The sequence below is a fragment of the Delphinus delphis genome, chromosome 21 (assembly GCF_949987515.2).
Source record: "Delphinus delphis chromosome 21, mDelDel1.2, whole genome shotgun sequence".
Classification (NCBI taxonomy): domain Eukaryota; kingdom Metazoa; phylum Chordata; class Mammalia; order Artiodactyla; family Delphinidae; genus Delphinus; species Delphinus delphis.
The window spans coordinates 13,812,905-14,101,262 of NC_082703.1; the positions used below are offsets into that span (position 1 = coordinate 13,812,905).

Below are 288,358 nucleotides of genomic sequence, written 5' to 3' on the forward strand. Positions count from 1 at the left end.
ACAGTACAGAAAAGTCATTTTGCAAAAGATACACATCAAATTATATTTATAATAAAGAAAAATTGGAAGTAACTTACAAGTCCAGCAATTTAGGGAACAGCTTAAAATTTTTGATTCAGTCATACAATGGAAATTTTGTAGCTTTTTAAAAATGCTGTCTAATGATACAGTAATAGAAGAAAATACATATGGTCCAATATTAAGAGGAAAAAGCAAGATACAAAGTTGTTTCTACAATATGATTTTCTACATTAAAAGATTTGAGAGAAACCTATACAAATGCTCCATTGGTTCCTCTTGGGTAATAATATCACAGATGATTTTTCTCCCTCTTCCTTAGTCTTTTTTATACTTTCTAAAATACAACAAATATATATTATTTTAATAATCAGAAAATTATTTAAAAATCTAATCAGTATCTCTTAAGCTGGGTGAGGAGACTCAGGTGTTCATTTTGTCATTTATTTTTATTCCTACATATGTCTATCATACTTACGTAATATAACAACTAAAAAAGCAAAATATAAATAGATGACTTGTAGAGGTAGGATATAACCATATATAATGTTATTTAAAAGTCAGGAATCAGGGCTTCCCTGGTGGCGCAGTGGTTGAGAGTCCGCCTGCCGATGCAGGGGACACGTGTTCGTGACTCGGTCCGGGAAGATCCCACATGCCACGGAGCGGCTGGGCCCCTGAGCCATGGCCGCTGAGCCTGCGCATCTGGAGCCTGTGCTCCACAACGGGAGAGGCCACAACAGTGAGAGGCCCGCGTACCATAAAAAAAAAAAAAAGTCAGGAATCAAAAGGTGTTGTGTCCCCTGTCTGGGCATTCACAGAGACTATATAACTCACTAATAGTAAACATCAAAGAAAGTGAAATGGACGATAAAGAAATGTGTTATTTATAAACTAAATATTAATAACCCCAAATTTGTTTACATGTCAAATTGAGTACATCCAAATTGTCTATTTAAATAAAAATAATCTTTTGCTACATCCCAGCAGTCAATAACAATAGAAGAAAAAGTTTATTTCATCTAGCTGTTAGAGAAATATGTCTTCTTTAGAATAAAACTTCCACAGATTATAATTTCAATGTTATTGAAATTATGCAGCCACACAGATATATATATATATTTTATACATATATATAACATATATATAACATATATATATATATATATTATAGACACTTATCAAGAATTTAGAATAGGGAGTCAAAAATATAGAAAATACAAAGTAGAAGACCTGAAAGATACACTGAGGCCTAACGTACACTTTTAAATAACACATTATTTAGAATATATAAATATATCCTAACTTATCGTAAATTATATAATTCCAAAATTATGCAAAGGTCACTTGAATGAACATGACAGTATGACTGTGACTTGAACATTACCTGGCTAGCAGGTCCCTGAGAGGGTCAAGGGCGGGAAAGAGATTTTGTTAAAAGCAGATTCCTAGCCATGTTGGTTTCTTCTGTTTTCTCCTCCTCCTGTTCCTGCTCTGTATTCTTTATCACTAAGAGCCATCCTGGTCTCTCCTTCATCTCCCACAGCCAGTTACCAAGTCCTGCTGATTTTACTTTGTAAACATTTCTCAAATATGCCGCCTCTTCCTTACCCTGCTCTCATTGCCCTATGGAGGTCCCATTCTCTACCTGGAATATGGCCTTAGCCTCATGACGGGTCTCCCTGCCGGCTTCACACACCTGCTGGAGAGATTCCTATGAGATACATATCTGTTGGCATTGCTTCCAGGCGTCATTCAATTCCACAAATACTTTTTAAGCACCATTTAAGTACCAAGCACTGTTTTAGGCACTGAACACACCAGTGAACAAGATGGATCAAGTTCCTACACTCAAGGAACTTAAATTCTAATAGGAATAAATAATTCAAAGACATGCTTGGATGTTCTTTCTAAGACCTGGCCTCTCCTGCCTTCCTTCACCCATCAAATGCTGGCATTTCTGCCCATGGTTTACGTTTGGGTAGTATTCAGCTTTTTGTGGTTCAGCTTAGGAATCATTTCCCCCCTGAGAACCTTTATGAGCTTCATACTGGGCTAAGTGGTCCTTTTCTGTGCCTCATAGCACCATGGGTATAACTTTATTACAGCACCTCCCACATTTCATTAAAATATGTGTTTGTCTCCTTCATGAGCTAAGCATTTGAGGAAGGAAATTATGCCTTAATCATTTTTGTAATTCCAATGGTCAATGCAAATGAAGGTAGAAAAGATGGGAAGCAGGATTAATAGGTTAAAAAAAAGTTGGAGTGATACTGGTTTAACATATCTAGTCTGATGGAGGAAGGAAGGCTTCCTTGGCTGGGACAGTAAAATATTGTGAGAAAGAAAGGTTGGGGCAAAAAGAGAAGATCTTGCTTGTGGTCATATGTGGCACTTCCTCAACACTGGTTTGTTTATGAATGTGGATGTAACATGAGTGTGGCCTTTGCTGTTAACACAGGAGGCTGCTTGTTCTAAATAGACAGTTCTCTGCAAAGGACTAAATCAAACCACTTTATTGTTCCTGTGACCCTTGTCACTTGCCTCCCAGGTCTTTTGGTCCCTGTGGAAGTCATGGGAACAAGGAATCCGGATACTTTGATCTGGTCATGGAGAAATATAACCCCCATGAAAGTAAGGATGAGATGCTCCTGTCCAAGTTTATATCTTTTCTTACCTTGTACTATTAGTTAAACTATTTAGCTACTAAGCCCCTTAGTAAGTAATTAGGAAGCATTAAGTTATTAAGCAGGAGCAGCATAGAGCCAGTAGTGATTATCCTCAATCCCTAAATGGAGAGCAAATACAAACAAGAGTTATTTTAGTGAATGGGGAAAACAGGTAGAGCATCTAGCCACAATCACTAGTTAAGCCATTAACAAAGAAGATCACTCTCCCTAGGCAGGGTGACATTGAATGCCAGAAATGAACTGAATCAAATAACCGTTAACAGCACAACCAAAAAGCCACAATGCAATCCTAAGATGGGGTGCAAGGCAGGATCCGTATCAGTTATCCTGTTCTAAGTAGTAACAGAGAAACCCAATGCAAGCATGTTTAATCAGTAGAGAGGATTTATGGGACCATGAAAAGGAAGATTCCTAGGTAAGGAAGTGAACTAATCAGGAGAGATTAACACTGTAACTGATAACTTTAAAATTCTGGTGATTTCAGGACTTCCCTCGTGGTCCAGTGGGTAAGACTCCGTGCTCCCAGTGCAGGGCGCCCAGGTTCGATCCCTGATCGGGGAACTAGATCCCACATGCCGCAACGAAGATCCTGCATGCCACAACTAAGACTCAGCACAGCCTAAATAAATAAAAATAAAATATTTTTTTAAATTCTGGTGATTTCACACAATGTAAATTTGTTTCTTCATGCAGTTCGGTCCAGTGTTCCCGGTCAAGCAACCGTCCTGAGATGCTGTCCTCCAAATGGTTACCCAGGCTCTCTCCATTGTGGTTCTCCACTCAGCCAGCAGATGGGGAAAGAAAAAGGAAGATCACTAGAGAAGAGGCAGGCTTGAAAGGGGAGACATCGATTTGGTCCACATTCCATTGGCTAGAACTCAGTCATATGGCCAAGGAGGCTGGAAAATGTAGTGAGCTGTGTGCCCAGGAAAAAAAGGAAACACTAGCAAATATTTAACTAGTTTTTGCCAGCTGCAATGGGAGCTAAATGTTTTCTGGCTTATTTCCAATGAAAATAGAGTGCCTCAGTCCCTGTATTCTAAGAAAGACACTGAGATTCACCTTGAGTCACAGGCACATCCCTGAACAGACGAACTGACCAGGGGACTGCAATGGGCTGATGGCCTCAAGCCCACCAGAGTCCACCTGTTGAACGAGAGGTGGGGTCGGCTTTCCCTGAAATGTCTGGACTGCATGGGAAAGAGGTAAATATCAGAGAGATAATGTAAGTACTATTAGGAAGTGGGAACAGATTAGTGAACTAACAGTGTCCACCTAAGGTCCTCATCCTAGAAAAATGGAATATCAAAAAGATGACGAGATAGCTCAAGGATCTGGAGAAAACCATGGGCGAGACATGTGACCTGGTTATTGAAACTTGTGCCTGCCAGGCACTCAGGCGCTGGGAATGAAGCAAGAGCCCTGTTCCTGCCAAACCTGTGTAAAGCTGAGAAAGTAGCAAGGAACAATAACTCTGTCCTTTAAACTGAGCACCTGCCTTTGGGTCCCTTAGATTCTCCTGAATCTGGGGGCATCACTAAATCCCTGAAGTAGAGAGGTCCCAGTTTAGGTTAGAAGGCTACAGAGGCTGGAAGTAAGAGAAATTGCTAGGCTTAATATTCCAATGTCATTCATTCCATGAATGATGTAGAGATTTATTCAAGGAAATGAGCATACACATTTTCTCATTAAAAGGACCAAAACTCCATGCATTTTTCTGGGTGATAGGTTTTGAACCTATTGTTTCTTCAGCTGGTACTTTCAGTCCGTTTATTGTTTCCAGAGAATGTCTCTAATCACAAATGAACTGTCTTTTGGCCCAGCTAAAGTCGATGTATTCGCCATCCATTCTCTCATATAAGAATATAAAGAGAACTTTATTTCTAGAGTCCCACACTCCTTGATCTTGTGAAATTCTTATTCATTTTTAATATTCTTTGTTTTTCAGATTCACAGCAGCTAAATGTACTCAGGACTCTCCGATTACCACTGTCTTTCCAATTTGGGACTTGGCTGTCATCAATCCAGGGAAAGATATTCAGGAAACTTTCCCTTTAAGGTTAGAAGTGCTTTGAAATCTAGAGCATATTCCTGAAACACCATCGTGTTTCCTGAACAGACCTGTTCAGTGAAGTTTCCCACCCTTCACTACAAGCCCTAAGTGGTGACAGCCCAGTGGGGGCGTGGGGAGAGAGAGAGAGGATGTACAGAAGAGGGACAGGCATTCAGAGACAGAATACTGGTGCTTTGGTCTCTGTCGCCCCACTCCAGCCAGGGGGCGCTTCAGAGTAGAGATCACCATCTTTTAACCCTGTCAAACCTGGACACTACACATGTGTGCTCAGAGCAAGGCACCAATTAAACAAACATTTTATTTAGGGCTTATCATATTCCAGGCTCTGTTGTTAGGGAAAGCATCCCCCAGTGAGAGGGTCAACATATGGAAATAATTTAAATATCTATCTATCTAATGACTATTAGAAAAACCACAGAATTATCTTAAAAGATGAGCTAGAATCATATGTATTGACAGGGAAGGATACTCGAGACTTAAGGGGAAAAAGTTTACTAACAGTCTGTATAGTATGGTCCCTGTTTTGATTGTTTTTAAAGTATAGATAAATGATCAGAGTTGGATTTACGGCAAGGCTAAGGCTCAGAAGCTCTCACTTGCAGAGATCTTGTTCAAAACTCTGAACTTAATTTTGTATTTTTCATAAAGAGGGTCTCCAAAAAAGCATAAGTATGAGGTCAAAATCTGAATCATTCCCTGATATTTATATACATGACCAACTTCATGGCCAACCGTGGTTATCTCAGGCAGTTGGAATGCAGAGACTTTCTCTTTTCTATCATCCCAAAGAATGCCTCCTGAAATTCCTTTATAGCCATCCCTTCTCTTACCCGTAACCCCTGGCCAGCCCTCCCTGTGTTTCTACACCTATCTCTGAGTGAGATAACTCATGGGCTTTGTAAACAGAAGTCCATTATTCAAATAGTAGATGCTATCTCTACCCTATGTCCCAGCCAACCTATGGGACACCCTCTCTCATCATCTTCCTCCAAGTTCTGCTTTTCCCTGTTTCCCAGTGACCAGTATCATGACCTTCCACTTCATTCCCTTTAACCAATATTCCCTTAATCTCATATTGTCTGTTTCTCTCCCACTCTGCTCATTTTCTGACAAAAAGCAAAGACCAAAAATTACATATATGTGTTTCTAGGACAGAGACTTTATTTCTCACTAGTGATAAAAAATTTCTAGCACAATAAATATGCCTAAAATCTACTTAAAACTTAAGACAAATAAAAATAGCTAGTAAAGTCCATAAAACCAACAGCAGTACTTTAATTAGATTATGGTGCTTTTTTGCATATGTTTTCCTTATGTGGTAATGTTTGGTGCCCAGAGAGGCTTAGGGCTATTTACTGCTGTCTAAAATTGGCTTTTTGGACCAGCTACACTTCCTTAAGCATCTTCACATTTTTTTTATTTTGCATTACAAATCAAAAATGCTACATTCAGCCAGTAGTTCAGTGCAATTAGTAGACTATAAACTATTTGATCATCATGGAATCAGTTCAGTAATTATCTGTGATTAAACTTAATTTACGTGAATTGAATATGCAAGAAATATAATTTAACTGTACCCTGTATTAGTTCAAATTAAGTTCAACTGCATATAATAGTTAGCTGCTTTCTCTTGCAAAGGGATTTTACAAATTCTAGGCAGTTTGGGGTTGCCGTGGCCAGGTGTCCCAAGTTCTTTAAGAACTCAATCTCCTTCTGGCTGTCAGCTCTTATAATCTCTAAAGTGTGGGCCTGGTATTCATGGTCTAGGAAGGTAACTGGCTCTCCAGCCATCTCATCTATGCTCCAGGCTGGCAACAGATGAGGAAGAATAAACACATAAACACTTAATAAGGAGACTTCACCCAGAAATGCTGCACAGTATTCTCACACCTCTATGGCAAATACCCCAACATCTGACTCAGTGAACTGTTCATGAGAATAGGAAATGTCATCTTTTAACTGGACTGCAATGCACCAACTAAAAATTTGGGATCTCTTACTAAAGGAAAAGGGGAGATTAGGTTGAGTGAAGAAATTTGCATTCCCTGCCACGGTCTTAACATAAATAATATCATGATGATTTAAAGATGTTATATCTCTTCATAATACTTTGAATTCTGTTAAAAGATAAAGCACATAAAAACCTTAATAAAAAAAAGTAAAACCTAGTTCAATCAGTATAGTGAATCATCAGAATTTAAATAGATTCATAGTGTCAGCAGTGCACAGATGGGCTGCATTTGAGCAGAGGTTGCTTGGAAGGATGCAGAATACTCAGGAAGCAACCACTTCTTTTCCCTGTCATTGGGAAACGGGTAAAAGCAGAACTTGGAGGAAGATGATGAGAGAGGGTGTCTTATGGGCTGGCTGGGACATAGGGTAGAGATGGTATCTACTCTTTGAACAGTTGTGGTCATGAAGATCTGGAAAGTGCATATCAGATCTGCGTGTTTGACTGTGGAATTCAGTGCTGCAGGACAGAAAGAAGCAGAAGGTAAGGTTCCTGTCCCAAAAGGCGTTTCCATTTAGGCTGGGAAACAAGTTCAATAAATCCTTCAACTTTTCATGTATTCAGTATACAAGAGCTCTCAGTACAGCGATAGAAGACAATCCACAAGTCGGTGTGTGATTTTTTTTTCCAGTCAAATGCACAGACGACTGGTGCTGTAAGTGATCGCATGTGTTCTGCTGATGAGGCAGTAAGAGTGTAACTAAAGGAGGAAGAGGTTTGAAAAGGAGTGGGTAAGGAAATCCAGACGCAGATTGGGGAGTTAACATTTATCGAGCTCCGCTCTGTGTCAGGCACTTTGTCAGGTGCTTTATGTAATCTGTGGGATAATTCCTGTTATTCCATTTTTCAGATGAGGAGTCTGAGGCTCACGTCAGTAATTTCTTGCGGTTGAGCAGCCAGCCAGGAGAGAGAGCAGAATTTGAATGCGGGTCTGTCCCAAAATATATGCTGTTTCCATTACAGAATTCCACCCCGGATAGGAGTTGGGGTGGGACAGTGTTGTATGAATGTGTTGCCATCCAAGCCTCACTAGCTGGGAGGTTCTGGATGAGGTCACGTGTATATATTCAGATTTCACTAGCTCAAAGTCTGTATCACTCATTCAAGAATTCTGACTTTCACCCAGTGAATCCATCTGCACTACTACCCGCATTGGCCTCTTCCATCTGGGAAAACTCGCCCTCACTGACCTTGACTGCTCCATGCAGAACCCCCCCACCCCACCATGATTCTCTCGGTCCTGAGAGTTCAGCAGTTTTTTTTTACTGTCAGAAGCCACAGTGATTCCATGACATAGCAGGGTTGATTGATTCACTCGAATATTTATTAGGGGCTCTGTGAGATGGAGAGGTGAGCTAGAGCTCTGAACCTGGCTCTGACACAGAGGCAGGTGTTGGTTTAGAGAGAGGAGGCCGACAATAAGCATGATAATTGCTAATTGTGGTAAATGCTATTAAGAAAATAGACGGAGCAATGCGATAGGAAATAATGACAGGCAGTGGGAGGGTGTTAGGGCTTCGAAGGAGACAGCCATTTCTTTTCATAAAGCCAGTTTATTTTTTTTAACTCCTTGGAGCAATCATTCATATCAGGGTAGCTGGGCCAATATAAAATGAAGCAGCAGTTATGATGCCTTCCCTGGAGCCATCATTCCCCTCTAAATCCCACGCACAGTGCAGAATCCTACCAACCTCTCCTTCGTCCCTCCAATGGTTCTGAAACTTGGCTAAGTTATCAGAATCACTGGGAGATCTTTCAGAATACCTGGGCTCTGCCTTTAGAGACTAGAGTTAGTTGGTTTGGGATGGGTTTCAGGCATGAATTTTAAAGTTCCCAGGTGATTCTAGTATGTAGGCAAGAGTGCAAATCACTGGTCAGAGCAGTGGTTCTCAAACCACTTGAGCATCAGAATTGTCTAGAGGGACTAGTCATTGCTCTGCTGCCTCGTTTCCATTGCCTGGCCCAGGGTCATGGCCTGGGTGCCTCAAGACACTCACAGTGGCTCCTGATTTTACCATGTGTGGTTCTCATACTTAGGGCAGTGACTCTCAACCTTTAATGGGCATATGAATCATCTGGGGAACTTGTTAAAATGCAGTTCTGAGTGGTTGCCAGTGGCTGGGGCGGGGATGTTTTCATGGGTACAGAGTTTCAGTTTCGCGGGATGGAAAGACTTCCGGGAATTGGTTGCACAAAAATGTGAATATACTTAACACTACTGAACTGTACACTTTAAAAAACAGTTAAGATGGTAAATTCTGTGTTATGCATATTTTAGCGCAGTTATTTAAAAGTGCAGATTCAGTAGGTCTGGGGCAGGGCCTGAGTGTCTGCAATTCTTATAAGCACCGAAGTGGTGCCGGTGGGAACGCAGTTGCAGAAGCAAGGGTTCAGGGTGCATCAGGATTACCTGGGGGACTTGATTTAATGTAGGCTCTTCATCCTCATCTCCGAGATCTTGATTCAGCATGCCTGAGATGGGGCTCAGGTGTAGCTGCTCTAAACGCCCCACTTTAAGAAATAATCTTCCATGGGCTTCACTTCCAAAGGTGAGATAGATTATGTACAGATGCAAAACTGAGTCTGGCATTTTGTTTCATGTTTGAAATAAGAGTTTCTGTATGTTTCACAGCTTTATAAAGTGCAGTGGCTTCCCTAGTTCAGCGGGCTAGGAACGGAAAAGACCTTCAGCTGCAAGAGGGACTGGCCCCCAGAGTCCAGGGTCGTTGGTAGGCGCTGGGTTGATGACTGTCATGGAGCTCCTGGAATAGCGTGTCCCCCAGCTGATCAAACCTCAGGGCCCCGCAGTATGCGATGCCTGACTGGGTGTTCAGCAGGCCTCCTGTCCTATCACCAAACCGCCCCCACCCCAGCCCATCTCCAGTTCAGAGCAAGACCCAACAGCCAACCAATCCAGACCTACTGCTGGCAAGTCTATGGAGCCCCAGGATCATGCAGAGCTCTAACAGTTACTATTAGCGTGCGTTTGCTCTGTGGCAGCACCCTAGCCCCATCATCTCATGTAATCCTCTCAACACCCTGTGAGGTATTTGCTGTTATTATCACCATTTTATGGGTGAGGAAATAGAGACTCTGCTAAGTTGAGTAACTTACCCAAAGTCATAGGGCCAGTATGTGACAGAGCCAGGATTTGAAACCAGCTTTGTCTGGCAAAGATGCCCAGACTCTTTACACTGTGGAGAATGGCTTTCCATGGGCCTGGAATTTGGGCCAAGAGTGGACTGCAGCTCAGGAGCACTAATTAGCATAAGAGCTGTAACCTGTATGCCTACGGAGAGCCCTCCATTCAAAGTACGCTTCTCCCCGTGGTGATCATTTTGCCTTGTACAAAAATACCAGGGCACTCTGTTGTACACCTGAAACTAATATTGTAAGTCAATTATACTTTAATAAACAAACGAAAACAAAGTGAAACTAATACAATATTGTAAGTCAATTATGCTTCAATAAACAAAACCAAAGTGAACTAATATAACATTGTAAGTTGATTATACTTCAATAAACAAACAACAAAAGTACACTGACTGTCTTCAACACATGGCTGTCCACAGCAGAATTTCTATTTAGAGTAATTCGCGCTAAGGGGTAAATAAGGCTTAGCTTTCCTAGCAAGTAATGTTTTGAAAAGAGTAACTTATTAACCTAAATGGGTCCATGGTTGATAGAAAGTGTAAGAGAAATTCATGGGGGAGTGTGCTGGGGGTTGAGTATGGAGGGACTTTCCTTTAGGTAAGATCTTTGAAACTGAAAGGGACCATATGTCATCTGGTCCCATTTTTCGTTGTTTAAAGATGACTTTACATAAAGCAAATTGACGATCGAACATGTTGGTTTGTTTGTTTTTTTAAATTTATTTTTGGCTGTGCTGGGTCTTCGTTTCTGTGTGAGGGCTTTCTCTAGTTGTGGCGAGCGGTGGCCACTTTTCATCGCAGTGTGCGGGCCTCTCACTATCGCAGCCTCTCTTGTTGCGGAGCACAGGCTCCAGACGTGCAGGCTCAGTAGTTGTGGCTCACGGGACCAGTTGCTCCGCGGCATGTGGGATCTTCTCAGACCAGGGCTCGAACCTGTGTCCCCTGCATTGGCAGGCAGATTCTCAACCACTGTGGCCGCCAGGGAAGCCCATCGAACATGTTTTAATATAGATTCTCCCATGTCAGTTTACACAACTTTTTTTTTTTTTTTTTTAGCGTTACTTGGGCCTCTCACTGTTGTGGCCTTTCCTGTTGCGGAGCACAGGCTCCAGACGCGCAGGCTCAGTGGCCATGGCTCACGGGCCCAGCCGCTCCGCGGCATGTGGGATCTTCCCGGACCGGGGCACGAACCCGTGTCCCCTGCATCGGCAGGCAGACTCAACCACTGTGCCACCAGGGAAGCCCCACAACTTTTTTTATCTAAGCCCCTCCCCTCCCCCTGTTCTAAACAGGAATTGCAGGTGAGATGATTAGAACGCATGTCTAAATATGGACTGAGCATTTATTGAGCATCTATTTGCCAGATTCTGTGCTGGAATTACAAAAATGAAAATAAAATGCATGATTCCAAGAAACTCACTGTCCTGTGTAGATGTAATTGTCTTGGGTGCTGAGGCAGCTCAGAGGGGGAAGCAATACAACACTGGAAGGGACCGTTTAACTGAGTCTTGAAGGATGGCAGGCTTACGAGTTTACCAGGCCAGCAAGCAGGGGCAAGAACCTTCTAGGCAGAGAGCCAAAGAAAGGCACCTGAAAGCTCACAGCAAATGGTTCTCCCTGGAGCTGAGGGGCGTGTGAAGAAGCAGCAGGATGTAGTGTTCGACCAGGTGGCAGGGCCAGAGAAGTGTTAGGGAGAAATGAAAGTGTGACTGTAAGAGGCATTAGCAGAGGTGTGTAGGCTGGGTGAGCCGGAGGCTGCTAGGATGGCCACACAGCCCCACAGGCCTGGGACTCCAAGGGCCCCAGAGGAAGGGAAGGCAGACTCGGGGATGCTGGGACTCACTTTCTCAGAGCTCTCATAGTAGTGCTTTGTAGAACCTGATCCTCTCATCTGAGATCTTAGCTTCAACAGCGATGCCAGAGAAATACCAAAAAAAGATATAAATACCCAGCTGCAAGAATTTGGATCTGAAAGGAATAATAATCTTAACAAGTAGTAGACGTATTAAAGTACTAATGCTCCTGAAGTGAGGTTGGAGTAAGTTAAGGCCCCTCCCTAGATCGCTACTGGCTGTTTCTGCAGGAGCTAATAATGACCGTCAGGCAGGTGTCACTGCAGCACTTAGTACGTGCAGCACCCTGCCAGCACCTGCTCACCTCTTTACGAGCACTAACTCTCTCCACTGCTCCTTCCAGCTTCCTCTCAGCCAAACACGCTGTCTGGGCAGCATGCTGTCTTTGCAGGCTTCCTGGCAATCTCCATGCGACCGTGAGGTTAGGGCGGCCTGATTCCTGTTTGCCCAAACATAGGAGAACACAGTGTTTTTTTTCCAGCCTGTTTTTCAACTACTGATATGTGGAGAAGTAGGAAGCTTTCCTCCCACCCAGTGCTCCAGCAACACACACACACACACACACACACACACACACACACACACAATGAACCACAATAGCACAACATTTAGAAATAGACTTTTCTATGTTATTTGGCTCTCTGAATAGCCTTTCCTGCATATAGAATGACAGAGTGTTTGTTACATTCAACATTGAAGTTGAAGAAACTGAACCCCAAGTAGGTTCAGTAACTTGAATCTGGTCATACAGCTAGTTAGTGGCAAAGCTGAAATCAGACACATCTAACTCTTAGGCAGCACTTTTCCATTATACCTCCTCCTAACTCCCTCTCAAGCCATTTAAAAAAGAAATATATGAGGACTTCCCTGGCAGTCCAGTGGTTAAGACTCCACTGCAGGGGACACAGGTTCAGTCCCTAGTAGGGGAACTGAGATCCCACATGCTGTGCCACGTGGCCAAAAAATTAAAAAATAAAATAAATTCAAAAAGAAACATCTGGAGAAGCAAAAGATCCATGTAGAACTAATCATTCAATAATCAACCATACTGGTCCCTTGATTAACGATATTAAGTAAAATTCCCCTGAAACATAGGGAAAGTTTCTAGTGAACCATAGTTTTTTGGTTAGATATTTCTTTGATCCCTGCAGGCATCCGTAAAGAAATGGCCTGGAGGAAAGCAAAATTTCAATCAAAAAAAGGAATCTTTTAGGCAGAGAGAACTCCTGCCAATCTGAGCATTTAAGCCTCCAAAAATAGTATCACATAATTGATATTACGAGTGTGTACAGCTCAGGAGCCCAGGAATCTGCATATACTTTATAAATATTAAGATATTTCCAGAAAACTGAAACCAGATCATGAGGAATATACTCTCATATTTTATATACATGCAGCACAAAATTCACATCCCTGACTTTAACCTAAAATCTGTGTAGCAAACCATCCTTTTACCAAAATTACTTTGCTCGGAATCTAATCCAACTGAGAAGAGGGTGCCTGAAGTCTCAGAGGGGAAGACATTCATCCTCTGAAAACCAGGTAAACAGAGGATGCTAAAACTGGACAAGAAGGTTACCAGGTCAGGGTCTTTGCATTTCATTCTCTATCTTGCCATGTTTCAAAAAGAGGATTTTTAGCCACTGGGAGACATGTTCCAGGATCAGAGAAAATTTAACTATCTGCCTTTTGAAAATTATGATGATATGGTTTTATATATCCTGATTTTCTGCCACCACCAGGATTAGATTTAGTTTTTTAATTTATCTGAATTGTGGTACATCCTAATTAACTAGGTTTCAGATCTTGGCGGGGGTGGGGTTTGTACTAAGAAGATGTACATCATCTCAAGAAGAATGTCCCAGCTGCTATTTGGACCCAGCCGTTCTACTTCCAGGAATTTGGTCTAAGGAAATATTTCAGAAGGGAAAAATGCTCACCATGCAGAGATGTTTATAATCAACTTCATGATAGCAAAAAGCAGGAATGAGCAACAATTAGACAATGGTTAAATAAACAATGATAGCAATTCAGTTTGAATATTTTGTAACCATTGAAAATGATACATAGAAAAGCATATAAGAAACAATCGCATGAGTATTATACCTCATAATTTTATACTTTAGAGTTTACAGATTGTGTTTATACTACATTATCTCACTTATGCTTCATCATAACCTTGTGAAATAGAAGCAGTTCTCTCCATTTGCTGATAGAAAAACAGACTAGTGGAGCTAACATGGTTTGTCTCGGATCACTCATGAAGTATTCAACACATTGACCACAACAATTTAAAAACCATAGGCGTATAGATCAAGATTTGAAAGACCAGAAAACAAGTTGCAAATAGTTGCTCTGTTAAAATGGAGTGTTCTTCCTCTGTGAGTGTGTGTGTTGGGGGTGGGGGGGTTGCAGATTTGTTTTGTTTGTTTGTTTGTTTTGGTAAAACTCCTTTAAACACTGAATACTTCTAAGATTATTTATCCTAATCATTGATGCCAAGTTCTTCAGCTTCCTTATTAGACATCAGAATCTTGAGATTACCTATGACGGGTTGTCTTTGCTTTTTGCAGATACACACTAAATCATATTCATGGCCTGCATTCTCATACAGACAGGAAGGTTCTCTGGGATGGCCAAACAAGTGGCTTTTACATGTCGCCCACCTACTATGTCCCCAACTCCAGTGCTGCCATGGCCACAGGGGAGCCCATTCCCACCGAATCTTGCTTGAGACATTCGCTTATATACCCACTAAAGTAGTTCCTCTCTGAAAATCAAGTCCTTGAGTCCTTCAGGGTTGGAAGTTTCCAGAGCTGCTTTCTGGAAAGGTGTCCTGTAGCCAGAGTGATTTGGTAGATACGTGTGATCAAGCTTTCAGCTTGTGTCCCTGGTTTAATATGACAAATCTCTCATCCCCAATATTTTGTTCCCTTTGTTTCTCTTTGTTCTCTTTGAGTCTCAGTGTCTTTTCCAGGACATAAACATTCTCCATTGGGAATGTTCATTCTAATTCAAACATCTCCAAAGCTGGAACAAGTAGCACATAAGACAGGATCAGGATTCTCCTTGTCAACACAGAAACGGACATCACTCCCATGGAGACCATCCCTAGAAACGGACATCACTCCCATGGAGACCATCCCTTTTCTCGTACAGCAGGAACAATTTCTGTTGGAAAGTCATCTTTAAAGGATTACCGCCTGGCTGCAACTTGATTGTAAACACAAATATGACCAGAGGAACTGAAATCCCCAAATAGTTTTCAGTTATCAGTGGGCATCCAGGGGATACAGTGTGTACAGCGTGTGTGTGTGTGTGTGTGTGTGTGTGTGTGTGTGTGTGTGTTTAAATTCTCATATCTTAAGGACAGAGAGTACTTTCAGAGATCCAAGTTTGAAAACCATTGCTCTAACCCCGCAGCCTTTGGGGCTGCGGGGTTAGAGCGATGGTTTCTCTCTCTCCTCCCTTTCAGGATCAAGCTTTCTGGAAGAATTGTCCAAACACATCATCTCCACTTCTTTCTCTGAAGCATTCTGGCTTCAGGCCCTGCCACTCCACTGACTCTGTCCTTCCAGAAACACCTTTGGAGGAATCAATGGGCACAGCCCTTACGTTGTCACATACACTGTCCCTGGGGCATCCACCTGCAATGACAGATGGAAATTGGTGATAAGTAACCCACTCCCACCCTTCACATGGGACAGCTCTGAGGTGCATATTCTTCACTGTTTCTAAGATTCCTCCCCGCCTTGTCCCGAAAGATTAAACTTTAGTTGCCGGTAGGGTGACTTGCTTGACAATATACCCTCTTGTTTTCTTCTCTTCCTCATTTCCTTACCACCGTTTCTTAGGATCATCCCCCAAATAAACGGCTTGCATTCAAGTCCTTGTTTCAAAATCTGCTCTGGGACAAACCCCAAATAAGACTCAGTATTTCTTCTGGGAAGTAGTTACTTCTTTGGGATGCAGAGACGTGGGGCTACCAGTCCTCCCATAGGCTGAACCCAAGCAGAAGGCAGGAAACCTGGGTGACACAGTGTGCATACGAGGCTCAGCCTCTAAAAGGATTGAGCAGCACAGAGGAGGTTGGGGGAATGCCTCTGGAGGAAATGGGGTGCAGGAAATAAGACATAACACAGCACCATTACAGGCAGACAGGCTAGCCTACCATGCTGCTTTGATGGAATTCCTTGTGGCCATTGGGTTATGTGGAGCCCTAGGACTTATTAGGCCTACATGTATTTCCTGATTTTTCTATAATAGATACACTTTACTTTTGCAAGAGGGATAAAAACTTAAGACAATGTATATCAAAAGATAAAAATCATGCTTTTAAATGAGATACGTCTTTATAACAATTACACATCGTAAACATGTGACTCAGAAGAGCCTAAAAGTCTAATCTGGTCTTCATTTGGGGCCCATTGTGATTAACCCAGGGCACTGTAATTAGGATGGCAGTATCTCTATGTAATAGTTATCTCAGTGTTTCAGTTTAGGGCCCAGATGAGAAAATGAGCAAAACTAATAATATTGTCATTACATTGCTGAACAAGATCCATTACAAAAGCCACGTAGAGTATGTGAAAGTTCTGTTTAGGGGAAGCAACAGCAAAATATAATTTCAGTTCTAGTTCACTTTTAAATATATTTTGTTTAATTCTTCAGGAGAGACAAATTTAAATGTCTGGTCACTGAAGGAGAAAGAGCAAGGAGAAAACAACACAAAGGATATTTGTTAGGATACATGTTGTCAGCCCCTTCTCCCCTCAAAAGAGTCGTTCTTTCTTTCTTTCTATTTTTTTTTTTTTACTTTTGGTTCAACCAATGTCAGAATTCCTAGCAAGAATCAGGTAGGATTTTACTCTTTTAATAATGTGGTTTATTCCTCTGTTCATGACACGATCCCCATAGTAGATTTTTATCTCGCTGTGGTTATCTCCCATTAGGACACTGGAGCACAAGGAAAAATCACGAGTATCGTTAACATTGGTCTGGGCTAAAGAAATGCTTTTGGCTTTTTTAAAATTGTGGTAAAATATATATAAGTGAAATTTACCATTTTAAATTTAGCTGTACAGTTGACTAGCATTAACTACATTTACAAAGTTGTACAACCATCACCACTATCCATCTCCAGAACTTTTTCATCTTCTCCAACTGAAACTCTGTACCCATCAAGCAAAAACTCCCCATTCCCTACCCCTGCTGCCACCCCAGCCACTGGAAACCACCATTCTACTTTCTGTCTCTATGAATTTGACAGTTCTACGTACCTCATATAAGCGAAATCATACAATATTTATCCTTTTGTGTCCGGCTTATTTCACTTAGCATCATGTCTTCAAGGTTCATCCCTATTGGAGCTTGTGTCAGAATTTTCTTCCTTTTTAAGGCTGAATACTATTCTATATTTTAATATATGCCACATTTTGTTTATCCATTCATCTGTCGATGGACACGGTTTTTCCACTTTTCAGTTATTTTGAATAATGCTGCTGTGAACATTATTATGTACAAATATCTGTTTGTGTATAAAAATATCCAAGTTCCTGCAGGTTTGATTTTTAATAGATTCTTAACCCATACAGCATGTGTGATGTGTATTTAAACCTTATCAAGAGGCTTTCCTTTTGAGAGATTATAGAGTTCCAGAGACTTTACGAAGAAATATTTTTCTAATTTTGAAATATAGTTAGAAAATAGGTGTAAACAAGGAGGGAGGCTTAACACAAAGGAAATAAAAGTGCAGCTTAATGACAGGATGTAAATATCAAACACCACAACCTCTGTAATACATCCTGCATTTCTCCTTTTATAGATATTTGTTTTAGTTTCCTGGAACTGAACATAAACAGATGAAAACGTGGGGCGCTGAGTTGGTTAGAGTGCTCTTAGAATGATACTTAACTCTAGTGAAAATTACTTAACACTGATTTAAACTCTTTGAAGTTACTTCTTTGGGTTTCAGGAAACTTAATTTTCTTGCTTAAAAATGGACTTTAAAAAAAAATCTATTTAGGAACTCACATAGCTGCCACCTCTGGCATCTAGAAACTTTGAAAGAGATTTTGTTTTAGCTTCAAATACCACGAGATTTTTTTTTTCTTCACAACCTGAGTGGTTTGCTATAAACACAGCAAGCACATTAACCCTGTCAGAGGGCGAGATAAGACAGAACAGATGGTCCATTGCACATCAGCCCACATGACCCCAAAAGGTGATTCTTATTTTGAAAACCAGGCAGAGGAGATGTTTAGTGGAGGAAGTATGTAGCTCAAGCAAGCTTTTTAGCTGTAAGCTGCTGGCAGTAGTCCTTGTAGCTACAAGCTCGGGCTGTTGCTAGGTAACCATTTTGAAATGGACATCTAGCAACTATTAACTGCCGTCCTCCTTATCTGCTTCATTATTCCAGGAACAGACCTGCAATTCCTAAATCCTGTTTAACATCAAATGTCGGGGGTGGTGGTGGGGTGGGGAGAGAGATTTTAGACTATTAGTGCCTATTTATGGAAATACCTGAAAGAAAAGCAACAATGCCAGTCGTGAATGACTATTATCTTAATAGTTCTACTGTTTTAGACCACATACTTACCACCTTCCAACCAACATGTTAGTGTTTTTATTTTGTGTTGCTTCACATTTTAATTTATTTTTATTTATTTATTTTTGCCTTTTATTATTTTTTTAAAATCTTTTTTCAGTTTTATTGAGGTATAACTGACAAATATTGTATATTTAAGGTGTACAATGTGATGGTTTCATGTGAATATACATTGTGAAATGATCACCACAATCAAGTTAATTAGCATTCATTACCTCACATAGTTACCTTCTTTTTTTCACTTCTTCTCCCCTCCCCCCTCCCCACCTCCACTCTGGCAACCACCTGTTTGGTTTCTGTATCTGAGTCTGTTTCTGTTTAGTTATGTTTGTTCGTCTGTTTTGTTTTTTAGATTACACTTATAAGTCACATCATATGGTATTTGTCTTTGTCTGACTTATTTTACTTAGTGTAATACCCTCTAGGTCCACCCACGTTGTAGCAAATGGCAAGATTTCATTCTTTTTTGTAGCTGAGTAATGTTCCATTGTGTATATATATACCACATCTTCTTTATCCATTCATCTACCAATGGGCCTTTAAGTTGCTTCCATGTCTTGGCTATTGTAAATAATGCTGCAATGAATATAGGCATGTATATGTCTTTTTGAATTACTCTTTCTGTTTTCCTTTGAAAAATACCCAGAAGTGGAATTGCTGGATCATATAGTAGTTCTATTTTTAGTTTTTTGAGGAACCTCCATACTGTTCTCCATAGTGGCTGCACCAGTTTACAGCCCCACCTCACTGTGGGGTGGGAGGATCAGAGTTAAGATTGCTTTAATTTTTAAAGGTTATACTTGTTAACATTTCTCCCCAAATCCAGTAAGTGCGTAATTTTGATATAAAGGAAACAAAAGCTAAATTTATACTGTCATTCAGCTCATTTTAAAAACTCTTCTGTGAGGATAATGAGTTCATGTGAATTATGTTCCTGATCAATTATTTCTCCATTCAAGGGCATAATCTTTTTGTGAGCAAGAGTCCACTTTATCCCCCCACTTCATTGTCTAGAGTTAGGTGCTTAAGGAGACATCAGAGTGTCTTAGAAGGAGAGTTATATATTGAAAAGTTATGTACCATCACTTTGTGAGGGATTCAGGGATTTGTGGAAGAGTAAAAGCCAGAGAGGAAAAGATACAAGTAAACTCTATATTAGTTGGGATTAGATTCCTTTGTGACAGGAAATTCAAAATAAGAGTGGGTTAAGCAAGGCAGAAGTTTCTTTTTCATTCCATGTATATTTAGCTGGTATGGTGGCTCCAAAGTCATGAGAAGAAGATGGGTTTCTTCTTTTTGTTTCCATCATCATCAACCTTGTGGTCCAAAATCAGTGTTCCCACTGGGCATCGTGTCCTGTTCTACCCAGTAGGAAAGAAGAAAAGTGAGAAGGCCATCCCCTCCCTTTAAGGACACTCCTGGAAGTTTCACATCCCCCTTCCAACTAGACCACAATGTTCATGGACAGTTTCTTTTGCCTGTAGTCTGACAGACTCCACTCATTTCCAAAGTTACTTAGGTTAACACTTGATCCTCCCACCCCCCAGTGAGGTTGCTTCATACATTTATAATACAGATAAATTGTTTTGTCACATTCTGCATTCCATCTCAGGATCGCTCACCCTCCTAAATGATTTATAAATTTGCATATATTAAGATTCATTCTTTGTGCTATAAAATTCTATGGTTTTGTTACATATAATTTTAAATATTAATAAAATATATTGAATGTTATTTTAAATATATCTAATAATTTAGTATTTTAATATCATTTGAATATAAACAATAGCAAATAGTCTGCCTAGGGTTGCACAGCTGTTAAGTGGCAGAGCTTGAAATCAAAGCCAGATGAGTGAACCTCCAAAGCCCCCATTCCTTCTGCCATGCCATTTTCTTTTTCTAAGAATCTTAACTCTGAATCTTCTCGTATGATAGGGAAAACTTTAGCTTTCCATGTGTAGAGTTGCTTGCTCTTTCCCATATATTGGCTTAATACTTTCTAGATATCAGGTCAGGTCTAGAGAGTGACTATGGAAGGGTTTGTTTTTAGAATTGCCAAGTGCCACTGGATGAAGATAGCACATTGACAACTGATTTGATAATAGATCAATGAAAGGGCACAGGCCAGTCAAAGCTGTGGATGGGGCCTCATTAATGGTCAACTGTAAAATTTCTTTCCATCACCCACCCATTTCCCCTTGTTGTTTTAATATTTTGGACCTGTCAGTACCTATTTGCAATCTCTGCTACCTCCAGCTGCCCAACAACTAGCTGATACTTCTGTTTATCCATCCCTCGCTGTCTCATTACCCTGCTGTGCCCTCTCACCTCGCACTTTGTAATATACTCAGTAAAGTTGCTCCCCTTCTGTTGATCATGGATGATGGCTGTGGAGGCTGAAAGAAGGTGAAACTGGTTCAGTGGCAAAGGAAGGACATGAGCGTTGTGTCAAAAGTTTGCAGTCCAAGGAGGAAAACAACTGCCCTTTTCGTAGAAACTCAGCTAAAATTCAAAATTTTAAATTCAAGAAAACCCACTGTATTTTTCTCTTCCCTGACCTGCCACTCCAATGTGGTATGTGGTGAGGACCATTCATTTTCCTCCCTTATTGATTCTGCCTTCTTCCTTGATAGAGAATCGTTGAATGATACCAGGCTAATGGCTGTCCAGAATAATGTTTTCCAGACTCTCTGGAAAACACTGTAGTTGATAAAGTTGCCTCCCACATGGGTGCAGGTTAACAACAATTCTGAAACTGCCCTGCATGTGTACTGGAATTGAACAATTAAGTAAATGGGTGTGGATGGTAGGAACCAGTTTTCTCACTGTTGAAGCAAGGGAAGTCAGCTATAATGATCAATATGGTAATGGATTTGAGTTGAAGATATCTGTATGAATTCATGTTTAGATTAATATAGATGCAAATGGTTACATAGAAATATTTATGGATATGTGTAAATACGTGGGTTAGTGTATGTACATATAGTTTCTCTTTTAGCTGAGAAGCAAAAACATCCCAGTAACAGTCAGCATATTTATCATCCAGATCTTGATTTCTAATACCATCCTCCAATAAAAGGAACCGAGGCTTCTCAAGAAATGGCTAATCCGAGGACTGCGGCAGAAAATATGCAAGATGAGCCTGGAGCATCTTATAGAGCCAGAAATTAAAGAAGTGCTAAAAAAAAAAAAATCCATAATGAAGGACTATGTTAAAGGGACAAGGACCCACCTGAAAGAGTCCCCAGTGGTCAAAGGTGGAAAAACTTGAGCAAGAAAAGAAATTAAAAAGTGTTGGATTATAACCCAAGTATATTTTAAAAACAAACCTTGAGTCCACACTGATATAGAAAATGACTGAATAAATAGAATCTTCAAATAATTAGTGCAGATAGTCTGCCCTCAAGGAGGTGGATCATAGCTCCCTACTCTTTAAGTGTGAGCTGTGCATAGTGACTTCCTTCTGAAGAGTACAGAATGGAAAAGGGGAAAAAGAAGGCAAAGGGGCCGTAAAGTTACCATAGGGAAATCTGACACATGTTACCTCAGCCAGGTGATTAAGGTTAACATCAACAATGATAACTCATGTTGATGGTATGTGCCCTTGACATGATATGATGAAAATGGCATTCTACCTCTGTGGTCTTCCTCTTAAGAATACTTAACCCCCGTCTAATGAGAAAAAAACTAGACACATCTCAGTGGAGGGACATTCTACAAAATATTTAACAGTATTCCTCAAAACTGTCAAGTTCATCAAAAAGAAAGTCTGAGGGCTTCCCTGGTGGCACAGTGGTTGAGAGTCCGCCTGCCGATGCAGGGGACACGGGTTCGTGCCCCGGTCCGGAAAGATCCCCCATGCCGCGCAGCGGCTGGGCCCGTGAGCCATGGCCGCTGAGCCTGCGCGTCCGGAGCTTGTGCTCCGCAACGGGAGAGGCCACGACAGTGAGAGGCCCGCGTACCGCAAAAAAAAAAAAAAGAAAAAATTCTGAGAATCTGTCACAGTCAGCAGAGGCCTAAGAAGATACAGTGACTAAATGGAATGTCCTATCTTGGATGGGATCTTGGGACGAAAAAGACAGTAGATAAAAACTAAGGAAATCTGGAAATAAAATACAGATATTAATGACAATGTATCAATATTGTAATGATAATGTAGCATTACATTATTGTAACAAGTGTATCATACTAATGTAAGATAATAATAATAGGGAAGACTGGGTGTGGGATATATGGAAACTCTGTGTATTCTTTGTAATTTTTCTGTAAATCTAAAACTGTTCTAGATAACACTGTTGATTTTTAAGATAATGATATATGAAAAGTACTTGGCACTCTGTAAACATTCAGTATGTGTGTGTTGACCTGAGCTCATTGTATTATTGGTACAGTTCCCTAAACTGAGGGAACAAATGTCTTCCCTGTCCTGGGAATTCTGTGTAGTGAGCTAGCGTTACTGGGATTTCTCCAAATTCCTGTGGAGTTAGTTCTTCTTAGAGGGTGTATAGAACATGCTTTTATAAATTAAACAAGCAGCCTTTTTTTTTTTTTTAAAGCATCTAGAGTCTGGAACAAATATGGACTTGAACACCAGAGAGTAGGGAGTGACATATGAGCACAAAGCTTATGTTGAAACTGACTCACTTCGCAGAAAATAAGAGTTGCAGTGAACTGACTGATTAGTCACACTCCCTGCTCTAATGGTGATTACAAAAGCCGAACTGTTTTTATGGGCGACACCCAATAAGCCAGACTAAACAGGAGGAATTAAGGGAGTATTTAAATAGGAGTGCTGAATGATGACACCAGCCTTGTAGCTTTAGAGAACGTATACCAAATGCAAGCCCAGCAGCCTGGAGCCAAGTAGGGGAAAACAACTCTTTCAAAGAGCTTAGGTAATCGAGTGACAAGAGACCCAAGGTCCACAGCCAGTGATGGGAGAGAGGGATGCAGGAGCACAGGGTTCTGGAAGCACCCAGCAAGATGAACCACTGATAGAGACAGGGTCTCTAGTCCTGGCTCTTATAGGTCTAAGCTCATGTGTTTTTTTGTGCTGATTTTTTTACAAAGCATTTCTTTTTCAGTAATTTTTTCCTCATTTAAATCCATTTTTCTGTGTTGCCTTTGTTGCCATTCACAGTTAAGCAATCCACATAAGTACCAAGTATGAGAAGTTGATAGAAAACAAATGGAAACCATATATGGGTGTGACCCTTCATAATGCTTTCATGATGGAGGGGTCTGCGGTTGTTAAATGTAACAACGAGTATGTTACCATAGGTTCTGTTTTACTTGAAGCTGTAGGTATCAGAATGGGTAGAAAGATCCGGCATGAAAAACAAAATACATTTTTCTGCCAGTGAGAGTGATTGATGAAGAAGGCACAGAGTGTCCAAAATAAAAGTAGACACATTTTTAGTGGATTTTGTTTATTACTAAGAATGATTTTGGTGACAGTTTATATCATACAAATGGCCACTTTGGTCCTGTGTGGCTCATGTAGCATGTCAAAATTTTGATTACTATAATTGTGTCTCACATTTTTATAGCTTGTTACAATTTTAAGAAGTGTTTCATACACTTCATCCCAGTTGTTGTCACCTTGACATCGGTTTCATCTTAGTTCGAGGTAACTTAAATCTTAGATAAAGTAAAACTAGATCCTTCTAAGAAATAACCCCAGGATGAAGAATACTATAAGATATTTATAATAGTGTAATAGTTTTAAATATCTAGAAATACATAGAAATCTAGAGGCCATTACAAAGTCTTCTGGCTTTGCCTCCTTCCTGGAGTCCATTCTCAGGTCGTGTCAAGAGATCCATGAACCAAGGCTCTTCTACAAAAGTCTCCATCTTGGGTGCACTTCAGAAGCTTCCATAAGAAATCACAAAGCCACACCTCAGATCAAATAAATCAGTATCTCTGAGGGTAGGATCCAGGTATCAGTATTTGTAAAATTTCCAGGTGATTCTAAAATGCAGCCAGATTTGAGAACCACCGTCCGTATATAAAAAGGAACTTCCTGGGCTTCCCTGGTGGCGCAGTGGTTGAGAGTCCGCCTGCCGATGCAGGGGACACGGGTTCGTGCCCCTGTCCGGGAAGATCCCACATGCCGCGGAGCGGCTGGGCCCATGAGCCATGGCCGCTGAGCCTGCGCGTCCGCAACGGGAGAGGCCACAACAGTGAGAGGCCCGCGTACCGCAAAAAAAAAAAAAAAAAGGAACTTCCTGATGGAAAATGAGGTCATGTGATCCTTCTGGCATATGGAATTTTGAGGTCCCATTATTTCTAATAATGTTTGAAGAATCAAAAGCAAACTTAGACTTCGAGTAAATCTTTTACAGACACTGCATAAAGAATTTTCCCCATGTTTGCAATAGATTTGGGATGGTGGAAGCATTTTATAATTAAATGAGGGATGGGCATAATTAAACTAATTAGTAGTTACTTACAGATCATGTATTTCTGCTAAGACAGCAACTTGCTTTGTGGGAATTACTGGCTACAGATTAAAGAACAAGATTGATTTATTTTTATCTATTTATTTATTTTTGGCTGCGTTGGGTCTTTGTTGCTGTGCGCAGCTTTCTCTAGTTGCGGTGAGCAGGAGCTACTCTTTGTTGCGGTGCGCGGGCCTCTCATTGTGGTGGCTTCTCTTGTTGTGGAGCACGGGCTCTCGGCGCACAGGCTTCAGTAGCTGTGGCACACGGGCTCAGTAGTTGTGGCTCGCAGGCTCTAGAGCACAGACTCAGTAGTTGTGGCTCACGGGCTTAGTTGCTCCTCGGGACGTGGGATCTTCCCAAACCAGGGCTCGAACCCGTGTCCCCTGCATTGGCAGGCAGATTCTTAACCACTGTGCCACCAGGGAAGCCCCAAAGAGCAAGATCCTGAAAGAACATTTACAGTAGCTGAGTCACCTGCTGTCACAATAAACCAATTTCTTACCTGAGAGACTTTCAAATTCAGGAATAGTAAATGCTTTTAAATGAGTTGTAACAAGCAAGATACAGATAAATGACTCTTTAGAGTCAGGTGCGCAAGATTAAATATCCAAAATTCTCTAAATCTGTCTCTGACATTGACTCACTCATTGATCTTTCGGGATTTAGTTTTTTGTGCTTTCATTTTCCCAACTATAAAACAGAGTATTAACATCTGTTTCATGGAGGTATTAAAGAATTATTTATAATGCACTTTGAAGGTGAAAAATACATGTAATTAAATTCCATGAGAGTTCCCATGGAAGTTGCTGAAGATATGACTGAAGCTCATTGTTCAGGCTGGAAGTTAGACTCTCTTAAATGGGTGCCTTTTCAACTCTTTGTCCATTCATTGATTCAACAAATATTCAATTGTGACCTACCATGTGCCAAGGCTTAGATTACTCAGTGGTGAAAAAAATCCCCTGTCCTCATGAAGTTATAGTCCTGCGTGGGGAAATAGACAACAAACAACCAAACATATCCAGGTAGTGATAAGTAGTGCTTGAGGAGTGGGTAGGAGGAGATGGGTGAAGAGATAGAGAGTTAAAAAAGGTAGGAGTGTGGAGCCAATTTAGTTGGGGTGGTTAGAGAAGGTCTCTAGGGAAGGTAAGAAGAAAAATTGCGGAAAGGAATTTCATGCATATGTCTTAGGAGAGAGATTTCCAAATAGAGGGATTCATAAGTGGACAGTGTTCCGGATCTTCAAGAATAATGCAAAGGCTGTCACAACTGGGATGGAGTGAGGAGATTTATTTTAAATTAATATCAATCTATGCATCGAGTCAAAGTAATACTATACTTCTTTTCCAAGTATGTGATGATGGTTTACAGATCAGCATAGGAACTCCAAAAATATGGTTCTAAACATTCTTTTCTCTCTTTCCTTCCTTCTTTCCTCCCTCCCTCTTTCTTTCTTCCTTTCTTCCTTCCTTTCCTTTCTTTCTTTCATTTCTTTCATTCTTTTTCTCTTCCAGTTTTATTGAGATATAATTGACAACAGCACCATGTAAGTTTAAGGTGTACAGCATAATGATTTGATATAGATACATCATGCAATGATTATCACAGTAGGTTTAGTGAACATCCATCATCTCAAATATATACAAAATAACAGAAAAAATAGGTTATTATAAAATATTGGGTAGAGTTCCGTGTGCTATACAGTAAGTCCCTGTTGGTTATTTTCTGTTTCAAAATAACAGAAAAAGAAAAAAATATTTTTTTCCTTGTGATGAGAACTCTTAGGAATTACTCCCTTTAACAACTTTCATATATAATGAACAGTAGTGTTAATTATATTTATTATGTTGTACATTATATCCCTAGTACTTATTTATCTTATAACTGGACATTCTTTTCTTAGTCAAATATTTATTAGTACAAATATTCAGTTGTGACCACTCTTATAACTGGACATTCTTTTCTTAGTCAAATATTTATTAGTACAAATATTCAGTTGTGACCAGTCTTATAACTGGACATTCTTTTCTTAGTCAAATATTTATTAGTACAAATATTCAGTTGTGACCAGTCTTATAACTGGACATTCTTTTCTTAGTCAAATATTTATTATTTTATTAAATAATAAAAGTATTTATCATTTTCTAGATTAAAAGGACAAATTTTGTTCTCAAGAAGTATACAATTTAGAGAATTATATACCTCAGTTTGCTCTTAGATGAAACTAAATTAAATTAGTATTAAGTCTATGTTAGTGTTTAGGCAGATTCTATGGTGATAGTACACCTTTTTTTTTTTTTTTTTAATTCTAGCCAAGTTGCATAATAAGAAAAAAGTGAGTCCTAAAAAATAATGACACTGGAATTAGACTCCAAAGGACTACTTTTTATTTTCTCTATGATCTCAAATAAGTCACTATGTTTTTTTGATTAGGCTGAAGGATTATTCAGAAGAACACAGTGAATGCTTTCTAGCAGTTTGTATCTTGTAGAATATAGTACTGACAAACATATTAACATGTTTATAATCAGAATAATAAGAAAACATTTGAAAAATATTGAATATTTTAGGCAAACCGAAAGGTATAGATAATAATGTAATGCATAACAGATTTTGGTTAAAAATAATCTATAATCTATATTTGATTTCATTTATGTAAGGTTAACAGCAATGCATGTTTTGTTTTTGGGGTTTTTTTGGAGTATTTTCACAGGTTTTATTCTGTCAGCTTTCAACAGGGGTTCCACAAGCATTTTAAGTGGGACAGTTCTTGGTGGGGAAGGACTGTCTGGCACATTGTAGGATATTAGATCCCGGGACCCTGCTCATTAAGTGCTAATTTGTAATAACCAAAAGCAGATAAGAAATGGTCTCATACATTGTCAAACACCGCCTGGAGGGATGTACCGCCCCTGGTTGGAAACCCTTGACAGTTGATAGTGGCAAATACTGCCTTGGGGCTGGAGGTGAGGATGCAAACTCTCCAGCCTCCTCTGAAGTCTCCAAAAGCCAGACCCAGGGACCCAGGGCCTTCAGAGATGGCCTCCAACTAGTCAAGGTCCTCGCCTATGCTTTTTTTTTTTTTGAATTTTTGAATTTTATTTATTTTTTTAATGAGCAGGTTCTTATTTTTTTTTTAATTTTTATTTATATTTATTTTTGGCTGTGTTGGGTCTTCGTTTCTGTGCGAGGGCGTTCTCTAGTTGTGGCTAGCGGGGGCCACTCTTCATCGCGGTGCGTGGGCCTCTCACTGTCGCGGCCTCTCTTGTTGCGGAGCACAAGCTCCAGATGCGCAGGCTCAGTAGTTGTGGCTCATGGGCCTAGTTGCTCCACGGCACGTGGGATCCTCCCAGACCAGGGCTCGAACCCGTGTCCCCTGCATTGGCAGGCAGATTCTTAACCACTGCGCCACCAGGGTAGCCCGCAGGTTCTTACTAGTCATCCGTTTTATACACATCAGTGTATACATGTCAATCCCAATCTCCCAATTCATCACACCACTATCCCCACCTGCCGCTGCTTTCCCCCCTTGGTGTCCATACGTTTGTTCTCTACATCTGTGTCTCAATTTCTGCCTTGCAAACCGGTTCATCTGTACCATTTTTCTAGGTTCCACATATATACATTAATATGCGATATTTTTTTTCTCTTTCTGACTTCACTCTGTATGACAGTCTCTAGATTCATCCACGTCAGCAATGCATGTTTAAATAGCCTTGGTCTTCTTTTTTTCTTTTTTAAAAATTTAATCAACTCATAGCCAAAACTGTATCCTCTATACCCAAATGATAGCTATCATATCATTTTTTAAAATTTATTTTATTATTTTTTTATTGTCTTCTCTTTTTATTTATTTATTTATTTTATTTTTTGCTGCATTGGGTCTTCGTTGCTGCACGTGGTCTTTCTCTAGTTGCGGCGAGCGGGGGCTAGTCTTCATTGGGGTGCGTGGGCTTCTCATTGCCGTGGCTTCTCTTTTTGTGGAGTGCGGCCTCTAGGTGCGTGGGCTTCAGTAGTTGTGGCGCACGGGCTTAGTTGCTCCGTGGCATGTGGGATCTTCCCGGAACAGGGCTTGAACCCGTGTCCCCTGCATTGGCAGGGAGATTCTTAACCACTGCACCACCAGGGAAGTCACTATCATATAATTTTATCTGTAAATATTTCATTATGTACCTCGAAAAGATAGTCTTAGAAAAAAAACACTGAACAATGCTTCCTTTGTATCATTGTATATCTAGTCAGTGTTCAAATTTCCCTTATTGTCTCATAATTTTTAAAAATTCAATGGATTTTTAAAATTTGCAGTAAAATATGCATAACAAAATTTACCATTTTAATCATTTTTAAGTGTACAGTTCAGTGGTATTAATCCATTCACATTGTTATGTAATCATCACCACCATCCATCTCCAGAACTTTTTCATTTTCCCAAACTGAAATTACAAACCCAGTAAACAATAACCCCTAATTCCTCCCCCAGAAGTATGACAACCACCACCCTACCTTCTGTCTCTATGAGTCTGAATACTCTAGGTCTCTCATAGAATTGGAATCATACAGTATTTGTCCTTCTGTGACTGGGTTATTTCACTGAGCATAATGTCTTCAAGGTTCAGCCATGTTGTAGCATGTGTCAGAATTTCCTTTCTTTTTAAGGCTGAATAATATTTCATTGTATGTATAGATCACGTTTTGTTTATCTGGTTGTCTCATAATTCTTTTTAACTGTTTTATTTCCAGCTTTATTTACAAATTCACTGGATTCTTTGGGGGCAAAAGGACACATAGAATATGTGGTAGTGTTACTTTTCAAAACCCAAAGAGATGAGGAATCTAAGAATCAAATGACAGAACATAAAGCCTTTGTAAGACCTTTTTAGGAGCTCCAACAATCCAAAGTCAACCACTTCAAAAATAAAAACAAACTGCTTGGGAATTTGTTTTTCCTGCTTAGGACTTGGTGCTTTCAGTGCCGTGGGCTGGGGTTCAATGCCCAGTAGGGGAACTAAGATCCAGAGCGGCCAAAAAACAAAAAACCAACAAACAAAAACAAAAAAAACCTGCTTTCCACAGGGCCAGGCTGTTCTTTTGTTGTTTAGTGAATATGGTATCCGCCCCACAGTAAGACATCATTGTGGAGTGCTCTGAACCAGAGAGACTAGCTCTGTGTGCCCAGCTTGGCTGGTCGGGAAAGAGGACTGTGCTCTGGCATGTTGATTCTGTGCCCCTGGCAGAGACGCTGCACTGTTTGTTCCCGGACAGAATTTCCCAACACATCTGAAGTCAGCTTGTAGAGCAACAAGATGCTATGAGCCTGCACCATCATTAAGCCACTTCTAATGCAGTCTCTTGAAAGACTATGTAAATGGCAGAGAGTCGAATGGGAATAGATATCTTCCATTATTGATGTCAAGCAGGGAATGAAAATCTGAAGATTCTGAACTCATTGTAGTTAATTATATGTTGTGGGGTTGGGATGTTGGAATCACAGTTCTAGGGCTTCCCAACTTCTTTGCAACCTACTCTTTAAAAATATTATCCTAAGGTCAACATCAGGATCATACAGAGATAACACTGTGTAAAAGTTTTCTTAACATGTATGAAATTTAAAATATTTTAATTACATCAACTAAACCAGCAAACTGTGTAATTGCAAAATTTCTACCATTGATGTGAAATATAATTGATGGTTAACTTTTTAAAATTGAAGTATAGCTGATTTACAACACTATTAGTTTCAGGTGTACAGCAAAGTGATTCAGTCATATATATATTTTTTTCTTTATATATTCTTTTTCAGATCTTTTACCTTATAGGTTATTATAAAATATTGGGTAGAGTTCCATGTGCTATACAGTAGGTCCCTGTTGGTTATCTATTTTATAAACAGTAGTATATATTTGTTAAGCCCAAACTCCTAATTTATCTCTCCTCCCACTTTCCCCTTTGGTAACCATAAGTTTGTTTTCTATGTCTGTGGGTTTATTTCTGTTTTGTATATAAGTTCATTTGTATCATTTTTTTGTTGTTTTAATAAGTTTTCTGCATTTTGTTCTCGTGCGGCTACATATATATACACACCCCTGTCACAAAATGCCTTACACATGAGAGGAAATAATAATATTCACTTCATATTCCACTATTGGGGGAAATAATAATATTCACCAATTTGAAATCTAAGTAAACCAAGCATGGTATAAAATAAAGTTCTCTAATTAGGTAAAAGCACTATCTAAAATATGCATAAATGGAGAATCATGGAATATTAATGTTGAATGGAATTTAGAGATTGTATAACTCAGGGTGCTGTAATCTCTTTGGATACATGAATTGAGAATCCAGTGAAAGCTATGGATCTTGTCTCTCAAAAAATGCATATAATTTTGCTTATAATTTCACATATTCATGGACCTTCTGATGCCTCAGTTAAGCATCTGATGTAATTCAAGTCCTTCCTTTTATGCTTAATGGAATTGAGAGTCATGGTGACTATGTGACTTGTAGCCAACAGCTACAGAGTGAGAGAGGGTAGAGAGTTCACTCTAGTTAAAAGCTATTTTTACTATCCTGGTTATGAAATTGCTAAGCAAGCGATTGATGTGAAATTCCTAAACAAAGTCCCATTGGCCCCAAGGTATCTCCCAGCCAGCTTCTAACAGTGCCTTAAATTCTCGCACGTGTGGGTTTCAGGTAATATACAGTCAGCCCTTGGTATCCGAGGCGGAATTGGTTCCAGGACCCCCATGCATAACAAAATCTGTGGATGCTCAGGTCCCTTATATTAAATAGTGTAGTATTTGCAAATAACATACACACATTCTCCACGCTACGTAAATAATAGCCTGCACGTGACAAATTCAGGTTTTGCTTTTGGGAACTTACTGAAATCTTTTTTCCTGAACGTTGTCGATACGCATTTGGTTGAATCCTCAGATGTGGAACCTGAGGATAGGGAAAGCCTGACTGCACTTGTACTAACAAGGACAAGACATTAAGCACTGCCCTGCATTCAAATGCCAGGTGAAGGCACCCAGAGGATAACAGGGGTCACTAGCCCAGACTCTCTTTCTCTCCTGCTGAATTCTCCTTTGAGACTCTTGGTCTCCTTATCTGCTGTTGACTTTGATGCCTTTATGCATTTGCCTACTTTTCCAACTGACCAGCTCTGCAGAACATGGAGGAGGAGGGGCTAGAGAAATATGGTGTCAAAAAAAAAAAAAAGAAGAAGAAGAAGAAGGGTGGGGCAGAAAACTATCAGTCTTAAAGTTAAGCAAAGGCAGCATTTTCAGAAATACAACTGATTCAAAATTTTTTTGTAGCTAGAAGTGAGAGTTCTGGAAATGTTTTCTATTAAATTACTAGGCAACGTATTCTAAACATTGTTGAAATGTATTTAAAAATCCCCAGTTTTACGAGTCTCATGCAATTAACTTGGAGAAATCGCACATGCTGAATAAGGTTGCGTTAAGGGCAAGAAGGAAGCTTAGATCCATATTCCAGGAAAGCGGGGGATTTCCTTGTGAACATATTTGCTCTCAAACAAATCACAAATTGAAATATAGAAATATAACCTTAACTGTAACTTAAATATAACAAGCACTTTTTGTGATTGCTTGAGCAAAATACATGTACTTTTTGGCATGACTTTCTTTTGAAATATAACTTATTCTGATGACAAAGATAATACCTATTACAGAAAATTCGGAAAACAAAAAAGAAAAGAAAAATTGTGATTCCAGCAAGTACAGATAACAACTACTGACAATTTGATGTACTTTTTGTGATATTTTCAGGCTTTATTCTGTGAGGGTCCATTTATACCACTCCCCCCACCACACACACACACACACACACACACACACACACACACACACACACATACATACATACATACATACATACATATACATACAGGTATTGTAATCGAGCAGAGAAGAGCCCTAAGGGGCCTTCCTGCCCCCTGCCCGCCCACCCTTGTCCTCCTCTGCCTGCCTCTTGTTTGTGGAAGAACTTTAGCCTCCTAGGCCTTTGCCCAGTTCCAAAGAATAAATTTAATTACAGAAGTGAGAAAATGCAGAAACAAAGGAAAACAGTCAAGCAAGACAAAATAGTAATAATTTAGCCATTAAAGTCAGTGACCTTTAGTTCCTCAAGGGCTATAGATCGTATTCTGAGCCAAATCCTTTGAGCTGTTTCACAGATACTGAAACCCCCACCAGGTGGAAGAAGTTAACTGCTTGTTGACCACAAGCACCTAGACCCCAGACCAGTTGGAACCAGAAAGTTGATAATGTTGACTCCAGATTACCTCATCACCAACCTAACAGAAGAATGTCCATGAGCTGATCACGTACCCCACAACCCTCTCCCTCACCCTGTCTTTTTCAGGGAAAAAACATTTCCCTGAAACCCATCAGCAAGTTCAGGCCGTCTGAGCACTAGCTGCCTGGACTGCTTGCTTGGCCCTGCAGTAAACGCTGCACTTTCCTTCACCTCAACGCGGTGTCAGTAGATTCGCTTTACTTGGGAGCAGACCCACGTGTGGTTCGGTAATAGTGTGTGTGTATGTATTTACATCAACGTGAGGTTAGGCTTTATATGGAGAAGTGTATATTTTCAACAAATGTTATGACATAGGTATTTTTTTAAGTTCTTAAATTTTCTTGGAAAGCAATTTTTAATGGCTACATAGATTCTATGATAGAGGATGCCAACATTTACTTAACCATTATTCCACTGCTGGAAATCAGGATGTTTTTCGTTTTCCCAACTGAATATCCTTGAATAGATCTTTGGGGGCATATCTATCTTTAGAACAATTCCCAGGAGTAGAACATTTCTTTAGGATTTTGCTGCATATTATGAAATGCCCTGCATGAAGCTGTACCAATACATTCTTAGCTGTAATACCTGAGGATGCCCCATTTCCTTATTCTTCTACTAATATCGCATGTTAAAACATTTTTTCTTTTTTTGCTTTTACTTTTTATTGTATCTATATGAGAAGATGGATGCGAACTAAACTTATTAAACCTTAAACTTATAGAGTTATGTATGTAAATTGTATCGCAACGAAACTGGAAAAAATAATGATATATATATTCTATGCCAATTTTATAGGCTAAATATGGCATCCTATTTTAATTTGCATTACTTTGATTACTCTGGAGATTAAACTTTTTAAAATATATTCATTACCTATTTGTATTTCTTCTAATGTAAACTATTTTCTTTGCCTGTTTTTTTTTATGTTATTCATCATTTGCAAACTGATTTGTAGGAATTCCTTATATATCTTGAATATAAACCCTATGTTGTATGCATTGAAACTATTTCCCATTTGTCATTTTCTTTAGCTTACGTTGGCACTTTTTTCCTCCAGTGTATAATATCATGAAATGTCACCTGTGCTCCCAAATTGATTTGAGCTGAACTGCTTTACAATGGGGACAGGCCTCACCATATTTACCTGTTGGGATAAATGGTGGGGTTGGAGCACATAGAGGATTTGGGGAGTTAAAGCTGGAGTTCGGGGATTGAAGTCCTTAGTGCATCTGGTTTTTCCCAGATATTCCCATTCTAATTGCCGAGATTATACATTTTCTCAATAAACACACCAATTTTAGTTTTAAAAACGATCACAATACGGAATCTACTTGTATTGATCTGTGTCTTTTTAGATGCTTTTTAGATGGACTTTGAGCAGTTAGATGTCTGGCTTTGGTCAGAAAGGATCTTGGTACCCACTTGGATTCCAACTCTGCTTTTCTGTCTGCTTTTGGTTGGGTAGCCTTGGCCTCAGACCTCTCTCCTTCTTGCTCTCATTTTACTTCCTTGAAAGGCTGCAAGAACAGAACACAGTTTATCATCCTCTCTTTTGTTACTAGGACTACCCACTTCTCACCCCATCTGCTTTGACAACCGTTTTCTTAGATGGTCTGTAACTTGCAAACTCACTTCCAGAAAACAATTTCTATGCTAGGAGTGTTTTCCATTTCAAGGAAGAGAAGCCAATTCAAGGGTACTGTAGCAAAAGCAGGGGATTTATTATAAGTCTTTAGGGCAAGGAATGTAGCTAAGACTCAAGAATACCAGGCAAGAAACCAAAATGTTGGAAAACCAAGAAATATGATCTCTTGCTAAATCTGCAATCATTTCACATCTACCTTTTTCTTTCTTGGTGAATGGATTTCCTCTGCTCCCAAGTCCCTCTGATAGGCTAAGACAGCAGCTCATGATTTCCAATTTAACACCTGGATCCACAGAACGACTGACTTTTCTACTTTCAGTCCTGAGAGGTAGCAGAATATATCACCCCAGAATATGCCACTTTGGCATGGCAATTATTTTGAGCTGAAGGCAGTTGAGAAGAAATGGATACAAGAAAAGCTCCATCTTCCCCCATTTGTCTAAAAGGAGGACATATATTTACAAAGGCGTCCCTCCTCCCTTCTCTACCGGGAAGGACAAAGGTTAATCCCTGGAGACAACTTTAGACCCTTGTCAATGGAGAAGGCAATGACTTAAATGTTCATAACCCACTCCCCCATCACCCCCAAGACTGGTCTGCCCCATATCTCTCTTATTTTTTTCAGTTGCAGATGTTATATAAGCCAGAGTTCTAAGACACCATTTTGAATGACTCATTTTCCGCTGGGTATCTCCCGTGTATACATGAGGTACACATGTTAATAAACTTCTGTTTGCTTTTCTCTTGTTACTCTGTCTTTTATTACAGGGGTCTCAGCTAAGAACTCAGAGTCAGAGGGGAAATTATTCTTCCTCCCCTACAAAGCTAAACTGCTAGGATAAAGCTCCAATAATCTTTTCGGCTTTACTTTGGGGCACATTGTCATTTAATTTGTACATCATGTTAAACTTGTTTAAACAAAAACTTATTTTTTAAAAAACCAAAGTAAGAAAAAAAAGAACAATAAGTTTAGTATTCTGCCCTAGAACATTACCCAAACTCCTAATACAATATGTAAACTTAATACTCTTTGTTTTGAAAATGTAAATTAAGTGTTAATATAACTGTATTCAAGAACCACAAGACCATGGAACAGTATCACCTTACAGAGGAAGGGAAAGGCTTTCTTTCTTTCTTTTTTTTTTTGTGTGTGGTACGCGGGCCCCCACTGTTGTGGCCTCTCCCGTTGCGGAGCACAGGCTCCGGACGCGCAGCTTAGCGGCCATGGCTCACGGGCCTAGCCTCCCCGTGGCATGTGGGATCTTCCCGGACCAGGGCACAAACCCGTATCTCCTGCATCGGCAGGCGGACTCTCAACCACTGCGCCACCAGGAAAGCCGGGAAAGGCTTTCTTAAATTCTTCTTTAGCATCTGAAGAGCCATTGTGGTGCGGGAACAAAGGAGCAAAACTCAGGCATCTGCTAGACTTCCATCAAATCCTCTGAGAATTTTGAAATAGACAATATCTTTTTAACTGATGGGAGATCCACAGCTTCTGAAGACTGTCTTAGTCAACAGAAGACAATGTTTTATTTTTATACCTCGGCAAAGACAACAGAGAAAAGAAGCCTTCTCAAATTATCTTGTATCCAGGCACCGTGCACAGTCTTACATAAATATGTGTTGAATTAATAATGAAGTTATGACCAGCTGTGATCCTTGTGTTATGACACACCATTATTCCAAAGCATCTCACCATTTCATGGGATGAAGTGGAGCAGGTAGGGAGTCAGGTTTTATTGTTCTGTTACACAGAAGGGTAAACAGAAACTCTTTTTTTAAAATACAAAAGTAATAAAGTATCAGGAAGAACATAAATGGTAACTTTGGCTTTCTTGTCTTTTAATAAATACATGGCTTTATTATAAACATCATCAAAATTACAGTTTTTTGGGAGGACTTCACATTTGTGATGCTGTGCTGTGCTTTATGATACGTGTTATACTATGTCACGGTAGACTTTGTTTCTATCTTAGAAATACAGTGTTTCTCAAGGAGGAGGCAACATCCCAGGTGTCATTTATTTAAAAGCTAGCCCTTAAGTAAATTTGTTTTTTAAAATGGGAAATATTTTGTAAAACTGTGCAGACAAAAGCAAGATCTGAAACCATTTGTCTCACTGTCACCAAATCTCATGAAAAAACATTTCAGACTAGTAACTAAGACTCCACTGCCCGGGCTACACAGCTTGTACACTGCACACACCACCCTTGGAGGGAGGGACCAGAAGCTGAAACCACCTGATTCTCACAGGTCTGCTGGGGGTGCTGCCTTGGTCCCCTTTCACAAAGGCACACGTGGGCCCCTTTCACAAAAAATGAACTGTATGGTGGCTCCCTGCCCATGGCTTACCTTTAACCTTAGGCACAAAAGTGCGGGTGGGGAGGGCTTCCCTGGTGGCACAGTGGTTGAGAGTCTGCCTGCCGATGCAGGGGCACGGGTTCGTGCCCCGATCCAGGAAGATCCCCCATGCCGCAGAGCGGCTGGGCCCGTGAGCCATGGCCGCTGAGCCTGTGCGTCCGGAGCCTGTGCTCCGCAATGGGAGAGACCACAACAGTGAAAGGCCCGTGTACCGCAAAAAAAAAATTAATAAATAAAAAAATGCAAGTGGGGAAACGACCTGTCTGCTCCCCAGCCTCCCTACCCCTTCCTCCTGCACAGGGCCGCATCTCAAAGCGCCAAGTGAGCTATAGTTAGCTTCGTTTGTCCTAACTACTTAACAGATGTTTTTCATTTATCCTTCACTGGAATGATTTTCCTCCATTTTCTCATAAAGAGGATGTTTGCACCAGGATTGGGACTGAGAATGGTGGAGGGTGACGTGAGGGGCTCGGGGAGAATGCTATTTACAGACCCTCAGGGCGAGTTCTGGAATTCTAGGTGACACTGCTGCAAATCCTTTGGCTTTCAGTGAAATCGCCTAGATCCTGCAGAACATCTTCAGCTGAAAGTACTTCCAACGGATGCTAAAAATACATTGCAGTTTATTTTCCTCAGTAGGGAGCATATGTGTTCCCACTTGACCTGGAAACACAAAGAGATCCAATGTTAAATTTAATGCTGCCCATTCCAAGATAAATCTGTTTTCTGGAGAGCAAGGGAAAGAAAAAACAACAGACATATTGGTATGATTTTGCCTTTGCTCTCTGGGGGAGTCAGTGCCTTGAACACATTTTTTATGTTCCCTGTTGGTAGTTAAATGACCACTCTCAGACTTCTTAGCTATTGCTGATATAAACTGGCTTGCATTCAAATCAGATGGTGAGTCCAAAGCAGATTTATTAAATTTAGGGAAAGCGGGGTGAGGAGTTTGATTTTTTTTTACCTAAAAAAAAATGTCAGATTCTTTGTATCTAATCTTAGATTGATAATTTAGCCTTCCATCTTCTTCTTTCTTTCTTTTAATGCTCTTCTCAAAAGACAACCTGAAGTGCCCTCTAATTGAAGTATAGATTTTATGGACATTTGTATTAAATCCTTTCTCTCTAAAACAAAAAGCAAACAGACCAAATACAACTTATCTACAGATGGCATAGAAATTCTGTTTCCTGCTGTAACATTTAATAACATGTTCAATCCAGTTCTTGTAGTTTGGGGATACCGTTTGTTTAGAGCTTTTGGTTGCCCAATATGACATTCTTTAATATTGTAAGAGCAAAGTTCAATTTTTACTGAAGAGGAAGTCTCAGCCCTGCTCTCCAGCTGGTACCACACTCCGGAGCTTAAAATACACAGTCTGCTGACAGAGAACTAAGACCCATTCCCCGCCCCCCACACCCCCGTCCAACCCCCGCCCCCCAAGAAATAGCACAGCAATTAAACATGAGCTTTGGACTCTGCCTTTTTTTGAGTCTGGATTCTGCCACTCAATAGTTCTGCCTTCACTTTTCTCCATCTGTAAAAGGAGGATAACGATGGGACCTGCTGTTCAAGGCTGTTGTGAAGGTTAAATGAAATACTGTGTGAAAAGCATGCAGCATCTTGCCTGAGTGCGTAGAAAACCTTGAATCCATATTAGCTATTATTACCGGTGATGATTCTTAGATACCCTGGTTAGTTGTGCCCAATATCAAAGAGTTAACTGACACCACCTCGAAGATCCACTTCCTGAACTGTCCCTCATCAGTTCATTTTTTTTAATTAATTAATTAATTTATTTTTATTTTTGGCTGCATTGGGTCTTTGTTGCTGCACTTGGGCTTTCTCTAGTTGCCGGGAGCAGGGGCTACTCTTCGTTGCGGTGCGTGGGCTTCTCGTTGTGGTGGCTTCTCTTGTTGCGGAGCACGGGCTCTAGGCACGCAGGCTTCCGTAGTTGTGGCATGCGGGCTCAGCAGTTGTGGCTCGCAGGCTTAGTTGCTCCGTGGCATGTGGGATCTTCCCAGACCAGGGCCCGAACCTGTGTCCCCTGCATTGGCAGGCGGATTCCTAACCACTGCGCCACCAGGGAAGCCCCGCCGCCCCCCCGCCCCCCTGCATCAATTCTTAAGGCTTGATTTCTATCCAAGAAGGGTGTGGTCTGATGAAAATCATGGAGATGGATTTTCTCTTACTTACCTTTAACCACATAGTAAGGAGCATTTTTCTTATTGTTTATTTAAAGCAAAATATTCACTGGATCTAAAATTATAAGAAAGGAGAAATATGAGAAGCCCTTTTATTATTTTCATGATAAAGGCAGCATATACTGAGCCTCTCCAGACTTCAAGGAGACAACTAAGTAAATTTTCTCATGAAATGTTGTAGCCCACCCTCGGGTCTCATTTACACTGCAGGCTTAAGGAATAGCCACATTTCCTTTTGAGACTAGATGGGTAGTTTTGATACTCTAAAGTTAGTTAGAACCTCAAGCCCATGGATGTCCTCTCTGATAAGTAGTAAGCATTTACAGGCATACCTCAGAGATGCTGTGGGTTCAGTTCCAGACCACGGCAATAAAGCGAATATCACACGCATTTTTTGGTTTCCCAACACATATAAAAGTTATGTTTACACGATACTGTAGTCTTTTAAGTGTGCAATAGCATTATGTATAAAAAAAACAATGAATGTACCATAATTAAAAAATACTTTATTGCTAAAAATGCTAAGCATCATCTGAGCCTTCAGCAAGTCTTAATCATTTTGCTGGTGGAGGGTCTTGCCTCGATGCTGATGCTGCTGACTGATCAGGGTGGTGGCTACTGAAGGCTGGGGTGGCCGTGACAATTTCTTATAAGACAGTGATGAAGTTCATCACACCGATCGACTCTGCGTTTCACTTAAACACTTAGAGGCCATTTTAAGGCTAGTAACTGGCCTAATTTCAATATTACTGTGTTTCAGGGAGGCCTGAGGAGAGGGAGACAGGGGAAGGGCTGGTCATTGGAGCAGTCAGAACACACACATTTATTGTTTACCATCATATATGAGCGCGGTTCATGCCCCCAAACACAAGAGTAACACCAAAGATCACTGATCACAGATCACCATAACAAATATAATAATGAAAAAGTTTGAAATAGTGCAAGAATTACCAAAATTTGACACACAGACATGAAGTGAACAAATGCTGTAGGAAAAATGGCGCTGATAGACTTGCTCAAGGCAAGGTTGCCACAAACGTTCAATTTGTAAAAAACACAATGTCTGTGATGCACAATAAAGTGAAGTGCAATAAAATGAGGTCAGCCTAAGTAAATACATAAGTAAATAAATCAGAACTATTTTGAAAGTCTAAAGTAGCTGAAGTAAGTAAAGGTCCTGCATTTCTGGGAAGCTATGTTTTCTGAACTCTTGAAAGGTAAAGGGAGAGCAAGATAAAGACCAAGTAGGTTAACTAACTGTACTAGTTTCCTAGGATTGCCCTGGTTTTAGGTGCAGAATGTCTCCTGTCCTGGGAAACCCCTCAGTCTTGTGCACGCTGGGACAGTTGGTCACCCTAAAATAAAGACTTACATTGTGGTTGATGAAATTAAAATTCAGTGGAAAGGGTACTTATATATTATTTTCCAAATTATATATCTTTAATATAAATGGAGTAATATAAATAAAAACAGAAAAAGCATAATGACCAAATACTCTCCTAAGAAGCTATCCATATATAGGCAAATCCTGGACAGTCTGTCCATGCAGTTATAGAGGTTCATTTGGTAGCACTTATTCTAATTGCAAACTTTTTTCCTACAAGGAAATAATTAGCCTTTATAGGGTTCTTTTGGAAATCCCAAACTTTAGCATGACACCAGATATCCTACAGGCTGACAAAGGAGAAAGTTTCCAAAGGAAATTGCTTAACATTTTCAACGATGGGAGGTCAAAAAAGGGAAAAGGGTGAGGTGACCTTCCAGAGAACAGTGCTGCTGGCACAGTGGGGACAGAAGCCAGATTACTGGGCCCAAGGAGGGACCCAGCAGCGGAGAGGCTCCAGACGGCCTGAGACCACTTCTGTAAGATGTCAGGGAAAGGAAGTAAACCAATGAGCCAGTAGCTAGGGGGCAAGAAAAACGTCTGTCAAGGTGGAGGAAAGTCTAGTGTGCTGAAGACAGAACAAAAGAAACCAGGGATGGAAAGCTTACTTGGAGCTTGTTGCTACCAAGAGCAGAGGACTCCTGCCACCTGGGCCATTCAGACTGTTATCGAGAAATATTTTAATGGAAGACTCTGGCCCACGTGTCCAGGACCCTCCCTTCTAGCTAGCCACATCTTTTAAGGCCCAGCTCAAGACCTGGCCTCTATACATGTGCTTTCCCACTCCTTTAAATGACTTTTGCCGTTGCAGAGGGTCTGGACTCTAGGAGCAAGCCAGTTGCAATCATACGGCAGCAGGTAAAATGAAAACAGTGTCAGAATAATAAAAATAGGATAAACGTAAAGGTTTTGGAAAGTTTATAGCTTGGGTCCATGACATTGGGTAAACATCCAAGACAAGAAAACCTTTTTTTATTTTTTAATAAAGAAAAGACTGACATTTTATTATATCAAAATTAAGAACTTTCTTTTTTTTTAGAAAGATAAATTTATGTATTTTTATTGTCCTTCTTTTCTCAATAAAAGGTAGCCTTCTAAAAAAAATTAAGAACTTTCTTACATCAAAAAAATTTTTAGGGCTTCCCTGGTGGCTCAGTGGTTGAGAGTCCGCCTGCCGATGCAGGGGACACGGGTTCGTGCCCTGGTCTGGGAGGATCCTACATGCCGCGGAGCGGCTGGGCCCCTGAGCCATGGCCGCTGAGCCTGTGCGACCAGAGCCTGTGCTCCGCAACGGGAGAGGCCACAGCAGCGAGAGGCCCGCGTACCGCAAAAAAAAAAATTTTTTTAAGAAAATGAAAAGACACTCTTAGTAAAGTTGGCATAAACACAGCAAGGGATTAATAACAAGAACACATAAAGAACTCTCATAAATCAATAAGAAAAGCAAAAGAAAAATGGGCAAAGATTTTTACAGAAGAATAAGCACCAACAAAAATACAAAGAGATGTTCAACCTCATTAACGATGAGGGACATGCAAATGAGATACCATTTTATGGAATTCAATTGGCAAAAACTTAGAAGTCTAACGTGTTAGAAAGACTTCGAAGCAACAGTATCTTTTATACGTAAGACAAGAAAACCTTGAATAATCAGAGTCCCTATTCTCCAAACTGAGATTGTTTTTAGCTTTTAGGAAAACTCCAACACACGCAGGGCCACTTAACATTGGCAGGGTCTGGGGCAAGAGCACAAATGGAGGCCCATCTACCATACACTTAATCTTTAAATGTGCTACATCAGGCCAATAAGTGTGGCTCACCCACACCCCTTTCATCCTAACCTGGGCTCTGTGAGGAACCTGTGGGCTCACAGGAGCAATCAAGCTCCAGCCACACCCTGGAGGCCCAGGGATGTCCACATCAGCAACTCCTGAATGACTATGAAATACTGCCCACCTTCTCCAAGCAGGCTTCAGGCTGTTTGCACTGGGAATTTAGGGTCCTTCACACCAAGTGTGTTCCAGAAGGCCGAGGGGGCATATCCATTAACCCCTTGGCCCATCAGAAACTTTACCACGAGGGGTGTGGTGTCGCAAGAGGAGGACCAGCTTGTGTGCCGAGGCCAGGATCCTTCTTGCCTGAGTTTAACAAACATACTGGACACATTATCATTTTCCAGTTATATTTTATCACTGCATTCTCCCAGTCTGACTTTCAAATAACTCTTGGACAAGACTTTACAATAAGGCTTCCCACAATATTGACTGTAACAGCTCAAGCAGGCTGAACAGCCCAGAAAGAATGTTCCTGCTGAGCAAACTCAAACACAGCAGGCTTCGGTGCTCCAGTGAGAGGCCCCCAACGGGGTGTTCTCTGGTCCTGCCCAGATAAAGCAAATTACAGATTATCTCCTGGCAAAGGAAAAGCAGAGTTTTTAAATACATTTGAGATGGAAATACAATCTTCTGACAGCTTCTGAAAGGGAGCAGTTTAGCCTGGGTTATTTAGGTCAAACCCAAACCACTTCAGTTTACCCTACGTGGGGTAGGGAGCTGATGCCTTCTCCAGTCTTCTTCCCCAGGAACTAAAGCCTGGAGGAGGTGGCGTCTGACTCAAGAATACCTTGAAGGTGATGCTCTCAGGGGAGTAACCCCACAAGGGGAGTTAGCACACCTGGTTCTTCTCTTCACCTGGCTGGTCAGTTGGGAGGTTGCTTCTTCTGGGCCTGTTGCCACCGCTGAGAATAATAGGGCCGGCCTAGATGATTTAGAATTTTCCTTGGGGCAGGAGGGTCTGGGGAACCCTTGAGCAATTTGATCTTCTAGGAAGCCCTGCAGGGTGAACACAGCTCACCTGTACCCTGTTAACGTACTTGGAATATCTGGGATTCACCTGGCCCCGGGAGCGTCCTCCAGTTACAGGATGTACCATCCCAGGCTGGATAACCATCACTGGGGCATATTTCCAGCTTGAGGTGCTCAGTCACTCTCTTTGAAGAGGCAAACGATTACTACTGCACTGAATTTGGGTCCCCAAATGACAGCAACATCATGTGTAGGGGAGAGCCACGACTGTTAACTGGTGCATTTAACCAATTAAATTCGGCTTTGTGTCTCAAAACAATTTGTTTCATTATTAACCCAGCTGGAGGCAATGATGGAGGTGATATTCGGAGGCCTGATAGATTTCAAGGTTTGGGTAAATTCTGAAGAAATTATTTACTTAGTATAGATGTGATTTCAAAGAAACTTCCTCAACTAGTAAACAAACAAACAAATAAATAAAATAAACCTTCAAGTTGAGCATTGGGCTGCAAATTTTGCTTGAAATAGCTGCCATTTTCTTAAACCTACAGCATAACAAGTACCATAGAGTTGGGGCTATGGTATTTGTTTTCCGGGGCTGTTGGGAGGATGAATGGGATACCCCAGATAAAAGGGTGCGTGCCCCCCCCCACCCCCAATCAGGCCGGTGAGGAGCCTGCTCAGAGCCTTCTGTCTCTGTCGGTCTGGCACAAAATAGGGCCTCAATAAATATTTACCAAGTGCATGAACGGTTGCCTGCTTTTCTCCTTTTGTTTAGTCACACTCTCCTTTTAAGCTCCTACAAAGAAACCCAGGGCCCTGCATGCTGCCAGTTCCACTAGGGTGTGGATGTAGAGGATGTAGAGGAAGGGGGATGAGGAATCAGTAAGGGAGGCCAGGGATCCGAAACGAGAGGGAGGAAGAGAAAGATATGATTAGAGGCGCAGGGCCAACAAAGAGCCAGACGCAGGCGAACCCAAGCGCCCTGCACCCGGGACGGGCCCCAGGCGCGCCTCCAGCCCAGCGCAGTCCACGCCGCCGGCCTGCACCGGGCGAGGCGCCCCCAGCCCGCACCCGAGGCGGGTCAGTGGCCCCCGCCCCCGGGGCGGTGCCGGGAACACGCGGCGCCTCCGGCGGTCACGTGGGGGCCGCTCCGCCGGGCGGCGCTGCTGCTTCCCGATCGCACCCTCCCAGTGCCGGGGACGCGGCGTTCGTGCTCCCGCCGGAGCCTGGGGAAGCGGAGAGCAGGAGGCGGCCCGGCCCTGCGTCCACAGGATGCCCGCCGCGGAGCCGGGCGCCGCCGTCCTCGTGGAGCAGGCGGAGGCGACGACGCTGCGGGCCGCGGGGCCACGGCGGCAAGGGTAGCGGGGCTGGAGTTGGCCCCGAGGCGCCGAAGGCGGGCGGAGTGGGAGGAGGAGCGGCAGGCATCCTCCGCGGCGCGGCGGGCGGGCGGCGGCCCTGCTGCCCCGGCGCGCCCCTGGCCCGGGAGCCCGGAGAATGCGAGCTGCGCTCCCCGCCGGCCGCCGCCTCCCCCCGCGCCGTGCGCCCGGCGACCCCCGGAGCTGCTCGCGTCGCCGCCGCCCCCCAGCTGCGGGCGCCCGGCCGCTGGCTGCGCTAGGACCCGCCGCCGCCGGTCGCCGAGGGCTGGTAGGAAGGGAGGAGCGGGAGCGAAAGGGCCCCGGAGACTGGCGCCCGCCGGGGCGCAGCGCGGCATGTAGCTGCGGGCTCCCGCGCGAGGGTGTCGGCCCGGCCCCGCCATGGCTGGGACGGACAGCGGGAACCTGAAGACGGTGAGGCTGTGGCGGGACGCCGCCCTGCGCGCCAGGAAGCTGCGGAGCAACCTGCGGCAGCTCAGCCTCAGCGCGGCCGGGGGCTGCCCGGGCACCGACCAGCTCGACTCTCCCGACGCGCCCCAGCTTGTGCTGCCGGCCAACATCGGGGACATTGAGGTGCTGAACCTGGGGAACAACGGCCTGGAGGAGGTGCCCGACGGGCTGGGCTCGGCGCTGGGCAGCCTCCGCGTCCTGGTCCTGCGCCGGAACCGCTTCGCCCGGCTGCCCCCAGCGGTGGCCGAGCTGGGCCATCACCTAACCGAGCTGGACGTGAGCCACAACCGGCTGAGCGTCCTAAGCGCCGAGGTGGTGAGCGCTCTGCGCGAGCTGAGGAAGCTCAACCTCAGCCACAACCAGCTGCCCGCCCTGCCCGCCCAGCTGGGTGCGCTGGTCCACCTGGAGGAGCTGGACGTCAGCTTTAACCGCCTGGCGCACCTGCCCGACTCCCTCTCCTGCCTCTCCCGCCTGCGCACCCTCGACGTGGACCACAACCAGCTCACGGCTTTTCCGTGGCAGCTGCTGCAGCTGGCGGCCCTGGAGGAGCTCGATGTGTCCAGCAACCGGCTGCGGGGCCTACCTGAGGATATCAGTGCCCTGCGTGCCCTCAAGATCCTCTGGCTGAGCGGGACCGAGCTTGGCACCCTGCCCAGCGGCTTCTGCGAGCTGGCCAGCCTGGAGAGCCTCATGCTGGACAACAACGGGCTGCAGGCTTTACCCGCCCAGTTCAGCCGCCTGCAGCGACTCAAGATGCTCAACCTCTCTTCCAACCTCTTGGAGGAGTTCCCTGCCGCGCTGCTGCCCCTGGCTGGTCTGGAGGAGCTCTACCTTAGTCGCAACCAGCTCACTTCCGTGCCGTCCCTGATCTCGGGCCTGGGCCGTCTTCTCACCCTGTGGCTGGATAATAACCGGCTCCGCTACCTGCCTGACTCCATCGTGGAGCTCACGGGCCTGGAGGAGCTGGTCCTGCAGGGGAACCAGATCGCTGTGCTGCCAGACAACTTTGGCCGGCTCTCCCGGGTGGGCCTGTGGAAGATCAGGGACAACCCGCTGATCCAGCCCCCCTACGAGGTCTGTATGAAGGGGATCCCCTACATCGCAGCTTACCAGAAGGAGCTGGCTCATTCCCAGCCGGCGGTCCAGCCCCGCCTCAAGCTGCTCCTGATGGGCCATAAAGCTGCAGGAAAGACCCTGCTCCGTCGCTGCCTCACCGAGGACAGCGTGGAGGGGAACCAAGGAGGAGGGGACAAGGAGAAGAGCCACCTGCCTTCACCTCCTCCCGTGAGCAAGGGCATCGAGGTGACCAGCTGGACAGCGGATGCCTCCCGGGGCCTGCGGTTCATCGTGTATGACTTAGCCGGGGATGACAGTTATGAGGTGATTCAGCCCTTCTTCCTCTCCCCGGGGGCCCTTTATGTGCTGGTGGTGAACTTGGCCACCTATGAGCCGCTCCGCTTTCCCACCACCGTGGGCTCCTTCCTGCATCGGGTAGGGGCCCGGGTGCCTCACGCCGTGGTGTGCGTTGTGGGCACGCACGCCGACCTCTGCGGGGAGCAGGAGCTGGAGGAGAAGTGTCTGGACATCCACCGCCAGATCGCCCTGCAGGAGAAGCATGACGCTGAGGGGCTGAGCCGGCTGGCCCAGGTGGTGGATGAGGCACTGGCCCGGGACTTTGAGCTCCGCTCCGCCAGCCCCCACGCAGCCTACTACGGTGTGTCCGACAAGAACCTTCGGCGGCGCAAGGCCCACTTTCAGTACCTGCTCAACCACCGGCTGCAGATCCTCTCCCCTGTGCTGCCCGTGAGCTGCAGGGACCCACGCCATATACAGCGCCTGCGGGACAAACTGCTCTCAGTGGCCGAGCACCGGGAAATCTTCCCCAACCTCCACAGAGTACTGCCTCGGTCCTGGCAGGTGCTGGAGGAGCTGCACTTCCAGCCCCCTCAGGCGCAGCGGCTCTGGCTCAGCTGGTGGGACTCGGCTCGCCTGGGCCTGCAGGCCGGCCTGACCGAGGACCGGCTGCAGAGCGCCCTCTCCTACCTGCACGAGAGCGGCAAGCTGCTCTACTTTGAGGACAGCCCGGCCCTCAAGGAGCACGTCTTCCACAACCTCTCCCGCCTCATCGACATCCTCAACGTCTTCTTCCAGAGGGATCCTTCCTTGCTGCTGCATAAACTGCTCCTGGGGACCAGCGGCGAGGGCGAGGCTGAGAGCCGGGGTGGAAGCTCCCCGCTGATGGCGCCGCCCGCCCCAAGCCAGGATGCGCTCCGGGCCACCCAGCTCCATCATTATGTGGAAGGCTTTCTGCTGCATGGACTCCTGCCGGCCCACGTCATCCGGCTGCTGCTGAAGCCTCACATCCAGGCTCAGCAGGACCTGCAGCTCCTGCTGGAGCTGCTGGAGAAGATGGGACTCTGTTACTGCCTCAACAAAGCCAAGGGCAAGCCTCTGAATGGGTCCACGGCCTGGTACAAGTTCCCGTGCTATGTGCAGAACGAGGTGCCCCACGCGGAGGCCTGGATTAACGGGACCAACCTGGCCGGGCAGTCCTTTGTGGCTGAGCAGTTGCAGATTGAATATAGTTTTCCCTTCACCTTTCCACCCAGCTTGTTTGCACGCTACAGCGTCCAGATCAACAGCCATGTGGTGCACAGGTCGGATGGCAAACTTCAGATCTTTGCATACAGAGGGAAAGTCCCTGTGGTGGTGAGTTACAGACCTGCCAAGGGGGTCCTGCAGCCGGACACCCTGTCCATTGCCAGCCACGCATCCTTACCGAACATATGGACGGCATGGCAAGCCATAACCCCCTTAGTAGAGGAACTGAATGTGCTACTTCAGGAATGGCCTGGACTGCACTACACTGTGCACATTCTTTGTTCTAAGTGCCTTAAGAGAGGGTCACCGAATCCACACGCTTTCCCAGGTAAGAGGGGAGAGGGATGTGTCTCCCTTGCGGTATGTTTTAAGATGCATTTTGGGAAGATATTTGTTTCTCCTTTGGCAGACTGTTTGCTTAACCTCACTGGCTCCCCAGGAAAGCTTTTCAAGGAAAATAGAGGAGGATTTGGGGACAAGCAAAAGGCAGTAAGTACGTTAGCTATATGAATACAGTCCCCAGTATCATGTATCATACTCTTCTAATAGAAAGACTCAAAATTCCAAGGTGGGTTCCAGTCAAAACATTTCGGATCTCCTTTTCCCTCTTCCCAATTCAGCCCGCCTTTCCTGGAAGGAAATTTCAGATGGTTGAACAGAAGATGAGTGGTGTCTGATGCCGAGCCCTGGGCTATAATGCTTATTAGACACATGTCGAAGGGGTGCTCTGAGTTTGAGATGTCTAGTCTCATATTCTTTTGTTTAAGTTCAGAGTGTGACCATAATGCAGAAATTATTGCTCCTTTTTCTTAAGAAATTCCAGAGAAGAATGTTTCGTAATCGGGGTGAATGATGGATTAGTAAAGACAAAAATGTCAGTCTGTAAGGCATGACTCAATCCTGGGATCACTGTTTCACCCACTGCACTCTAGGGTATGAAAGAGCGATTACTGAAATCTCTAAGGGGAGTTTTTTGGGTATTTCTGGGTAATTTTGTGCTTTACCAACATCTTAAGGCCCGGGTTTTGGTTAAGTGTTAGAGAGTGGAGCTTTATGGAGGTGCTTTGTAAGAGATGGAAGGGACAAGAAACTGACGCGAGTTTTTGTTGGTTTTTTTTCCTCTTTTGGGGAGTGTTTTCCAGCAGACTTTTTTTTTTTTTTTTTTTTTTTAAACTGTTTCAGGTGAGTGGGAGAATTCCAGGACTGGTAGGATTTTTCAAGCCTGGTTAATTGGTATCTAAGTGCCTATTTGGGAACGGGTCCATTTCTTCACCCTTTGGAACTCTTCTCTAAACAGCTCTGATTTTTGTGAAGCAGGCTTAGTTAACATTCCAAGTGTCCTAAGGACAAACCCAATAATAGCATCACTGCCAGTTTCTCCCCTCGGTCCCCCACCTCTGGGTACATTGAGGGGGGTGATGAAACGGAAGACTGTATGCCACTGTCATCTTTGTCCTGGTCTGAATGCTGCTCGTAATAGTATCGGGAAGGAATTGGACACCAATATTTCCGAAGGTAACATCTCCCTGTTGCCCTAGATCTGGGCTGAGTTTAATTCATCAGCTGAAAAAAGCCACCATATCCAGTTACCAGTCAATTAAGCTGTCCATTCTGTATGATTATCTGGTGTCTCGTCACAGTTGGTAGCCCTTTCAGTTTGTTTTATATTTGCCATTGTCTTTATTCATGAAAGCAAAATTCTTCTCTATTGTGCCACTAAATTGAAGAAAGTGGTTGAGAATTACATATTCACAGAGCATATTATTGAAGGAGCTACTTAAAGCCAGTTCTTAACACAAAGATGGAGCATTAATAAAACTGGTGTTATTAACAACAAAGGGGAACACATAGGTTATTGAACAAGTAAGGATCTGTGCAGAGGAATTCGAAGAACTTTGAAGAGTAAACAATGAGGCTGATTTTTTTTTTTCTAATCTCAGCTCTTTATTTTTCAACAGTCATAAATTCCACAAACAAGCTGTCTCCAGATGCAGAGACAACCCCATTCTCTTGTTATTGTTTTGCCTTTTTGTCTTTCAAGGAGGTCACCTGGTTTGCGATCCAGGCTATAGGGAAGAGGTGGCTTTCTCAACGTAAAAAGCAATTAAATGATTGAAAATTGTCAAATTATCTTATGTAGTGAGTAGGAATAACTCATCAGCTGTTTTTATAATATGGACTGTAGGTTTCTGTCTTGTTCATGGTCAGAGAAAGAAATTATCTTTTTTGCTTCGTTCAGGATTGATTTCTGTCAAAAGCAGCAGAGGGTACAGAGTAGCGGGAAAAGATGATTATAGTACATTTATTACATTAAGAAGACAAAGAAAAAACCACATTTTCCTCTTTCATAATTTTCTGTGATAGCCATCATTTGTTAGTATTTGTCACAATTCTGAAAGATTTGAGAAGAGCTAAAATAATGAAAAGCTAGAAGGTGATGTAGGAACAAACATATAACGTTCGGTGTTCAGTTAGTGAGGGCATACATTTAAAAATATGCTCAATGAGTCCCTGGATTATTAAAATATATTGTAACTCAGCAGAAACCTTTGAATCTCTTGGTAGCCTTTTGTTTCTTTAAGAAGTCATTTTGCTTTTTAGAGACATGAAAAAAGTTGGTAGCCTTTTGTTTCTTTAAGAAGTCATTTTGCTTTTTAGAGACATGAAAAAAGTTGGTTACTTAGTTTTACATTTTATTAAAGTGTCAGGTTATCTTGTAAATTAGCAATTTTATATACAATGGTGAAAAAACACTGTTAAATTTGTTTCAGCTTCAAGACATTAAGATTAAATAGGAAATTAAAGTGTCTCCTTTGATTTTATATGGAAGAAACAAAGTTGCATTATCTTAAAAAGTAAGTGTGTGTGTGTGTGTGTGTGTGTGTGTGTGAAAAGCCTATTTTGGCCCTGTGTCTGTGGATGGGACATTGAATTTTCTGGTCTGAGCTGCACTGAGGTAGTTGGCCTAGGGAAGTATAACGCTAGATTTCTCTTTTCTTATTTTGATTTACAAAAGAAATGCAATGTTTTGGAAAATCCTTAGTCACCAGGCCACTTGTTTGGAAAAGTTCTTGTAAAAAAGATCTAAGCACTGTGTCAGAGAGGTCACCTGTTTGTTTCATTTGAGATAAATGGGTTGGGTGATCAGAGAGGCTTTCGGAAACTCAAAGAAGGCCCATGATGCAGCCTACAGGTCAGGTGTGAGTCTTTATTACTTTCTGCAACTTTACTGCCAGCACCTGACCGCCAGGTTGCGTCCTCCTTAACGAGGGAACTCTGTGGAATGTTCTTGGCCTTGAGTAAGTTTCTTCTTGCGGGATATTTATCTATGCTCTCGTTCTTTTCCACCAACATGACATCTAAACCAGGAGAGCTGACTGCTCCTGAGGTTGGATAATGTGTGGCCTACGGATGTAAGATGTGGAGGTGAGGACGGAGGTCCACAGCGAGATTCTAGTGCTCTGCTATTTCAGTATTTGAAAGGATGCTGTGTGTTTTTAAATTGGAAGAGTGCATCTTGGTGAGTTGAACTTGGGCCGCGTGTGATTTTTCATGAAATATCCTACTCTCCAAATTATTCAAGGTCACTCTTAAGAATAATTAGAAAGCAACCCAGAGCAGTAGGCAGAGAATTGGTAGATGATCTTTTATATATTTGATCCCTTTCATTCACTCAGTTGCTCAGCACCCTGCCGCTTCTCCCTAGTCAAGTGCCTTTTGTCCTTGTTTAATTTCTTACACACTCTGTACCTCTCTGAAGCCCTCAGTGAATTTTGCCTTGTTCTGTAGCTGTTTGTGTAGGTCATAATATCTCTTTGATTAGCTTGTTCACTTGCTTCCTCCAAGCAGGAAACATGCCTGAGGCTTTGTGGCTTCTGTAAGAGCCTCTCAACTGTCTGCTGGATGACTGGTCTTTGTGAGAAATCTCTTTTTTGTTTTCTTTGGTAGTCACACACTCTGTCAGATTCCCAGGTGGTACTCTTGCAGTCATCTCGCTTTGTCCTGTGTCCCAGCTTCCCTCCCCCACACTTGTCCCTCTGGTGTTCTCCTCGTCACTGTATTACTGGCCTTGCCCTTGAATGGGCCCTTCACTTTGACCACTGAAGCAAAGCAAAATTCTTGCCTTGTTCTATCTCAGTTTTAGAGTTCCTGGAATTTGAGCATGACCTAGTTGCTTAGATTGAATTAGTCATTGTTTTTAATTTTGCAAAGGTTATTAAATATCTTTCTGGTTTGGCTTTATTAATACTGACGCTGCTCGGCTTTTGTTTTTGTGGAGAGGCCTCTTTGAACTCTCTTGGGCTTTGTTTCATAGAAACATCAAAACCTTCATCATGCAGTGGATGAAAGAAACTCCCTGCGTAACAGAATTCAAAGACTTGAAAGGCCTTTGGAGTGTTCAAATTGTTTTGAATATTAGGTGCCTCTTCTTTAAACTCTAGAATAAACTCTCAAGTCCATCCCTGCACAAGTTTAGAATTTCCTAGAGAAAGTATTTTTTAATTTGTTAACAGACATTTAGTGTCGTCCTCTGCCACCTGCTCGTCTCATCCTCCAGGAAACCTCACCTATTTTAGTTCTTACTCATTTCCTTCATCTGAACACCTAGAACACGTATAGGGTGTACTTCACAGGGTTTTTCTGAGCATTAGGTGAGAGACTGTGTCGAGGAAAGCAGTTACCCCCCCCCCCCCCACCGTGTCTGGAGGAAGTGAGGGTGGGGATGGCTGACATGGGAGTGAGCATTTCTGGTTGATTTCTCCCTTCACCCACCAACTTGCTTCTCTCTATGGGAGTCTGTTTTGATTAAGGATCTGACCATCCATCCATCAGGGAGCTTTTTTTGTTTTTTAAAACGCAGGGGACCAGTAGTGCTGGTCTCATCTCTTGCCCTCTCTTGTCTGCTGCAGCCGAGGCCCTTCGGGGCTGGAGAGGAGAGTTGTTTGTGTTTCAGGCTCTGCTTGGGGCAGGCCCAGCCCCGTCTCTGTTCCCCTGGTTCACCTGCTCTGATTGCAAAACCAGGTGTCAGGTTGCTGTCAGGTTTACTGTCCTCTGGGGGCCGGCTACCTTCACTTCAGTGGGGAGGGCTGTGGAGGCCTCATTTTGGCCTGCCTTCCACAAACCTGCTCTGGCACTCGTGAAGCTGACCCTTCGGATCCCAGTTTAGTGCCTCGAGTCTGCATGGCCTGTAGAACCCAGAGTGATTGACAGACATCTCAGACAGCCACAGCATACGTACGATGACGTGTCTTTCTTGAACCACCAAGACCCTCTCCGTGAAAGGTGTGGCAGTTTGCTCTGCGGTTGTACCCTCACTTCTCTGAGTTCTGATGTCTCATGTGACGGCACACCGCGCCCTGGACGGTGCCTGGCACAGGGCCGAGCAGGTAGAAGGGATTCAAAGCGGATTGGTTATTTTTGAAGAACTCAAAAAATTCTAGTGTTTCTTAATTGATTCCTTGGCAGAGTGGTGTTTTTTAGGTTGCTTGTGATGTTTTTTATCTCAAAGTGTGTACTTTTTTTTTTTTTTTTGTGGTACGCGGGCCTCTCACTGTTGTGGCCTCTCCCGTTGCGGAGCACAGGCTCCGGACGCGCAGGCTCAGCGGCCATGGCTCACGGGCCTAGCCGCTCGGCGGCATGTTGGATCTTCCCGCACCGGGGCACGAACCCGTGTCCCCTGCACTGGCAGGCGGACTCTCAACCACTGTGCCACCAGGGAAGCCCTCAAAGTGTGTACTTTAAGAGAAGCATGTATAATTTTCCCATGGGATTTTTCTGCCACATCAATCCCTGCCCTCTGTGTACATCCTCCTGACTCTTACAGAGATTGGGGAGGAGTGGGCGACGGGCAGCTTATCAGGATGAAGGTGAGTGAAGGGTGGGAGTTGGCTACAGAAAGCTTCCACTACCTGACATCACAGTCACTCTCCTTGAGGCAGTGGGTACTCCCCTCCCTCCTGTCTCATAGCTCTTTTTTTCTTTCCTTTTTCTTTTATTTTTTTGGGAATTTTTGAATTTTCTTTATACAGCAGGTTTGTATTATCCATTTTATACATATTAGTGTGTACATGTCAATCCCAATCTCCCAATTCATCACACCATACCCGCCTACCCCCCGCCCCCATTGTCCACTTTCCCCGCTTGGTGTCCATAGGTTTGTTCTCTACATCTGTGTCTCTATTTCTGGCCTGCAAACCGGTTCATCTGTACCATTCTTCTAGGTTCCACATATATGCGTTAATATATGATATTGTTTTTTTCTGAGTTACTTCACTCTGTATGACAGTCTCTAGATCCATCCACATCTCAACAAATGACCAATTTTGTTCCTTTTTATGGCTGAGTAATATTCCATTGTATATATGTACCACATCTTCTTTATCCATTCCTCTGTCGATGGGCATTTAGGTTGCTTCCATGACCTGGCTATTGTAAATAGTGCTTCAGTGAACATTGGGGTGCATGTGTCATTTTGAATTATGGTTTTCTCGGGGTATATGCCCAGTAGTGGGATTGCTGGATCATATGGTAATTGTAGTTTTAGTTTTTTAAGAAACCTCCATACTCTTCTCCATAGTGGCTGTATCAATTTAGATTCCCCACCAACAGTGCAAGAGGGTTCCCTTTTCTCCACACCCTCTCCAACATTTGTTGTTTGTAGATTTTCTGATGATGCCCATTCTAACTAGTGTGAGGTGATACATCATTGTAGTTTTGATTTGCATTTCTCTAATAATTAGTGATGTTGAGCAGCTTTTCATGTGCTTCTTGGCCATCTGTATGTCTTTTGGAGAAATGTCTATTTAGGTCTTCTGCCCATTTTTGGATTGATTGTTTGTCCTTTTAATATTGAGCTGCATAAGCTGTTTATATATTGTGGAGATTAATCCTTTGTCCATTGATTCGTTTGCAAATATTTTCTCCCATTCTGAGGGTTTTCTTTTCATCTTGTTTGTAGTTTCCTTTGCTTTGCAAAAGCTTTTAAGTTTCATTAGGTCCCATTTGTTTATTTTTGTTTTTATTTCCATTACTTTAGGAGGTGGATCAAAAAAGACCTTGCTGCGATTTATGTCAAAGAGTGTTCTTCCTGTGTTTTCCTCTAAGAGTTTTATAGTGTCCAGTCTTACATTTAGGTCTCTAATCCATCTGGAGTTTATTTGTTTATGGTGTTAGGTAGTGTTCTAATTTCATTCTTTTACATGTAGCTGTCCAGTTTTCCCAGCACCACTTATTGAAGAGACTGTCTTTTCTCCACTGAATATCCTTGCCTCCTTTGTCATAGATTAGTTGACCATAGGTGCGTGGGTTTATCTCTGGGCTTTCTATCCTCTTCCATTGATCTATATTTCTGTTTTTGTGCCAGCACCATATTGTGTTGATTACTGTAGCTTTGTAGTATAGTCGGAAGTCAGGAAGTCTGATTCCTCCAGCTCTGTTTTTTTCCCTCAAGACTGCTTTGGCTATTCAGGGTCTTTTGTGTCTCCATACAAATTTTAAGATTTTTTTGTTCTAGCTCTGTGAAAAATGCCATTGGTAATTTATCCGTAGATTGCTTTGGGTAGTATAGTCATTTTCACAATATTGATTCTTCCAATCCAAGAACATGGTGTATCTCTCCATCTGTTTGTATCATCTTTATTTCATCAGTGTGTTATAGTTTTCTGCATACAGGTCTTTTGTCTCCCTAGGTAGGTTTATTCTTGGTATTTTATTCTTTTTGTTGCAATGGTAAATGGGAGTGTTTCCTTAATTTCTCTTTCAGATTTTTCATCATTAGTGTATAGTAATGCAAGAGATTTCTGTGCATTAATTTTGTATCCTGCTACTTTACCAAATTCATTGATTAGCTCTAGTAGTTGTCTGGTGGCATCTTTAGGATTCTCTATGTATAGTTTCATGTCATCTGCAAACAGTGATAGTTTTACTTCTTTTCCAATTTGTATTCCTTTTATTTCTTTTTCTTCTTTGATTGCCGTGGCTAGGACTTCCAAAACTATGTTGAATAATAGTGGTGAGAGTGGACATCCTTGTCTTGTTCCTGATCTTAGAGGAAATGCATTCAGTTTTTTACCATTGAGAGTGATGTTTGCTGTGCGTTTGTCGTATATGGCTTTTATTATGTTGAGGTAGGTTCCCTCTATGCTCACTTTCTGGAGAGTTTTTATCATAAATGGATGTTGAATTTTGTCAAAAGCTTTTTCTGCATCTATTGAGATGATCGCATGGTTTTCCTTCAATTTGTTAATATGGTGTATCACATTGATTGATTTGCGTATATTGACGAATCCTTGCATCCCTGGGATAAATTTCACTTGATCGTGGTGTATGATCTTTTTAATGTGTTTTTGGATTCTGTTTGCTAGTATTATTTTGAGGATTTTTGCATCTATATTCATCAGTAATATTGGTCTGTAATTTTCTTTTTTTGTAGTATCTTTGTCTGGTTTTGGTATCAGGGTGATGGTGGCCTCATAGAATGAGTTTGGGAGTGTTCCTTCCTCTGCAATTTTGAAAAAGTTTAAGAAGGATGGGTGTTAGCTCTTTTCTAAATGTTTGATAGAATTCACCTGTGAAGCCATCTGGTCCTGGACTTTTGTTTGTTGGAAGATTTTTAATCACAGTTTCAATATTATTACTTGTGACTGGTCTGTTCATATTTTCTATTTCTTCCTGGTTCAGTCTAGGAAGGTTATACCTTTCTAAGAATTTGTCCATTTCTTCCAGGTTGTCCATTTTACTGGCATAGAGTTGCTTGTAGTAGTCTCTTAGGATGCTTTGTACTTCTGCAGTGTCTGTTGTAACTTCTCCTTTTTCATTTCTAATTTTATTGAGTTGAGTCCTCTTCCTCTTTTTCTTGATGAGTCTGGCTAATGGTTTATCCATTTTGTTTATCTTCTCAAAGAACCAGCTTTTAGTTTTTCTGATCTTTGCTGTTGTTTTCTTTGTTTCTATTTCATTTATTTCTGCTCTGTTCTTTATGATTTCTTTCCATCTACTAACTTCGGGTTTTGTTTGTTCTTCTTTCCCTAGTTCCTTTAGATGTAAGGTTAGATTGTGTATTTGAGGTTTTTCTTGTTTCTTGAGGTAGGCTTGTATTGCTATAAAGTTCCCTCTTAGCACCGCTTTTGCTGCATCCCGTAGGTTTTGGATCATGGTGTTTTCGTTGTAATTTATCTCTAGGTATTTTTTGCTTTCCTCTTTGATTTCTTCAGTGATCTCTTGGTTATTTAGTAACATATAGTTTAGCGTCCATGTGTTTGTGTTTTTTACGTGTTTTCCCCTGTAACTGATTTCTAATTGCCTAGTGTTGTGGTCAGAAAAGATGTTTGAAATGGTTTCAGTTTTCTTAAATTTACCAAGGCTTGATTTGTGACCCAAGATGTGATCTATCCTGGAGAATGTTCTGTGTGCACTTGAGAAGAAAGTGTAATCTGCTATCTTTGGATGGAATGTCCTGTAAATATCAATTAAATCTATCTGGTCTACTGTGTCATTTAAAGCTTGTGTTTCCTTATTAATTTTCTGTTTGGATGGTCTGTCCATTGGTGTAAGTGAGGTGTTCAAGTCCCCCACTATTGTTGTGATTTCCTCTCTTATACCTGTTAGCAGTTGCCTTATGTATTGAGGTCCTCCTATGTTGGGTGCATATATATTTATAATTGTTATATCTTCTTCTTGGATTGATCCCTTGATCATTATGTAGTGTCCTTCCTTGTCTCTTTTTTTAATAAATTTATTTATTTATTTATTTATTTTTGGCTGTGTTGGGTCTTCGTTGCTGTGTGTGGGCTTTCTCTAGTTGCGGCGAGTGGGGGCTATTCTTTGTTGCGGTGTGTGGGTTTCTCACTGCAGTGGCTTCTCGTTGCGGAGCATGGGCTCTAGGCGTATGGGCTTCAGTAGTTGTGGCACGTGGGCTCAGTAGTTGTGGCTGGTAGGCTCAAGAGCTCAGGTTCAATAGTTGTGGCACACGGGCTTAGTTGCTCCGCGGCATGTGGGATCTTCCCGAACCAGGGCTCGAACCCGTATCCCCTGCATTGGCAGGCAGATTCTTAACCACTGCGCCACCAGGGAAGTCCCCTTCCTTGTCTCTTGTAACATTCTTTATTTTAAAGTCTATTTTACCTGATAGTATTGCAACTCCAGCTTTCTTTTGATTTCCATTTTCATGGAATATCTTTTTCCATCCCCTCACTTTCAGCCTGTATGTGTCCCTAGGTCTGAAGTGGGTCTATTGTAGACGGCATATATATGCGTCTTGTTTTTATATCCATTCAGCCCGTCTGTGTCTTTTGGCTGGGGCATTTAATCCATTTACATTCAAGGTCATTATTGGATGCATGTTCCTGTTAACCATTTTCTTAATTGTTTTGGGATTGTTTTTGTAGGTCCTTTTCTTCTCTTTTGTTTCCCACTTAGAGAAGTTCCTTTAGCATTTGTTGTAGAGCTGGTTTGGTGGTGCTGAATTCTCTTAGCTTTTGCTTGTCTGTAAAGCTTTTGATTTCTCTATCGAATCTGAATGAGATCCTTGCTGGGTAGGGTAATCTTGGTTGTAGGTTCTTCCCTTTCATCACTTTAAGTATGTCATGCCACTCCCTTCTGGCTTGTAGAGTTTCTGCTGAGAAATCAGCTGTTAACCTTATGGGAGTTCCCTTGTATGTTATTTGTTGTTTTTCCCTTGTTGCTTTCAATAGTGTTTCTTTGTCTTTAATTTTTGCCAATTTGAGTACTATGTGTCTCGGCATGTTTCTCCTTGGGTTTATCCTGCCTGGGACTCTGTGCCCTTCCTGAACTTGGGTGGCTATTTCCTTTCCCACGTTAGGGAAGTTTTCGACTGTAATCTCTTCAAATATTTTCTCTGGTCCTTTCTCTCTCTTCCTTCTGGGACCCCTATAATGCGAATGTTGTTGTGTTTAATGTTGTCCCAGAGGTCTCTTAGGCTGTCTTCCTTTCTTTTCACTCATTTTTCTTTATTCTGTTCCATGTCATAGCTCTTTCTTTCTAACTAGCCCCCTACCCTTCCTTGACATTGGCCTTAAGAAGTGGGAAAGTATAAATGGTAAGGAGAGTGAATGTCTGATGGTGGCAATGCAGGAAAGAAGGTGTTTTCCGTGGTGTGTCCCAGCTGTTTTGCCTTCTTCCAAGTGCTGTTGCTTTCCAGAAGCTCCTTCCAGGTTTCTTGCTGGTTTGAGTTCAGGGGAGACCGTAGAAGAGTTGCTGGCCGGAACGAACGCAGCGATGGTTCGTGTGTGCTATACTCTGTGGTAACAACTCCCAGACACCACTGCCAGCGGGCCTGACTTATTCATGGAGAGCAAGGAGAAAACATTTTCAGTTATTTTTATTTTTGGCGCAGAATGCAAGAAAACATTTTCTCATTTTTCCTTCCTCGACCTAATCTCTTAGCTGCAAATAGTGATGCCTTGTTTCTTAAAGAGTAAATTAGCGAAAAACCATCAGCAAACTTCTTTCTCTTTAGCTGTCGGTTTACAGATGGCAAGGAATACTGAAGGCGAAAGAAAGTGGAAGTGGGGAGCATGGGAGCAGGGGAGAGGCGTTCGGGTCCTGGTGAGTTACTGAGGTGGGTTCGCATGGCCATCGCGAGCCTGGAGCCTGTTTGACCGCCTCAGGAAGGAACTTCCTGCCCTGGACTGGCAGCCCTAGGCACCCGGGCTGTCCCAGCTGTTTCCTTCGCTTTTGCAAATCTGTGCACAAGGGTGCTTAGGAGAAGGGCAAGGAGGAAAGGAAGTTGTGTTAAGTTGTGTAAGTTGTTGTGTTAAGTTGTATCAAGACTGCTCTTTGAGGGTTCCCTGTTTTGTGCCTGCCTTTCTGCTTTTTGGGTGGGGTGGCTTACCGAGTCTAGCCCTGCTGCTTTCTTCCTCCTCTTCCTCCTTTTTATCCAGGTGAAATTCACATACATGAAATTAACCTTTTTTTTTTTTTTTTTTTTTTTTTTTGCTGTACGCGGGCCTCTCACTGCCGTGGCCTCTCCAGTTGCGGAGCACAGGCTCCGGACGCGCAGGCTCAGCCGCCATGGCTCACGAGCCCAGCCGCTCCGCAGCATGTGGGATCTTCCCGGACCGGGGCACGAACCCGCGTCCCCTGCATCGGCAGGCGGACTCTCAACCACTGCGCCGCCAGGGAAGCCCGAAATTAACCTTTTTTTAAAAAAAAATTATTTTTGGCTGTGTTGGGTTTTCATTTCTGTGTGAGGGCTTTCTCTAGTTGTGGCAAGTGGGGGCCACTCTTTATCACGGCGCGCGGGCCTCTCACTATCGCGGTCTCTCATGTTGCGGAGCACAGGCTCCAGACGCGCAGGCTCAGTAGTTGTGGCTCACGGGCCTAGTTGCTCCGAGGCATGTGGGATCTTCCCGGACCAGGGCTGGAACCCGTGTCCCCTGGCAGGTAGATTCTCAACCACTGTGCCACCAGGGAAGCCCAACCGTTTTCTTTCTTTCTTTTTTTTTTTTTTTGCGATACGCGGGCCTCTCACTGTTGTGGCCTCTCCCGTTGCAGAGCACAGGCTCCGGACGCGCAGGCTTAGCGACCATGGCTCACGGGCTTAGCCGCTCCGCGGCATGTGGGATCTTCCCGGACCGGGGCACGAACCCATGTCCCCTGCATTGGCAGCTGGACTCTCAACCACTGCGCCACCAGGGAAGCCCCCAACCGTTTTCTTTTAATGTAAAGTTTTTTGTTTTTTTTTAATGAGTAACATAGGCAAAATTAAAGTCAAAATTTTATTTAAAGAATTCGCGTTATGATTCCCTCCACTGCCAATCACCTTAGTTCCTCAATGTTTGAGTCATAATCTTCAAGATAGTCCTTTTAAAAAGAACTTTTGCTCAGACCACAGTTGTCATATTAGTAAGTCCACAATTGTGTTTAGTTGGGATTCTTTGATCTCTACTTGAATAGGAGATGCTTCAAAAATTCCCCACCTGTAATCTTTGGGTTCCAGTTTCTTCAAGCAATTTACTTTAGGGCCCTGGAAGTTAAATTGTAGGAAGTACATTAATATTTTGGCAGATGATCTAAAATATATTGTTCCTTCATCATTTCTAATATTGAAAAGGTTTGTGACATCCAGTTTTCACTCACGAGCCTAGCAAAACATGTTACAGGTCTCCTTGTCACCACTGCAATAAACTTACTGTGATGGAAACAAATCCTGTGTCTCAGTGTGGCCGCATCAGTAATATCTGGACACCATGCACAACAGTTCCCATTTGCATCTAGAATGAAGCTTGAAATGAACCATTTTACAGTGAACAGTTCCCTGGCGTTTAGTGTACTCACAGTGCTATGCAGCCACAGCTGTAAGTCAGGTGCTTCTGGAGGGAAGGAGCCAGTCAGGTCGGTGGCTTTCTTCCTGGGGCGAATGTTCTGGAACTCTTTTGCCAGACTCTTTGTGGCAACTTTCCTTCTAAGACATGACTTGAGAAGGGATTTTTAAGCTAGGCCTTGAGATGCCACGTTGATGAACCTCCTTTAGCACAGCTGCCATGAGAATCCTCTTCCTTAGTGTTGATGGGAGGACAGAAAGTAGGACATGGAGACTTCTGGTCTGTGCTGTGCATATGTGACTTAATTGGGGGCTGACACACAAAGGACATGTAGGAAAGAAGCACAAATAAGTACTGTGTAATTACTGTCTTCTGTACAGTGCTTTCTTCCCATATAGATTTTGAGTAGAGTTCTGGAATGATTGGCAAGGCCATAGGCAGGTATGAGGGTTAAGGGGATGGGGTTGCATTGATTCAAAATTAGGTTGTTACCAGATTAGGCAGACACGTGTACCATACGTTTATGAGCTGGATGCTGTCATCCATCACTGTTGGGTACCTTCTGTAAACAGAAGTCTGTACCAAACTGGGATTTTTAGGAGAATAAAATAAAATACCTGGCCGTGGTCATGAGGAGCTGAGATGGGATTTTGGTTGATGTAGTTGTTGACTCTGGTACATATGGAATCTGACTATATATGGAGAAATTCATTGCATGTTTGAGGAATGACTGGAAAAAACTGGCTTTTGATTTTCTAGAAGAAAATGTCATATGGAAAAAAATCAGGTATAATTTTGAATTTGCTTGACATAGTCATTCTTTTCAGTTATCTACAGTTTAGATCATTTGTTTGCAAGAAATCTCAGGCAGATCTCGAGAGGATGCTGAAAAAGGAAAAGGCATTGTTTCTGAGGATTTCTCAAAACTTCCAAAACTAATCAGCCTTTTAAGAGGAGGGAAGTGCCTCCTCTTCAGGAATCTTTTACATGTTTCAGAGTCGTTTATGGATTTGCTTCTGTTTTGAGAGGGATTGCCATCAGCAGTGACTTCTGAACCCCAAAGACTGCGTGAACACTGCCTCCAAAGACAGTCTAAATTAAATCGGGTACTGCCATATTAAAAAGATATGGCTGGGCTTCCCTGGTGGCGCAGTGGTTGAGAGTCCGCCTGCCGATGCAGGGGATGCGGGTTCGTGCCCCGGTCCGGGAAGATCCCACATGCCGCGGAGCGGCTGGGCCCGTGAGCCATGGCCGCTGAGCCTGCGCGTCGGGAGCCTGTGCTCCGCACCGAGAGAGGCCACAACAGTGAGAGGCCCGCGTACCGCAAAAAAAAAAAAGATATGGCTGCTGTTTAGAGATGTCTTTGTTGAGGGACACTTTGTTGGGGTGGTTTACTATTCTTAGCATATTAAATGTTGAGAGAATTAAAGAGTTAATTTTCTTGGGTCCTCCCCGCTCCTAAAATGAAGCATGTGATCTGAACATTGTATTAGTACTGTGTTACAGTAGTAGTGAATTTGGAGGTAGTAGAACACGCCTCCCTTTCTTTCTTTCTTTTTTTTTTGAAAAGAGGATGTTTAGAAAAAAGATAATGGAGAAGGAAAATATGAAATCAAAATAATATTTCTCCTAGGTACTGTTGTTTTATGAACTTTATTACTGTTCCCATGAGATTCTTATTTTTCATGCCATAGAGGTTATTATTGTATTAATCATCACATCAGTCATTCTAAGGGTATAGGGTTGGGAGAAAATATGATAATCGGTGACACTGTTGAGTTCCTGTCATGTTCTAGAGACAGTGCTAAGTGCTTCTTATGGGTGAGCTCACTGAATCCCCCCAGCAACCCTAGGGGGTCGATATTGTCATTGTCCTGACTTTCAGGGGGAGAAATTGAATATCAGAAAGTTAAGTGAGTCCCCCAGAATTAGAACACTCTGGGATTTCAGCCCCGACCCTCTGCTTCTACCCTCTGTCCTGCTCTGCCCCTCGGGGTCAGGTTGCCCACTACCCTCCAGGGTACACAAACTCACCTCTGTCCCCCTCTTTCCTAGACATCCATTCTGTGTCACTGCGTGCTGTTCACTGTCTCAGTGTTGGACATACAGGGTCTGGTAAGGCATGGGACCTGCCCACGCAGAGGTCAGCAGAGGTCATGGTCAGGTGCCAGTGAGAGGTATGGTCTCAGAGAGGGGTTCCTGAAAGGGCTGCATTGCAACTGAGTGTGATTTCCAGTCCCAGTCAATCACATGGAGAAGTGGGGAAGGGTATTTCAAATTAGAATGTCTCTTAAAAAGGCGGAGGGCGTTCAGATAGATCAGCAGGCCGTGCCTGGGGATGGGTGTGTGTGCACAAAAGCAGTTAGCAGTTGTCATAAAGAAGAGGCTTCTTGATGGTAAGTATCATTTATGGACTGGTCAGAGTTTGCCAGTGGCCACTGCTGCCCCGTGAGCTAGAGTTTTGGGAGCTCTATCTGAGCTCATTCCTTGTCCATCAGGCAGGGCTCTGTCGAGACCATGGAGGGGATTTACGGCTCAGAGAGCTGGAGGGTGGTTTCAGATGGTTTGCTCAGGCTCGCGATCAAGTTACTGTCGGGCTGACAGAGCACCTGTCCTGTGTGATCCCTGGCTAAGCGTGCCCCTGGTCCGGTTCTCTGGTCTGAGTCCAGAGAGAACACGCACGTTGGCTGCTCCCCCAGCCAGATGGCTGCATGCCTCTGCGATCACTAGGAATGTATCCAGAACATCGATTTTCCTGACTTGAAATCTTACCATAACAGATCCTGCAATAAAGGCGAATTTAGCTGTAACACAAATAGCATTTTATTCTGGACTGAGTTTCCCTGTCTTTACTTTGGGATTTCTTGTGACACCACAGACTGACTGCAAATACTGTTCTTTTAATTAATTTTGCACCGATGGAACAGGATATTTTATGCACTTTGTTTGGACTCCACTTACCACGCTGTGATGGCGTCTTCTTGCACCTTTCATCATATCACCACTGGAGTTTGTCTTCCCCTGCCTCTCAATTTATCAAAATATACTTAGTTACATTTTAGTTGAAATCCTAGGAGGTGCAAGATATTAAAAAACTTTGTTTTGTTTATATTTGCTTAATAGTTTGACTTGAAACACTTGGAATTTTGTGTTGCATTTTAAAACGGAAGCATTATAATATAGTGGTTATTTGCAAGGGCTCTTGAGACTCTGCTGGGTTCGAATCCCTGTTCCACTTGTTAGCTGTGTGACTTTGGTTGTCATAATAGTTTCTGTCTCATAGGCTGGCCCTGCATGTTGAGTTAATACAAGTAAAATGCTTTGAACAATGCTTGACGCATGGCAGGGCTCCCTTAGGTATTAGCTGCTGCAGCGGATGTTTCTACCGTTATTCCAGAAAGCACAAGTCTAAAGATCTATTTAGAAATCTGATAAGCTTATGGATAAAAGTCTCTTTTCATAGGAGTATAGTACAGTGTGATTCCTATTCATGAATACCTTATGCTTTTTTCAAAATGCATTTTTCCCATTATTAAAACATTTGCAAACTTGGAGTATAAAGGGGAAAAAAATACTCATAGTTGGTATCTAACATAATTACACATTTTGCTCTATTTCTTTTCAGTTTTTTTCCCTTTAAGTTTAGGTTTATTAAAATGTGATAATCATATTTTATAAATAATTAAAAAAAATTTTAACCTAAGCTACCATGAGTATGGTTTCATGTTACTAGTAGCTACACAGTAATTGTAAATGCTTGCATAATAGTACATCAAGGAAGTGTTTACCTTTGTTTATTTAAACATTAGACACTTGAGTAGTTTCAAGTTTTGTTGTTATGAGTAATTCTGTGATGACTGTACTTCTTTATAAAAGCTCTTATTTGGGCAGTAATCCTAGAAACAGACTCATTGAGTCAAAGGCAAAGAATGTCTAAGGTTCAGTACATGCTTATGTTGCTTTTCATTTGAGGAACACTGTGCTACCTGCATAGGATTCTGGAATGATTTCACTGCATTTCCTCAGCATTGGGTATCATCTTAAAAATGCACTAACAATGAATGGAAAACAATATATCACTGATAGATCAAATTTTAATTAGGGAACATGCATGTTTTCCTCTATGAATGTTGCCTAATTGTGTTGCTTCTTTTGTGAATTGTCTGATCATGTCTTTTGGGATCGTCTTATTGGTATTTTTTTTTAATCACAGTGATTTCTTATAATCATAGAGTTCAGTTTACATTAACACTTTATATATGAAAGATGATAACCTTTTGACTATCAAACTGTCAGGGAGGGGAACACTTCCCTCTACCCATTTTGGTTCTTTTGGCTGGTCTAATAATTAAGTTGACACAAGGCAGATTAAGAGGAGGAAAAAAACAAATTTCATTTCACATGGATGGGGGTGCTATAGATAGGGGACCTAAGAACTGACCAAAGCAGGCTGTTTATATACCTTTTAGACAAAGAAACAATAAATTTGTGAAGAACTGACAAGATAAACTTAGGCTTGGGCACTAATTACTGAAGAGGCTAAGCACAGTTTGTTTATACAGCCTTCTCTACCTTGAGTTCCCTATCTCTGGCGATTAGAATATCTCTACTTTCGGGGTTGGGACAAAGGAGGGTCAGAGTCCTTCTTGTAGTGGCTGTTTAACTTTAATTCAAAATAGTATGTCAAAGTGGCATATTTTGGGGTGGCCTGCCCTGACCCCCTTCATCCTTAAGGTGTTTTTGCCTTTTTGATGTTTAAAAAACTTAGGATGTTTTGAAGTTTTAAATTTCATTTGATACAATGTATTGATAGCTTCCTTTGTGATTGAATGAAATACCGTTACTATTTTTCTGAATGCAGAGAAGTAACAGAAGGGATCACACAGTGAACCATAATTCTTTACCCATATAACGTCTACTGACCATAAAAAAGTAATACCTGTACGTGGATGGTATATTCAACAGCAAAAACCCCTCTCACCCCCCTCCCCGAGGCCCCTTTCTCCTCAGTAAACTGTTTCTTGTTATTGCTTTCAAGGAAAATAAAACATGTATTTGCAAATATTTTAACCTGAAAGAGATCATGCTGTAGTCATTGCTCAGCACCTTGCTTTTGGTCACGTAAAATATATTTTGGAGATGTTTCCATATGAGCAGTTATAAACCTATTGTGTGTGTGTACATACACATATAGCATAATATTCTACCAATGGATGTACTGTTTAGTTAGTCCTATATTGACAGACCTTTGGTTCTTTCCAGATTATTTTATAGATTTTTTTTTTTTTTTTTCTCGGTACGCGGGCTGTTGGCCACTGTTGTGGCCTCTCCCATTGCGGAGCACAGGCTCCGGACGCACAAGCTCAGTGGCCATGGCTCATGGGCCCAGCCGCTCCGCGGCATGTGGGATCATCCCAGACCGGGGCACGAACCCGTGTCCCCTGCATCGGCAGGCGGACTCTCAACCACTGCGCCACCAGGGAAGCCCTATTTTATAGATTTTAAACTAAGTTCTCCACCTTCCAGAATTTTATTTCCTTCAGGGTTGGTGACCCCTCTTTGTGTTCAGGACACTGTCGAGATGCAATTAGAAAAAGACAAATCTCTGAGTCAAATGATGGGACTTAAAAAGGGGCTTGGGAATGATAAAAGCTTAACTCTGTCATTTAAAATAAGGGTAATCTTTTTAATTGGCTTCTGTGATGCCTAGTGGAATACCATTGTTTGCAGCATAATTATGCATTTCCCAGCTTAATTCATCCATTATAACATGATGTAATGTTTAGACATACATAGCAATAATTACAAATCTCGCGTGTCTTCAGATAAATACACCACTGATCAAAATAAGACAGTGGCAGCACGAATAGTGCTGTGTCCATGGGGGACATTAATGAAAAATAATTGATAATGAACCGTATCTCATTGGCTCAAAACATTGCTTGGTAGAAACATGCCTTTCTATCCCAACTGTCATGTAGAGGCCAGTCCCCCTGTGCCAGTGGGGCCGTTTTCACTTCTGCCCTGTAACTAGCCCCAGAGTTCCACACCATTGTATTTTCTAGACCTCAGCTTCGTGTGTTATGCACAGATGTGCCCTGGATATTTTATCCTGGGACCAGTAGGGGTCAAAATTTAAGAGATTATCCGAACTGTCTGCTTCTCTGTGTGTGTGTGTCATGAATAAAGAATGGGTCTAACCCAGCCCACTAAAATGTGTTTGACCTGGAAGAACAGTAAACAATTAAATCCTGGTAGAGTGGCTTGTGTGTTTAAAAAGCTACTTAGTTGTGTATTTTGCTTAAAGCAAACAAAATCATCATCAGTCAGGTTCTTGGAGAAAAGAGATTGTTCACAGGGTCCAATGAAGTGTTTGGTCTTTAAAATCCTCCTTCTTATAGTAAATGTCCAGATTGGTTCAGACAGCATGGAGGGAAAGAGGAAGCCACGTTTTCTGAACATGTTATTAAAGCAAATATTGGCTGGGATTCTTGACTCACCTTAGCTGTACATCGACATGGCATAGCTGAGGTGCCTTTGATTCAGGGGGCTTGTTACAGGTGAATCACATGGGGAAGAGCTAAAAAGAGAGATGGGAATTTTCTAGAACGCTGTGACGCCCCAAACAGCTCACTGGTCTCCTGAGAGCTGGGTCATTTCGTGTCCAGGTTACAGAAACAAAAAATGAGATGCGAAGCCCCTGTAGGAGGATGCATCTGTCTCCTTTACTGACACTACTCACCCCCAGATGGCTAGTGAGTGGCATGGCCCTGGTTGTGCCCCCCTCTAGTTTGGGGCAGGTGTTCTTTTGAATTTCTTTCTTTTATTAAGCCTCTGCGGCTATGCATGCCTTCTCCCCTCCCCGAGAAAAACACACATGCTCACCCTCTGGTCACTGTATAATGTAGTGTGCATTCCCACTGGCTAGTACCTTGTTTCCATCTTTTTATTCTTGGTGTAGGGAGAAGGAAAATTCACTAGTTTTCTGTTTGGTCATTTCAGGAATTTGCCTTTGGGGCTCTTGGACCAGGCTTTCCTGTAGCCACACAGAGTTTATCGGGTCTGTGTTAACCTCTCAACCACTTCTTGAAAACTGTTGATGCCGCTGAGCCTTGACTGTGTGACAGGGCATAGCATTAAAATCTCACCCAGATAGCGTCCCAGATGATGGCGTCTTGTTGGTTACCAGGGCTGTTAAAATTTTTTTGCTGAGCCAAAAAAAACAGGTGACTGTTTCCAGGAATTGAAAAGCTGCTGCACACCCGGTCCCAGGTGTTCCATGAAGGTTGGATCACTCATGTCATCCCTTTTTACAGTCCATAAATCTTCTGATTTATTTTGCCATCTGGGATTCAAGACATGTTTATTCGTGGGGGGATTTCCATTGAAATCAGAGCCCGCTGTCAAGCAGGAGAAAGAATCAGGAATTAGAATGGTGTACATTGTTCTTTGTTAGAAAAGGACCCTCGTTCTTTGGTTGTAGACAAATATTTGCTTTTGCAGAATCTAGTGGTGTGTCGGTGCCTTTGTTCGCATCCATGCGACAAGCACGCTCTCTCGCCTTCTAAGGACTCAGGTGCACACGGGGCGCAATCTGATAATGCTTGGAATCTGGGTGTGTGCTACTGAAAGTACGAATACCTTTCTGCTTCCTACTCCTCTGACTTAGCTAATTTCTGTAATGGGACAGATCTTTATCCCAAGGAGTCTACATAGTTTCCTACGGAGGGTGATATTGGAAAAAATGTCCCTTTAACTATAGCTAGAGATGAATATTGCCATTTCTTGTGTTATGCTAAACCAGCATCAGAGCAAGAGGCCTTACATCTTTTATCTTTCCAAGCCAGTGGATTAGGGAGGAAAGAAGCCTGGATCTCTGGAAAGCCACCCTGAACCTCAGTTTCTTCATCTGTGAATGAGGAGAAATAATTCTAACACTTCCTAAGCATTCGCTCTTGCTATCACAGCCTCCTCAGATGTTATGAGTATTTAAACGAATTCATGCACGCCAAGGGTCCAGAGTAGTTTTTACCACATAGTATTGGGTTGGCCAAAAAGTTCGTTCAGGGTTTTCCTTAAGATGCGATGAAAAACCCGAACGAACTTCTTGGCCAGCCCACTCCATGTTAGCTCATGATCCCTGTTTCCAGGGGAGGAACTTGGTTGGGTACGTGTGGCAGGGCCCAGGCTGTCCTCCAGAACCTACGTTCTCTGCCACCACCCTATACTGTCTCTCTCATTCCACCTGCCATGAACGGGTGGTTGGTTGAATGAAAAATGGAATAACATGTGCGAAAGACGTGTGTTTAACTCTGCAGTGACAGACTGTAAGCGTTAACTGGGAATCTACAGTGACGATAGGGCGGGTGATGGGGAGTCCGGGGTCAATAGGCCTTGATCCCAGGAAGCTGCAGTTTAGGGAAGTGGTGCACACAGTAAATGTACAGTTGCAGTGCTGTGTAATAAATGCCAAGTTAAAAAAGATCTCCAGGGGCCAGGAGAGGCCTGAGGAGGGGAGCTCTCTGGAACCCCATGGGTGGGGTTGGATGGATGGGAGCAGGTCTCTAGCTGAGTGGAGGTGATGCTAGAGGAGTTTCTGCAAACCACCAGGTCCCCTGAAGTGCGATGGAGCTGGGACGGGGAAGGGGGTCTCACAGATTATCAGGAGCCAGTTCTTTTACTTATCAGTGCACATGCCATGTCAATATTTTTTAGCCTATCTACCTGATAAGCTAAAATTCTTGGCAGAGTTCTTGGCAGCATGATATAAAGCTAAAATATTTTTAGTTGATTTGATGATTTTTTTTTTTCCCCTAGGGTGAGAAGGGTCAGATGGGGGAAGTGTCAAGTGTACCTTTTGTAAGACCACTCAGGGCAGCGGCATGGAAGATGGACGTGAATGGAGTGGGAATAGAGTCAGGGGATCACTCTGAGGTCATTCAGGCGTTATATGATATGGGACCCCAGGCAAGTCCCTAGGAATGAAGGAAACAGTCCCAGATGTGAATGAGGGCCTCTCCGCCTGGCTGGGAGATCTTGGGCGAGCTAAGTACGTCTCTGGGCCTCACTTTCCTGTCAAGCTAAGTACCTCTTGGGGCCTCACTTGCCTGCCATGTCTCTTTGATCGGGTGTACGGGATGGGATGGATTTTAACCACAGTGAGAAGAGAACTGGGGCGTTTATTTTTAAAACAGAAAGCAGAAGTGATTTGATAAGATTAATTTCAACAGAACTGATATATGTTGCCTGCTGGCTTAATAGTTTTATTAGGGCTTCCTCCCTATGATGGAAACCAAGTGAATTCTAGTAGATGTGTCGTCTTAGGTTTGTAAGTAATGTCATTTGCAGAAGAGTAAAGTTCCCCATTTGTTCCTCAATTTGGAAGGATCGTGTAGAAATCAGCAACTTTAAAAATACCCAGCAACCTTTCACCAATTTAAAATATTGAAAGGATAAATGATGCTGATGGCGGCTGGCTGGGCATCATGAATTATGGATGTGGCGTGCCCTGGAGCTCTTTATGGCTGTGCATGACGAACCATCTTTTGTTCTAGCTTATTTTCATTGGGGTGCTTGTAAAAGAAGAGGTCAAAGCCAATGCATTAAAGAGATCTGTTTGGGGCAGGATGATCGTTTTTTGCCATCCTATTCTGTTAGTTGCTTTCGTTGGCGCTTTGTTTATTCATTGTCAAATTGGTCCGCAGTAGGGTGGGATCTGGGGACAGTGGCGGAGGACCCCCTGTGGAGTTAACAGCTGTGGGTCAGGCTAATGATAGAGCAGGGGGCTCGCACACCCCTTGTTGGTTCCCTGCGTCTCTAAAGCAATTCTCTTCCTGCTCCCTTCTTTCTCTGAGCTGCACCCTCTTTAAATTCTTCAAGGCAGTGGGCGGCCATGAAGTAAAAACGGGTTTATGCTCCGTATAAAAGCAGGTGAGGCCTTAAGCACTTTATAACCTGATAATAGTAAAATAAAATAAATTGGAATAAATTATTCACATGCCCATGATCTTTTCTCCCACTAATTTTCTCTAGACTCTCAATGCAATTAGAGAGGATTAAAAAAACATGAAACACAGCAGAAAATTAGTTTGTGCTCTTTTTTTCCCCTCCCCTCCCCTCCCCTGGCCAAGATTCCTTTAGAATCTGAGTATGCTATCCAAGGTACCATTTAAATTTCATACATGAAGTCATGATGACTGTAAGTGGAAGCTGGTGGTCACATTGCTTATTTTGGTCATTCATATCTCCTTTCTGTAGTGAAAGCGCTACCTACTTTGTGAGGGCCGAGCCTCCCAGACACAGATATCAGACCTGGCTCACCTAGAATCAATTAGAAAAGGTCTACCCACCGCATTTCGTTTGTGGTTAGGTGAGCTGTCTCATCTGCCCTAAGACGATCGATTGTGGGATGCTCAGAGGCAAACATCGAAATAGTTGGGAGTGGCTCCAGATCGAGGCTCCAGGGCCCACGGCTGCCTCTGGAAGTGCACATCTACCGAGGGCTGGTCCGTGTATTCATCAGAGTTCCAATGTAGTCAGATGCAAAACGTTGGGGCTATTCTGATTTCAGTGGTTAATTACGGTTTTAGTTCATACTAAAATTAAAAAAAAAAATCTTTGCAGGAAAAACTATTTAACTCAGTTTGTCTATATTATTAACTAAAAGACATAACACAGTGTGCATGCAATGTAGAGAAATGGGATAACGCCTGGAGGTTACACATAGGTAGAAATTTGCCTGGATATGCATCCACTTAATCCTGTATTCATTCAGCAGAAATTCACGGAGGCCTCCCAGCAAGGGCCGGGCACCAGGGGACTTCCAGCAGGAATCACGCTCAGGGCCTGTCCTCAAGGACCTTGGTCCAGAAAGAGAGATGAGGCTTAGGCACCACTATGAGACATTGTAAAATGGGTCTAGACCCTGTGCCATGAGAATTCAGTAGAGAAAGAGACTCCTTCCAACTGAGTGGGTCATAGAGAAACTAGAATTCCACTTACAGGTGGTGGGAAAGGCATGTTGTGAACAAAGAATTTACAAATGGTCCTTTTTTCTTCTAGGTCTTTTTCATCAATCAAATCCCTGGGCTTTTAACCTGTTAGCTAAAAAAGTGCAGTAATTCATAATTTCTGAATTACTATTAGCCCGTTCTCATGTAATGATACTTTGCATTGCTTTTCAAATCCTGGGATTGAAATAATAATAAAAGAGTAGGAACACTGATTATTTAAAATTTTTTTCTATGCGATACATACAGGGGACATGATGTACCTCCTTTTATTTTTACGCTATTTTTGGAACGTTTATTTTCTTTGCTATCCTAGGAACAGTTAAAGGCATACTTCCAGTAGTGTGAGATTACATTTTTAATTTGTGCTATAAACGTGGAACGGTTTATATGGTGAAGAATTCAGTGGGTCTACCTACACTATTGACCACTGTGATTTTAATAAACCATAGCCTTTGTTTAATTGCATCCTCTGCGAGCACAGACCTGAAGAGCTCAGTCCATCTGCTTTATTGTCGTTTCCTTCTATCGAGTCCTGTTTTGTTTCCCCTTCTCTACTATACGAATGCGTCTTAGTAATACAGGAAATATTGTGACTGTATTATGTGAAGCTGAACCGTATGCTGAAAGTAGATCATACCAAGCCATTTCTCTCTCTCTCCCTCTTTTTGCTCAGTATCACCTTCTAAATTTATAGTTATTTGCAAATGATGGGATTATACTTTCAGGATTGTCTTGTATCAGATATGTAGCTCCCCATTCTCTAAAGAAGCCTTATTATGCAAATTAGATGCATTTTCTTGATTCATGAATTCATATCGTGATTTTATTTGGGGATCCCTCGAGGTAATCGCTTACTCGGGTGGTTCAGAAGACGGGAGGGATCCAAGTCATACAGTGAACATTTTCCATCACATAAAGGCAGTTCTATCTTCCGCAGAAAATCAATGAAGCAATCACTGTGACAATATGTTGGAGACTGGAGAAAGAAGATCAATCAGTGGTCATTTAGGATCACTGTTCCTTTTTCCCAACTCTAAGAGTGATCTTTACTGGGTAATCACAGAGCCCTCTTCTAGGTCCCCATTTAAATGCCTCAGTTTTATCCTCTGAAAAAACAATGATCAGGTAGGAGAGCGCTTGGGGCAGGCAAAGGCACTTTACCTGGAAGTGGGTAAAGAGCTTCCCTAGGTTCCTTGGGAATATTTTTCTATTTTCCTGCTTCAAGAAAGAGCATAATAAAAATACTTCAGCAGGAAGTAAAGCTCTCCCCAAATTACTAAGTCCCGGGAGACCCAGGATTGGAGCATCTTCGCTATCAGCTCCTTTTGAGGCTGGCACGTCGGTGCTTCCTTGCAAAAGTGAGCTCAGCAGGGCGTGGAGGACGCCAGCTCTGCAGTGGAAGTGGTCCCTGTCCTTATTGCCCTGTGTTCCCCAGTAAACTAAGAGGACACCAGCTCTCTATAATAACCAGGCTTCTGACCCTTTTTTGGCCTTTTTGGACTATGAAAATTTAGTTTTTCTAAGATACTGAATGTCAATTTTGGGAACAAAAAGTAGTTGGATTAAGGGACTATAGTTTAATAGCGGTAACTGGATTTTTTTTTTTTATTGATGTATAGTTGATTTACAATGTTGTATTAATTTCTGCTGTACAGCCAAGTGACTCAGTTACACATATACATTCTTTTTTCTAGTCTTTTCCATTATGGTTTATCCCAGACTCAATTTTTATATGTAATTACTAGGAATTTCAGAGGAGTCACAGGCAGCTCACCTGGAGCAGCCTAAGATTTGACACCTGAGTGACTTAAGTTGCACTCAGCAGCTACTTTCTAAAATAAAGAGAAGGTGTCCAGAGAGTCATTGATATCATGTGTCATCTGCTGTTTTTTGGCGTGACTCCCCCCCTGCAGGGCTTTCCTGGACCGTGACCCTTGTTGAGTTAGCAGTCCTTCTGAGTTAAGGTAACTCGTAATCCCTGCCCTTACCAGCTTACACCGTTTGTCTGCCTTCCCTTTTTTATTTTAAACATCTTTATTTGAGTATGATTGCTTTACAATGTTGTGTTAGTTTCTGCTGTATAATAAAGTGAAGCAGCTACATGCATACGTATATCCCCATATCCCCTCCCTCTTGCGTCTCCCTCCCACCCTCCCTATCCCACCCCTCTAGGTGGTCACAAAGCACCGAGCTGATCGCCCTGTGCTATGCAGCTGCTTCCCACTAGCTATCTATTTTACGTTTGGTAGTGTATATATGTCAATGTTATTCTCTCACTTCGTCCCAGCTTACCCTTCCCCCTCCCCGTGTCCTCAAGTCCATTCTCTACGTCTGTGTCTTTATTCCTGTCCTGCCCCTAGGTTCATCAGAACCATTTTATTTTAGATTCCATATATATGTGTTAGCATACGGTATTTGATTTTCTCTTTCTGACTTACTTCACTCTGTATGACAGACTCTAGGTCCATCCACCTCACTACAAATAACTCAATTTCATTTCTTTTTATGGCTGAGTAATATTCCATTGTATATATGCGCCACATCTTCTTTAACCATTCATCTGTCGATGGACACTTAGGTTGCTTCCATGTCCTGGCTATTGTAAATAGTGCTGCAATGAACATTTTGGTACATGACTCTTTTCAAATTATGGGTTTCTCAGGGTATATGCCCAGTAGTGGGATTGCTGGGTCATATGGTAGTTCTATTTTTAGTTTTTTAAGGAACCTCCATACTGTTCTCCATAGTGACTGTATCAATTTACATTCCTACCAACAGTGCAGGAGGGTTCCCTTTTCTCCACACCCTCTCCAGCATTTATTGTTTGTAGGTTTTTTGATGATGGCCATTCTGACCGGTATGAGGTGATACCTCATTGTAGTTTTGATTTGCATTTCTCTAATGATTAGTGATGTTGAGCATCTTTTCATGTGTTTGTTGGCAATCCGTATATCTTCTTTGGAGAAATGTCTATTTAGATCTTCTGCCCTTTTTTGGATTGGGTTGTTTTTTTGACATTGAGCTGCATGAGCTGCTTGTAATTAATCCTTTGTCCGTTGCTTCATTTGCAAATATTTTCTCCCATTCTGAGGGTTGTCTTCTCATCTTTTTTATGGTTTCCTTTGATGTGCAGAAGCTTTTAAGTTTCATTAAGTCCCATTTGTTTATTTTTGTGTTTATTTCCATTTCTCCAGGAGGTGGGTCAGAAAGGATCTTGCTGTGATTTACGTCATAGAGTGTTCCACCTATGTTTTCCTCTAAGAGTTTTATAGTATCTGGCCTTACATTTCGGTCTTTAATCCATTTTGAGTTTATTTTTGTGTATGGTGTTAGGGTGTGTTCTAATTTCATTCTTTCACATGTAGCTGTCCAGTTTTCCCAGCACCACTTATTGAAGAGGCTGTCTTTTCTCCATTATATACTCTTGCCTCCTTTATCAAAGATAAGGTGACCATATGTGTGTAGGTTTACCTCTGGACTTTCTATCCTGTTTCATCGATCTGTATTTCTGTTTTTGTGCCAGTACCATACTGTCTTCATTACTGTAGCTTTGTAGTATAGTCTGAAGTTCCCTGCCCATTTTTAATCATTGTATCCAGGAGTTTCCAATTCTGCCTTTTGAGTTTAGTTTCTTCAAGGAGAGCTAGGTTTTTATGAGGAAAGAATTTCTAAGCTTCTCATTTTTTGAAACTTTTTTTTTTTTTTTTTAACTTAGGTGGACTCTTAATTGACTTGTTTGGGACCTAGATATCCTTTTTAGTAGCTAATTCACACATAAAGGCAAAAGAAATCTCAAGTAATCTTTCGGATGAGAACATTTCAGTGCTGTGTTATATGACTTTATGATATCTCATCTTAGTTCCTGTTTTTCTTCCCTCCCTCCCTCCTTCCTTCCTTTATTCCTGTTTTCTTCTCTTTCTTTCTTTCTTTCTTTTTTTTTTTAAACAGAGCCTAGAGCCTGTAGTTGAGTTTATCTTGGGATGCAACTGGGAAAATTCACTTTACCTGATAAAGAAAATAAACTTCAAAAGCATCTGGTAGATAGCTGGTACACATTACAGGAAGGGAATAGCTAATTTTATGCTGACTGTAGTTCTGTAAGATGATGTAAATATGTTTGAATATTTTAGGGGAAAGAAATGTAAAAAGTGATTTCACCCAAACAGTTATTTGTGGTCTTCTGCATTTGGACCTGTCTGAAACACATCCAAGTCAACAGAAGAATATTGGGAATGTGAATTTGGTCCAAGGAATGTTGAACATATTTTTGCTGTGTCATTTTCAGTATGAAGGCACTGTGTCACTAATGTGTGAGCTGGAGGGAAGAAGGGGCGGAGGAGTGGGGGCAGGGCCATCTTGTTGCACAGTTCCACTGCAGGCAGCATGAGCAGTGCCCCTGGCATCATGCCCTGAACAGCCCTCTTGGCCATTGGCAACAGGCCTGGTTGGCTTGTGGGTAGAAATATCTTTGTTCACTCATTTATTCATTTGTGGTTATAGCTGGTTAGGGGTGAAGTCCAAACTCAGAATGAACCAGGTCATAGCACCCCAGGGAAATCGGTCTCTAAGGCTGGCCATAGGGGTAGGAATCAGATGGTCAACACAGAGGTTAGCGACGTTTTGTTGATGTGGTCTGGAGAAATCTAAGGGGTAGAGACCAAGAGTCCAGGGGGTCATGGCTGGTAGAACAAGAGCATAAGTGAGAGCCTGTTGTTGGTGAGGTCAACTGGGTAGGAATTCTGTATGCCCCCACCTAAGCAGGAAGTAGATGAAGGGCTTTGAAGCTCCCTGGAATGTGTAGAAGGAGCCACTGTTAATTTCAGAAAGGGATGGGGGGGATGGAGTGGGCAACAGCATCAGTTGGAGGTCTTATGCTGTATCCATTGGGAGTGAATTGTCCCATAGAGAATCAATCACCAGTTATTAAATTATTTAAAAATAGGTATTCTAAGTTGAGGGATTTATGCTACCTGACTTCCTTTGAAGGAAGGAACTGCTATGGTGACGGAAAGCAAATCAGGGGCTGATGGTGTGGGCAGGGGATGGACTACAAGGGAACTTTTGTGGGTGATGGAAATATTCCACATCATGATTGTGGTGGGGATGACAAGACTGGATTCTAAGTTGAGGGATTTATACTGCCTGACTTCAAAACTTCCTTTGAAGCTACAGTAATCAAGACAGTGTTGTATTGGTGTAAGGACAGATAAATCAATCAGTAGAACAGAATAGACCCATATATATGGTTAATTGATTTTTGACAAAGGTACAAAATAATTCAGTGAGGGAGAGATAATATTTTCAAAAATAGTGCTGAAACAATTAGTTATCTGTATTCATAAAAATGAACCTTGACCTCTACCTTGTACCATACACACAAATTCACTTGAAATGAATCATAGGTCTAAATGTAAGAGCTAAGACTGTAAAATCTTACGAAGAAAGCATAGGAGACTCCTATGCTTATGAAGAAAGCATAGGAGAAACTCCTGTGCTTACGAAAATTTTGCTATATAGGACTTAATCAAAATGCAAAACTTTTGGTCTTCAAAAGACCTGTTAAGAAAATGAAGAGGCCATCCATAGTTCAGGAGAAAATATTTGCAAAACGTATACCTGATAAAAACCAAAACAGAACTCTTACAAGTCAATAATTATAAAACCAAATTAAAAACTGGGCAAAAGATTTGAATAAACACTTCCCCAAACAGGGTGTATGAATGGCAAATAAGCATATTAAAAGATAGTAGCATCACTAGTCATTAGAGAAACACAAATTAAAACCCGTAGGAGATATAGCTACCCACCCGCTAGAATGGCAAAGATTAAAAAGACTGACCAGACAAAGTGCTGGTGAGGATTTGTAACAACTGGGGTTCTCCTCATTGCTACTGGGAATGTAAAGTGGTGTAACCATTGGAAAACAGTTTGGTAGTTTCTAATAAATTTAAACATGCATTTACCATACAATTTAGCAATTTCATTCCTTGGTATTCACCCAAGAGGAATGAAAATCTGTGTTTATAAAAAGATTTATACACAAATGTTTATAATAGCTTTTTTCATAATGGCCAAATATTGGAAACAACTTGTCTGCTAAATAGATAAATTGTGGTATATTACTTAGCAATAAAAAGAAGTGAACTACTGATGAAACAGTGTAGATGAATGTCAAGAGCATTGTGCTAAGTGAAAGAAGCCAAACACAAAAATGTACGTACTTTTGGGCTTGAATCCAATTATAGGAAATTCTAGAAAGGCAAAACTGCTGTGGTGACAGAAAGCAAATGGACTACAAGGGAACTTTTGTGGGTGATGGAAATATTCCACATCATGATTGTGGTGGGGATGACAAGACTGGATATGTTTGTCGAACTGCATCAACTATTACACTTAAAATTAGGGAATTTTATTATATGTAAATTATACCTCATTAAAGCTAATTTTAAAATAAGTTCTGGTTAAAATAATTCCTTCGATATCCTGAAACACATTTTTTCACATTAACGTGGTATGTGCCTTGTGATCCTATCCTTTGTATATGAATTTTTTTTAATTAATTAATTTTTAAAAATTATTTTTATTTATTTTTGTCTGCATTGGGCCTTCGTTGCTGCGCGCGGGCTTTCTCTAGTTGCGGCGAGCGGGGGCTACTCTTCGTTGCGGTGCGAGGGCCTCTCATTGTGGTGGCTTCTCGTTGTGGAGCACAGGCTCTAGGTGCACGGGCTTCAGTAGTTGCAGCACCTGGGCTCAGTAGTTACAGCACGCGGGCTCTAGGGTGCACAGGCTTCAGTAGTTGTGGCACGCAGGCTCAGTAGTTGTGGCTCACAGGCTCTAGAGTGCAGGCTCAGTAGCTGTGGTGCACGGGCTTAGTTGCTCTGCGGCATGTGGGATCTTCCTGGACCAGAGATTGAACCCGTGTCCCCTGCATTGGCAGGCGGATTCTTAACCACTGCGCCACCAGGGAAGTCCTGTATATGAATATTTTGATAAGTGGAACATGTTATGAAGATACATCCAGATTTCCCACCTATGTTTGTGTGATTGGTTATATTCTATTATGTTGAACCATATGAAATTGTTGATATCCAGTAATTTTTGAACTGTAAAAGTGGCAGTTTCCTGTTCAACTAAGAGAAGAAATTTTGTTTGTTTTCTAATTCATTGGAAAGACTTTTGGCAGTGGTTACAGCTCAAGATTATGTGGCAGTGGTCAAATTTCAAGGGTTTTGTAAGCCAAAAAGCCTAAATTTTTGTTCTAAGTTATGCATTTTCTTTTCCCTCATTTTGCTTTTTCAGTTCAGTAGATGTTTCATGTATCTATCGCTTTTAGGGTGTTACACTTGGAATTACAGTGGATGGATATAAAGATGAGTTTGTTGCCCTTGCCCGGAAGAATTTAGGTGATGAAATTAAAAGACATGTATAGACTTTGCCATAATCACGACTGTGAAATACAGCTCTTAGTCACTGCTGTCTCCATTGTAGTAATTATAGAAAGGTATTTGGATTTTCTTACTGAAGAAACAAGTGCTGTGGATGTGTATATATAAATCTATGTGCGTATGAGCCTAAAGAAAAACTAGAAACAAGGTCAGCAATTTGCATAATATTCAAGTCTGCCAAGAGCAAGCAGCTCTTAACCTTTTTCAAGAAAAGTCTGTATTGTTTGCCGTTACTTAGTGGATGACCTCACACTGACTCTTTCTTTAGTTATCCATTGACTGTATTGAGCTGTGGGTCATAAGTGAGGTGAGCACTGCTTAAGAAGGTTTGCTTCTGGGTGTCTTTGTGGCCTTTTGTTTGGTGTGCAGAAGATGTGGGGAAAGTGGCTGTCACTTCATCCTAAGACTAAATTTCATTGTTTGTTGAGTTGGTGACAGGGGCCACACTACGCATCAAGTGAAGAACCCTGGGAAACTTCTAAAGACGTATTCTAGAGCATTCAGTACAACACTGTGTCCAGGCTGGTCAACTCGATGCCCAGTTTTCTTAGGTTTCTGAGTGGAGACCCATCTGAGCAAAATGGAAAACAACAGAATGCATGCTAAATTTATGCCTCCTAACTCTGGTGTATTTCCTCCTTCTCTTCTCCTAAATAAGTCCAGGGGACTGAGAGGGCTATTCTTTTTATGTGGAGTGAAGCTATTCTAGCGGTCAGATGAGATTGTTGATAGTTGACACATAGCACATAGGCTGTTATTTTTGGACCTCTGCCCCAGAAGAGCATGTACCCAAGAAATGATGTTATATAAGTGGGATGGGTTTCCATGTTTTGTTCTGTGCTCTCTTTGTGGCGTCTCACAGCTGTTTGTGTGTGTTACCTCTGACAATAGCCTTTACTTTTGATCAAGGATTTGCAGTTCTCAGAGGGAGCAGGCATACTCAAATTAAGTACTGCAGTAGTTTTTTTGGTGCCATTGTGGGGCAGTGGAAGAGAGTCCATGGTTTGGATCAGCCAGATGTGGCTCAATCCTAGATCCTCCACCCTAAGGTGTATAATCCTGGGCAAGTTGTTTAATTTTGAGCTGCCACTTTCCTTATCTGAAAAGTGGGATTAATGCTGCTGTCACTTAAAACTGTTGAAAAATAGACACTAACTGCCAATATTCTTTTTAAAATAGTCTTTTAAAAATTATCATACAGAAAAAAAATTATCATATAGTAAAATTGACTTTTTTCAGCGTATAATCCTATGACTTTTAACTCATGTATAGATTCATGTAATCACCACCACAATCAAGGTACAGGAAAATCCTATTACCCCCCGAAAACTCCCTCCTGCTGACCCTTTATAATCACATCCTTCCTCCTTCACAAAGACCTGTTCTTGAAAAGGGTCATGGGGTACAAATCATGCTTAATTTATATTTCATATCACTCTAAACTTACGGAAATCTTTAGCTTATGACGAAAAAAATGCATATGTCAGGAATCACTTTTCTATTTGTGACAGGAGAATGTGCGTGTGTGTGCACACGCGCGTGACGCACAAAAAGAGCAACACGGAATTTTTTTCTTCTCCCTTCACCCCTTTCTTAGGAAATACTTACATAATCCTGCACATTGGAGAAGCTAAACTCCAGAAAAGTCTAATTCCCAAACGATGTCCTCTGTTTTGAGATTCTTTCTAATGAAATCATACATTAACATGAAATTTAACAAAATCGTGTTTGGTACCACATTTAACATCAGCTCCAACAAGGTTGTAAAATATGCACTTTGTCTATAAAATCCTTCCATCTTTTGAGGCAGAGTTCTTTGAAAAATGGTATCTGCCCTAAGTTACTTGCAGTCTAATTTAAGAGACAAAACTAAGACAAGCCTTCCTGTCCCTTATGAGTTGAATTGTACCCCGCCTCAAAAAAAAAAAAAAAAAAAGACATATTGGAGTCTTAACCCCCAGTACCTCAGAATGTGATCTTACTTGGAGATAGAGTCATTATAGAAGTAAGTAAAAATGAAATCATTAGGGGCCAATTAGGGTGGGCCCTAATCCAGTATGACTCCATGTCTTTATAAAAAGGGGAAATGTGGACTCAGAGACACGCACACAGGGGAAGGTACCATGTGAGGCGAAAGGCAGAGATTGGGGTGCTGCATCTATAAGCCGAGAAATGCCAAAGAACCAAAGATAGCCAGCACAGTGCAGAAGCTGGGGGAGGGGCATGGACCAGATTCTCCTTCACGACTCTCGGAAGAAACCACCCTGCCAAACGCCTTGATCTTGAACTTCCAGCCTCCGGAACTGTGAGAAAATACATTTCTGTTGTTTAGAGCCCAGCTGGTGGTATTTTGTATGGCAGCTCTAGGACATTAATACACTGTCCTTAATAGAAACTGCCAATTTTCAATGGCGGTTTCTTGGTGTACAGGAAGAAAGGACACTGGTGTTTGGTAAATTTGGAGTCTCAGTGTTGATGACCACTCAGTATATGATGTGGACGTTTCCTGGTGCTGACACCTCCATGTGTAGAACACAGTATTTTCTTGACTCTTTTTTTTTTTTTTTTTTTTTTTTGCGGTGCGCGGGCCTCTCACTGCTGTGGCCTCTCCCGTTGCGGAGCACAGGCTCCAGACGCGCAGGCTCAGCGGCCATGGCTCACGGGCCCAGCCGCTCCGTGGCACGTGGGATCCTCCCGGGCCAGGGCACGAACCCGCGTCTCCTGCATCGGCAGGCGGAGTCTCAACCACTGCGCCACCAGGGAAGCCCTCTGCTTTACATTTTTTAAAAATGTGGTATTTGAAGGTCCAAATTCATAGGGCATATTTACATAATCTACTTAAAAATTCTCTGATCCCACTGAGACCTCCTGACCTTTCCACTTTTATATTGTCTTCCAGCCCCACTCATGTCCTCGCTTCCTCACCCAGTTTAAACTGCGTGGCCCATTACTGACTATTCACCTCAGTTCCCTTAGCCCAGGTTCCATTCTGGTGTTCATGTATTTGAACTCAGCTGCAGAAAAACAACCAAGGAAAAAGCAGGCATAGGAAGAAACTTTCTCACCTTCCCACCACTACATTTACCAGCTGACTTGTGTGCACACCCATATGCCTACTCCGCCTTGCCTGTTGTGATACAGGAACCATCCCTGCCCTGGCCAGTTATTCGCAGGACACCTTCTACTCTCTCTACTCAGAAGCCCTTCATCCTACAGTGAGTGCTGCCCCCTCTCTCCTGCTTCACCAGTTTCCCCTGTACTTGATCAATCCTTCAGCAGATCATCAGACTGTAGCATGTCCTTTCTTAAAACAAACAACCAAAGCATGTTTTCACTTTATGGTCCATGCTAGCTGTTGTCTCTATCCTGTTTATAGTAAAGTTCCTTGAAAATGTTGTTCATCCTCCACATTTGCATCCGTACTTCCCATTCCTTCTCTGAATCTCTTTCAGTCCAACTTTGTCCCCACCGCTGATCCAGAGCCGCTCTTGCCGTGCTCTCCAGTGATGTGCGTGTGGTCAGCTGTCAGTTCTCAGCGTGCCCTCCACTTGACCCCGCTGCTGTTCCCTCTGTCCTTCTGGAGACACTGCCTTCCCCAGGCATCCTGTTTCTTCACTGCTTTGGGGACATCATTTGCCCAGCTGGCTTCTTATCTCACTGGGTGCTCAGTCCCCTTTGCTGGATGTGCTTCCTCATCCCAGCATGAAGTGTCCCAGGCCACCAGGGATGGCTCCGGCCTCAGACTTCTGCTCTCTCTCCTCTAGCAGAGATTGGCAGAATTTTCTGAAAAAAGTCTTTTTTCAACAAATCTTTTAAGTTTTGTGGGCCACATAGTCTGTCACAGTTATTCAACTGCCAAGACAGCCCTAGATATTACGTAAATAAATGAGTGCGACTGTGTTCCAGTAAAACTATTAATCGACTCTCATATTTTAATTTCATATTGTTTTTATGCATCAAGAAATACTACTATTTTACCATTTCAAAATGTAAAAACCATTCTTAGCTCACAGGTCATGTAAAAATAGGCTGTAGCCTGTCATACAAAAATCAGCCGTAGTTTGCTGATACCTGCTCTGCATCACAAAGTGATGTCATCCAACCTTGGTGTTACTGTATCACACATACGTAGATAAATGAAGAATGTATACTTTCAGCTCTAACTATTCCTTGAATTTCAGACTAACGTATTCAGCTCCCTGTGTTATATCTCCACTTGAATGTCCAATAGGCATCTCATGTCTAAAACAGAGCTCTTGATTTTTTTCTCCCCTCTCAAAGCTACTTCTCTGAGTGGGTTCAACTTTAGTAAAAGTACACGGGTAATGCAGCCATCCCAGATTGTGGTGGAAAGGAAGGGTAGGGATTCTGGAGTCAGACGTGTGTTCAAATCCCAACATTCTGCTCCTTGCTAGCTATGGGACCTTGAGAAAGTTACCTGCCTTCTCCCTCTCTTGAAATATGAAAAAGACCTACTTTAAAGGCATGCGAGGATGGCGAATACTGTGCCTGGCCTATAATAGGCTCAGTAGATCGTAGAAACTACAGTAAGAAGCCACCTATATGTAGATATCAGATGGAGAAAATTTTTATAGTCTATTTACATAATAGAATAAAGACAGTTTACCAAAGCAGAGTATAAATTAGAGAAAACGGACGTTCAGATAGGTAAAATAATCAATCAGTTTCCACCTTGCACAGGTAGGGCAACCCTGAAAACTGGACGTCTCATGAATCTCTGGCCAGTTTAGCTCTATTGGAGGATGCTATGGGTTGAATTGTGTCCTCCTCAAATTCATATACTGAAGTCCTAAGTCCTGCTACCTCAGAGTGTGACCTTATTTGGAGACAGTCTTGACAGAGATAATTAAGTTAGAAAGAATTCCTTAGATGGGCCTATTTCAATCTGTCTGGCATCCTCATCTTAAAAAGGAGAAATCTGGAGACAGACAAGCAAACAGGGAAAACACGGACATCTCCAAGCCAAGGAGGGGGCCCGATTCAGATTCTCCTTTGAAACCCTCAGAAGGAACCAACCTGGCGGACACCTTGATTTTGGACTTCTAGCTTCCAGAACTGATACAATACATTTCTGTGGTTTAAGCCACTCAATTTGTGGTCCTTTGTTATGGCAGCTGCCATGGAGCACCGATACAGGAAGGATCAGGTAGACTTCATTAGCTTGGGCACCGATATAGGAAGGATCAGGTAGCCTTCATTAGCTTGGCTTGACTTACAATCTCTACTAACACTCGCAGTTGTTTTTCAGTGCCTCTAAGTTGTGCACCCTGCCCTGTATCGCTACTGACGAAAGAGGGTCATGTCATGAGTTCAGAGCTGCAGTTACTCTCTGGGCTAAGTTCTGAGGTCCCCAGATTCACTGATCTCTAAACACCCAGCCAGTGCAAACCCTAGGAGTCTGTGAATTAGAGCTGTGGTTCCCAAAGTGTGGAGTGTAGATTATCAGTCCCGGGAGATCCTCTGAAAAAGGGTTTCTGGTCAATTTAATTTCAGAAAAACTGTATTTTGTAGAGCTTTTTTTGAAAAACACCAAGTATCTTAGCATATGAGGAAGCTTCTGAGAAGTTCCACAGTTAAGAAATGTGATGAGCCTAGTTTAAGGAAGTATTCTTCAAACTTATGTGACCACAGAGCCTCTGTGTGTGTGTGTGTGTGTGTGTGTGTGTGTGTGCGTGTGCATAAAACACTTGTGTATATCCCCCAGAGCTGGTGTTATATAGAATATATTCAATACTTTGAGAAATGCTGATAGAAAAATCTTGCTCACGTTCATCGTATGGCTTTTTTTTTTTTTTGTCTGCGTTGGGTCTTCGTTGCTGTGTGGGGGCTTTCTCTAGTTGTGGCGAGCGGGGGCTACTCTTCATTGCGGTGCACGGGCTTCTCATTGCGGTGGCTTCTCTTGTTGTGGAGCACGGGCTCTAGGTGTGCGGGCTTCAGTAGTTGTGTCACACAGGCTCAGTAGTTGTGGCTCATGGGCTCTAGAGTGCGGGTTCAGTAGTTGTGGCGCACGGTCTTAGTTGCTCCACGGCATCTGGGATCTTCCCGGACCAGGGCTCGAACCTGTGTCCCCTGCATTGGCAGGTGGATTCTTAACCACTGCGCCACCAGGGAAGCCCCATTGTATGGCTTTTTTGACTCAGAATACTTTATCAGTTATGGATATTTTCACTTTTCTTTTACCTATTTGGGTCTGATCCATGAGCATAAACTTTTTTTTTTACAGTTTTATTGAAGTGTAATTGACATACAGTAAACTGCACATATTTCAAGTGTACAGTTTGATAAGTTTTGACCTATGTGTATTCCCATGAGATCATCACCACAATCAAGATAATGAAAGTATCCACCCGAAAGGCATGAGCATTTTTAATATAGTTGTAATCATAGTATCACATAATCACTTTAAGTAGCACTGACCTAGTCTGTAGCTTTAGGTCCCAGTAAAATAAATAACTCAATACTGAACCCTCTTAGCCTCCAAAACTGGATGGGCCTTTTTTTTTTTCTGGCTGCGTTGGGTCTTTGTTGCTGTGTGTCAGTTTTCTCTAGTTGTGGTGAGCAGGGGCTTCTCTTTGTTGTGGTTCGTGGGCTCTCGTTGCAGTGGCTTCTCTTGTTGTGGAGCACGGGCTCTAGGCACGGGGCTTCAGGAGTTGTGGCACGCAGGCTTAGTTGCTCCGAGGTATGTGGATCTTCCTGGACCAGGGATCGAACCCGTGTCCCCTGCATTGGATTGGCAGGCGGATTCTTATCCACTGCTCCACCAGGGAAGTCCCAGGATGGGCCATTTTAACAGTTTTCTCATATATCAAAGCATAATAAAAAGATGTTAAAAAAAAGTACTTTGATATGTTTATATTTAGATGACATGGGGACATCAGTGTATTTCCTTCACTATACAAAAGCTAAGTCTATTCCATAGAGCTATTGAAAGGGTTAAATACGACACTAAAAAGCGTAAAAGTGCATTACTATGGCTGGCACATTATAGGCACTTACGAAACCATTTCCTTCCCTTCTTGGTTCTTTAACCACTCCCTACCCCCTTCTAGTTTGAGTTCACATGGCTATTGCTCTAGCTTGGGTTGTCAGGCTCAAAGGTGGGGAAATGACCCAGGTCATTGTATTAGAGCATTTTGTTTGATGCAGCTCAGGTATTGGAATCGTCTTGGTTTTTCTCAGTGTTTAGAAAATGTTTTACCAAAAGTTGGTGTTGGTGGGTTCTTGATGACAATGTGTATGTGTCAACAAATGGTGCAGTTCAGATGGAACTTTCCTGACTGTAGAAGAAAACTTACCTTAGGTTTTAGGCTTTTTTTTTTTGGCTGCACTGTGTGGCTTGTGGGATCTTAATTCCCCAACCAGGGATTGAATCTGGGCCCACGGTAGTGAAAGCACCAAGTTTTAACCACTGGACCACTGGGGAATGCCTTGTTTTAGGCATTTTTAAAACTAGTTTGTAACAGTCACTTTTTGTTGGGTTAAAGATAGTTAAAAGTCATATACATCTATTGAGTTCACAAAACAGAAGACTAATTTTGAACTCATTTTTAACTAAATTATTCTTAGAATTAATTTCATTTTAATTCATCTCACTTAACAGTTATCTGTACTCACTTTTGTTTTTAATTTTATATATGCACTAACTATATATTATACATACACCACTTATGTGTATCTATATCATGTTTTTAATTATACATTACTTATGTATATTATTAAATGTGGTTGAGGTGACTAGACCATCTGTGGCTGAATAAGAGGAAGAAGAAAATATCTAGGCCCAGAAGATTCACATGTTTATTTTAAGGCAGAAAATGTTTGCATATGTTGGCTTGAACAATATCTCAATTATGGAGTCAGAGATCTGAAAGGGCTATTAAATTAGAAGTAAGCCTATCCTGGGTTGGTTAACTGATAAAAGTTGGGTTGACTATTTAATAGATAAACAGTGGGGGCACATCTGGAATTTATTTACCTTTCGTGAACTTTCTGTTTCAACCTCTATTGCTTTGAATCGATAAAGTTTCTGTTTGTTTGTTTGTTTTGTTTCCTTTTTTTCCTGCTTTGTTTAATGGGCTAAATTTGGTTTTGGCTTTTTTATGATTTTTTTTTCCCTCCCTCCCTCCCTCCCTCCCTTCCTTCCTTCTCTAGAATTTGGCAGTGCTTTCCAAAGTGTTTCCTTCTGCACTGCCTCCGAAACAAAATTATAAACAAGTTGGCTTCTTTTTGGATATAGTATGAAATAGTGTTTTTACTTTTCTGACTTGTAAAAGTGTATGGTTTGGAGTAAGTTTTAACGTTAGGCCTTGAAAGATGAGAACTTGAGTTCTACTCATTTCTCTTTAGCACCTAGAGAATCGTGTTTGTTGTTAGGAAAGTGTATGAGCAGAACTGTGTGGCTGCAGGGTTCCCTGCTTGCAGTAATAACCGAATGCATGCCCGTGGTAGGGAATCTGGCTCATAGGGTTGAAGCTTCATGAACACCATCCGTTAACTCATCAACATTACAAGGTGTGTGCTAAGTGCCATGACGATGCTCTGTTCTGCGGATGCAAAGATGAATAGGCTCGGAATAAGAGGCCAATTTCATTTTTTAAAGTATTAGTGTTTTTAACACTGAACTATGAGACCTTGTGAGTAAAGTGATACAAAGTTAATTACCCAATTATAAGTCTTTGAATTATTGTCTTTTGTGTAATATATGTCCTTGGTTTCCCACTGATGGACCCCAGAGCCTTACCTAATGCCCTTGGCAATGATCACGCCCTCTTTTCTGTGATCTAAGGCAATTCCAGCAGGAAATACATACACACCACCTTTTTCTTAGCTTCCTTTTCTCCCAACTTGCCTTTTGCTTTCTCTCCTATGATCTCAAAATCAAGGGGTAATGAAGTGGCTCTTCACGAGAAGGTGTGGGAGACTTCTAGGCCAGAGATGTTTCTGTGCCAGGCGGTGCACATCACACCTCCTGGGCACCCTCTGAGGATGACATGAGGTGGTCAGGTCTCTCTGACACCGTCCTTGCCTGACCCCACCTGACCAGTGGATTCTGTGCCTTGCCCAGCGCCCGTGGCTGCTGGCACCAAAGACAGCTCGAGATAAAAGGAGAGCTAGTTTTCCAAATATGGGCCCAAAATCTTCCTTGCAGAGCTGTGCGCATGAGTTATATGTGGGGAATCCCTGCTCTCAGCGGAAATGGGGAAGACTGTCCTCTACACTGTGTTCGAAACAGACAGACTCCCAGCCTGTGGGAGCTCCCCAGGCTCCAGGATGAAGAGTATTTGGCTCTGTTAACAACTCAGTTTATTCTCTAATCTGTCTTTTCAAATCTGTTTTATGGCCAGTATCCTCTAACTTTCCCCAGATTACCTCGACAGTAACTTGCTTCAGGTGTAAATAATGGCAGAAAGCGGAATGAATGATCTTCACAATTGTTCAGCTTTCCGGGTTCCCCCTTGGAGACGTTGTGCATTTGGTAACGTTCGGTTTCCTCATCCACATGACCCTTAGTGAGGAACCAAATTCAAGCCACGCTACTCTCTGCTTTTACGCAGGTTCCTGTGAGGTTAGCAACACAGCTCTGGGTCAAGGAGAGAAGTTCGTAACTCCTGGAAGTTTCAGAAGCTTCAGCTTAGCTCGGGGTTTGCTTCTTCCTCTGGATGTTACTCCTAAAGGAGGAATGGTGGGTGATGTCCCGTCAGGGAAGAACACTTAGAACACTTAGCAAGTTCATGTGTCAGGATTGCAGAATATAGAGAATTCTAGAATAAAAAAATGTTTACTTTCATTGCAAAAAAGAGGAATATTTGTGTGCTACGTTAGGATTTAGTGGCTCCTTTGCCTGTGTTTCCGAAAGCACTTGGTAAGCGCCTCTAATCCTCTGTGGCAAGCTGCATTGTTCTGGTTCTCACCAGACTGTGAGCTCCTTGGGGTCAGACGCCATGTCTTATTCATCTTTGCTCTCACAAGCCGTAGTGCAGTGTCAGGGTCGCCAGATAAAATGTAGGATGCTTAATGAAATTTGAATTTCAGATCAACAGCAAGCAGATTTTATTCTAAGTATGTCCCATATATACATATATTGTTAAATTTGAGTTTTAGATAAGCAACAAATAATTTTTAGTATAAATATGTCTCATGCAATATTCAGATTTAATTGGCGATCCTGTAAACTTGCTAAATCAGGCAACCCTATGTAATGTCCCTTACTTGGAAACAATTTTTTAACCCAAATAGGTATAATTCTATAATGTGACCCCAACTAAGGCCAATCAAGGTGTTCACTGGGCTTGTAGGAGGGGAACTGCAAATAGGAGTAATTCCCTCCTTCACAAATAGCATTTGGGAAGATGAACCATTTTACCTACTACAACTGCATAGCCTTGATGGTAGAAAAATGTAGCTAGGACCTGAATTAATGAGTTTTCTAGTGCTTCTGGCCTTCTCTGAGCCAGGCAGTCCTAACCCAAGTTTTTTTTTTTTTTTTTTTTTTGCGGTACGCGGGCCTCTCACTGTTATGGCCTCTCCCATTGCGGAGCACAGGCTCCGGACGCGCAGGCTCAGCGGCCATGGCTCACGGGCCCAGCCGCTCTGTGGTATGTGGGATCTTCCCGGACCGGGGCACGAACCCGTGTCCCCTGCATCGGCAGGCGGACTCTCAACCACTGTGCCACCAGGGAAGCCCCCTAACCCAAGTTTTTTATGGTAATAATGAGCAGCCATTTGGGGAGATTGTGCATATTAACTAATAAAATATTTGTCTGGGTTTATGGAACTGTGGTTAAGAGGTACTGGCCTCTTCCTCTCTTTCTGCTGTTTCTGTTCTTCTGAGTACAGCTCTCCAATGCTCCCCTTCCTTCCCGGAAGATGGGAAGGGGCAGGCAGGACAGGAGTTTGTCATCTGTTGAGCTAGAGGGACATCACTTCATGGGATCACTTCATGGGATGTGTGAGTGTGTATGTGTGGGTTGGTGTATATCCACAGTATAAGTAAATAAGCATGAGTGGGTGTTAAATCCCCATTTTTATAGGAGGAGAAAGTAGAGCAGGTAGGGGTGAAGTCAGCAGCTTGAGAAGCAGACATATAGGCTGAGTCAGGCAGCTGCTGTTGCTGAGAATAGAATTGGGACCTCCTGCCTCCTTTGGGTTAAATGGGTTTTTTTAGGCTATCTTCCCATACGCAAAGTAAGGCTCTGAAATAGGTCTGGGTATAAATGTTTTTGTGGAAATATAAACAGTTCTGACCTAAAGTATTTGGAAGTGAGGATTCATGCCCTTCTCCCAGAATGTAAATTTGACTCATTAGGGCTAACAGCAATTGTAGCCTAATATAAGAGACGGTTAACAGACTTTGTTCTGCTGTCAGCCACATTAGAGCTTTGCATGGTGGGGGGGGCGCTATGTTGGCTCTACCCTATTAGGGAAAGCAAAAATAGGAAGCTTTTTCTCTAGACTTGAGCACCAAATCAGTGTATGGTTATTAAAAGCATCAGTGACAAATGGCCATGACAGTTGGAATCTCAGACTTAATGAAGGGCGATGGTGTCCTGATAACGCCGAATTTGCAAAGAAACAAAACGCTCCCATTGGTTTTGAAGCCATGGAGACCCGCAAATGCCAGATAGAAAACTGGGTGTGGTCCCTAGGAGGAGGAGCTTCAAGATGGCGGAAGAGTAAGACACACCTTCCTCCCCACAAATACATCAGAAATACATCTACATGGAACAGCTCCTACAGAACACCTACTGAACGCTGGCAGAAGACCTCAGACCTCCCAAAAGGCAAGAAACTCCCCCACGTACCTGGGTAGGGCAAAAGAAAAAAGAATAAACAAAGACAAAAGAATAGGGATGGGACCTGTGCCAGTGGGAGGAAGCTGTGAAGAAGGAGAGGTTTCCACACACTAGAAGCCCCTTCGCAGGCGGAGACTGCGGGTGGCCGAGGGGGGAAGCTTCGGTGCCGCGGAGGAGAGCGCAACAACAGGGGTGCGGAGGGCAAAGCGGGGAGATTTCCGCACAGATGATCGGTGCCGACCGCCACTCACCGCCCGAGAGGCTTTTCTGCTCACCCGGGGCGGGCGGGGCTGGGAGCTGAGGCTCGGGCTTCGGTCGGAGCGCAGGGAGAGGACTGGGGTTGGCGGCGTGAACACAGCCTGAAGGGGCTAGTGCGCCACAGCTAGCCAGGAGAGAGTCCAGGAAAAGTCTGGAGCTGCCGAAGAGGCAAGAGGCTTTTTCTTGCCTCTTTGTTTCCTGGTGCGCGAGGAGAGGGGATTCAGAGCGCCGCTTAAAGGAGCTCCAGAGACGGGCGCGAGCCTCGGCTAAAAGTGCGGACCCCAGAGACGGGCATCGGACGCTAAGGCTGCTGCTGCCGCCACCAAGAAGCCTGTGTGCGAGCACAGGTCACTATCCACACCTCCCCTCCTGGGAGCCTGTGCAGCCCGCCACTGCCAGGGTCCCGGGATCCAGGGACAACTTCCCCGGGAGAACGCACGGCGCGCCTCAGGCTGGTGCAAGGTCCCGCTGGCCTCTGCCGCCACAGACCCGCCCCGCATTCCATACCCCTTCCTCCCCCTGGCCTGAGTGAGCCAGAGCCCCTGAAATAGCTGCTTCTTTAACCCTGTCCTGTCTGAGCGAAGAACAGATGCCCTCAGGCGACCTACATGCAGAGGCGGGGCCAAATCCAAAGCTGAACCCCAGGAGCTGTGCGAACAAAGAAGAGAAAGGGAAATCTCCCCCAGCAGCCTCAGAAGCAGCGGATTAAAGCTCCACAATCAACTTGATGTACCTGCATCTGTGGAATACCTGAATAGACAACGAATCATCCCAAAATTGAGGCGGTAGCCTTTGGAAGCAACTGTAGACTTCGGGTTTGCTTTCTGCAAATATTAAAAGCAGTAAGGGAAAAACAACAAGTAACACATAAGGGAATCCCCATAAGGTTAACAGCTGATCTTTCAGCAGAAACTCTGGAAGCCAAAAGGGAGTGGCAGGACATATTTAAAGTGATGAAAGAGAAGAACCTACAACCAAGATTACTACCTAGCAAGGATCTCATTCAGATTTGATGGAGAAATTAAAAGCTTTACAGACAAGCAAAAGCTAAGAGAATTCAGCACCACCAAACCAGCTTTACAACAAATGCTAAAGGAACTTCTCTAGAGAAATGCAAATCAAAACTACAATGAGATATCATCTCACACCGGTCAGAATGGCCATCATGGCCATCATCAAAAAATCTACAAACAGTAAATGCTGAAGAGGATGTGGAGAAAAGAGAACCCTCTTGCAGTGTTGGTGGGAATGTAAATTGGTACAGACACTATGGCGAACCGTGTGGAAGTTCCTTAAAAAACTAAAAATAGAACTACCATATGACCCAGCAATCCCGCTACTGGACATATATCCTGAGAAAACCATCATTCAGAAAGAGTCACGGGGCTTCCCTGGTGGCGCAGTGGTTGAGAGTCTGCCTGCCGATGCAGGAGACATGGGTTCATGCCCCAGTCCGGGAAGATCCCACATGCCACGGAGCGGCTGGGCCCGTGAGCCATGGCCGCTGAGCCTGCGCGTCCGGAGCCTGTGCTCCGCAACGGGAGAGGCCACAGCAGTGAGAGGCCAGCATACCGCAAAAAAAAAAAAAAGAGTCATGTACCAAAATGTTCATTGCAGCTCTATTTACAATAGCCAGGACATGGAAGTAACCTAAGTGTCCATCAACAGATGAATGGATAAAGATGATGTTGCGGGGCTTCCCTGGTGGCGCAGTGGTTGGGAGTCCGCCTGCCGATGCAGGGGACACCGGTTCGTGCCCCGGTCAGGGAAGATCCCACATGCCGCAGAGCGGCTGGGCCCATGAGCCATGGCCGCTGAGACTGCACGTCCGGAGCCTGTGCTCTGCAACGGAAGAGGCCACAACAGTGGGAGGCCCGCGTACCGGAAAAAAAAAAAAAAAAAAAAAAAGAAGATGTTGCACATATATACAGTGGAATATTACTCAGCCATAAAAAGGAATGAAACTGAGTTATTTGTAGTGAGGTGGATAGACCTGAGACTGTCATACAGAGTGAAGTAAGTCAGAAAGAGAAAAAAAATACCGTATGCTAACACATATATATGGAATCTAAAAGAAAAGAAAAGAAAAAAAAAAGATCAGAAGAACCTAGGGGCAAGACGGGAATAAAGATGCAGACCTTCTAGAGAATGACTTGAGGATACGGGGAGGGGGAAGGGTAAGCTGGGACAAAGTGAGAGAGTGGCATGGACATATATACACTACCAAACGTAAGGTAGATAGCTAGTGGGAAGCAGCTGCATAGCACAGGGAGATCAGCTCGGTGCTTTTTGACCACCTAGAGGGGTGGGATAGGGAGGGTGGGAGGGAGGGAGACGCAAGAGGGAAGAGATATGAGGACATATGTATATGTATAACTGATTCACCTTGTTATAAAGCAGAAACTAACACACTATTGTAAAGCAATTATACTCCAATAAAGTTGTTAAAGAAAGAAAACTGGGTGTGGTATGTTTTCATTAGTCATGCTAATGACGCATGTAACACATCAGGCACTCCTGAATCCTCAGTGCTCTGGAGGAAAGCGTATGGGGGGCGTCACGTGGTTGCCGGAGCTGGCTCTCCTTGACAGGAAGCTGGCATCCCACCCCCACTACCTGCATCTCTACAACTGGTCTCTGCAGAGGTGTTTCTGAAGAACATTCAGCCCTTAGGAGGGATCTTGATGACCTGGAATTTACACTAAGCTTCCACTTTGCCCATAGTAAATATTTTCTCTCCATCACCGAGGACTTACTGGGAATGGAGGACATGGTGATCACTTGAAGTCTCACAGGCCTGAAAACCTTTGTTTTATGGGAGGCATCAAAACTTCCTATTTTTCCGTTTACCTTAGTTTTAACATTCCTGCTAGTGTTTTCACTCAGATTGACTTCCTGCATTTGTTTTTATTTTAAGCGCATTCTTTGGTTAAAGTGTTACGAAGTGAATGGGAAGAGAAAAATAAGGCAAGGGGAAGGGGTACGTTATTCAAGAATACAGTTTTGTTTCCAGTTCTGTTTGCAACAGTAGCTAAGTGTTTTCCACTTTCTATTCTTCGCTGTTTCACAACACATTAAAACTCCATTTTTTAACGAATATGGTTAAACCTTAGATGGCAGCTCCACATGGAGACTTTGCAGAGGCTCTTTGGTGGAATCCAGACCTCACTTTTAGGAGGGTTCACGTGCACCTATGCATTCGTGAGGCATTTATTTGCTGACTGTCCATCGTGTCCCCTGAGACCCAGTGTCCTCACCTGCCAGCATACTACTCGTTTCAGTGACAGAAACTTGGCAAATATTAAGCGCCGGAAGAATACTGCATATCAATATTTGAGATCAGACAATAAAATCTAGTTCCTGTTAATCAGACACCCAAGTCAAAATCATAGCACAAATGAGAAGTACAGAGTCTTGTCAGCAGAATTGGGCATCCTGAAAACAACCAAAAGCTTAGTGAAAAAGGAAAGCAAACCTGGTACTTTTAGTTTGCTGTAATTCACCTAGCTCTGGAATTTTCTTCTAAACCCTTGAGAGAAACTTACACACGTAACCCTGGGTGGGACTTTTGGACTCTGAAGTACAAAGGTTCTCTGAAGGAGAAGCTGATCGGCTAGAGGTGATTGGTTCCAACCATGGTAAAACAGTTGATGGAGCTGTCAGGGTGGGTATGGGACCCGCTGGAGGAGGGTGGGGCTGGGTGGAGCCAGTCAGGGAGGGAGAGAAGGAGAGGAGAGGAGGAGATCACATGCGTGTTGAAGGGCCAGACTGATATGTAGTGCAGGGGCCTGGAAATTCAGGGTCTTGCGATATTATTTCTACTAATAAACTTTGTGACTTTGGACATCTCAACTCTCTGGTCCTGTCTCCTAATCTTTAAAATGAGGGGCTGGATTAAATGATTTTTAAAGTCTCTTCCAGGTTAAAAATTCTGCTCTCACTTGGAAACACAGTGTTAGGAAAATACCAGCACCGAAGTATGCTTTTCTAATATGGGAAGTATATATGGATTGGGTATCAGCAAAAATTACTATTGCTAGTATTTTCTAAAATGTATAAAGTGGGAAGTTATTCGAGTGTATTGTGGCACCTGGGTTTAGCTATTTGTGTTTCAGTTAATGGAAGAGAACTTTAAGTGACTGTTAGCTTTTACCAAGGGGTGCAGCTCAGAGTTAACAGTTTGTAAGGGCTAACTAGTTTACTAGCTGGTAGTTGCCACAGGATTTACAAGTTTGCAGTCTGATTTTTAGTTTTGGTAGCTCCACATCGAGTCAAGAATAGATGATTCACGTAAAATCATCTTCATAAGAACAGGCATATAATATTGGCTTTTCATTGCTGCTCAAGGGAAAGATTTTAAACTGTTAGGTTGAAGTAACTTAATTTCCTTTGCTTTTCTAAAAGTCTCTACCATCCTGAGAAAGTCTAGTGGTTTCTTCAGAGACCTGGCTGCTTTCTGTCTCAGAGTATTTAAGGAAAGTGCATTTTCTCAAAATGGAATTTTTCCTGGGTCACACCAGGCAATCAGGGCTTTGAGCCATAAACCATCTCCTAGGGTTTAGTTCCCTCTGAGAGAGAGGGAAAGGGGAAACTTTCACCCTTGCTAGAGAGTACAGCTTGTCTACCCCTATGTGTTTGCAGTTTTTAAAAAGGAGTGGTTTATACAAAAGCCTAGCACCCTTGACCACAATAAAGCAGCACTTAGGCTTCTCATTTTGTGTCCAGGAGACACAGATGCATTTTTCAGCCCATGGAAGGCTCTTTTGGTACCAGATTTGGGCAGAATTCTGAGGGAACAATAAAGGTACAAATGTGTGGCTGGGTAAATATCTTTATAATAACCCCACATTTTATATATATATATCGAATAAAAAAATATGTAAAATATTCCTATATAGTAATATGTATTACTATATGTTACATATTCCTAGATAGTAATATATATTATTATATATATAAATGATCAATATATATTATTACTATATATTACATATTATGCTATATCATTATAGTAATAAATGTTACTGACATAGAATTATATATACATCTGTAGGTATATATAGTTACACACACATACACATGTGGGTGGATGAAGGAATAAAAGTCAGTGAACTGTAAACTTTCAGAGGTAATTGTTTCAGAATGCTGTGTTTTCGGCTGTGTATCTTTACCATGATATTTGGGGAAGAAATGCTAAACTCAGTCAGTTTGCAGTATAAGAGGAAAGTAAGTGTAATGGTGCTTTGAAATCAGAAGTAAGTCTCCCTCCCACTTCCAAAAAAAAAAAAAGGTTGTTTGATTTAACCACTTTTTTCCCCAGCCGGTTTCATGTGGGGAGGCCCACACTGACTGTGTTTGATAAAAGTAGTTGTGTTTATTTGTGTTAAGTAAACTGTAGGTTGGTGGCTTTCTCTAGTTGTCTGCATTTTTTAAAAGTCCTAATATTAGGACAAAAAGCTTTCTCATTTCTCTGTTGAATATTTTACTTATTGGTTAAAAATGAGTATCCAGCTCTGTTATTAGTCAGAGGGCTTCCCATCAATTCATGAAGTGTTTCAGTATCTCAGTTTTCGGTTCAATGGTGAGGGGATTTTGAGTTCCCTGGGAGTTCTGTTTGGTGTTTCACTTGTGTCTCTTTATATTAATGGCTTTCATGTTTATTTCTTTGCTTGCGATGGAGAAGGAAATGAAATTGGATGACTTTTTTTTTTTCTTTATGCTTCAGCCCGACTGGCTCTTTATAAAATGGGGAGTAGAGTCACTCCCTCAAAATGGCTAATGAGTTCAACTGTGTGTAAATTGGGGTCATAGTCCTTTCTTTGAAGAATAGGAGGAGTGCTATTATGATAAACACGCTGGAAATGATTAAAGGTAAAATACAGCAGGACACAAGTGGCTGTTTCAAGCCTTTTGGTGGCAGGTGGGACACCCTCTGAGTCCAGCTAAAAGAGACTGAGAAGAAAGGGATCAGCCAGTGCAGCCCTGGCCGTGGGGATAAAACACTAGTCGCCGGGTGAATGTGCAAGCAGCCCACTTACATCAATGTCTATGTTGCGTTCTGTCTTTTCTCACCTTTTATCATAGGATGGGGAAGATATCCCAAAATAGGGAGCGATATTTGTGTACCGCTTTATCCAACCTGTGTGTGCCGTACCAAATGTACCCCCCCTCCAACGTCTGTGGGCGTTGCTCTTAAGCACGGATGTGGTAGGAAATTGAGGTTATTCAGCTCTGCAGGCTGTACTGAGTATTGCTTATACTAAGCAGGATATGCCATCAAAGAATCATTTGACTTTAGATGCCTCCTATTTGAAGTGGTTGGGAATAAAAATATTCCTTTCACCATTCATGATCAGGAAGAACTTTAGTCAGTACACGTTTTCTGAAGGGCTAGAATGTAAGGGGAAGTTACTGCAAAATGTATGCCGTGAGGTGTCTTTATTCAGGCAGTTAACTCATGACAATTTTAAAGATAGGGTGTTTGTATTTCTTAGTGTGTAACCACTCACTGTCTTATCAATAATGAATTCCTATTCTATTCCATATTATCTTTCTACAATTTAAGTGAATCCTATCTGCTTCTGAGAATCTTTCTCTCTCAAGACATTTCTGACTAGTTTATTGGAAACAAAAACCCTGTGGTTGTTCCTTCCAGGGATGATAAAATACATTTATTGTCAATGCATGAAAGTAGAAAGAAGAAAATAAAAATCACTTGTAATCTCACCAACTCTATGAGAGCTGGGAAGCCAATGGGGGTATTGGAGCTGAGAAAAAAAAATTTAAGGAAATTTTTAATTAAATATTTTTAAAGGACCACAGAGGGGATGTGGTGAATACACAAGGGGGAAAGCAGGAAGGGGAGGTAGGACTGTTGCAGTAGTCTGGGCAGGAAACAATGGTAGCTTGGAATGCATCCTAGCAGTGGAGCTGGTGAGCAGTGGTCAAATTCTAGATCTGATGGGAAGATGGAACTGAAGGGTTTATTGATAGGCTCTGGGTTATGAGAAAAAGAAGTAAAGAAAGACAAAGAGTTTTGTCCTGAACAGCCAGAATGATGGAGTTGCCACTTATTGAGCTGGGAAAGGCAGGGAGAGGGGGAAATTTTGTTGGGAAAAATCAAAAGTTGAGTGTGCGCCCGTGTAGTTTTTTATTACGGTACTTATTCAAAACTTTGTCTCATTCGGTCTCCCTGGTGCTTTTCCACAGGGATAAGTGTGCTTTTATTAATAAATCTCAAGGCAACACTAAGCTTAAGGTATGGAAACTTTAAATCAAGGAAGGAAAAATTCCAGATAAAGATCAGAAAAGGCCAATGAGGAGAAGCATCCCCAGGCGCCTGATAGCGGCCCCAGCAGGAGGGTCTTGTAAAAGGCAATTTAATTAAACTGTAGGCGTCTAACTGAGAGTCATTCTCCAGACAGCCTCACAGAAGCCCTTTATGATCTTTTGTTCGTGCGTTAGGCTCTAACTGGGTGTGTTTCCAGGTTTGTTCCAGGTTTGGACTTTGTTACCTGACGTGCTGTGTGATGGGGCTGTTATTACTAAAACGAAGTATGGATTTTCCCATGCATCATAGATCAGTTCTAATCATCTTTCCAATATTGGTTTGCACTGTGAAAGTCGTTTTTTGTTTTTCTTTTTAATGGAACTGTCTCTGCCTTTTACATGAACTAACCTAGAAAACTCCATTATTTGTTCTGATCATGCCTGAGAAAGAATGGCAATTTTTATGTATTTATTTATTTTTTTACGGTAAAGAATGGCAATTTTGAAGCAGAATCTTTTTTTTTTTAAGCCACTTTATTATCGTTGCATATGGCTCAAAGTGAGCTTGTTTAAATCTTTAAGGGCAAAAGAACATATGTTCATTTAAAATACCAAGGGAGGTTACAGCTTACTTGGTTTTAAATGTCCTCATAGTCTTTATTCCAGCTCAAATGAGTTTTTTTCCTTCCTCCTCATCTTTTATTGTTGTTGTTGTTCAACCTCACCCAAGAGTTGCTTCATTAATGCTGATAGTATTTGGGCCTTCTTTTAAAAATAAAGCAACAACCTAAGTGCCCAGGATTAGAACTTAAATTTGCTTATTTAGCCATGTTGATGGAGCATCCTGTGCGCCAGGCACTCTTTGAGGGGCTGGAATGCAGCAGTGACAGTCAACACCCCGGCTGTCCAGGAGCTGAAGATCTAGCTTGGTGTGTGTGTTGGGGGGATGGGTAGGTGATCAGTAACCCAGTATGAAAATATACACGTTAAGCTTTGAGTGAATATAAGGAGAGTCAGGACATAGAGAGCGATGGGCAGTGCGTGGGATTATCTGAGGAGGCATCTGAAGCTGAGATCTGATCTTGCACCAGCCTCCTGGTTTACGACAGAGAAGGTGGATGGAAGCCAGCCCTGCCTCTGCAGAATTAAAGCATTTTAACTGTGTAGTTTTAGATCTTCTCAGATAAGAAGCCGGTGCAAGGGTCCTGCTAATTTTTAACGATGACAGGAGTGATGTATGTGCCCGTGCATATTTTATTTGTATTTTTGTAAAGAAACCTGGTTAAGTGCGAATAGAGCGGTATTTGAAGAAAGTGGTACTGTTTCCCAAAGGGAACAAATAGCACATTTGAAGCCAGCCTCTGGTGAGAACATCTGTGGGTTATTTTTACCATTTTTAAGAGAGGTAGTCATATTGGGACAGTGATCGTATGACTTAGAATCATATCATTTTTAGGTCTGAAATGGAGGAACTTATAGAGACTGTGTAGTCTGATGTCTCTCATTTCTTTGAATGACAAAGCTGAAAAGGACAAGCTCCGCCCCGGGTTTCCCTGCTGGTTAGTGGAGGGGCTGACACCATGGTCCAGGGTTCTTTTCTTCTCCATCTACCATGCTTTTCCGTGTGATTAAAATCTGTGTCTCTATGCCTTTCAGCAAGATGTCCATGCAGTTAGGGCCCCAGAGAAGCACAGATGTTCAGTTATTTTAAATTGATCCTACAATTATTTATAAAATGTCTCTGCTGTTTATAGTTTGTCCTCTTTATGCATAATTCTGCCCCAGATAATGATAAAACAGAGAAATAATTCTTCAGTTTCTACTTTGCCATTTTTGGTTTGTTTTTACCAAACCTTAGTTTTGACCTTAGTGTAAAAGCTGAATTTAAAAGAAATGCTAGTCTCTCATTTTCAGCCTATAAGATATGAGTGGATTTGCTAGTGTTGATGGGGAAGGGGCACGGGGTGACATCCGGGGGAGAAATGACCGTGTCTCTACCTTCCCTTCTCTCTCCTTTTCCCCTTCCCTGCCTTGCCCCATCCACCCTGTATCCATCCATATTTCACTCTAATTCTTTCTCTCTCACACAGACCCCCTCTTTTTCTCTCTCACATTCTTATGTGCAAACCTATTTTTGTTTGTTTTCACGTTGGTTAAAACCATGCTGTTGTAAATACAAATTGCCAAACCACAAAGAGATAGTAGAGATAACATGAAGGGGAATGCAGTATTCTTCTGGCTTATTTCACTTGGTATAATATTCTCGAAGCTCATCCATGTTGTGTCATGTGTCAGAATTTCCTCTTTTTTTTTTTTTTTTGCGGTACACAGGCTTCTTACTGCTGTGGCCTCTCCCGTTGCGGAGCACAGGCTCCGGACGTGCAGGCTCAGCGGCCATGGCTCACGGGCCTACCCGCTCTGCGGCATGTGGGATCTTCCCAGACCGGGGCACAAACCCGTGTCCCCTGCATCGGCAGGCGGACTCCCAACCACTGCGCCACCAGGGAAGCCCTATACCACATTTTGCTTATTCATTCATCTGTCAGTGGACACTTGGGTTGCTTCCACATTTTAGCTCTTGTGAATAATGCTGTTATCAACATGGGCATAGAAACAGTTCTTTGAGATCTTGCTTTCCATTCTTTTGAGTATATACCCAGAAGTGAAATTGCTGGGTCATATAGTCATTCTGTCTTTAATTTCTTAAGGAACTGCCATAGTGTTTTCCACAGCAGCTATACCACTTTACATTCCCACCAGTACTTGTTATTTACTGGTTTTTTGATAGTAGCCATCCTAATGGGTGTGAAGTGGTATCTCACTGTGGTTTTGATTTGCATTTCCTTAACGATTAGTGATGTTGAGCATCTTTTCATGTGCTATTGGCTATTTATATATCTTCTTTGGAGAAAATCAAGTATTTGCTTAACTGCTATTTAAAATATTTTGTCCTGAATGGGTAGCAGGATAACTTATTTGGTCATCTGCATCAAGAATATATAAAGATTGTTATACAGGAGAAACTAACAACATTGTAAAGCAATTATACTCCAATAAAGATGTTTATATATATATATATGAAGAGCTTGCCCAAATTAGCAGAGCACTTGCATCATCGTTTAAGAACTGCAGTGTTACGAACATCTGGTTGCTGATTACATATTGATAACAGTTTCTGTGTCAAAATGCCACATGAATATTTAGAGACGCAGAACTTAGTTATGTTTTGCCAGAGTTACAGGCCACTGTTCCCGCATTGCTGTTCCTAACTCAGTCCAACTTGTACAAAAACATCTAAAAAAATTTACATGGAACTATTCTTACTCTCTACATTAGGCAGAATGAAACTCATACACGTGTAAAGAGGCAGTAGATAAACAAGGAGACGACTATTACTGTGGGGAAGAAAAAGGAAGAAAGATTGGTTCACCTACAGAAAAATGATAAAATTCAGAGGAGAAAAGCAGTCAGATTTTTCAGACCCATGTGAGGAGAAAGGGGGACAAAAGAAAGCCAGCTCCACTTTATTTTTTCTCTCCTGAATTAATCTTGCACGTAAAAATTTCGAGTTCATGGATAGACGAATCTCTACACCCAGAAGTGTTTAAAATAGAAAGCTGGGTACTTTTTTCTAAGAAGTCTAGAGCCATTGATAGTAACAACTTGAAACAACCCAGAGAAGTAGACTTTTTTGAGTGAGACACAATCCAGAGTCTGGTACTACTCAAGCTACACTTTTTGTGGGAAACAACAGAGTAGCCTGAAATTTGCATTTGAAACAATAAACTCCCTCCTGCACCAGAGCCTGCACAGAATTGTTCAGTTGTGTTTTAAAAAGAAATCCCTTACTTAGGTGTTTGGTTTTCTCCTCCTCCTCTTCCTCCCTGACTTGTATATGTTGTTTTAGAGCAGGTACATCTTAGGTCAGAGTTCAGCAAACTTTTTCTGTAAAGAGCTACATAGTAAATATTTTCAGCTTTGTAGGTCAGAGTCTCTCTGGCAACTACCCAACTCTGCTGTTGTAGCAAAGTGGAAAAGCAGAGTTGTACCATCTTGGAAGGCAGCCATGGATAATCGTTAAAAGACTGGCCATGGTTATATTCCAATAAAACTTTATTTACAAGAGCAGGCAGTGGCCCTAGTTTGGTGATCCCTGTTCTAACTAATTTCAGGAGGCCATGGGAAGTTTAATCTCAACGCATGGTTAATGAGAGCTGTCTCCAAATGTTGAGACATTTGGAGACAGCTCTCATTAACCATGCGTTGAGATTAAATGTCTCATTAACCATGCATTGAGATTAAATGTCTCTTCTCTGGTATTTTTGGGGTCCCAAATTTTTTTTTTTTTTTTTTTTTTTTTTTTTTTTTTTTTTTTTGCGGTACGCGGGCCTCTCACTGTTGTGGCCTCTCTCGTTGCAGAGCACAGGCTCCGGACGCGCAGGCTCAGCGGCCATGGCTCACGGGCCCAGCCGCTCCGCGGCATGTGGGATCTTCCCTGACCGGGGCACGAACCCGTGTCCCCTACATCGGCAGGCGGTTTCTCCACCACTGTGCCACCAGGGAAGCCCCCCAAATATTCTTAGAGGGTTAAATGATCTTTTAAATTTTTAATTTGAAACCTTATTCAGTGACTAGAATCTTGAGGGAGTAAGAGATAAAAGCTTTATAAATATTTATAAATGCTAAAAATTAAATTGCTGAGATAAAATTTTGTTCTCATGAAAAGATAATTATATAACAAGTTTGGAATTCGCTCTTAATTTTCATTTCCTTGTGGAAACATCTTCATTGTGAGGAAAATTAGGGAATTAATGAACAAATGTTTCCTGAGCAAGAACTGTGGTGTTTAACTGGGGCCTGATGGCATCTACTGGGACGGCTGTCACATACTTCGTGCTCGAAGGCACTTACCATCTTGGAAAGATGCTCAAGGCCCGTGAGAGAGGATATTTTTTAAAATGTGTTTTAACTTTTTTGGGGTATTTTATTTTAAAATAAACCCATTTTTGAGGTACAATTTACATATAGGAAAAATGGACCTATTTTAAGCGTTTGATAAATTCCATGAGTTTTGACATGCAGCCACCATCCCAATCAAGATATGGAACATTTCCGTCTTCTCAAAAGGTGTCCCAACCCTCCCCCTGCCAAACCCCAGACAACCATTGATCTGCTTCCTGTCACCGTAGACTGGGATTGCCTGTTCTAGAATTCACGTAAATGGAATCACACAGTATGTACTCCCTTGCGTCTGGCTTAGAGGTTGCCAAACTTTCTTGGCTCACAAGACCTTTAGAGAATCAGTAATTTTTCTTGGAGTCACAAGTCAAAAGCAATACCTAACAGTTCCAATAGGTCCAGAGAACACAGTAGAAGTACTTGGCATGGTGTTCAGTTGTTGTTGCGTTTCCCTCCGAAATTTAAAATACCCTCTGGTACCTGTGAGTTCACCGTGGGGCCCTTGGGTGACATAGTGCAGAGTTTGGGAACCCGATGTCTAACTTCTTTAACTCAGCATAGCTTTTTGAGATATATTCATGTTGTTATGTGTGTTAGTAGTTTGTTCCCTTATTGCTGAGTAGTAGTCCATTTCAGAAAATACCACGGTATATTCATTCACTTGATGGGGGCATTTGAGTTGCTCCACTTCTTGGCTACTGTGAACAAAACCAAATAAGCATTCGTGTGTGAGTCTTTGTGAAGGCAGAAGCGTATTGTCATTTCTCTAAGAATAGAATTTTTGGGCCATATGATAAATGCATGTCTAACTTTATGAGAAACTGCCAACCTTTTCCAAGTGATTGTACCATTGCATTCCTGCCAACAATGTATGAAAATTCTAGCTGCTCCAGTTCTTGCCAATACTCGGTATTGTCAGTTTTTAAAAATTTTAGCCATTCTACTGAGTATGTTGTGTATCTTAGCATTGTTTCAGTTTGCGTTTCCCTGAAGACTAATGATGAGCATGTTTGCAAGTGTGCTTATTTGCCATTTGCATGTGTGTGTGCGCGTGCGCCTGCATGTGAGTGGTGTCTATTCAGATCTTTTGCCCGTTATTCAATTGGGTTGCTTGTCTTCTTATTACTGAGTTGTAAGATTTTTTTCTTTTTTTAACATATTCTGGGTACAAGTCCTTTGCCAGATATATGTTTTACAAAGAGTTTCTCCCAGTTGGTGGCTCTCCTTTGCATTTTCTTAACAGTATCTTTTGAAGAAGAATAGTTTAAAATTACAATTTATCAGTGTTTGTTTTTTTTCTAGTTAGTACTTTTTTATTTTTTGGCTATCTCAAGGTTAAGATTTTCACCTAGGGCTTCCCTGGTGGTGCAGTGGTTAAGAATCCGCCTGCCAGTGCAGGGGACACGGGTTCGACCCCTGGTCTGGGAAGATCCCACATGCCGCAGAGCAACTAAGCCCGTGCGCCACAACTACTGAGCCTGCGCTCTAGAGGCCACGTGCCACAACTACTGAAGCACACGCGCCTAGAGCCCATGCTCCGCAACAAGAGAAGCCACCACAATGAGAAGCCTGTGCACCGCAACAAAGAATAGCCCCCGCTCGCCGCAACTAGAGAAAGCCCGCACGTAGCAATGAAGACCCAACACAGCCAAAAATAAATAAATTTGTTAAAAAAAGAAAAATTTTTTTTCACCTAAATTTTTTTCTATAAGTTTTATAATTTTGACTTTTACATTTTGGTCTAGGATCCACTTCAAGCTATTTTTTGTGTATGCCATGAAATGAACGTAGAGGTTTGGATTTTTTCCATACAGATTTCTGGTGGTTTCACTAGCATTTGTTGAGAAAACTGTCTTTCCCTTTGGAATTAACTAAAGCCTTTTGCCAAAAATCAGTTGACCGTGGATGTGCTTGTCTGCTTCTGAACTCTGTTCTGTCCCATTTATCTATGTCTATTCAAGATACCTTGATTATTGTAGATTTACAATGAGTTTTGAAATCAAGTTATGGAGAAAGATGTATTTTTAAGTTTGATTTCTTTTATCAAACTGTTTTCTCAAATACTTTATTCTAATTGCTTCTGAAAACGGAGTAAGCATATTTCTTTTTAGTCTTGGACATTAAAGTGACGTTAAAGGCAAGGGAAGTACACTGAGAATATAGCACAGTGGTCCTGCTTCAGCACCAACTTTGATGACCTTTGGCCTCAGTTTTCCTCCTGTCAATGAGAAGCTTTTGACTCCGGAATAGTCCCCCGCAATGTCCCATTTGAATCTAATAACCTGTCATCTTAGATGGATCATAAGCGATTTCCTCTTCTACTTGTGCGCTTTGCTGTGATTCAGGTTTTAAAATAGCCAAGCATAAACAATACTGAAAACCAGATAGCTTCGTGGAAGCAGTGCCTGGCACTAAATGATAACTTAGTGCGCTCTTAGTCGAAGTGCTTCAGGAAAATCTTGATGCCAGTGGGAGGCTTTCATTTATTTTAGGAGCTTTTACCGTCATTCCTTCCTTAGGCCTTTTATCTTGGTGTTTCCCAAGTCATTAGCTCTTGGTTATTGGGTCCGCAGACCAGAGGCTGTGGGGCTGCCTCTCCTATCAGGGTCCGTGGATAAATCCCAGGATTGGAGGGAGCTAGAGGTGGTCTCACCCCCTGATCTTCAAAGTGTGGTCCTTGGACCAGCAGCCTTGGCATCATTTTGTCAGAAAAGCAGAATATCAGGTTGCACCCCAGACCTCCTGAGCCAGGTGTGCACAGGTATGTACCTTCAAGGTTGAGAAGCACTGATCAGGCTGGGCGGTGAGCATCGTCTCTGTGGCCTTTGCACCAGACCGTCTGGCCTCGGGACACCTCTGAGGGTGTAACCCCATTAGAGAACATCTGTTCCATTTGTGGATAGTTCTGTTCAAGTTTCTTTTTTCTCTTAATCTCCATCAGGCCTCCCATCTGCATTTCCAGGTAGGAAAAGATAGTCAGAGAAAAGTAGAAAGAAGGGATGGTTCCTATATTGTGAAAGTCAAAACATTTCCAGAAATCCCAGCAGACTTCTGCTTACATTTCATCGACGAGACTAACTGTCCCACGGCTCCCCAGACCTTCAGGGGGATCTGTGTGGGCAAGAACGAGGCACATGGTCTTCCCTGACATATCCCCCAGGGTCCTGTAGTGTGCAAGTCTGTGTTACAGTGTTTCTGGAAGGTGCCTGAGAAATGGACAACAGTAGTTACCTCTTCGGAACAGGCTGGCAGTCAGAAGCAAGAGGGACATTTATTTTTCACTTTATATTGTTCTTTCCTGCTGAGATTTTTTTTTTTTTTTGGTAAAAAAACAATGTTAACTTTGAAGAAAGGAAGTTGACAGGAAGTTGACAGAACCCCTTGGGTACAGCTGTCCAACCAGTTCCTCAGAGCCTGGGGGCTTCAGCCTCCGCTGTAAGATGAAAGGTTAGATTAGATCCTATCTTGGACTCCTGGGTCTGAGCCTCTTCCAGTTAATTATACAATCTCCAGGAACCAGAGAAGGGGATTAAGAGTCAGCTCCTTGAGTCACAAAAGAAACCTAGCATCTTGAACAGGTTCTTATTGAGACTTTGTTATGGGCTGAATTGAGTCCCCCCAGTCCCCAAATTCATATGTTGAAGTCCTAACCCACACTACCCCAGAATGTGACTGTATCTGGAGAGAGGTGAGAAGGTTGAGGTCATGAGGTTGGGCCCTAATCCAGCATGACTGTGTCTTTATAAGAAGAGGAGATCTGGACACAGACACACACACAGAGAGGACCATGGGAAGACACAGGGAGAAGACAGCCACCTACAAGCCAGAGAAGAAACCAACCCTGTTGACACTTGGATTTCAGGCTTCTGGCCTCCAGCATTGCGAGATAATCCTTTCTGTTCTTTAAGCCACCCAGTCTGTGGTACTTTGTTACGGCAGCCCTGGCAAACAAATACAGTCTTCTGTCCCTTTAAACTTTTGTAGGGATAGTTTTGTATTTTGCAGAATCGCCAGGATAGCTTGAGATTGCACTGGACTTGGTTACTTCATCTAGTCCTGTCCCCAGGGAACCTGGAAGTATGGAACACGGGCTGGGAGCAGAGCTGGGTCTCTGGCAGGAAGAAGCACGTGTCTGTTACCGTGAGGCCAGCGCCAGCCTCTCCCCAGGGCCTCATTGCCATGCACACCTCGCTTCTGGGTTACTTGGAACCCCTCCTTCAGCTTGCTCGCCTCTTTTCTGATCCATCTTCTATCCTTGACCTTCAAAACCAATGGATGCTCTCCTGCGCTCTTGACTTTTTGCATGGCCTCTAGCTGAGAAGTCCATCTTGATCACAAATGTTTTTGCCTTTTAGGGAAGATCTGCACCTGGGCAGCTGGTGAGATTCGAGGGCGAATCCTGTGTTATAAGAGTTACCTTATGATACCTATTGGCAAGAATATATTCTACTTTTGATGAAGCAGGAAGGAGTGTGTGTGAGTGACACACACACACACACCCACACACACCCACTGGGGTCTCACACCTTCTCCAGCCCAGCACTCTGTCTGAGCCGGATCTTGGCCTTGACGGGGGCCGAAGGACTCTGAAATGGCCTGCAGTCTTCCAGTTTAAGGGAGACTCGATCTTTCCTGGGGCTCAATGAGGGCCAACTTTCTGAGCCGGAGTGGGCAGCGACTGCCAGGCACCCAGGCGTGCCCTGGGAGGGACTCTCAGGCCTGCGTTTCTAGGAGATGCCCGGGTGACTGAAGGTGAGCAGAGGCTGGCCTCGGGGCACTCTGCTCCCTGCCGAGCCCCTTAGGAGGAGGCCTTATTTGAGTCTTTGCCAGCCTGCTTACCAGTTTCTTCTCCCGGAAGCAGAGAGCATGGGTAGGATGGGGCAGCCTGGATGGGCAGCGTGTCCACCTTGCAGACACACTGGTGGTGTCGGAGCAGAGAGCCCGCACAGATGGAAATATTTAGGTCCAGCCAAGTGGCATGTAGCTGTGAGATCCTGGAGGACACTGTACTGATTGTGGCTCCGTGGGGAATGAAAAGGAGTTCTATTTATATGGAAAATCAAATCTCACCACTTTTTCTATGATTTACCGTTGTTTTCTCACGCCAGGGAGATTTGCCGTGATGAGGACAGAGTAACAAGCCTTTCGTGCAAGCGCTCAGCTTTCCATTGTGCCCGCCACTGCTGAGCTCTTTGAAGCCCAGGGAGGCAGACGCATCTCTGGGTGGAGCGTTTTTCTGGCCGTATAATTTCATCAGCCCTCACTCTGCTCCGTGCTAAGCGTGAGGCTGAACTCGCAGATAACACTCCTCTCGGTGCCAGTGGGATTCAGTACCTCGTGTGGAAGCAGGGGGTTGGATGAACTGGGGAGGTGATGGAGGGTGGCTGTGGAGAGCCCGGGACATGTTTGTTTGCCTTATTTAAGAGATTGTTCTGCTTCATGCTGCATTTGTGAGGCGTTTAACTTGAGAAGCCTAGAAAATTCAGTAGAAAATACATTTTCACAGTATTTTAAGCTGGAACAGACTATTTTAAGCTGAACAGACCCTGGAGATGAACCATTTCAGCTTCTTCCTTTTGAAGCTGAAGGCCTGAGGCCCAGAGGAGTCGGGGTTTGCCAGGAACTGGCAGGGACTTAGCACAGCACCAGGGTCAGAACCCAGGGCTCGATGCCAGGCTCCTGGCGCCTTCGCTTCCAGCAGGGATGGTCACCCGGCCTTCGCAAAAGTGTTTCCCTGGATACCAGAGGGATATGTTGTTAATCTTAAAGCCAAGGTTTCAAAAGTGTTTTTTATAATAATTTATTAGAGCTACATAATTCGTGGCAAATAATAACATAGTTAATGCACAAAATGGATACTCTCAATAAAAGCCAATTATTAATTATTATGCTCTGGAGCTCCAGTGGCGCAGTCAGTTAGCGCGCAGTACTTATATAATTATTATGTTCTGGTAAGAGCTCTTGAGCTAACTTAAGGGGAAAAGGCAGGATTATGTGAAGAGTAGAGCCATCCCCAGGATCCAGGGAAGCCCCTGTGTACCAGGCTCTCTCTGTGTCTCCGTCATCCCGCCGCCCAGCCTGTTGGTACCCGCGGCCCGTCATTCTCTTCGTCCGTCACCCTGTCTCCCGTCTCCGGCCCCCCTGCCCCCAACTTGGTCCCCTCTCCCCGCCTCCATCCCCCGTCTCCCCTCTTGGGTTCCCTCGCATCTTCTGCCCCCCACCTCAGGTGTGGTCGCCCCTCAGTGCCAGCTCCGTCTCTCGCTATGGACTTGCCCCGTTTTCCCTTCTGCCCTCAGACCAGCTTGCTCTGCAGCTCACACGTGATCTGAGTGACTGTGCCCGCCTCACTCTGCTTCAGTCACCCCTCCCCACAGACCAGTTCTGTCTCTCACCCCACTTTCCAGTTCCCAGGGAGCCCTCCGACACACCTCCTCCAGCTTTTCTCACTGGGCGGCGTGTTGCTGCCTCACTCAGGAATGGACTGCCTGTGGCCAGGTGGCCGGCCCTGGTCTAGTTCTGGGGCCGGGGTCCTGGGGGCCTCAGGAGCTCTGGGGAAGGAAGCCGGCCTCGTGCTAAACACTTGTGCATATGTGACCTCATTCAGTCCTCACAGCGACCCTTTGACGTATCGTCCCCAGTAGGGATGTGGAAACTTGGGCCCAGCACCGGTAAACCCATTACCTGGGGACCCACGGCTGACAGGCAGCCTCCAAAGGCCGTCCTGCACCCTCCTCCTCCTCGTGCTGGGCTGTCCTGAAATTACTCCGTGGATCCTTAATAAGTCAAAACGCCCTGATGCTAAGTGAACGCACTGTCTTTTGCATGAATTTGGATGTTACTCCTAAGGCTTCTGAGTTATCAGTACGGGCTTGATATCGATAGGATTTTATAAAAACCTCACTTGATCCCCTTGTGGTATCTACCAACAGCTTCACATGCTTGGGATCCAGGAGGATTTCTTTGATCTAGATCAAGTCCTTGTAGAAACACCTAAGTAAGGTTTAAACATCACTCGCTGGTTTGCAGCATTTTTATTAATTTTATTTTATTTATTTTTGCTGTGTTGGGTCTTCGTTCCTGTGCGAGGTCTTTCTCTAGTTGCAGCGAGCGGGGGCCACTCTTCATCGCGGTGCGTGGGCCTCTCGCTATCGCGGCCTCTCTTGTTGCGGAGCACAGGCTCCAGAAGCACAGGCTCAGTAGTTGTGGCTCACGGGTCTAGTTGCTCTGCGGCATGTGGGATCGTCCCAGACCAGGGCTCGAACCCGTGTCCCCTGCATTAGCAGGCAGATTCTCAACCACTGTGCCACCAGGGAAGCCCAGGTTTGCAGAAGTTTTAAAAGCTCCTCCATCCCTTTTAAAGAAAGTGTGAAGCTCGCATAAATCAAATTTGAATAATGAGTGGTGATTGACTTGTCTCTTCATAACCGCTGGCATCAGGAAAGATTTCATATGGACATGAGAACTGTATGCCTGTCTGCAGCGAGGTGAACATTCCTGGACTATCCTCCTTGCTGAACAAGGGTTGTAAGTACTTCGCTGCATTCCGTGAAATTTGCTGTGATGAAATCTAAGAACCAAGCGGTGCTGGTGAGGAGAGGCTTAGTAGTAAGTGACCTTCCATTTCCACTTCCTCCTCGTTATTTGACCTCCTGCCACAGGGACCTTGGAGGCATCCCGTAAGGGAAACCCCTAATCCCCCAGCAGTGCATTCCGGCTCCATCTGGCAGCTGCTTCCTCTCACACCCAAGGCCAGGCAGGCAGTGGCCTCAGACCTCGATGGGCGGCCAGCGTGAACGCATGTGTGACTGACGCCCAGATCCGGTCCTGTCCTGACTCAGTGTGTTCTCGCATCTCCTCAAGGGAGGAGAGCTAGGGAAGGATGCTGAAACTAGAGGCCTTGACTTGCTGGAGAGCTTTTCTCTGTCACTTGTGCTACTTTTTCTTAATCAAATGTGTGCTTTGGGTTTGTGAAAGCTTCCAGTAGCTTCTCCTACTAGATTGTTTAATGCCATGATGCAAGTGGCACCTCGGCTAGAGTCTGGAATCACACTTGACACTTGGCCAGGGCCCAGATTCCCTGACTGTCCAGCAGGCTGAGGTTTGCCACAGGGCGCCCCCGAGTTGGAGGTGCCCCCAGAACAGGAATCAGCCCCACGGCTGGGCCTGGGGAGACCACAGGGTCCCTTGTGGGCACACAGACCCACCCTCCAAGGGGCCGTGAGATTGTTTAGGAAATGGGGGTGGCCGAAACAAAAGAACCCCATTAAAAAAATGAATGTGTGACATGAGTCCGTTTGTGTAAAATTGTTTGTGGGAGTGAGGGAGGGGCAAGGAAGAGAAAGACATTGAGATGTGATGAATAAAGAAATTGGGAACAAATATAGTTCTCACTCTTAACACGACTGTCAGATGAAAGAAAGGAATGTTGCACTCATGCTTATGGTTTGATTTTGCCTGGTGGAAGAGAAATCAGTCCCAGAAATCCCTGCTGTGTGTATATGTTTTACCTGCATGTCTGAGCCAGGAGAAAGGGAAGGAAGGGTCCACACCAGTCCATCCCTGGATACTTGGGAGGTGGGTAAGGGGGGAAAGGGATTATAGCCTCGTCTTTATATATTTTATGTTAATTTGCTTATTAAAACCAGCACTTGGTAGCTTTCGTAGTTCAAAACAATACATTTAAAGAAATCTTTAAAAAACAAGAAAGCCGTTCTAGGCGGGAAACAGGGCAAAAATTAATTTACACTGGGGGTAGATTATTTTAAGTTTTATGCCTAATGGGCAGTCTGTGTAAATGGTGTAAAACTCAAAGGGTACATAAGGCTGTATGGGGAAAGGAAAGTCTCCTCTCCACAGCCATCTGTCTCTTCTGAAGGCAGCCAGTTTTGCCAGATTCCTGCACGTCCTTTCAAGATGCTCTGTGTTTTTACAAACATAGATTTGTAAAAATAGGGCAAGAGAGAGTCCTGCCCCCGCAAAAAAAAACAGCAGCGTAATGTAAACACTGCTTGGGTCTTTTTGTTGGACATGTTGCTACATATAGAGCTGTCTGACTCCTTTTACACTGGTTGTATGATATTCCATTCTATAAACTAGTCTTATTTAACCAGCCTGCTGCTGAACAGGCATTTCAGTTGTTTTCAGTCTCCTACTTTGGAAACAATGCTGAAGTAAATACCTGCGACTGTATCCTTGGACATTTATGGGTATATCCGTAGAATAAGTATTGTGAAGTGGATTGCTAAATTTCTCTCCAGAGAGGAGGGACAAATTGACACGTCCTTCAGAAATGTGTAAAAGTACTAGATATTCTTTAGAGAACAGTGCTGCCTTGGAGGTGGGTATAATATAAAGGCAGCAATAGGGATTTTAGGGAAGGCATTAGGAGAGTCAGGACCTTTTCAACTGCTCCTCTAAGGTACTTCTCTTTCCAGAAGTTATTTTTGCTCAAACCTTGGTTTTTGTTTCAGATTAATAAAGTCGTGAGGAAGAAATAAACATATAGTGAGCTGCTATTACGTGCCAGACATTGGGTTTGGTCAGTTGCAAATATCATTTAATTCTTGTAGCATTCCCATGAGGTATGTATTTGACGTTTACTATCCACAGTTCACAGATTAAAAAAATGAGGCTCAGAGAGGCTAGGTAACTTCCCCAGGGTCACACAGTGCATACGTGGCAGAGCCAGCTTTCCGACTTCGTCAGAGTGCTCATGTTCTTTTCATCTTTCTCCTTCTCTCTCTCTCAGAAATTTAGTAATCTCTGTAGCTCTAGCATTGCAGAAAATCTAGGGATGCACTGAACGATGAACTAGGTGTATAGTAGAAGACTGGTGTCACATGGTTGAACTAGGAATACGTGTCACTGCTTGTGCCTCAGGAGTCTTTTAAGTAGATTTGTGGGGTGTACAGAGGAAGTCTGCTGTTGGATTATATGGATTGTCCTTAATGTACAAAGGGCTGTGTGGCAAAAATTCTTTAACTCTGAAGGAGACGACACAGCCTAAGTAGGGTCTGCACAAAGCCAGTCAGCTTTTGCTGAGCTCTGGTTATAGTAAAGGGCAGAGGAAAGAAGAGGGGCTGAAAACAAGGACACAAAAGTCATTTTAGGAAAAAAAGTCCATTTAATGAGCTCTAGGGAACACTCAGCCTGCTGCCATACTCACTCATGAATTACAGTGGATTGTTGGTAAGCAAGACAAGAAACCAGGGAACAAGCAAAACAAACAAAAATCAAGAGATTGTTTCTTACTGAACTCTTCTCAAATGAGATCAAGGAATTATGGTGAAATGCCACAGCTGTAAATCATTTCTGCTCCTGGTGGGGTTAGAAAGGGCTTTATAATATTTACCCTTTTTTTTTCAGACAGAATTTAGGTCTGAGCAAAACCTTTTGTGTCCTCCAACCTCAAAGTTTATTGGGGATGGGAGTCCAAATTTGCTTTGACATACCATAAAAAGAATCTCATGAGCAGAGGGTCAAACTAATTTTGTAATATATGAATTATGCCCAGTGTTATTTTAAATAGTTTTTTTTTTTTTTTTTTGGTGATACGCGGGCCTCTCACTGTTGTGGCCTCTCCCGTTGCGGAGCACAGGCTCCGGACGCATAGGCTCAGCGGCCATGGCTCACGGGCCCAGCCGCTCCGCGGCATGTGGGATCTTCCCGGACCGGGGCATGAACCCGTGTCCCCTGCATCGACAGGCGGAGTGTCAACCACTGCGCCACCAGGGAAGCCCTTTAAATAGATTTTAAACTAAAATATATAAATAAATTTTTACTGCTCTATATGATTCTGGGTTCTGAAACTTCTGCATGTCACATGCCTGATACATAACACACAGTGTCAGCCCCAGGAGACAGAAAACACTCCAGTGAAGCAAGCCAAAGAAACAAGATTCAAACAAGGTAAAGCGATGTGTAGACCAGGATTTTTCAGTTCTTTCCTGTCATGCTGAAGCTTCCAGCTCGTGAATAACAACACGTTTCCCTTGTCCTAGACACCCAAGAGTATGTCTCCTCTCTTGGGCATAAGAATCTCTAGAGTTACGTATGTGTAGTAAAGAGTGGACCCAGCTGGCATACTCACAATGACCACATTGTGTTGCTCGTACTTTAATACATTGCTCCACGATGAAGTTGCAATAAATGATATATTTGCTTTCTAGTCATGAATGAGATGCCTTACTGGATATACTCCAGGAAGGCCAGAGAAACTGGCTTCTAATCCATATGGAATAATTCACTGGTGAATTTCTTTCAGGATAGCCCATGATTTATCTAGAATATAATCTTTACATATCTGGATCCTTCAAACTAGACCAAAGGGAAAATCTGGGCTGCAAGCCTCAGTTAGAAATGTGGGATGGTGCTATGCTGACAGCTGGTGGTCCCTGACCTGTATCTTCTGAGACTAGAACCCAGTGTGGTGGATGACCAATTCACGCACTGAACAAAAGAAGACCTCCTACAAGGCAGTGTATGTGTTCATTACAGGTATGGCACTTGGGGCTAAGTACCATAAGGACTTCAAAAAAAAAAAAGGTAACACATGAAGCATATACGATAAGGAGGCAGCACAGTCCAGAGCACGAGCTCTGGAACCACACAGGCTTGGTGCGAATCCCGGCTAAGCCACTACCATCTGTATACCCTGAAGAACAGTCGAAGGTTTAAATGCTGTTTTACCAAATTTCGAAAAAGAAGTGAAGAAAGAACCTATCTGCCGGGAAGGGACATCGTGGGGTGCAGCATCCAGTCGCGTCAGGGCTCTGCATCCCCTGCTCAGAAACCTTCTCCGCCTGGCTCATGGTGATGCTGGCAGCTGAGCAGCCCTGGAGAAGGTGCTTCTGTCTCCAGGCCTCGCAGAAAAGCTGGGGAGGTCCCCGGAGGAGGCGGCCACACCCTGGCAAGATCTGGGTGGCTCCTGTGCTCAGCTCTGAGCAGGCTCTGGACTCTGAGCCCCCTGGGGGGGAAGGGCTGGCCGACACGTACCCAGGTGCTGAAGGGCCTGCAGAGCCGGTGCCCAGGCAGGGTGAGCTCTGGAGGAGAAGGCTTCCACAGTCCCAAACAGTCTCCACATGGTGGCCCATCCAGTGCCAAACACCTGCCACCCAGAGCAAGAAGTCCCAGCCGCTAGGAAGTCCAGAAGGGGTCGGGCTCTGGGGCCCCGCCCTTTGCCCAGGTTTCTACACGGGCTGGGCTTGCGTGTGCCCCCCACCCACCCTTTGTGACGTGTACAATGGACATGTCATAAGCGCCAGGCTGAGCCATCCAGCGTCCAGTGCGTGCTAGACCTCGGGAGGAGTTAGAAGCTAGGGAGAAGCTCTCCCAGTTTCACACTCTAAGATGGCTCGGCGCACAACCGGTTCTACATGGGCAATTTACTTTGTCAATTTCGTACCTGGCTCCGCCGCCCCGCCGTGGGGCTCTGGTGGGCTGTCACCCGCTGGTTTTGCCCTCCCGGGAGGCTGCCACATCTGACTGGGACCACCCCGCTGCTCCAGCGCCTGCCTTCTGCCCTGGTCCCGGGCTGTCCTACTGGGATCGAGTGCCTTTATCGTCTGGCTTTTACACGCACCAAAAAGGCAGGATCCCATCCAGCAGGCCAGGTACTCCCGTCTGGGGATGCTTCCCTCGGTGAACTGGAGGGACTCGCCAAAGAAGCCCGTGCTGTCTGCTCATAATTCCATGATGTTCGGCCACTCTAGAACCATCAAGATTCCTCCACCGGGGCGCAAATTTACCCTCGTGCGTTCACCACCTGAGCGGGCAGTCAAGGTTAGGAAGCCGGTACCATCCAGTCACCTCCCACTTCCTTGCCCAAAGAAGAGTGAGGTGAAGGTCCAAGAAGAGCCCCGAAGAGGCATGGCAAAGATGGAGGATCACACAGAGACCGAAGGAGAGGACGATCGGAAGAGGGGCCACCGTAGCAGTGGGGATATACCATTGACATCTAGGCCCCAGGAGGCCAGTGGAGTCCTCACTTCCCTCAAGTGCAGTGCTGAGCCTCTGGACCTCCTTCCTGAGCACCCAGAAGACAAGTACTGTTCTAAGTGCTTAGCAAATGTTAACTCAATCCTCATAATTGCAACCCTATAGGTATGTATTATTCGTAATATTCACCTTTTTTTGGGGAAACTGAGGCCCAGAGAGGTTGAATAGCTTGTCTAATGTCACACAGTAAGTAGGTGGCAAAAACCCAGGATTAAAACCAGACCGTCTAGACTTTCATCACGTTGCTGTGTCACCTTATTATAAGTTGTGTTTAGGGAAGGGGCTAAGTTGACAAGACTCTGAACTAAAAGCAGAAGGGAGAAATGAGAAAATGAGTGATCCTCGAAACTAGAGAGGATGTAGGCTCAGAAACTTCTGGTGATGAGACCCAGAAGAACAAGAACTTGGTTGGAATATTAACTTGGGGTAGTATCTGAATCCATTGAGAAATGCTTTTGTTTTCTTTAAATTTTAGAAAGGCCAGTTGGATGAAGATTAATGAAAAAAAAGTAGAAAGGAAAAGAATAAGTGCCTTAAGTGAGACATAACCTCTTCCCTCTAAGTAATAGGGGTGGAGGTCCTGTGGGAAAGGATGGAGCTCTCTCTACCAGGTTTGTTAGCCAGGATGAACAAGGAGAAAAATGGCAGCCATTGTACCGGTTTTCATGATCCCTCAAAAGCAAGGCTTCAGTTTCCAAGAATGGCAAATGGTAGCATACCTACCGTGTGTCAGACATGCCACTGTGTTTCCAGTTTCTCCATTTTAATTGGAGAAATAGTTCCTATGAGGTACGCATTAGTTCCCTATGGCCGCTGTAACAAATTACTACAAATGTGGTTGCTTACAACACACTTATTTTCTTATGGTTCTGGAAGACAGAGGTCCAAAACCAGTTTCCCTGGGCTGGAACCAGGAGTTGACAAGGCCATCCATCCTCCTTCTAGAGGCTCTAAGCGAGAATCTGTTTCCTCGCCAGCATTCCTTGACTTCTGTCCACATCAGTCCAACTCCAACTTCATCATCACATTCTCTCTGGAGTAGAAACTCCCTCTGCCTCTCTCTTACGAGAACACCAGTGGTTACATCTGGGTCCATCCAGGGAGTCCAGGAGAATCTCCCCATCTCAAGACCCTTACTTTCATCCCATTGGCAAAGTCCCTTCTGCCATTTAAGGTGACATTCACAGGTTCTGGGGATTAGAATGTGGACATTTGGGGGCAATGGTATCATTCAGTCTACTACAAGGTAGATGCTATTATCTTTCTCAGATGCAGGAAATGAAGTTTAGGGAAGTAATTTGTCTCAGGTCTATAATTTCCAGAGCAGAGATTTAAATTCTGGCAGTGAGACTTCAGGACACTCTAAACAACTTTAATCTGTGTCCTTAACTACTGCATAATCCTTGTTTAAGAGTCACACTTAGGTATCAAGACCCAATTGAATAAAACACTATGTACTGTCTCCTCTTTCACTTTGTTTGTCTGGTGTATTTATGAAGCTTGCCCAGAGCAGAAGAGTTCAGAAAATTGTTATGCAGGTTTACTAAGAGAAAGCATTTACTGTTTGATATGCACTGAGTAATGGAAGGCTTTTTTAAAATAGAATATGCCACCAAGTAGTGTTATCACCATTTTACATATTTAAACAACTAGACAACGACAACGAAAAGCTACAGATGCAAAGGTGTCAGGGACATGTCTAAAGGCAGCCTGCCAGAAAAAGGGCTGGTACCAGATGCCAGATGCCCAGGTCTGAATTCATCCTATCCAGTCCTGATTAAGCACCCGTTCAGAGGGATTGTGGCTCATCACCCAACACCTGAGGCTTTATATCCCAGCTTCAAGACGGAAATATTGTACTGACCACTAACTCATAATCTTCTATCCCCATCCTTTGTGGGACAGAACTTGGCACTTCTAAGATCCTTTTCTGCTTGAGAAAGAGCAGAGCAGCCTTTGCTCCTCTGGCTGTGACCTACCGTGCTTTGCAAAGGTGATGTGGCGAGTGCAGCTGCAAACCCATCACTATCACACATCTATGGAAAATTCCAGTCAGGTTTTAGACCCAGTCACAGTACATTTTTCTGAGGATCAGTAATGATTTGCTGAGGATCAGTAATGCTCTCCGTATGCTGGCTGACAAGGGCATGATCTCTGTGCTTACTGTACTCCATCTGTCGGCTCCTCTCTGACACAGTTGTCCGTGGGATTCCTTAGGAATATTTGCGGTATTTAGGCACAATTTCAGGAGCTGCTCTTTCCTGTATCCTCTCATTTCTTAATCAACGTTTCCCAGTTAAGACTATAAATAATTCAACTTGGGTGGGTTATCGGAGGCATTCTTTCCTACTCTACTCCATTTGAATCTCTGTGCTCTTTAAGTTTCCCATACGTGGCATCACATATCTCCCATCATCGCTATTTTCAGCAGTCGGGGCTACAGAGGTAATTGGCAAGTTCATTAGCCTTTCCATTTCTTTCCCTCTTGGTTGTTTAAGAGTGATTTGCAGGCTTCCCTGGTGGCGCAGTGGTTGAGAGTCCGCCTGCCGATGCAGGGGACCCGGGTTCGTGCCCCGGTCTGGGAAGATCCCACATGTGGCGGAGCGGCTGGGCCCGTGAGCCATGGCCGCTGAGCCTGCGCGTCCGGAGCCTGTGCTCTGCAATGGGAGAGGCCACAGCAGTGAGAGGACCGCGTACCGCAAAAAAAAAAAAAAAAAAGTGATTTGCTAAAGACTGTGCGTTTCGATGTTTTGCAAAGCTCAGTGGTACAGAGACAATATTGGAGTTCTGCCCTGTAGAAATAGACCTTCTGTCAATTGTTCTCCTTCTCTTATAGAACAGAAAAGAGATTCATCTTTCAAACAGTTACTCAAGGTTTCTCTACTTGCATTGCCAAGGATCTGGATAGGACTGGGAGTACTCCACATTTTCTGTTGGAAGGTACTTTGCATTCCATAAAACTAAATCCACACCATATGAGAACTTTAGTCTAACCTCTCATCTACTGATTCATGAAGTTTGACTCACTGAGATTTCCCCTCCTCATACTATTGTGAAGAAAAGAATTGTTGGCCAACTCCATGGTCAAATGTTTGTATTATGTTTCCTAGTTTGTCAGTTATCTTTATGTTTGGATTGCCTTTTGTCGTGCAGAATTCTTTAATTTTTATGAAGTCACATCAACTCTTTTTCTTTATGATATCTCAGTTTCATGTTCTGCTTAGGGACAGACTTCCTCATAACAAGAATATGATTTCTTATCCTATTTTACATTCTTCTAGGTATTTGTTTCTTGCAATAGAATATTACCAAATATATGCTGCACATGCAGTCCTCGCTCTGAACAGCTTGCCCATGCATGAATTTCAGTTACCATGATTTAGTGAAATAATCCCAGGACCCCAACAAAACAATCAAATTTCAGTTACTGCCATATTAACTGTGAGGAAGTGCATAAAGTACAAACTTCACAGCTAGTTCTTAAGTCCACAAATCTCCCTGGATATAACAGATGTGTATCATGATCAGTAAACAATCAGGTCCCTTCTTTCAAAGTCTGTAGGTGCTTGGTCACTGTGCATGTTATTCAGTTCACGTATAGACAGCAAGGTCCATGTATTGCTTGGAATTGAACCGTTTAATCTTCAAGTATTTTGGAATTTTCCAGGTTTGTTTTTGTTATTGATTTCCAGTTTGACCTCACTGTGGTCTGAGAACAGACTCTATATGATTTCTGATGTTTGAAATTTGTTAGAGTGTGTTTTATGGCCCAGAACGTGGTCTGTCTTGGTGTATACTTCATGTGAGGTTGAGACAATGTGTATTCTACTCTTGTTGGATGAAGCGGTCTGTAGACATTTATTGTATCCATTTGGTTGATGGCGTTGTTGAATTCAGCTATGTCCGTACTGATTTTCTGCCTGATGGATTTGTCCATTGATGATAGAGGGGGGTAGAAATCTCCAACTATGATAGTGGATTTCTCTCTTTCTCCTTGCAGTTCTATCAGTTTTTGTCTCATGGATTTTGATGCTTTCTTGTTAGGCACATAAGCGTTAAGAACTGTTATGTCTTCTTGGAGAATTGACCCCTTTTTCATTATGGAATGCCCCTTTTTGTGCCTGATAATTTTCTTTGCTCTGCTTTGTCTGAAATTGATACAGCTTCTGAAACTTTCTTTTAATTAGTGTTAGCATGATGTATCTTTCCCCAGCCCTTTACTTTTAAGCTATATGTGCCTTCATATCTAAAGTAGATTTCTTACGTTTGGATCTTGTTTACCGATCCTCTGTGACGATCTCTGTCTTTTAATTGGTGTATTTATACCATTGGTGTTTAAAATGATTACTGATATCATTGGATTAATATCTACCATATTTGTTACTGTTTCATATTTATTGCCATTGTTCTTTGTTCCTTTTTTATATTCCACTCTTTTTCTGCCATTTCTGGTTTTAATCAAGCATTTTATATGATTCACTTTTCTCTTCCTTGAAAATCCAGACACGGTGGACTGGTGAAATTAACTGCAGTGCATAGTCCTTTAGTGATGTAGTGTTACAGAAGCATTGCATAGTCTTATGATTAGGTCTCAGTCCTATAATGAGCATGTGCTCCTCAGCTATGAATGTCACAATTGCCTCTCAGTATTTTCCCTCACCTTAGGTGAAATGCAGTGGCTGGATATTTCCCTTCCCCCAGGTCAGTTAGGCTCTGACAAAACCCCATAGGTTAGGCCTCTGGTAAAACAGTTTCTCCTGAGGGCAGGCCTTATGAAGAATAGCAGAATGCTCTGGTGTTTTCAAAATTGCTCCTTTCACCCTCCCCCTGCCAGAATTCCAAGGGGACTTGCCTTTGACCTTCACCTGGTAGTCACAACCTGGTAGAGCTCAAGAGACAAAACTCGTAATAGGATAGGGGCTTCCCTGGAGTTTTTACGTCACAGACTTTTCCACACAAGCCTCCAGCAATCCGTCAAATACAGTTCAGGTTTTCCTACCTCACTATTGGTTTCCACAGAGGTTTCTGCTCTTGGGTTTCTGTTCCGGTAAGTTGTTATTCTCTGTGTCTGCTATTCTGCCTCTCCAGTTTTGGGCACAGTGATTTTTCCTGTGACCTCACTTCTCTAATGAATCTAAGAAGAATTGTTGATTTTTCAGTTTGTTCAGATATTTACCTGTTAGGACAGAGTGGCAACTTCCAAGCTCCTTCCATGCTGGACTCAAAACTAGACGTCTCATAAGTCTTTTTACAATGGAATAAAACGTTAATTCTCAATATTTCTAATGTTTTAGGTTGCACTGTATTAACTAAATATAAGGTTTACTAAATTTTAAGTCTATCTATAACTTTATAACCAACAAGAGAGTTTCTAGTACTTTTGTCAGAAAGATTTTAAGGTCATAGAACAACAATATTTTCCCAGTCGATCATTAAGATCAACTTTGCGCAGTTCAGCTTGTATGATCATTTTTGTAGTTCCACAGTGAGGACAGCCTGTATTTTATTTACCCTATATTTTATTTCTCATATATACATGGGTTCCTCTTCTGGTTTAATAATATACTGATGTACTGTTATAGCTTATTAGATTTTTTTTAAACTACTGAAATTTGGAGTGTGTTTTGATATTGGATAAGGACATTTCTTTCCTCATTACAACTTTACCCTACTTTAAAATATCTGCTTTATGGTGATAAATCCCTCTTGATCATAATGACTTCTTAAAAATACGTTGCTGGAATCTATTTGCTAATATTAGTTAGAACTTAAGATCTTAAAAGAAATGTGCTTCTAGTTACTTTTTGGGTAAATTTTCCATATCTGATTTTTGTATTAGGACTCTTCTAGCTTTTTTAATACATTGGAAAATAACTGATGTCTTTCTAAGGTGTATATCTTTGATTATATTTTCTAATTTCATAAAGCTACTTGTATTCTCTACTCAAAATATGCGTAAATATTGGCTGCATATAACATCAGTAATCAGCCATTTTGTCCAGATTTTCAAGTGTGTTGGTATAAAGCTAGCATAGTATTCTTTTGTAATCAAAAAAACAAATTCTCTCTGTTTTATAGCTAGTCCCATCTCTATCATATTTGCCAAATATTGCTTATTTTACTGGTCTTTCTTTTGGTTTTATTTGTCAAGTTGACTGCTTTTCTTCTCTATTTTTGACTTTCTCTTGATTAATTTTGTCCTCCCACTCTTTTGGATTTACCTTGTTCTTTTTCTACGTCTACTGTCCATTTCCTGTAGCTTCAAGAGCCATTTTCAACAACTCGGTGAGCTCTGCCGGCTGTGTCACGGCCACTTCATCATATGCCATTAAAACCTAATCTCATACACTGAGTGAAGACTCAGCAGCCTTATCTTGCTTTCACAATTGTTCTATGGCCTTGCATCCTTCTTCTTCTCCTAAAGTAGCACTATCATCAGGGAAAATTCTAGTGGGCCGCATGCTACTTATAAGGCTTGCCTTTCCTCCAGTTTCATAATAAAAGAAAAAACATTTCCACCCTTTTTTTGATGTTGATCGAAAATTTAGCAACACTTCTCTGCACTGTATTCAAATCCAGAAATATAAGCAAGTCTTCATGCACACAGGCTCACTGAAATGTCATAATTTTAAACTGTGTATGACCTTGGACAATGACCTTTCCAAATACTCCATGAAATGTCATAATTTTAAACTATGTATGACCTTGGACAATGACCTTTCCAAATACTCCATGCTCCCCCTTTCTTCCTAGGTGTTCGGAGTTTTTCATTCCTACAACATCTTTTACACATGGTCAATTTGTGTCATAAGCTCTTCCTCCCTCCCACTCTGAGTCTATATCCAAAGGAGACATCATCATTATTTGAAGAGATGTCTGTACTCCCATGGTCATTGTAGCATTATTCACAAGAGCCAAGGTATGGAAACAACCTAAGTGTCCATAGTAGATGAACAGATAAAGGAAATATGGCATATATATATATATATATATATACACACACACACACACACACACAGAGACATATACATACAATGGAATATTATTCAACCTTTAAAAAGAAGATAATCCTATCATTTAGGACAACATGGATAAAACTGGAGGACACTATGCCAAGTGAAATAAGACAAATAGTGCATGATATCACTTATATGTGGACTCTAAAAAAATAACTAAATAAACTCTTCCTTCCCTGGACATTTTCCTCAGCAGACTCTAGCAGCCTCTACTATGCGTCTCATCTTTTTTTCTTTGTACCATATCACAACCCCAGGGAACCTGGGGTAAATACAGGGAACCTGTATTTACTGATGTGTATCTAGATTATAGTTTACCATTGTTCTTTTTCTTCGTAATCCATTCCTTCCACTTCTGGCATCAGAACCTCATTTTTCCTTTGGAGAAGTCCTTGTGATTCAGGTAGGCTGGGTGTCTCCTCGGCAGTGATGCTCTGACTGAAGCACAAAGCCCGTGTAATCCTACAACGTTCTGAAACAGTATTGGCCATAATGACTTGGCACTTGCAGTCCATAGCAGAATGCGTAGGTGAAGGATGTACGGCTAGATAAAGGCTAGAGCCACAGTGAGGAGGAAAATAGGAGGGCGATGGCTCCCACATCGGTGAGCTGGGGTGGGGTTCGGGGGCATGGCTGCAGCGAGGATGAGAGCTGACACCAAAATACAGGGCAACAGGAAGCTTGCTTAGGTGGAATTGTTAAAAGTGTCACTGCTAAGAGGAATGGGGCCATTTATTATTTTTGAAAGTCAAATGTTTGTAGATTGGCAACTGTCTATACTTTTTGTTTCAAATGGCTTCATTAGACTAATAACCTCTGATACAAATGGGCTTCAATTAAAAAGCTTGGATATAATTTGGTGTAATATCTCAGCTCAAGAAATAAGGAGATTTTTCCTCCCATAAAAGCCAGGGTAAATTTTCTCATAAGTGGTAGAGGTTATTATGGTACTTACTCATTTTTTCTGTTCATTTAATCAAAATTGGTGCAATTTCCACTTGATGGAGATTAGATGGTGCTCTTTTGAGCTAATGTTGTGAGTCAGTCACTAGACTACTTTGTGCTTCAAGACTGAAAGAAGCCATTGTCCTTATGTCTTCTTGCCCTTAGCCTTGTCTTCTCCGGGTAGTTCTGGGGGATAGTGTTGGATGAATTGAAGCTTATGTCTCACCTCTAAGTGATGATACTCTTCAGCTTACAATAGGCAGAGAGTAATTCCCTGAGATGGAAGAGGAAGCCAAGCTTACAGGTCTCTAGATGGTTAGAGATGGAGGGAGTATGTTTACCTGGACTTACCCTGCCATAGGTGTCAGCTCTTACACGTCTATCCCTCAGCAGCAGACGCTGGTGTGTTTCCATATTACTGCTATGCCCTGAAAGTTTATAACCATCAACTATGTTTAACCACTTTGATCTATTAATTTAATAGCCATTGGTAGGTAGTGTCACCTGCCAATTATTATTAGGTATTAGATAGTATCTACTATTATTATTATTAGAACTTTCTATATGATTGAGTATAGCTTCAGTTTGAGTTTCATCTAACAGAATATACTTTTTTGTTTTACAAATATCACGTGAGACACACATGAAATAATCATAAATAAAAGCTGAAAAAAGAATCTCAGCAAAAAAGATGCATGCTTATGTGACATTTCTGCCTTCTAGGGCTTTGCTCTGAGATTCCCTAATTTTTCAGTTTGGAAGTCATGGGATATGGTAAATGAAATGTATCCTTCCCAAATCTGTCAAGCATTTCATTTTGGTGGGGAGGGTGGTCATGCTGTAACACCAGTTGGTGTTTCTTGCTGATAGTTTGGGGTTTTAGTTAACTATAGGGTTTGTTTCTAATTGAGATATAGTTGAGATGTAATTGGCGCACAGTCTGAAAGTACACAATTTGGTAAGTTTTGAGCTGTGTATTTACCCATAAAGCCATCACCACAATCAAGAAAATGAACAAATCCCCCTCCCTCGGGAGTTTCCTCTGGGTCACTCCGATCCCTTCCTGTCTGCCACCTCCACCCCAGATAACCACTGATTTACTATAGATTAGTTTCCATTTTCTGGAATTCTATATCATGGGATCATACAGTATGCACTCTTTTCTGGTCTGGCTTCGTTTCCTCAGCATAGTTATTTTTGGCTTCATCTGTGTTGTGTATACCCATGGTTCATTCCCTTTTATTGCTGGCCTGTATTCCATTGTATGGATATACCACAGTTTATCATCTGCTCACCTTTTAATGGACATTTGGGTTGCTCCTGGATTTTGGCTACTTCGGATGAAACTGCTATGAACATTTATATAGAGATCTTTGATTGGGTTTATGCGTTCTCTTCTCTTGGGTAAAAGTTTAAGAGTGACTAGCTGGATCACATGGCAGGTGTATGTTTCCACTTTTCAAGAAATGCCACCAGCAGTGTTGGGAGTTCCAGTTCCTCCAGTCCTCACTAACGCTGGGTGTGGTCAGCCTTTTTTGTTTAGACACTCTAATAGACGTGAAGGGTATCTCGTTCTGGTTGTGGTTGCATTTCCCTAATGAGTAATGATGTTGAGCATCTTTTCATGTGCTTATTTACCATTGGTACACCTTGATTGGAGAAATGTCTGTTCAAACTTTTTTTTTTTTTTTGTGGTACGCGGGCCTCTCACTGCTGTGGCCTCTCCCGTTGCGGAGCACAGGCTCCGGACCCGCAGGCTCAGCGGCCATGGCTCACGGGCCCAGCCGCTCCACAGCATGTGGGATCCTCCCGGACCGGGGCATGAACCCATGTCCCCTGCATCGGCAGGCGGACTCCCAACCACTGCGCCACCAGGGAAGCCCTGTTCAAACTTTCGCTGCCCCCTTTTTATTGGGTTTTTTTCTTCTTACTGAGTTTTTAGAGTTCTGTATATATTCTGTATACAAACCCTTTTATCAGATACATGCTTTGCAAATCTTTCCTCCTAGTCTGTGTCTTTTCATTCATTGTCTTTGGAGGAACATAAGTTTTTAACTTTGATGACGGGTTTATCATTTAGAAAGAAACTATTTTATTCACAATATCAAAAGTACTTTAAGACTTATAAAAACACTTCCACTTTCAGCTAAGATAGAGTAACAGAGACTGTATTTACTCTTGCACCTGGGAAAAAACTCCAGCGAAGTATATAAAATAATGATTTTCAAGACCCTGAGCATCAGGTGACAAAGGACAATGATCCCGAGATATGGGAAACAAATGAGGTGAGTCCCATAATTGGCCCAGCGTAGTGCCTTGAGAGTGTCCAGGCTGCGGTGCAGGGGGCGGAGCTGAGACAGACCCTCTGAATTAAGGAGCCCAGGGTGACCAGAGTTTGCAGGACACAGGACCGGAGAGAAGAGACCTCCAGAGGGTTCCCTGGAGAAGCCAGCAGGGTGCTGATCAGCGCATGTGTGTGAGCAAACTCTCTGAGACTGGGGAAAGTGGGCGGTGCTAAGGTCTCATTTCAGCTCCTCCTACCCACCCCCAGAGCGCTAAGTAACTTGTGGCATCTCTGTTCCCTATTCCCCACCCCCACTCTCTAAATAACCCATTTCCAATGATAGTTAAGAAGAGGGCATTTTTAGCTACACTTAACAGGTCTTCCTAAAGAGTCTCTGAGTCTTGTAATTCTCAGAATTTAGAATACCTTTCAAGATGTTGGCATTAGAATCTTCCCAAATGGGTCTTGAGTTTGGCATGACTTTTAGTTTGTAAAAGATGCGAGAACCAGGTAGGACAGAAAAGCAGAGTGAGTTCCAGAGCGGAGCACTCCTGGGTTGTGTGCCAGGCCTGGCGTGTGGAGGAAGCAATGATACGCCGAGAAGTCTGACACCTGCCCAGCTGGGCCTTCGTGTGCCCTTGGGAAGAGGAGGGTGTAGACTGTGGCCCTGACGGCCTGACTGTGCGCCACACCAGTGTCAGATTTGGAACCACAGACCTGAGGGAGCTCGAGAAGCCGCCTTGTATATGCCATCCACTTACGGACTCATCAAACGATCGATTCTTCTTCACCATCTGTCTCAGGCCTGCTATGGTCCGGGCACTGTGCTGGATGCTTGGATCCAACAGTGAGCGTGAGAAGTCCCCACACTCGTGGCTCTTACATTCTAGTAGAGGAGACACACCATCAACCAGTATATGTCAGGTGCACAGAAGCACCATAAGAAAAGTAAAGCAGGTGATGGGATGTGGGTGACCAGGAGGTTGGGGGTGGTCAGGGAGTTCTTTCTGGGGTGGTGACATCTGAGCAGAGACTTGAATGAAGCTTGTATGGGGAGGGGGATGGGGACCTAAGTGGTGAAAACGGGGTCCTGAGGTGGGAGTGTGCTTTATAAGGAAGCCAGTGGGGCTAGAGCAGGATGAGGAAGGAGTGAGGGGCAGGAGAATGGAGCAGATGACACCGGACCCTGCAGATGTGTGAGTGACAAAGGAGGCGGCAGAGGATCTGAGGAGATGAGTAACATGGTCTGATGTGCCCTGGGAGGGAATTGCTCTGGCTTCAGTGGGGAATAGACTGTGGGGTCAGGAGACCGCCATACATCCGGGTTGATGGTGGCATGGACCAGGGAGCTGAGGAAGTGGTCGGATGCCGATGGGTTTGAAGCTGGAGCAGTGGGACGTGCCGATGTATTCAGTGTGTGGTGTGAGAGAAGAAGGGCGTAAAAAATGACCCCATGTGTTTTGTCCAAAGTAACTGAAGGACAGAGTGGACACTCACAGACACGGGAAGCCTGGGAAAGGAGTAGCCTGGTGGGGCGTGAGGCCAGTGGGAATCAGGAGTTTGATTTTGGTGTTTAATCAGTGTTTAATAGGCAATGAGATCTCAGTTGATATTCAGGCCGGAAGTCAGGACTGGAGGTGACCTGAGACCACGGCCAGGGGAGTGGACTGAGCTACCCCGAGAAATGGTTCTTTCCCCTGAGGAAGCCAGTCCTGTTTGGGGGTCCCATACTTTCTAACGGGTGTCAACACTTTTCATGATTACATTTTCTTTGCACTGAGGCTTCATTTGAAAGCCAGCTGCACCTGCCCGCAGGAAGGTGTACCTGAAAAATAAGAAAAAATAGACTTAAATAATTAAATAAGAATTCTTTCTTGTTCACAGTTACAACTTTGCAGAGGCTGGAGAGTCTAAGGAGGGCTCGGTTTCCATTGGTCGTGCAATGTAACATTTTTCAGGACGCCAGGGATGCTTTTTGTTTAAAATGGCCTCAAGTCCAGGCTGGATCTTCTGGGAATGAAACTTGGGTGGGGGGAGTAGATAAAGAAAAGCTGGTGTTGGAAGAGGGTCCTGGCTGGAACACGGTCCCAGTAGTGTCTGTTTATGCAAGTGGGAGATATTATTCATGTGCAAAATAAGGCGGCTGAACCGTCTCAAGCTTTCTTCCAGCCTCAAGGCTCTGTGGGTCTGACCCTAAGTCTGTGGGGTCTCTCAGCAACCCCTCACCCAGAGGAATTCATTTCTCCTGCCCCCTCCCTTCCTCCAAGAAAACCGATCCGCAGGAATTCTTAGCTTCGTTCTGAGACCTGAAGCCAAAATACAGTTTCTGATCATCCTTCAGGACTTCAGGTGCCTCCCTTAGTCCTTCAAAACCAGGTCGATTTTGACAAGGCTGCCTGGCCAGTGTTTCAAATTTCAGTTCAGGTCCTAAAAGTTCCTCCCGTTTTTCAGTTGAAAGGAGAACTCAGGTTGGAGGGAGACAGTTTTAGTCTGAAGGCTTTTATGAAACTGTCTGTATTCACTCACTCCTCTGAGCCTGGAGCCGTTTCCAGTAAGAAGGAGGTGACAGGCTCTCCAAATAAAGAGTCACCTTTTGAAAGCACTCCAGCCCAGCAGCATGGGGGCTTTTGATGATCCTGACTTGCGTCTTGAGAAGGGGGCAGGCCAGCGCTGGGTTTGGGCTCTGTTCCTCCCCCCGCCCCCCCCTTAGCGTACTTTGATCTGTGAAGCATGTCTAATCGTCGGCCAAGTCTGCTAGAACTTTATCCAGAGCCGGAAAAGGGGAAATATTTTTCCTTTCTTGGGTGGATTTGTATTTATATAAACCCTTAGCAATGCTGATGGAGCCAAGTGGCCGGCACACACGTCTGAGGAGCTGGAATGACTGAGTGGCGGGAACAGGCAGGGCAGCGTGTCCCTCTGTCCCTGGTCAGCTTTGACACGGGTCAGACCTACTGAAGGTCAGGAGAGGGTGGTATAAGTCTTCACGTGCATTTTGCTGAAGGATGCGCTTGTTCGTAAGGCCGTTTGTACAACGGCTTGAGCTGAGCCAGCAACTGATGAGTTAACTGCAGGTCGTAACTCCAGTGAGACACCTGTATGTGTATGAATGATTCGGTCACTTTATCTCTTTTGTCATCACTAAGAGTATAGGGTTGTGGAAGGCCTTAGCTGTCCTCTGAAACTTTAACCTCGGAAGCTTGACCTTTTCACAGTGTGTCCCGTTATTGATTTTACTTGCATGAATCTGTCTACATCTTTTTGGTCAAGCCCTTGCCATTTCTCCTGGGTAGTGAGCTTTTACTCTTCTTTTATTGAGGTAACATTGATTTATAAGTTTCAGGTGTACATTATATTTCTACATCTGTACACCCTACAGTGTGCTCACCACCAAAAATTCAGTTTCTATCCATCACCATCTATTTCCTCCTTTTTACCCTCCCCCCATCCCTTCCCCTCTGGGAATCACTATTCTGTTCTCTGCATCTACCTGTTTTTGTTTAGTTTGGTTTGTTCATTTAGTTATTATTAGTTTTTTATATTCCACATATGAGTGACATCAGACAGTATTTGTCTTTCGCCATCTGACTTCTTTCAGGGTGATGAATTTAATTTTTAAAAATTTTTTTTATTCTTTTGGCCGTGCTGCACAGCATGTGGGAGCTTAGTTCCCCTGACCAGGGATTGAATCCGTGCCTCTTGCATTGGAAGCACTGTTTCTTAACCACTGGACCACCAGGGAAGTCCAGGGTGGTGAATTTTTAAAGCCTGCTTACCATCGATACGAAGGCTTTCTTGTCCTAAAACCACCTTGTTGAAGTGGTACCTCACTGTTCTACATTTCTAGGATATAGCATGATTCGCTTTCAGATATTCTCGAGGAATCTTGTACAGAATCTAAAGACAGGCTCTCTTGTTCTTGTGATATCGCGATTTGTATATTATCTGGGCTAGTCTGGGACTGATAAAGGTGCTGACAACAGCCAGTGTATAGAACGTTGATATAAAGCAATCTATTATTTTGCTATTTTTGACTCTTTTAGAACCAAAAGCAAACCCAGTGTAGGCACCCCAGTTTCTGGCAACTTCCCTGGAGTAATTCTGCTACATATTAATAAACACCACAGGAGCCACGTTTACCTGCTGTCTCGGGGTGTTTATCCTGGTCTCCAGGAATGTTTATTTTGTGTCTGTTGGGGTCTCATACTTCAGCAGGGAATCTTCCCAAAGTTTCTCCCTGGCATCTCATCCCAGTTCTGTGATGGACACTTGGGGAAGGAAACTCCTTGGGCACCCTGGGACTCTTTCAGCAGGTGGAGAGAATCCAGGCGGAAAAGCAGCCTGGAGGAGGAGGAGAAGATGGGGACTTTTGTTCCACCGCAGGTGATGGAAATAGGGGGGCTGTAGAAGGGGAATTTCAAAGCACTGAGTTATGAGGAAGTGGTAGGGAGGAATGGTACGAGGGTTGCATGTGGTCAAATACAAACACAAAAAAGAAAAAAACGACATTAGGAAAAGGAAGTGTAAGCTTGTAATGTGAGGGAAGAAGATTTACAAAGAAATTTTGTCAGCAGTTCCCCGCCCCCCCACCGCCTTGGTTGAACTTTTGCCAAGTGCTTGATCTGAGGTCCCAGCTCTTTTGATCCAGAAGAGACCTATGTGATGATCCATCCAGGAGGGGCCCTGGACCAAATGCCACTATTCTCAGTTTAGCATACCTGAGATGTTCAGTCACCTCCTGTTCCTCAAACAAACAAAAAGCTTTCTGAAATTAAAAGCAAACATTACTATGAGGACAGTCATCTTCTGTCAGGAATTGGGTTAAACAAGGAAAAGCTAGGCTTATCTGCTCCAGATGGGCACCTGCCATAAAAGGAAAAATTTCAAAGTGTCCATCGTGTGTGCCCGGCTTGCGGGGACGCTTGGCTTCCACTGAGTTACTCATCAGGAAAGTCTGAGTGCTTCACAGGTTAGCATCAAGGAATGAGTCAGAGAAGAAATCAAGAGTGTGGCCTTTGTCTTTCCTTCTGCCTGTAACTGTCACCACTGTCACCACCTTGGAGGATGTTGGGAAGACGCTGAAGTGTTGAAATTTCGTTTGTTCGGTGCAGCCTAATGACAAGCCATGAAGACTCACTGAAGATAGGTACTGAGTTATACCTTAGTTCAAGGTCATCCCTAAGAACCCCAACTGGCCTGCTTCTGTTTTGCTTACAGGTTGTCCTCTCTTTTTTTTTTTTTTTTTTTTTTTTTGCGGTACGCGGGCCTCTCACTGTTGTGGCCTCTCCTGTTGCAGAGCACAGGCTCCGGACGCGCAGGCTCAGCGGCCATGGCTCACGGGCCCAGCTGCTCCACGGCATGTGGGATCTTCCCAGACTGGGGCACAAACCCATGTCCCCTGCATCGGCAGGCGGACTCTCAACCACTGTGCCACCAGGGAAGCCCTGTAACATTTTTTTAGATTACACATATAAATGATCATATGATATGTGTCTTTCTCTGTCTGACTTACTTCACTCAGTATGACAGTCTCTAGGTCCATCCATGTTAAATGTCATCATTCTTTGTTATGGCTGAGTAATATTCCATTGTATATATGTACCATATCTTCGTTATCCACTCCTCTGTCAATGGACATTTAGGTTGCTTTCATGTCTTGGCTATTGTAAATAGTGCTGCAATGAACATTGGGGTGTATGTATCTTTTCGAATTATGGTTTTCTCCAGACATATGCCCAGGAGTGGGATTTTGGATCATATGGTAGCTCTATAAGTCTTTTAAGGAACCTTCATACTGTTCTCCATAATAGTTGTACCAATTTACATTCCCACCAACAGTGTAGGAGGGTTCCCTTTTCTCCACACCCTCTCCAGCTTTTATTGTTGGTAGACGTCTTGATGATGGCCATTCTGACTGGTGTGAGGTGATATCTCATTGTAGTTTTCATCTGCATTTCTCTAATAATTCATGTGCTTTTGGCCATCTGTGTATGTCTTCTTTGGAGAAATGTTTATTTAGATCATCCACCCATTTTTTGCTTTTTTTTCTTTTTCTTTTTTTGTATTGAGCTGCATGAGCTGTTTATATCTTGGAGATTAATCCCTTGTCAGTCGCATCATTTGCAAATGTTTTCTCCCATTCTGTGGATTGTCTTTTTGTTTTATGGTTTCCTTTGCTGTGCAAAAGATTTTAAGTTTCATTATGTCCCATTTGTTTATTTTTGTTTGTATTTTCATTACTCTAGGAGGTGGGTCAAAAATAATCTTGCTGCAATTTATGTCGGAGAGTGTTCTGCCTATGTTTTCCTCTTAGAGTTTTACAGTATCCGGCCTTACATTTAGGTCTTTAATCCATTTTGAGTTTATTTTTGCATATGGTGTTAGTGTTCTAATTTCATTCTTTTACATGTAGTTGTCCTGTTCTCCCAGCACCACTTACTGAAGTGACTGTCTTTTCTCCATTGTATATTCTTGCCTCCTTTGTCATGGATTAGTTGATCATAGGTGTGTAGGTTTATTTCTGGGCTTTCTGTCCTGTTCCACTGATCTATATTTCTGTTTTTGTGCCAGTACCATACTGTTTTGATGACTGTAGCTTTGTAGTATAGTCCGAAGTCAGGGAGCCTGATTCCTCCAGCTCCGTTTTTCTTTCTCAAGATGGCTTTGGCTATTCGGGGTCGTTTGTGCTTCCATACAAATTGTAAACTTTTTTGTTCTAGTTTCTGTAAAAAATGGCATTGGTAATTTGCTAAGTATTGCATAGACTGACTTTTGATAAAAATCTGTTTTCAATAGCAAGCACATGTTATTTCACCATTGTTGTTTTTTTTAGTGGAAATGTCTACCATACAGATGGCTTTCTTACCACATAACCCACTCTGGAAAAGACGTGGACACCCCTGTTTATCTTTTCAAAAGAGCAGTTCATCACATTGGCCTCCAGGGCCTTTGCGCTGGGCTCCTTTCTCTCTTTTTTACATTCTTTTTTATAATTAATTTATTTTTATTATTTATTTATTTTTGGCTGCGTTGGGTCTTCGTTGCTGCACGCGGGCTTTCTCTAGTTGCGGTGAGTGGGGGCTACTCTGTTGTGGTGCGTGAGCTTCTCATTGTGGTGGCTTCTCGTTGTGGAGCACTGGCTCTAGGCACACGGGTTTCAGTAGTTATGGCATGTGGGCTCAGTAGCTGTGGCACATGGGCTTAGTTGCTCCACAGCATGTGGGATCTTCCTGGACCAGGGTTCGAACCCATGTCCCCTGCATTGGAAGGCGGATTCTTTTTTTTTTTTGGCGGTACGCGGGCCTCTCACTGCTGTGGCGTCTCCCGTTGCGGAGCACAGGCTCCAGACGTGCAGGCTCAGCGGCCATGGCTCACAGGCCCAGCTGCCCCGCGGCACACAGGATCCTCCCGGACCGGGGCACCAACCCGCGTCCCCCACATTGGCAGGCAGACTCTCAACCACTGCGCCACCAGGGAAGCCCAGAAGGCGGATTCTTAACCACTGGACCACCAAGGAAGTCCCTCCTTTCTCTTCTTTATCTTCTGAGCCTTGTGATCTTTCACTCATTCTATCACTCACTCCTCCATCTACCCACCTGTTCATTGTAGTAGTTCAGACACGGAGACTTAGAGCTGGAGAAAACTCAGAGAGGAACAAGGCCATCTCCTTAATTGTGTTTTTCGGGTGTGGGATACCCAGCTCAGAGTACAAGTGGCAAGTACAACGTAATTCACCGCTTCGTGGAAATCTGTCTCTGGCTGTGGTTCCCACTTCTGCCTCCCATTCTTTCCTCAGCCCTCTTCAGTCACACACCCGTCCCCACCTTTCTGCTTCTGTCAAAGCCTCCAGTCACCTCCAAGCCCAGTGGTCCCGTCTCCGTTGTTACTTTGCTTGTCCACTCAGCAGAGTTGAGCACAGCTGGTCACTCCCTTTTCTTGAAGGAGTTTGGTTTCCTTTGTGAAGCCACGTTCTTCCTGTTCTCCTTCTGCCTCCTTGGCAGTTCCTGGCTGGCCTCTCTCCTTTTCAGCCTCTAAACTTTCAGTGCTCTAAACTTGGAGCACCCCAGGCTGTCTGTTTCCTTTTTCTTCTTTATCTACTCAATTTCCTGGGTGATGTCATTCACTTGTATGCCTTTCCAGATCATGTGTTTGCTGATTCCTCCCAAATCTCTACCTCCAGTCTTAACCTTTTCCTGCAAATCCAGAACTGAATGTGTAATTCCACAATTAATATCTATCACCCTGTTGTCTAACAGTCAGATCTAACTTGGCCAAAACAGAACTCCTAATTTCTCCCCTTCCCACTAACAATCTTCTCGCTTAGTCTTGCAAGTAGTACCACCAGCTGCCGTCTTCCCACACCAAAGGTTTGGAGTTATCCTTGGTTCGTCTCTGCATCTTACCTCCACATCCAATTCACTGGCAAGTCCTGCTGACCGTCTATGAAACATAACGCCAGTCTCTCCAGACCAGGCCTCCACCACCTCTCACCCAGGCTCCTCTGTGAGCCTTCTTATGGCTTCCTTGCCTTCATTTTGCCATCCCACACAGCAGCCAGAGGGATCCTTAGATCAGATGTCATTACTCCATTCAAAACCTTCCATATGGCTCCGCACCACTTAGGATCAAAACCAAACATTTTCCCCTGTCTGCAGAGTCCATGATCTGGGCCTCACTGTCTTGCCTCTTCGTCTTGTCCCGTTTCCCCTTCACCCCATGATCTAGATTCTTCTCTGGGCAGCCAAGCATCTTCCTACTTTCATGACTTTGCATTAGCGGTTTCCTCTGCCTGGAATGTTCTTCCCATGACTTGCTTTTCTTTGTTGTTCAGCTTTCAGCATAAACGTCACCTCCTCAGAGAGGCATCCTGGGCAACCCAGTCGCTCCCTATCTCATTAGCCTGTTTTAATAATCTGTGTAACAAGTTTTTAATAAGTTATGTAGTTTGTTCCTTACTAATCTTCCTTCTAGACTGTAAGCGCCACGAAATCAGGGGTCTTTGTGTACCTTATTTGCTGCTGTTCTCTCAGAGTCTGTGGTGCTGTCTCACATTAGTTGGTGGTTGTTATGTACCTGTTAAATGAATGAGTGAACTCAGTGGCAGAACCAGGCCTAGGACATAAGATTTTCCTCTTTCGTTTCACATCTAATTTATACCAGGATGTCTTTTGCCAGTAAAGTTATCCTAGCTCCAAGTTATTGATATCTCCTGTTTACTTAAAGGTTATGGTAAAATTTCCAAAAACAATTCCAAAGCCAAATTACCTTTAATCCATTTTGATTTTAAATTTACTTTTAAACTTCACCTTTTATTTCAATATGTTGGAAAATACCACATTCAATGACATTTTATGACCTATATCCTTTGGTTTTTAAACTTAAAATTGTTTCCATTTATTCCAAGTGACTATTATAAAATGGTACTTTAAGACACTTTTATAAGTTGGGAAGCTCACACTTCCATAGTTGTGCATAATTTTTACCTCTGTGAAAACGATGTTGGCCAGAGATGGGCCCAGTCGCGGTCTCGGAGATGGAAGGGCCAGATCTGTTTGTGCTCTTGACACAGGCTCGCTGTGCTACTTCCTGCACATCAGTTTCTCTTCTAAAAATGGTCATAATTCATAGTCACAAAATGGATTTTTTTAAAAAAACAGGACTACCAAAAAGTACAACCTAGTCTATTTATTTTATTTCTTTGGAACAGCAGCCAAGCTGGAGCTGCCCAGCCCTGGGCCTGAGGGAGGTGCTGTGCTGTGCTGAAGCTCAGCCGTGGGGACCGGCCCCTAAAACGGCATGAGGTGGCCAGGTCTGCAAATGTCGGTTTTGTGGGAACCAGTAGGTACTGAGAGGTCTCTTCTGCTCCCTTTTCTCACACTCTCAAGTGTGCACAGTGGTGCATTTTTCTTATTTTTTATTCAAGTGTACTTGATTTACAGTATTATGTTAGTCTCAGGTGTACAGCACAGTGATTCATTTTTGCAGATTATACTCCATTATACGTTATTATGAGATAATGGCTATAGTTCCTTGGGCTATACAGTATATCCTTGTTGCTTATCTATTTTCTGTATAGTACTTTGTATCTGTTAATCCCCTACTCCTAAACTGTCCCTCTTCCCCTTTGGTAACCACTAGTTTGTTTTCTCTGAGTCTGTTTCTGTTCTGCTATATACATTTGTTTGTATTATTTTTTAGATTCCACATATAAATGGTATCATACAGTATTTGTTTTTCTCTCTCTGACTTATTTCACTAGACATAATATTCTCTAGGTCCATCCATGTTGCTGCAAATGGTAATATTCCATTATATGTATATACCACATCTTCATTATCCAGTTGTCTGTTGATGGGCACTTGGGTTGCTTCCATATCTTGGCCATTGTAAATAGTGCTGCTGTGAACACTGGGGTGCATGTATCTTTTCAAATTAGTGTTTTCATTTTTTCCCAGATACATACCCAGGAGTGGAATTGCTGGATCCTATGGTAGTTCTATTCTGAATTTTTGAGGAACCTCCATACTGTTTTCCATAGTGGCTGCACTAACTTACATTCACAGTGTTTACCTCTCCTTTGTATATACTTTCTGGCCTTTGTTTTGTTTTAAGACAAGATGTCCTTTTATCTCTGTCTGGCGTTCGTCTTCATATAAAAGGGACCGTGGAGTTCTCCCATCTTTGCTGCCTTTGATAACTCGGTGGGCTTGCAAAGTGGGAGCCTTCCTGCTCCTCAGGTTCTGAGGATGCTGCCTTTGCCCTGAGGGGATGTGGGAAACATGCGTTTGTGTATCATTGCATCTCATCCAGAGTCACACTTAAAAGACAGCAGTGAACTTTGCGGGGTGGAGGAGTGAGCTTCAGAATATTCAAGCTGAAAGAGGCCTTGAAGAAATCTGGATAATTCCTTATTTAACAGAATCTACATAATTGCTTGTTTTAATTTCCAGACCGCTTTTGCTGTTTTGAGGGATGTTCATAACTCAGATCTTTACCCTGGATCAGGAAGTGGGTTTTATTTGTACTGAAAAGACATGTTTTAGGCTTTTAATATCGTGGTTTGTGTCGTCAGAGTGATACATTTTTAGTATTTTGCATAATGTGCCCAGTATTTGTGAATTCTGATGATCAGCAGAAAAAGATGAGCTCATTTCACTTATCTCCTGTAGTTTAAAAATAAATCATAATAAAACTTGGTGTTCTATTCTTCCACAGGGGAAAAACAGCTAATGAGCGTTCACTAGCATTTTAATGCCAGAAATCTTGAGACAGAGTGATTAAGTAAGAATAGCTTTTCATAACTTTAATAGGCACAGGGAGACTGTGTAGTGGCCTAATACAGCCTCAGTAGATGCGGTGGTCTGTTCATCCAGCCAAGTTTCTGCTACTTCAGGAAGACTGTGTAAAAACCGCACATGAATAGAGAATATCCAACAGAGGAGAAAGCATCAGCATTTAAAGCTGGCATCTCCCTTCAGTGTGAAGCATTCTTAGCCTTTTTTTTTTAATTGATTCAAGCATAAGAATAAACAAATAACCTCAGGACCATTTAATCTTGAATGACCCATTTCACTCCACATCCAGTTGTGTTCCTTATCAGTTTATGTTTCTAATGAGAACATACTTTCAAATTTACTTTCTACACAGAAATATTGGTCTCATAATTTTTAATGACTACAGAGAATTCTGTCTTCTGAATTGTGTCATAGGTTTTAATCATTTCCCCTTTGTTGAATATTTGAGAGGGTTACTAAGTTTTCACTGTGTTATGAATAGTGTTGCTATGAGCAATCATTGTATAATTTTTGTAAGAAAGGCCCACTTCCTTGAAGCGAATTCCTAAAAATGGAAATATACCAGGTCACATGAATATTTCTCCTTCCTCTATTGGTAACATTTTCTATAAATATAACATTTTTTTTGCAGCTGCCACCAACTTTGGAATTTATCTTTTTTATTAGCGTTTGCTAGTGATGACTGATGTGTCATCACTAAATGACTGATTTAGTGATGACTAAATTCCCCACATTTCCAGGTCTTTTCCAGTCCTGGAAATCAGTCGTTCTCTAGCATCACATAACTTCCTAGGGGACATCCACTGCACAGTACCATAGTTCTTTTTTTTGTGGACTCGACTTTCTCCAGTGCCGAAGCCCTCCACATCACAGGCCTTGCTTTAGACTGCTGTATCCCTGCAGCTCCTCACACAGTAACATCTCCCTAATTAGGTGCTCAACCAATAGCCTGTGCTTTAGTTTGAAAATCAAGTTTGTGTTACGGAAATCGGAGCCAATTAGCTTCTATTTTAGTCGCCAACACGTTAGGAACCACTATTCGTGTTACTGATAAGATAGTTTTTTGTTGTTTTTTTTTTTTTTTTGAGAGGAAAAATCCGTTTCTCTTACTTTCTTAATTTAGCAACTGGGCACGTTTCCGAAATCCTCAGAATCTGGCCCCAAGCAGTAGCTTGTCGGAGTGCACGCATGTCTTGGAGCTCGTGAACTGTTCTGTTTCTTGCTCATCTGCACAGCACCAAGTGAATTTTTCGTATGCATGAAATTTCTCAGTGCCTTCGACTTTCCTGCTGTTTCAGTGGCTGGCAGTGCTGCTAGGGGTACGGCCCACACAAAACCAGTTCCCTGGACCTGGGTGATTCTGGGCATCTGGGGCAGGGTGGGGGGCACTAAAGCTCTTGGTTTAATAGAAATTGATAGCCAATGCTTAATAGTCAACTGTAAATTATTTCCGGTTCTCTGGCAAAACCTACACTATTCCCAGCAAGGAAGCCAGCGGTGCAGGAACGGGAGCCTGGGGTCGCGGCTTGACATCTACATTTGTTATCCTGGGCCCTCAGGCACTTGCAGGAAGGAGGAGCAGAGGCCTGTGTGAAATTGCCACCAGGAGAGAGTTCTTGGGGGAAGCCAGAGATTCCCAGTCTGGGTTCAAGCCTTGGGGGTAATCTTGGGACAGAAAGTAGAAACTGAAAGTATCAGGTGAGGAAGCAGTGGAGGGCGGTCCCGGACTGGGGGTGTTAACAGGCCTGGGTGGTTCAGAGCATTCTCTTGGTGCAGTTCTAGCCCCATGGTAGGTGGTGGGTTTAAAGCTCTCTGTGGGACTCCGAGCAAATCTGTTAAACTCAGAGACCTTCTGACTTGTAAAGTGGTATTTGGACTGGATGACTTCCAAGTCTCAGTCTGGTGCAACATGCTCTTACTTTGGTTCATTTTATGACTTCGAGAGCATTTAATGTTTACGTTTTTAATTTGCCTTTTTATATTTTGAGATCTTTTCCTAGCTGGTGTTGGAGCAGAATTCTGATACCCATGTATCCATGATACAAGCTAATGATGCTAAATTAACTTTTGCAGTCATTCGGTGTTTACATTAGTTTGGTTAAGGAACTCAAATTACATTTGGTTTGTATTCTGCAAAGCCATATAAAATTGTTCAAACCAGGAAACAGCTGTCTTTCATAAAAGTACAAAGATGTCAATGGTTAGTTCATTACTGAATAATAGCATTTTTGGATTACTTTTCTAGGAGAGATGTGTTCTGGAGTAAAGAAGCAGTCCCCACTTTGGGGGGACGGGTATCAGAGGGTGGCAGCAAAAGGTAAGGGCCCCAGAGATGGGTTCCCAAGGTCACAGCCCGAGTCTGCCCCTTGTTAGCCTTGACTCTGGGTACATCACATAACCTCCCTGAACGTTAGCTTCCTCATTTGCAAAGTGAGGATAAACCTTATAGTAACATTGTAAAGATGAAATGAGATGTACATTTAAAGCTGTCCATTCAGTGCTGGCACATGGGCATGCTCTATCAATGTGAGTTCGCTGAAGGTGAGACGTTTAGATACACGGCATTTGCAGTCAAAGGATTTTTTTGTATCCTCACATGAATGGCATATACTTTGGGGTCCCCAGAATTTCAAATCAGTAATACAAGTGATGGCTGTTGATGTTTTATTTCCAGTAGCATCTTTCCCCAGTTGGCAGATGTTTTGGTTTCATTTATTTACTTTCTAGGTATAAGTAGGGGAATTTAGGCAATAATGCACCATTGTCCACCAAAAGCTGTTTTTTGAATTTTCTGAGCAAGAGCTGGCCATGAAAACAGAGAAAGGGCAGAGGGTGCTACTGGGTAAGCGGACAGTGGGGAGGAAAGCAAGAAACGGAAGGCATCACTGCTCTTGGGGATTTGATGATCTGGTTGGAGAGATCGTATCTGGGGCAGGCAGAGTACGCAGGTATCCTTTGGGGTGACTTACTAGCTCCCATTACTCATAAGAGAGCATTGTGTTGGTCCTTTACAAATCCGCACACATACCTACCCAGGAAATCCTCTTGCCAGCATGAACCAGCCTGTTTACCTTGATAACACACCTTTAGTCAGCTGCATTTCCAGATCATTAATACGGGGCTTTGTTGCAAGGCTGCTGTGAATTCCATCTGCCCCCATCCTCATTATGAACACCTCCTTGGCAGCCCTGCTTCTCCGGGCTCGAGGGATCCTGGTAACGTCTAGATAAAGATCTCTGGAGCCCATCTGGGGAAAGGAAGGTGAGGAAAAGAGTGGCAGATGCTGTCTTTGTCCGGAATGGTAGCCTTCCTGCCATCACCATTAGAATGTTCTCTACAGTGATGCAGATGAGCCAGTGAGAGCAGAGCCAGTTCTGCTCTGGTTGCACATTTGTTCTCTGATTCCACTGTCTGCAGACCCTTCCCGTCGTCCTCACTACCTGCCCTGCTCCCTGTTTCCTCTACCCCCTCTCTAAGGTGGCCTCATTTTTGAAGGCAAATCTCACTAATGCATATTTCTCTCTCCTGCAGGGGAGTTGCTGAGTCAGCCCAGACCAGAAGGCGTGGCAGAGATCATTTGCCCCAAGAATGGCAGCGAGCGAGTGAACGTTGCCTTGGTTTACCCACCCACACCGACTGTGATCAGCCCATGTTCCAAGTGAGTTCTGAACCCGCAGCCCCTGTCCCTCACTCCTGAGAACAAAAATCCAGGTTAAAGTACCTTTCATCAAACCTGGAAATGCTCCCCCAGGGCAGACCTAGTTATCTGGGCAACAGCAAAACTATGGCTTATACAACAAACTAGGAACTTTCATTTTTTGTTATTTGTGATGTTTTTTTTTTTTTTACTTTTGCTGATAAAAGAACATTTTAAAACAGCTTTTTTGAGATTTTGTTCACATATTATACAGCTCACTTGTTTAAAGTGTATGATTCATTGTTTTTTAGTATATTTGCAGGTATATGCAACCAAAAAGAGCGATTTTTTTTTTTTGATAGAGAGTCATAATTCTGTCATTGTAGTATGAAGTGGGCCCTCATTTTAGAAAACAGCGAGGGCTCATTAAATAAGAAAAGCTGGCAGAAAATCTGTAGCAGATCCTTTTTTCTTGTGGGTCTCTGATTCTCTATCAGTCCTCGACAATCAGAAGCTGTGTGGTTTTTTCCCACCTTCCCCAAAATGGACTTAAAGACACAGAATGTACCCATGTGAACTAACTTTTGGATACAAGGTTAGCTTAGCATTAAACTCAGATGATAAACTTAGGTTAAACTCATCTGTTTGGTTTCTTCTGTAGTGTTAAGAACTGAACAGGCCACTTTAGACTGAGATGAAATACCTTTCTACTGCAAATCTTGAAAAGCAGTAAGTAGTCCCTGGTCCTCTGGGTGATACCAACGAAGTATTCATGAAGGAGACTTCAAGCATTTTTCTTCCTAGTTGACCACATAGAATATTTTTTCCATATCTAAGCTTTGTATAGGGATGTTGGAAAGTTCGTATTTGAGAATGGTGACCTGTTACGGCCTCTTGAGAAACTTGCTGTCAGGCTGCATTCCTGAGAGTTTGTGTGATAGGAACTTATGTCTCCGACCCTCCAAGTATCAGCTTTCCTGCCCTTGATATGCTGTCTGCAGAGCAAGGGTCTGCTGGGGATTTCTCATTCATTAGCCAGCTGTCCCTTTTCTCCAAACTGGGTGACTCATTAGACAGAACATCCCTAATCCGTCTTTGCTGCAAAATGTCACTGAACACCCAAGGGAAAGTCTTTTCTCATGCTCTTCTATTCAGAATGCTTTTTAGGTTAACTTATCACTAATATATGACCCTATGACATTGTGAAACCTTAAAATGCTTCTTAGGATTACCCGGTAACTAAATACGAACCAGAACATTCCCCTGTCCTGAGCGTACCAAACATCAGAAATGTTACCATTCTCTGAAGTGGTATACACTGGTGCCTTTCTTACACATAGGGTAAGGATAAAGGGATATGATAAAAAACAGGGTCTGGAATGGAGGGAAACAATTGTGCAATAGGCTTTGCAGGGGTGTAGATTTTCCTGAGCCAGGAGAGACGGTAACCTATTGGTTTGCCATAGCCACGTGGCATTTAATAGACGAGATAGAGGTTGGAGTTAAAATATCCACTTGCACGAGAAACCACAGTGGCGCCGAGCCAGAGTTAGTGTCTTCTCACCGGCTTCTGTTGTACTGCCACAGAACGACATTTACACCAAGCTGCAGAAATGCTATCAGCTCCGCTCTCTTCCAGTTTATCATACCTGAAATGAACAAGCAGCTTTAAAGCCCTGGGTAATCAGAGCCACATGACCTGAGACTTCTAGATGCTGGAGGGGATACCTTTAGGGACTGAACTGCTTTTGACCCAGCTCTGCGAACAGGTTTATTTTGAAATGGATTTTTAAGAAAAGGTCTCATACAGTGGATGGCAGATTTAGAGGGTAACTCTCAATTCTAAATGAAGGAATATCCTTGAGAACAAAATGGAAACGAACAGTCAGGCCCTGCACAGCCCAGTGGAATCTCTAATTTACAAGTGGATGGCAATGTATTGGAAGTGGGATTTGGGGATCGATGAGGAAAGCCGTCCCAGGAGGTGGTCGTTAGGTCCAGACAGCTTGGGTCTGAGCCTGAGAGCTTCTGAGAGTTAGACTTAGGGTCTCAGCGGACAGTAGAAATTGGTAGGCTGGAGTTATTGCCCTGGTTTTGCAACTCCAGCCCCAGTTAACTTAGGCAAGTCACTAGGGAGTGACCTTTTACTGCTCTCTCCTCCTCTAAAATGTAGGTCGATGGTCAAGATCAGACTTTCTTCATCAGGCACGTGTGTATCAGAATTTCCAGGGCCAGGCACTAGTCTTTAAGAAAACGAGTCACTCAGATGATTGTCATGTGTGTGCCAGACATTCTGCTCGTTGAGATCCCCTCCAGGGCTCCCAGGCCAGTGAGTCTCATCTTCAGGAGAATTCTTAATAATTCTGCCAGGACGATAGGCGGCAACCAGAGCCATCCCAGGAAAACCAGAATAATCACCCTACTCTTAGGTCATTGATCCAGATCTTACAGTGGTTTTAAAAAGGCGTCCCAAGCTCTTCGTTGACCAGTTTACCACTCTCCTTTATAGGTCAAATGAGACTTGTCATTAACGGCCTGCCTTTGACCATGTGTAAAATAATGGTGCTACTACGAGCTTTATAAGGAAAAACCATTGATGACTGTTATTTGATTGGATCTTCCTTATGAATTCCAAGCTTCTCTATTTCTCATTTTTTAAAATTTCGAGGTGTGTTATTCACCTACAGACAGAGAATAAAGAGCAAGTAGTGATTTTTTTTTTAAAAAAGTGGCTTATTCTCCTAATTCACCTTGGATGATGGTGAAGTGTCTGCCAGCGTTCCACGGGGAAGAGGTTATGAAGTGAATGAAATGCCTGGCCTTCGGCACCTCGCTCTCCAAGGAGAAACGTATCAACTGAGTGACTTCTTGGTCCCTTGGCTCATATCAGATAGAAATACGAGTCATTTCCATACTTTGGCAATCCTGGGCTGATTTTCAAGGATATTTGCCTTGGAGATGAGATGAAAATTCGTCTAGCAGCAGATTTGCTGGGTTGCTTTGAAAAATTCTGACCTCCTTAAGGATATGGATTCTGTCTGATAAACATTTTTTTAAAGCTTTGGTATACTTTCATACCATCAAACTTACCCATTCAGTGATGGTTCCTATATTTACAGAGTTGTGCAGCGGTCACCACAATCTCATTTTAGAACATTTTCATCAAAGAGAAATTTCATGCCCATGCCCACCTGCAGTCACTGTGTCTAATACAATACCTAGTTCCATGCAGAAAATAAGTAATTTTTAGTGCCACTTTCAGGAATGGTTTTGCTCCCTGGTGTGTTGGTATTAAACAGATTTGTGAGTTTTAAGGAAATTCGTACAAACGCTTGTTATCCTTGGCCCAGTGCAGTCTGAAGGCAGTGGAGTGACGTGTACCCCTGCTGCCAGCCCCGTTTACTGAACAGTAGAAGGGAAATGGAGTTTCTTGGAGGGAAATCAGCCTCCTTCAGAACTCTACCTATACCTAAAGTATAGGCAGCAATTTTTAAAAACAAAGACTTAGTTGTTAAGAGCAGTTTTAGGTTCACAGTAAAATCGAGCAGAAGGTACAGAAAGACCCCATCTACCCCCTGCCCTGGCCACACACAGCCTCCCCAACCAGACTGGAACATTTGTCACAGGTGATGAACCTACACTGACACCTTGTTATCACCCGAAGCCCACGCTTTACATTAGGGTTCACACTTGATGTTGTACGTTTCATGGGTTTGGACAAATACAGAATGACATGTATCTACCATTACAGTATCTTATACAATATTTTCATTGCCCTAAAAAATCCTCTGCATTCCCCCTCTTTACCCCTCCCTCCCCTCTTCCCTCTTAACCCTTGGCACCCACTGATCTTCCTTTTTTTAGCTTTATTGGGATGTAATTGACAGATAAGTAAGATATTTAAAGTGTACACTGTGGTAATTTGATATCCGTATGCACTGTGAAAGGATTCCCACCATGTAGTTAATTAACACATCCATCTGTCACGTATTTATCCTTCAGAACTTCTGAGCGGCAGCCTAAGTGACCTTTAATATAGACAGGGATACTGAGCCTTGGACTTTAGGGATCATAAAGGGCAAAAATATACTTTCAGTGGGAAAAGCAAAGCAAGTACAATAGAAGGATTTTTTTTTTCATTAAAAAATTATTTGTGAATTCCTGTCTCATCCTGTTGCTTTACAGGTTGAGACACTTTAAAATTTCAGCTCAGAAGGGAAGTGTGAACTTCTTTGGGCAAATTGCAGCTTGCTATTTGCCTTTCATTTGTAGATAACTTATGGACTATTTCTTTCTCATTTCCAAAGAGATTTTCCTCCTTTACCAGTTAAAATATATATTCTGAAAAACTGCCACTTGACTCAATTTGTCTACTGATTTTCATTTAAAAGACATGATTCAGAAGGTTAGCTATGAAAATGTTTTACCTTAAGAAATACTGGAGATACATACAGTGGGTGGGGACAAGATGGCGGAGTAGAAGGACGTGAGCTCACCGCCTCTCATGAAAACAACAAAATCACAACTAACTACTGAACAACTATCAATAAAAAAATGATGGAACCTACCAAAAAAGATCCTACATCCAAAGACAGAAGAAACCACAACAGCACAGTAGGAGCTGTGCAATCACGATAAAATCAAATCCCATACCTGCCAGGTGGGCAAACCACCAACTGGAACATAACTGTATCATAGAGGTTCTCCCACAGGAGTGAGAGTTCTGAACCCCACATCAGGCTCCCCAGCCTGGGGGTCTGGTTTCAGGAGGAGGAGCCCCCAGAGCATCTGGCTTTGAAGGCCAGTGGGATTTGATCACAGGAATTCCACAGGACTGGGGGAAACAGAAACTCCAGTCCTGGAGAGTGCACACAAGGCCTCATGTGCACTAGGACCCAGGGGAAAAAGCAGTGACCTCACAAGAGCCTGGGCCAAACCTATCTGCTGGTATTGGAGGGTCTCCTACTGGTGGGGGGAGGGGGGACGACTTTGGCTCACTGTGGGGACAAAGACACTGGTGGCGGTAGTTCTGGGGAGTACTCATTGGTGCAAGTCCTCCTGGAGGCTGCCATTTTCTCACCAAGACCTGGCCCCAGCCACCAGCCTGTAGGCTCCAGTGCTGGGAGGCCTCAGGTCAGACAAGCATCAGAGTGGGAACACAGCCCCACCCATCAGCAGACAGGCTGCCTCAAGTCTTCCTGAGCCCACAGCTGCCCACTAAACACACCCCTTGACAGGGCCCTGCCCACCAGAGGGACAAGACCCAGCTCCACCCACAAGTGGGCAGAAACTAGTCCCTCCCACCAGGAAGCCTGCACAAGCCCCTTAGATCAGTCTCATCCACCAGGGGGCAGACAGCAGAAGCCAAGAAGAACTACAACTCTGCAGCCTATGGAATGGAAACCACAATGACAGAAAGTTAGACAAAATGAGCCAGCAGAGGAATATGTCCCAGACGAAGGAACAAGATAAAACCTCAAAAGAACAACTAAGTGAATTGGAGATAAGCAACCTAACTGAAAAAGAATTCAGAGTAATGATGGTAAAGATGATCCAAGATCTTGGAAAAAGAACGGAAGCATACATCGAGAAGATACAAGAAATGTTTAACAAAGAGCTAGAAGATCTAAATAACAAACAAACATAGATGAACAATACAATAACTGAAATGAAAAATACACTAGAAAGAATCAATAGAACAAATGAGGCAGAAGAACGGATAAGTGAGCTGGAAGACAGAATGGTGGAAATCACTGCTGTGGACAAGAATAAAGAAAAAAGAGTGAAAAGAAATAAGGGCAATCTAAGAGAACTCTGGGACACCATTAAACACACCAACACTCACATTATAGGGGTCCCAGAAGGAGAAGAGAGAGAGAAAGGACCTGAGAAAATATCTAAGGAGATAGTAGCTGAAAACTTCCCTAACATGGGAAAGGAAACAGTCACCCAAGTCCAGGAAGCACAGAGAGTCCCAGGCAGCGTAAACCCAAGGAGGAACACACAAAGGCACATAGTAACCAAACTGACAAAAATTAAAGACAAAGAGAAAAAATTAAAAGCAACAAGGGAAAAGCAACAAAACATATAAGGGAATTCCCATAGGTAATCAGCTGATTTCTCAGCAGAAACTGCAGGCCAGAAGGGAATGGCATGATATATTTAAAGTGATGAAAGGGAAGAACCTACAACCAGGAATACTCTATCCAGCAAGGCTCTCATTCAGATTTGACGTAGAAATCAGAAGCTTTACAGACAAGCAAAAGCTAAGAGATTTCAGCACCACCAGACCAGCTTTGCAACAAATGCTAAAGGAACTTCTCTAAGTGGAAAAGAAAAGGCCACAACTAGAAACAAGAAAATTACAAATGGAAAATCTCATTGGTAAAGGCAAACATTACAGTAAAGGTAGCAAGTCATCCACACACAAAATGATATGAAAGCCAGCAGTCGTGAAAAGAGAATACAAATGCAGGATATCAGAAATGCATTTGAAATTAAAAGGCCAGCAACTTAAAACAATCCTGTTTTTATATAGATTGCTGTATTAAAACCTCATAGTAACCACAAACCAAAAATCTACAATAGATGCACACACAAAAAAGAATAAGGAATCCAAACACAACAGTAAAGTTAGTCATCAAATCACAAGAGAAGAGAACAAAAGAGGAAAGAAAAAAGACCTACAAAAACAAACCCAAAACAATTAATAAAATGGCAATAAGAACCTACATATCAATAATTGCCTTAAACGTAAACAGACTAAATGCTCCAACCAAAAGACATGGACTGGCTGAATGGATACAAAAACAAGACTTGTATATATGCTGTCTACAAGTGACCCACTTCAGATCTAGGGACACATACAGACTGAAAGTGAGGGGAATGAAAAAGGCAAATGGAAATCAAAAGAAAGCTGGAGTAGCAATGCTCATATCAAACAAAATAGACTTTAAAATAAAAACTGTTCCAAGAGACAAGGAAGGACACCACATAATGATGAAGGGATCAATCCAAAAAGAAGATATAACAATTGTAAATATAAACGCACGCGGCATAGGAGCACCTCAATATATAAGGCAAATACTAACAGCCATAAAAGGAGAAATCAACAGTAACACGATAATAGTGGCAGATTTTAACACACCACTTTCATCAATGGACAGATCATCCAGACAGAAAATCAGTAAGGAAACACAGGCCTTAAATGACACATTAGACCAGATAGACTTATTGATATTTATATCCATCCAAATGCAGCAGAATACACATTCTTTTCCAGTGCACATGGAACATTCTTGAGGATTGATCATATGCTGGGCCACAAATCAAGCCTCTGTAAATTTAAGAAAACTGAAATCATATCAAGCATCTTTTCCAAACACAATGAGGTTAGAAATCAACTACAAGGAAAAAACTGTAAAAAGCACAAATACGTGGAGGCTAAACAATATGATACTAAACAACCAATGGATCACTGAAGAAATCAAAGACAAAATCAAAAAAATACCTAGAGACAAATGACAACAAAAGCATGACAATCCAAAACCTATGGGGCACAGCAAAAGCAGTTCTAAGAGGGAAGTTTATTGCAATACAATCTTACTCAATCTCAGAATCTTACAATCTTACAATCTCAGAAAACAAGAAAAATCTCAAACAACCTAACCTTACACCTAAGGCAGCCAAAGAAAGAACAAACAAAACCCAAAGTTAGCAGAAGGAAAGAGATCATAAAAATCAGAGCAGAAATAAATGAAATAGAGAGGAAGAACACAATTGGAAAAAAACCAGTGGAAAAAATAAATAAAAACCAGTGAAACTAAAAGCTCGTTCTTTGAAAAGATAAAATAGATAAACCTAAACAAAACTGATAAAAAAAGGCAGAGGAACTCAAATCAATAAAATTAGAAATGAAAAAGGAGATGTTACAGCTGACACCACAGAAATACAAAGGATCATAAGAGACTACTACAAGCAACTACATGCCAATAAAATGGACAACCTGGAAGAAATGGACAAATTCTTAGAAAGATACAATCTCCCAAGACTGAACCAGGAAGAAAAAGAAAATATGAACAGACCAATCACAAGTACTGAAATTGAAACTGTGATTGAAAAACTCCCAACAAACAGTCCAGGACCTGATGGCCTCACAGGTGAATTCTATCAAACATTTAGAGAAGAGTTAACACTTATCCTTCCAAAACTCTTCCAAAAATTTGCAGAGGAAGGAACACTCCCAAACTCATTCTATGAGGCCACTATCACCCTGATACCAAAACCAGATAAAGATACCACAAAAAAAGAGAAAATTACAAGCCAATATCACTGATGAACACAGACACAAAAATCCTCAACAAAACACTAGCAAACCGAATCCCACAATGCATTAAAAGGATCATATACCATGATCGATACATCATGATACTACATAGAAAATCCTAAAGATGCTACTAGAAAACTACTAGAGCTCATCAATGAATTTGGTAAAGTTGCATGAAATACACAGAAATCTCTTGCATTCCTATACACTAACAACAAAAGATCAGAAAGAGAAATTAAGGGAAAAATCTCATTTATCGTCCCATCAAAAAGAATAAAATACCTAGGAATAAACCTACCTAAGGAGGCAAAAGACCTGTACTCAGAAAACTATAAGACACTGATGAAAGAAATCAAAGAAGACACAAACAGATGGAGAGATATACCATGTTATTGGATTGGAAGAATCAATATTATCAAAATGACTATACTACCCAAAGCAATCTACAGACTCAATGCAATCCCTATCAAATTACCAATGGCATTTTTCACGGAATTAGAACAAAAAATTTTACAAACTGTATGGAAACACAAAAGGCCCCAAATAGCCAAAGCAATCCTGAGAAAGAAAAACAGAGCTGGAGGAATCAGTTCCCTGACTTCAGATTATACTACAAAGCTACAGTAATCAAAACAGTATGGTGCTGGTGCTGAAACAGAAATACAGATCAATGGAACAGGATAGAAAGCCCAGAAATAAAACCACACACCTATGGTCAATTAATCTATGACAGAAGAGACAAGACTACACAATGCAGAAAAGACAGCCTCTTCAATAAGTGGTGCTGGGAAAACTGGACAGCTACATGTAAAAGAATGAAATTAAAACATTCTCGAACACCATACACAAAAATAAACCCAAAATGGATTAAAGACCTAAATGTAAGGCTGGATACTATAAAACTCTTAGAGGAAAACATAGGCAGAACACTCTTTGACATAAATCGTAGCAATATCTTTTTGGATCCACCTCCTAGAGTAATGAAAATAAAAATAAACAAATGGAACCTAATTAAACTTAAATGCTTTATCACAGCAAAGGAAACCATAAACAAAACGAAAAGAAACCCCACAGAATGGGAGAAAATATTTGCAAACGATATGACCAACAAGTGATTAATTTCCAAAATTTACAAATAACTCATGTGGCTCAATATCAAAAGAAACAACAACCCAATCAAAAAATGGGCAGAAAACCTAAACCGACATTTCTTCAAAGAAGACATACAGATGACCAAGAGGCACATGAAAAGATGCTCAACATCACTAATTATTAGAGAAATGCACATCAAAACTATAATGAGATACCACCTCACACCAGTCAGAATATGGCCATCATTAAAAAGTCTACAAACAATAAATGCTGGAGAAGGTGTGGAGAAAAGGGAATCCTCCTGCACTGTTGGTAGGAATGTAAATTGGTACAGCCACTATGGACAACAGTACGAAGGTTCCTTAAAAAACTAAAAAGAGCTACCATATGACCCAGCAATCCCACTCCTGGGCATATATCTGGAGAAAACCATGGTTCAAAAGGATACGTGCACCACAATGTTGCAGTGCTGTATACTATAGCCAAGCCATGGAAGCAAACTAAATGTCCATCAACAGATGAATGAATAAAGAAGATGTGCTACATATATACAATGGAATATTACTCAGCCATTAAAAAGAATGAAATAATGCCCTTTGCAGCAACATGGAGGGACCTGGAGTTTATCATATTAAGTGAAGTCAGACAAAGACAAATACATGATATCGCTTATATGTGGAATCTTTAAAAAATGGTACAAATGAACTTATTTACGAAACAGAAACAGACTCACAGACATAGAAACCAAACTTATGGTTACCAACGGGGAAAGGTGGGTGGGAGGGATAAATCGGGAGATTGGGGTCGACATATACACACTACGATATTTAAAATAGATAACCAACAAGGACCTACTGTATAGCACAGGGAACTCTATTCAATACTCTCTATTGGTCTGTATGGGGAAAGAATCTAAAACAGGGTGAGTATATGCATATGTATAACAGTTTCACTTTGCTGTACACCTGAAACTAACCCAACACTGTAAATCACCTACAGTCCAATATAAACATTTTTTTAAAAGACATACTGGAATGCAACTTACACTCCCATGTGGCTTCTTAACGGACTGGTCCTTGAACATGCAGGAAACAGAAAAGTATCATTTTTATCTTCTGGCCCTTGCCATTTCTTTTGTGGTGCTACCCTATCTGTCTGTGGAGTGGTGGAACTGAAGAAGGAAGCAAATTCTGATTTTGGCAGGTCATGTGTTACAGAATTAGAAAAAATGGGCTGGTTTGAAAATTGCTGGGCAAAGCTTTCTCCTTTCCAGAAAGTATTACCGATAATAAAGGACAAGGCTCACACTGCATTTCAAACTTGGATTACTGCGTATATACTATAGCGTTCCAATTCAAGTAAGATTCCAGCTACTTACTGTTTGCAAGTATTCTCAAACCCATAGTGATTACTTTGCATAGGAATTTTGGCAGTTACATTGTTATGACATAAGGATATTTAAGACCAACTAAGCCTTTTGTAAAAAGTAGGATGAAGATTCTGTGGCCTTTACCTCACCAAATAAATAGGCAAAGTATGTTTAACTGCACTCAGATTCGTAAGGACTCGATTAAAAAACCTTTTTTTTAAGGAATGGATGAATTTGGCTTAATCCCAATGGAGAATTTTTCACTGATCTCAGAAGTGTAAAACATGAAGGGTGGGGATGGGATGGAATTTCAGAAGGAAAGGAGGCTTAAATGTGGAGGTTGCCTGTGGGGTGTATCACAATGATTTGCATTGATTTGTTTTGTTCTTTGTAAGGAGTAAGAGGGCTCCTTGCCTTGTTGCTTTCACGACTGGGAGGAATAGTGTTTCTTTGATTATTCAGTCTCCCATCAGCCACATTGATACTGGAATTTGTTCCCTCTCTGCTTAGGTATCTCCACACTTTCTTGGACAATTAAGTGGAAAAGATAGTCTTCTTTCCCTTATGCCATCATTTTTACTGTACCCAATCTGTGACTTTAGGAGCACCAATTTTTAAGGGTAAGTCTCTGGGAAGCAGAGAGGGTTTCTTAAATAGGTAAGGGCCTCCTAAGGACTTGGGGAGTTTAGGGAAAAAAAGGGGGAGGATGGGCTTGGGACGAAGCGATTCCATACAGCAGGACATTTTAAGATTACAAATCTTTTACTTATCCAGAATCAAGACATATTGGAGAATTAAAAATAAGAAAACTGCTCAATTCTTTTGCCTAATTTACTATAATGCATATATCAGTCACCTTAGATCCTTTTTGGAAAAAAGTCATTTTAAAAAACTCATTCTAATGTAACGCAAGAATATAACATCAGGAAAAGCTCAAGCTGATTATCACAGCAAACCATTTTTTTAAAATCCTGAGTTTCCCACTTTGTAGCTAATTGACTATTTATTTATTTATTGGCTGCGTTGGGTCTTTGTTGCTGTGTGAGGGCTTTTCTCTGGTTGTGGCGAGCGGTGCACTGGCTTCTCATTGCGGTGGCTTCTCTTGTTGCAGAGCACAGGCTCTAGGTGCACGGGCTTCAGTAGTTGCAGCAAACGGGCTCAGTAGTTGTGGCTCATGGGCTCTAGAACACAGGCTCAGTAGTTGTGGTGCAAGGGCTTAGTTGCTCCGCAGCACGTGGGATCTTCCCGGACCAGGGCTCGAACCCGTGTCCCCTGCATTGGCAAGGCGGATTCTTAACCACTGCGCCACCAGGGAAGTCCCAGCAAACAGCTTTTTAAAAGCAGCGTTGGTATTTACTTTCTCAAGGCAGTTTGACAGGCTCTGCACTTATGCCCTGAGTTTGAATCCGGCTGTGTGTTAGCGCTGTGACAGGTGCAGATCACAGCAGCACTATCTCCTGAGCCCGTTCTGTGCATTTAGACAGTTTCAGGGGAAGCATTTAGCATTATTCCTTACACAGATTAAGTAGCGCTCAATAAATCCAGCTGCTGTTATTTCTATCAGAAATATTAGTATGTACACCATGCATAACATATAAAGGTAATAATAGAAAGCAAAATTTCAAAATCCAAATATAAATGCTAGAGTAAAATCCACTCACTGACTTACCTAGGACTGTTTTGCTTATTAATTGAGGTACCGGCGCAAGGCAGGTAGATGTGTGTGCTGAGTAGGCAGGAGAGCAGGCTGGCTCACCTTCCCCATCACCACCACGAAGGGGTCAAGGTGAAGTACATGCAGATCTGTTTATGAGGCCACCTGCAGCTACTTAGTAAACGTCAGTGTCCTAAACCCATCTTCCTGGGATAAAGAGATGAGTGGGATCGTTCCTTTCATATTGTAGATGCCAGTGCCCATGTGCCTGGACAAACTCCTTATACGGTGGGAATGGAAGATTGGAGATACATGAGGCCAAGAGATCAGGAAACGACTGCCGGAGAAAAGACAGTTTATTACAGTTCCTTCGGGGAGGGGCACGCCGTGCCCTGGGGGGGGGCGGGGCTGCGTGGGGAAGCACCTGTGGGCCAGGAGGCGGAGGGGAGGGGCCTGTGCTGTGGTCTCTGCGGCAAGGTACGGGCAAGGCAGGGGAACACATGTAGGATGGGCCAGTTTGGGTAGTTTCTGCGGGCTCTGGAGCCTGGCCCTGGTGTGATCAGGGCAGGTGGAGAGTGGCCTGGAGTGTGAGAGCCTGGTCAACGGGGTGGTCAGGCGTGTGGACTCCGGACTCGCTGGTTTGCATGAGAAGCACGCTCGCGTCTGAGTGGTTCACTACGTGTGGGCACTAACGGGCTGACCCTGGGAGGGGCAGTCTCTCCACGGTGGGCAAGGCCGCAGAGGTCAAAGCATCAGAGGACAGAAAAGACCCGCTTAACGTCAATACAACAGGGTGTGGCTTCACCGTCAGCCTGAGCTTCTAAAGAAGCTGAATGCGTTTGCTGTGTCCCAGGAAGAGCAGGCTCCGAAACCTGAGGGGATTCTGGGGCGAGCCCCCCAGCTGACCCCTCCCTTCAGCTGCGGGCCTGTTTCCATCGTCCCGCCCGGCTGCTCCCTTGGACGTGCCGTGGCCCCACAGCGCACATCTCGTCCCCTGCCCCGGAGCTCTTCACTGCCCGTGACTCCTCCCGTCTCCGCGCGTCTGCCCACTCAACCCTTCCCGCTCCCTCTTCCCACGCGCAGTCAGCCTTCCACTGCGACCTGCTACCCCACCTCATCGTGTGTCTTGAATGAGCGAATCTGGCCATGGAACTTTTCTCTTCGGCCCGTGCTTTCCTGTAGGTCCTCCTGTCTCTGCCAAGATCCCTGTCATTGAGTCTCACCTGGCCTCCTCCTCGCTAGTCTTCTTGTCCTTGAAACCAATTGATTTTTCAACATCAGACCCCATCAGTTTTCTATTGAAAAGCCTTGACTGGCTTCCTGGTGATTATGGTGCAAGTTCAAAATCCCGGACATGACACACAAGGCTTCCCCAGCAGACCCCAGCCACCCTTCTGACTTGTGACACTCCCTTCCTGTGGAGGGTCAGCCACACCTGACCTCTGGCCGGCTCTCGGTCCACAGCTAGCTGCCACCCCTTCTCTCCTACCTGATGAAGGCCCATATTCCCTAAGACTCAGGACATGTGTCACCTCCTCTGAGAAGCCACCCCCAGTCCTTCTAACTGTACTCAGACCCTCTTTCCTTCACATCTCCTTAATACTTCTCATCCACCCCCTTACCGAAATGATCTCAGAGTAGCTTGGCTGTTTTTGCCTGTGACTTTTTCATCACATCTTATTCCTTATTCATTCAGCAGATCTTTGTTGAGTATTTGCCCTCTACAATGCATTATGCCAACTGTTGAGGGTAGAGAAATAATAGAGATCCCGCAAGAATCTAATAGCCTCCTTGGGGAGAATGGGAACCAAAGACACAACCAGAGAAACTTGCGAATGTCTAATTCCAATTAAAATGTGATACCTGCAACGACAGGTGTATCGACAAAGTCCTGTGGACACAGAGAAGAAAGAACTCTGCCGGACAATCAAGAGAAGCTCCAGGAAGTAGCATTTGAGGTGGATCTTGACAGATGAGGGCGACTTTGAGATGGAAGAGCAGGGAGAGGTGGGGAGGGTTGGTGATTCCATGGCTCTTCTCTTCCCCTAAGCGCCCACACAAGAAAAATGATATCCACGTGGAAAAACGCTCAAACCAGTTTTCCTTTTTCTCCCTTGAACACTGGAATATTCCCTCTAGGTGCCCTTGATTACGTATCCTTGTGTTTCTCAGTCTTACTAGCGGCTCAGGGGAGCAGACAGCCAGACACAGCTGCCTGCATTTCTCAAGGTTAGATTCAGTGAGAAAAGCGTAACGCAGCACCTCCCCCCCCCCCCCCATGAAGCTGGAACTCACACGTCACCAGAGTTAACTGCTTAGTTGGGTTCAGTGTTCACACTGCCATCCTCTTCACACTTAGATTTATGATGACTTGAGTCTGAGGCAGTTTTCAAAACCTTCTCTACTGGGAAGTTTACTCTATTAATAGGCCTTCCAAAAGTCCATATGCCTCAGTGCCATAGAAATGTGAAACTACCCCCTAGGGCCCCAAATATTCCAGCCTTGCTTTTAGCTGTCAAGCATACTTCGGAGTCAAATAACCCTCTTTAAAGGCCTGGCCCTGCTGCCCACTGGTGTGTGCTCTCGGGGAAGTTATTTAACCTATTGGAACCTCAGCTTCTTTCTTGGTGAATGCAGAGCTTACCTGATAGAGTGTGATGAGTTAGGATTAATCAAATAATGCAACATGGTGAACGAGGTGATTCCTAGTGTATAGTAAGTACTTAGTAAATGGAAGGTGCGTATTTTTGGTGATGTTATTAATATTATGCTCAGCCAGTTCTTATGTGGGCTAGAGAGATGTCTTAGGTAGATACTGAATTATCAGTTTCCAAAAAATCAGGCAGCATGAAGACAGATGTGGGGTGGAGGGTGGGAGAAGCAGGTAATAACCCCTTTATGTCTTTGTATGTTTTATTAAATGTTGTCAAAACACTTTAAAAAATATCACGTCATGTGTCATTATAGGAAAGCTAAAATAAGGGATGGGAGCATTTGACATGTTTTCGTCTAACCCTTTTGTCTGGATTGAATGCCACTTGGTTTAATTAGTTGATGATACAGCAGTTTCTTCATTTTATTTTCATCCAACTCCAGCTTTTAGTTTGGCAGTCTATAAGGAAAATCATGCTCTTTAGTCCAGATAGACACTCATTCTCACTTCTTAGTACTGATATATATTCCTACTGGTAGAGGGTTATTTAGTGTGTCTATGTGTGTTTCCTGAAAGGAAGCAGTGCTGTGTTTAGAGTTCAGGATTCTTAATCAGAAATCTAGTTAAGCTGTGAAATTACAATGGAACAGGTAGTTACAGCTAATTCGTCTAGTTTTCTCTTTATGTCTGATCTTAATGCCATAGACAGAAATGTTTGACTAGGTTTCTAGTAAAAAGCCTCTTTCCTTTGTAGGAACATTGGTTGCCTGCATTTACAATTTTATACGGAGCTCTAGAAGTAGACATGAAAATCAGTGGTGCAAAAAAAAACCAGTATGACTTGCAGTTCTTATCATTGAGAATATCGTTTCCTATTTCCTTTGTTCATTTCTGTGCTTTCTTCTCATCTACCCACATAGGAAGAACGTTGGTGAAAAGCACAGAAACCAGTGACTTTTATGGCTGTGGAATTTCCATGGAGAAAAGAGCATCAGAACGCACCTGGACCATCTTTTGTCCCCGGCAAACCCTCCACACTCCCTGGCGTGTTCTGTGAATTTGAGTGCATGTGTGTTCAGGGTGCTTTCAGGGAGGAAGCACACCTAGCCTCTAGACAAGGTGGGGAGAGGCGGGGCGGGGCGGGGCGGGGTGGGGGGAGGATGAGAGAGACTGTGGAGCAAATGTTTTACAACCTGAACCTCAGAACTGTGATCCTCCAAGGAGAGCGCTACTTGAAGAAAAAAAAAAAAAGTCGAATGGCTTCTCAGGGATTTTATTTTCCGTGCACATGTAAGCCATAATTCCAGTACAGGCGGCAGTATTTAGAGCACTCAGATTTCAGTTCTGTTAAATGTGAAAGAGAGATCGACTGACCATTCATTGCTGTTCCGTAACTAGTGTAAAATATGTATATGTTTATCTTTATTTTTATAATATGCAAATACATTTAAATTTATACAGTTTGAAGCTTCTAGAGTTAGTTCACACTGGGTGCAATATTCTGATGAGAACTGTGCCAAGATGGGGCTGATTTCTTATTTTAGTATAGGACCTTTTGTTTATTCTTTAATTCTCTGCAGATTAAAAAAAAGATACGTATCTCTCTGCCCATGGATTAAGGGTTGGTTCATAGAGTCTGACGATAATCAGCAAGAACTTTGAACATGCATTTCAGGTCAGGCGGTGTCCGTCCTTTTAAATAAAGGTCCCTGCCTGTAACCTGTTGGGCAGGGTAGGAGGATTTTTCCTTTTCTTTGCCCCCACATATCACTAGTGTTGGGCAGAGTCTTCCTTGCTCCGGGCTTTGTGATGACTGTGAGTTGTTACTGGGTGATAGTCTGACGGAGGCCTGGCGATTAAGATTCTTCGGGGGACAGGGATTAAGGGATCCACAAATCCAAGGAAAAGCAGAGTTTTGCAATAGCTTCAGATAACCAGGAGTCAGTTCTGAAGCATGTAAAGAGCTCTGCTAATAAGTCCTTTCTTTTCTGCCCCCAGAAAAGAGTCTGTGAAATTTAGTAGAGCACTCTGAAAGCCCTCCACATCTGGTGTAAGACCGAAAGATAGCGAGTTGCCTAACTGGAGAGCATAAGCCCACATTGGTTATTTTATAAATACAGAGCCTCTGATTGGATGGTCTACTGCCAAGAACTAGTAAAACCCTGGTTTTAAAATCTCTGCGAGGTAAAACTTAAAAAGCCAACCAACCAAACTGCTCTCTCTTCTCCTCACCGGGGCCAAACAGCATCTGCTGCAATAGTAACAACATTCTTAGAAAAGTGTGCCTGACTCTGTTTACATCTGCCTCCTCTGCGTGTTGATTGAAAATGTGTAAAACTGTTTCTCACCCCTGTAAGGCAAGAAAAATGAGTCAGCTGGTATTATTCTTTTACTTCTTCTATAAAGTATTGACTCTTGGAATGCCACAGTATACGACGTCCCCACATATTTTTGAAAGAAGAAACAAGCAAGTGGCTGCATTGTGAAAAATCGTGAATAATTTTTGTAGATTATTTTGTGCCCCAGGAGGTAACTTTATTAACTCCAGAACCTCAGTGAAACAAGTATGACTTCTTATAATCATAAAATCAAATGGGATCAGACTAGTTCTGCATTTTAATACTTGAATATGACACCTCAAATTTGCATTTTCTTTTGGAACAGTCACGAGATTCACCTTCTTAATCCTTTTGTCACAGTTCTCCTGTGCGTGTGTGTGTGTGTGTGTGTGTGTGTGTGTGTGTAAGTGTAAACTGAATGGTAACATTTAATTGCTTTATGGACCATTGAATTGTTGGGCATAAATGTTTTTTCAATCGGCACAAACAGTTCCTGAACTGTCAAATTAACCGACTTTGACCAGGAACAGACTTGTAAATGACTTCAGGCTAACTCCCCAGGGGACCATATTAAATGAAAATAAAAAAGCTCCTTTGGGTGACATACCCTGCAAAGTATGTGCTCTTGTCATGAACATAGATGCCCACATTCTTAATATCTGCTATTTTTGGACAAGTGATGTTTTGTGCTGTCATCTGAACCCTAGAGAAGCAGTATAAGAAGAAAGTTTGGTGTCACATATATTTTAGCAAAAAGGTCATCATGATAGAGGGTCATGTGACCAAAAGCAGCTCCAGAAAAGCTTGAGAACTTGCTTCACGGTTGGGGGAGGGTCGGAGATACAGAAAACATTCTGCTCTATAGGAATTTTCTTCGTTTATGCAGGAAGTTCCATTTTCTCTTTCAACACCTGGGAAGACTCAGCCGGGGAGGCTGACAGGCAATTCATAAGCACAAGGGGAATCTTTTCCAACCAAGACGTCCCTGCCTCGCAAACAAAAGCCCTCCAAGTTTGTTATGGTTTCTATTCCTGCATCTTGTGGTATCAAAACCACTTCCTGGAATTGTAAAAGCGCTGCCAGAACAAATGTTTTTCCCTCTTGCAAGAAAAAACGACAGTGCTTGTATTTCACACTTGTGCACTGGACTCTCTTGAATGAATAAAATGGAAAGGGTTTGGTGTCATTCCTGATGAGGTGTGTGTTCTCTTTCATGCCACAGTTTGTGAATTGTAATTGTGGTTTCCTATTTAATTGTCATAACCAGGCAGAAATTTAAAAAAAAAACAAAAAAGTTTAATAAAAACACAAAGAAATGGTTAAGCAGTTGTATTTCCAGAGTTGAGTTATTTCTGTCTGTTTTTGTTTGTTTCGGTTTTATCAGTTAGGAACTCACTACATTCCATTTTTAGTTCTGAAGGCACTTTTGAGCCACAGGAGGTAGATGGCGGCAGCTCTGGTTGTGGACTGAGCTCCCAGGAAGGAAACGAATGAATCTGTTTCATACTCTGCCTCCACCTTCAGGCTGGAGATTCAGGTCTTGAATATCGACCGTCTCTTAAACCAGAACCTTTTTTCAGCGATCTATGTTCCTATCAAAGCTTATAAAATTATGATTGGTTTGCAAGTTCCCTTCTCCTGGCCTTTCTTTGCCCCGGGGGAGGGGTGGGGTCTGTATTTGCTGGCTGAAGGGGCTGACCCTTGGGTACTGATTCCCGCCCCACCCACCCCCAGCTTTTTGTTTGTTTGTTTGTTGTTGTTTCTAAAGGACTGTTGAGATAAGGATAAGGAAAGGAAAAGCATGTGGCTGCTTCTTGCAGAGGTAACAGCCTCTGGGGAAGGACCTGGTGCAGACGAGCCCTGCCCTGAGGCGCTGGGGCATTGGGGACACAGAAGAAAGGGCCCCCTCCACTAGGAGGGGCCTCACTGTGAAACTCCTGAGAAGGTAGGTGGGGCCACTGTGTGCTCTGAATCCATGTCTCCCTCTGCCAGTGGAAAAGCTGAAACCACGTGCTGATCAGAATTTTCCAGAGTAGCAAAGCATCCCAATGTTCACAGCAGCACTATTTACAATAGCCAAGACATGGAAGCAACCTAAATGTCCATCGACAGAGTCATGGATAAAGAAGATGTGGTATCTATAGACGATGGAATATTACTCAGCCGTAAAAAAGATCGAAATAATGCCACTTGCAGCAACATAGATGGACCTAGAGATTATCATACTAATTGAAGTGAGACAGAGAAAGACAAATATCATATGATATCACTTATATGTGCAATCTAATAAAGAATGATACCAATGAATTTATTTACAGAACAGAATCAGACTCACAGATCTCAGAATCCAACTTATGGTTACCCAAGGCGAAACGAGGGGAGCGGGGAATGAGAGATTAGGAGATTGGGATTGACATGTACACACTACTATATATAAAACAGGTAACTAATAAGGACCTACTGTGTATATAGCACAGGGAACTCTGCTCAATATTCTGCAATAACCTATATGGGAAAAGAATCTGAAGAAGAATGGATATATATGTATATAACTGATTCACTTCGCTGTGTACCTGAAACTAACACAACACTGGAAATCAACTATACTCCAATAAAAACTTTTTAAAAAAGTAGGGAAAGAAAAGGTATGCCCCCCATGGACGGGCTGGCTCTTACAGCTGTGTCCCAGGTAAAGCAAAGTCCTCAGATTCTGTGCCACCACTAACCCTCCTGAGTTGGAGAGAACACAAGGAACATCAATTGCCTCTTTGGGCCTCGTTTCCCTTCACCAGGAAGCTTGGGGTTCTTTAAACTTGCTAAGTAGGTCACAGACAAGCAGACGTCCCTGGTGACACTTTGAAACGCATTATTCATCACATACATATATCCTTCCCTCCCAAGGCTACGTCTCCTGTTTCATTGTGAGCTCTCTGAAGTAGATTCCTAGTTTGCTTTGAACACAGTGTCCCACAAGTGGTGGATTCAAAAGCTCAGGGTTTCCCTTGCCCGTGAGTTACCCGGCAGTGCTGGGAAGGAGGAACATCACCTGGCAGAACCGGCTCCCAGAACTGTTGCACCCAGTAGGGAGGGATGTAGAGTTACTGGAAGAGGTTTAGAAAGCACATGACCCTTTAAAATCTGGGTCTGACAGCATGAGAAAATTCCCCTGGTATCAGAAACCCTATTTGAATATTTAGGCTCAAGAAAGAAATATCTTCATCTTTATACACAAGAAATAACTCATTATTGCCCAAACGGCTCCATGAAACATTCGTGTCTCCTGAGTGACTAAGAAATGTTCCTCTGTAAAAGGGTTCTGAGAACTAGTAAGTTTGAGAAAGCTGCATAAATAAAGCTTAAATTTTTGCTGCAGGATTCAGAACCGTTTAGATGCTGAGATAAATTGTGAGTGTCCAAAAGGGGCACAGAATGCATTTCCACAGGGGCTGGAGAGTGGACGGATGTCTGTGGACATTCTCTGAGACCAGCATTTCCAAAGTACAGGATGTCTACTGCCAATGAGACCGGGGCACTTGTAGGTGAGGCAGATGTAGGCTCAACCAATAGAGAATCACTTTTCTTTGGAGGCCTTTTACTTTCGTAGGAGGTAGGATTGTACGGTGGTTAAGATCACCCCTCCAGACGGCCTCCGTTGGAATCCTCACCATGCCATCTAGTTACCTTGTGCCTCAGCGTCCTCATGTGTAGGATGGAGAAAACCATCTACCTCATACAGCTGTGATGGATATCCAATGAGCTTCTATGTGTAAAGGACTTAGGACAGGGCTTAGTACCGGTCATCAAATACAGCTAATGTTATTCTATTAATGTGCATAGTTCTCTTTTTTACCGGGAAAGCTGATCTCAAGTTCTTTGTCTTTGACTGTATCTAACTAGAATTCTTAACATTGTTTGTCTTCATCATATTTACTAACTGGTTATTCGCACTGGTGATAAAACAGCTGCTTTAAAAATAAATGCATTTAGAAAGAAATACTTCAAATGTATGAAAAAGAAAAATATGAAGTGAATAAGTGCAGGTGGTACACAAATATAGAAAAAATGGTGACGATACGGCAAAAATTATCAAGATGGTATGTGAGCATCTCGGTAACGTAATGGAGGGACCCAATCTGGGACCCAGCCTAACGCCAGCTACAGAGGGACCAGGCAATTTCCCCGGAAGTCTGAAGGACAACCCCACCACAAAAGCTTTTAAAGCTACTTCCCCCAGTTTTAAAATTTCTGCTAGAAAACTGTACAGAAAGATTACAGAAGAATGATTATTAGAAAATGAATATTTCTTAAATTTGAAATTGAAAGTAAGTTCTGCATTCTTAAATGTTTCTTTCAGTGCAGCCGAACTTTTCATACAAATACAACTCTGAAACTCGGGAAAATTCGATTTGTGAAAATGTTAATGTGCTTTCGGAAGCCCTTATAGGTATGACACTTTTTCTCTGAATATTTTACTGAAGGCAAACTGAAAAAGTGAACTCACATGTTTCACTCATCAGAAATCAAAGCAAAATCTCGCTAACCGATTTAGTACACATCAAACAGAACAAATTGCTTGGATTCATTTTATAGTCACTCAGTCCTTGAGAAATCATGGCATGAAATTAAGTTGGGTACAGGCCACATGCCCAGTGAGTGTTGAGGGGCAGATGTATAATGCCTGGCAACCCAGTAACGTTCATTTTCTTTTCTCTCCTGCTCCAAAAAGCATGTCAAGATGGCAGCTGAGCTCAGTGGAAATTCTCCCCAGCAAAACAAAGTGGGGAAAATTGTTATTTTTTTTAAAGAAAGAACCACAAACAATTATTTTTAAATTTCTGACAAGGGGCTTCCCTGGTGGCACAGTGGTTAAGAATCCGCCTGCCAATGCAGGGGACACAGGTTTGAGCCCTGGTCTGGGATGATTCCACATGCTGCAGAGCAACTAAGCCCATATGCCACAACTACTGAGCCCGTGCGCCACAACTACTGAACCCACATACCACAACTACTGAGGCCCGCGCACCTAGAGCCTGTGCTCCGCAACAAGAGAAGCCACCACAATGAGAAGCCCGCACACCGCAACGAAGAGTATAGCCCTGCTCGCCGCACTAGAGAAAGCCCGCGTGCAGCAACGAAGACCCAACACAGCCAAAAATAATAAATATATATTTTTAAAAATCTCTGACAATTGTCCTGAGGACATACAGCAAATGGAGAAATAGTCATTCTAGAAAATCTATGAAGTATAAGCTCAGCCAGCACCTGTGACCTTTGAGCCATGACCTCCCTAAACCCTCCCCGCCCACAGCTCCATGTTCTGGAAACGCTACCCTGGGTCCTCTCTTCTGAGCAGGCGTGGCCAAGAAGATGGAGGTTCTCTCTCCTGTTAATGCCCCATCTGGGGCTATGGTTTCACCTTGGGAGAGACAGGCTGCCCGCATCTCACATCCTCCCCAGTATTTTATTGCAGAAGCTCTATTCCAGGCAAGAGTGGCCAAGAGACTAGGGCCTCCTTGCACTCGTAGCGCTGAAGCTCCACCAGAGGCAGGACAGGCCAAGGCTACCGGGGGCTTGAATGCTCCTGCCCCAGCTCTCAAGCAGGGTGGAGATTCCACCCAGGAGGGGCCAAGAAGACAAGGGGCTACCGTTTCTGCCTCCCTCAGTGCCCACTTGTAGAGCAGGGGTGTCACTCCCAGAAAAAGAGGGTCCCCACCCTCAGTTCCAGTGTAGGGCACAGGGGTTTGTCCAGGGGCAAGGCAGGCCATAAAGATGAAGGTCTCCACCGCTCTGCCTGAGGAGGCTTTCTTTGGAACAGAGCCCAGAGAACTGCATACCTAAGCGTGTTGTCAAAAGCAATGGCGATGTGGTGGAGAGCATTAAAGGAGGCTGGTAGCTCCACGGTGCAAGTAAAGCAGCAGAGCGCCCGGAAGTTCAACAGAACCAGAGAAAGAGCCCAGGAAGCGTCCTCCTGGGATCCCAGTCCATCTGGGGGTGCTCAGGCTGCACCACTGAGGAGTAATCAGAGCAGGATTGGGACAGACTTCAAAGCATCCCCAAACCAACACACAGACCCACCAACACGGCAGAAGCTTCACTGGCACAACACAACCTCTGAAAAAATACTGACTGAACAGTAAGCTACTCCAACCCAGGGGGCTACTCCTAGGAAGCCAAGTTTGTAACTAAAAATCACACTTATTCCTGGGAGCCTGGAAGACTGCATGTCCAAGACGGAGCCCTCTCAGAAGTGATCAGAGAGGGAATTCCAAGCTGCTAGTCCCTGGCTGAATGTGGAGCCAAAAATGTAAATTCCCTGAAGTGGGATAGCAACCTACAAGCTAGACACACACCCAACAGTAAAGGGTAAAAAGCTAACTGAGGAAGGGGCTGAAGCACAACTTTTGACCAACAAGTGACTTATGCAGAACTAGAGCAACCCCTTGGAAACTAGGCTAAAAGATAAAAATAAGGGGGAAAATCTGAGCAGGGACATCAAAGAACACCCCCCCCATAAAGGAAATTATGTAAGTAGTGATAAAAACTGTATAATTGCATACATCTTCTCCTTTCTTCTCTTGACTGGTTTAAAACAATTGCACAAAACAATATATAATATGTATTGTTGGTCCCATAACATAATGATAATAAAAGCACAAAGGAGGTGGGTAGGACTAAGCTGCATTGAAGTAAGGAAATGATACCAGATGGTAACTGAAATCCAAAGGAAGAAACAAAGTGAGCCAAAAGGGTAAATAAGAAAGCTTTTCTAACAAAAGTTATAGTGTATACTCCTTTCTTCTCTCTGCTTCTTTAAAAGGCATGTTAAAGTGATGATTATAACAATGTATTGTTTTGTAATATGTATAACAATAATAGCACCAAAAAGGGTGGAGGAAATGAAGTTATATAGGAGGAAAGTTTCTATATTTCACTGGAACTAAGCCAGTATAAATCTGAGGTAGACTCTGCTAAGTTAACATGTTTATTGTAAGATTTAGAGCAATCCTTAAGAAAGTAATTCAAAAATATATTTAAGAAACCATTAAAGGAATTAAAATGTGACACTAGAAAACACCCACTTACTGTAAAAGCAAGCCGTAAAAGGAGGAATAGAGGAGCAAAATGTTATGAGACATAGAACAAAAATCCGTATGGTAGACATAAATCTACCTACATCATTAATAACACTAATGTGAATGGATTAAGCAACTCAACCAAATGAGAGACTGTCTGATTGGATTAAAAATTATGCTTTCTACAAGAGGCAGATTTTAATTTAAAAATACAAATAGGTGGAAAGTAATAGGATGGGAAAAGATAAGCCAGGCAAAAAACCAAAACAAACAAAAAACAACCCAAAACAAAGAACAACCACCGCAACAGAGCTGGAGTGGCTACTAATATCAGACAAAATGGATAATAAAATAAGCAAACAAAATGTTACTAGAGACAAAGAGGCACATTTTATTATGAACATTGGTCAATCCATCAGGAAAGAAAGGAAATTTGAGACATGCACAAAAATATAAAGATTAAACAACACAGTACTAAATAACCAATGGTCAAAGAAGAAAGCACTAGAGAAATTAGAAAATGCTTTAAGATAAATGAAATTGAAAACACAAAATATGGAAATTTATGGGATATAGCTAAAGCAGTATGCTAGAGAAATTTAGAGCTGTAAATACCTATTTTCAAAAGAAGAAATATCTCAAATCAATAACCTAAACTTCACCTTCAGAAGCTAGAAAAAAGATAAGCACACTAAACCCAAAACAAGCAGAAGGGAGGAAATAATAAAGAGCAGAAAAAGAGAACAGAAAAACAGAAAAAAAAAATCAACAAAACCAAAAGTTGATACTTCGGAGAGGTTCACGAAATCAACAAACCTTTGGCAGGACTGATCAAGAAAAGTTCAAATTTGAGAGAAGACTCAAATTACTAAAACCTGAATAAAAGGACATCATTACTGACCTCATAGAAATAAAAAGGATTGTAAGAGAATGCTATGAACAACTGTATGGCTGTAACTTAGATCAGTGGTCCCCAACCTTTTTGGCACCAGGGACTGGTTTCGTGGAAGGCGATTCTTCTACAGACTGGTGGTGGGGTGGGGTAGTTCAGGAGGTAATGCGAGTGATGGGGAGAGGCAGATGAAGCTTCGCTCACTCGCTGCTCACCTCCTGCTGTGCGGCCTGGTTCCTAACAGGCCACAGACTGGTAGCAGTCTGCGGCCCGGAGCTTAGGGACCCCTGACTTAGATAACCCAGACAAAATGGACAAATTCCTACAGGCACAAATTATCAAAACCATCTCAAGAAGGAATAAGAAATCTGACTAGATCCAAGAAAAGGGACTGAATTTGTAATTTAAAACCTTCCCACAAATACTAGGACCAGATGGCTTCACTAGTGAAGTATACCAAATCTTGAAAGAACTAATACTAATCCTTTCCAAATTCTTCCAAAAAATAGAATAGCACTCTTGTGCTGCAAACAATACCATCAATAAAATGAAAAGACAACCCAAAATAGGAGAAAATATTTGCAAATCATATAACTGTTAAGGGACTTCTATCAGAATATATAAAGAACTCTCAAAACTCAGTAAGATAAATAACCCAATTTAAAAATGGGGATAGGATTTGAATAGATATTTCTCCAAAGAACATATGCAAGTAGTCAATAAGTACATGAAAAGATACTCAACATCACTGGCTATGAGGTAAATGCAAATCAAAATCTCAGTGAGGTACCGCCTCACACCTACCATGATGGCTATGATAAAAAAAAAAAGATAGACAATAACAAGGGTTGACAAGGATGTGGAGAAATTGGAACTCTCACATATTGCTAGTAAAATTGTAAAGACACTTTGGCAAATAGTTTGGCAGTTCTTCAAAATGTTAAACATAGAGTTACCTATGACTGGATCATTCCACTCCTCTACTCCAAGTTTATACCCAAGAGAAATAAAAGCACACATCCATCCAAAACTTGTCAACAAATGTTTACGGCAGCACAACTCCTGATAGCCAAAAAGTGGAAACAACCCAAATGTGCATCTGCTGATGAATGGATAACTAAGATGTGGTATATCCATACAATGGAATATCATCTGGCAATAAAAAGAAACAAGGTACTGACACGTTATCACTTGGAGGAACCTTAATGCTGGGTAAAAGAAGCCAGTGACAGAAGGCCACATGTTGTATGATTCCATTTATATGAAATATCCAGAATAGGCAAATATGCAGTGGTTGCTTAGGGCTGGAGAGAGGAGGGATAGGAAATAACTGCTAATGGGTACAGGGTTTCTTTTGGAGGAATGTATTGGTCATGGTTCTCTAGAGAAACAGAACCAGTAGCATATATTGGAAAGATTATAAGAAAGTGGATTGTGTGATTATGGAGGCTGGCAAGTCCAAAATCTGTAGAGCCAATGTCCCATTTGAAGGCCATCTATCAGGAGAATTCTGTCTTATTCAGGGCAAAGTCAGCCTTTTGGTCTACTCAGGCCTTCACCTGATTAGATGAGGTCCACCCACATAATGAAGGGCAATCTGCTGTTGTAAAAGCCAAGGGCCTGGGCTTTCATGAGAACAAAGGCAGAGCGTGATGGGGTCAAATTGAGAATAGAGTGATGAGTCTTTCTCATGAAGACACAGAACTGAAATAAAGGAAAATATCTGGGGGCAATGAGTTGTTAGGCAGCCGCCCAGTGGCACGGTAGAGTCCGAGGACATGAAAGCATATAGAGCCAGCAGCCTGTGCCCTAACAAAAGCCCTTCCACAATACTGTGCCTACTGAACACAGTTCCAATTCCTCGGTCAATTGGCATAAATCTCAGGTGGCTCTGTTCCCTCTACAGGTGTGCTTGAGACAATCAGTGCGACCACACCCAGTTCTGAGGGAAACACCTGTACCCACAGCACCTGCTGCCCCTCTTCCAGTCCAGCATCGCTGGTTGAAGTAGCAATGGGCAACTGGGCACCTAGGATGCAAAAGCTGTCCAGGCCAACCAGTGTCCTGCTGGAAATGCAGAAGACTGAGCCAACCAACCGCAGGAGCAGAGGGAATGTCGTGCTATGGAGAGCCTCGTCAGGGTGGCGGTTATGGCCACTTCCAGACCAAGGTTAAGATGGAGCACACAGCTGGCTGAAGCAGAGGAAGCTGGCCGAACAATGCAGAAAAGCACGCCAGGGACCACACCCCTGTGACTGGGTCTGGACACAGGGGTTCCTGGAGTCCCCTCCATTGTTCCAGTCCAAATATATTCCTAAAGTGGCACACCTCCTCTGAGTCCCACCCATTCCTAGAGGTAATTCAAATTGATCCCTGCATTTGCACCCCAAATACCCAGCTGCAGCAGTACCTCTTTCCTAGGAATTCCTTCACTCAATTATTGGGCACTCTAGAAAACCAACAAAGACACACAGTACAGCACAGGGCACTATACTCAATATTTTGTAATAACCTATAAGGGAAAAGAATCTGAAAAAGAATTTGTATATATATAAAATATCTATTATAAATAACATTATATAATGTTATTTATAATATATACAAATTTATATAAATTCTTTTTTCATATATATACATATATATATAACTGAATCACTTTGCTGTACACCTGAAACTAACACAACATTGTAAATCAACTAGACTTCAATTTAAAAAATGTAAAATTATTGGGCACTCAATACATGCTAGGTGCTGTGCGGCACTGGAGGTTCGGCACTAGATAAGGCAGACTGGGCCTCTGCACAGAGCTATTTTCTCGTGGTCAGAGCCCACTATGTTCGCTACTCACGCTGCATTACCCTCCTCCAGCCCTGTGCCCTGCACTCCCACACTCCCCGAGAGGTGCCTTTGGCTCACACTGTTTAGCAAGGTTCCTCTCCATAGAAATCCCCTCACCTGCTAAATGCCGCCCCCTCCCTGCAGCCTCCCAGGATCTCTCAGGCACAATTAACTCCCCTCTTTTCAACACAACTTAGCCCTTCTGTGGCCATCATGGCACTTCTGCCATTCTGCCTCAGAGTTGCAGTTATTTACACGCCTCTGTCATCTTCTCAACTTGAACTCGTTGAGAACAGGAACTGGGCCTGATTCCTATCACTGAATCTTCTCTCCAATGCATACTGGTTAAACCAAACTAAATTCAACTTGTGAGGAGCTGGGGAGAGAGAAAGTGAGGAGGACATACACGCTTTGCTGATTCTCAGCTTCCAATCCAAGCATACGGTCACAAGTCCCTCATTGTCACCCTGTCTCCTAGAGTACAATATAATTGGTGACATGTATCTAATGACTTTGGTCCAGCTGCCTTCCTCCGAATCCAAATCATCCCTAGCTCACAGACAAGCTAGTTATTTTTTCAGCCCTCGCACATGGTCAGTATCGCCCAGCCAGGAAGAAGGCATAATGAACTACTTCCAAGTGCTTTGAACGGGCAAAACTGTGTTTACACAATTACATGCAAACAAGCTAATGTGACGGCATTGCTGAGATTTAATAGTGCTGGGTCAGGAAATTATAGTCCCCTGCTTACACGTTTCACTGCAGATTGGTTTACGTGTCATCGGAAAAGAATCTCGATTTGGAGCTATTCCTTCGTGCACAGGGGGCTTGCTATAAATAAAGGGGTGGGGAAGGGAGTCCTTAAGTGAATTTTATTTCCTCCTGAGAGATGCATACAAAGGCAAGGGGATGACTGTCTCCATCTGGGCTCCAGCAGAAAATTCCACTAACTACGTGCAGGTGGCAGCAGCATAAATAATAATAATAAAGGAGGTTTTCTCATGTGTCCAGGCTTCTCTCTCAACCAGTTCTGCTAAGTGCTGTTGACCTTGCCAAGACTCTATGGACATAGGCCAGAGACACAGCTAACACAACATAAGAAAGAGCCCTGAGCTTGCAATCGGAGGCCTAGTTAAAGACCCAGAGAGCCACTAACTAGCCATGGATCTGGGGCATGTCCCTGGGCTTCTTTAGGCCTTAAACTGCTTATCTGCCTACTCAACAATTGCTTAAAGTTCCTTCCAGGGTTATAGTTGAGTCTTTGCCAGGTCATTAGACTCCTGTCCCACAGCTACAACATTAGTGAGCTGACCCATCCACACGAGGGTCATTTTCTAATCACACGGTTCTCCACGTGACTAACCGTGTGTCTGCCACACGGTGGCCTAAGGTAATGGGGTTTGGCTGGGGTGCTGACACTTTGCCTCTTACTCACACATGGTATTAGGGGAACGGCCTCCAGAACCGCCGTCTCCTTAGCTACAGAGTCTAAAAGGCAGTTAATGAGCCAATTCATGAGATCACTGGCCTTCCAGGATTTTATCACTGGGTTATTTTTAAATTCAAGTGAAAAGAACTAAATGTTCAAGTTCTTAAATGGAGAGGTTGGAGGAGTGATCCATTTTCTGTGCAAGGGTGATCCCTTGTAAAAATGAGAGGGCATTCAACACAGCTAAAGGGAAACAGTCAATCTGGCTTCACCAGAAATGTTTACAACCTGGGGCCCCTATAGAACGCTGTTCTTGGAACCTGTGTTTTGAAAACGTGGACTGACTGGACTATAATGTGAGGCATTTCTGAGGCCAAACTCCCAGACAGAATCCAAAACAGACTTGGGTTGCATTATGAGGATTGTAAAATACAGATGTTAATCAAGTTGCTAAGAAGGATCATATCAGTAAACAACTTATTTTTGACATCTTGTGCCATCTGGCGCTATAAACATTCCCACACAGTGTGCTTTTCAAGTTTGCCCCTTTTGCACATATGCTGAGGCCACGGCAGTGGAAACTGGACCACTTTGGAGAGCAATTAGGAATAGCTATCAAAAGGCATCAATGTGTCCAAATTTTATCCCACTCTCAGCAATCTATCCCAATATCATAAAGATATGGCAAAAGATCTATGTATAAGAATGTTTCTAGCAAAAATTTAAAGCAACAATGGGGAAATAATTCAGTAGAAATATACGATAGTAAATATCATTAAAATGATGCTTAAGAATGTTTCATAACATAGAAAAATTTTTGCTACAATTTTAAGTGAAAAACAGAGGTTGTAAGTTTTTTTGTTTGTTTGTTTTGTTTTTTGCAGTATGCAGGCCTCTCACTGTTGTGGCCTCTCCCGTCGCGGAGCACAGGCTCCGGACGCACAGGCTCAGCGGCCATGGCTCACGGGCCCAGCCGCTCCGCGGCATGTGGGATCTTCCCGGACCGGGGCAAGAACACGTGTCCCCTGAATCGGCAGGCGGACTCTCAACCACTGCGCCACCAGGGAAGCCCTGTAAGTTTTATATATAATATTTTTTCAACACTTGTGAGAACAAATAGACAAAAAGATGCAAGACAAAATGCTACCAGATTACTTTAGATTTGGGAGGGCAGATGATGTTCCCCCCCCCTTTCCACTTTACTCGGCTTTCCAAATTACCCACAATAAGTTTTACCTTGAAATTATAATATCATTACAAAAAACTGAGTGTCCCTTAGAGGACAACCCCTTCCCTCATTGGTGACCTTATTTCCCTGTTCATCACCACCATGCCTTTCTCCCTGCAGACGCAATGGACACAAGAAAATCAAAGCCACAGAATTCACTTCTGCAGGTGATGATTATAAATGTCACAGCCCATATTGACAAGTTTGATGGAGAGTTCCAAGATGGGTGGGTGGGGGCAATATCCTATCTATCTTCAAACCATTATTTTGAAGACAACAGGAAGAAACATGGCAAAATGGGCATCCATGGACCACCGCTTAGTGCTGAAACCCTAAGCATCACCCAAGAGCCAGATGAACGCAGACTAACCCAGCACATCTCCATCCTCCAGGAAGGCCCTGGGGACTTCACACTTTCTCTTGGAACAGGCTTTTTACTTGGTGAAAGCCTGGAACTACAGGAAGGTTCCAGCATTTTGTCCCCTAAATTAAATCATCCTAAAAGAAGTCAGGGTAGGAGATTGGTTCAAGATGGTGGAGTAGAAGGACGAGCTCTCACTCCCTCTTGCAAGAGCACCAGAATCACAACTAACTGCTGAACAATCATCGACAGGAAGGCACTGGAACTCACCAAAAAAGGTACCCCACATCCAAAGACAAAGGAGAAGCTGCAGTGAGATGATAGGAGGGGCGCAATCACAATAAAATAAAATCCTGTAACTGCAGGGTGGGTGACTCACAAACTGGAGAACACTTATACCACAGAAGTCCACCCACTGGAGTGAAGGTTCTGAGCCCCACGTCAGGCTTCCCAACCTGGGGGTCTGGCAATAGGAGGAGGAATTCCTAGAGAATCAGACTTTGAAGGCTAGTGGGATTTGATTGCAGGACTTCCATAGGACTGGGGGAAACAGAGACTCCACTCTTGTAGGGCACATACAAAGTAGTGTGCACATCAGGACCCAGGGGAAGGAGCGGTGACCCCATAGGAGACTGAACCTGACCTACCTGCTAGTGTTGGAGGGTCTCCTGCAGAGGCGGGGGGCACCTGTGGCTCACCAAGAGACAAGGACACTGGCAGCAGAAGTTCTGGGAAGTACTCCTTGGCATGAGCCCTCCCTGAGTCTGCCATTAGCCTGACCAAAGAGCCTGTAGCCTAAAGTGCAGGGTCGCCTCAGGCCAAACAACCAAAAGGGAGGGAACTCAGCCCCACCCATCAGACAAGCGGATTAAAGTTTTACTGAGCTCTGCCCACCAGAGCAACACCCAGCTCTACCCACCGCCAGTCCCTCCCATTAGAAACTTGCACAAGCCTCTTAGATAGCCTCAACCACTGGAGGGCACACAGCAAAAGCAAGAAGAACTACAATCCTGCAGCCTGTGGAACAAAAACCACATTCACAGAAAGATAGACAAGATGAAAAGGCAGAGAGCTATGTACCAGATGAAGGAACAAGATAAAACCCCAGAAAAACAACTAAATGAAGTAGAGATAAGCAACCTTCCAGAAAAAGAATTCAGAATAATGATAGTGAAGATGGTCCAGGCCCTTGGAAAAAGAATGGAGGCAAAGTTTGAGAAGATGCAAGAAATGTTTAATAAAGACCTAGAAGAATTAAAGAACAAACAAACAGAGATGAACAATACAGTAACTGAAACGAAAAATACACTAGAAGGAATCAACAGCAGAATAACTAAGGCAGAAGAACGGATAAGTGACCTGGAAGACACAATGGTGGAACTTACTGCTGCGGAACAGAATAAAGAGAAAAGGATGAAAAGAAATGAAGACAGCCTAAGAGACCTCTGGGACAACATTAAACGCAACAACATTCGCATTATAGGGGTCCCAAAAGGAGAAGAGAGAGAAAGGACCCGAGAAAATATTTGAAGAGATTACAGTCAAAACTTCCCTAACATGGGAAAGGAACTAGCCACCCAAGTCCAGGAAGCACAGAGAGTCCCATACAGGATAAACCCAAAGAGAAACACACAGAGACACATAGTAATCAAATTGGCAAAAATAAAAGGCAAAGAAAAATTATTAAAAGCAGCAAGGGAAAAACAACAAATACCATACAAGGGGACTCCCATAAGGTTAACAGCTGATTTCAGCAGAAACTCTACAAGCCAGAAGGGAGTGGATGATATACTTAAAGTGATGAAAGGGAAGAACCTACAACCAAGATTACTCTACCCAGCAAGGATCTCACTCAGATTCAAGAGAGAAATCAAAAGCTTTAGAGACAAGCAAAAGCTAAGAGAATTTAGCACCACCAAACTAGCTCTACAACAAATGCTAAAGAACCTTCTCTAATTGGGAAACAGAAGAGAAGAAAAGGACCTACAAAAACAAACAGAAAACAATTAAGAAAATGGTAACAGGAACATACATAACGATAATTACGTTAAACATGAATGGATTAACTGCTCCAACCAAAAGACACAGGCTTGCTGAATGGATACAAAAACAAGACCCATACATATGCTGTCTACAAGAGACCCACTTCAGACTTAGGGACACATCCACACTGAAAGTGAGGGGATGGAAAAAGATATTACATGCAAATGGAAATCAAAAGAAAGCTGGAGGGGCTTCCCTGGTGGCGCAGTGGTTGGGAGTCCGCCTGCCGATGCGGGGGACACGAGTTCGTGCCCCGGTCCGGGAAGATCCCACATGCCGCACAGCGGCTGGGCCCGTAAGCCATGGCCGCTGGGCCTGTGCGTCCGGAGCCTGTGCTCCGCAACGGGAGAGGCCACAACAGTGAGAGGCCCACGTACTGCAAAAAAAAAAAAAAAAAAAAAAAAAAGAAAGCTGGAGAAGCAATACTCATATCGGATAAAATAGACTTTAAAATAAAGAATATTACAAGAGACAAGGAAGGACAGTACGTAATGGTCAAAGGATCAATCCAAGAAAAAGACATAACAATTATAAATATATATGCACCCAACATAGGAGCATCTCAATACATAAGGTAACTGCTAACAGCTATAAAAGAGGAAATAGACAGTAACACGGTAATAGTGGGCGACGTTAACACCTCACTTACACCAATGGACAGATCACTGAAACAGAAAATTAGTAAGGAAATACAAGCTTTAAATGGCACAGAGACCAGATAGATTTAATTGATATTTATAGGGCATTCCATCCAAAAACAGCAGATTACGCTTTCTTCTCAAGTGCACATGGAACATTCTCCAGGACAGATCACATCTTGTCTATGTGACCAAGCCTCAGTCACAAATCAAACCTTGGTAAATTTAAGTAAACTGAAATCATATCAAGCATCTTTTCTGACCACAACGCTATGAGATTCGAAATCAATTACAGGGAAAAAATCGTAAAAGACACAAGCACATGGAGGCTAAACAATACATTTCTAAATAACCAAGAGATCACTGAAGAAATCAAAGAGGAAATCAAAAAATACCTAGAGACAAATGACAATGAAAACACGACGATCCAAAACCTATGGGATGCAGCAAAAGCAGTTCTAAGAGGGAAGTTTATAGCTATACAATCCTACCGCAGGAAGCAACAAACATCTCAGACAACCTACGTTACACCTAAAGGAACCAGAGAAAGAAGAACAAACAAAACCCCAAGTTAGTAGAAGGAAAGAAGTCATAAAGATCAGAGCAGAAATAAATGAAATAGAAACAAAGAACACAATAGCAAAAATCAATAAAAATAAATGCTGGTTCTTTGAGAAGATAAACAAAATTGATAAACCATTAGCCAGACTCATCAAGAAAATGAGGACTCAAATCAATAAAATAAGAAATGAAAAAGGAGAAGTTACAACATCGCCATAGTTACAACATAGTTAAACCGCTGACATACAAAGCACCCTAAGAGGCTACTACAAGCAACTCTACGCCAATAAAATGAACAACCTGGAAGAAATGGACAAATTCTTAGAAAGGTATATAACCTTCCAAGGCTGAACCAGGAAGAAATAGAAAATATGAACAGACCAATCATAAGTAATGAAATTGAAACTTTGATTAAAAATCTTCCAATAAACAAAAGCCCAGGACTAGATGGCTTCACAGGTGAATTTTATCAAACATTTAGAGAAGAGCTAACACCCATCCTTCTCAAACTCTTCCAAAATATTGCAGAGGAAGGAACATTCCCAAACTCATTCTACGAGGCCACCATCACCCTGATACCAACACCAGACAAAGATACTACAAAAAAAGAAAATTACAGACCAATATCACTGATGAATATAGAGGCAAAAATCCTCAACAAAATACTAGCAAACAGAATCCAACAACACAGTAAAAGGATCATACATCATGATCAAGTGGGATTTATCCTAGGGGTGCAAGGATTCTTCAATATACGCAAATCAATCAATGTGATACACCATATTAACAAACTGATGAAGAAAAACCACATGATCATCTCAATAGATGCAGAAAAAGCTTTTGACAACACCCATTTATGAAAACAACTCTCTAGAAAGTGGGCATAGAGGGAACCTATCTCAACATAATAAAGGCCATATATGACAAACCCACAGCAAACATCACTCTCAATGGTGAAAAACTGAAAGCATTTCCTCCAAGATCAGGAACAAGACAAGGATGTCCACTCTCACCACTATTATTCAACATAGTTTTGGAAGTCCTAGCCACGGCAATCAGAGAAGAAAAATAAAAGGAATCCAAATTGGAAAAGAAGAAGTAAAACCGTTACTGTCTGCAGATGACATGATACTATACAGAAAGAATCCTAAAGATGCCACCAGAAAACTACTAGAGCTAATCAATGAATTTGGTAAAGTTGCAGGATACAAAATTAATACACAGAAATCTCTTGCATTCCTATACACTAATGATGAAAAATCTGAAAGAGAAATTAAGGAAACACTCCCATTTACCACTGCAACAAAAAGAATAAAATACCTAGGAATAAACCTACCTAGGGCAACAAAAGACCTGTATGCAGAAAACTGTAAGACACTGATGAAAGAAATTAAAGATGATACAAACAGATGGAGAGATATACCATGTTCTTGGATTGGAAGAATCAATATTGTAAAAATGACTATATTACCCAAAGCAATCTACAGATTCAATCCAACCCCTATCAAATTACCAATGGTATTTTTTACAGAACTAGAACAAAAAAATCTTAAAATTTGTATGGAGATACAAAAGACCCCAAATAGCCAAAGCAGTCTTGAGGGAAAAAAACAGGGCTGGAGGAATGAGACTCCCTGACTTCAGACTATACTACAAAGCTACAGTAATCAAGACAATATGGTACTGGCACAAAAACAGAAATATAGATCAATGGAACAGGATAGAAATCCCAGAGATAAACCCACACATCTATGGTCAAGTAATCTATGACAAACGAGGCAAGGATATACAATGGAGAAAAGACAGTCTCTTCAATAAGTGGTGCTGGGAAAACTGGCCAGCTACATGTAAAAGAATGAAATTAGAACACTCCCTAACACCATACACAAAAATAAACTCTAAATGGATTAGAGACCTAAATGTAAGACCGGACACTATAAAACTCTTAGAGGAAAATATAGGAGGAACACTCTTTGACATAAATCACAGCAAGATCTTTTTTGATCCACCTCCTGGAGTAGTGGAAATAAAAACAAATAAACAAATGGGACCTAATGAAACTTGAAAGCTTTTGCAAAGCAAAGGAAACTACAAACAAGACAAAACGACAACCCTCAGAAGGGGAGAAAATATTTGCAAATGAATCGAAGGACAAAGGATTAATCTCCAAAATACATAAACAGCTCATGCAGATCAATATTGAAAAAAACAAGCAACCCAATCCAAAAATGGGCAGAAGACCTAAATAGACATTTCTCCAAAGAAGACATACAGATGTCCAAGAAGCACATGAAAAGCTGCTCAACATCACTAATTATTAGAGAAATGCAAATCAAAACTACAATGAGGTATCACCTCACACCAGTTAGAATGGGCATCATCAGAACATCTACAAACAACGCATGCTGGAGAGGGTGTGGAGAAAAGGGAACCCTCTTGCACTGTTGGTGGGAATGTAAGTTGATACAGCCACTATGGAGAATAGTATGGAGGTTCCTTAAAAAACTAAAAATAGAACTACCATATGACCCAGCAATCCCACTACTGGGCATGTACCCAGAGAAAACTATAATTCAAAAAAACACATGCACCCCAATGTTCACTGCAGCACTGTTTACAATAGCCAGGTCATCAAAGCGACATAAATGCCCATCGACGCAACATAAATGCCCATCAACAGACGAATGGGTAAAGAAGATGTGGTACATATATACAACAGGATATTACTCAGCCATAAAAAGGAACAAAATTGGGTCATTTGTAGAGATGTGGATGGATCTAGAGACTGTCATACATAATGAAGTAAGTCTGAAAGAGAAAAAGAAATATCGTATATTAACGCATATATGTGGAACTTAGAAAAGTGGTACAGATGATCTGGTTTGCAGGGCAGAAATAGAGACAGAGATGTAGAGAACAAACGTATGGACACCAAGAGGGGAAAGTGGTGTTTGGGGGTGTGGTGGTGGTGGTGGGATGAACTGGGAATTTGGGATTGACCTGTATACACTAATATGTATAAAATGGATAACTAATAAGAACCTGCTGTATAAAAAAATAAAATAAAATTCAAAAATAAAAGAAAAGAAAAGAAGTCAGGGTAGTGCTAAGGTAAATCAGAGAGCAGATTCAAGCCTTGGGACTTTGGGCCATGTCCAGCATAGGAGCTTTTCCTGGAAGTTTGCCTCGTGGGATAACCCTGAATGTGCTTTGTAAGTTACACAGCACAGGAAGAAATCACATATGAAATGCTGGAACTGGGGGTGGAATCACAGAGGAAGAGGAGGTTATAGAGCATACACAGGGGTTTTAAAATACATTCAAAGACAGAGTCTGGAGGAAGATCCCCCAGAGTATTAACATCTCTGAATGACGAAATTATTGGTGTTGTTATTTTCCCTGTGATGCTATCCTGTATTTTCCAATGTTTGTATGTGTTGTGTTTGTAAGGAAAAGAGTTATTTTTATTTTTAACATGATAATTGAGGGATATGCAGAAAAGTCCATAGAAAAGACTCAGAAGGTGGTGGAGTAAGAGATCAATCTTCGTTTTTTTTAATACTTTCTTGGCATTTTCTAATTGTTTTGCAATGAAACTGCATTCCATTTCCCATCAGAAAAAAAAAAAAACAGTTTTTTAAATGCATCCTCAATGGATTGTGGAGAAATGTTTTGTTTTCACAGCTAAGATGAAACAGGGTGGGAGGGGGAGGGATTTTCTCAGTGATTTGTTAGGTCTGGTTCATTAGAGGTCCACCTCAAGCCCAATGCTGTCAAAATTATTTACTAAGCATTTATTAAATAGTTAGGACTGTGCAAGAGTTCATTTGCTTCATTCATTCATTCAGAAATATTTTTATAACTATGCTTGCCTGTCCTGAAGAAACTTTCTGTCTTGCTGAGAATATAGATAAGTTAACAAACTATTATAGTCCTTCCTCAATATCCACGGGGGCTTGGTTCCAGGATCGCCCCCTGACCCATGCCATACCAAAATCTCAGGATGCTCACGTGCCCTATATAAAATGGTGCAGGGACTTCCTTGGCAGTCCAGCAGTTAAGACTCTGTGCTTCCACTGCTGGGGCCACAGGTTCAATCCCTGGTTGGGGAACTAAGATCCTGCATGCCATGCAGCATGGCCGAAAAAGCAATAATAATATAAATAAATAAATAAAATGGTGCAGCACAGTTTGTGCTCTGTATCCGAGGGTTCTGCATCCACGGATTTGGATCTGCAGTTGGTTGAATCTGAGGATGCAGAACCGGAGGATACACAGAGCCAACTGTATAGCACAGCAGTGGTTCTTAAAATTTAGCATGCATCAGGATCATCTGAGGGGGTACTTCTTAAATCATAGGTTGCTGGGCTCTATCTTCAGACTTTCTGAGTCGGTCAGTCTGATCCCAGATGATATTGGTGCTGCTGACCTGGGCTTCGCCCTTGGAGGACCACTGTATTATAAATGCTTGAAAGAGAGATAGCAGGTAGGGTGCTCTGGGAGCTCTGAGTTGCACCTCCATCAGATGGTGCGTCCCTATTGAAAGCTTTGAAAGTTGGGATGGGGGGAAAGGGAGAGGACGGGCCTGCAAGGCAGGATTTGCAATTAGTCCATGGAATCCTTGAAGCCTTACCAGGTAGATCTCTAGCCTACCATGCTGCCTCTTTCTGGATCTGACAACAGCCATTAACTCTTTTCCTGCTACTCTCTGGGACAGAATTCTCCCAATTCCATTTCTCTCCTACTTCCTCCCAAAACATTTTCCAGGCTCCAATGAAATCAGATATTCTACCTCTTCCAAAAAAGGACAGGCTTCCACCTGTAGGTGGCTAAAAATTGGCCTCAAAATAAAAAGGATCCCAAAGTACTTAAAACCGTGTTGAAGCCATGATGTAGGCTGAATGTTTGTGTCCCCCCAGAATGCATGTGTTGAAACCTAACCCCAAATGGGATTGTATTAGGAGGTGGGGGCCAATGGGAAGTGATTAGATCATAAGGGTGGAGCCCTCATGAATGGGATTAGTGCCCTTATAAAGAGTCCCCAGAGAGTGCCTTTGCTTTCTCTGCCACATGAGGACCCAGTGAGAAGCTGACCTGGTCTATGAACCAGGAAGCCAACCATCATCAGACACGGAATCTATCAATACCTTGATCTTGGACTGCTAAGCCTCCAGAACTGTGAGAAATAAATTTCTATTTTATATAAGCCACCCAGTCTATGGTATTTTGTTATAGCAGCCTGAACGGACTAAGGCACACCATTAGACACATGAAAGCATAAACTCGCCACTAGTGAGACAGATCACTAAAATTCAAGCCCTTTAAGAAGGAGGCTTTGATAATAATATGAGTACGATTAGGGCCTGCAGAGACTCTTCTGGGCATGGGAGGAAGACAAGGACCAACACCCACAACACTGGAAATGCTAATGAAACTGACCATGTTGGGTAAAGCCTTTGCTGAGGATGCAGTGACCCTGTGTAGTGACTCTGTTTTATAAGTGCATAATGTAACCAATGGTTTATCCAAGCCTGTGATCATAAAATGTTACAAAGGCTTCCTATATTATTAAAATAGTAAGGCCACTTATAAAATACTTTATGGATGAAGGTCAAAAAGATGATTACAGTGTTCCCTGGGTAGAAGTTCAGCTATATACAGGCTAAAAGCCAAACAGAAATGTCACAAGCTTCATTTTCTGCACCCACGAACATTGTATTTTGTCAACTAGGGCAGAGTTTAAATGTACCAGGACAGCTAACTCTTTAAAAGGATCCATAGAGCATATAATATTGCAGTAGTATACATACTCTCTAATTTATATTTTATATAAACTTGGAGTTTTACATATTAGGTGTCAGGGGTTATATCTGCAAATCTGAACGTCTGTAAGAGAGTCAGTATGTCATTACCTCATTTTTTCTCTTGAACAAATGTGTGTGTTTAAGGACCAAATATGAGAACAGCATAGAGAGGGGAAATTTTGGAGTCAAATTCATGCAGGTGAAATGATTTGTAGATCTCTCTTTTAACCTGGTGAATATTACCACTCACTTGTTCTTTCTTTCCCTTTCCTTGTCTTGCAGCTGATCTGATTTCTATTCCTCTATGTCTTAGGATACTACTTAGGGCAGTGAGAATACCATCCGTGAGAACGTTTTTCCCCAAATGCTTCATTTTACATTTTACCTCCAGATAGGTTACGGATAGAGTTGATTTAAGCTCTTGTTTGTACATTACTTCAGGGCATCAGAGTTTCGTGATTCTCTTTTAAAAGTGCTTATCTTGCATGTAAGAACTAGCCTGGTGAGCAAAAGATGAGGTGGAAATTATTATACCCAGTTTACAGATAGGAAAACCAGGACAATATAAATAAAAATCTTTGTTTTGAAATGGCATTTGTTCTTTAGAAATACCACCAAAATGGTCCTGGAAATATGTTTTACTACTTGTCAGAAAAAAAAAAGATTTTTTTTAATACACACCTAAATAAATTCCACAGAGGAATAAGGAGGTTAAACGTAAAAACTAAAATGAAACAAACACTGGGAAAACAGTGAATATTTACTTGATTTCAGAATAGGGTTGGATTTTCTAAGAGCCATAAAGGAAATCACCACATTTGATTATTATGTATATCTTTTAAAAGTTCTGTCCATCTAAAAATACCATAGACAAAATAAGTGAAAGACAAGTTTAAAAAAATATTTGCAACATACATGAAGCGATGGTATACAATAAAAAGAAACTGTAAAAATCAATTAAATTTAGCAAAATTATTGAACAACCTGGACAATTCACAAAAGGAGAAATGCAAATAGCAAATACACATATGAAAATTTTGGACTACATTATTTATGAAATGCACATTATGATTGTGCATACCCAACTAGCAAAGAGTTTTAAAGATGCAAAATTCCTGCTAATGAGTGTGGTTTAGTGGATGTACACATACACAGCTGTCCCTTGGCATCCTCGGGGAATTGGTTCCAGTACCCTTGCCATACCAAACTCTGCAGATACTCAAGTCCCTTATATAAAACAGTGCAGTACAGTTTGCTCTCCATATCTTCAGATTCTTCATCCCCAGATATGGAGGGCCAACTGTACTATATAAACTATAAGACTTTGTGGGCAACTGGCAGTAAGTATTAAGTGCCTTAAAGGTGCCTATTACCTTTTTTCCCCCTGGTCCCCTTGGCCTTGTATATTTTTGGTTTTACAAATTTATTGGGGTATGATTGATATACCATAAACTGCACATATTTTAAGTGAACAGTTTGAAAAGTTTGATACACATATACACCCATAAAACTATCATCACAATCAAGCAAATGACCCCCAAATGTTTCTTTGTGTCCCTTTATGATCTATTCCTCTTTCCATCTCCATCCCCAAGTAAATGCTGCTGTGCTTTCTGTCACCATAGATTAATTTACATTTTTTAGAATTTCATACACATTAAATAATGCAGTACATCCTTTTTTTGGTCTCTGCTTATTCACTCAACATAATGATTGTGAGACTTATCCATGTTGTTGCATGTGTCTAGTTAATTCCTTTTTTTTTGCTGAGTAATATTCTATTTATGAATATAACCATAATTTATTCATTCACATGTCAACTGGCATAAAATTGTCCATTATCTTTTTCTAGATGTTTATTCTAAGGAAATAATAAGAGATTTGTTCAAAGATTTACATACAGGGATATATATTACAGCATTGTTTACATTATCAAAAAATATTAGAGGCTATGTCCAACAGTAAGAAATAAATCAAGCAATTATAATCAATCCATTCAAAGAAAATGCAGCATTTAAAAACCACATTTTCAAAGAATTTTTAATCAACACAGGAAAGTCTTCATATATAATGTTAACTTTTTAAAAAGGGATAAAAAATTCATTATCTTAATTTTGTAAACTTAAATCATTGAAGTACTATTAGAAAGCAGAGGTGAATTCTATTATAACATGTATATGAGGAAGGTTGTCTAAGATTGAAAATCCAGAAGTAAAAAAGAAAAGAAAGAAAAAGAAAAGATTGATAAAAATCGTTTGATAAAAATCTTTTGCCAAAGAAATGAATAAAATCAAAATACACCTGATAAACTGGGAGAAAGGGGACTTCCTGGCAGTCCAGTGGTTAAGACTCTGTGCTTCCAATGCAGAGGCGCTGGTTCAATCCCTGGTTGGGGAACTAAGATCCCACATGCTGTGTGGTGCAGCCAGAAAAAAAACCCAAAAAACAAATGAAAAAACCTGAGAGAAAATATTTGCAATATGTATCACAGATAAATGGATAATGTCCCTAATACATAAAGAACTCTTTAAAATTAAGGGAAGGAAGACCAAAAACTAGGTAGAAAATGATACTAACATAGTTAATAATAAAAAAAGAAATCTAAAAATAGCCTAAACATGTGAAAAATGTTCAGTCCCACTCAATTAGGGAAATGCAAATTACAACTTCACTGAGATGCCATTTCTCACTTATCAGATTGGTGACAACTAAAAAGCATGGCAACACATTCTATTAAAGAAATTGTGGGAAATAGATATTCTCATACTTTGCTGATGGGAATGGAAAGAAACTGGTACACCACCTTTGGAGGGGATTTTGGCAATATCTAATAATTGCACATCTATTTAAAACTATTTTTTGATCCAACAATTCCACTTCTAAGAATTTTCCCTGAAGACAGAACTCCAGCAAAATGAACATACATATACATATATTTATCGCAGAATTGTTTGTAATTTCAAAGTATTGGAAATAACCTAAATGCCTGTACATAAGAAGTTGAATCAACTATGGTATATTTATACAGTGTAGTACCTTGCACCTGTGAAAAAGAATGAGGGTCTCTCTGAACTGAGAGTGTCCAAGACACACTGCTGAACAGAAAAAAAAAATCAGTGTGCAAATGAATATCATACATTATTTTCTGTGTAACAAAAAAGTGGGGGAAATAAGAAAATATACTTGTATATGCTTATTTTTGCAAAAGGAATCTCAGAAGGATAGACTATAAATAATTGAGATTGGTAACTTTCAGGGCAGATGGATGGGAACAGGGTAGAATGGATGAAGGAAGTGACACTTTTTAAAGTAAGCTTTTTGTACAGTTTTGATTTTTAGAACCACATTTGTTTCACATACTTAGTGAATAAGTAAACAAATGATTAATTACTAATCAGAATCAATAAGGATATGGAATAAAAACTGCAAATAGAATATGAAGAGAAGCAAATAATCCTATTAGTAATTAAGATAACCATCATAGTGAAAGAGAGCTTGGGGAACCAGTCAAGTAATTTTTGAACACAGTAGTCTGATTTTATACCCTTAGGCTAAAGACGAAAACTATAAACAATTATTGCAGTTAGTAAGTTTGTTTTCCATAGTGGTGTACGCTAGCAATTCTGAAACGACTTTATGTATATTCTTGGATTGAGCAAATAAAGGGATCCAGGCTTTTACTATCAGAGAACGGAACTACAAATACACAAAGCACGAGGCTAGGATGTGCCCTGTGGTGTTGAATTGGAATTGAAGCTGTTAGCATAAACATATGGTTTTACATATATAAATATAGAAATCAACACGAACCTCAGGACATACACATATATCCCTGCTCTGTTTGCCGAGAACGTTGGAGAGCAATGACATCCCAGTAACAATGAATGCATTTAGTGCCCAGATCTGGTGTCTAAATATCATCCTCCACTAAAAGCAACTACTTCCTTGGAGAACTGGCTAGTTCCAGGGCTGGTGGAGCATCTTGCTATGCAGATAAGGGTGTGATCAAAGGATGATGGGGACTTGTCAAAAGAGCCATATCAAAGGGGCTCCCCCTGACCACCTGTGGGACAATCTGAGCATCAAAATAAATCAAGACAGCAACAGATTATAAATCAGACTCAAATGAGAATCTATGAGTATCTTATATCTTATAGTATTTATATCTTACACTGATATAAATAAGTGGATAACTAAATAAGTGGGGAGGAAAGAAAGTGATCCCTTATAGTAGAACACAAACTAACAAATGAGGGATGGTGGAATTAGAAAATCGCTATTTGGTAACCATCGTAATAATATTCGATTCAGGCAAGAATCATCAAGGATGGTTAAAAAAAAAAAAAAAAAGTAGGTAGGGCTTCCCTGGTGGTGCAGTGGTTGAGAGTCGGCCTGCCGATGCAGGGGACATGGGTTTGTGCCCCGGTCCGGGAAGATCCCACATGCCGCGGAGCGGCTGGGCCCGTGAGCCATGGCCGCTGAGCCTGCGTGTCCAGAGCCTGTGCTCCACAACGGGAGAGGCCACAACAGTGAGAGGCCCGCGTACCGCAAAAAAAAAAAAAAAAAAAAAGTAGGTAAAAATTGGAAGATTAATAGGATTGTTACATAGTATCAAAGTTACCTCCCCACAAGATAGTTTTTTATTACAAAGGGCAAAATGGTATCATTTATGGTAGAGCATGTTGGCAGACACCACCTTAACCGACTGACCAAGGTTAACATCACCAGAATGTGTCAAAACCACAACACGTGCCCTTGATAAGATGCCTGGAGGAGAACTCCACCTTACTTCTGTGCATTTCTGCCGAAGATATGTGGCATGAAACTAATCATGAGGAAGCATCGACAAACCCAAACCTCTTTCACAGGGTAATTGGCCTGTACTCTTCAAAGATGTCACAGCCAGACAAGAAAAGCTGAAGAACCACCCAGATGAAAGGACACCAAAGAGACTAAGCGCCGTAAGTGATGCGGGGCTGGATCCTGGACAAGAACTTTTTTTTTTTTCTTTTGCTAAAAGAGCAATAAGGAGACAACTGGTGAAATGAAATAAATTCTGTAGATTGAATAATACAATAGTATCATTGCTAATTTTCTGATTTTGTTAAACCTAGTATGGGTATCTATAAGACTGGTCTTGTTTTTAGGGAATACATGCAGACACTTTTTAGGGGGCATCAGTTTGCATTGTGCCATTACATGGTGCAAAAATATATATATATATACATATGAGAGAGAGAGAGGAAGCAAATGTGATAAAATGTTAATACTTGGGGAATCTGGGTGAAGGGCATTTTGGAATTCTTTATACTATTTTTATAACTTTTCTGTAAACCTGAAACTATTTCAAAATAAATGGTAGAGATAGTGAGAAAAAAAAAGAAAAAAATCTTCTTTCTCAACCTCTCCCTCCCTCTCTCCTCTGTCTCTTTGTCTCTCTGACTCTATCACTCCACAAACCCACACACAGAAACATGTCCGAAGGAAATATAGCAAAACTGTTAATGGTGTTTATATCCAGATGGTGGGACATTACGTTTAGAATTAATCTTCTTGCAAAGGCAGCAAAGGCAAAAATAAACAAGTGGAACTACATCAATTAAAAAGCTTCTGCACAAAAGGAAACCGAATGAATGGGAAACAGTAAGATGAAAATACCACCTACCAAACAGAAGAAAAAATTTACAAATGATATATCTGATAAGGGATTAATATCCAAAATATCTAAAGAACTCATAAAACTCAATAGCAAAAAACAATCTGATTAAAGATTGGGCAGAGGATCTGAATAGACATTTTTTCAAAGCCGACATACAGATGGCCAACAAGTATGTGAAAAGTGCTCAACATGGCTAATTACTAGAGAAATGCAAATCAAAATCACGAGATACCACCTCACACTGTCAGAATGGCCATCATCAAAAAAAACAAGTGTTGCCAAGATGTGGAGAAAGAGTAACCCTTGTGCACTGTTGGAGGGAATGTAAATTGGTGCAGCCTTTACGGAAAACAGTATGGAGGTTCCTCAAAAAATTAAAAACAGGGCTACTATATGATCCAGCAATTCCATTTGTGGGTATTTATCCAAAGAAAACAAAAACACTAACTGGAGAAGGTACATACACCCCTATGTTCACTGCAGCGTTATTTACAATAGCCAAGATATGGAAGCAACCTAAGTGTCCACTGATGGATGGATGGATAAGAAAATGTGTTATACACACTTGTGTGTGTGTGTGTGTGTGTATATATATATATATATATATATATATATATATGCATGCAATAGAACGTTATTTAGCCTTTAAAGAAGAAGGAAATCCTGCCATTTGTGACAACATGGATGGACCTTGAGGGCATTATACAAAGTGGAATAAGTCCGACAAAGAAAGAGACATACTGTATCTTCTCACGTATATGTAGAATCTAAACAAACAAAACCAAAAAAATCAAACTCATAATAATAGGGAGTAGAATGGTGATTGCCAAGGGCTAAGGGGTGGGGGAAATGGGGAGATGTTGGTCAAAGGGTCTAAACTTCCGGTTATAAGGTGAATAAGTTCCAGGGATCTAATGTACAGCATAGTGATGATAATAAACAATACTGTATTGTATACTTGAAAGTTGTTAAGAGAATAGATCTTAAATGTTCTCACCATAATGACAACAAAGGTAATTATGTGAAGTGAAGGATGTGTTAACTAAACTAATTGTGGTAAGCATTTTGCAATATGTACTTGTATCAAATCATTATGTCATACACCTTAAACGTACACAATGTTACATGTTAATTATATCTCAATATTGGGGCAATAAAAAAAATAAAACAAAATTAATCTTTTTTGTGCTTTTATGTTTACACATATTCAACCATTAGTATGTATTTATTCTCATAATATACATACATTTGCAATTTCAAAAAGCGCTAGCAAGGGCTATGGCCCTTAATCTGTCCTGACGGCACCTTGTCAGTGTCAGTTGTCTTGTCCATATCACTACTCTCCCAACTCGTGGTTACACCCATCTGGGCTCTGCCAGCAGCTGCAGCAGTGCCAAAATAGTTCTCAATGGGATCATGATAGTAAGACAGCTGTAGTCTCTAATGACTTGAAGTGTCACGTGTTTTTCCCCTGAGGCCATGACTATACCATATGACAGAAGAAATTCTAAAAATGGCAACGTGCATACTCTTTGGTGCAGAAACACCCTGTCACTTTCTGGTGGAAGAAGAGTTCCAGAGTGACGAACTTGGAGTCTGTCTGCACCGTTAACATGTCACTGATTGTTTTTTAAGCAAATTATTATTTATTACAGACTGATAGAACATGCTGTCTCAATCTTTGGGTGCCTAGGAAAACCCAAATTCTTTCCGCTACAGTTTTTAAAATAATTTTTAAAACAGCACTTTTCACAGTGTTGGGCATACATAATAGCCAGGAAATGTTCCTCCGACGAGTTAATCAAAAAATGAATCAAAAAGGTGCGAGTGACTGCTGTGACTCTGTAGTCCGGGTTTTAAAGTTTGGATTATGCAATAGCTTTGACAGTTTCTGACCAATTTATTTAACAGTTTTCTGGTTTCTGCCAGTTGGAGGTGACTTTAGTGGGTCACTGCGTTTTCCTCCGACTTCAGGCAGGAAAGTGTCAACATGTCAGTATCTCAGAGGATTAGGCTGTGCGCCAACATTCTGCAAAACTTCCAGAGGGAGGTTTCACAACTTTATGCCAAAAGACAGCCTAAATCTTTTTTTTTTTTTAAATCATCTGGAATACCATTATCCAGAGATAACCATTATTAACATTTGACGTTAATTCCCTCATCTTGTTCTATGCTTATTATTTTGTTTGCTTTTTTTTTTTTTTAATAGGTTTGGAATTACGGTGCATATGCAATTTTGTATCCTGCTTTTTTTTTTTGCGGTACGCGGGCCTCTCACTGCTGTGGCCTCTCCCGCCGCGGAGCACAGGCTCCGGACGCACAGGCTCAGTGGCCATGGCTCACGGGCCCAGCCGCTCCGCAGCATGCGGGATCCTCCCGGACTGGGGCACAAACCCGCGTCCCCTGCATCGGCAGGTGGACTCCCAACCACTGCGCCACCAGGGAAGCCCCCAGCCTAAATCTTGTATCACTGAAAATTCAGTCCTAACAGATCAAACTCTTCATTGCACAAAGCTGGGTCTTTAATCTGTGGTTTCAGAGAGACTCATGTGTTCAGTTATTCTAGATTCTTCTCATTCCCTTCTGTCACTATGAGATCATTCTCTGAATTTATTCTCAAAAGTTGCCACCATTCAAATATGGAGACAAATCTTAACCCCTCATTAGAAGAATTAGACACGGATTTTCTATTAACCCAATTTCTGAGCAACCTCTCAGTTTGACTCAACCCAAGATATACACTTGTGTAAGATGGTGTGCTCTTTGGGAAAACCCAACTTATTTGTTGATTATTTACAAAATATTTAAGAAACCAAGATAGTCTTTAGAAAACTTGGAAATTTCAAATTAACTTTCTAAATATTAAAAAGGAAATGTATGACAGTAAACATTTATTATTCTGTCTTGAAATCTGGCATTGTGTTTAGTCTCTTTCCAGAAAATAAATGTAAATCATGATGTGAAATTAAATGTAAAAACCTAACGAGATTGGAAAATGGCTTTAGGGTCTTACACTTCAAATGTGTCTCTGCTGTTTGCATCAACATTCCTTCTCTCATGAGTATTCATAATCCCACTGCCTTTCAGCAAACATAATAGCCAATACGTATTATAGAGCTATGTAAGGGGACTTATATGTATTGACTCATTTAATCCTTATAATAATCTTATGAAGAAGGTACTATTATATTCTTTTTACATATTAATAGGCACTGAGAGTCAATTGCCTAAAGTATACAGCTAATCAATGGCAGAGCACAGACTCAAAGCCTTGATCCTGACTGTAGAGTGCAAGTGTTTAGCTACTGCATTTTGTCATGTGTGAATTATTATTAGAGGCAAATTGCAATTCCAAACTCCTTTCCCTTGCCTCCCAGCATGATATATGGGTGATCACCCCTTTTCCTCATCCATTGGTATTTGGTAAATGTTTAACAACCAGCCCTCTGAAGGGCTGATGCGTAGCATTTACCAGTTTCCACAGCCAAGTTCCAAGTGGTTAATTTCAAATTACCAAGAGATGTGTAATATAATCCCATTATACAGTATTTTTATTATAAAGATACGATATAACCTCAAAGAGCACAAAGATAGTAAAATGTCATAAAATAATTAGATAACAATGAGTTTTAGTGTTTAATACCTTTGGGTTTTTTTTAGATTTTTATTTATTTACTTTTGTCTGTGTTGGGTCTTCGGTGCTGCGTGCAGGCTTTCTCTAGTTGTGGCAAACGGGGGCTATCCTTTGTTGCAGTGCATGGGCTTATTGTAGTGGCTTCTCTTGTTGAGAAGCACAGGCTCTAGGTGTGTGGGCATCAGTAGTTGTGGCTCGCGGGCTCTAGAGCGCAGGCTCAGTAGTTGTGGCGCACGGGCTTAGTTGCTCTGCGGCATGTGGGATCTTCCCAGACCAGAGGTCAAACCCGTGTCCCCTGCATTGGCAGGCAGATTCTTAACCACTGCACCACCAGGGAAGCCCTGTTACTTTTGTTTTAATATAATCTACTTAATTGTAAATTTACATGATCTAATTCTAATTTAAAAAATTTTTCTTAATCCCTGAAAATTTAGCAATTGGCTCTCAAGAGCCAGTTCTATCAGATAATATATTTTCTGGAAGTACTTTTTAGTGGAATATTGGGAGAAGGGTGAAATTAAGGTATTGGGCTACAATCTCAGTGGTGTCTAACTCTGAGCCCTCCTCCGAATTTCTGGGGTTACCAAACTCTTCTTTGTGGAAAACAGCCCAAGGGGTAGGTTTGCCCTGGCCTGCTGAGAGTTTTGCGGTCTGCCTCGCCACCTGGTGGTTTCAGCTTGCAATTGCTGTATTCCCTGCGGCTGACTTCAGGGCACTTCTCAGATGGGGAACATTCTTTACCCTCCAGCATTTTCAGCTACTAAATTAAGCTTCCAGTGAGTAATTTGACTGTTTTAGTTTACAATCTCCTATTCTAAGACCTTTAATATAAACTCCCAGGAGTGGGTCAAAGGCCATCTGACATTAGGAGGATTTTTGTCCTCCACTGAGACTACCACCCCAACTCCAGAGTAGCAGGGAGGGTCTCCAGCCTTGTCTTATAAATGTTAATCAGAATATCCAATGTCCTAACAAATATCCCAAAGTTCTTGTCACTATTCTCTATGAGGCTTACAGAGTTCTCAACAAATAGATCTTCAAGCATTCCACCCTGATATCTCACAGTTCCCGAAACTGAAGGCGTAACCCTATCCTCTATCCCATAATCCCTGCTCCTTCCATCATGGACCCTATCTCATTACATAATTTTAAGATAATAAAAATACACGGAGTGAGACAGAAATGACTTGGAGGCTACCTTGTAGTTGTGCTAATCCACATCACGAATCTCTAGTGTAACTGATTCTAATGCAATTGAGCCCTAACCCTACATGGGGGGCGGGTGTTGTCAACCATTCTTCCCATCTTCTTCACTTTTGTATCTCCTACTTGGGTATTAATTCAGTCACACAACTAAGGTCTATCAGGCACAGGCATGTTGGTCCCTTGGCTGGGAGATGTGGATCAAAGAAGAATAAGACCCAGACGCAGACCCTGCACTTGAGGGCTCCTCAGGGCTGTGGTGCAGGCAAAGGAATGTATTTGGAAGCCCCAGCCAAGCAGCATTCCGTGGGTGCCAGTAACCTAGAGCAATCACGCCGAAGCAGAAGGACTGGGGACGGCTTCCTGGATGAGCACCTAAGCTGATCAGGAAGTGTGAGTAGACTTCGGACGGAGGGAGAAGACAGGGAAAGACGAGTCAAGGCATGAAATCACAGACTGGAGGATTTTCAGCAGAATTAGCAGGGCTCGTTGGCCAGAGGAGAGCATGTTCACGAGGCAGAAATAATGAGCGATGACTCTGGAAACCAGGCTGGGGACAGCTCTTAATGGTCTCGATTACCATGCGGGAAATGCGGACTTCATGCAACTGGTAATAAATTGTGAGCCTTTCAGTGTTTTTAAGCAAAGGAGAGAATCAGATCCATGATTCAAAAAGTTATCTGTTTGAGCTTTGCTGGGCACATGTGCCGAATGTGGGTTTATTTTCTACCTGGGGACATAGGGCAATTCAAGCTCCTCGTCTAAAAATGGTAAGGACGTGGACACTTCTAGCAAGGGATAAAGAGTGTTGCTCGTTATACTAGTCACTTCTGGAAAGTCCTGTCCCGTGGAATGAACAGCTATTCACCAATAAAAGAGAAGGAAAAGGTGATGTGAGCAAAGGGAAAGCAAAAATACTAAAAAGAAAAATTATCCAAATTAAAAAGGAGGAGGGGATGGAGATAGAGGAAGAGATGAGGGGGAGGGGGAGGGAAGGGTAGCTGGGGAGCGGGACCTGGGGACAGGGAGGTTCTCCCCACAGCCAAGGTGGGAGACAACAGGACTTGAACGTGGGCAGCAGGAATGGAAAAAGGGATCTGCAGAAGGAGAACGGATGGGTTATACTGCTGGGGAGCTCGGGGAGCTGGAAAATTCAAAAAGATTCAGAGAGCATTCCTAGAAAGTGACTTGGTAAACTATCCACAAGAACAAGATTCAAATGTTCACCCATTGATCTTGTATCAATCATTTTACTTCTAGGAGCTTATCCCAAAACAATCACAAATGAGCACAAAATGTGTGTAAAAGATGCTTATCACAGTATTGGTATAGCAGAAAATAACTAGAAACAACCAGAGGAGATATATACATTTTGATACATCTAGAAAAGGGATAAAGTTTTAAAATCATGTTTATCAAGGAAGTTTAATGACATGGTTAAATGCTTTTGATAGATACAATCGTGTTAAGTAAAAAAAAAAATCCGGATTCACAGTGTATAGTATGATGCCAAATTTGTAAAGAAACTCCATATGTATAGAAAAAGAAAAGAAACGCAAGAAAATGTTAACCGTGGCTATCTCCGAATTGTAAGATTATGGACCAATTCTTCTTTATACTTTACCAAGCTTTCTACAGTTTTGTATAATTAGCCTATATTATTCTAACAAACAAAAAATAATAACTGTCGTAAAATATAAAAAGGAAATAACTGAACTTTCTGGCCTAAGTTACTTATAGAAAGTCTTGACAAAGATTGAGATTTGAATAGAGTTTATTACATAGGCACAGAGAATTACATTTTTAAAAAATGAAGTAAAAGCTCAGAATCAATAAAAATGAGAATACCCTTCTTTTAATTATTAAGCTCAACATGGCTGTGATTAAACTTGACATTAACTTATGAGCTTCTGGCAGTTAGGGCACAGAGGAAAAATGGGACCAGCACAATTTTTATTGTGATAACTGGGTCTCACACCAGACCAGCAAGGGAAATACAATATTTCTAAGCACCGCTTTCTAAATTAAAATCTTCAACAGGCTTACAATAGGGGAAACTGAGTGATATAGACAACAACAAGAACTATGATATTTTAATAAATGGATACAATAGTGCCAGCAGATATCTGTTTGTGATGTTTATAAAATCCTAGGATGTAAGGTGAAACCTCAGTAAAGACAGCTATGGGCAAAATACGTAGCTAAGTACGTACCCTCCTGATGCTTCAGCTAGATCCAAAAATATAGAAACTAGATTGTCTAGAGAGTATTTCTCAAACTTTACTCTGCTTAGGAAACACATACGTTGCTTGATAAACAAAGAGCTTCCTAGGTCCCTCTTCCTAAAGATTTCAGTTCAACTGGTTCAGAGCAGCGTCTAGGAATCTTCGTACGAAATATATTAAATAAACACCCAGATCGTATTTGACACAGGTGGTCCAGGAACCCCATTTACAGAAACATCCACTTAAGAGGTGGATTGTTTCCAAGTCCCTTTGGCATCTTGCCTAAATAGCCCTTTTCTTAGCAGGTTGTACTCTTAGCAAGAACCTGTAGTCCTGGAATTCAGAATCAGTAGTTTTTTCTCAGGGCATTTGTTTATAGGGGAGTACCCTTCCTTTGTACTTTTTTCTAAAATCCTTCTGCAGTGATGGTGCGCGGCCACCAGGAGGCTTCTCTTCCCAACCAGCCTTCCCCACCCCGCCCCCAAGTCTATTCATTGCCTTGGAAAACCTCTGGGAGGACCAGCAAAAGATATAAAAGACTCTAATGCCCGGGGAAAAGATGCTTTTGCAAGTCAGGAGCAAAGTGAAGGAGGATCTAATTGATTTGTCAGCTGACAGATGACTGGAAATAACTTTTATGATATACCAAGAGCTACAGAGTGATCTATCTTTCCAAAGGAATGTAAAGACTTGAATAACACTGCAGTAACAACATACGTTCCATTTCACTTATTTATATGAATAACGTTTCTCATCACTTAGATCTTCCATAAGAAAAAATAGGAAGAAGCTGGATGCTGAACCTGGCCTAATTTGAACTAACTTTCATCTATGGATACATGAACTTAGCAATAAAAGCCACATTCATTTAATTAAATGATGTACTTCCAATGCAATTTCACTTCTTACGTTTAATATTTATCGTAATTTGAAAGATATTTAGGCTATTTTGGTTAAAATTATGTACCACTAGCTATAATCAATCCAAAAGAGAAATTTTTAATACTTAGAGGTCTTTGACCATAGAAAACAAAATTTAAAATTTCTGTGTGGGTACGTATATTTTTGTGGCCAAGAAATATGAAGCACAGTTGAAAGAAGACTTTCGAGCTTACATCAAGATGGCAGAGTAGAAGGAAGTGGAGTTCACCTCCTCCTACAAATACATCAAAAATACATCTCTGTGTGGAACAATTCTCACAGAACACCTACTGAACACTGGCAGAAGACCTCAGACTTCTGAAGGGGCAAGAAGAATCTCCACATAACCGGGTAGGACAAAAGGAAAAAAAAAAAAAGAGAGAAAGGAATCAAGATGAGACCCTCACCCTTGGGAGGGAGCTGCGAAAGAGCAAAGGTTCCTGCGCCCTGGGGAGCCCCCTCACCGGTGGGGAGATCAGCCAGGACGGAGGGGGAGCTTTGGAGCCACAGAGGAGAGAATGGCAACCGGTTTGCAGAGAGACCTGCACAGACAGTCTGTGCCACCACCCTGCACTCCTCAGAATGAGATGCGCATCCACCAGTGCAGACCTGGGGTCTGGGTGCTGAAGCTCCGGCTTTGGAGGTCAGACCTGGGGAAAGGGCTGGCATTGGCTGCACGGAGACAGCCCGAAGGGGCTGGAGTGTGGTGCGGCTGCAATTGAGGGGACGTGCAGAGGGAACCCAGGCCTGCTGTGAGGAGAAGCTCCATTGCCGGAGGGCGTGTGAAGCGAGGGGTGGCGCCCGCCACACAGCCTCTTTCTCTACCCACATGATCTCAGCCAAGAGGGCACGGCCTCCGCAGGCTATTGCTGGCTCCGAGAGCGGGAGCAAGCAGCCAACTTCATCACCACTGCGGTTCCTGAGTGGGCACCAGTCTCCGCCATCTACACACCCCCTATCAAAGGGGTAACACTGAGGGAGAGAGGCGACAGGCATCCATACCAAAAACAGCTCTCGCACCAAAAATATTAAACCCACACAAGCTACACAGGGACATTCTCACATAAAGATAGCCCTCCAAGACCACAGTAGATAATCATTTCTCCTAAACTCACAGAGTAAGAGAAATATAAGTAAAATGAAGAAGCAGGGGAACCACTCCCAGTTAAAAGACCAAGAGAATTCCCCTGAAAGAACAAACAATGAAAAAGACCTCTTCAGTCTAATAGACACCAAATTCAAAAAGGAGATAATGAAGATACTGAAGGAATTCAGAAAGGTTATTGACAGAAATGCAGATTACTGTAAAAAGGAACTAGAAACTATATGGAAGAGCCAAGAAGAATTAGAAAATTCATTTGCAGAGATGAAAGCTGAACTAAAGGCAACGATAGCAGAATGAATAATGCAGAAGAATGAATAAGTGACCTGGAAGATAGAATAATGGACATCCCCCAATTAGAACAACAGACAGAAACCCAAATGAAAAAAAAAGAAAGCAATACAAGAGACCTGTGGGATAATATAAAGCAGGGCTACCTATGCATAGTAGGGATTCCAGAAGGGAATGAAAGAGGAAAAGGGACTGAAAATGTATTTGAAGAAATTATGGCTGAAAACTTCCCAAACAAGATGAACCCAAACAGATCTACACCAAGACATATTATAATTAAAATGGCAAAAGTTAAAGAGAGGCTTCTAAAGGCAGCAAGACAAAAACAAAGAGTTAATTACAAGGGAACTCCCATAATGCTATCAGCTGATTGCTCCACAGAAACACTGCAGGCCAGAAGGGAGTGGCAAGATATATTCAAAGTCCTGAAAGGGGAAAACCTGCAACCTAGGATATTCTACTCAGCAAGATTATCATTTAGAATAGAAGGAGAGATAAAGAATTTCTCAGACAAGCAAAAACTGAAAGAATACAGCAATACTAAACCTATCCTAAAAGAAATACTGAAAGGTCTTCTCTAAATAGAAAGGAAGCAAGAAGCTATAGGAAAGAGAAAATCAATCAGAAAGAAAATCACTTAAATAAGCCAGTATACAGATTAAATTCTTTTAAAAAAATTTTTTGTGAAAGCAATGATAACCACAATGAACAGCAAAAGGAAACATGAAGATGTAAAAGAGGACATCAAAATCATAAAATGTGGGGGAGGAGAGTTTAAAAAAATGTAGATTCTTCATTTTTTTGTTTTAGAATGCATTGGCGCCTATATGACTATCAGTCTAAAGCAAGCAGATATAGGAAAGGGCTAACATATTTGAAAAACAGGGTAATCACAAGTCAAAAACACACAATGGATTCACAAAAACCAAAAAGAGAACACAAGCATAAAAGGAAATCATCAAACCACTAAAGGAAAAAAAGAAAGGAACAAAGAAGAAATGCAGTATCAACTAGAATACAAGGTTTAAAATGGCAATAAATACATATCTATCAATAATTACCTTGTATGTCAATGGGCTAAATGCTCCAATCAAAAGACAGAGAGTGGCAGATTGGATTAAAAAACAAGAGCCTACGATAGGCTGCCTACAAGAGACCCACTTTAGGGCAAAGGCCACACATAGCTTGAAATTGAGGGGATGGAAAAAGATATTTCGTTCAAACAGAAATGACAAAATACTCAAATCAGGGTCGCAATACTCATATCAGACAAAATAGACTTTAAAACAAAAGTCATAAAGAAAGATAAAGAAGGACACTATATAACAATAAAAGGATCAATACAAGAAGAGGCTATTACTCTTGTCAACATATATGCACCTAATATAGAAGCACCCAAATACATGAAACAAAAACTAACAGACATAAATGGAGAAATTAATGGGAATACCATAATAGTAGGAGACTTTAAAACCCCACTCACATCAAAGGATAGATCTTCTAGACAGAAAATCAGTAAGGCAACAGAGATCCTAAATGAGACAACAGAACAGTAGACTTGATATTTTCAGGACATCACATCCAAGAAAACCAGAATACATATTCTTTTCAAGTTCACAGGGAACATTCTCTAGGATTGACCACACACTAGGGCACAAAATGAGTCTCAACAAATTAAGAGTACAGAAATTATTTCAAGCATCTTTTCTGACCACAACAACATGAAATTAGAAATTAACCACAGAAAAAGAAATGAGAAAAAAATGATTACATGGAGATTAAACAACATGCTACTAAAAAGCCAATGGGTAAGAGATGAAATCAAAGAGGAAATTTTAAAAATACCTTGAGACAAATGACAATGAAAACACAACCATACAAAATCTATGGATGCAGAAAAAGCAGTTCTTAGATGGAAATTCATAGCAATAGAGGTCTTCCTCAAAAAAACAGGAAAAATCTCAAATAAACAACCTAACCTACCACCTAAAAGAATTAGAAAAAGAAAAAATAAACCCTAAAGTCAGCAAAAGGAAGGAAATAATAAAGATCGCAGAGGAAATAAATACAATAGAGATTTTAAAAAATAGAAAAAAAATCAACAAAACCAAGAGCTGGTTCTTTGGAAGGGTAAACAAAGCTGACAAACCCTGGGCCAGGCTCACCAAGAAGAAAAGAGACAGAACCCAAATAAACAAAATAAGAAATGATAAAGGAGAAACTGCAACCAACACCTCAGAGATACAAAAAAAAAAAAAAAAAGAATATTATGAACAATTATATGCCAACAAATTTGACAACCTAGAAGAAATGGACAAGCTTCTAGAAACATACAGCCCACCAAAACTGAATCAAGAAGAAATAGATAATTTGAACAGACTGATCACTAGAAGTGAAATAGAATCTGTAAAAAAACAACAACAACAACAAAAACAACAACAACAACAAAAAACACTCCCTACAAACGGAAGTCCAGGACCAGATGGCTTCACAGGCCAATTCTACCAAACATACAAAGAAGAACTTATGTCAATCCTTCTCAAACTCTTCCAAAAGATTTAAGAGGAGGGAACACTCCCAAAGACATTCTATGAAGCCACCATCACCTTGAGACCAAAACCAGACGAAGATACAACCAAAAAAGAAAATTAGAGGCCAACAACTTTGATGAATATAGATGCAAAAATTCTGAACAAAATATTAGCAAACCGAATCCAACAACACATAAAAAAAATCATACACTACGAACAAGCTGGATTCATCCCAAGTTCACAAGGATGGTTCAGCATATGCAAATCAATATGATAAACCACATCAAGAAAAGACAAAAACCACATGATCATCTCAATAGATGCAGAAAAATCATTTGATAAAATTCAACATCCATACATGATAAAAACTCTTACCAAAGTGGGTACAGAGGGAACATATCTCAACATAATAAAAGCTATTTATGACAAACCCACAGCCAATATAATACTCAATGGTGAAAAGCTGAAAGCCTTCCCACTAAAATCTGGAACACGACAAGGATGAGCACTCTCACCACTTCTATTCAACATAGTACTGGAAGTCCCAGCCACAGCATCAGACAAGAAAAAGAAATAAAGGTATCCAAATTGGAAGGGAAGAGGTAAAATTGTCATTATACACAGATGACATGATACTATATATAGAAAACCCTAAAGACTTCACACAAAACTACTAGAACTGATAAACGAATTCAACAAGGTAGGAGGATACAAGATTAACATATAGAAATAGGTTGCATTTCTTTACACTAACAATGAAATACCAGAAAGGGAATGTAAAAAAAAATACCTTTTAAAATCACATAAAAAATCTTAGGGATGAACCTGACCAAAGAGGTGAAAGACTTAAATGCTGAAAACTATAAAACATTAATAGAGGAAATCAAAGATGATTCAAACAAATGGAAAGATACCCATGCTCTTGGATTGGAAGAATATTGTTAATATGTCCATATTACCCAAAGCAAACTACAGATTTAATGTGATCCTTGTCAAATTATCCAAGACATGTTTCCAGAACTAGAACAAATAATCCTAAAACTTATATGGAACCATAAAAGACCCAGAATGGCCAAAGCAATCCTGAGGGAAAAGAACAAAGCACAAGGCATAACTCTCCCAGACTCAGACAATATTACAAAGCTAGAGTAATCAAAACAGCATGACATTGGTACAAAAACAGACATATGGATCAATGGCACACAATAGAGAGACCAGAAATAAGCCCACACACCTAAGGTCAATTAATCTTCAGCAAAGGAAGCAAGAATATACAATGGGAAAAAGACAGTCTCTTCTGCAAGGGGTGTTGGGAAAGTTGGACAGCCACATGTAAATCAATGAAATGAGAACACACCCTCACACCATCCGCAGAAATAAATTCAAAATGCCTTAAAGATTTAAACATAAGACATGACACTGAAAAAAGACATTCACAGAAAGACAGACAAGATGAAATGGCAGAGGTCTATGTACCAGATGAAGGAACAAGATAAAACCCCAGAAAAACAACTAAATGAAGTGGAGATAGGCAACCTTCCAGAAAAAGAATTCAGAATAATGATAGTGAAGATGATCCAGGACCTTGGAATAAGAATGGAGGCAAAGATGGAGAAGATGCAAGAAATGTTTAACAAAGATCTAGAAGAATTAAAGAACAAACAAACAGAGATGAACAATACAATAACTGAAATGAAAAACACACTAGAAGGAATCAATAGCAGAATAACTGAGGCAGAAGAATGGATAAGTGACCTGGAAGACAGAATGGTGGAATTCACTGCTGTGGAACAGAATAAAGGAAAAAGAATGAAAAGAAATGAAGACACAGCCTAAGAGACGTCTGGGACAACATTAAACGCAACAACATTTGCATTATAGGGGTCCCAGAAAGAGAAGAGAGAGAGAGAACGGACCAGAGAAAATATCTGAAGAGATTATAGTCGAAAACTTCCCTAACATGGGAAAGGAAATATCCACCCAATTCCAGGAAGCACAGAGTCCCATACAGGATAAACCCAAGGAGAAACATGCTGAGACACATAGTAATCAAATTGGCAAAAATTAAAGACAAAGAAAAATTATGGAAAGCAGCAAGGGAAAAACGACAGATAACATACAAGGGAACTTCCATAAGGTTAACAGCTGATTTTTCAGCAGAAACTCTATAAGCCAGAAGGGAGTGGCATGACATATTTAAAGTGATGAAAGGGAAGAGCCTATGACCAAGATTACTCTACCCAGCAAGGATCTCATTCAGATTCAATAGAGAAATCAAAAGCTTTAGAGACAAGCAAAAGCTAAGAGAATTCAGCACCACCAAACCAGCTCTACAACAAACGCTAAAGGAACTTCTCAAAGTGGGAAACACAAGAGAGGAAAAGGACCTACAAAAACAAACACAAAACAATTAAGAAAATGGTAACAGGAACATACATATCAATAATTACCTTAAACGTGAATGGATTAAATGCTCCAACCAAAAGACACAGGCTTGCTGAATGGATACAAAAACAAGACCCATATATATGCTGTCTACAAGGGACCCACTTCAGACCTAGGGACACATAAAGACTGAAAGTGAAGGGACTGAAAAAGATAATCCATGCAAATGGAAATCAAAACAAAGCTGGAGTAGCAATACTCATATCAGATAAAACAGACTTTAAAATATTTAACAAGAAACAAGGAAGGACACTACATAATGATCAAGGGATCAATCCAAAAAGAAGATATAACAATTATAAATATATATGCACCCATGATAGGAGCACCTCAATACATAAGGCAACTGCTAACAGCTATAAAAGAGGAAATTAACAGTAACACAATTTATGTGTTATGACAGTAACACATAATAGTGGGGGACTTTAACACCTCACTTACACCAATGGACAGATCATCCAAAATGAAAATTAATAAGGAAACACAAGCTTTAAATGACACAGTAGACCAGATAGATTTAATTGATATTTATAGGACATTCCATCCAAAAACAGCAGATTACACTTTCTTCTCAAGTGCACACAGAACATTCTCCAGGATAGATCACATCTTGGGTCACAAATCAAGCCTCGGTAAATTTAAGAAAATAGAAATCATATCAAGCATCTTTTCTGACCACAACACTATGAGATTAGAAATCAATTACAGAGAAAAAAACGTAAAAAACACAAACACATGGAGGCTAAACAATACGTTACTAGATAACCAAGAGATCACTGAAGAAATCAAAGAGGAAATAAAAAAATACCTAGAGACAAATGACAATGAAAACACGATGATCCAAAACCTATGGGATGCAGCAAAAGCAATTCTAAGAGGGAAGTTTATAGCTATACAATCCTACTGCAGGAAGCAACAAACATCTCAAACAACCTAACATTACACCTAAATGAACTAGAGAAAGAAGAACAAACAAAACCCAAAGTTAGTAGAAGGAAAGAAGTCATAAAGATCAGAGCAGAAATAAATGAAATAGAAACAAAGAATACAATAGCAAAAATCAATAAAAATAAATGCTGGTTCTTTGAGTAGATAAACAAAATTGATAAACCATTAGCCAGACTCATCAAGAAAATGAGGACTCAAATCAATAAAATAAGAAATGAAAAAGGAGAAGTTACAACAGACACCGCAGAAATACAAAGCATCCTAAGAGACTACAAGCAACTCTATGCCAATAAAATGGACAACCTGGAAGAAATGGACAAATTCTTAGAAAGGTATAACCTTCCAAGACTAAACCAGGAAGAAATAGAAAATATGAACAGACCAATCATAAGTAATGAAATTGAAACTTTGATTAAAAATCTTCCAACAAACAAAAGCCCAGGACTAGATGGCTTCACAGGTGAATTTTATTAAACATTTAGAGAAGAGCTAACATCCAACCTTCTCAAACTCTTCCAAAATATTGCAGAGGAAGGAACATTCCCAAACTCATTCTACGAGGCCACCATCACCCTGATACCAAAACCAGACAAAGATACCACAAAATAAGAAAATTACAAACCAATATCACTGATGAATATAGATGCAAAAATCCTCAACAAAATACCAGCAAACAGAATCCAACAACACATTAAAAGGATCATACACCATGATCAAGTGGGATTTATCCCAGGGGTGCAAGGATTCTTCAATATACACAAATCAATCAGTGTGATACACCATATTAACAAACTGAAGAAGAAAAACCATATGATCATCTCAATAGATGCAGAAAAAGCTTCTGACAAAATTCAACATCCATTTATGATAAAAACTCTCCAGAAAGTGGGCATAGAGGGAACCTACCTCAACATAATAAAGGCCATATACGACAAACCCACAGCAAACATCATTCTCAATGGTGAAAAACTGAAAGCATGTCCTCTAAGATCAGGATCAAGACAAGGATGTCCACTATCACCACTATTATTCAACATAGTTTTGGAAGTCCTAGCCATGGCAATCAGAAAAGAAAAACAAATAAAAGAAATACAAATTGGAAAAGAAGAAATCAAATTGTAACTGTTTGCAGATGACATGATACTGAACATAGAGAAAACTAAATATGCCACCAGAAAACTACTAGAGCTAAACAATGAATTTGGTAAAGCTGCAGGATACAAAATTAATGCACAGAAATCTCTTGCATTCCTATACACTAATGATGAAAAATCTGAAAGAGAAATTAAGGAAACACTCCCATTTACCATTGCAACAAAAAGAATAAAATACCTAGGAATAAACCTACCTAGAGACACAAAAGACCTGTATGCAGAAAACTGTAAGACACTGATGAAAGAAATTAAAGATGATATCAACAAATGGAGAGATATACCATGCTCCTGGATTGGAAGAATCAATACTGTGAAAATGACTATACTAGCCAAAGCAATCTACAGATTCAATCCAATCCCTATCAACTTACCAATGGCATTTTTTACGTTAGTAGAACAAAAAATCTTAAAATTTGTATGGAGACACAAAAGACCCCGAATAGCCAAAGCAGTCTTGGGGCAAAAAAGTGGAGCTGGAGGAATGAGACTCCCTGAATTCACACTATACTACAAAGCTACAGTAATCAAGACAATATGGTACTGGCACAAAAACAGAAATACAGATCAATGGAACAAGATAGAAAGCCCAGAGATAAACCCACTCACCTATCGTCAACTAATCTATGACAAAGGAGGCAAGAATATACAGTGGAGAAAAGACAGTCTCTTCAATAAGTGGTGTTGGCAAGACTGGACAGCTACATGTAAAAGAATCAAATTAGAACACACCCTAACACCACACATAAAAATAAACTCAAAATGGATTAGAGACCTAAATGTAAGACCAGACACTATAAAACTCTTAAAGGAAAACATAGGAAGAACACTCTTTGACATAAATCACAGCAAGATCTTTTTTGATCCACCTCCTAGAGTAGTGGAAATAAAAACAAAAATAAACAAATGGGACCTAATGAAACTTAAAAGCTTTTGCACAGCCAAGGAAACTACAAACAAGACGAAAAGACAACCCTCAGAATGGGGGAAAATATTTGCAAATGAATCAATGGACAAAGGATTAATCCCCAAAATATATAAACAGCTCATGCAGCTCAATATTAAGAAAACAAACAACCCAATCCAAAAATGGGCGGAAGACCTAAATAGACATTTCTCCAAAGGACATACAGATGGCCAAGAAGCACATGAAAAGCTGCTCAATATCACTAATTATTAGAGAAATGCAAATCAAAACTACAATGAGGTATCACCTCACACCAGTTAGAATGGGCATCATCAGAACATCTACAAACAACGCATGCTGGAGAGGGTGTGGAGAAAAGGGAACCCTCTTGCACTGTTGGTGGGAATGTAAATTGATACAGCCACTATGGAGAATAGTATGGAGGTCCCTTAAAAAACTAAAAATAGAATTACCATATGACCCAGCAATCCCACCACTGGGCATATTCCCAGAGAAAGCCATAATTCAAAAAGACGCATGTACCCCAATGTTCATTACAGCACTGTTTTACAATAGCCAGGTCATGGAAGCAACCTAAATGCCAATCAACAGACGAAAGGATAAAGAAGATGTGGTACATATATACAATGGAATATTACTCAGCCATAAAAAGGAACAAAATTGGGTCATTTGTAGAGACGTGGATGGATCTAGAGACTGTCAGAGTAAAGCAAGTGAGAAAGAGAAAAACAAATATCATATATTAACGCATATATGTGGAACCTAGAAAAATGGTACAGATGAACCAGTTTGCAGGGCAGAAATTGAGACACAGGTGTAGAGAACAAACGTATGGACACCAAGGGGGCAAAGCAGAGGGGGGTGGGGAGGGAGTGTGATGAATTGGGAGATTGAGATTGACATGTATACACTGATGTGTATAAAATGGATGACTAATAAGAACCGCTGTATAAAAAAATAAAATAAAATTCAAAAACGTAAATAAAAATAAAAATGCAAAAAAAAAAAAAGACATGACACTATAAAACTCCCAGAAGAGAACATAGGAAAAACATTCTCTGACATAAATTATACCAATGTTCTCTTAGGTCCATCTCCCGAGGCTATAGAAATATCAATAAAAGCAAAGATAAACAAATGAGACCTAATCAAACTTACAACCTTTTGCACAGCAAAGGAAACCATAAACAAAATGAAAAGACAACCTACAGACTGGCAGAAAATATTTGCATACATTTCCAAAATATACAAATAGCTCATACAACTCAACAACAAAGAAACAACCTAATCAAAAAATGGGAAGAACTAAATAGACATTTCTTCAAAGAAGACATACAGATGGTCAACAAGCATATGAAAAGATGCTCAACACTGCTAATTATTAGAGAAATGCAAACCAAAACTACAATGAGGCACCACCTCACACCAGTCAGAATGGCCATCATTAAAAAGCCCACAAATAACAAATGCTGGAGAGGGTGTGGAGAAAAGGGAACCCTCCTACAATGTTGGTGGGAATGTAAGTTGGTGCAACCACTATGGAGAACAGTATGGAGGTTCCTCAAAAAACTAAAAATAGAGTTGCCGTGTGATCCAGCAATCCCACTCCAGGGCATATATCTGGGCAAAACTATAATTCAAAAAGATACATGCACCTGAATGTTCACAGCAGCACTATTTACAACAGCCAAGACATGGAAGCAACCTAAATGTCCCTCAACAGATGAGTAGATAATGAAGATGTGGTATGTACTTACAATGGAATACTACTCAGCCATAAAAAAGAATAAAGTAATGCCATTTGCAGCAACATGGATGGAACTAAAGGTAATCACATTAAGTGAAGTAAGTCAGAAAGAGATAGACAAATACCATATGATATCACTTATATGTGGAATCTAAAATATGACACAAATGAACTATGTATAAAACAGAAATGGACTCACAGACCGAGAACAGACTTGTGGTTGCCAAGGGAGAAGGGGTAGGGAGGGGATGGATTGGGAGTTTGGGGTTAGCAGATGTAAGCTATTATACAGAGAATGGATAGACAACAAGGTCCTACTCTATAGCACAGGGAACTATATTTAATACCTTGTGATAGACCACAATGGAAAAGAATAATAAAAAAAGAATGTATATATATATATGTATAACTGAATCACTTTGCTGTATAGCAGAAATTAACACAACATTGTAAATCAACTATATTTCAATTTAAAAAAAGCATTACCAAAGGATAAAATTCTGGTAGAAATGAAACGGAGTCAAGGAGAAAAGAAATAATGACAAATATCTTAGAAGAGTTCACATGTATATCTTTAAAATGGATGCTGATGGCTATTAAATCTCTATAGTATTTGGATTCTACTGAATAGATTAGAAATAAAACTAATACCAGTATTTTAATGTCAATATTTACAAATACATCACAAATGACATCTTGTGTAGCTATTTAAATGTGATGAAAAATATTGATATCAACTTAACCAAGTGCAAGAAGTGTGTAGATTTTACCCAATTCTATAAGTAAAAAAGTTTGAGGATCACTCTCTGATCAGTGCAGCTCTAGCATTTCTCTATGGGAGGGGCTTGGATACAGCCTTGAGGGTGGGGTAGGGGACGTGGCTGAAAGCTGCATTTATTTGCATAAGAAGTTTATTGTTTTTATATTGCATATTACAGATCACAAAAAACAGTAAAGTTTTCTGGTGGCTGCTTTTATTCTTTTAATTCACATCTTACAAAAGGTTGAAAAGGCATCACTTGTCCATATCCCAAGAATATAGTTAATAATTTTATTGTGGATTTGTGAGGACTGGAAGATGATTAAGTCTGTTTGAAAGGAGATGTACTAGGAGAAGTTTTCTCATTCCAACAAATGAGCATATGCTTGAGGGAGTGTGAAGCTTTCTCACTGAAACATGACATAGTTCTTTGTTGAAACACTTCTCACATTTCCGTAATCAGCTGCTCATCCTCCTAGAACTACCTCAGTAACCCTCCATAGATGAGCTAATTTGGAGCAGTAGAATTTCTCCAGCTACACAGTAGGAGGGATCAGCCACAAAATGTGCCCCTAAATCAATGAATAAGCTAATGCCCTATATGGTTATTTGATAGATACTGATTGGTTTTAGAGAATTCTGTAGGGTGTTGGAAATGTGTGATTAGAAGAAATTAAGGGAGAAGTTGTGGCTGGAGATTTCAGATTCACCCACAGAAAGATCACAGATACTTGGACATTGTATGTATCTACTCTGCCTAAGGCATGCTGACTAGAGAACCTTTAGCCAGTACTGAAAAAGCATTAAAGCAAAATAAAACAACACAAAATAAAAGGAACATCAATAATAAAAACTTACTGGAATCCCATCACTCAAAAGCAGCCACCATGGATATTTTATGATATTTTCTTCTATTTGTCTATATTTTTTAATATTTGAGATCACAGACTATCTGGGTTCGTGATGTGGTCTCAAACCAACACAGCTTGAGAACCACCCAAGAAACTGAGATGGAATCAGCGCAGGGGTGGACAGTGGGGAGACAGCGGAGAACAGAGATATTACTCAGGGCTCCCTAGGCACTGCCCTGACCTTCTACATGCAAGAGGAGGGGGGCCTGTGGGCGGTTAAGTCAGATTCAAGAACAAGGAAAGATCAAATTTCATAAGTATTTCTTCCAATGGAAGCACACAGATGATCAGTGTATGTTATTCTGGCTTGATGACACAAAACTGAGTGTCAGAGGGCAGTGGTTCTGCAAGGATTTAGCTCTTTTCTCAACTCTGGACAGAGGGTGACACCAGCCCCTTCAGAACTTCTGGGAAGTCAAGGACCAGGACACACCTCTCACGGTCTAGCACCGGCTGGGAGCCACCTCGTTTCTGTTCATTTCTCTCTTTTTGGTGAATTAAATTGGGAAATACAGCAGGTGTGTGGGTGTGCCTGTATGTATGTATGTAGGATGCCACTTCCTACCGACCTAAAATTCTCCATAAACACAGCAACACTATATCATGAACACTGTCCCAGGACAAAACCACCACCACCCCCACTCAGTCTATTCATATACACAGTATTCTGTTTCATGGCTACGCCACACTTTTTCTCTAATGCAGTATTGTATATACTAAGTTTCTAAATATTATTACTGTTAAGTGCCCCATGATTCAACATTTAGAAAATCTTTCTACAAGTCTTATATATTCATTCAAAAACTATGTATTGATATCTACTAAGTGTAAGTTACTGGCCTGGGTACTTTAGCAGGTCCAAGGATGAAAACACACCACCCCAGACTTCAGAACTTACACGGAAATTAGTACTCTATTGACGGAAGCTGTTTTATTTTACCTTAACGAGGACGCTGGGAGATGGGCAAGGTGGGTGTTACTTCTCCATTGTTTTTATACGTGGGAACACGGGGGTGCAGAGGTTATGACACTTGCCCGAGTAACACAAACTGTCTTTAGTATAGGCTGACCCTTGGTGGGTAGTTTGGTTGGGTCTTAATTTCTGGGTTGAAAAAAATCACTTTCATTCAGAATTTTAAAGGCATTGTTCCAATGTTTTCTTGCTACTAGGGTTACCGTTCAGAAGTCATACCATCTGGATTCCTTTTTATTATCTGTGTCCTGGTTAATCTGGAAATGTTTAGATATTTCTTTTTATCTCCACCTCTGAAGTTTAGGAGGATGTGTCATGTGAACCTTTATTTATTGTCATGGGCAGGCAGTGGGTCCAGAATCTGTAAAACTATGTCTTTACTGTAGGGAAGTTTTCTTCTATCTTTGATAATTTCTTTGCACTGTTTTCTACACTTATTTGCACTCTCTTCTTCATCCTCTCCTTTTGGACTTCTGATACTTTTGCTGTGGCATCTACTACAATGATCTTCTAATTTACTTACCTTTCGTCTCCTGTTATCTTTTTTTTTTAAATTTTATTTATTTTTTATACAGCAGGTTATTAGTTATGTTTTATACATATTAGTGTATATATGTCAATCCCAATCTCCCAATTAATCCCACCACCACCCACTCCCCCCACCACTATCCCCCGTTGGTGCCCATACGTTTGTTCTCTACATCTGTATTTCTGTCCTGCAAATTGGCTCATCTGTACCATTTTTCTAGGTTCCATATACATGCATTAATATACGATATTTGTTTTTCTCTTTAACTTACTTCACTCTGTATGACAGTCTCTAGATCCATCCACGTCTCTACAAATGACCCAATTTTGTTCCTTTTAATGGCTGAGCAATATTCCATTGTATATATGTACCACATCTTCTTTATCCTTTCGTCTGTTGATTGGCATTTAGGTTGCTTCCATGACCTGGCTATTGTAAACAGTGCTGTAATAAACATTGGGGTGCATGTGTCTTTTTGAATTATGGCTTTCTCTGGGTATATGCCCAGTGGTGGGATTGCTGGGTCATATGGTAATTCTATTTTTAGTTTTTTAAGGAACCTCCATACTGTTCTCCATAGTGGCTGTATCAATTTACATTCCCACCAACAGTGCAAGAGGGTTCCCTTTTCTCCACACCCTCTCCAGCATTTGTTGTTTGTAGATGTTCTGATGATGCCCATTCTAACTGGTGTGAGGTGATACCTCATTGTAGTTTTGATTTGCATTTCTCTAATAATTAGTGATGTTGAGCAGTTTTCATGTGCTTCTTGGCCATCTGTATGTCTTCTTTGGAGAAATGCCTATTTAGGTCTTCTGCCCATTTTTGGATTGGGTTGTTTTCTTAATATTGAGCTGCATGAGCTGTTTACATATTTTGGAGATTAACCCTTTGTTCATCGATTCGTTTGCAAATATTTTCCCCCATTCTGAGGATTGTCTTTTCGTCTTGTTTGTAGTTTCCTTGGCTGTGCAAAAGCTTTTAAGTTTAATTAGGTCCCATTTGTTTATTTTTGTTTTTATTTCCACTACTCTAGGAGGTGGATCAAAAAAGGTCTTGCTGTGATTTATGTCAAAGAGTGATCTTCCTATGTTTTCCTCTAAGAGTTTGATAGTGTCTGGCCTTACATTTAGGTCTCTAATCCATTTTGAGTTTATTTTTATGTGTGGTGTTAGGGTGTGTTCTAATTTCATTCTTTTACATGTAGCTGTCCAGTCTTGCCAGCACCACTTATTGAAGAGACTGTCTTTTCTCCACTGTATATTCTTGCCTCCTTTGTCATAGATTAGTTGACCATAGGTGAGTGGGTTTATCTCTGGGCTTTCTATCTTGTTCCATTGATCTATATTTCTGTTTTTGTGCCAGTACCATATTGTCTTGATTACTGTAGCTTTGTAGTATAGCGTGAAGTCAGGGAGTCTGATTCCTTCAGCTCCACTTTTTTCCCTCAAGACTGCTTTGGCTATTCGGGGTCTTTTGTGTCTCCATACAAATTTTAAGATTTTTTGTTGTAGTTCTGTAAAAATTGCCACTGGTAATTTGATAAGGATTGCACTGAATCTGTAGATTGCTTTGGGTAGTATAGTCATCTTCACATCTACATATTGATTCTTCCAATCCAAGAACACGGTATATCTCTCCATCTGTTTGGGTCATCTTTGATTTCTTTCATCAGTGTCTTATAGTTTTCTGCATACAGGTCTTTTATCTCCTTAGGTAGGTTTATTCCTAGGTATTTTATTCTTTTTGTTGCAATGGTGAATGGGACTGTTTCCTTAATTTCTCTTTCTGATCTTTTCTTGTTAGTGTATAGGAATGCAAGAGATTTCTGTGCATTAATTTTGTATCCTGTAACTTTACCAAATTCATTGATTAGCTCTAGTAGTTTTAAAAAAACATCTGGGAGGTTTTATTTTCATCTTTACTTTCAACACTTTCCCTGATTAAAAAAATATATTGGCTGTCAGATTTTTAACTTCCAAAGCTTTTCTTTTTCTGTTCTTTTAAAAGACATACTCTTCTTGTTTCACGTATGCATATTTGCTTATTTCTCTGAGCATATAGGTTTCTATGGAATTTTCTTCTGCTCCCTGCATTGTCGGTTTCTTCTGAACACATGTTTTCCATTTGTTCGTTTGGTCTCTTTTACTTTCCTTTTTCTTAGACCATTTCCTCAAATATCTGTCAAGTTGTGCGTGGCCATTTATGAGTGAGGTGCATTTCTGAGTGATTGTAAGTTGTGTGTTTCATGAGACTAGTGTCTGGTGGGCTTTACTCTAGCATGACTGGGAAGGGACCTCACTGGTTCACTGGGCAACATCTCAATGTTAATATCCCCCAGAGGAGGATGCATGTCCCCATTTGTTGCCAGAAGGGTGTAAGTCTGGCTGTAGATGTATGGAGCTGGGCAGAGGAAAGGACTGGGTGGGGTGAGTTTTCATGGTTCCATATATAGACCTTTCACATAGTTCTTCTACGTTTTGAGCCGCCGTTCTCATTCCACCCCCACTGGAGAGGTTTTGATAACCACCTCTAAAGATACTTGTGGCTGTTCTTAGGGTTTCTTAATAACTTATTAAGTTATTAAGCACTGTCCTTTATTCCCTCATAATCCTGTGACTCAGAGGGAAAGCTGCTGATTCTGTGGCCATGTATCAGGGAGCTAAGAGTTACAGCTCAATTAATATTTACACTCTGAGCTACTTAAATTTTAGTCATGATATACAAGAAAAAAATCAGTAAAATGAACATCTTACTGACAACAGATCAAACACTTGTCAGTATAAACTGTCAACAGCAATTATTTATAACTGATAAACTAGAAAGTCTCATGTCACTAGAAAGACAAATTTATGTAGAAATCTTTTTCAGTGACACTGCCAAGTATTGGCAAATACAACTAGCCTAGCATCTCTTGGCCATTGAAATGAAAGTTTGAAATGATGGTCATTTACGGGGTTTTACTGCATTTAGTTTCCTGAAACTGAGGCTCCAATTGGTAAAATAATTTGATCATTCTCCCCAATTAAACCTTACAGACTTGACAATACAGATTATTTTTTAAGTTGGGCATCTCTGCAGAAATTACACCAGATCTCTTTGTGTTTTGAGGAATGGTTGCCTAAGTTGAATTTCCAGGCTGGGAAAATTGTGTGGTCCCAGGATTACTGACGCTGTGGTCATCTCAGAGCCTGGCAAAGGAAGATGCTCCTTCTGTGAGTTAATCATCCCACTGCTTTCCACGACATGTATATATATGTCTGAAATTCCTAGAGGAAATACTCACCATATTCTTGGAGTCTTCATATTTGTATTCACTGTGCAATTTGCAACATATACAGTATTTAAGGGACCTTTTGGCAAGTCTGAAAAATAGCATTTTTCTGGGCAAAGTGCTGTGCCCAGACTGAGCCTGCGGGTGGCAGCAGAAACTCAGGCATGGAAAAAAGCCAGCCCACAAAGGCTTCTTGGGAACTGTGGACCCTCTATTTGCTTCCAGTGACTTGCAAAAAACGACCTGGAAGCTTTAGCAGCCATAATTTTAGTGGATTTAACACACCACTTGAAGCCATCCTATCTGTTCTTCAGCGTGAATGGAGATATCTGAGACCACTAGCACAAACTGCAAAGAATCATGTATTCCCGGTTAAGTTAAAAAAAAAAAAAAAAATCAGAATGTCCTTCTTAGCAATAGGGCATTATTTAGGCTAAGCTGGACATTTAATGAGCGATAGCTTCCAAATTATGGCCTGTGACAGCTATTATTCATGTTACTTATGCTAGAACAAACTCTCCCCGTTTGACTGGGTTGCTAAGGAAACAACGCAGACCCTCCAAGGGGTAGGCAAGAGACAGGGGGCATAAAATGACTCATCACTTGTAAACTCATGGCTCTCCTACAGCCGATATCACAGCTGCTGCTGTTGTATCTCATTTCATCTGATATTATTTGGTCTGCATATGCCTGATTTATTTTTACCCATCCTTTAATTCTTAAAATTTCTGTTCAGCTTTACAGTTTGTGTCTTCTAAGGAATTTGCCTATTTTATCTAAGACATCTTTTTAATGTCTGGAGGTGGGGACGGTCTCTAGTGACCCCTTCCTCCCTTCACTCCCAATGTTGGTAATTTGTGTCCTCTCTTTTATTCTTGGTGAGTCCGGCTAGAGTTTTTATCATTTATTTGGTTGAGTTTTTCAAAGAACCAGCTTTGAGCTTCACTGATTTTTCTCTATTATTTTTTCTATTTTCCATTTAATTGTTTTATGATCTTATCTTTATTATACATCTAGCATATATTTGTGCTTTTTTGCATTATAATTTCTTGCATTTGCATATTTTAAAATATACATTTTACAAGAATATATATGCTTGTCACAAACTTTTGTATTCTTAGTTTTTTTCCCCCCCTCATTAGCTCTTAGATTTAATTTTTCCTTTTTTTTTTTTTTTTTTGGAGCATTGTGGATTTTCCTTAGTAATGAAACAAGGGTGATCCATGTTCAAGAATTCAAAAGTGTAAAAATATCCTTTTTCTGCCCTCACATTTGAATATTATGCTTCTGGACAAGATTCACAGATCACAGTTCTTTTGTAATCAAAAGTCTGCAAATGGGAAGTTTGGTACTAGCCTATATTCTCTTCTTATGCAAGTACCTGTTTTTCCTATCTGAATGTTGTATTTTCTCCATCCTTGGGGTTTGGAGATTTAAGTGACGTATAGCCATCTCTGTCTGTTCCAATAAATTTTACTTGGGTATTGGTGAGCATCTGCTAATAGAAACAGTCTCTCCTCAGCTCAGAAAAATTTTCTTATATAGTTATGTGAACATTAATTTTTCTTCATCCAGTGTTTTTCTCCCTCTAACACTCATTTTTCATGTAATAAAATCCCAGGCCAGGTCCATTCCTATCTATTTGTATCTTCTATTTCCTTGTTTTTGTTCAGCATTCTAGTTTTTCCATTTCTTCTCCCCAAATTCCAGTTCAGTTCTAGGCCAAGTCTACTGTGTGTCTCATGTCCTCTATGGAATTTCTAAATTTGTAAATCAGTTTTTGAATTTCTGAAAGCCTTCTTTTTGCTCCAGTAACATCTCCTGGGAGATCTTTTTATGCTTTTATTAAAGTTCTCTCTTGTCTTGTCTGCTAGCAGAACCTCAACAGAAACAAACCTACTCCCTTTAGCCAGCCTGCTCGCCCCTCCGCACCAGATGCCTCTTCCTGGGGGGGGGTTCCCTCAGCCCCACAGAAGTCAGGCTGTTGAAAAACCATGGCAAATGGTGAACTGGCAGGAAGTGGTGAATGAGACGGCAAGTTCATTTTATGGTGGATGGGGGTGGAGCTTATTGTTTATAGGATGGGAAGAGATGCAAGTTCGGGGGGAGGGGCTCAGGGGAGAGAGGGAAAGTCTCTGATGAGCACAGGCTGCAAACAATTCATTCCTCAATGTGACGCAGGGTCTTCATTCTCTTCAAAGAACATGGACAGCAAACATGAAGACTGCCAGAAAGATCCTTTAGAGTCTTCAACTGGGCTCCCTCAGATGCCCCGGCATCAGCATTCTGTATCATCTGGAGTCTCAGTTGAAGAGGCAAATGTACCCCACTAGCCTGCACTTTCCGCTCTCCACCTAGCGAGCCCAACAGTGAGTCTCTGCACCTGTCCTTTCTCTACAGCATTCAATCCTCAGATGCACCCAAGAACCCCTCTAGATACCTACGCACCAACCTTACCTGGGAGTTTAATGTAGAATCTCATGCCCCACCTCAGATCTACTGACAAGAAATGTTCATAGTAACAAGATCCCCACGTAATGTGTCTGTACCTTAAAGCATAAAAAACATGCCCTGGGCCACTGCCCCCAGCTACAGACACCTGCTGGCATGTCACACTTATCCTGGCTGTTGAGTGGCCCCAGCAAGGAGGTGGCAGGATGCTGGGTCCAGAAACACAGGCTTAACCTGACATTTTCTCAGAATCCTTTCATTATAGATTTTCAAGTGTGTTTTTAGATGTTTGTAACAATATAGTTTTAGACTTATAAGAATGCTGAAGCTTAAAAAGACCTGAAAGAGGACCAATTTCCACCATCTGACTGTATAAATGAACCCATAGGCTAAGAAGCTTAATAAATATCATAGAACTAATAAGCATTGGGGCAAGAAAAGAATGTCTAGAACGCTGCTTTCTTTCTTCATTTCACTGCCCACATCTTACTGTAGTTGTTGTAGTTGTTCTATAAACAAACAAGTACCAGTCTTCAAATATAACTGGGACAAAGCTAAACCAGAACCAAATCAAAACAACAAAAACCACCACAAAAAAAAAAGAAAGAAAGAAAGAAAGAAAAAGGGAAGGGAAGGGGAGGGAGGAAGAAGAAACATCTGGTAAATGAAGTATGAAGCCACACTTTCAAAGTCAGAGAGCTAATAAACTAATAAAATCAGATAGCTGTAGCTTTCCCTTGGTCACAATCTGGCAGTATTTGGTAAAAAGCAGAAAAAGAAAATTGCTGAGTAAACCAAGATCTATCTTTCATTAGGTGAAAAGGAATATAAGAGTTCTTGTGGCCTTACCAGAGAGTAGCCTGCAGTAGAGGAATGAATGGCTCCCCAACACTTTGATCACAGACATTGAAGGCAAACCCGTGGAGAAGGGCGTGTGGGAGGGACTGAGGGCAGAGCCTGGGTGGGACCAATGGGCGTAAGGAGGAGGGGCAGAGGTGAGAGACAGCAGGTACCACAGATGGGATTACAGCTCCTGGCGAACACCTGACCAAAGAAGCAAGGCAAAGGTTAGCACGGTACAGAGGAAAGTCACTAACTGCCTGTCTTTCTTGTTAGAAACTTAACGTGTGAACAGAGCATGCAGACGTTGACCCCAAACCTTTGGCTGCGGCTCTGAAGTCCTTGTCTGTACCACTGGGGGTCCCTGCTGGTGATCCATGCTGACATTTGCCACTATTCTTTTTTAAGATGAAGAATAAGTGAAACACTTTTCACAATAAGTGAAACAACAGTGAGGTCCATACTATCTTTTCCTGCTCTTTGACTTCGAGATCTTTTACTCTGAATGTCAGGTTGAGTCCCTGGGGTACACTCTTTGGAGAAACAGCAAAAGGAGTTAGGACGACTCATTTTTAACAGTGACAACAACACTTTAAAGGCTATTTAGAAATGACAAGTACATTTTAAACTGAAATCATAAGTGACACAAATTTGGGCAAGAAGTGAAATCAAATGGCTCCATGGAATGGAGACTCCCCCAGAAACATGGTTAAATCAAGGAGCAGGTTGTCACTCAGGATAGGATAAGGACAGCAGTTTTTAAAATGTCTCACGTCACACCAGAGTATATTAGCAATCTGTTAATCAGATGGCCCAGATGGACACAAGCAAGGGAGGCTGGGAAAAGGTGATTCTCTGGTATTTATACTCAAACAGATGGGTTCCTCCAACGTAATTCAGTTTGCCACATTGCCAAATCAACAGCTATGAAAATTAACACAGATTGGACTTGCTGCATAAATGGTCCTCTGTAGCAGGCTTCTTTTTTCTTCCAAATTGCTGCTTAAATTTCACCTCTTTCCTGAAATCTTTTCAGGCTAATATCTCCTGGCATGTCATCATTTAACATCTCTTCCTTTCGGCTGTTTGATACACAAATGGACACCCACACAATTCTCTGCTACCCAGCCTGAGGATAAGGTGTTGGTGAATCAGCTTGCTGATGGAGAGTCACTATGCTTAAATATACATAAATTAGCAAATTCTATACTTAGAAAATAAAATGTACCTAACACCAAATAAATCATTTTAGCATCAATTTTTAAAGTATTAAGCTTCATCACAATTTACCCTATCATTTTATTACTAATTACACATTTTCGAACTTCTGCCAGCACCCAGCATTCACAATGGTCACAGTATTTATTAGATTACTGTTTATATGTATATACTGGGCTAACTACACACTCATGCTCTCATGAGTCAATGGGAGGGGTGTATTCCATTAACCACGCTATATTTCTTTAGTACAAATTTATATTTATGACCAAGTGGGATGGATGTATCCCAGGAATGCGAGGATGGTCGTAGTGCAAACTCCTGACAATTAAACTGTAAGGCCGGCAGGTCCGGGGAGGGGCCCAGGGAGCCAGACGGACCCACCCACCCCCCCCCCCCCCCCCCCCCCCCCCCCCCCCCGCCTCGCCAAGGAGGCTGATGCAACCGACCGGTCTTCCCGCTCCCCGAGGGGCGGAACCACCGGCTCTGAGGCTGGTGCAATCGACACCTGACATTGCCACGACACCAGAAAGATTACCAAAAAGGGGGCTGCTTCACACAGCAAGCGCCTCCCCTGCGTCCACCCCTATAAATTTCGTTCGCGCCCGCACTCGGGCGCGACTTCTCTGGCCCCTTTCTTTCAGACCAGTGAACCTCGCCCGGGAGCGTTCCCAAATAAAGCTTAAGCTCTCCTCCGTTTTTGGTGCCATTCCTTACATTAGCTTTTTTTTTTTTTTTTTTTACTGTACTATAAGCGCCTGACATTAAGCTTTTGATTGCCAAGTATCCACTTGGAAGGCTGCTATCTCGAATAAACATATTGCCAGATACGTAACTACACAAAGAGCCAGGCTACTCCACGCACACAGTTCCCCTTTTTAGAAAGCTCTAGGTGACTTAAATAACTGACCACTTGAGTGACTCTACTTTTCCGTTCCTGCGCTTTAATTCCTGCTCTTATATTTAAAATTCACCAATAAGGGATGAACCCTCAAGGCCGTGGGCACCCCACTGTCAACCTCAATAAAGGCAGAACCCCAGTTCCACATTCGCTGTCTCTGCCATGACCTCGCTGTGCCTCCAGGACCCGTGAGTAATAAACCTCGTCTTCTCCAAGTTCTCTCTCTTGTGGCTGTTGCTGAGGTGCACCCTTCAATCATAATAAACCACAAGGGCCGGTCCAGCCCCACATTGGCTCCGGTCTGGGAAACGCCTGTGGGGGCTGCCTCGGTAGTACAGCCCAGGTGAGTGCCCCAGGCACGTCGAGCCCATAGCATCACTATTAATAGGCTGAGACCGACCCAAAACATTGGGTTAACATCTGAAAGTAGATCAATATAATGCACCATATTAACAAAGGATCAAAATCACATGATCATCTCAATAGACGCAGAAAAAGCATTTAACAGATTCTAACTCCCCTTCACGATAAAAATACTGAACAAACTAAGCATACAAGGAATTTCCTCCAGCTGTTAAGGGGCATCTTGAAAAACCCACAGTGAAGACCTCATGTAATGGACAAAGACTGACTACTTTCCCGCAAGATCAGGAATATTACTGGCTCCAAATTCCAAGTCCCAGCGGGACGCATCAGCCCAGCTTGGGTCACATGCCTGCTCCCTACTGGGCTGGGGCGCACAGAGCAATGCTCTGTCCATGGTCACTGGTGGGAGGTGGGGACTGGCCCCCACCAAGACACCCCACGACGGGGAGGAGGTAATTCTCCACGAGGAGATTCAGGTGCTCTTGGGAAGGGCCCGGATCCCAAACGGCTGAAAAACAAACCCCAACAGAGTACTGTTTTATAGTACTATTTGGGTCTTCTCACTCCAACTGGCATGTTCTTTGTTTGCCATTTCACAATATTTCAATATATCTTTGATAATTCAAAATATATTTTGAGGTCCTAATTGTGAACATTAATGTTATTAAAGACTATGGCTAGTGGATTTTGAAATGAAAGTTGTTGCCGGTTCTTGCCTCCAGACCATTTCTTTCTTGGCAGATCCCGTTTATGGGGGCTCTACCCTTCTCCTGGGGTGAGAGGGAAGCCTGCAGTGTGTGTGGTTTTTTGTCTCCAACTGCTGGACCACTGCCCCATCTAATTAGAACCCTAGCTATAATAACCCCAGCTGGGTCCCCTCTTTACCTCTTGACAGCTCAGCCTGGACCTAGTTGGAATCTTTGTATGCCCACTCGGACGTGGCTTTAGAATGCCAGGTTATCAATTGGAATCGCTCTGCCTCGGCCGAGCTGCAGCCCTCCTGATTCTCTCCTTCCTTCTTCCTCCCCTAGGCTCAGTTGGCTTCTCCTTCCCAAGATGCTATGGAAAAGACAGCCAAGGTGTCGTCTTTAAACCACTGCTTGTGGGAAGTTTCGAGGAGGCATCCAAGTAGTCCTCCCGGAAGGCTACGGACTTATTTTAATGATGTTTCCATAACATAACGTGTTTATATTTTGTTTCTTGGACTCCGAAAATTTTCTCCAGGACCAGTTTATAAGTCACATAAGGAAAGAAATTCCACTATGCTATAACTATACCTTGAATACTAAATGTTCTTAGGAAAATGTGAATTTGATTAGGTCCCCTCCCTGCTAAAAATGGTCCCAAAGGTTCCCAAGAACCTCCCTTGGTTTGGCCCATCAGGTACTTCATGCCCTGGGTGGGATCTGCCCATTTGCCCAGCTTCAACGCCGGCCATCACCCCATGAGAACCTTCACTCCAGTGATTCTGCACTGACAGCAAGTTCTCACAACATGCCTCCAGGCCTTGGTGTTTTTCTATTCTGTCTGCCTGGAATGTTCTTCATATGGATAACATATCTTTCAAAAATTAGCTCAATGTCATGCTCTCTGTGAAGCCTGCCCAATCAGCCTAACCCAGGCCCATCTCTGCTTCCTCCTCTTTGCTTTCACAGAACGTCCATACGTCCCTCTGTCACATGTATCACACCGCACTGCAGTGATGGGGGTGGGAAGTTGTAGGGCGTGTATCTTACATTATTTTGAATCTCCAGTGCTTGGTGCGCCTTAAAGTTACGGAAGTGCCTACCGCATAGGGAGCAGAGTGGTGCACTTAACATTTTTTTCTTTAAATCAACAAGAGCTGAGAGTGAGTGCAGATTTATTATTACTCATGACGGTCATGAGACTTTGAAAGATTAGTTTCAAATCAACTGAACTCATAAAGCATCTTTTAGTTTTCATAACAACACTTATTTTCCAGATCTGATCAGAAAGTTTAGGCATTAAATTTAAAAGTCAGAATTAAGGAAAAACCCTCAACAGCAGATCACTAAAAGCAGTTCAATTCAATTTAACATTTGTTGTGTATATCCTATATGCAAGACACTGGTTACTAAGATATTGGTTCACTTTCACTAGACACTGAATTTCAGAAAAACAGTGAAATATAAATTTTCAGAATGAAAATACTTTAGCTTTTTCTGCATAAATAGATTCCCAACTCTAAGTGTCCACCATTGCAAATTATATTACATGATTCTTCTGTCTTGTTTTGTTTATACAAGTTGAAATTTTGGGATATGACCAGAAATGCAAATGTCTCATTAGCATATGTATAAAAATAGGAGAACAAATATAAATTTTTTCTAGGCAGAATCCTGAACATGCAAAAAAAAAAAAAAAAATTACCTACTAGAACTCTAGAGGCCCAGGGGCTGAAGTCTAGATTTTGGTTTTATATACAGTTCAAATTCAGAATGGCATCCATTCATTTCATGACACAGCTGTATTAGTCCAGGTTTTCCAGAGAAACAGACCCAACAGGATATATTTAGGCTTATAAGAGGTGATTCATTATAGGAGTTGGCTCACATGCTGGGGGCTCAGATAAGCTATGATATGCCGTCCACAAGCTGGAGAACCTGGAAAGCCAGTGGTATAATTCAGCCCAAGTATGAAGGCCTGAAAACTGGGGGTCTGCTGGTATAAGTGCTGGAGTCCAAATGCACAAGAACCAGGGGTTCTGGTTTTGGAGGGCAGGGGAAGATAGACATTCCTGCTCAAGGAGAGCAAGATCATTCACCCTTCCTCTGTCTTTTTGTTCTATGGGGGCCCTATATGGATTGCATGATGCCCACCCACATTGGTGATGACCGATCTTTACTCAATCTACTGACTCAAATGCAAATCTCTTCCGGAAACACACTCCTGGACACACACAGAAATAATGTTTTCCCAGCTACCTGGGCATCCCTTAGCCCAGTCAAATGGACATATAAAATTAACCATGACAATTGGTTCAGGAAGCCCCAATAGGAGATTGCAAGATGCACCTTGTTGGTCCAAACCAAAGGTCAGTTAAGCATTTGTACACCAGCTTTTTTAGCTGTTACAGAAGGAAGCTGTCCTCAGCGGGAAGAGAACAGTTGGCTCCTCTGTTTAGAAATCATTCACTCACACAACAATCACTGATTCTTTGTTTATCATATAGAAAAAATGTGCTAGATGCTGGAGCTCAAAGATTATTAAGACAACGTTCTTGTCTTGAATCTCAATGGTATTAGGGAACAGAAATGTAAAGAGATAAATACTGTGCAATAACATCAGAAGCAGTGGTTAGCATGACCCCATAAAAACTGTCTGGCTGTTTCATAAAGTCTTCCAATATTTTGAGTATATTGCTTATCAGGTAATCAAAGAAACGTTTACATAATTAAGGTCTTCATATCTCAAAACATATATATTTTATTAATATTTATAGAAATATATCTAATATATTACACTTAATATTAATAAAATCTGGTAAGATTTTATAGTTTTAATATACATCATGTACCCTTTTTATTCCAAGTATTTTATAGGTTTTGTTATTTCTAAACTTTTTTTGCTTTTCCATTTCAACTACTTTTTTGCTAGCAGAGAGAAAAAGATACTGTTATATTGTTTACAGGCATGTTAGCCAATTCTCTTATTTCAGTATAACTTAGTGTTTATTAAGTTTTTTGGATATAGTGACATAGAAAAGAAAGAAAATATTTTATTTATTTTTTAGGTTTTTTTTTTTTGCGGTACGCAGGCCTCTCACTGTTGTGGCCTCTCCCGTTGCGGAGCACAGGCTCCGGACGCACAGGCTCAGCGGCCATGGCTCACGGGCCCAGCCGCTCCGCGGCATGTGGGATCTTCCCAGACCGGGGCACGAACCCACGTCCCCTGCATCGGCAGGCGGACTCTCAACCACTGCAGCACCAGGGAAGCCCCTCCTTGTATACTTTTTCAGTCAATTCCACCAGCCTCAGGCAACCACTGGTCTAAATTCTAAAACTATAGCCTAGTTTTGCCTGTTCTAGACCTTCATATAAATAGAACCATACAATATATACTCTTTTGTGTTTATCTTTTTTGCATAACACAAATGTTTTTGAGATTCATCCACATTGCTGGACCTATCAGTAGTCTGTTCTTTTTTATTGTTGAATAGTATTCTGTTGTATGGCTGTACCCCACACATTGTTGATCTACTCATCTTTTGATGAACATCTGTGTTATTACAGTTTGGGGCTAGAATGAGTAAAGCTGCTGTAAAATTAGTGTAAATGTCTTTTATGGACACATTCTTTCATTTCTCTTGGTTAAATCTCTAGAAGAGAGATTGCTGGGTCATATATTAAGTAGATGTTTAATTTTATAGGAAACAAACTGTTTTCCTAAACTTGTTGTTCTACCTCCCCTACTTATCAGCAATGGATGAGAGTTCCAGTTGCTTCACATCCTGCCTAACACTGCATACTATCAATTATTTAAAAAACATTTTAGCTTTTCTAAGTGCTTGTAAGCTATATTTATCTGTGATTCTAATTTGTAGTTCCCTGACAACTACAGATACAGAAATCTCTTTTTATGTATTTAGTGCCCACCCATATCTACTTTTATGAAGTGGCTCTTCAAATCTTTAACCACTTTAAAAATATGGTCATTTGGTTTCTTGTTATTGAGTTGTAAGATTTCTTTATATATTCAGGATATGAGAACTTTTTGAGATGGTCTATGGATACCAGTGAGTCCATAAGGTCAATTATTTTCAAAATAATACCAAACTATTATGCACCCTTTTTTGTGTGTGCTGACATTTGCACTGATGGTAAAAAACAAACAAAAAACTAAAGGTTGGTAAAACCACTGACTCCTTTGTGTGAATCAAGGTGGTGGCACCAACCTATACTAATGATCATTTTACCCTTTACCGCCATACACTTGTAATTTTATTGGTTTGGCCAAAAAGTTCATTCGGTTTTAAGGAAGAATAAGACATTTTTCATTTTCACCAAGAACTTTATGAAACATTCATTAACTGAACGAACTTTTTGGCCAACCCAATAAAATATGCCTGTTTCACTTAAGCATGTATTTGATGATACAATCAAATAGTAAAAATTATTAATTTTATTACATTTTAACCCTGAGGTGCATGGCTTTTTAATACTATCTGTTACTACATGGGAAGTTTGCATAAGCCCTGCTGCTGAATGCCAAAGTTTGAGGAGGAAAAAACTTGTGCAGTTGTCCAAGTTGCAAGCATACCTAGACACTCTTTTCTCAGAATATCATTTTCACTGGAAAGAATGACTGATAGACATCTGGTTATTCAGCCCCAAGTGTTTGGCAGACATGTTCCTCAAAAATGAACAGTGTGTATGTGTCATTTCAAGGAAAACGACTGACAGTGTTTGTTCCCAATGATAGAATTTGAGCTTCCAAGGTAAAATTAGAATCCACCATCATGAGCTTGATAGCTTCCCAATAGTTAAAATCGTTTCTGATGACATTTGTAGTGACGTTAACAAGTACGATTTTTTAAACATTGTATAATAGAAGGTGTCAACATTTGGAATATCAGCATAACTTAATGAACCAATATTTTCCAGATGAGCCACACCTGAGGTTACAGTTTTATATGGGAAGATCCACTCAAAGTACAAGACAGGCCAACAGATATTAATAAGGACAGTATGAAATGCTCGTTGATATGGCTTCAGGTTCCACACTACAGCTAACCTTTAAGAAATTATCATTTCTTGGGCTTCCCTGGTGGCGCAGTGGTTAAGAATCCACCTGCCAATGCAAGGGACACAGGTTCGAGCCCCAGTCCGGGAAGATCCCACATGCCGTGGAGCAACTAAGCCCGTGCTCCACAACTACTGAGCCTGCGCTCTAAAGCCCGCGAGCCACAACTGCTGAAGCCCGTGTGCCTAGAGCCCATGCTTCTCAACAAGAAAAGCCATCACAAGAGAAGCCATCGCAATGAGAAGTCTGTGCACCTCAACAAAGAGTAGCCCCTGCTCGCCGCAACTAGAGAAAGCCTGCTGCGCTCAGCAACAAAGATCCAACACAGCCAAAAATAAATAAATAAAATAAATAAATTTTTAAAAAAAGAAATTATCATTTCTTAAATGTTGGCGTTGGTATCTGTATTAATTTCAAAGGGCTGACATAAAGAACCCACAAACTGGGTGGCTTAGAAGAACATAAATGTATTACGTCACAGTTCTGGAAGCTACAAGTCTGAAATTAAGGTGTCAGCAGGTACATGCTCTCTCTGAAGGCTCTAGAGGAAGAATCCTTCCCTGCCTCTTCCGGCTTCTGGGGCCCCAGATGTTCCTTGGCTTGTGCAGCATGATTCCCATCTGTGCCTCCAACTTCACATAACATTCTGCCTGTGTCTTTTTCCCTTCACGTGTTTTCCTTCTCTATATGTCTGTGTCCGAATTTCCCTCTTATAAGGATACCAGTCATACTGGATTAGGATCCACTCTAATGCCCTCATCTGAACTTGATTAAATCTGTGTAGAGGCTATTTCCAAGTAAGGTCAACTTTCTGAGGTCCTGGGAGTTAGAACTTCAACATATCCTTTTTGGGGGGAGCACTACTGAACGCATAACAGTATCAAAGAAAAATATTTGCAGTGATCTGGAAAGGCTAGTGAAATACTTCCGTGGCCAACACATATCTGTGTGAGGCCAGGTTTTCTTCATATACTGTAATCAAAACAACATCGTAACAGATTGAATGCAAAACCACATGAGAATACAGCTGCCTTCTATTAATCTCATTAAAGGGACTTGCAAAAATGTAAAATACCACCACCATTCTCATTAACATTTTTGTATTTTGGAAAATGTGATTATTTTTCATAAAAATACATCATTTATGTTAACATGTATACATTTATTATTATAGTGACTGAATTAAAGTGTTTAAAATTGTTTTAATTTATGATATAGTAAATATTGATAGGTACAGGTAAATATTGATAAACAAAACCTCTTTGGTTGGAGGGGGTGTCCTTAATAATATTATGAGAGTAGTCTTCACTAAGGGCTAGTGGCCTTGTAGGCATCTACAGAATGTTCCAGGTGTTCCATAACTGCTCCAAATGTCTTTGAACTCTGTCAAGGTCAGGAGTTGTTCAGCTTATAACTAACTCTTCAGTAGTTATTCTTCACCTGTACCCATGGAGTCTCACTCCATGCATGTCCAGCTTAGAATCCAGCGAATGAACCCCTCTGCAGAAACTCTTTTTCTGTGTAGCACCCTGTTCTCCAGCACTCCGCCCCAGACAGTCCAGCTGCTTCAGGCTCCCTGGACTCCCATCTGTCCCTCTGCCCCCTGAGACCACTGTGTTCCCCCTCCCTTTCCAGGTTTGGTAAATGCCTCCAGGTAGAATGCTTTTTCAACCTAGGTGTTTGGAAGATAGAGCACAACGTAGATTACTTTCATCATTAGGCCTACTGTTCTGCTTTTTTGTCAAACTGCACACGCCACTGCCCCCCTGAACCGTTACTGGAACGTACGCTCTATGAAGGGACGTAGTTTTGTTCGTTTTGCTCCCTGTTGTGTCCTCAGTGCCTCGAACAGTGCTTGGAACAGAGAAGGTGTTTGACAATTTGCTAAATGAATTCAAGGAAGGTGTGAATTTTAATGCTTGTCATTATATGACCTGGATTAAAACATTTGACAAGGAGAATATAATAATTTAGAGATAAAAGTCTTATTTATATTACTTATTATTTCTATCACCTGTGTCTGGGGCTTCCTCAGATGGTATGCGTTGAGAGCTGATGCTGGCTGTTTATAACAACAATAAAGCTGCTATTTCTGTGTCTATATAATCTTGTTTAGTTGAGATTTGAACGCAGGTCTACGGTACTGCAGTCCCAGGTACCTTACCACTAGCTTCAGTGCTTTCTTGAGGACCAGTGAGGAAAACTGGTCTATATTCTTATACCTCTGAGTTACTGTGTCACTGAACATCATTAAGCAGCTCAAACAAGCTGGTTCCAAAGCAGCAACATTTCAGTAGAAATCGATACATCTAGATTTTTGTTAAAAGCAGAAGGGTCCTTTTAATTGGATTATGCAATCAGAGCATACAGTGACTTTAAAGAAAGCTCCAGAGCATATGGCATTCTAAAGTCTTCAGAGTGTGGTTTGATGGGACCAGCAGCGAACACGAAGAGGAGGTAAGATTTAAAAGAAAGCTGTTGGAGTACTGTGTTGCAAATAAAATCTAAGGCACTTGGCAATTCACTTTTCTATTTTTTTCCTGCTGTTTTCCTGCTGCCTTTCATTCCCAGACACTATAAGTGTTCCTTGCCAGTTTCTATTCTAAATTCAAACTCCATCGTGTTCTCTCCAAGAATCTGACACTTATTTCTCTCAGTAGACTGGAAAGAAGGAATGTCACAGCTTAGCTAAGTAAGGGGGTGAGAGGGTGGTCTGTGCCTCCCTGGAAGGTGTCACATGGTCTCACTTTTATCCACAGTCTAATCCCTAAATGGCAGCATGTGGGTAAAATGACCTCTAAATTCTTCCAGTCCTGTAAGTCTACCATCCTACAGGGATTATGCTCGACTCTAGTTCATACCCATTAAATTTGATACACGTCCATGTCCAAATGCTTGTTAAGGCATTCCCCTCCTGGCTGTGACACAGGCTGAAAGGGGAATAGTGTTTTTTAGGGCTTTTGTTACCCTGTATTTACAGTGTGCTGATCACCAGCCGAAGAGGACTGCAATCTCAGTGCTGTCGTTACAGACCCGGGGTCAAGAAGGCCTGTACTGCCCAAGTGGGAACACAGGAGGCAGCGAGGGGTCCATTAGGACAGGAGCCCAGGGGTCTGAGTCACAGTGATGCCCTCAGTTTGGGGCTATCAAGCCCTTGCTTTTCAAAGTGATGTCTGAGGGCTGGCAACAAAGGCATCACCTAAGAGTCTATTAGAAGGTCAGGCTCCTCCCCAGACCAGCAGGACCAGAGTCTGCATATTCAGGAGGTTTCCAGGTGTTTTGTGGACACACAAAAATCACAGCAACAAAAAAACTTAGGAATAAGCCCGAACAAGGAGGTGAAAGTTCTTATATGTTCAGAACTATAAAACACTAATAAAGGAAACCAAAGATGATCCAAAGAAATGGAAAGATATCCCATGCGCTTGGCTTGAAAGAGTTAATATTGTTAAAATGACCATACTACCCAAAGCAATCTACAGGTTTAACGTGATCCCCATCAAATCACCCATGACATTTTCACAGAACTAGGATAATCCTAAAACTTATATGAAACCATAAAGGACCCAGAATTGCCAAAGCAATCCTGAGGGAAAAGAACAAAGCAGAAAGCAAACCCTCCCAGACTTCAGACAATACTACAAAGCTACAGTCATATAGAAAACAGTGTGGTATTCACACAAAAACAGACATATGGGTCAATGGAACGAAACAGAGAGCCCAGAAATAAACCCACATACCTACAGTCAATTAATCTTCAACAAAGAAGCTAAGAATATACAATGTGAAAAAGCCTCTTAAGCAAGGGGTGTTGGGAAAGTTGGACAGCCACACATAAATCAATGAAGTGAGAACACACCCTCATACCATGCACAAAAAGAAACTCAAAATGCCTTAAAGACTTATACATAAGACATGACACCATAAAACTCCTAGGAGAGAACATAGGCAAAACATTCTCCGACATAAATTGACATAAATTTTATTAGGTCAGTCTCCCAAGGCAATAAAAATAAAAGCAAAGATAAACACTGGAACCTAACCAAACTTACAAGCTTTCACATAGCAAAGGAAACCATAAACAAAATGAAAAGACAACATACCGACTGTGAGAAAATATGTGCAAACAATGGGACTAACAAGGACTTAATTCCCAAAATATACAAACAGATTATGCAACTCAACAAAAACAAGAAAAACCAAACAGTCTAATCGAAAAATGGGCAGAAGAACTAAATAGATATTTCTCCAAAGAAGGCAAACAGATGGCCAACGGGCACATGAAAAGATGCTCAACATCACTAATTATTAGGGAAATGCAAATCAAAACTACAATGGGCTATCACCTCACACCGGTCAGAATGGCCATCATTAAAAAGTCCACAAATAACAAATGCAGTGCAGAGAAAAGGTTACCCTCCTACACTGTCAGTGGGAACGTAAGTTGGTGCAGCAACTATGGAAAACAGTATGGAGGTTCCTCAAAAAACTAAAATAGAGTTGCCATACGATCCATCAATCCCACTCCGGAGCATATATCCTGATAAAACTATAATTCAAAAAGATACATGCACCCCTACTATGTTCATAGCAGCACTATGCACAATAGCCAAGACATGGAAGCAAGCTAAACGTCCACTGACAGACGAATGGATAAAGAAGATGAGGTACACACATACAATGGAATACTACTCAGCCATAAAGAACCAAAATAATGCCATTTGTGTAACCCAACGGGACCCTATGGGGCCTTCCCAGAACAACCCCCCACCCCATGTTAGTCAGAGTGTATTTAATCAGAGAAATGAGAAAATGCAGAGAAAGGAAAACAGTCAAGCAAGACAAAATAATAATAGTTTAGCCATTAAACAAAGTCAAGTTCCTCTTCAAGGGCTGTAGATCCTATTCTGAGCCACACCATTTGTTTTGCAGCTACTGAAACCCCCGCCAGGTGGGAGAAGTTAACTGTATGCTGCCCACAAGCACTTAAACCCCAGACCAGTTGGAACCAGGTTGATGATGTTGATCCTGATTACCTCACCACCAACCAATCAGAAGAATGTCCAGGAGCTGATCACACACCCCACAACACCCCTCCCTCATCCTGTCTTTAAAACCGGTTCCCTGAAAGCCTTCAGGGAGTTTGGGTCTTTTAAGCACTAGCTGGCCGGGACTCCTAGCTTGGCCCTGCAACAAACGCTCTGCGGTCCTTCACCACAACCAGGTGTCAGTAAATAGTAGATTGGCTTTACTGCCCCCAGCAAGCAGACCCAATTCTGGTTCAGTAACATTTGCAGCACTGTGGATGGAACGAGAGCTTATCACACTAAATGAAATAAGTCAGAAAGACAAATACCATATGATACCACTTACATGTGGAATCTAAAATATCACACAAATGAACTTATCTAGGAAACAGAAACACTCCCACATACAGAAGAGACTTGTGATTGCCAAGGTGGAGAGGGGTAAGGGAGGGATGGAGTGGGAGTTTGGGGTTAGCAGATGCAAACTATTATGTATAATGGATAACAAGGTCCTACTGTAGAGCACACAGAACTATATTCAATATCCTCTGATAAACCATAATTGAAAAGGATATAAAAAGGTATATATATATATATATATATATATAACTGAATCACTTTGCTGTACAGCAGAAATCAACATTGTAAATCAACTATGCTTCAATTTAAAAAACAAGTTTGAGAAGCTTTAAGTATTGTCGACCGTCCCTACCTTACGTGTGGCAAGGGCTTTGAATCAGCTGAGCGTCTGCTGTCCCACTGCAGGAGGGGCGCCAGGTCCCAGGCACTCATGGCCGCTGAGCACCCCCGGAGGAAAGGCATGCGAGGCACCCCAGCTCCGTCTACAGCCCCGCTCCTTCCCAGCAGCTCTTCTCTGGGATCTGGAGAGGCCAACTCCCCGCGCAACCCGCCCACCGGCGCCGGCGTTCCCAGTGCGCGGCGGGAGCGCGAGTTAAAGCCGCCCGGGCGGCCAGTGCGCTCAGCCAGCCCGCGGCGGCCTCGCGCAGCGCGCCTCGCGCCCGGGTCCCCGCGCTGTCTCCTCGCGGCTATGGAACTCCGGTCGCTCCTTCGGCTCCTGCCGCCCGTGCTGGCCGCGCTGGGCGGCCTCGGGGGCTCAGCGACCGGTGAGTGGGGCCCGCGGGTGGGGCGCCCCGGGAGGGACCGCATCCCGCTCTGCAGGCTGCGGGGCGCGGGGCTGCCCGGCTGCCGGGCGGGGGCGGAGGAGAGCTTGGGGTGCCCTCGCTGGGTGTGCGCGGCTTGTCCCCCGTCCTGCGGTGACCTTCTGTCTGGGAGGGCGAGGCTAGACCGTCTGGAGGGGCCCTCTGCTTCTCAGCCTTTTACGCCTTAACAAGCCTCCCTGGTGGGTGGGCTCAGCGGATGGATTGGATGTCTTTTCCTCTCTGGCCCTCAGGCCGGTGAGAAAAGAAGCTCGTTCCGCACCTGAGGGCAGGGCGCACGCTCCCTTCTAGGTTCTTCCTTTCCTCAACATGCAAGGGAGTGGGATTGGCTTTCTAGCCCTGGTCTCTGATGGGCCCGCCCCCCAGGTTTAACCAGGCAGCAAATTTAGCCTCTTGGAGGCCCGGGACCTTGGGAAGAGGTGCTTCCCTCCAGAAACAGCCCGGGAGATACGGAGCTTGGGCCCAGGTGCGATTAGCAAGCAACTTCCAGCGCGCTTGTTAATACCACTCAGGTGTAGGCGGACCCCAAGGCAGAGGAGAGCTGGGTTGGGGTCCCAGGGTGACTGAGACACCCTGAGTTCCTGTAGGGCTGGTGGCTGGTGACCTGGGCAGGTGCAGGAGGTGCCCAGTGTTTGTCAAACGACCTGGCCTGCAGGATTGCCCATCTCTCCTGACAGGTGCTCCCAATTGGCCCTCATGGATGAACGCAGATTTTAAATCATTTTTTAAGTTATGCAGACACTTCGTTGGTCAAGGTACTGTTAACTGGTTTGCAGGAGATGTCACTTAGTCTCTGAGCTGTTTGCTCTCCAGGAGGGATTCTGACCCTCAGGGTTTTTGCCTAACCTGGTGGGGCGTCTCTGTGGCAGGAAGCCCTTGCCCTGGGTGGTCTGTTTGCTCCACCCCAGAAACAGGGTTTAAAGTTACTTGCCTTTTTCACTAAGCAGTGTTCGCCCAGGCCTTCTGGTATGAAGACATCTTTGTGATGTCTGTTGTAGAACAGCCCGTGATCATTACACTTTGTATATTGACAGACTCGGAGAAAGCTACCATGAACTTAATATGTAAATAGATTAATAAATACATTTTAAATTTATTCACAGCAAGTATGTACCTAAATTTGAAAAGTAATGTTTGAGACCCATCTACAGATGGTGTTCAGAATCCATGTGCACACTGGGTCTCCAGACTGAGAATCACCAGGGCAAATAGTGTTCCAGGTGGGACTCGCCTAGCAGTGTGAGTCTCTGAGGGTTGACTGCAGCCCTAACTGGGACCCTTCTGGAAGGATCTGCTAGGAGAGGTAGCAGAAGAGCTAACACTTTGGGAGCATTTGTTTGGTGGGTATTGTGCCCAGTGACTTTGTACTCTTTTAATCCTTGCATTTTCCTCTTAGAACCACTTATTTACTAGCCTCACTTTACAGACAAGAAAAACTGAGGTCCAGAGGGAGGCAGTAGTAACTCTCCCGAGGTGATGTTGTTAGTACGTGGTCTAACCAGAACTCCAACCTAGTAAGTAGCCTGATGACTGAGCCTGGGGTCCCATCTTAGGGGTTGCTGACCTCACCTGTTCGCAACTGAATGGTTTTGGTCAAGTCAAGTGGGATTGCCCGGATGGTATGTGAGTAGCCGGCAAAGTTGTTAGCTATTCATTAATAACCAGTGCCTCCTGAGTCTTTCATTTATAATGCAAATTATAAGCCAGCCTTTTAAAATCAAACACTGAGTAACTATGCTAAAAGCACTATCTTAGAGGGATGCAAGTAAGACTGAGGTCTGGTTCCTTACCAAAGAAGGTGTAGTCTACGCAGTGGGCTTCCATGGTCAACTCCCATCACATAGCTTTGCACACGACTTTCCATCCCGTATGCACACACTGTCCCTGGGGTAGGATTGCTGGGTCTTCACTGCGTCTTACGGAAACTTCTGCCAAATGGGACATGTAGCTTATGTTTTCTCGGAACCAAGGATTGGCTTTTTCTCTTTGAAAGTTAGGCAAAATAGTAAACTAAGTACAACCAGGCCTTCTCTGAGCACCACATCCATAACAGGCTTATTTTTGACCATTAATCATTCAGGGTTGGGAAACACAAGTTCATGATTTGAATAAAGCTGATAATATAAATCAGTATCCTGCAAATAACAGAAAACTTAAGTATTTATAACCAGGCTATTAGAGGTATTCTTATAAAGATGGTATATAGGACCCCAAACCCTAACTTCATTTGAAGCTGTATCGACCCATGTCTAAAAGGAAACTAAAGTCAAGTACTTTGAGCCTAGACCTCTAAACTTGCAACATTTCATACTCTTGAGTCTGTAAGACCAAACCAGACCTGGAAGAAGTAGTATCTTTTTAAGCACAAGTGTAAGTCTGAGCCATTCTAACAAGACAACGGGGAGGCGAATGACAGCTCTCCAGCAACAACTCCACAGCCTCAGAAAGGATGGTCCCCAAGGATCGTCATGGCAAACCTGCATGGGTTTTCAGGGTACTGAACCCCCTAGTGTTCTCCTAGATAATAGTTGAAGGAAGGTCTTCCAAACAGAACAGTGAAAGCAGCTTACATGAAAAGGTCTCCTGGACCCAAGGAATCCAGGAACTCTGATGGCTTTGCTTCTTGGTCCTTCACTGCAGATGAAATACAGTGTCAGATGACGAGGCAAGCTGCATGTGGTGGGAGATGCATTCCTGTGGCCTGGCTCTGCAACGGAGAGCAGGAGTGCCCGGATGGGGCGGACGAGCAGTGTGGTAAGTGGTCTCACCGCCGTGTCCTGTTGTGTATCATGCACTCACCCACACCTGGCCCTTATTGCTACACATAGCAATATACACAGGTTGACAGTTCTCATGGTTTTCACCCTCTTAGGGGGTGTTCGGAAATGATGGGTGTTCTGCATTGTTGCAGGCTTTCAGTGGGGAAGGCCAGGCATGTTTCTTTAATTGTTGGCAGCACTGTTGTCCAAACAAGTGTGGAGGGCGAGTTGGGATGGAAAAATCCAGCAAAGGTCTGGCTCCTCATCTTAAACTCAGACTTAAACATCTATGACAGTGTTACTCAAACTGGAATAATACAAGGATTCCTTTATAGGAAATCCCTGCAGCCCCCAGTGCACACAATTACTTTTATATACAATAAACTAGTTCAACCCTTATATGCTTAGAGATTTTATACAACTGAAAAAACAGCTTTCAAACTGGGGACAAGAACTATAAAACCAACAGAAATCAGCCATTTGGTAAATATCTTCCTGAAATAAAGTTCAAGTAATTCTCTGTGCTAAGAGAGCTCAAAACCCCAGAAGGGAGGCCAGAGCACCTGTATGTGAGGAAAGGCTCTCACCAGGTGCCTTGCCTCCCTGTGCAGTGAATGTGGAAGGGAACTTTCCTCATTAAAAGAGGAGAACCCCCATAAGCACTTGGTGAGTGCTACCCCTCACGCACATTCCTGGGGTGGTCACTTACTGTAACTACTTTAACATGAAACCGTGGACATCAAAATGTGTACTATTACAGGTTAGAGTAAAATTTCAGACTTGCAGAAATGCCTTGTGCTTGGACCCCCATACACTTTAGCCCAGCTCCCCAAGTTTACTAGCTTCAGCCAGTAGGCAGACTTAAGTGGAAATACTTGATCGTCTTACTAAACCCCAAACCCCAGTTCTCAGGTTGCCATAGATCTTAATCATCTCAAACACCAAAGGAATTCAGAGAAGTGAACTCATAAAACTGGACTAACACAGGGGCCACTAGCCACATGTGAGGATTTAAATTTATTTAAATGAATACAATTAAAAATTTTAGTTTGTGTATCATACTAGCCACATTTCAACTGCTCGATAACCACGTGTGACTGGGGGCTGCCATTCTGGACAGCATAGATGTAAAAGGCTTCCATTGTCACAGAAGGTTTTACTGGACAATGGCGTTCTAGAATAATGGCAGGAGATGTTTATCGATATGCTAGGTGATTGTCCCTAAGGTAGGGGTACTGAGTGATATTGTCAGAAGTAATGTGAAAAGGACGGGCAAGTTTAGGGTTGACTCCAGCGGCAAATCAGGAATTAATTATTCTTTTGCTAATGAAAGTACTTAATATGAAATCCAAATTTAAAAGCTGCTAGTGCGCTGACAAACACCTCTTCCTTTCTGCCTCTTCTTGGACACCGCCACTGCCTGCAGAGGAAGTATGTCACGGACACCCACAGGCCTGGCAGTGTGATGATGGGAGATGTATTTCCATTCACTGGCTTTGTGATGGTGTCAGTGACTGCTTAGATGGCTCTGATGAGGTTAACTGCGGTACGTACAACTTATTTTTACCTTCAGTGACACTCTCTGTTTATTAGCTGCATTGATTAACATCAACAGTGAAACAAGCCCGTCACTAAACAGCCTTACGCATACATGCTAAACCCAGACGTTAAATTGTCTCTGGTATTACGGGTAACTGTTTTCATCTCTTCTCCATTTTCCAAAACTACTTAAAATTAAGAAGATTATTAGCTTTATTGACTTAAAAAAACCTATTTGGGGTGAGACTTCAGAATACAAAGTTGTGGCCGCCTCTCCCATGGCTCCCCTCCTTTCTGTTCTTGGTTTTCTATGGATTAAATTCATGAGCAAACCACAAATCCCTAAATAAACAAGGCCGTGGTACAGGGGTTCTACCTCACCAAGCCAACTCCTGCCTTTTAGAGAGAATGACGGCATGTCCAGACCCAAAAATCCAGTGTCCAGGAGATCCTCAGTGCCGTGATGCCTGGGAACCCTGTGATGTAGATGACTGTGGAGGTGGGCTCGGGGAAGCGCACTGCCCCCGGCACCGGTGCCTGGCTGGGCAGTGGCAGTGCAGGAACGAGGTGTGTGTCCTGGACCGCTGGCGGTGTGATGGCATCGACCACTGTGGGGACTCCTCAGACGAGGAGGGCTGTGGTGAGTCTTGCCCCTCGCCCCACCTTTTGTTAAAGGGAAGGTTGGACTATGTGGGCTGCTTTCTGCAAGTCGTGATTTAATTCCTACGACTGAGACTGACATCCTGTATCTAAACACGGGATGTTTCCTAGCAATAACCAAGATTGTCTTATCCATGGAAACGTAAAGCAGTGCTTAAATAGTAAGTCTGCAATGGACACTCTAAGCATTGCCTAGAATGTTTCCACTATTCAAGTCTGGCCAACGCACAGAACACCTGAGCACCAGTATCCGAAGGAAGTCTCCTGCATCCTTCTGTAGTGAATATGGAAGGGGAACATTCCTCACTAAAAAAAGAAAGCGCTCCCCCCAAAAAACCTTGGTGAATGCTACATCCCCTTTTTTACCCTCAGTACACAAGGTAGTGGAACCTCCGACTTTTGGGTGAACCACAATTCCATTCACTCTTTCTTCCCAGAGTTAAATTTGCAATATCAAATGTGTTCAGATTCTAACATTTTAATAATAATTTATAACCTGGTTTCTTAAGAGAATACTTCTATTAGGGCTAGTGTTATCTGACTTAAATACAATTTCAGTTAGAACTATTTAATACTAGTTCAGTTCAATTTTAATACGATTTCAATCTAGTGCCCTGATGTCTTAACATAGTTGCTATCAAGTCTTAAGTCCCAGTTCCTGATTACTCTGCTTAAAAAGATAACTTCCTTTCCTACCTAGACTTGCCTTCGGTTATGGAAATACTGCTACCTTCCTGACCCACTATAAGAGTTGTCTATTTTTACCACCACCCCAAGTATTAATGAAAAGGAATGCTTAACTTCCCGCACAGCTTCCTGTCCACAAGGCACGGTTGGATGTGATGAGGGGAAATGCATCCTAGAATCCCTGATGTGTGACGGGAGCGTGGACTGTACAGATGGTACCGATGAACCCACTACGTGTGGTAAGAAGTCAATTGCTTGGCTCAACATGGGAGAGGGAGAGTAAGTGAAATAACTCAGGGCCTTAGTTAACATGGGGGTCTCCTCTCTGAAACAACACTTGGGCTCAAACTCCTCCAGAAGCAATTATCCTTCAGTGGTGGATCCCTTATATTTTGCAAGTTCCAGACCTTGGCTTTGGTCTCCTGAATGTGAGCAAATATTACCTGAGCTGTAAAAATTGAGGGCCATTCTCACGTTGTAGCTTTATGGAAATAGACTAGCTAAAGCCCTCAAACTCCATGGCTCCTAAAATTCTGTAATAAGGAACATAAACTTTGCCACAAAGAAGCAAATCATTTGTTCAAGACAAAAAGGTAGATTCTCTAAGGATTTAACCAAAGAAGGACGGAGGAAGACTTTCCTGCCTCTGAGCAGGCAGCTCTGACTTTTAAACCCTTGTGGTTCTCACTATGAAAATCACTGTCGGTTCCAGCTGGGGCAGAGGGAGAGTGGGTATCTGTCCCCAGTCATTTGGTCATCTGTCTCTTATTTCCCCCCAAATCTGGTCTTCGACTTTATGATGAAAGCTCTTTAGTACTGTTAAAGGCCGTGAAAGAAGTTTTCATGAAGGGGGCACAATAAGAGAGATTAAAAGCATAAACAGTGGGACACAAAATACAGGTTTCTGGTCCTGTATAGATAATTCATTGGGATTAGTAAATTATTATATCAGTTGCTGAGCCAAGAGTACCAGCTGTCCATAAATTCTGGAGAAAATAAAAAAGAGGTCGCTGGTTCCTCCACGGGTGAACAATACACAAACACTTGAAATGGTCCAGACCGTTCTCCTTTCCCCTACTCCAGGATTCCTAACTTTCCCTCTTCTCTGGTCTTCCCCCAAAGCCTCCAGGTTCCTAGGTAAGAGAGCAGGGTCAAAAGTTATCTTTAACCAGCCATCTACTCCTTACACAAGTGTGTAGGGTTGTGACACAGTATGGTTTATAAAATGTTTGCTCTTTACCATGTTCAGCTGTAGTGACCACTGTCCTGTCTCTACCAGGGAAAAACTGCTCTCTGGCCAACGGGGGCTGTGAGGGGCAGTGCAGGGACACAGCCTGGGGTGTCCAGTGTTCATGTGGACCCGGATGGCGTTTACAGCCGGATGGTTGGAGCTGTGGAGGTCAGAATTCATTAGGCTCATCTTTACAACTTTTTATTGTAGTAACATAAAATTTACCATTTTACTCGTTTTTAAGTGTGCAATTTGATGTACATTCACAGTGTTGGGCAACCATCACACTATCCATTTCCAGAACGTTTTCATCACACCCAACAAAACTCTGTACTCATTAAGCAATAACTCTGTCCCCCCTCCCTGCTGAACTTTATCAACTTTCTGCCTATGAATTGACCTGTTCTAGTACAGCATATAAGTGGAGTCATACAGTGTTTGTCATTTTGTGTCTGGCTAACTTCACTTGGCCTGTCTTTAAGGTGCATTCGTGTTGTAGCATATATCAGAATTTCCTTCCTTTTTCAAGGCCAAATAATATTCCTTGTATGTATACAGTTTGCTCTTTGAATATGCAGGTTCCACATTGGCAGAGTCAAGCAACTGCAGATTGAAGGTACTGGGGTGTGTGTGAGGGATTCTAGAAAGTTCCAAAAAGCAAAACTTGAATTTGCTGCCTGCTAGCAACTATTGTATTTACATTGTATTAGGGCTTCTAGGTAATCTAGAGATAATTTAAAGTATATGGGAGCATGTGCACAGGTTATATGCCAGTACCACACCATTTCATATAAGGGACTTGAGCTTCCATGGAGTGTGGTATCCACAGGGGGTCCTGAAACCAGTCCCCTGTGGATACCGAGGGAGGACTGTAATCACATTTTGTTTATCCATGCATATGCTGATGCTCACTTGGGTCGCTTCCACCCTTTGGCTACTGTGGACGACGCTGCTATGAGCACCGGCGTGCGAGTGTCTGTTTCAGTCCCTGCTTTCAGTACTCTTGGGTATAGACCAGAAGTGGAACTGCTACACCACATGGTAAATTCTACGTATAACTTTTTGAGAAACCATCACACAGTTTTCTGCAGCAGCTGTGCCATTTGACATTCCCACTAACAATGCACACGGGTTCTGATTTCTCCACATCCTTGCCACTCATTCTGAATTAGGCCCTGGCTGGCTTGGCAAGGGGCTTGTCCCCAGGAATGTTGCTAGGGTAACAGAAATAAGTATTCTGTGGCAGCCACACATCTAGGGTCCCTGTATTGACGGTTCTGCTGAAATATATTCACATTTGTGGGAATTCTATGGAGGCAGGGACTTTCTGTCCCAGCACCACAGAGTGATCTCCACCTGATACACGTTCCATGAGTATCTGAAAAGTGGCCCAAAAGAACAAAAGTACTTGAGATCGTTCCTTGTTCTTCTCTAATTTCCGACTGTCTATCATCAGATGTGGATGAGTGCTCTACGGCATACAGCCCCTGTGGCCAGCTGTGTCATAACACAGCAGGGTCTTACTCCTGCGGGTGTATTCGAGGTTACCAGCTCCACAATGGCACCGACTGTCGAGTTACAGGTGAGTTTCAATACCAGAAGCAAAGCCTAGCTCCTGCTCTATTCTTAGCGCATTTATAGGTACGAGTGATATAGACGATTCACTTCAAGGTCTGGTATTAGAGGTGATTCGACTCTTTCCATAAGGAAGCTGCTATCAGTATTATAACATTAGTTGATCAATTTTGAGTGTCAGTTCCTATTACGTGTCTTTACAATGGCTTAGTTTCTCTGCAGGATCTACAGCTAGGTGCTCCAGAGACCCAATTGATGATCTTAACTTGTCCTGTGCTGCTTTCACAATGGGACACTTAATTTGGCTGCTGTATACAAGGCATGCAGAGGACCTCTGTCTAGGGGAGAAGGGCTTAATCTGAAATCAGGCAGAAAAGTTCCAAAGATTCATTTCAATGTGCTGGAGTTCAGAGGAGGAACTGAGGCTTCACGTGGCCAGCCAGGTCTCCTCTAGATCCACCTTAGTCCAGACTTCAGGGATAAGTAGGTCTTGGCATGGGCCGTGAACCAACATCTTTAGTTAAGGAGAATGGTGTGAAAGAAAGTTTCATAGTCACATGTCACTCCTTCTACTTCTATTGCAGATGATGCTATTAAAATTCTTATCGCAGCAGATAGAGAACTTGGTGTACTGGATCGAAGAACAGGCATCTATGAGACTCTGGTACCTATAAAATCAAGGCCTACTTCAGTTGCATATGATCTGGAGAGAAGTATGTACTTCTGGGTGGATGAAGTCTTAAATATGTTTGTTCTTGGGAAGCCGAACTCTGTTCCTCTCTATCCAGGTATCTTTCTTAATATCAAGAGCCCTAGCTTCTTCAAGGTACTTGAACATAATGTAAGAAGCATATGTGTTCATCTGGACATCTTCTGTGACTCACTTGTCATGAATCATGAGAGTACCCAAAATCTTGATTTGAGCTAAGTCTGTGTAGTTTGGTTCTACAGGAGCTTTGTGGAGCGTAACCTGAGATGGGACTGCTATCAGGCAGTACTGGAAGTAAGGGGGTGTGGGCTCTGGCCAAGGTTAGTCTCAGCCCCATAACTAGGTGTGTGACCCTGAGCAAGTTGTTAACTCCTTTGAGCCACCGTATATAAGATGAAGGTAATAGCACTTGTCTCACTGGGTTAGTGTGAGGACTATGTTGGACAGTGCAGGGAAAGAAGTGCTTAGCATAGTCCTGGGCACACAGAAACCCTCTGATAGCAGTTAAGAGGTAGCATTCAGTAACAGTTCCCCGGAGACTTCTATAATGAATATTGTCCCAAACTGAGGTCTCATTCTCTTGGATTTCTTGGTTATGCTTCTGCTGAGGTCTTACTCTTTCCTTACTGCCCACTGTATACTGGAAATACCTCACACAGCTGTGGCTCTCATTCTTTCCTTGTGTTGCCTTATTGTATGGCTTGAAATCAGAAGATGTAGACAAATTTTGTCTGAGTCTCTTTTTTCAAGGTAAGATGGATATAGAGGAACAGAGAAACATAATACTGTCTCCTGTATCCCCAGAACTTAAAGCAATCAACAGTATCTCTTTGGACTGGTTCACGGGACAGTTGTATTGGGCTAGCAGCTTTGCCAGGGTCATCTGTGCTGGTTTAAGTGATGGCAGAGGCTACGTCAGAATCCTGGAAAAGGATCTTGTGCCAGAGCAGCTAATAGTGTTTCCTGCAAAGAAGTAAGTAGCGCTTCTTTTGGAATATATCCAAAATCATTGGTTATCCTAGATATTTAAATTGATGAGAGCACGTCAACCTTTTCAACCTAGGTCTCATTTGCTCCAAAAAATTCTTAATTTTGAAGTTTAAATTGAATAGCACAGAGCCAAACTTTTCAAAGTCTACTGAGTCTGAGAGCAGCTTTCTTAGCAGTGCAATGATATGAGGTCTGTGCAAGAGACCAGGGGAGCCTGGCTGGTCAGAGTCGTATACACACTCCTGAGGGGATTCTCTTAACACTTGTGCCTTTGCCTTTCTCAGGTACCTGTACTGGGTAAATAGAGGAGGGAAAGGCCTGAGGACTATTGAAACGGCAGGGATGGATGGCTCTGATAGGAAGGTGCTGGCAGTGGTGAACATGGAGGAACCCTCAGGGCTGACACTAGACCACGTGGCTGGCAGGCTCTACTGGATCAGTGCATATAAAGAGGTACTGCGATGGGTCAGAAAAAGGTAAACCCATTTAGCAGGGGCTTGGTATGACTGTGGGTAAGTACAGAGTTCTCTTATGTCTTGCATTGTCTTAGTAAAATATCTCTGGCCATGAAAACTGAGAAGAGCACAGAATCTTCAAGTAGAACCAGACTGTTATCAACGTAGGTTGGGAGACTTAGTGTGACTTTCTTAAACTCTCTACAGTCAAACTCAGCACCGGAATTTCCTGGTAGTCTAGGTTATGTTCTGTGTGGTACCTGGGATACAAAACATTTTACAATGGCAGACCTCTTCCTTGAAAGCATGCAGTTACTTAAGTACTTCAGTGTCTTGTACTCACATTTCTAGGTCTTCATATTACAGTTCATGCTTTCTCATTTTTGGAACCATCAAACTAAAAGACCAGTCGGACATGGGGGCTGAAAACATAGGTTTGGAAGTTGTAGTTTTAAGCCTATTTCTTCCAGCTGTGGTTTCTGGCTACTTAGGGCACCTCTTTGAGCTCCCACTGCCCTCTCTGAAAAGAGAGAATGCCTACCTCAGAAGATGGTTGGGGAATGTAGTGGAAGGATTTGGTACACCGTCTGGATGCAGACGCTAAGTTACAGTAGCTACTTGTACAACATACGTGACTCCAGTTTATATAAGAAACAGCCCAATCCATTGGCTTTGACATTAGCCTCTGTGGATCCCAAGATAAGTTCATCTCTATCCAGTTGTTATCAGATAAGGGTGTTTAATCAGTGTCCAAGAAACTGAGGTGCGCTAAGGGGGTCAGCCGCTCTTGCTAACACTGCCCTGCCCTCATGAGACCCTCTCACCCTTCAGTCCATAGAGACGGTGAACGTGGATGGAGCTGGGAGGCACACCTTCCCCAAGGTCTTCTTGGAAGGTGAAGATCCAGTGGGACTGGCTGTATTTGAGAACTCTTTCTTCTGGACAAATAAACTACAGCTGTTTCATGCTTCACCCCACAACCCGCAGGAGAGAGTGGTGCTGCTAAACGCTTCCATATCTGCCTTCTCGGTGCTCCACAAATCCCAGCAGCCTAAGAGTAAGTTATTGCTTGCTTTCAAAATGCTCGTGAACCAGAATGCATACTGAACGGAAACCCCCTAAAGTACTCCCTCCGTCTGTTGGAACTTGCTATTTTGGGGGGAAATGTTCTGGGTATCATTCCAGACCTATCCAGGACTTCTGAGTAAGATGAATGGAACAAAAATATCTGCTGGGAATATCTTCCAGGCATGTACCTGGCTCTTGTCTAATGTAGCAACCAGAATTTTAATACACAAAACCTCTGAGATACACAAAACGGGGAATACGCTGTTCACAGAAGGGCTAGAATAGCTTCCTCACCGACACGTCAATTGATAACAGAAGATGGAACCAAGCCCAACATCCTGTTTATAGGAGGAAGTCAAATGTTCATTGACTAGGAGTTAAAAGCTTGTTAATCTGAAATTGTATGTCAGCTTCAACTCAGATAATGCTTCTTCAATGGGTCCAAGAAACTAACCGAAAGGGAGAGCCTAGAACCACTATTTACTTCCTATCAGCAAATTAGACAGCCATTTTGTCTTAACTCCAAGGGGGAAGATGCTGTTGGTTGAAGCTTTCTTGGCCCAAGCTTCATATAGAGAGGTCATTGTCACTGTCTGAAAGACACGGGGCTCCAGGAGTTCAAGGTCAGCCTGCCTAACCTAGAGGGTAACAAGTATATTGGGATCCTCTTAAAGCAAAAATGCGTTAACGCCCCTCGAGTCTTAGGTTTTGAACTAGTTTGGATAAATACATCTGAAATTGTATCCAACCTAATTGTACCTGTTTTTATTTTAAAACAGGCAGATACCCAGCATGCGTTCCAGGTTCTTGCAGCCACTTATGTCTCCTGTCCCCCGTCCATCCCAAGGGCTATAAGTGTGTTTGTCCAGAGGGGATGTTTCTTTTACCTTCGGGCACATGTAGTGGTAAGTATGCTGGGTGAAATGGGTTTGGCTTCAGAAGGCACATTCCATGGTAGGTCTGGAAATAATGTAGCTTCTGTTTTTGGATCAATTGCTTTTGACCTGACAACCTACTTTGATGATGAGAGTTTTGTTATCAAAAGATCGTGATTAGTTTTTTATTGTGCTAAAATATACATGACAAAAGTACCATTTTAACTGTTTTCCAGTGTAGTGTTCAGTGGCATTAAGTCTGTTCACATTTTTGTGCGACCATCACCAGAGCTTTTTCATCTTCCCAAACTGAAATTCTATTCCTGTTAAACAGTAACTCCTCATTCCCCTCTCCCCCCAGCCCCTGGCAACCACCGATCTACTTCCTGTCTCTATGAATTTGACTGCTCTAGGGACCTCATATAAGTAGAATGGTACAATATTTGTCCTTTTGTGACTGACTTATTTCACTTTGCATAATGTCTTCAAAGTTCATCCATGTTGTAACATGTATCAGAATTTCCTTGTTAAGGTGGCTTCCGTTGTGTGTAGATACTACAGTCTGTTTATCCATTCATCCGTCAATGGATATTTGGGTTCTATTAGTTTTAAAAGAAGAAAAAATAGCTTATACCACTCAGCTTTACATGAAAGATTAATGACTTAGTATAAGAAAGAAGCCCTCTGCAGTCTTATGTCTGTTGTGTATTCTGACTTCTGTTTGTGGGCAGAGCGTCTGCATTGACATGATCCCTCATGCTGCTGTCCCATCTTCTGAAGTAGTAAAGCCTGCATAAGCCGTTGAATATCACTGTCCAAATGTCTTGACTTCTTTTCTATAGAACACTGAGGTTTTAAGAAGAATAAGTGCTGTGAATGTGTTGATGTTCTAACCACCTTTGAAGAATGCAATTCACAATGGGTAGCCATGGAACGTGATTATGGTGTAATAAGCCATTGTGCCAAACGCAAGACTTAGCTTAAAATGTTTTTAACATGATATATACAGTTAAATTCCCAGGTAACTTTTCTTTATATCGGCAGTAGAGTTTAAAATTCTTCGTATTGAGACTTGTGTGCTACAGGCAAGAATTTGATGACATTACTGAATTAAATGGTGCAGCCCTGCAGCCCTAATCCTCAGGATTCTGTGTTAACCTTTCAGCAGAAATTTAAAAGGCTTGGTGCCTTGGGAAGGCTGAACAATGCTTTCATTTGCCCAAATGACTCCCTTCTCTAAGGAAGCCAGGGCACTCGTGGTGAATACCTGCTTCAGAAGCAAACTTTATAAGACCCCTTTCTAGGGGAACCTCAGCTTGAGAGAGGGGCATTGCTCCAGAGGGGAGTATGGGGCTTCTCTGACAAATGGCCAAACAGGACATCTCTCCTTTTTCCTTGGTAGAGTTAAAACTAGTGTTTTCCTCTGGCAAACGTCTCTACTTGTTGAAGGTTGGCTTTATGGGAACTGCTATAGAGAGGAGCCTAGTGCAAGAGCATCCAAGGAACATCTATTTACTGGACATTGACTGGAAAAGAAACCTCGTCTACTGGACAAATACCCAGGGACATCTGTTCTGCTCAACTGGCTATTCAGGGGAAAAGCAAGAGATTTGGACAGAGCGTACAGGTAAGTTGGGGTGGCTATTATTTTGGATTTTTTCCTTTATTTTCTGGCTCTAAATTTAAGTAGGGCCAACCCCCACCCCCACCCCCTGCACCAGAAGACCCTACCTGTCCCTGATCTGAATCAACCTTAATACCAAAGAGTGGTTTTTAACTCATTTAAATATTAAGTGTCTCTGATTTACCCTTGTTCTTATGAAGGGTATGCAGACTCTTAAAAGGCTTCCATGATTTGGAAAATCCTAGGTTTTTAAAATTCTGTTTTTCTGGCATTAAGTCTGGCTAGGATGGAAACGGACCTTAAATACTTCAACTTTGCATTGCAGATTTTTCTTACACTAATTTAGAAGCAATTTGCAATGCAGATTTCAGAGAGAACTAGCAAGATATTTTCTTAATATGATAATATATACTTTCTCTCCCCTCCCACACTCCTACATGGCATACCCCACCCTTAGCTCCCTGTACTCAGCCTAAATGCAAATATCTATTTTATAAAGGAAAACTGAGACTTGAGTTCCAGGGTGAGTAATCTGACTGCTGAATGCCTGTGCCATGGGTACTCTAAGTGCCAAGGATCTGCTTTACTACAGGAAGTGCTGTATTGGAATCCATGCTCCCGAGACACCCTTCAGAGCAGTAGACTCTACCCAGAGCCCTGTGGGCAAGAGCAAAGCCTGGCACATTGGAGCTTTCAGTACCTGACTGAAAGAACTTTGGGGAGAAACTGAAATGGGCAGTGATGTTGCAGAACATCTGATGGCTGTCTAGGAAACCCTGATCATGGATTTCCTCCTGTTTAATTCAAATGCTACCTACCCCCACTGGCTAATCTTTGATAGTTGGTTTCTATGTTATAATTCTACCAAGGATTCGTAAGAGACTGACAATTTCATTTAAGCTGGCTCTGTGGTGAATACTGAGACTCTGTAGTAGGTGACCCTGAAATAATAGAAAAAAATATAGATTTTGCTCTCTGTTCCTGGTTACAGGCACAGAGCTTCTAAGACCTTTGTAATTTCCTAAGTGATGGGAGCATCTGACACAGAGTTCCTAAATCCATTAGAATTTCCTGGGTGATAGGAACAGCTTTTGTTTTAATGAGACAACTCTTGATGGGTTTTGCAATACAATGCAAAATTGAATTTAAAGTCCACTTCTATCTTACTAAGATTCAAGGCCAGAAAAAATTTTGAAACCTTATCATTGCCTCTAGGAGGTTGGTCACCAGAAAGACCAAGGCGTGATGAGAAGCTAAGAAATTTCAGCCCCACTCCTTACTCTCTAGAGAGGGGAGAGGGGCTGAAAATGGACTTAAATCATGCCTATGTGATGAAGTCTCCATAAAATCCCCAAAGTATGGAGTTCAGAGAGCTTCAATACATCTGTGTGTACTGAAGCCCAGCTCCACAGGGACAGAAGTTCCTGCACTTGGGACCCTTTGGACATTGCCCTACGTGTCTCTTCATCTGGTTGTTCATCTGTATCCTTTATGTAATAAACCTGTAAACGTGTTTCCCTGAGTTTTGTGAGTCATTCTAGCAAATTATTGAACTCAAGAAGGGGGTTGTGGGAACCCCGATTTAGAGCCAGTGGGTCAGAGTGACAACCTGGGACTTGTGGCTGGTGTCTGAAATGGGGGCAGTCCTGTGGGACTGAGCCCTTAGCCTGCGGGACCTGATGCTAACTCCAGGTCGACAGTGTCTGAACTGAACTGAATTGTAGGTGTCGACTTGAAAAAAAATGCACAATGTTAAGAGCTATGAGCCCAGTTTATTCAGTGTCTTACTGAAGACTATAGCCCAGGAGACAGCCTCTCAGTAGCTCTGAGAAACTGTTCCAAAGAGCTAAGGGAGGAGCCAGGATACATATGAATTTTTTGGCTGGAAAAACATGTAGTCAAGCATCAGAAGATTACTACTAATCATGAAGGACAGCTACCTCATGTTCATGATTTTAGTGTTTTTCTGTGCATGGGAAGATGCAGGAATCTGGGGTCGTTCGAAATTTTTCCTTAAATAATGCATCTTAACTACCTAGGGGCCGGTATCGAAAGCACAGAATGCTTCCTATTTTTCTCCATCCTGAATTCCTCTAGGGAAGCACTGCTGGTGGGCGACTGTGGTGGCTGATGGCCTGATCCTTGCAGAACTGGAATGGCAGCTGGCAGCATGGTTTTTTTCCTTACATAGGACATCCCACTTGTGTTGCAGAATTGCTTGGTGTGGGGGGAAAAACACGCATCTGGTGTCACAAGTATTGATGTATAGTAAAGGAGACACACAGGAGTGCTTGTCCTATACAGTTGGCTGGAAAGCCTGACAAAGCCAGGCAGGCTTTTCTAGATAGTAATCAGCTTGACCTCTGCTATCAAGACCTGTTTGCACATCTCAGAGCCTCCTTACAACTCCTGGGCCTGCAGCTTTCAGCTTATTCTTAGATCAAAGTGCACTGACATCTGTGGATTTTTCTCTTGGATGTGTTAATCTCGCTCTCATATTGAAAACTGAGGACCTCCCTGGTGGCGCAGTGGTTAAGAATCCGCCCACCAATGCAGGGGACCCGTGTTCGATCCCTGGTCTGGGAAGGTCCCGCATGCCGCAAAGCAACTAAGCCCGTGCACCACAACTACTGAGCCCACATTGCTGCAACTACTGAAGCCCATGTGCTCTAGGGCCCATGTGCCGCAACTACTGAAGCCCGCGCACCTAGAGCCCGTGCTCCGCAACAAGAGAAACCACCGCAATGAGAAGCCTGCGCACCGCAACGAGGAGTAGCCCCCGCTCGCCACAACTAGAGAAAGCCTGCGCACAGCAACGAAGACCCAACGCAGCCAAAAAAAAATTTTTTTAACTAATAAATAAATAAATAATAAAAACATTTACATAGATCTCAAAAAAAAAAAAAAAGAAAGAAAAATTGAGGCTGGAAAATACTGATGAAATTCTGAATCGAAAATGAGAGGGCCTCAAATTCTGTTTTAGGAAAGAGTGCATGTTTTTAAGAACCTTTGTGGAATCGTTCTAAGAACATTCTGTGATGCTGGCATGCTGGGCTGGCCATGGTTGAATCTGACTCCAGAGGAGACCACGTGTTTCCTGCAGAGGGCAGAGCCCAACGAGGATGAGAGAAACAGAACCCAGTGGAGCCAGTGTGTTCTTAGGAACTTGCCAGTCTTTCACTTAGCTACTAACATAAAATGCAGTGCGTGTCTACCTTGCCAGGGGTTGTCAAGGATCAGATGAGCTCATAGGACAGACAAGGTGCTGGAACCAGAGTAGGCATTATGGGACCATCGTGTGAACAAGGTGTGTAGGCTTGTAGGAACTGATCTTTGCATCCCCCCAATTGTCTCCCTTCTATCCTTGACCCAAAGTTTAAGACAGTATGTGAATGCATTTGAGTGTCCTTTCTAATGGGAGTAACTTGTCCTCACAGTCTGTTCAGCAAATGTGGACATTCCGACTGGGAACTTGTACTGGCTGCCCTGTGACACAAGTGCTATTCAGAGGACTAGAATCACTGGCCCAGACACCCATACCCTGTATAGAACGGGCAGAGTTATACTGCATCTCCTTCTCGATTGGCCGAAGAGGCTGCTGTACTGGGTGGAGAGTGGGGAACACTTGCAAAGCATGACCCTTGATGGCAAAAGCAGATGGGCAGTCTGGAGAGGAACCTGGACGGCAGACACCCACGTGACCTTAGACCTTGGCTCGTCTAGCATCCTCTGGACCACCAAAGGGTTAGGTAAGCACTGCACAACGAGTGAGGTTGGAAGAAGCTTGAGGGGATGAGTGAGGGTCTTGTTTTTAGTATAATGATTCCATTTTTAGAACTAGTCAGACATAGGCTCAAACTCTGATTTTCATAGTTAAAGCTTGGGCACAAGTCACTGACCCCAAACTCTGTTCTCATTTATAGTTTCTAGATTTATGATTGAAGAGATAGAAAACTTCAGAAATAACATAATTTTGAACACTGCTATTTGTTTTTACTTCCGTAAGTTGAAGTAATGGAACCAAACTTCCATTGCAAATGAAGTACAGGTGCTCCAGTTATAACTTGCAGCAGGTACCAATTATACCTTTGTAGCAGAATGTGATAGTCTTTTCACCCAGAAGTCATCCTTGAGACCTGGCATCTGTGTGCTGATGACCGGGGGTTGTAGGACTGTACCTGGAAGGTGGTCAAGTCACATCTGATGTTTCCATGCAGCAGACCTCACTTTCCTGGAGCTTTAAATGCTTCCTTGGATTATCTTTAACTATAAAACTAAAACCTACAAAACTCAATAGAAGAATCTGTGCTTATTTTACCTTTCAATCCAATGGTGGCCTTGCCTCCTTGCTGTCACAGGTTATTTGTTCTGTATCAGCTTATAAGAACCTGACTCTTCCTTAGGGTTGCAAAGTCTGAGTCTCCGAAAAAACAGAACCTACATTTTGAACAAGACCTGGAGTGATGGGATGATCGTGGCCCACGAGCCCTACCTGGTGACTCTGAACAGAACAGCTCTCATGCTGTGGAACAGGAGGATGCCAGAGCCCTTCTCAGTGTTGAAAGAGCCCTACATACAGAAGATGATCATCCTGGCAGAGAACCTGGAGGTGCCAGGTGAGTCTTCCCCTGGGAGGTGATTCTTGGGGATCCACTTTACCCGGGTCCCCTCGGTGTGTTTTTCTAGGAGAAAATCCTGGGTATCTTCTAGTTCGTATTGGCAGTGGTCCTAACCCACAGTTCAGCAGGGCTTCTCCCCAATGTGTCCTTGTCCTGGAGGAGTGAGAATCTAACACTGCTCTCAAAGTTGCTAAATGACACCAGTTCCCGAGTAACACCCCACGCAGGGTGCACACCGCAGCCCTTTTGGGAATCATCTTTCACCTCAGCATGTTAAAGCTCTTAGTCTGGCAGTAAAGAGATCCATTTAACTTGCTCTAAACCCCTTTCCCAAGCTGGTTTTTTACCAAGGAACCCCTTTTCTCATAGCAGTGACATCTTGCAGAGGACCCTCTGCTCTGGGTCCTGGTTACCAGGAGAAGCAGCTCTTCTGTTGAAGCTGCACCTTGGTCACTCACATTAATCTGCTTAATGCTGGTTTAACTCTTTTCTTTTCATATAAGCCTTTGGCATGGCACCAAAAACTCTGATTCTGGACCTTGAGGCAGAAGAAGAAGAAATCCTATCACAGGATTCAGGGGGCTTTCTTGCCAGAAGCAGCTGGAAATCCCAAGGAAGAGTAGAAACAAAGATGGACAGAACTGTTCCTCCTCCTATATACCTGCTCCCTAGAGGTCTCTAAACTCCCCCTGCTGTCTAAACTACCTTAATTTTTGATTCACTGGTTTAACCTGATTTGGGGGGCTAAGAAGCGTTAGGCATAGGAACATAGTTCTTAGGTGGTAAAGTATGCTAATAAAAAGTTAACTGTTTGGTAAAAAATCCAAGCTTGATTATTCTACTAACAAATCTATTACGTTGCTGCAACAGTTGCTGAAGAGTACTAAATGGTAACTTTTGGTAGTGTAACTTAGACATCTCAGCATCTCTAGGCCCCTGTCCTGGACCATCAGATGCTACAGCAGGAACCAGACAGAACAAGTCCCTGTCTTCAGAAACTTACTTTATTTTGCATGCCTAGAATATAGTACCAGGCAGTGAAAAAATTAAGGTTAAAGTTTATAGGCCTGAAAGGAGAAAACAATTTGCCCAAATTCAAAGCCATGAGATGATGGGCCAACACACCACACACGTAGTCAAAAGATCAAGGGTCCTTATTCTTTCTTCCTATGAGGCAGAGGAACGTAGCTACCCAGCCATGACGTGGGTTTTTGGGGAGGGGGGCAGTGGAAGCACATCTCCATTGCTGAAACCAAATGGACTGACATGCTGACACACTGTTCATTCTAGATCCTGAGGTCAAAGGACCTGCCACACCCACCCCTCCTCCACCCCCTCCGCCACCCCCTCTCCTCTGCACCCGATCTTCTGTGCCGTGTCGGGATGGGCTGGAGTGCATCTCCCGGGGGTACCTCTGCGATGGCAAGCAGGACTGCGGGGACGGCTCGGACGAAGAGAACTGTTCCCGCTTCTGCAACAGGGCAGGTGGGTCACCGTCTCCTGTTCTCAGTCTCCTGTTCCAGGTATGCTGATTCAGCCTTGGGGGCATGATGTGACTTGCCAGAGGGTTTATTATAATCACACTTGCTTTCCCTATAAATTCTCACAGGTAAAAGTCCCCGTCTGTCAGAACACGGATCCTATGATTGCCCATTTTATGACATTTAAGTCCACAGTGTTTTGCCAGGTATAATTTGACTATTCCTTCCTTGCTCCCTCAAATGTGCCTAAGTATTCCAATATCTGCCTTTATATTGGCACAGCGTGACCTAAATGGACCACTTATAACCCACTTGGTAGTGTTTTAACAAGTTGTTAAAGTAACCAAACCAGTATGAGGCCTTAGTGTTTCAAGAACCTAGTTCAGCTTATTAACCTTCGTACTTTATTAAAGCTCACTTATGGATCAATAAGATATAGGACTCAAACAAGTAAGGTCAGTCAACTTACGCCTCAAACTCCAGAAGGAGTGTGAGTTAATCTAATTATAAATCTTCAGTATGATGAGCAAATGCTAGCTTTTGACCCTTTCTATTGAAGGGGTCTTCCAGTGTCTGGATGGAAACAAGTGCATTGAGGAGAAGTACCACTGTGATGGGGCCCGGCAATGCCTGGATGGCTCGGACGAGCTGGGTTGCTGGAAGCCTGTTGAAGACTGCTCTCTGCGTTGTGACAACAAGACCCGCTGTATCCCCAAGAGCTGGCTGTGTGATGGCAACCCTGACTGTTCTGACAGAAAAGATGAACAAGGATGTAGTAAGTTCCATGGGAGTTCCTTGGAGTATTTCCAACTGCATTACAGTCGATCCTCCTTATTCATGGTAGTTATATTCTATATGACTATATATTCTATAAAGTTGCCATGAACATTGAATTCAAGGATATTGAATCATTGCTCCTAGATAAAGTACAGGGTGGGTTTCTTTGAGTCTCTGGTCACAACATTTTTGTCAGCCAATCAGTATATAACCTTATTTTATGTGTGTTTCTGTTGAAAGACGACTTAACATAGAGTGTTTGCTCATTAACGGCAAACTGTAACTCATGCTGAACAAAGCTTATCTAATGAACGTAAGACACACCGTGGACTTCTGACCCTTAGGAGCACCAGACAGCAGTTGAGAACTATGGTTGGGGCCATTTTAAACAGCAAAATCACCAAAAGGTACAAAAATGTGAAAACCACGGTCCGAAATGGACACTTTTTTATATGAGTATGAGAACGGAAACAAGAAGGCAGAACGGTGCCTTGTTCAGCCTCAACTGGAAAGACGTGTGTTGGGCTCACATTTTTGCTGCTTTGTGTTATCTCTTCACATGACCATGGAAGTGTGGGAGTGTTGATTTGGGGGGTTACAAATTTTAGCAAGTAGGTGAATGAGCAAATACTGAATCCACAAATAATGAGGATCGACTGTACTTAACTACTTAGTTAAGACTAAGATGCAGGTTTCTGAGTTACAGGGACCTTGGTGATCATGCTGTAACATTCCCCTTTCCATGACACGAAGAAAGAATAATTCCATTAGCGGACAACCAGTCTGCATATCAAAATAAAGTATTAGTTCTCATTGGGCGAAAAGCTACCTCCTTGAAGATTTTGATTTTGGTCCTGGGTCTTCTCATGGGATGGACCACCTCATTGTAGATGTCATTGCTTTCCCCTCATTTTTATGGGATGCACATCTTTACCTTTATTCTTCCGAAAGACATGCTTCAAAGACCTTAATCATGTTGTGGGATTAGGGTAGAAGAGGGAATTTGGAGAACTGAAGTGAAAAGAAGAGGAGGCCGGGTAAGGCACCATGATGGATTTGGATGTGAAGGTGGCTGAGTGGGTAACCAGAGGATGTGACTGCACTTGGGCTTTAGGAGAACATCAGGAGGCAAGAGGTACAAGAAGGAAGTAGGGAGGAACCCAAGCTATAATTTACTTTTCAATTCATATGTATAGTTTTGCCTAGGGCCTGACTCTTTTTCTTGAATCAAGCCAATGAACTTCTGTCTGGAGGAACTGAGTCCAAGAACATAAGTCGTAGGGTCTGTTGGGTATTATGGGAGAATCTCTTTTTTCATGCGTGACATTAGGGTTTCAGAGGGGAATCCCACTACCCTGCCTATCCCAGCATCCTTCTACAGTCCTCCCATCCCTCAGCCTCGTTCTCCAGGACAAAGAGGATTTTCTGGGCTAGCTTAGTAAGTCTTTTCTGCCCTAACACTCTAGTTGAACCACCTTCCTGCCCTAATACCTGCTGGGGCTTAGTTCCCAAGGTGACAGCAGAAGACTGGGAGTCTTCAAGTCATTTTGTTTGCCATCAAATTGCTTCTCCATCTGGCTGAGTTCTTACCTAGAGCTTTGTTTTTCAGTTCATGAAAAATGCAGTGCATCTGAATTTAAATGTGAGAATGGCCAATGTATATCTTCTTCCCTGCGTTGCGATGGGAACCGGGACTGCCTGGACCACTCAGATGAAGAAGGCTGTTCTGCCTGGCCCCTGCCATGCCCGTCAGGGGAGGTGAAGTGCCCGAGGAGTGGAGAGTGTGTGTTGGCAGACTGGATATGTGACCACGACTTAGACTGCAAAGATGGAACTGATGAGAAGGTAGCCCAGTCTCTTTCAGAAAAACACAGTAGACTTCTAATTGTAACAGTAACACATGCTTCCTCGTAGAAAACTTGGGAAAACGCAAGAACAGAGAAGTCTCCCACAATTCCTGCCCAGAAAGCCACTCATAACTACATCAAAGTGTCCAAAGTGTTAAGATCCTCTTGTTGAAAGTCAAACCCGTAAGAGGTTTTTATGGGAGGTTTGCAAGTGTTAGGTCTTGATGGTCGTGGCTTAAATGTCGTGCTTAGAGAGATGCTTTGAAGCTCCACCTAACAGTCATCAAGACGTACAATGATGCTCCTGCATCGTATGCAGTGCAGCCCGGGTTTGAACCTACTGCTTGCATTTGACCTCAAGAAAGCACTTATACCCTGATGCTCTATTTCCTCATCAGTAAACTGAGTAGTGTCTGAGGGGCTGAGACTGTACCTCCAGGTGCTGGGGTATAGCAGATGCACAGGTCTGAGATATCCTTCCCTCCTGTACCAGACATCCTGCACCAGATCTGAGAATCCAAGTCAGATTAGGTGCAAAATGCTGGAGTGTGCGTTAGAAATGGTGTGAATTCTAGAGAAGAGTTTCTAGAGCAGACATTTTTTGCTTATGCTTCTTAAATGAAATTAAGACTTCCTGGATGCTCAGTTTGCAAAACAAGAGATCTCCTTCCACTTTCCCACCCACGTTGGTATCACCTACGGTTCCTTGCCTAAACTCCAGCTGCGGAAGGAGTTCCTTATAATCCACGTCGCCCGACTTTTCCGGCTCTGGTCTCGTTGCAGAAGGGATTTGAGGGCTGTCTTGTAACCCAGGCTTCCTCGTCCTCTGAGGACCCTTCTGGGCTCTGAATGCAGGTGGTGTTGACCAAGTCGCTCGCTGTCTCCTCAGGACTGCGACCCCGAGGAGCTTCGCTGTGGCTCGAGGCAGTGGCCCTGTGCCAGTGGAGACCAGTGCGTGCCTGAGCCCTGGCGCTGTGATGGGCAGAGTGACTGCAGGGACGGCAGTGATGAGGCCGGATGTAAGTGCAGGGGGAGAAGGCAGATGGCTTCAAAGGGGCGCCTGCCGCTTGCTGCGACTCGGCGTGGGAACCCAGCTCAGCGAGCAAATGCTGCAGGACCTGAAATCCATCCCTTTGCCAGGATGGAGGCATCCTGATTGTATGCACAGGAGAGAGCCTTGCTGTGGGAGGGATGTTTGGTGGGGAGCGGGGTCGGGGGGGTGGTTTGACTATAAAGGCAGAAAGTCATCCTCTCCAGGCCCCCCGGAGAACTGCGGGAGTTCCGAGTTCCAGTGCCGCTCTTCTGCCTGCCTGGACCTCAGCCTGGTGTGTGATGGGAAGGAGGACTGTGCCGACGGCTCCGATGAAGGCGAGCAGTGCTCGTCCGCGTGCAGCCAGAAACAGTGTTTCCACACCTGCTACCCATCTCCACGTGGGCCTGTGAGTTGCTTCAGTTCCTGTGCTCTGGCAGCTAGAGACTTGGTGTAGGGAAAGGGGCGCTGTCCTCATTCAGGGTGTCTGCTCCCTTTGCGCTGAGTCTTACACGGCAGAGCCGTGCTGACCCGTCCACCCACGTCCCTGTGCTTGAGGCTTTCTGCTGAGTCCTGTCTAGCTCCTTTCCTATCTCCTGCCTTCTGGAACCCTACTACCCGGCTCCAGAAACTCTCCTATGGGGGTCCTTCCCACGCCATCTATGAGCACCGGGTGACATTTAGGGTGAAGCAACAAGTTTTGGGGGGATTTTCCCAAGAGCCAAGCAACTCCCCACCATGTTGCAGCTCAGGAAACTGAGTACATACCCATGTGGAAGTCCTTTCCATGTGGGCATTTGGAATATGACTTGCCCTTCAGTGGAGGACTGTCCGTGTTCTCGTCTGGCATTATTGAGTGGCTAGACACGGTGAACTTGATTCTGATGGGCAAGTGGAAGAAAACTGTGCTGATGTCTGGTCCTGGTAACATCTCTATTGGCAGAAAACCAGTTCAGTGAAGTCTACGAGTCTCCTCACTTACGGATTCTGCTGGGGTCTGGGTGTCCTGGGCTGAACTGGGCATCTTTGCTAACTTGGGGCCCCTGGTGGTGGCAGGGGTGTGGAGTGTGCGGCAGGAGATGGAGAGAGTGACTGCATTCGAGATGAAGTCGGTTCCAGGAACAGTTTGAGTTGCTGACATCGATTGTATCGCCGTGTGCTTTTTATATCAAGGCTGAGGTCCTTTTATCAATATTGTACTTGTCTTCAGAAAGTCTTCAGGTTTTCCAACCTCTCTCAGGTATGTGCTTGTGAGCGAGGCTTTGATCTGAAAAGCGGTGGCCGAATCTGCGAGGATGTGGATGAATGCCAGAGATTGGGTGGTCAGCCTTGCAGTCAGACCTGTATCAACACCAAGGGCTCCTATAGCTGCACCTGTCATCCTGGCTACTCGCTGGAGCCTGATGGCCATACCTGTAAAGCAACAGGTAAACTGGAGCTGGGAGTATCTCCTAAGCTGTGGGTCAAGAGTTTGGAGGTCCTAAATCGTCCAGGAAAACCAATGCACATCTCTCTTTCTTAGGTCGTAAGTGCTCCTGCCTGCTTTGTCTGTCTTCAGAACAAGACTTGCACAATCCCAAAGCTCCCTTTTTATACCTCATATTTCAGACTGAATTCAAGTCTGAAAGTATCTACCAATAAGGCATTATTATAAGAAAACCGTAACTTGAACCTCTGTAGGCATGGATCAGCCTTACCAGCAGTTAGAATAAATATCCAAAGCCCTGAAAAGCACTTCTTTCCTACCCAACTACCCCCAAATATTTAGTTGTAAATGTGGGTTTCAATTTAAGCTAATTATGCCTTATTCTGAGTATCTTCAAACCATGGGTATTAGCTTAACCATTACATGAAGGAAAGAACTACTTAGATGCCAGCTAGATGGTTTCACAGCCTTGGCAATGAGAAGGCAAAAACTACTTTGTCCTCTGATTCCTTAGCAGTGCTGGGTTCACTGTTCAAACTCCTTAAGAAAGCAGTTCTTTTTTGACAGGTACTGAACCGATCCTGCTTGTGGCAATTCAGTTTAAGCTACTCCTCTATGGATTGCGGAGCTTAAAAGAAGATATTCTGGCAACTATAGACAAGAACCTGATTATTTTCTCTATTGACTATGACTTAGTGGATCAGAAAGTCTTCTGGACCGATACCAGTGCAGAAAGTATTAGATGGATAAGCATGGACACAAAGAAGAAAGGGACTGTGGTGAAAGGTATGTCCCCTTATAGAGACTCTCACCTTGCCCTTACTAAATACATGTAGCATGAAAAATAAGATGAGTGGCCATGAACTTTCTAAACATTGGTTTATACCCCCTTAACAAAAAGGGATCAAGCCTTGCTAGTTGCTTAGAAATGAGAAGAATGCGTCTCAATAGATATGGAGTCCAAAGATAAGTCAGTGATCATTACTCGTAATGGTCATCTTCCTCTACAAATAGTACTTTGGGAATGTTTAAATGAAGACTGCTCTGATAGAGATGCATATACCAGTTGGAAAATGAATTAACATGGCATGCAAGTCTGATGCCTGTGAGCTTCAAGCTTGTAAAAACCTATAATTTAACCTAAGTACACATGTTGAATGGTTTCCTTTCTTCAGGAATAAAGTCAGACTATATAGCGGTTGACTGGATTGGGAGAAATCTCTACTGGACAGATGGGACAGCTGGTCAGATTTTGGCAATTCAGTTGACTGCTGTTTGGAGAGGAAAATCTGAGTACACGATCGTCCTGGACGATGACTTGAACCAACCACGGTCTTTGGCTTTAGATCCCCTAAATGGGTGAGTCCAGATGTCACAATGCCTGGTCAAGTCTGTTAAGTTTGTTGTTCTTCTTTAGTTCTACTTTGGTTGTGTTCCCTCAACACAGAACGAGTGAATAGAAACCTTATCTGACTTTATTTTAGATCTTATGACGATGTGAGTCAACCATACATAGTCGTTTTGAAAGCTCCTGGAAAAAGTCCTGTATTTCAGGAAAGTGAGATGTAGGTGTGCTCACTTGGTGGCCCATCTATACTTTCTTTTGCTAAAATAAACAAATATACCTCAGAGTGGAAAATTATTATGGCTTTAAAATGGCAGGAGGAGGGAGAATGAAACTAAGGATTGTGTTTAATTTACAGTAATGTGATTGGTGGTGGTGATGGGGGCAGAGTAATTGGGTGTGTGGGTGGAGCCTGGGCTCTTTTGTCTAGAGCCCTTCCCTCTGCAAGGGCCAGGAACTTGTAGACAGCATTTCCAGCTTGTCTGAGCTAAGCCCTGACTGGGATGGCCACATGTATCAAATGTAAGAACAGGACAGAGCAAAACTCGGGATCCAGAGGTGACCCAGATCAGTTACCTTCCCTCTGCTTTTCTCACCTTTTCAATACCTCCAACCAGGAATCTGGTAACATAGTTCTCAGGAAATTGGCAGGAGCTTCCTGATGCATCTAATGACTTGTGGCCAAGAATACGTTCTGAGGCACACATCTGCACGTGGAACCAGCCTACTTGCTAGCCCAGAAAAGATTGGCAGGTTCCCAAAAGATTGGCTAGCCCAGAAAAGACTGACATTTTCCAGGCTAGGGACTAATATATTTCTTAGACTTTTTGTACAGCTGTCATTATAGATATTTTATCCCTAAATGATAAACAAACAATCACCATAAAATTTCAAGGAAAACGTTTTACTATCTTACAAATTATGCTTAAGGCACAGACCAAGTTTAATTTTGAGGGAAAGAAGTAATTAGGCTGTAAGTCAGTGTTTTAAGGAATGAGCGGATGTTATTTCCCATGAGGTAATGCTTTATCTCAAGGCTGACTTATCCACATAGGTTAATGTACTGGTCTGAAATTGGAGGAGAACCTCAAATAGAACAAGCTGGAATGGATGGGAGCAGCAGAAAAATACTCCTCAATCAAGGTCTTGGCCGGCCAACTAGCATAGCTCTCGACAAGTTGAGTTGGAAGATATTCTGGTCTGATGACAAATTTCACTGCATTGGCTCTGTCAATCTAGACGGTACTGGTATTAGCGTAAGTGTTCTTTTGGTATTAGGCTTGTGTGAGATGTCATGTACCTTGTGTAAAACTCACCCTGGGAACCTCACCATCACCATTTTAGATGTTGCAGCTAACACAAATCAAGAGCCCCTTTTTGGTTGCTGTGTTTGAAGATGAAGTCTTCTGGTCTGAAATGAAGACGAGAACAGTACAGCGCATGAAAAAGACGACGGGCAAGAACAGGGCTGTCCTCATCAAGCGTTTGGAGCAGCCTTACGGACTTAAGGTCTATAGTTTACGTTGCAAAATATCCCCGATCCTCCCTGGAAAGGCTATATGTATGAGCTGCCCAAGGACAAACTGTAGTGATATCCATCTATAATGACTAAAAGGCAAGATTGAGCCACTTGCCATTTTGAAGGATTCAGCAATGCAGAGTGACATCTAGCTGTTTTCTTCCAGATAATGCACGAAGTGCTCCAGCCCAGGTCTTCGAATCCTTGTCTGGACACTGGATGTTCTCACTTGTGCCTTCTGAGCCCGCAATCCAAGGGAAGCTGTCGTTGCCCAGTTGGACTCCTGCTTGCAGATGATGGCGTCAACTGTGTTCCACTCAAGGAGTCTGCGTTTCTGTTCCTTGGGTTGCCCACAGTTATCATGCAGGTACTGTCCTATCCTGTCACATGTCTGTGCTTGGGCCTCAGTCTGTTTCAGACTTTGAGTAACTTGAATTCTCTTGAATTCAAGAGAATTCCCCTTGGAATATTCTTCAAATGCAATTTAAATTTGAATAGTGACTGTGTGCTGGGAGCTATGATGACCAAAATAAGGTAGCTATGAAATGAAGCCCACTTCTACTCAAATTCCTTAAGAACTGCTTAGTACCTCAGAACACAATGAGGTTAGGAATCTGACAGTGTGTTTAACTCGGTTGAGTTGTCCAAGCACCTAGCTGATGATGTAGAGTAATTCCAAATACAAGCAACTCAGCTGGGTTCTAGCCTAGGGGGCAAGTACATTTTGTGAGGGAACTTTTCTTAAATCATAGGAGGATAAAAGGTACTAACAAGCAATTCACCCCTACCTTCTACCATCCAGAGGACTTGTCCACTTTGGCATTTTAAAATGACAAAACGTATTTCGGGGTTGGAAGACCGACTTCAGTTTCAGTAAGATCTTAACAGTGGCATCTCATTTAAAGAGGAGGGTCTTTAACATACGAGTGTATCACATCCACACGCTGTACCCCGTAACTCACGCAGTGCTATACGTCAATTTTATCTCAATAAAAATGTTAAAAATTAAGGGGAGGGCCTTTCACAGAGGAGGAAATCTTCAAAGCACATGGATTCAAGGAATTTTAAGCGCTTGAAGCTCCAGGAAGGGAGAGAAATACGATCTGCTTTTAGACGATAGACTATATGAAAATCTGAATTTAAGTATCTTAACAGCAAGATCAAGACGAAGAATTAAATTAGACTCAACTGGTACCATCCACTTAATTTTTTTCCCATAGATTTATCTGAAAAATCTAGAAGCTTCAGGAGGACAAGCAACCTTGCCAGAACATAGGCTTCTTCCCTTTACCAATGTGAACCAGCTTGCATCAATGGACTACCTTGTCCAGGAGAAGGTACTCTACCTGTCTGAGATGAATAAGGGTGATATCTGGCTACTGAGGCTCAAAGAATCTGGAAAGCTCTCTTGGAGGAAAATTGTATCTGTGGAGGGCACAGTGATTGACCTTGCTGTGGACTGGTTGAGTGGACACATATACTGGATTGACAGTGAGAATCCTTACATCAACGTAGCTTCCTCCAAAGGCCAGTATGCCACGGTCTTGCTCAGTGAAAGTCTTTACCGCCCAACCTCTGTCGTGCTCCACCCGCCGAGTGCAGTCATGTGCTTTGTGGACCTGGGTCCCCAGGATGATGGTAGGCGTGGCTCCAGCATTGAATGTGCCTCCATGGATGGCAGCAAGAGGAAGGTGCTCTGGCAGAAACCCCAGGTCCCTGTGGGCCTGACCTTTTCTGATGCAGGGACCCGATTGTACTGGGCTGATCCTGGTAAGCAGTTATCTTCTACACCCTAAATCTGAGTGTGAGGGACCCTGCCAGAGAAATAGAGATTTCTGCTTTCTGGTCTTCAGCTATAACTTCAAATAGCTTTTAGGTCTGAGTTTACATTTTCTGCACCACCTTCTAAACAAATACAATCATTCCCCATCCTGAACAGCATATGGTAGCCCAGAGAGTCTTGCCATTGCCTTTTGGTGAAGGAATGAAATCAAGAACTTAACAAATATGCATGAGCAAATCTTTGTGTATTACTGTTAGAGTAGAATAAATAAGAACTGGTCTTCAAAAAATGCATGGCAGACAGTGATCTCCTGGAGGGGAGGCAGGACAAGACATAAAGAGCTACAGGATGGAGTACAGCTGTTTGGGCTCCGAGAAATTAACTGAACCTCTCCTTCTAGGGAGAGGACTCATAGAAAGTATTCAACAGGATGGCTCTAGATACAGACTAGACCGCAGAGGAATTCAGGGCCTTAACCTCTTCACGTATGGCCAAGGCATGATGTTCTGGAGCACAGTGGATGATGGTAGGTCTTAACTCTACAACTGATTGTCTTTGTGAGCTGAATTAACTAGTGGGTATCTAAAGCGAAGCTGCTACTGCTTAGCACTGATCTTTGGCAGTGCCTTTCTTTTGTAAGAATAGCTAAGCAACTTCCCTAATTTAACATGTATATGTTAATAGTGATTCTGTGATTTAGAGGAGCTTTTACTGATTTGGTTATTCTTTATATATGAATATGCTTAATCCTGTTCTGCCTGAGATTTCTGGCTGTGATATGAGGCTCTTGGCTTTGGAGGACACCAGGGTATGGTACAGACAGAACTGGGTCAGGAATTGGAAATAGGTGGTAAACCTGCTTTGTCAGTTAGTAGCTGTAACACCTTACCTATAACATGAAGGAAGTGTACCTGTCGCAGCTGACTAAGTACACATGAAAGTACTAGATGAACTGTAGAGCATTCTATACTTGCAAAGTATTTCTAGTATTCAAAGAGATTGTCTAAACCACAGCACTCTAGTATATTATTTCCGACTAGTCTAGATTTGGTAAAACTGGAAAATGCTGCTTAAAGTAAATCTGTCTCTTTATATTTCCCAATGTTGGTCCATTGACCAGTTGGGCTGGTCTCATGAAAATTGCAAAAATAAGTTGTCAGATCCTACCCCGAAGATGCTAAATTATTAGGTATGTGGTGAGACCTTTGCCATTTATTTTAAGATTCCCCTGGTGACTCTTGTTGCAGACAAGCCATTTTCAGAAATATTGTTCTGGAGCAATGTTTAAAATCATTATCCACCAATTGCACGAGCTGCATTTAGGTGTCTTGTATCCTAATTTTCTGTCTTTATATTTGGATGTATATCAATGTGCTGGATGTAACTTCCACCGGACTTTATTCTCAGCAAAGCCATAGAACTGTTTTTTACTGATCTTGAAGTTTCTTCCCAGAAACAAGATTTAGAAAAATGCATGTCTCTTCTTAAAACTCTTGTTATTCACCTGGAATTTTTGCAGATGAGTGACAGTTTTCATACTGAGCAATGGTCTTTGCCTAGGAAATGGTCATAAGATAAAATATCACTTCTGTTAATGATTGTTCACTGGCTTTTGTTTCAGCCCAAATCAATAAAGTTTGGTACAGCAAAGCAGAACTTTCAGAAAACCAGTGGTTCCAAGTAGACCAGAAGATTGTGGATTTAAAAGTTTATAGTAAACTTAGCCAACAGGGTAAGCAACCTTGCAGTGATTATAACAACACTGAAGTCTACTGAATTTCCCCATGAAGGGATTGTTCCATCCTGCAATATCTCCTTGGAATATCTTTGTGTTTCCCATTAAAATACTTCTCTGGCACATTCCTGTAGATCTGCATAACTCTCTTATCTTTATGCATTATGTATGGTCTGGTTCTGGTATATAGCTAGTCCTGTTATGGAGCTAGTAGACACAATGGTGGTAAGGATGTTGGGCTGGGGTTTGGTATACTTGGGTTCTATTTTAAGTTCTCTTACTGTAGACTGAATTACAGCTGTGATATAATCGAAATCCCCTTTTAGTTCTAAAGTGAAATTGGTCTTCATTCTACTCATTGTCACTTGTATCTACTTGTGATGTTAACTTTGAAATATCAACTCCGGGTGCTCAGATGTGTTTCTCCACCTTTCTTATAGACACAGATGCCTAACTGGGTGTTTGAGGAGGGTGCTGGGCTTAACATAGTAATAGATGAAATCTGCTCCTAGTTGAGATAAACACCAACAATAATTGGTGTTAAACAGTTAACCATACCTATCACTGCCATATATGATGGGTGTGTTAGTCTTAAGGGAGTGTGCTGCTCCACTGGTTGGTTTTTGAAAGCTAAACTTTATAAACCAGTACGAGTCATGCCTAAACTCCTCAAGTCTTGGCTTTGTGGGGAGAACCTTTTCAGAATTCTTCAGCGTAATAAAGAGTCATCCAAGTGATGATGATCTATTACTTACTTCTGAGAACCAGAAGGAGGGTCCCTGTCACCTCTGAAGTACATTTTATCTTCAATATATCCATAATCTATTCCAGAATTCCTGGAATATGTCAAGAGGTAAAACCACTAGAAGTCAAGGCTTGAGATAGAAGCCTTAGATATAAATGGCTGACTTAATCAGATTCCTGTCCCCCACCCTCCAACCCCCACCCCTAGCAACCACCAATCTGTTCTCTGTATCTATGACTCTTAGAGGGATGAGAGAGACCACAGCCTCCATGTTCTCATCTAAAGAGAGCTTTATTTCTAAGGCCCTTCTAGTTCCAATGTTGGCTACATGGTGCAAAGGGAAAAGAGAACTTATAGTGGATCTTGGATGGGCCAGAGTTCACCTCAATTTTTCTTAAGCTGGTCCTTTGTCTGAACTCCTGGCCTTCTAAAACCATCCTTATCCATGAAGAAGAATCACCAGTCACTTGGTACTTAGTTGGCTAAAACGAATTAAATTGAAAAGCTATCTACTCTGGGAAAAAACATCTGGGTCCTTTAACTCTGATAGTCTATTTGTAAAAGTTGGCAGAAGACCCTTCTGAAATAGTCTAAATCAGTATTTTTTTTGGGGGGGTGGGAATCCACAGGTAGTAACCATTGCTCAAAAGACAATGGAGGATGCAGCCATATCTGTTTACCAAACCCGGAAGGACAGACTTGTAAATGTCCCAGTGGGTACTACTTGGCTGACATAAAGAAATGTATTGAAGCTGTCCGATGCTCTGCGCCGTCACAATCCTGTAAGGATGGTCAGAAATGCATTTCTGTGGCGCAGGTTTGTGATGGTCGTGCTGACTGTCTGGATGGATCTGATGAAATGGACTGTGAGTAACTCCTACCCAGGACCCACCATTGGTCACCACGGTGATTTACCTTTAGTAACATCTAATTCCACAGTGTCACTCAAGATTTTATCCTTTCAACTGTTACTTCCTTCTCACTGTGTACTCTTGAAACTGAACAATATGAAACTTCTAACTGTGGGCAATTGGATATAGATTATGTGGACTCCTTGTGAAAAGCTTATGTCCCCGCTGATTTGATTTTAGAGTAGGGTGTATGAGAGTGTGCTCCACAGGGCTCAACAGTGTATTCTGTCTGAAAGAGCACTCATCTAACCCAGATCTGATTTCAGTCCATGGAAACTGATCACAATAGTGAGCATCGCCTAGGGGGGTAAGCAGTTGGGCAAACTATTTGACTTGTCTTGGTTCCCCCTTTTTAATGTGGAAATAGCACTTTCTATCTCATAGAGTTGTTAAGGAATCCAAGAGAATGTGTAGAAAGCTGTCATATTAGTATATAACACCGTCATGTTAGTACTTAAATGCTAGCCTCAGATGGTTGTTACAGAAATATTGTTCCAAATCGTGCCTTCATGGGAAGGTGTCACCGTGGCCATTCAACTGAGTGACCATAATACCTAATTCTGCTGGAACCACCAGCTATAGCTCCATTGATATCAAAGTCCCCTTCACTGTAGAGTCAAAGAGACAGTGGGCTTGGTACCGAAACTGGTCATAACCAGTAAAGGAAGAGATTTGGAAAAGGAGCCTTACAGTGAAGAGTTCTCCTTGACTTCTCAACTTAAATTCTTGTTTCCCTAAAACCTGACTAACTGGAAGACCACTTATTACCTCTAAACATTTCATCTTAAATAGGAAAGAAGCGATTTTGATTCCCAGAGTTGCTTCTATTTTTTAGCAAATAAGGGTGGTTTTGTTGAAAGTCCTGTGTTGGCAGTGACTCAAGGATGGGGGTAAATGAGTGAGAAATTTATCACCTTTACCCTTTAGGTTAGGTTAGGTTTCTGATTTAAAACGAAACCAGAAACCTAACCTAACCTAGCCTTCTCTTGCTCTTCCATTCTTGATGACCCGGGCCCAAGTATTGACTCTGCTTCTTAATGATTTCACCCTGACTTTTACATAAAGCTTTTTTGGGGGAAATGGCTCTGGGTGTATAAAATTAGGCTGACTTCCTCTGGATGTACCCTGCCATCAAGGACCCTAAATGCCCAGGAGTGGAAATCCTCCTGTGATGCCAGCTTAGGGCAGAGGCAAGAAGTAGTTTTTTTTGCTAATTCTGCTGTTTTCACTCCTGGTACTTCTGTCTTCCATGTGAGGAATAATACTTGTGCCAACAATGATGGAGAATATGGTGAAATGCCTTAAACACAAACTTAACTCTTGGATTCCTCTTTGGTTAGAACCCTGTTGCCTACTCCCTGCTTTATGAGTGCCCCTCCCACACTGCCACCAAATCTGGTTCAATATTTGCAACTTGTACATCTTGATAAACCTAGTTTACTTGGACTCAAAAAATTTGAAATATTTACCAATAAACGTAATCCTTCTAGTCTGGATATTTACTACTTCGATCTACTACACTCATCCTTATAGAGTAAAACATTTTTGTAACTGGTGGGATCGACCTTGGCTAAAATTCTGCATACCATCATTTGAAGACAGATTGGTATGATAGACTACACTGGTCCTGAAACCAAGTATTTTAAGTGCCTTAAGATATGTAGTTTTTTATCAGCTTTTGATAGTTTTTTTGTTTAGCCAAAAGTAATGGTAGTGATCATGATTTCATAAATTCAAACTTATCTGTTTAAGTTCACTACAATTCTTGTTCTTCTGAAATAGTTCTTAATTGACGATGACAAACTTGTTTATGTACTCACACTCACACCTACGGTTTTTGTAGGTACCTATCCACATAAAACCCATTCGACACCAACACCTAAAATGTCAGAGGCTGGAAAAAGACTGACACCAAAAGCTGCCCAACCTCTCCAGGGCACCAAGTCTACCAAGGCTAAATCTCCAGGTCCAGAGGCGATGAATTATCCTGTCAGAAAAACGCTAACCCCTCTGATGCCTGCTGTAGAGAGCAAGACTCCAGAAACCAAGGAAGGAGTTCAGCCCAAGGACTCACAGAAGGGAAAACTTCTGCTCTGTAGCAGTGATTTCTGTAATGGGAGGGGAATCTGTACAATGGAAGGAGAGCTGAGAAAATGCAGCTGTCTGATGGGATATGGCGGAGAGTTCTGTGAAGAAGCAGCACATAGACCTGCCCCTGGCCACACGGCCCTCAGCTTAACCATAGCCCTGTCAGCTGTTCTGGTCATGCTGGGAGCATTTGTATATTTCAGAAGAGAACACAAATTAAAACGGTGAGCAGCTACTAATGTCCTCATGGGAGAATTTTATTCCAAAGAAGGCTTATTAAATAAAATTAAAACAAGATTAACGAGGTTGGAGATATGAATCCATTCTAGAAATTTGCCCTCTGAGAAGAGATTTGAGCAACAAAGCAGCCTGGATGCTGACCTGGAAAAATCATACTTGGGACCATCTCTTTGAGTGAGACCTGGGACAAACAATATTGTAAGGGGTACGTGGCATTTATGCAGATAAAATCTGCCTCAACCGCAGTCAGTGACACAGTCTCAGGGATGATGTGAGGAGAGTCCCCTCCAACGAGGCAGAGTTAGGGCCAGTGACCGTTTGGAGGAAAAATTTGTTAGGTGTGTTAGTTTGCTAGGGCTGCTTAAACAAGTACCACAGATTGTGTGTCTTAGACAACAGAAATTTATTTTCTCACAGTTCTGGAAGCTGGAAGTTTGAAATCAATGTGTCAGTAGGGTTTGTTTCTTCTGAGGCTGAGGTTTGCTTTTCTCCTTGGATTGTAGATGCAGACTTCTCCCTGTGTCTTCACGTGGTCTTCTCTCTGTACATGTTCATGTCCTAATCTCCTCTTCTTATAAGGACACCAGTCCTATTGGATTAGGGCCCACACTAATGACCTCCTTTTCATATAATTACTGCTTTGATGACCCTATCCCCAAATATGGTCACATTCTGAGGTACTAGGGGTTAAGACTTCAACATATGAATTTTAGGGGGACACAACATAGCCCTTGACAGGAGGTGAGATAAACTCATGAGAGGTTTAAGGCAAAAGCATAAAGTTTTGTCTAAAAGCAAGAGTCACTGGGTTAAAGAAACAAACAAGAATGACTCAAAAATGATTAAGAATGACGACAAAATAAGCTTTAGGAAGATACACTAACTGAAGAAATTGATTCGATAGACATATTGGCAAAGGACATTAAGCAGCCTATGTATGGAGAGATGTTACAGAGAGGACCAAAATCCTTAAAAGTTACATTTCCTCTGTCCAGCCTTCACTTTGCAGACTGAAGAAAAGGCCAGGAGAAATGATATATCTTTGCCTAAAGTAACACTGGTCAATAGCCAACTGCTTAATGTTAAGATGAACTGAGGTGCTTCCTTTGGGCTTCTGACTGTCAGTCAGGCCTGTCTTCTACATTAACCTGCTTTCTGAACTCACCTGTGTCCAGTTGCTACTTACCTGTTTTTGGATTCAGTTCTCACTGACTCCAATTTCCTAGTTTCCTCTCAATTGAGAAGATGTATCATTTTGGAAGTTAAGTGAATGCCTAGTAACAAATCATAACTGACTCAAGTATTGGCCATTCTAGGCCAGTTCTTTGTTAAAGGGACATTTAAAATAGGGCATAGTTCCCATAACAACTTTTGATAGGGGACGAGTTGGCCATTTCTAACCATGTCCCATTCCCAGCTTCTACCTTAAGGAACAACTCTTTTGACTTTCTCTGATTTCTAGAAACAGTACAGCATCATCAAGGAATTTGACCTGCCATAAAGAAAATAACCAAGAAGAGGAGAATCTAATGAATAGTGAGACTTTTGTCAATGAAGCCTATGATGAAGAGGTATGCCTGGGAACTGTCTTCGAGGAAAACAGGTGGTGAGATCCAGTCACAAAATGCCCCTTCCAAAATATCCTAGCAGGGTGAAAGTAGGCAGTGTTAACTTAAAGAGTTTTTTGTTATTGGCGAATGATGTTATCATGTAGACCAAATGAATGCGCAGTAACTTTTTTGATTTCAGATTCTGTTCAGTCTCTAGTTGTTCAAACCAAAGTGAAACATACATGAAATAGTAATCCAGAAATTTGGCTTTTGGTGGACTTCCAAAAGGAGTTCAATACTCTTGTTGGGTGGAGTGAGGTGTATTCAGGGTTAGTTAACATTACCCTTAAAATTTATGTCCCTCCCATCCCGTGATCTCTGCTAACTTCCACATAGCTCAACCACCTCTGTGTTTTTGCTTTGTTTTAATATAATGCATATTCTCTAATTTCAAGTCTCTTTTTCTACAGGAATTCTTAACCTCTTTACAAACTGACTAACCTGACAAAAAAGGAGCTGAAACATCTCAATAAAAACTGTTTATATATTTCACTGTGTACTGTTTTAACTTCTGTAACAGTTTGTGGTAAATGGTAACTTCATATTAAAATAACTGCTTTTTATTTTTTTAATTTATTTTATTGAAGTATGGTTGATTTACAATGTTGTGTTAATTTCTGCTGTACAGCAAAGTGTTTCAGTTATACATTTACATACATTCTTTTTCATATTCTTTTCCATTCTGGTTTATCACAGGATACTGAATATAGTTCCCTGTGCTACACAGTAGGACGTTGTTGTCCATCCATTCTCTATATAATGGTTTGCATCGGCTGACCCCAGACCCCCCCATCCCTCCCTCCCCCACCACCCACCTTGGCAACCATAAGTCTGTTCTCTATGTCTGTGAGTCTGTTTCCATTTCATAGATAAGTTCATTTGTGTCATATTTTAGATTCCACATATAAGTGATATCATATGGTATTTGTCTTTCTCTTTCTGATTTACTTTACTTAGTATGATAATCTCTGGGTCCATCCATGTTGCTGCAAATGGCATTATTTCATTCATTTTTATGGCTGAGTAATACTCCATCGTATATAAGTACCACATCTTCTTTATCCATTCAGCTGTCAAAAGACATTTAGCTTGCTTCCATGTCTTGGCTATTGTGAATAGTGCTGCTATGAGCATAGGGGTGCATGTATCTTTTTGAATTATAGTTTTGTCCAGATATATGCCCAGCAGTGAGATTGTTACCAAAATGGGGGTCTAGCTGCTCACTGCTCGAAAGCCAATAAAGAGGCAAGGTTGGTGGAAAGTTTGCTTTATTTCTCAAGCCGGCAACTGAGGGGGAGGGTAGACTCCTGTCCAAAGGCCAACTCCCCCTGTGACAATCAGTGGACAAGAGCTTGTGCAGGTAAAGGGAGGGGGCTACACGCAGAAAGAGCACAGTCGTCTTGAAATTGGTCAGGCTGTGGTCTGATCAGCGTCATCCTGACTTTGTAAGTACAGTAATCTTCAGTTCCAGGGTCAGTTTGTTCCCATTTCTTTGAGGCCTGTTCTCGGAATTGTGGCAGCTTATGTCATGGCTACAGTCTAGTAATCATGTAGTTAACTTCTTCCACCTGGTGGGGTTTTAGTATCTATAATACTAAATACTGATACATTTTTCCTTAATGGTTAAAGCAGATGTACAATGTATGTTTAATAGGCCACAAACAGGCTGTTTTGGTTAACCTAAAGTGCAAATTAAATCATGTATAAGCCGGAAGGACTTCCCCATACCTCAATATGTGAAAATTTCTTCTATCATTTTCCCCTTTTAATTGCAAATCTTTTCATAGAAAGCATTGATAATCAGTATATTTTTCCAGCATTGCCAGACTGACTCAGTTGCCTGCTCTGGGTCCATTCATGTCCCTTGGTGCTAGGCCTACTTTTTGTTTATCTTTTGGCCTAGTTATTCACGTTGGATTCTAAAACCAGACACACAGAGGTATTGGCACAAAGGGGCTTTGGAGCAGAAGTCATCTCAACCAGCTCACGTCCGTTAGGGAAACATGTAAACGCTACTTAGATCCCAAAGCCCCTTTGTGCCAATACCTCTGTGTGTCTTCCTGGATCATTACTTTATTCATACCCACATAAGGAATCAAGGGCATTGAATCTGTGACGGGACACAGGTAACAAAGCAGGAGTATGGTCTAAAGTTCAACAGCAGCAACCCTGGGCAAATCACTCAATCATAGAGCTGTTACCCCAATGATAAAAATAGGATTAACAGAACCTACATCAGGCCATTTGGGTATCGAATTAAAACACAAAAATGCCTGCTTAGCCTGGTACCTGAGACTGATGACATGAGACTAAATTTTAATAAACACAATGATTTGGAAGACTTCTTGCTTGGAGCTTTTCCAGACTATTCATATTTAGTTTCTTGCAGAATGAATTTGTATAGGATGCCAAGGATAAAGAGAAGTCCTAGGCTTATTACTGGGGTTGTAGTGCATAAAACAAACTGTGCTTTGCAGTCAAGTATAAAAATTCCCAAGTACAGATCAACCTGACCTGAAGAACACACGTTGGGGGCTCACCTTCCTTGAGGCTGGGAGACAACGTGGAACATCATAAAATTGCCTCTGGGGCTCAGCTGTACTTGAGAGAACCTATCTCAGACGCACAGTACCCTAGACCCCTCTCATCCACAGGGTGAATCTCACATTTCTCTTGCCATCTCGCCCAAGAGCCATCCTCACCGCCAAGCCTGCCCTTGGCAAAGCTCTGCCTCTGTCCTCAAAAATGCATACCAATGACACAAAAGCATCCAGATTGAAAGCCTGTATGGAAGATATACAACAGAATTATCACTTTCTGGACATGCTTAAGCCGCTGCCTTGGCTCCTTAGACCCTAACCCTCCACCAGACTTGTAGGGCTGGTGTCCTGGCTGGCTCAGTCCACTTTTGTAGGCTCTGCTGGAATGGCACTCTCAGCCCTCCCTTCTGCTCTGCAGACCCATTTCCTGTCTGGGCCCCAGAAACACCCCCTGTCTGCTCTTCCTGGGGAAAAGGGAGCTTACTGCAGCCAAACTGTCACATATGCACTCCTTCCACCTTGCCCACTCTTATTTATATCTTTCCTATTTTTGGTCCTTTATGAATGTGTGCCTAGGTGTTATCCCATCTGAAGTTACTTAACACATCCTGTTACGTTTTCTCTATTCAAGAATTCACAAAATATCTCAATGTCCTTTTCACCAGAAAGGCTTAATTTTATGAAAGAACACTTAAGATTTTATACTTAATTCCTAACAATCCCATCCCCTAAATTGATTGTAATATGTCAATTTCATGACCTTATCTATTTGGAGCAACAGGCATGTTATGAAGCATAAAGCTTGCTAGTGTGATAATCTCTACATTAATTTCTTAATTTCTCTACAGCTAATAATCATAGCAGTAAGCCTGTAGAAGATAGAAAATTTGAACTTCGTTATAGAAACTGAACTTCTGTAACCTGGTAAATACGTTTCAGTTTTCTTCTAGAAGAAAAAGAGCTTTGGAAAAGTTAATTGTTTTATGGTTTAGGCTCAAAGATCCCTACACAAAACTTGACCTTTTGTGTCTATTGCTAGCAGTTGAGTTAAATTAGGCATTTTATACTGTTGTCCCTTGGTATCCGCGAGGGATTGGTTCCAGGACCCTCGTGGATACCAAAATCCACGGATGCTCAAGGTCCTTACAGCCAGCCCTCCGTATCCATGGGTTGTGCATTGAAAATATTCCATTTGCATTTGGCTGAATCCACGGATGCAGAGCCCGCAGATACGGAAAATGGACTGTGCTTATTCTCTTTAGGAAACAAATTAGGGGAGGGGTCATGGATGATGGGTGGGCTGTGCTAAGTTCCAACTGTTTTAACTACTGGGTGGCTTAGGAAATTCAGGAAAAATGAGAACTAGAATATGGAATTTGTTGCTCTCAGGTCAGTTACTAATTTTATGGGTCAATCAGCTTCCCCAACGTTCACTGTTCAAATTTCACATCTCTTCTCTCAGCCTCCTCTAGTTCTTAACCCTCACTCTCAGAATATTAAATTCAGGAAGGCCCTCTGATAACACTGAATCCAGTCTTCCCAGTTACACAGCTGAAGAAACTGAAATCCAGCAAGAGCAGGGCTTAGGCGATAATTAGGGAATATATTGTTACCCACATTCTAGAAAAATTGCAGTGACTTTTGCAGTTTCTTCAGCCCTTTGGTGAGTGGCAGTTCTTTTGGAGGCAACCATGTGGTGGGGGAGGGTTGGCAGGCCATCTGTCACATGGATGGCCAAGGTGCTTGGCCACTGGACAAGAATGCGGTAGAACTGTACTTAAGCCCCTCTCTCCCCTTGCCCCACTGGAGAATCAAGCCCTCTGGTCAGTACTGTCTGCCCCATACCTCCAGCCTTGTCTACATTTTCCTTTATTTGTGCAAATTAAACCTTGTTTTCCTGTGTTCAGTCCTGCTTCATAAAGATTTTCTGGAGGAGGTCATTTTATTGTTTTTAGTGAAAAAAGAACAGAATGTGGGCAGAATTTGTTGGGAAGATGGGGTGAGAATTTCACGTAAGTTTTCACTTGAAATATTAAGGGAATTCCCTGGCAGTCCAGTGGTTAGGATTCCACGCTTTCACTGCCGAGGGCGCGAGTTCAATCCCTGGTCGGGGAACTAAGATCCCTCAAGCCTCGTGGTGTGGCCAAATTTTAAAAAAAAAAGAAGAAATATTGACTGAATTCCTTACTTTCCTCCCTTCCCAAAGGGAGAAAGATCTCATCTGTCATGTCTTGGGAATAGAGGAGGCATGGGTTGTGCTCTACTGGTCTTTGTAAGCCAATCGTAACCCAATTGACAAAGCTGCTCCCGTGGCCTCCTCCCCACCAGTGCTGGTGAGCCCTTGCCCCTGGGTTTCGAGCCAATGGCCTCAGGCCACAAATTACTTTCCAAGTACCTGATAAGCTATGCATAATGTGAGGAAGTACTTGGGTACAGAAACAGCTTTTAGAGGCAACTTTAATTTATTAAATTTCTAACAGGCTCTGAAGAAGTGTTATAACCATTCTAGGATTACAAAAATAAACAGAAGCCGTCCATGCCCCTACCTTAAATTCTGAGGTAAAATGAGAAAGTACACCAAGAAAAGTACACATTTGAACATTTAAATGACATGTTCAAAGATGACACCTCTAAGCTGATGGGGGAAAGTAGTTTAGGGTATGTGTGTAGGAGAAAGTGATGAGGGTGAAAAACCTGAGCCTTGGCCAGATCATGAATGGAATTTAAGCTAAGAGTGAATGATAGGTAAGGAAGATCCTGAGAGTTCTGAAGATGAATTAGTCCTTCATTTTAGGAAGGTCAGGGTGAAGATGTGAGGTGAGTGTGGGGAGAGAGATTCTGGTTATTAAACTTTCCCATCACTTTGCGGATGTGATGAGGCTCTGAAGTTGAAAGATCTTTCTCTGCCTACCGTGCTGTGAGGCTGTCTATACATTGGCAGAATAGAATGTTCTTCACCTGCTATTCTTATATCAAATTGTTTATATTTGCCTCTGAAAATATTCTATACAACAGACTGAATCCAGACTGTATTCCCTCCAAAAAAAGCTATTAGACCAGAAGAGGCCCTCAGATTCACTCAGTTGTACCCCCAGCTTCTTCCTGTCCTTACCATCCCTGTCTAGAGTGAAGGAGAAGCAAAGCAAGCCAGTACCAAGACCACTATGGAAACCTGTTTTCACTAATATTTCTTTACTGGGAAATTGGAGTTTGCTGTTCTCTCTGATGTCCAATCTTTTCTTTCAGTTCTCTGCACAAGCCCCCTCTCCTTCCCGACCACCTTTCTTAAAATACTGCCTTTTTTCTCCAGTCCTTGACCCTGGTTTATTATTCTTCATTTTCCTTGTTTATCTTTCTCACTCTAGAGTATGCAAGTTCTACAAACTTGGGCCTGGAATAAATTTGCTTTCCAAGGCATCCAAAGATGTCCTGACAGGATGACAGGTGCCCCCAAACTTACAAATGATCTAGGCCATGAAGAGGAGGGTGCCTGCTGAAGCATCTCTGACAGCACCTCCACAAGGGATCAACAGCCTGTGTGCCAAAAACCTTACTTCTCCTTAGTGAGGGTGGGTGTCTAGATCAGAGCCCGACTGGCAGATGGGCAGAGCAGAAGCTGTGTTAGTGCAGGGTCTGCTCTACTTTCACAGATTCCTCACTGCTCCAGGCAGAGCTTGAGTAATCTTGAAAAGACTTCACCCATTAATGGGGACACATACTCTGTGTGTCAGTAGGATGATTAAGAGTAAGTCCTCACAACATTGTAAATCAACTAGACTTCAATTAAAAAAAGAGTCTAATAAGAAAAAAAGTGAGTCGTGATGCGCGTCAGAGGTGTGAAGGGCTTGAGGCCGGGAGGCAGTACTATTTCATGTTAGAGTCTCACTGGGGTGTAGCTGCTTGGCTAGTTGGGTATTAGATTTAGGATAAGTGCTCAGCAACGACAGCAACTCCTGAGGCTCCAGCCTCCTCCAGCATCTTGAATCTCAAGCCCATTGTCATTTTTTCCTGCTGTAGCACAGAAAGACTCAGGTCAAACCCAGATCCTGCCTGATGTAGGAGTCTCATGCCATCTTGAATATTTTTATAGCAAAAAGAAGTTAAGTTTTCTTAAAGGGATTTTTGGTTTTATTTCTGTGGATGAGGCAAAAATGCATTTCTAACTCAGAGCAAATCTTAATCACCAAAGAGGAAGTGTTTTGGATATAAGCCAGTGGACAGTAACTGGGCAGGGAGAAGTAAAAACATACAAAGCACCAGTATTGATTGTTTTTACCACAGATTCCCTAGAAACAATGGAAATGTGATGCAGGCAAAGTTCAGTAGATTCGGTACTTGCCAGAAACCCAAAATCTTTATGTTGCCTGCCAGGTCCTGACTTCTCAGGTGCCCAATTCCTGCCTTTTGAGGTGTCAGCTGAAAAAAGCAGGGTTGCCTTTTCTCCATTCTGGCTCTGTTCCCTAAATCAAGTCCCCTAACTCATCTAGGCAATAGCTCTCAAAGGTCTGATTACGTGCTGCCAGTTGGGATTGAAATTTGAGTGGGGCACAGTCACAGTGAAAGCCATGCAGCCCCAGCAGATGTCTGTGAAGCAGCAGCATTGGCACCTCCTGGGAGCTAGTTAGGAAATCAGTTTCAGGTCTCACTCCAGACCTACTGAATCAGAATTTGCATTTGAAAAAGATCCCTGAGTGATATGCCAGCACAGTGAAGTTTGGATGCAAAAAGAAATAGGTGATTCCAGTACAAAATGGCAAGGGAAGTGAATCTATAATATCCCTTCCACTGCTAACAAGCAGTGTGTGCTGTTTAGTTAGTTCTACTATAGCTGTGTTGTCAGTAATTACTGCACTGAATGTTCCTACCTCTGAATTGGCTACCCACAGCAGGTGTGGGGTTTTTTTGTTTTTTAATTTTTTAATTTAATTTAATTTATTTTTTGGCTGCATTGGGTCTTCATTGCTGTCCGTGGGCTTTCTCTAGTTGCCACGAGCAGGGGCTACTCTTCGTTGTGGTGCACGGGCTTTTCATTGCTGTGGCTTCTCTTGTTGCAGAGCACGGGCTCTAGGCGCACGGGCTTCAGTAGTTGTGGCTCGTGGGCTTAGTAGTTGTCACTCGTGGGCTCTAGAGCGCAGGCTCAGTAGTTGTAGCGCATGGGTTTAGTTGCTCCGCAGCATGTCGGATCTTCCTGGACCAGGGCTTGAACCCATGTGCCCTGCATTGGCAGGCAGATTCTTAACCACTGCGCCACCAGGGAAATCCCTCGATAGCAGGTTTTAAAGATGAGATTCAGTTCAGTTCAAGACGCCCTTAAAACCAACTAATTGGAATTGGAGCCGGTCCTGCTAGAGATTTAGTCCTGAGCATGGAACACACAGCTGCCTACCTGTGATTTTAGGCAGCACCGTTACAAGAGGAAAAGATTTCTAGTCTCACCTCATGTGGAAACTGGTGCTTCTAGTTTTTTCAACAATAGACTTGGCTTTGCACAGAAAACAGCATGAACCTGAAAATAAAACAATCAGGGATTGAAGTGGGGCCCATTGGCTACTTTTAGTAATCTTATGCTAAGAGGTGCAAAGATCTGAGTGCTAGATTTCAGAACAGTGCATAGGCAGCCAGAAAATTGTTAGTAATGAATGCTTAAACTCCTAAAGATTATACTGAAGACAAAAGAAAACTTGTGTGAGTTGAGTAAAACTCTTGCTTTCAAATTTTATTTATAAATAAGAGATATATATACATGTACGGTAGCCTAATGTGATTAACAGGTTCCATTTTGTTCTAAATATTTAATATATAGTCTTTAATGTCCAGGGTGAGGTAGCCAAGAAATAGAACAATACAGCATCAGTCCCTTCATTCTCCTTCTGGCTTCTAGAAGAGAAACTCTGCAGTGACCTCACCTTTCACACCAAAAATAAGTGATAAAAATGACAGATCCTATTTATATATGAAGAAATGTAAATATGAGTTAATCAGGTTATTTCATTCCATAAAAGCCACTAAAGCTGCTGGTATTTGCATGGCTCTATGTTTATTTTAACAGCCCCATTCAAATATAACCAGAAAGGTACCGGTCTCTTGACAGTTTGTGTGAAAATGAATTATGCAGCAGAAAATAAATTAATAATAATTATATTGATGCAAGGTTCATCAGCATTTCAGAATGTTGTTTGGAGATGTTAAATCGGTTTTGAGCCTCCATTTGCTGATTCTGACATTGTTATTATCAGCAGGATGCAAAGTCACCCTTCCTATGTCTCCAGCTAAAAGTATGAAAAGGCTGTCGTCCAGAAGAGGGCCCTGATCCCTCGGGGGAGAAACACTAAACTCTGTAAAAAGAAAACCAAACCCAACCTGAACTAATCGTCCAAGGAGTCGAGTTTGGCTAGGAAAGGAAGATCGCCCTCCAAACCAGTTACAGGAATGTGTCCGGGGGTCCGACTCCGAGCCAGGTGTTTCCAGCTGAAAGGTAACAGCCAAGTTCAAGGTTGGACCGTGGTGGGGCGAGTCCTTCATCCAGACAGGGCCCGGCCAGAGCAGGCTGGGGGCGCCGCCTACAGGTCGGAGTCGCAGGGCAGTGCGCTGCCGCATGACCGGGTGCTGCGGGAGGACCCGCCGTGGTGGGATTCGGGAGCCTTCTCCCCATCGAGCACTTCCACCGGGTTGCTGTAGGCCTTGGGCGGCGGCCGGGGCATCGGGAAGCCGGCCTTGCGCTGGCTGGCGGCGCCGAGCTGGACGGGCCGCGGCCGGTGCTGGCCGTCGCTGTAGTACTTGATGGCCGGCGTGAGCGCGGGCTCCGGCCAGTCGACGTACACGGTGCTGATGCTGCTGCGGCGCGCCCTGCCTGGAGGCACCTTCCGGCAGCTGCGACAGCGCTCGGCGCACCAAGGCGCGAAGCTGAGCGCCAGCGAGAAGCCGCCCAGCAGCAGCAGGCAGCTGCCCAGGTAGCCCAGCACCAGGCTGTAGCCGACCTGCACGGTGACCGGGCTGGACTGGGCGGGCAGGACGGCGCGATCCTCCAAGAAGTGGTTGTACCAGGAGACTGGGATGAGGCTCAAGAGGCCCGCGGCGAAAAGCACGACGCCGGAGAGGCCGGCCAGCGCGAAGTGGGGCTCGTCCTGCCAGCAGCGCACGCCGACCGTCGCCAGCAGTAGCCCCAGGGCCGTGGCGGCCAGCGACGTGATCATGAGTCCCCGCGCCACCCGCACGGGCTCGGCGGCGAAGTAGCGCAAGTCGTCTGGCTGACCGCACTGGCGCTCGCTGCTGCTCTGCTCGCGGCATATGTCCCACAGGCCCTGGTACAGCACCAAGTCCACCGGCTGGTCAAGGAAGCCCTTCACCAGTCTCCAGCCGGGCGTCAGCGTGCCGGTCAGGGTGAGCAGCAGCCCGCAGGGTGCGAGCACCATGCCCAGAATCATCACCACCGGCGTCCTCATCCTGGACGGCGCACCTGCCTACTGCTCCGCCTCCGCCGCCGGCTTGCTATCTCGAGCCCTTGCGCCCCCGGAGAGCGCTCCAGGCTCCGGCTCCCTGAAGTCCACACGCTCGTCGCCGCCACGCCCGGAGTCCTGCGCCCGGCTCTCCTCCGGCCGCTCTTTGTCTCCGGCGCGGGGCCGTCTGCGCTCCGCTACCCGTCCCTAGTTTGCTCCCCGCGTCCCGGCCGCTCCGCCCTACCTCCCGCCCAGCCGCCTAATCGAAACCAGCTCGCGGGCAAGTCTGACCGAAACCTGGGCCCGAGATGCCGGCGCGCAGAGGTGGCGGCAGCCGCGGCCAAACCCGTCCGGGTGGGAGGGGCTGGAGTGGCGAGCAGGAAGCTGCGCGGCCCTGCGGGACTCGGACCGAGCAAAGGTCGCCCCGCCCCTGCACCTCTGCGCGGCTCGGCGGGGGCCAGGTCGGCCTGGGGCGGGGAAGGAAAGAGGCGCCGCCCGAACGGCCGCACCTGGCCCGGGCACTGCGCAGGTCCCTGCTTCTCAGCAGATCTCGGTAACTAAAGTTTTTCTCCGGTCCCTGCCCGTCGACCCTGCACCTGTAGCCTGTCCTCCCTCCACCCCCAGCGGGGATCCGATGGCCCCTCGAAATTTTGCGCTGTTAGCTTGCAGAAACCCACGGCTGAGTGGGCGGAACCGCCCGAGATGCGCTGGGCAGGTGTGCACCGAGGGTCCCCCCGGTCGAGAAGCGTGTCCCAGAGTGTTGCACTTGTGTATTTTGTTTAATTTGCTTAATAAAGACGCCATACTCCGGATTAACCTTGATGGAAAAGAATCAAAGCGACTGTGTTTCTGGGATGAGGAATTACCGAGGCTTTTATTTTCTTTGTTTGGCCTCTTGAAAGATTTTGAAACTGACGAAAAAATAAAGGGGGGTGTGTGTGCCCTGTCTAGCACACTTTTCAGGTTTGTCCACCTCTAGGGTCCTGAGACTTTCATTGTCTTTGAGCTGTTTACAACTCTGTAAATTACAGAACACCTGTAGTGTCACAAGTGATTTTTGTCCATAGTAACGCAAATGAGTTTGTCAGTAGAATGTTAATGACTATTGCCCGATGGATACAGACTGCTTTGGCACTGGTTTGTAAATTCACTTTAGCAGGCCTGTTTGCCTATATATGTGTGTCCTTTGCATTGTTCTTTAAATCGGTTGTAACATACTGGTTCCCTTAATAAATTAAATAAAATCTTTGACACGCGTTCATTTTACATTTGTGTGAGAATCATGATTTTACAGTTTCCTAAAAATTATTATTTCTAAAAATCAAAGTTAATTAAGCATTGGTTTGAAGTAATTTTGAACATTCTAGAGTAGACAATATCAAGGATGGGTCTTTTGTTTTTTGAAGATTTTTAAATTAAAAAAATGGTGGTAAAATATACATAAACATAGAATTTACCATCTTGACCATCAAGTTACAGTTCATTGAAATTAAGTATATTCACAGTGTGGTGCTACCATCACCATCATCCGTCTCCAGACTTTTTCATTTTCCCAAACTGAAACTCTACTCATTTATCGATAACTCCCCATTCCACCAACACCCCTCCTACCCGCCAGCCCCTGGCAACCACCATTTTACTTTCTGTCTTTATGAATTTGAGGCCTCTAGATGTTTCATTCAAGTGGAATCATGCAGTATTTATGACTGGTTTATTTCACTTAGCATAATGTCTTCAAGGTTCATCCATGTTCATAGTGTGTCAGAATTTCCTTCCTTTTTAAGGATGAATAATATTCCGTCACATGTATCTACCACATTTTATTTATCCATTCATCCTTTGATGCACACTTTGGTTGCTTCCACCATTTGGCTCCTGCAAATAATCCTGCTACGAACAAGGGTATAGTACTATCTCCTGGAGTCCCTGCTTTCAGTTCTCCAGAAGTGGAACTGCTGGATCATATGGTAACTCTGTTTTCAATTTTTTGAAGAAATGCGCTACCGTTCTCCATAGCAGCTGCATCATTTTCCATTCCCACCAACAGTACACGAGGGTTACAATTTCTCCAATTACCCCGCCACCTCCTCACCCCACAACTCAGGAAAACTGGATTTTTTCCTCATTGTTTCCGAAGTGTTGTGCTCCCTTTTGCCTCTAGACCTTGGCATATGCTCTTTTCTTTCCCTAGAGTCCTGCCTGCCACTTCCCAAACCCAGTGCATCCTTCAGATCTTCGCTTAAATGCCATTTTCTCTGGGAGGTTTCTCAATCTCATAGATTAGCTTTTCCTATTGGACTTCTATACACACCCTCTTCTGTTGTAACACTTGCCACAATTCCTTATTACTTGAATCACTTAGTTGTCTAGGGCAAGGATAAATTCTTTGAGGGTAGGGATAGTGTTGTTTGGTTCCGCCCTAAAATCCATCTTGATGGCCTGGCCCATAGTAGCCACTCAACAAATCCATTTTATCTTTTTCCGCCATGTCTCCTTTCACATAGTATCCACGGAATTCTCTTACAGATGACTGTCTGGTCAAAATATATTGTTAATGCATTTTAGTAAAGTTGTTGGTTGTTTGAATGATTTTTTTTTCCAGCATAGAAAACAATGAGATATAGGGTAGCTCCAATATTTATGACAAAAAAGTGTAGCCCTGTGGGGGTAACTTTCTACGGTAATAAAAGATGATTGCACTAAGTGTGGCGTCTGATTCTAGATCTGGGCTCTTTGTTCCATTGGGCCTCTGAGTTTATCACAAGGCTGAGTGAGAAACAAAGCATGAATCACAATGTGGCAGGAATGAATTATTGCTGAGATTAGTACCCGTCTGTGTAAACTGATCCTCAGGCCCTAGAATAGCTTTCTTTTCTGCAGAGAGGCCCTATGGTAAGGCAGGAATCTGTTTACAGTGCCCTACGTTTCCAGATAATAGGGGGCTCCCAGCGACTAATTCTAAACGGACTAATGCTGGGGCCCCTGTTAGCCTACATACCATTATGTTGCAAACTCCGGGGAGCAAAGATCAGTGTGCTGTTATGGGGTGTCCTCAGAGTCCCTATATCAGGTCTTTATATTTTACTCTCTCCACATAATAAGGCCCTAAACACTGTTGTTGGTCTTCCAGTGGCAAATCCAGTTCAGTAGGTTATAGAATAAAAATTAAACCACATGGGGCTTCCCTGGTGGTGCAGTGGTTGAGAATCTGCCTGCCAATGCAGGGGACACAGGTTCGAGCCCTGGTCTGGGAAGATCCCACATGCCGCGGAGCAACTAGGCCCGTGAGCCACAACTACTGAGCCTGCGCGTCTGGAGGCTGTGCTCCGCAACAAGAGAGCCCGCAACAGTTAGAGGCCTGCGCACCGCGATGAAGAGTGGCCCCCGCTCGCCACAACTAGAGAAAGCCCTCGCACAGAAACAAAGACCCAACACGGCCAATAATAAATAAATTAAAACAAAAAAACTAAATGCGTGACTCTGTTCTGTTTAAAAAAATAAATTAAACTGTGATCATTCTCTTTTTAAATAGCATTAAAACAGCCTGAAGTGAACGAAGACCATCCACATGTCATTAGCTTTCCTTGTTGACCTATAGCCTGACAACTGGTTTCAAGTTTTGTGTGCCCAATATTGTAGAGAATAAATAGATAACCTTTGACATCCAATTTAAAGTAGCCCCCAATTAGCTCAGTATCACATCACCCTAATTTATTTTCTATATAGAACTTATCACTACCAAATGTTTTCTTATTGTGTACTGACCTATTTATATTCTGTATCTCCCACTGCATTGTTAAGTTCCAAACTCTAGGGACCTTGCTGGTCTTGTTTGTGGCTATATCTCAGCACCTGGAATAGTGCCTAGCTCGTAGGAGGTACTCAATAAATAGTCTTAGTTTGTTAAGTCAGTGAAAGAAATTTTGTAAAATTCCTACACAGTGAAAGGAAGATACAGCATACATCATTTTAAAAAATCATAGTAAAATACACAGAACATGAAATGTATCATCCTAACCATTTAAGTGTACAGTTCAGTAGTGTTAAGGGCATTCACATTGTTGACTCCACATAAATGTTTTCATCTTGCAATACTAAAATTCTTTACCCATTTAACAACTCTCCATTCTCTTGTCCTCCCAGGTCCTGGCAACTACTGTTCTACTTTCTGTCTCTGTGACTTTGACTACTGTATGCAAGTTATGTAAGTGGAATTACACAATATTTATCCTTAGACTTATTTCTTTTAGCACAATGTCCTTAAGGTTCATCCATGCTGTAGCATGTGTCAGAATTTTCTTCCTTTTTAAAGATGAATAATATTCCATTGTATGTATAGATCACATTCATTCATTCATCGATGGACATGGGTTGTTTCCACCTTTTGTCTATTGTGAATAATGATGCCATATTAGTAAATCTATTCATTTTTTTATTTGGCCTCGCGGCATGTGGGATCTTAGTTACCTGACCAGGGATCAAACCCGTGCCACCTGCAGTGGAAGCACAGAGTCTTAACCACTGGACCACCAGGGAAGTCTCCAGTAAATCAGTTTAAATTTATTCTATATCATTCCTGTGTAGTGATTGACTATCTAAAGCAAAAATCTACTTGCCATCCCTCTTGTACATTATCAGAAGGTACCACAGGATATCATGCCACTTAAAAAGAAAAAAAATTGCATAAGTTTTATCTTCTAAAGGCTTCTAACCCTTCTTGGCCTAGCATCAAGGCTGCCTCCTTTACAAAGGTGGGGATGCATGGTGGGGGTAGGGCTGGTCCCAGGAATCAGTAGCTGTGCTTACACAGCCTGCTTCTCTTCAACCCTGTCCATTTCCATCTACTGCAGGGGAAGAAGATTTACCAGGCCACAGACTAGGTTCATTCAGGTCATTATTTTATATTATGAAAACATTACATCTCCCTTTGATTACTTTGTCATAGTACTTGGACAAACAGTTGAAAATTAGTAGGCATATTACAATGAGGATGATAATCAAAATGCATCTTTGTATTATTCTCGGAATGTGTTCTTTTCTCTTAATGGTTAAAGCAGATATACAATGCATGTTTAATAGGCCACAGACAGGCTGTTTTGGTTAGCCTAAAGTTCAAATTAAATCATGTATAAGCCAGAATGACTTCCCCATACCTCACTATGTGAAAATTTCTTCCATCATTTTCCCCCTTTTAATCGCAAATCTTTCCATAGAAAGCATTGATAATCAGTATATTTTTCCAGCTTTGCCAGAGTGGCTCAGTTGCCTGCTCTGGGTCCATTCATGTCCCTCAGTACTAGGACTACTTTTTGTTTATATATTGGCCTAGTTATCCACATTGGGGGAAAACTAATCAGACGTAACAGACAAGTACAGAGGTATGCTGATGGAGAAATATTTTATAGGCTATATGTTTTATCACTTATACCCAATTGTCACACAAGCATTGTACATGTGCGTTTAGCAGGAAACTTAAAGCCAGCAGTGATACACATCATGAGTAGTTATACGCTGTGACAACCTCACTAGACAGTTTTTTCCATCCTGAACATTGGGGTCAAAAATATGATTTGAAGCAAAACAATACTTTTCCATTAGAATTCCTTAAATCTCTTACCCAGTTCAGTAGTGTGAGCTGAAAGTTATCAAATGTTTTCCATATAATTTAACATACCAAATAACAATAGTTACTTTAATGTTTCTTCTAAGATGCTTAGGGGCCCTTTGAAATACTCAAAGTTAGCTAGAGAAAGAAATTTATAATCTGTTACCAAAAGCAGCTCAGTATTCCAGGAAAATTTTGTTCTCTTAACAGGGTGAAAGAAAATCAAATTCCTGTCTTATACCAGCTTACTATTAATAACAAAGTTCATTGACCTAATTAAATCCAGTCTAATTCTAATCGCTCCTGACAATGTACAAAATTCTTTTCTCAAAGTTCCATTTTTCCACAAACCTTTTATCACTTTTTGTATCCATATGCTTTGTTCCTTATTTTTCCCCATCCTGAAACAACCAGTGCTAGGAAAAAATTATTATCATCATTTTTCCTCAACAAAAATATCTCCATTCTTTGTACCTTCTCTCACCGACAACACATATCCTACTTGATTTACACACTGAAATGCTTCCCTTGTCACTTTTAGTAGCTTTAATTACATATGACAATTTTTAACCCTTAAAAGCCTTAACAAAACCAAGAAACAAGTAATTGAACTGTTATACCAGCATTTACTGATTGGCAAACTCAAGAACATATTGCATAACCTCTAAAAACATTTTTCTCATTGCATCATTTCTCTTTAATGTGGTATATGATGCATGTTTAATAAACCCAAACATCTTTTGAAGTACTGCTAATTAACCCAAGGCTAAACTCTCAGGTAAAGTGGGATGTGCCTGTATTTCAAGGACACGATAAGAGTTAACTTTAAGCTTTCTCCAAGGCATATTTTTGTTCTCTCAGGGTGAGAAGTCTGAAAACAGTATTTTTATCAAGCTAGCTTTCTCTAACTGCATATGCAAAAAGAACCAGTTTTGGAATTTCAAAAGTTTCATCTTAACTAATTTTCTCTGGAGTTTGAAGAATACTGTTGCCATACATTGATTTAAAAAAAATCATCAGGCTTCCCTGGTGGCGCAGTGGTTAAGAATCCTCCTGCCAATGCAGGGGACACGGGTTCGAGCCCTGGTCCGGGAAGATCCCACATGCCACGGAGCAACTAAGCCCGTGCGTCACAACTACTGAGCCTGCACTCTAGAGCCCGCGAGCCACAACTACTGAAGCCCGCGCGCCTACAGCCCGTGCTCCACAACAAGAGAAGCCACCACAATGAGAAGCCCGCGCACCGCAACCAAGAGTAGCCCGCCTCGCCGCAACTAGAGAAAGCCTGCACGCAGCAATGAAGACCCAACGCAGCCAAAAATAAATAAAATAAATAATTTTTTTAAAAATCATCTTTCTTTTTCTTTAGTCAAAATTTCATAGGGGCTTCCCTGGTGGCGCAGTGGTTGAGAGTCCGCCTGCCGATGCAGGGGACGCGGGTTCGTGCCCCGGTCCGTGAAGATCCCACATGCCGTGGAGCGGCTGGGCCCGTGAGCCATGGCCGCTGGGCCTGCGCGTCCGGAGCCTGTGCTCCGCAACGGGAGAGGCCACAGCAGGGAGAGGCCCGCGTACCGCAAAAAAAAAAAAAAAAATTCATAGCTAAATTTTTTCTAATGAATTGAACCTGAATTTCCCATTTTACCAAAGACAACAAAGGTAGCAATCACACAAATGGAATATACATTCACACATGGAAGACAGAACTGTCAGAAATCCGCCAAGAAAATGACCAATACGGAGTCCCAAACACTTCCCCAACACAAACGGTCCTTGATGTCAGACACACATCATAACCAACTGGCAAAAATGACCAATAGCACTTTGTACTCACAAACTGCCCTCGAAGTCAAACACAAGTCAGAACCAATTGGCAAAAATGCCCAGGTAACACTTCGTGCTCACGAACAGTCCTCAACAGTAGACACACGTCAGAACCAATTAGCAAAAATGACCAATAGCACTTCGTGCTCAAAAGAGAAGTTTGCCGGGGTGACCGGTGGACTTACTCGGTCTTGGAACTCGTCAGCTTGTCCAGATGCATGTTTCCGTTCCACCAAGGAAAAGCATACATTGCCACGCAATGCCAAGCAGGGGAGAAACAGGAAGGATCCCCGTAACACATGGTTTTGGCAGCTGCTAGGAACGTCCCCCAAAATCCCCTTCTTGGGGCCAGCAAGCCTTGAGCAGCGGGCTCCTGACAGCCCTCCTGGCGCGCCGCCATGGCTGCGGCTCTGCTTGGGGAAAGCCCCGGGAGCCAGATGTCGCGAGAGTACAGCCTCACGTTGGACGCTCAAGAAACTTACCAAAAGTGGGGATCCCGCTGCTCGCCCCTCTAAATCCAATAAATAGGCAAGGTTGGTGGAAAGGAAAGTCTGCTTTGTTTCGGAGGCGGCAACCTGGGAGGGGAGGGCGGACTCCTGTCCAAAGACGGATTCCCCCCCAACCCCGCTGACAATCAGCGGGCAAGAGCTTTTTTTTTTTTTTTTTGCGGTACGCGGGCCTCTACTGCTGTGGCCTCTCCCATTGCGGAGCACAGGCTCTGGAAGCGCAGGCTCTGCGGCCATGGCCCACGGGCCCAGCCGCTCCGTGGCATATGGGATCCTCCCAGACCGGGGCACGAACCTGTGTCCCCTATATCGGCAGGTGGACTCTCAACCACTGCACCGCCAGGGAAGCCCAGGGGCAAGAGGTTTTATAGACGGAGGGAGGGGGCTGCATGCAGAAACAGCACAGTCAGCTCTGACAGTCATCTTCAAATGGTCATGCGGTGGTCTGAACGGTTTCATCTTGATTGTTTTAAGTACAGTTAATCTTCAGTTCCAGGGTCAATTTGTTCCCATTTCTTTGAGGCCAGTTCTCAGAATTGTGGCAGCTTATGTGATGCTACAGGCTGGTCATCATGTAGTTAACTTCTTCCACTTGGTGAGGGTTTCAGTATCTACAAGACAGCTCACAGGATACGGGTCAGAATATGATCTATAGCCCTTGAGGAGGAACTAAAGGTCTTTGACTTTGCTTAATGACTAAACTATTATTATTTAGTCTTATTGGACTGTTTTTGTTTGTTTCTGCATTTTCTCACTTCTCTGATTAAACTTATTCTTTAGCTAAAGTTTTTCTATAGACAAAAGGCAGGTTGAGGACATGAGGGGCAAGGACCCTACTCTGTTTCATTAGGACAAATCTTTTTCATTTTTGTGGCAGAAAAGAGGTTAATATTTCATATCTCTCTGGTAAATCAATAAGAACACAATATCACAACAAAAAATGGGCAAAGAAAATGCACAATCACAGAAGAGAATAAACACCTAATAAGCATATTCAAAGGTGATCAACTAAATGACACTTTTACTCATATAAATGCAAAATAAAACATGGGGGAACCATTTTTTCTCTTTTTAAATTGGACAAGTTAAGGGGAAAAAATGTTACCAATTTTGGCTAAATTTGGGGAAAAGTCACTGGAGGAGGTAGAGTAAGTGTTATATTTCACGAGACGTTGCAGTTTGTTCTGAAAGCCTTAAATATGTGCCTTCTCTTTGATTTCTCAATTAACCTTCCAGGTATTTTCTCCAAGGAAATAAACAGAGTATGTGGAAAGATTTAGCTATAAGGATATTCACTGTAGTACCCTTTATAATAAGCAGATTATAAAATAGTACTGAAGCATGAAACCAATTAAGTTAAAAAAAATTTGTGTATAGAAAAATACTAGAAGCAGATATACCAAAATGTTAGCTGTTCTTGGAGTGATGGGATTCACAACCGATCTTTATTTTCTTTGAGCTTTTATACATTTTCAAATTTCCTTTTTCTAGATTGTTTTAAATTTGAAAAAGATTACTTTTAAAAGTTCATGGCCAACTAAGTTTCTCAATTTCTCTAACTTTGAAGTCAAGTCCCATATTCTTATGACACTAATTTTTCTTCCATAGTTGTGAATGTGCAGTCTTTTATGGCTAAA

The 288,358-nt window shown here is 42.4% G+C and overlaps 2 protein-coding genes, 1 long non-coding RNA gene and 1 other non-coding gene across 8 annotated transcripts; 1 reads left to right on the top strand and 3 right to left on the bottom strand.

The window, feature by feature from the left end:
- Positions 1–45,231: 45,231 nt before the first annotated feature.
- MFHAS1 (multifunctional ROCO family signaling regulator 1) lies at positions 45,232–161,160 on the top strand. Of its 5 annotated transcripts, XM_060001257.1 has the most exons (6): positions 45,232–48,326; positions 140,818–140,889; positions 142,104–142,230; positions 153,507–153,616; positions 158,224–158,422; positions 160,529–161,160. In XM_060001257.1, exons 1-4 carry the CDS (start codon positions 45,329–45,331, stop codon positions 153,532–153,534), a joined length of 3,225 nt encoding a protein of 1,074 aa, XP_059857240.1. In that variant the 5' UTR covers positions 45,232–45,328; the 3' UTR covers positions 153,535–153,616; positions 158,224–158,422; positions 160,529–161,160. The 5 variants fall into 5 exon arrangements, with proteins under 5 accessions (XP_059857240.1, XP_059857239.1, XP_059857242.1 ...); XM_060001256.1 differs by lacking the exon at positions 153,507–153,616; XM_060001259.1 differs by lacking the exons at positions 140,818–140,889; positions 153,507–153,616.
- Positions 61,109–61,243, bottom strand: LOC132417783 (small nucleolar RNA SNORA1). Its single transcript, XR_009517933.1, has one exon. It is a non-coding gene; the product is annotated as a small nucleolar RNA SNORA1 (small nucleolar RNA).
- Positions 131,262–231,161, bottom strand: LOC138413937 (uncharacterized). The gene is made up of 3 exons (XR_011246334.1): positions 231,020–231,161; positions 136,761–136,882; positions 131,262–131,619 (listed from the first exon to the last, which is right to left on the bottom strand). It is a non-coding gene; the product is annotated as an uncharacterized lncRNA (long non-coding RNA).
- A 46,752-nt stretch (positions 231,162–277,913) lies between these two features.
- CLDN23 (claudin 23) lies at positions 277,914–278,795 on the bottom strand. The gene has a single exon (XM_060001287.1). The coding sequence runs from the start codon at positions 278,793–278,795 to the stop codon at positions 277,914–277,916; it is 882 nt and encodes a 293-aa protein (XP_059857270.1).
- Positions 278,796–288,358: the final 9,563 nt, after the last annotated feature.

Coding starts and splice junctions, on each gene's coding strand:
- MFHAS1 (XM_060001256.1), top strand. CDS start 45,329: ATGGCTGGGACGGACAGCGGGAACCTGAAGACGGTGAGGCTGTGGCGG. Junction 48,327..140,817: donor GAATCCACACGCTTTCCCAG/GTAAGAGGGGAG, acceptor TTACTTTTCTAG/GAGAGATGTGTTCTGGAGTA. Junction 142,231..158,223: donor GTGATCAGCCCATGTTCCAA/GTGAGTTCTGAA, acceptor CTACCCACATAG/GAAGAACGTTGGTGAAAAGC.
- CLDN23 (XM_060001287.1), bottom strand. CDS start 278,795: ATGAGGACGCCGGTGGTGATGATTCTGGGCATGGTGCTCGCACCCTGC.